Genomic DNA, 284529 nt, shown 5'->3' with positions numbered 1-284529 from the left:
TCAGTTTAGTTTTTAAGATATGCACATACTCAGAGCCTCTTAGACTTGGCATGGCACCAAAAACATCTATAGATGAATAGTTCTGTAGATACAGAACTAACTGGTTGCATCACAGCCTGGTAAGGAAACACCAGTGCACAGGAATGGAGGTCTACAGGAAGTGATGGATACAGCCCAGTCCATCACAGGCAAGGGCATTGCCACAAGAAAGCAGAGTCCATCAAAGACTCCCACCACCCAGGCTATGCTCTCTTCTTACTACTACCATCATGCAGGAGGTACATGAGCCTTAGATCCCACGTCTCCAGGGTCAAAACAGTTACTACCTATAACCATTAGGCTCCTGAAATGGCATGGATAACTTCACTCACCTCAACTCTTAACTGATATTTACAACTACAGATTCACTTCCAAGTACTCTTTACAATTCACTTACACAATTTGTCTTGCACCTTGGTTGTTAGTCAGTCTTTAGTTTATGTATAGTTTTTTATAAATTCGATTGAATATTTTCTTGTAAATGTCTGCAAGAAAATAAATCTCAACGTCTTATATGGTGACATATGTACTTTGATAATAAATTTACTTTGACTTTTATGATTCATTGCAAAACAGAAAGATAAGGGGGTCTAAATATCAACTTGGAATTTGTATCACCTTTTCCACCTCAGCTGTAGTCACAGCACCAAATGGCACAAATACAGCGTAAAGTCTCAGTGACAGATGAGGAGGAAGAGACAGAGCTTGTCAGAGTTATACAATTACTTTGTGGCAAGGTTTCAATGTTTTCCTGTGATTTGTTACTACATTAAAGGTACGGTATAGTTCTGTTGATTGAACCTGTACAAACAGGATTACTATAAACTTTTTTAAATTGATTTTGGAAGAAGATCTTGTTCCGCAAAGTTAGGCTTGTAATATCAGGCCATGCACAGTGAAGTTTAGCAGAATGGGAAGTAAACTCAAGCCTAAGAGGAAAAAACAAAACAATGTGCACTCAGAGGCCACTTTGAGGTACCTCCTGTATCTAACAGAGCGGCCACTGAGTGTGCGTCAGTGCTCGTCTGTCACTGTAGCCCATCCACTTTAAGGTTCAATGTGTTGTACGTTCAGAGATGCTCTTCTGCACACCACTATTGTAACGTGTGGTTATTTGAGTTACTGTCACCTTCCTGTCAGCTTGAACCAGTCTGGTCATTCTCCTCTGACCTCTGTCATTTATCAGGTGTTTATGCCCACAAAGCTGCCACTCACTGGATTTTTTTTTGTTCTCCACACCATTCTCAACCTGGGGTCCATGGACCCCTTGGTTAATGGTAAGGCCCCATGGCACAAAAAAGGTTGGGAACCCCTGCTCTAGAGACTTTTATACGTGAAAATCCCAGGAAATCAGCAGTTTCTGAGTTACTCAAACCACCCTTTCTGGCACCAACAATCATTCCACAGGCAGAGTCACTTAAATCACATTTCTTCCCCATTCTGATGTTTGGCTGAATTATAACTTAGGCTACATCCACACTAGACCGGATAATTTTGAAAACGCCGGTTTCGCATAAAAATGACAGGTGTCCACACTAGGCATTTTTGAAACTACCTCTGTCCGCATTAAAACTGATATTTGGGCGAATCTCCAAATACTGGGCATGCGTAGGACACACAGAAAACAAGCGAAGAGGAAACGGTATACTTGGAGCGCATTTGTCCAGTTACAGACTGGAAAAATTTAAAAGGAAGTTGCCAAACGAAAGACTTGGTGTGCGTTTGTCCAGAAACACTTCCTACAGCCATAGTCTCTTCACTGATGAAAGGGACAACAGCTGCAACTAAATGTAATAAGGCTTGTTACTGGGCAAAAGTGAAATTCACTGTTACCTCACTTGTTTGCCTTTACTTTTGCCATGTCTTAGTGTATTATTTTGTTGTATTTAACATGTGCAATAAAACGAGTTACTGCGCAAAAGTGACAATTGCATCTATTGAATGTTTGCACAAGCAATACATTAATAAAGCTCCTTGTTAAATGTATAAAACATGTCTGCATCAGTGTTATCTTGTATTTCCATACAATGTTACATTAGGCTGTTACACATCTATTGTCAGATATTGTTGTGGTGTTGGAGGTTGTGTTCAGGAAAACAATGAAATGCCGCGCTGCCGCCACCATTTGTTCCGGCACGTCATGACAGCAGTTTTAAAAATAGCTGGTTACCCCGTACACACTACACCAGGTAGTAGGTGTTTTCAGATTTATTCACTCTGAAGGGCATTTCTGAAAAGTTCGGTTTTCGGGGGAGGAAAACGCCGTTTCAGTGTGGATGGAGGGTCAAAACAAAGAGGAAAAGCTTCGGTTATGGATTTATCCGGTCTAGTGTGGACGTAGCCTAAATCCCTTGATCATACCTGCATGCTTTTATGCATTGAGTTGCTGTCACATGATTGGCTGATTAGATATTTGCGCAAGTGTACCTAATAAAGTAGCCAATAGTGCATCTCTCTGGAGAGTCTTGAACTCAGAATGCAGTATGGAGGAAAAATCAGAATCGTACAGATATTTGGCCCAACTCATTCATGCTGACCAATGAGTACCTTCCAAATAAACCTCAGCATTCAGTATTTGGTCCATAGATTGAAGGACCCATTTAGACCCTTAAACACTCTTAGTGACTCAGTTCAAGCGCTCTCAGGCAGCATGTTCCAAGTACTGGGTGAAGGAAATCTACCTCATCTCTTTTCTCTTACTCTAAGCCTATGGCCTCTGGTTTTATTCACCTCTTGTCCTGGATTATACCTAGGACTACAATGGGAATTTCAGTTCAAAGTAAAGGAACAGTTATTACCCTTCAACTATCAAGGCTCCTGAACCAGCGTGGATAACTTCACTCACCTCAACAATAAACTGATTCCACAACCTAAAAACCCACTTTGGGGGACTCTACAACTTGTTCTCAACTCTACAACTTATTTACTTTCTTTTGCATTTGCAGAGATTGTTGCCTTCTACACATTCATTGCTTCTCTGTCTTGTTGGGTGCAGTTTTTCATTGATTCTACTTCTTGATTTACTGAGTATGCCCTCAAGAAAATGAATCTCAATGTTGTATATGGTGACAATGTATTTTGATAATAAATTTACCTTGTACTTTGTAGTTTTTTCTCCCTAGTGCCTCTCTGTAAATGTGTGTGTAGTGATCCTGTACACAATTGCACATGATGCAATAGAGGTGTACAAGATGACGAGAGGCATTGATCGTGTGAATAGTCAGAGGCTTTTCCCCAGGGCTGAAATGGCTAGCACAAGAGGGCACAGTTTTAAGGTGCTTGGAAGTAGGTACAGAGGAGCTGTCAGGGCTAAGTTTTTTTAAAATAAAAATGCAGAGAGTGGTGAGTACATGGAACGGGCTGCCGGCGATGCTGGTGGAGACGGATACGATAGGGTCTTTTAAGAGACTCCTAGATAGGTACATGGAGCTTACATAGAAACATAGAAAAATAGGTGCAGGAGTAGGCCATTCGGCCCTTCGAGCCTGCACCGCCATTTATTATGATCATGGCTGATCATCCAACTCAGAACCCAGCCTTCCCTCCATACCCCCTGACCCCTGTAGCCACAAGGGCCATATCTAACTCCCTCTTAAACATAGCCAATGAACTGGCCTCAACAGTTTGCTGTGGCAGAGAATTCCACAGATTCACCACTCTCTGTGTGAAGACGTTTTTCCTAATCTCGGTCCTAAAAGGCTTCCCCTCTATCCTCAAACTGTGACCCCTCGTTCTGGACCTCCCCAACATCGGGAACAATCTTCCCGCATCTAGCCTGTCCAATCCCTTTAGGATCTTATACGTTTCAATCAGATCCCCCCTCAATCTTCTAAATTCCAACGAGTACAAGCCCAGTTCATCCAGTCTTTCTTCATATGAAAGACCTGCCATCCCAGGAATCAATCTGGTGAACCTTCTTTGTACTCCCTCTATGGCAAAGATGTCTTTCCTCAGATTAGGGGACCAAAACTGCACACAATACTCCAGGTGTGGTCTCACCAAGGCCTTGTACAACTGCAGTAGTACCTCCCTGCTCCTGTACTCGAATCCTCTCACTATAAATGCCAGCATACCGTTCGCCTTTTTCACCGCCTGCTGTACCTGCATGCCCACTTTCAATGACTGGTGTATAATGACACCCAGGTCTCGTTGCACCTCCCCTTTTCCTAATCGGCCACCATTCAGATAATAATGTTTTCCTATTTTTGCCACCAAAGTGGATAACTTCACATTTATCCACATTAAATTGCATCTGCCATGAATTTGCCCACTCACCCAACCTATCCAAGTCACCCTGCATCCTCTTAGCATCCTCCTCACTGCTAACACTGCCACCCAGCTTCGTGTCATCCGCAAACTTGGAGATGCTGCATTTAATTCCCTCATCCAAGTCATTAATATATATTGTAAACAACTGGGGTCCCAGCACTGAGCCTTGCGGTACCCCACTAGTTACCGCCTGCCATTCTGAAAAGGTCCCGTTTATTCCCACTCTTTGCTTCCTGTCTGCTAACCAATTCTCCACCCACACCAATACCTTACCCCCAATACCATGTGCTTTAAGTTTGCACACTAATCTCCTGTGTGGGACCTTGTCAAAAGCCTTTTGAAAATCCAAATATACCACATCCACTGGTTCTCCCCTATCCACTCTACTAGTTACATCCTCAAACAATTCTATGAGATTCGTCAGACATGATTTTCCTTTCACAAATCCATGCTGACTTTGTCCGATCATTTCACCGCTTTCCAAATGTGCTGTTATCACATCCTTGATAACTGACTCCAGCAGTTTCCCCACCAACGACGTTTGGCTAACCGGCCTATAATTCCCCGGTTTCTCTCTCCCTCCTTTTTGAAAAAGTGGGGTTACATTAGCCACCCTCCAATCCTCAGGAACTAGTCCAGAATCTAACGAGTTTTGAAAAATTATCACTAATGCATCCACTATTTCTTGGGCTACTTCCTTAAGCACTCTAGGATGCAGACCATCTGGCCCTGGGGATTTATCTGCCTTCAATCCCTTCAATTTACCTAACACCACTTCCCTACTAACATGTATTTCACTCAGTTCCTCCATCTCACTGGACCCTCTGTCCCTTACTATTTCTGGAAGATTATTTATGTCCTCCTTAGTGAAGACAGAACCAAAGTAATTATTCAATTGGTCTGCCATGTCCTTGCTCCCCATAATCAATTCACCTGTTTCTGTCTGCAGGGGACCTGCATTTGTCTTTACCAGTCTTTTCCTTTTTACATATCTATAAAAGCTTTTACAGTCCGTTTTTATGTTCTCTGCCAGTTTTCTCTCATAATCTTTTTTCCCCTTCCTAATTAAGCCCTTTGTCCTCCTCTGCTGAACTCTGAATTTCTCCCAGTCCTCAGGTGAGCCACTTTCTCTGGCTAATTTGTATGCTACTTCTTTGGAATTGATACTATCCCTAATTTCTCTTGTCAGCCACGGGTGCACTACCTTCCTTGATTTATTCTTTTGCCAAACTGGGATGAACAATTGTTGTAGTTCATCCATGCAACCTTTAAATGCTTGCCATTGCATATCCACCGTCAATCCTTTAAGTGTCATTTGCCAGTCTATCTTAGCTAATTCACGTCTCATACCTTCAAAGTTACCCCTCTTTAAGTTCAGAACCTTTGTTTCTGAATTAACTATGTCACTCTCCATCTTAATGAAGAATTCAATATTATGGTCACTCTTACCCAAGGGGCCTCTCACGACAAGATCGCTAATTAACCCTTCCTCATTGCTCAAAACCCAGTCCAGAATAGCCTGCTCTCTAGTTGGTTCCTCGACATGTTGGTTCAAAAAACCATCCCGCATACATTCCCAGAAATCCTCTTCCTCAGCACCTTTACCAATTTGGTTCACCCAGTCTACATGTAGATTGAAGTCACCCATTATAACTGCTGTTCCTTTATTGCACACATTTCTAATTTCATGTTTAATACCATCTCCGACCTCACTACTACTGTTAGGTGGCCTGTACACAACTCCCACCAGCGTCTTCTGCCCCTTAGTGTTACGCAGCTCTACCCATATCGATTCCACATCTTCCCGGCTTATGTCCTTCCTTTCTATTGTGTTAATCTCTTTTTTAACCAGCAACGCCACCCCACCTCCCCTTCCTTCATGTCTATCCCTCCTGAATATTGAATATCCCTGAACGTTGAGCTCCCATCCCTGGTCACCCTGGAGCCATGTCTCTGTGATCCCAACTATATCATAATCATTAATAACAATCTGCACTTTCAATTCATCCACCTTATTACGAATGCTCCTTGCATTGACACATAAAGCCTTCAGGCGCTCTTTTACAACTCTCTTAGCCCTTGTACAATTATGTTGAAAAGTGGCCCTTTTTAATGCTTGCCCTGGATTTGTCGGCCTGCCACTTTTACTTTTCTCCTTTGTACTTTTTGCTTCTACCCTCACTTTACACCCCTCTGTCTCTCTGCACTGGTTCCCTTCCCTCTGTTGTGAGCTAACCTCCTCAGGCCTAGCCTCTTTAATTTGATTCCCACCCCCCAACCATTCTAGTTTAAAGTCACCTCAGTAGCCCCCGCTAATCTCCCTGCCAGGGTATTGGTCCCCCTAGGATTCAAGTGTAATCCGTCCTTTTTGTACAGGTCACGCCTGCGCCAAAAGAGGTCCCAATGATCCAAAAACTTGAATCCCTGCCCCCTGCTCCAATCCCTCAGCCACGCATTTATCCTCCACCTCATCGCATTCCTACTCTCACTGTCGCGTGGCACAGGCAGTAATCCCGAGATTACTACCTTTGCGGTCCTTTTTCTCAGCTCCCTTCCTAGCTCCCTATATTCTCCTTTCAGGACCTCATCCCTTTTCCTACCTATGTCATTGGTACCTATATGTACCACGACCTCTGGCTCCTCACCCTCCCACTTCAGGATATCTTGGACACGATCAGAAATATCCCGGACCCTGGCACCAGGGAGGCAAACTACCATCGAAGTCTCTGGACTGCGTCCACAGAATCGCCTATCTGACCCCCTTACTATCGAGTCCCCTATCACAACTGCCCTCCTCTTCCTTGCCCTACCCTTCTGAGCTACAGGGCCAGACTCTGTGCCGGAGGCACGGCCACTGTCGCTTCCCCCGGGTAAGCTGTCCCCCCCCCAACAGTCCTCAAACAGGAGTACCTGTTGTTAAGGGGCACAGCCACCAGGGTACTCCCCATCACCTGACTTTTCCCCTTCCCCCTTCTAACCGTGACCCACTTGTCTGCCTCCCGTGGCCCCGGCGTGACCACCTGCCTTCCACTCCTCTCTATCACCTCCTCACTCTCCCTGACCAGACGAAGGTCATCGAGCTGCAGCTCCAGTTCCGTAACACGGTCCCTTAGGAGCTGCATCTCGATGCACTTGGCGCAGATGTAGACGTCCGGGAGGCTTGGAGACTCCAGGGCCTCCCACATCCGACACCGAGAACAGCAAACTGCCCTCACAGTCATAATGCCCCTCTCCTCAAATAGCAACAGAAAATGAATGTCAAACCTTCCTCGCCTCGCCCGCTTCCGCCTAAGCCCGTTGAGCCGAAGCCCTTAAGTCTTCACTCTGCTCCCGGCTCACTCCGCCGCCCGCAAACTACGCTGCCCGCTCTATGAGGCTTTGTTCCTTTTAAATCTGCCGCGCTGCACTGCCCGACGTCACATGCCTGCGCAGTCCCGCCTCTCAGAAAGCCGTTGGAGAAAAAAAATAACGAAAATTTCAAAAATCTCTTTCTCGGCACTCCCACTCAGGCTCTCAGGCTCCTTCTTCGAATCAAACCCGAAGCAGGATGTCTGCCCTTTTAAATCTGCCGCGCTGCACTGCCCGATGTCACACGCCTGCGCAGTCCCGCCTCTCAGAAAGCCGTTGGAGAAAAAAAATAACGAAAATTTCAAAAATCTCTTTCTTGGCACTCCCACTCAGACTCAGACTCTCAGACTCCTTCTTCGAAAAATAGAGGACTATAGGTAACCCTAGGGTAATTTCTAAAGTAAGTACATGTTTGGCACAGCATTGTGGGCCGAAGGGCCTGTATTGTGCTGTAGGTTTTCTATGATGAAATCTGATTATGTCCAGAACAGCCTTGACTCTTTCGTGGGGAGATGCTGATGTGAAGAATATGAATTCATTCCAAGTTCTATAATTTAACATACTTAGAAGGGGTTGACCGCACACGAAATGTCCGCTGTCCACATAATTAATAAATTAAAAACTTATGGAACTGATCCACAAGATGTAATACAATTTGGGTTACTTGCTCACCACAGAACTTGAGAAGTGTTTTGCTGTAATTTCTACTGTCAAAGTTTCTACACTGCAATGAAGTGATTGAGTGTTTTGAGTGTTTCTGGGTTTGTGTTTAGCAAATGACTTCAGCCACCAATCTTCAAATCTGAATATAGCTTGACTTAATTTGAAATGCAGCTCTGAACAATAGGTTACTAATAGTTTGAATCACAGGCCAGATAATGCTAATTAAAATTAATTTAGATGTTTGTGGTGTAGGTGCGAATCGGGAGGTGTGAAGTTTGTGTGTTGTTTCAAAGAAATCATGGAATTGCCCTTTGATGTTTAGCACATAAAATATTGAACCCCACAATGGGCCAACCAGACCTTTCCAACAAAAGCATTTTCAATTGGATGTTTACTGTGTCACGTTTTGTCAAATAAAGAAGCTGCTTCATATCTATGAGTACTTTTCTCCAGTGACTTCACTCATGCAACAACAGGGTCTCCCTCCACTGACCCGAATGTGCTGCTACTGACATCCAACATCCCACCATTTCCTCACTCCGAATGTTCACTAACTGTGCATGAACCCCTTGAAGGAACATCAGTTGGCTACTTAAATACATTCATTGCAGGTGGCCTTCTTTCTCCTCTCTCCACAGCTTCAGACTGTAAGGTCCTAAAACCTTTATTACCTTCCATTAGCTTCTGACATTATGATTTAATACTCCTGCCCTCCCCTTTTGTGGTAATGTTAACTTCCCAGAAGTAAAACTTTAGAAGGAATTATAAAGAATTATCGTCAAAAGACGATGCCTCAAAAAGGTGGCATCCATCATGAAGGACATGCCCTCTTCTCATTATTACCATCAAGGGGAAGGGTACAGGAACCAGAAGACACGCGCTCAATATTTCAGAAACAACTTCTTTCCTTCCACCATCAGATTTCTGAACACTCTTTCACTATTTTTGCTCTCTTTTTGCACTGAATTTAATTTTTATATACATTTCTTACTGTAATAGATGTTTTAACATATGGTATTGTACTGCTGCCACAAACAACAAATGTTATAGTCATAGAATGCTACAGTCCCCCTCCAGATCAGGTGCAAACCGTCCCTTCTGTACACGTCCCATCTTCCCTGGGAGATAGCCCAATGATCCAAAAATCTGAAGCCCTCCCTCCTGCACCATCTCCTTAATGACGTTTTAAACTGTGTGATCTTCCCATTTCCGGCCTCACTAGCGGGTGACACGGGTATCAATCCTGAAATCACGACCCTGAAGTTCCTGTCCTTTAAGTTAGCACCTAACTCCCTGAAAGCATTTCGTAGGACCTAGTCACTCTTCCTACACGTGATTGGTACGGACAAGGACTATGGCATCTGGCTGCTCACCCTCCCACTTGTTGTAGAATGTTGAGCTGTCCCTGAGGAGGCAAAAAAACCATCTAGTAATGTCATTCTCATTCACAGGACCTCCTTTCTGTTCTCCTGACCAATGAATCTCTTATCACTACAGCTCAACTCTTCTCCCCACCGCTTCCCTTCTAAACCACAGAGCCAGACTCAGTGCCAGGGACCTGACCACCACGACTTTCTTCTGCTAGGTCATGCCCTCAACAGTATCCAATGTGATACACCTACTGTTGAGGGGAATGGCCATAGGGGTGCTCTGCACTGGGGGACTATCCTCTTTCCCTGTTGAGGTCACCCAGTTACCGGTGTCCTGTAACTTGAGTGTAACTACCTCCCTGGATGTCCTGTCTATCAATCCCTCAGCCTCCCAAATGGTACAGAGTTCATCCACTTCCAGTTTCAGCTCCTTAACATGGTCTGTCAGAAGCTGCAGCTGGATGCACTTCTTATAAGTGTAGTCATTAGGGACACTGGAAGTCTTCCTGCGTCCCCACATCCCATGAGAAGAGCATTCCAATATTCTGTCTTGCATCCTTACTGCTCTAAATGTGCAATAAGAAAGGATAAATATGAAATAAATAAATAGACCTATGGTCTATATCTCTCCTTGCGGAAATCTTGATGAGCCCCATTGTAATACCATCCCACTCACACAATGGCCACTCCACCTAAACCTAACTTCTTTTCATTGGTCCTTGCCAAGTGATTAATTATGCACAATCCAATGTCTCCACGGGAACTGTGGTGCTCAGAAAGTGCCAACTGCCCCCACTCACTTCTTTTAAACTCTCTCTCCCTCTAAGCAATCTGATGTCTCCTCAGGACTGTGCGCACAAAAAGTGCTGCACGCTCCTGCTTGCTTCTTCTTTTAAATTATTTTCCTGTCATGTCAGTGATTTTGAACCTGATTCTGATCCTTTCTTTCAAGAAAACACAAGGAAGTTATTGGCTTTGTTTGCCACTGCTGACGCCAGCCCCTTTTCTGATTATTGCCCAAGCAGAGCCAGACTGTTTACAATCTTTGTTTCGGGGATAAACTTCATGGAACCACACAGCTTATGGAACAGAATGAAATCTGTTAGTCTATACTGACTTTAAAGATAGTGGCCATTTTTTTTTTAAAGTACCTCCTGTACCTAAAAGTGGTCATGAGTGTAAGTTCATGGTCTTCTGCAGCTGTGGCCTATCCACTTCAAAGTTCAAAATGTTGTGCATTCAGAGCTGCTCTTCTGCACACCGCTATTGTAACATGTAACATGTGGTTATTTGAGTTACTGTTCCAGATTCAGATGCATCACACGTACATCGAAACATGCAGTGAAATGCGTCGTTTGCGTTAACAACCATAGTCCAAGAATGTGCTGGGGGCAGCCTGCAAGTGTCGCCACACATTTCGACGCCAACATCGCAATTCCATAACGCTCGGCAGAACACACACAGCAGCAACAAAATCATAAAACAAGTCAACAAGAGCAAACCCTTTCCCTTTCTAGCACACACCCATCCAAACACACAGACACTCCAATCCCTGGTCAGGCTGCCTCTGAGCCTCCAGCCCCAGGCCTGGACCCCCAGACATGGGTCTAAGCATTGTTAGCCTGCTTGCATTTACCCTATCCATAACCTTCAATTTTCTATAACTATCAAATCTCCTCTGAATCTTTTATTTTCAAAGGAATAAAATCCTAAGCTATTCAATCTTTCCTTATAACTCAGGTCCTCCAATCTCGGCAATATTCTTGTACATTTTCTCTGTACACCTTCAACCTTATTTATATCCTTCCTCTAGGTAGGTGACCAAAACTGCACACAATACTCCTGTGTGTTATCATGTGGGATTGATGTGCACGATATCAATGTCATCTGAAAATAAAAAAAAATTGTATTTTCTATTGCATTGAACAGAATATTACAATGCAGTACGGGCCCTTCAGCCCACAATATTATGCTAACCCACTAATCTACTCTAAAATCTTCAAGCCCTCCCCCCCCTCCATTTTTCTATCATGTCAGCACCTCCTTGGACAGTGTTGGTCATTGACACACGTGATGCATTCACATAGAACATAGAAAACCTACAGCACAGTACAGGCCCTTCGGCCCACAAAGTTGTGTCAAACATATCCCTACCTTTGAAATTACTAGGCTTACCTATAGCTCGCTATTTTTCTAAGCTCCGTGTACCTATCTAAGTGTCTCTTAAAAGACCCTATCGTATCCGCCTCCACCACCATTGCTGGCAGCCCATTCCACGCATTCAACAAGTAAAAAAAAAACTTACCCCTGACATCTCCTCTGTACCTACTCCCCAGCACCTTAAACCTGTGTTCTCTTGTGGCAACCATTTCAGCCCTGGGAAAAAGCCTCTGACTATCCAAAAGCCTCTCATCATCTTATACATCTCTATCAGGTCACCTCTCATCCTCCGTCGCTCCAAGGAGAAAAGGCCAAGTTCGTTCAACCTGTTCTCATAAGGCATGCTCCCCAATCCAGGCAAAATCCTTGTAAATCTCCTCTGCACCCTTTCTATGGCTTCCACATCCTTCCTGTAGTGAGGTGACCAGAACTGAGCACAGTACTCTGTGGGGTCTGACCAGGGTCCTATATAACATATATAGAACATAGACTAGTACAGCACAGTACAGGCCCTTCAGCCCACAATGTTGTGCCAACCCTTAAACCCTGCCTCCCATATAACCCCCCACCTTAAATTCCTCCATACACCTGTCCAGCAGTCTCTTAAATTTCACCAGTGTATCTGCCTCCACCACTGACTCAGGCAGTGTATTCCACGCACCAACCACTCTGAGTAAAAACCTTCCTCTAATATCCCCCTTGAACTTCCCACCCCTTACCTTAAAGCCATGTCCTCTTGTATTGAGCAGTGGTGCCCTGGGGAAGAGGCGTTGGCTATCCACTCTATCTATTCCTCTTAATATCTTGTATACCTCTATCATGTCTCCTCTCATCCTCCTTCTCTCCAAAGAGTAAAGCCCTAGCTCCCTTAATCTCTGATCATAGTGCATACTCTCTAAACCAGGCAGCATCCTGATAAATCTCGTCTGTACCCTTTCCAATATTTCCACACCCTTCCTATAGTGAGGTGACCAGAACTGGACACAATACTCCAAGTGTGGCCTAACCAGAGTTTTATAGAGCTGCATCATTACCCTGCGACTCTTAAACTCTATCCCTCGACTTATGAAAGCTAACACCCCATAAGCTTTCTTAACTACCCTATCCACCTGTGAGGCAACTTTCAGGGATCTGTGGACATGTACCCCGAGATCCCTCTGCTCCTCCACATTACCAAGTATCCTGCCATTTACTTTGTACTCTGCCTTGGAGTTTGTCCTTCCAAAGTGTACCACTTCACACTTCTCCAGGTTGAACTCCATCTGCCACTTCTCAGCCCACTTCTGCATCCTATCAATGTCTCTCTGCAATCTTCAACAATCCTCTACACTATCTACACCACCACCAATCTTTGTGTTGTCTGCAAACTTGCCAACCCATCCTTCCACCCCCACATCCAGGTCGTTAATAAAAATCATGAAAAGCAGGGGTCCCAGAACCGATCCTTGTGGGACATCACTAGTCACAACCCTCCAATCCGAATGTACTCCCTCCACCACGACCCTCTGCCTTCTGCAGGTGAGCCAATTCTGAATCCACCTGGCCAAACTTCCCTGGATCCCATGCCTTCTAACTTTCTGAATAAGCCTACCATGTGGAACCTTGTCAAATGCCTTACTAAAATCCATGTAGATCACATCCACTGCACTACCCTCATCTATATGCCTGCAACATTACCTCTCGGCTCCTAAATTCAATTCCACGATTGATAAAGGCCAATACACCGTACGCCTTCTTAACCACAGAGTCAACCTGCGCAGCTGCTTTGAGCGTTCTATGGACTCGGACCCCAAGATCCCTCTGATCCTCCACACTGCCAAGAGTCTTACCATTAATACAATATTCTGCCATCATATTTGACTTACCAAAATGAAGCACTTCACAATTATCTGGTTTGAACTCCATCTGCCACTTCTCAGCCCAGTTTTGCATCCTATCAATGTCCCGCTGTAACCTCTGACAGCCCTCCACACTATCCACAACACCTCCAACCTTTGTGTCATCAGCAAACTTACTAACCCATCCTCCACTTCCACATCTAGGTCATTTATAAAAATCACGAAGAGTAGGGGTCCCAGAACAGATCTCTGAGGCACTCCAACTGGTCACCGACCTCCATGCAGAATATGACCCGTCTACAACCACTCTTTGCCTTCTGTGGGCAAGCCAGTTCTTGATCCACAAAGCAATGTCTCCTTGGATCCCATGCCTCTTTACTTTCTCAATAAGCCTTGCATGGGGTACCTTATCAAATGCCTTGCTGAAATCCATATGCACTACATCTACTGCTCTTCCTTCATCAATGTGTTTAGTCACATCCTCAAAAAATTCAATCAGGCTCATAAGGCACGACCTGCCTTTGACAAAGCCATGCTGACTACTCCTAATCATATCATGCCTCTCCAAATGTTCATAAATCCTGCCTCTCACGATCTTCTCCGTCAACTTACCAACCACTGAGGTAAGACTCACTGGTCTATAATTTCCTGGGCTATCTCTACTCCCTTTCTTGAATAAAGGAAAAACATTCGCAACCCTCCAATCCTCCGGAATCTGTCCCGTCCCCATTGATGATGCAAAGATCATTGCCAGAGGCTCAGCAATCTCCTCCCTCGCTTCCCACAGTAGCCTGGGAAACATCTCATCCAGTCCGGGCGACTTATCCAACTTGATGCTTTCCAAAAGCTCCAGCAAATACTCTTTCTTAATATCTACATGCACAAGCTTTTCAGTCTGCTGCAAGTGATCACTGCAATCACCAAGATCCTTTTCCATAGTGAATAGTGAAGTAAAGTATTCATTAAGTACCTCTGCTATTTCCTCCGGTTCCATACACACTTTCCCACTGTCACACTTGATAGTCCTATTCTTTCACGTCTTATCCTCTTGCTCTTCACATACTTGTAGAATGCCTTGGGGTTTTCCTTAATCCTGCCCGCCAAGGCCTTCTCATGGCCCCTTCTAGCTCTCCTAATTTCCTTCTTAAGCTCCTTCCTATTAGCCTTATAATCTTCCAGATCTCTAACATTACCTAGCTCTCTGAACCTTTTGCAAGCTTTTCTTTTCTTCTTGACTAGATTTATTACAGCCTTTGTACACCACGGTTCCTGTACCCTACCATAACTTCCCTGTCTCATTGGAACGTACCCATACAGAACTCCACACAAATATCCCCTGAATATTTGCCACATTTCTTCCGTACTTTTCCCAAGAACATGTTTCCAATTTAACCCTCCAATTTCCTGCCTGATAGCCTCATAATTCCCCTTACTCCAATTAAATGCTTTTCTAACTTGTCTGTTCCTATCTCTCTCCAATGCTATTGTAAAGGAGACAGAATTATGATCACTATCTCCAAAATGCTCTCCCACTGAGAGATCTGACACCTGACCAGGTTCATTTCCCAACACCAAATCAAGTACAGCCTCTCCTCTTGTAGGCATATGTACATATTGTGTCAAGAAACCTTCCTGAACACACCTAACAAACTCCACCCCATCTAAACCCCTTGCTCTAGGGATATGCGATATTTGGGAAATTAAAATTTCCCATCACGACAACTCTGGTATTATTACACCTTTCCAGGATCTGTTTCCCTATCTGCTCCTCGATATCCCTGTTACTATTGGGCAGCTTATAAGAAACACCCAGCAAAGTTATTGACCCCTTCCTGTTCCTAACCTCCATCCACAGAGACTCCGTAGACAATCCCTCCATGGCGTCCACCTTTTCTGCGGCTGTGACACTATCTCTGATCAACAGTGCCACGCCCCCAGCTCTTTCGCCTCCCTCCCTCCCTGTCCTTCCTGAAACAGCTAAAACCCTGCACTTGAAGTAACCATTCCTGTCTCTGGGCCATCCAAGTCTCTGTAATGGCCACCATGTCATAGCTCCAATTATATATTTAATTATACACATGACAAATAAAACTAACCTTTGTAATTCCTTGTCATACAGTGAAATGGGTCGATTCAAATCAGTGAGGATTGTGCTAGGGGAAGCCCGCAAGTGTCGCCACACTTCCAGCGCCAACATAGCATGCCCACAACACACTAACCCTAACCCCTTTGGACTGTGGAAGGAAACTGGAACACCTGGAGGAAAGCCATGCAGACACGGAGAGAAAGTACAAACTCCTTACAGACAGCGGTAGGAATTAAACATCAATTAGTGATTGGTGCTCTATGAGCATTGCACTAACTGCTACCACCTTTACCTCTAAGCCGTGTGGGTGTGCGGCCACACAGTAACTGAAATGCTCCTGTGCACATAGCCTTTGTTACTATGCAGCTGGAACTTTCTTTTGTATAATGTTTTATTAAAGTGCCACACAATTTTCAAACTGTGTAAAAATTTACTGCTCAGAGCAAAGCAGCTGTTAAAAAAAAAAGAACGTTGCCTGCTATGCTACTATTGGATACGAAGTAAATATTAGCCAGAGCACAAGAGCATCTGCAAACCATGCCAATGGATTTTCTACATTTGTTAATGACGGTAGATTGGATCATGGTGTAATATTTCAGTCAGAAATTCAAGTGTTACCAGGGACCAGGGACTAACTTTATTCACCATATATACACTTACATGCATTAGGAATTTGCTGTGGTGAGTTGGTCAGGGAGCAACATGCAACAAATTAACAACAACATTCAACAATTATAAATGAATAAAGAATTACACAAAAATAAACAGAGGTTAAAGTATGGGTGGGTCATGAGCTTGAAAACAAAGGTCAAAGTTTTCCTTTATTGTTTAGAGATACAGTACGGTAACAGGCCCTTCTGGGCTAACAAGCCTGTGGCACCCAGTTACACCCATGTGACCACCTAACCAACTGACCGGTACATCTTTGGACTGTGGGAGGAAAGCGGAGCACCTGGAGGAAACCCACGCGGTCACGGGGAGAACGTACAAACTCCTTACAGACAGTGGTGGGAATTGAACCTGGGTTGCTGGTACTATAATAGCATTATGCTAACTGCTAAGCTACAGTGCACTGACTTGGTGTGACCATCGATGTGCCTCAACAATGCTCACTCCACCCATTGCAGAAGAAGGCACTTTGAAAGGATTTCTGCAGCTGCGACGTTTGAAACCTTGAGCTTTGTTTGTGGCCCAAGTACATTGTTTATAGGTGAACTTTGAAGAATTACTAGCTCCCTGGTCAACAATCAACACAAGAGGTTCTGCAGAGGCTGGAAATCCAGTGCAACATACACAAAGTGCCGGAGGAACTCAGCAGGTCAGGCAGCATCCATGGAGAGAAATAAACCGTTGATGTTTCAGGCTGAGACCCATCATCAGGGCTGGAAGGGAAAGGGGAAGAAGCCAGAATAAGGTGACTGGGGGGAGTGGAAGGCGTACAAACAGACAGGTGATAGGTGGGACCAGGGTGGGTGGTGGAAGGTGAGCCGGGGGGGGGGGGGTGGGGAGATAAAGTAAGAAGCTGGGATGTTTTCAGTGGAAGAGGTGAAGGGTTGAAGGAGGAGGAAGCTAATAAAAGAGGATAGTGGACCATCTATGGAAGAAAGGGAAGAAGGAAAACCAGAGGGAGATGTGGGTGGGTGAGAAGAAGAGAAAGGGTAAGGGGGAGGGGGGAAATCCAGAATAGGGAAATTCTGGCTTCTTCCCCCTTCCTTTCTAGTCCTGATGATGGGTCTTGACCCGAAACACTGATGTTGATATTCTGAGTTCCTCCAGCTCTGTTTGTGTGTGCATGCATGAGTTCCCTTGTAATCAATGCAGCCACTACAGCTTCTCAATTAACTTGTTCAGTGAACTCTGAAAACTTACCAAAATAGAGATTTAAAAGAACCAAAATATTCCTGATTTGGCAAGAGTCCAGCTTCTGATAACAAATACTTGACACTAATAATCCGCAGAATGAAAGCCAATTCTGTGTTAAGTAGTAGGCTAAGCCTTTCATTACCACAGTAATCTATTGGGCGGGCTATAAAGTGGAAGGTAACGAATTATAGGCTTCTTGAGATCAAATACTTTAATGGCAGATTACTTCAGGGTGAGCAATAACATTTTGATCGATGAGGCACATTTATGGTCTCTGTATTAAGAAAATAGTAACCCTTTGACCTCTGCTTGTACACTTGTGCATCTAACCGGGGCTGACACTTTGGTGATGCATAGTTCTCTGTTGGAGGTGCTGAATTTCTGACTAAAATATTACACCATGATCTAACCTACTGCCATTAGCAAATGTACAAAATCCATTGGCACAGTTTTAAGATGCTCAAGAGAATTCTTGTGTTGTGGTTAATACAAACCTAATATCCAACATTACAGAACAAATTACCTCTTCTTTTGTATCAGTGGAGGTTGTATGATCTTGCCGCACAGAATTTGGCTGTGCATTGTATGTACAGTAACAACCCATATGTCTTTAGACTCTGGGAGGAAACCAGAATGCCTGGATGAAGCCCACACGATTCTGGGGAAAGTGTACAAACTCCTTACAGCCAGTAGTGGAACTGAGCTCTGAATTCCGAAATGTTCCAAGCTATAATCGTGTCACGCTACTGTAGCACCCTACACTTTCTCTATATACAAAATAATCTGCAGATGCTGGGCTCAAAGCAACACTCACAACGAGCTGGAGGAACTCAGCAGGTCCGGCAGAACCAGTGGAAAAGATCGGTCGATGTTTCGGGCCGGAACCCTTCGTCAGGACACCTGACGTCCTGACGAAGGGTTCCGGCCCAAAACGTCAACCGATCTTTTCCACGGATGCTGCCCAACCTGCTGAGTTCCTCCAGCGTGTTGTGAGTGTTGCTTTCTCTATATTGTGTCTACAGTGGAATGTCCTGAATTTGCAAAAGGATGTCACTAGAACTACAAAGGTATGTCTTTTTGTAACTATCAACAAGGACTTGGGACATGGATCGAGTGGACAGCCAGGGTGAAAATGGCTAATACAAGGGGGCATAACTTTATGGTGATTGCAGGAAAGTATGGGGAGGGAGAAAGTGTTGGAAATAGGTTTTATTTAAAAACAGAGAGGTGGCTGTGTGGAATGTACTACTGGGTTGGTGGTAGAGGCAGATACATTAGGGACATTTACGAGTCCTTTAGATAGGCAGATGGATGATAGAAAAACTGAGGGTTATGTGGGAAGGGAAGAGTTAGATTGATCTTGGAGTAGATTAAAAGGTTGGCAGAACATTTTGGGCTGAAGGCCCTGTACAGTGCTGTAATGCTCCATGGTTTCTATGCCCCATTCCAGCAGGACGGGATATTATCTTGGGGAAGCTAGTCTCAACTTGGGTTTAAAACATGATTAAAGAACCCCAGTTATGAAAGCCATTTTACAATTGAAGGGGAAAGTCTATAAGGCTGTATGAAAAAGAAAGTTTATCTTGAAGATTAATGTATGTGTCAAGTGCCACTAAAGTAGCGGCAAGACATTTATTTGTCATGAACTTGTCTCATTATGAATGCCCCAGGGTAACTCAAAAAGGAGAGAAAGCATAAATGTAAGTCTCACTCAGATTTGCTCTTTGGAGTGAGAAAATGGTCAGAAATATAGATTGAGTGGACAGCCAGAGACATTCTCAGGGCAGATCCAGCTAATACAAGGGAACATCTTTTAAAGTGTTTGGAGGGAAGTGCAGAGGGAACATCAGAGGTAGATTTCTTTTTGTTTTATAAACCACAGAGAGTGGTGAGTGTCTGGAACTTGCTGCCAGGGGTGGTGGTAGAGGCAGATGCATTAGGGGAGGGGTTCCCAACCTTTTCTATGGCATTTCTACCAGTAACTGAGGGGTCCGTGGACTCCGGGTTGGGAACATCTAGATTAAGAGCATTTAAGAAACTCTTAGATAGGCACCTGGATGATAGAAAAATGGAGGGCCATGTGAGAGGGAAGAGGTAGATTGATCAGAGAGTAGAGTAAAAGTCAGCACAGCATCATGGGGTGAAGGGCCTACACTGTACTGTAATGTTCTGTCAAAAGTGGCGAACAAGAGCCGGTCCTAAGCATTACCTTTCCCTGCCTGAGGATTGTCAAGCCTTTCCCATTCTTGCTGGTCTTCCATCTTTTTGTGGCCATTGAGTTTCTTGGCCTTCTTTCCGCTTTTCGTGTTCCGTGACGCTCTATCCTTGGATGATTTCTCTGCTGCCTGGGCTTCCGATACTGTGCACACATCTAATAAAACAAAAGAACAAAGCACATCTGTCAGCAGCTGCTCCTCCCAGTGCTGAAGTTTAGTCACGTTCTCGAGGGATCAATCTTCTTAAATGAAGCGAGCCCATCAGTGTGAATTGTGTTCAGAAGATGGGAACTCTTTTAAAACGAACTTTTATTGTGTGACAGTTAACAGCAGAGGGTATAGATTTACCTGGGATGCAGCTGTATGTAAGCATTGCCTTCGGGTAGTCGAGATCGAGGGAAAAAGGGGAAGAAGATTAAAGATTCTTTTCAAAGGTGTTTCTCCAAGCAGGTTTCTCATGAATGCAAAAGGAGCTGCAGATTCGTAATTTATCTGGACCTCAACTTCATAAGAGGAGACAGGCAATTTCCTCTTGGGTGAACAACTAGGTTCACCACAAAAATTGCTTTAAAAAATTAGACGAGTTCACTTGTAATCATTCGCAGGAAGATCTTGAATACGGTTAACCAGTAAGACAGATTTTTCATATTACAGTGAATTTTTTGTTTTGTAGAGCATGTGTAGAAGCAGGTGTCTGCTTTACAAATGTTGGTTAATACCAAGGGTTGTAATTATGGCCATTGCTCACCCAAACTTTCCTTTCTTGTTCCTCTGAGGTTTCTAACAACTCATTATTGGACTATTCTTCCTGTCTGTGCATCCATCTCCTAAAAAAATCATAGCTTCCTGAGAATTTCGAGTTGTTCAGTGCCTCTTCTCAAACCATAACACCATCTCACATAAGAGCAGAAAGAGGACATTCAGCCCATCGAATCTGCTCCATTTCGACTGATCTATTATCCCCCTCAACACTATCTCCCTGAAACCTTTGCCTCCAGCCAATCAGCCACTGCTTTATCTATGCTAGAATCTTTCCTGTAATATCATGGGCTCCTACCTTGTTAGCAGCCTCATGTGTGGCACCTTGTCAAAGGCCTTCTTAAAATCCAAGTACATCACATCCACCGATTCTCCTTTGTCTACTGCTTGTTTTTCTTTGAAGAATTCCAACAGATTTGTCAGGCTAGACTTTCCATTGAGGAAACAATGCTGATTATGGCCTACTTTATCAGGTGCCTCCAAGTACGCTGAGACCTCATCCTTAGTATCGACTCTAACATGTTCCTATCAATGACCTATCAACCTCTGCTTTAAGTATACACAATGACTTGGCCTCTGCACCCATCAACAGCAATGAGTTTCACAGGTTCACCATCCTCTGGCAAAAGAAATTCCTCATCACAAAGTTGAAAGTAAATTTATTATCAAAGTACACATATGTCACTACGTACAACCCTGAGATTCATTTTCTTGTGGGCATAATCAAAAACTCAATAGAATAATAACTATAACAGAATCAGTGAAAGACTGCCCAACTTGGGCGTTCAACCAGAGAGCAGAAGACAACAAACTATGCAAATACAAAAAGAATAAATAAATAAGTAATAAATATCGAGAACATGAGATGGAATCCTTGAAAATGAGCCCAGCTCAGTGATCGGGTGAGTGAAGATGAGTGAAATTATCCCTTTTGGTTCTGATGGCTGAGTAGTAATAACTGTTCCTGAACCTGATCCTAGACTCTCCTACTACAAGAAACATCCACGCTATCTCAATATTCAATAGGTTTTAATGAGATTCCCCCCCCCTCCATTCTTCTAAACTCCAGTGAGTACAGACCCAGAACCATCAATTATCAATTGCAACTCGTACATTAACCCTTTCATTCCTGGGATCATTCTTGTGAACCTCCTCTGGACCCTCTCCAAAGCCAGCACATCATTCTCAGATAAGGGGCCTAAAGCTATTCACTATACTCCAACTGCAGTCTGACCAATGCCTTGTAAAGCCTTTATTTTTCCTCAAGAGCAAATTTATTTCAGTGACGCCTTGATTTTCTCAGATTACTTGAAATGATGAAACATAGGATTCATTGTTCCATTGGGATACATTGTCAAGACCTAAATAAAACTGTAAATAATGCACACACGCAACAGGACAAGTGGTACCTCCTGTCCTGTACAGATTTTTCACATTACAGTGATTTTTTTTTTGTCGAACATATCTGGTGATGTTGATCCAAGGGTTCATTGGAAGACAATAATGAGGCATTAAACTTGATGGCTCAACTATTTTAATAAATGTTACAGGAACAAAGAGAGACAAAGACATAGTGGTCATCTCATACTCAGATTAGAGATAAGGTACATCTCACTGATAACATGTAGCCTCTGAAATAGTCAGATTCAGTTGGAGAAACACCAGCCGCAGAAAAACTGAGAAACTTGTAGAAAATACAGAATTGGCGAGACTACTAGAAAATTTACTGAACAATTACATGTATGTAGGTGATGATGTAAAAATTATAAGCACAGGAAAGTTAATCCACAAGAGAAATATCAGAAGAATTAAAAACTCTATGCCCTAATCCAACAGGATTTAGAGATGGGAATTAACAAATTGATTGGATTAGCTTTGTCACATATACATTGAAACATACAGTGAAATGTGTTGTTTGCATCAACGACCAACAGAACAAATTGTTCTGGGGGCAGCACACAAGTGTTGACACACTTCCAGTGCCCACAACTTACTAGCCTGTACGTGTTTGGAATATGGGAGGAAACCGGAGCACCAGGAGGAAACCCACTTGGTCACAGAGAGAATATACATACTCTTTATAGACAGCAGCAGGAATTGAACCCAGGTTGCTGGCATTGTAAAGAGTCAGGCTAGCCACTATGCTGCCATGCAGAAGTGGCAAGGTAAGTACAATAACAGTGTCTAAAAGACTTCTAGGTAAGTAGATTTCGGAAAGGTTTAGGGGGTTATGAGCAAAAGACAGACAATAAGACTGGATTAGATGGGCATCTTGGACCAAGGAGGGCCTGATCCTGTGTTGAATTACTCAATGATTCTACACTCAGTGACCACATTATTATGTACATCTGCTCATTAATGTGAATATCTAATCAGCCTCTAATGTTTAGTCTGAACAACAACTGAACCTCTTGACCATGTCTACATGCTTTTATGTATTGAGTTGCTGCCATATGATTGGCTGATTAGATATTTGCATTAATGATGTGTACAGGTGTACCTAATAAAGTGGCCACTGAGTCTATGTTTCTTATTGTTGTAACTTAGTAATTTTTTAGAATATATGCACTGGACATGCTGCCACAGAACAAATTTAATGATATGAAATCTGCCTGGTGCTGCTGCTGCAAATAAGTATTTGATCACACCTGTGCTCATGCACCTGACAATAACCTACACTTGACTTGTAGATAAAGGTGGGGTGATTGTTGATAAAACAGATTTTGCGGAAGGTGAGGAACTAGAACAGAAGCCATGTTAACAACAACACCGAACGGATGTGGATTACTTCTGGGGTGCCACAGTAGCGTAGTGGTTAGCATAATGCTTTACAGTACCAGCGACCCAGGTTCAATTCCCAGTGCTGCCTCTAAGGAGTTTGTACGTTCTCCCTGTGTCTGCTTGGCTTTCCCCTGGGCACTCCAGTTTCCTCCCACAGTCCAAAGATGGTCCAGTTGGTACATTAATTGGTCATTGTAAATTGTCCTATCATTGCTGGGCAGGAATGGTCTACTCCATGCTGTATCTCAATAAATAAAAATTCAAAGAATTTTAATAAAACTGGAATTGTTTTGAGAAGGTTCCCTGGTAGTACCATCACAGGGAGGATGCAGACAGACTGCTTATAGTAGAGAGCTGTAATTGAACTCCTAACTCCAGAACACCCTGATCTGTAATTGCGTTGTGCTAACCACTACGCAAAGCAGCAATGATGATCTCAAGTACAGAAGTCTGCAGTGCTAGTTGCAACTTTCACCTGAACTCAGAACGTTACAGCACAGTACACACCCTTTGGCCCATAATAAATCTACTCTAAGATGAATCTAACCCTTCCCTCCCACATAGCTCTGCAGTTTTCTATCATCCATGTGCCTGAGTTTCTTAAATGTCCTTGATGTATCAGCCTCTGTCATCACCTCCAGCAGTGCGTTCCACACACTCACCAACTCTGTTTAAAAAAAATGCATCTGACATCTCTCCTTTAGTTTCCACCACTCACCGTGAAATTATGCCCCTCAATTAGCCATTGCACCCGTGGGGGAAAGACTCTGGCTGTCCACTCTATCTATGCCCCTTATCTTGTACACCTCTATCAGGTCACCTCTCATCCTCCTTCACCCAAAGAGAAAAGCCCTAACTCACTCATAAGACATGCTCTCTAATTCAGGCAGATTCCTGGTAAATTTCCTCTGCACCCTCTCTAAAGCTTCCACATCCTTCCTATAATGAGGCAACCAGAACTGAGCACAATTCTCCAGGTGTAGACAGCTATTGGTGATCATTTCCGTCATTACCTACGAGGAAAGGTGTTTAATTTATGTTTTAAAAGTAATTGTTTTGTGTTTGCAATACACCAAGGAAACATTTGTCTGAACTTAAATCTATAACTGATGTTTAGAAGTTAAATCAGATATTGTATCACTCCATGGGACAGAAACAGCACTGCAGTGAACAGGAAGACTCTGCAATGGGTCGTCAAAACTACCCAACACATCACCAGCTCCAGCTTATTCACCATCACGAACATATATACAAAATGGTGCTGGAAAAGGGCCAACAGTATCATGAACAATCCCATCCATCCTGCTCATGGACTGTTTGTCCCACTCCCATCAGGGTAGAGGCTACATAGCCTCCTCGCCAGGACCACCAGAATCAAAAACAGTTGCTTTCCCCAAGCAGTAAGGCTGACCAACCCCTCCTCAACCCCAACCACCAGTACTTTATCATTTCCAGTCTATATCATTTGCAGTCTTTCCTTGCTCAATACTGCTAGAGGATGGTGCCAGAGCCCTGGGTCTTGGCAAGAGTTTAATCGAGAGTTCATGTTTTGATGTGTTTCTGGTTACAACTTTTTTTATTGCTATGTTGTGCAATTTTGGTCAAGGTGGTCTGGCAGTAAATGACACAGCGCTAGACTGAACTGAATTAAACTAAACTGGACGTTCCTGGACTGCTTCAATGACTCTGTGGTTTGATATTTTATATTCAGTGTATTTCTATCTCTCTATTTGCCATTTGTGAGAGTTGTTATTTTTTCATGCATTGGGTGTTTGATGTTTTTCGTTGAAAGGGGTCCATAGTATTTCTTTGTTTCGTGGCTGTCTGTGAAGGTTGTAAACTGCAAACATAGTTTCATAATAGACCTACTTTGAATCTTTGAACCTTGAATCCGAATAGTATCTCATTTTCTGAAGTTAAATTCATTCTGAACACTGGGATATCCTCTGGGAGTTACTGTCCATCTTGTATTGAAACACAGCTCCTTTAGTGACTTGTGTGTGTGATGTACTGCCCAGTAACCATAAACATCTAAGGTTTACAGTTCAATAGAGGTCAGATCTTTGCTAGAACATCACTTTCCCCTCAAGCAACACATTCTCTTTGCATCAAAGATACCCGTTCACTTGCTACAATTCAGAGATTCCCTACTTCCATTACTCCCCGTGGCTAGTCTATTCTGTTTGGTCAAATCCACATGAATAGAGCACTTGCAAAGCTTTGGGTAATTGTTTAAAGTGATAATCTCTCTCACTGATGACTCCAATTGGTTAAATGTTGAATGAACAAGTGGCAGCCATCACACAATAATGATATTTATTTATTTAGAGAGACAGCACAGAACGGATCCTTCTGGTCCTTTGAGCCGTGCCACTCAGCAATCCCTGACAAACCCGATTTAACCCTAACCCAACCATGGGACAATTTACAATGACCAATTAACCTCCTGCTGTGTATTTAGTATTTCAGTAATCTTGTAAATATTTTGTTTGATTAAGCAATCTTTATTGTTTACATAATTGATTTGGTTATACAGTGCCTATAAAAAATCCCCCCCCCCAAAGTTTTCATGTTTTACAACATTGAATCAGAGTGGATTTAATTTGGCCTTTTTTTGCACTGATCAACAGAAAAACTCTTTCATGTCAAAGTGAAAACAGATTTCCACAAAGTGATCTAAATTAATTACAAATGTAAAACACAAAATAATTGATTGTACAAGTATTTACCCCCTTCAAGTCAGTATTTAGTAGATGCACCTTTGGCAGCAATTACAGCCTTGATTCTGTGTGGATAGGTCTCTATCAGCTTTGCACATCTGGACACTGCAATTTTCCCCCATTTTTCCTTACAAAACTGCACAGGCTCTGAGATTGCATGGGGACTGTGAGTGAACAGCCCTTTTCAAGTCCAGCCACAAGTTCTCAAACGGATTGAGGTCTGGACTCTGACTTGGCCACTCCAGGACATTAACTTTGTTGTTTTTAAGCCATCCCTGTGTAGCTTTGACTTTATACTTGGCGTCATTGTCTTGCTGGAAAACAAATCTTCTCCCTGATCACAGTTCTCTTTCAGACAGCATCAGGTTTTCCTCCAGGATTTCCCTGTATTTTGCTGCATTCATTTTACCCTCTACCTTCACAAGCCTTTCAGGGCCTGCTGCAGTGAAGCATCCCCACAGTGCGATGCAGCCACCACCATGCTGGTGTGTTTTGATGATGAGCTGTGTTTGGTTTACGCCAAACATAGCGTTTAGTCTAATGGCCAAAAACTTTAATTTTGGTTTCATCAGACCATAGAACCTTCTTCCAGCTGACTTCAGTGTCTCCCACATGCCTTCTGGCAAACTCTAGCCAAGATTTTAAGTGAGATTTGTTTCCAACAGTGGCTTTCTCTCTCCATTCTCCCAGAAAGCTATGACTGGTGATCAGGGCCGGACTTTAGGCAGGGCTAGGCTAGGCTGGGCTGGGCTGCAGAAGGGCCCAAAATAGGTAGCTATCATCATGGCCGACAAAAAAAAATAGGAGAGTGGAGCACAGAAAAGAAACAAGAAACAAGAAAAAGAGGACCGTGAGAAAGAAGCATTAAAAAAAGACATTGAAATTGACAGAATTTTTTAAACCCGTTCTCGATGATGCAGCAGTACCATCGCTCTTGTCACAGTCTGAGACCGGTGGACAAATGGAGACTTGTTCAACAGCTAGCGCTAGCACCAACGTTAGCACAGGACCACCGTCCTTGCCACAGTCAGCAGCTAACGTTGAAGAGGCAGAGAGCATGACTTTGGGATTCCCAACCACAGAGGCCTCCGAACAACCAAGTCGGGCTGCCATTAATGTTAACATTACCGCTACTGAGGATTCTTACAGCGCTGATCCTGCTCGATGGGGAAAGGAGAAGTTCGATGATTCAGTCTGAGCATACTGGGCTGAGAAAGGGCCGGAGTCCTGCCAGAATAAGGATGTGGATATCAAAGCTTCGGAACGAGTATACAAACAGCAGAGACGTTTTTTCTCCAAATTTCACTTCAAATGCAAGCTCGTAAATGGTGAGTACAATATCAAGGCAATGGCTCTTACATCCCCCTTCCACCGGCTGTGTGTTTTGTTTTGCATGCCATGTCTTCAGTGATGGTAACTGTCAGTCCATCTTTGAAACTAACTTTAGCGACTGGAAACATGCCGATGAGCGCACAGGAGAGCATGAAAATAGCGAACACCACAGGAAAACGATACTGACCTACATTACACTGGCATCTGACAGCGGACGAATAGATACAGAACTGCAAAAACAGCTCTAGTCGGAGTGTGTCTACTGGACCGACGTATTGAGAAGAGTGGTGGCGGTTGCGAAGTTTTTGGTCGAGAAGGGACTGGCTGTCCGAGGCTCCAGTGACATATTTGGCAGGCCTGATAATGGCAACCACATGATGGGCATTCAGAGGTAATAACTGAGTTTGACCCGTTTTTGAAGGCGCACATACAGAAATTTGGAAGTGCAGGATCAGGCACCCCTTCATATCTTTCACCTAAAACATGTGAGGAGTTTATTGAGCTCATGAGCAATCGAGTTCTGTCAGAGATCGTCAGTGAAGTGAAAATGGCCAAATACTTTTTTATTAGCATCGATTCAAGCACAGATGTTGCACACGTAGATCAGCTCAGACTCATTTTACGATACGTGTCAACTGATAGAAACATTCACGAGCGATTCTTACGATTTCTACCCATCGAGAGCCACACAGGGGAGGCTTTATGTGAGATGAATATTGACATAAGCAACTGCAGGGGGCAGTGCTATGACAATGCTGCAAATATGTCCGGTGCTTACAAAGGCTTACAATCCCGCATCAAGGAAATTAATCCACTTGCTGAGTGGATTCCATGTGCAGCACACACATTGAATCTCGTTGGAATCAACAGTGTCAACTGTTGTGTTGAAACAGCCGATATTTTCGGCTTTGTGCAGAATGTGTTCAACTTCTGGGTGAGGGTGGCGACAGCAGGACTTCAGCCTAATGTGAACAAGCGCATTGAAACTCTGAGGTCCCTCTCTAATACTAGATGGGCTGCACAGCAGAAGCCACACAGGCGTTGTGTGGACATTATGCCAATATTCAAGATTCGTTAAAGAGCATTTCTATGTTTCTATGTTTCTACAACATTAATCAGAACGTGGCAACCAGAAATGAAGCAAGGTCACTATACAAAAAAATGGACAAGCTTGAGATAGCTTTTCTGAGCAAATTGTGACATTGCGTTCTTCAGCGCTTTGAAAATGCAAGTGTTGCATTGCAAGCTGTAAATCTAGACCTGTATAATGCTGTGGAGTTGGTGAAATCACGACGGGGATACATAACAAGCTTGCGTGATCAATTTGATATTTTTGAAACCCAAACTAAAACTATGTCTCCAACAGTCTCACAAGTGTACAAAGAAGACACCCAACGACAAAGAAAACGTCTCGCCTTTCCGGATGAATCCACAACACCTGATGTTGGCTTGCCAGCCAGAGAAAATTCTCAGCTACTGTTTTTTTGGTCGTGATGGATAGATTACTTGCAGAAATTGATTGCAGATTTGCATCATATAATGACTCTAACAACACATTTGGCATCCTAAACAATATCCCTTCTCTCTCTGTACAAGATCTGCGCAACAGAGCATCTGATCTCCAAAGCAGATATTCAGCTGACCTGGAGTTAGACTTTGTGGAGGAGATTGTCCATTTCAGGGAATTTGTAAGTGGCAAAGATATTTCATCCGCAACAAAGCTTTTATGCTTCCTCAGAGAAAAAACTTGCAGGTCATCTTCCCAAATGTAAGCATTGCTTTGAGGCTTTACCTGACTCTCCCTGTCAAAAATGCAGGTGGTGAGCGATCTTTCTCCAAGCTCAAGCTAGTGAAGAATAGGCTCAGATCCGTAATGAGAATGAATCATCTTACTCTGATGTCACTTGAAAGTAATCTTGTTCGGAAACTGGATTTTAGGGATCTGATCAAGCACTTTGCTGCGAAGAAATCCAGAAGAACTAGGCTTTAATTTTGAAAAACAAGCATCTGACTTTGTAAATATCTAGGCTTGTGTGTCAGTGCTGTTCCTGTTTTTGTGGCAATAGGCTAATAGTTGACTGTTTACAAACCTAGTAAGTAATAAGTGGTCTTTACTCTGCAAGCCACACAGCACAGCAATAGGTTAGTATGTGATAGATCTCATTTTTCAGAAAGAGTGTTGGAGTATTGTCAAGTTTCCTAGTTTGCCATAGTGCCATCTCTCTTGGCCTTTTTGTCTCTCATTTCCATTTTACTTTCTCAGAACACGGTTGAGAAAAATAACGAGATAAAAATGCTTTGGCATTGTTTGAGAATTAAGGCCTTTGGTATGTGCAGCAATAACTAAATGAAGATTTAAGATTGGGTACATCATACTTCGTCTCCCTCATAACTTTACTAAGCCAACTAAGCCTAGGTCAATTTTTGAGTGCTTTAGATGCTGTCCTTCAAAGTAAGAATCTGCATTACTTTCTGTCCTCTCTCTTAAGGCCTGTAAGGTTATAGCCTACATATTGTACTAAACCAATATTTTGGTCCACAACTTTGATGTTTAGGCCAGTACGACCTTTGCCTTTTTTTGCTTGGTACAGCAGCATTTTACAGTGTCGGCAGGGACCCATCAGGGCCTCCAGCCCAGGGGCCCTGGCCCCACTAAATCTGGCCCTGCTAGTGATGCACCCAGGCAACAGTTGTATACGCAGTCTCTCCCATCTCAGCCACTGAAGCTTGTAACTCCTCCAGAGTTGTCATAGGTCTCTTGGTGGCCTCCCTCACTAGTCCTTTTCTCACACGGTCACTCAGTTTTTGAGGACAGCCTGCTCTGGGCAGATTTACAGCTGTGCCATATTCTTTCCATTTCTTGATGATTGACTTAACTGTACTCCAAGGGATATTCAGTGACTTGGAAATTTTCTTCTATCCATCCCCTGACATGAGCTTTTCCATAACCTTTTCACAGAGTTGCTTGGAGTGTTCTTTTGTCTTTGCCAGGATACTGACTCACCAGCTGTTGGACCTTCGAGAATCAGGTGTATTTTCCACTACATTCAATTGAAACACCTCGACTGCACACAGGTGATCTCCATTTTACTAATTACATGACTTCTAAAACCAATTGGCTGCACCAGTGATGATTTGGGGTGTCATTAAGGGGGGGGGGGCAATACTCATGCAATCAATTATTTTGTGTTATATATTTGTAATTTGTAATTAATGTAGATCTATTTTCACTTTGACATGAAAAAGTCTTTTTACATTGATCAGAGTCACAACAAAGCCAAATTAAGCCCACTGTGATTCAATGTTGTAAAACAAAATATGGAAACTTCTGGGGTGGGGTGAATGCTTTTTATAGGCACTGTAGATAAAAATATGTGAATTGCAGACATCATCACACTTCCATGTGTTATACGCGCGCCTCACTTAAAGTTAACACGAAGTTAGACCCATATTTCGGACTCTCAAGCGTTCCTTTGAATTAATGTGTTGAAGTTAGAAAACTACCTGGTATGTCTTTGGAGGCAACCTGAGCACCTGGGCGAAACCTGCACGTTCCACGGGGAGGACGTACAAACTCCTTACAGAGGACACGAGGATTGAGCTCTGAACTTCGACACCCAGAGCTGTCATAGCACAATTTAATATGGATAAGCACATATTGTTATCAGCAAGGAGTCATCTCTAGTGAGCTCTCCTGCAGAAGGTGTCCCCAGGGACAGCACGCACAAAATGCTGGAGGAACTCAGCAGGTCAGGCAGCATCAATGGAGAGGAATAAACAGGCGACGTTTCGAGCCGAGAACCTTCATCAGGACCGGAAAGGAAGGGGGAAGAACCCAGAGCAAGGTGGCAGGAGAGGAAGGAGTATGAGCTGATAGGTGAGACCAGGTTGGGTGGGGGAGGAGGAGGGAAGTCAGAAGTAAGATAGGAAGTAATAAGTGAGAGATAAAAGGCTGAAGACGGAGGAATCTGATAGGAGATGAGAGTGAACCATAGAGGAAAGGGAAGAAGGGGAAATAAGGGGAGTTATTACTGCTTTTTGTAGTCTACTTTCTGCAGTAAAACTACATTTCAAGAAAAATACATAATCAGCTATACTAGAATTACTGGAAATTTACTGAACAATTACTGTATATCGATGACTGCATTTTTACACAGAGAGTGGTGGGTACATGATATGCACTGCCAGGGACTGTAGTAGAGGTAGATACCATAAAACACAAGAACACAAGACATAGGAGCAAAATTAGGCCATTCATCTCATCGAGTCTGCTCCACCATTCCATTGTGGCTGATTCATTATCCCTCTCAACCCCATTCTCCTGTCTTCTCCCTGTAACCTTTGACACCCTGACTAATCAAGAACCTATCAACCTCTGTTTTAAATATTCCCAACGACCCAGCCTCCACAGTCATCTTAGCAATGAATTCCACAGATTCACCACCCTCTGGCTAACGAAATCCTCACCATCTCTGTTCTAAATGGATGTCCCACTACTCTGAGGCTGTGCCCTCTGGTCTTGGACGCCCCCACAATTGCAAACACCCTCTCCACATCCACTCTGTCTAGGCCTTTCAATAAGTTTCAATGAGATCCCTTCTCATCTTTCTAAACTCCAGCGAGTACAGGCCCAGAGCCATCAAATGCTCCTCTCTTTCATTCCTGGATTCACTCTTATGAACCTCCTCTTGGACCTGCTCTGAGGCCCCAAAACTGCTCACAATGTAGTTTGACCAATGTCTTATAAAACTTCAGCATTACATCTTTTGCTTTTCTATTCTAGTCCTCTCGAAATGAATGCTGACCTTACATTTGCCTTCCTTACCACCGATGCATGAGCAATGTTTAACAAACTCTTAGATAGGTGCATGAATGAAGGAAAAAGGAAGGACTATGTGAGAGGGAAGGGTTAGATTGATCTTGGAGTAGGTTACAAAGTTGGCACAACATCATGGGCCAAAGGGCTCTACTGTACTGGGTAATGTTCTGTGAACTACTTGCTGTTAGTTTCTTATTGTCTCATGTACAAGGATACAGTGAAAAGCTTGTCTTGCATACTGTTCATACAGATCAGACCATTACACAGTGCATTCAGGTAGAACAAGGAAAAACAATAACAGAATGCCAAATAAAGTGCAACAGCTACAGAGGAAGTGAAGCACAGGTAAAACTAAATAAATGGAATGCAAGATCATAACAACGTAGTCCACAAGGTCAAGAGCTCCTATTGACCAAGAGGTCTGTTCAAGATACCATACACCCACCACTCTGTAAAAAACCTATCTCTGACATCCACACCCGTCCTGTACTTTCTTCCAATCAATTTAAAATTATGCCCCTTGTGTTGGCCTTTCCCGCCTGGGAAAAAGGTGCTGGTTGTCCACCCTATCTATCTATGCCTCATCTACACCTCTGTCAAGTCATTTCTCTGCTTCCTTCACTCCAAAGAGAAAAGCCCTCGCTCACTCAACCTGTCCTCATAAGACATGCTCTTTAATCCAGGCAGCATCCGAGTAAATCTCCTCTGCACCCTCTCTAAAGCTTCCTCATCTTTGCTATAATGAGGTGACTACAACTGAACACAATATTCCCAGTGTGATCTAACCAACATTTCATACAGGTGCAACATTGCCTTGCAGCTCTCAAACTCAAACCCGTGATAAATGAAGGCTAGCGCACCATACACTTACTTAACCACCTCATCACCCTGTGCAGCAACGTTGGGGGATCAATGTATGTGGACCCCAAGTAACTATATGTTAGCCACAGTTGTTGGAGAGATACTTCCCTCTCCATTTCCTATAGACCTGAAGTACATGAAAGGGCAGATCTACCTGTTGCCTGTAAAGGAAGCAACGGTTTTGCTGAAAGATCACTGTTAACTTAGCACAGCTCTTACCATTCAGACAGTGGCTCCCTGCACAGCACATCGTGTCCCGGTGGCACCGTCTCCTGATCCCTCTGCAAGGGCTACAGACGGGTTCTTCGCGTCGAGAGGAAAGGCAGAACTTTCCTGGGCCACAGTCAGGATCTGCTGAGCACTGGCGTCCCTGTGGAATCAACCAGAAACCACAGTTTAGTGGTGACTCAGAGTGTTACAACACAGAACCAGGCCCTTCAGCCCATCTAGTCCATGGCAAAATATTATTTTGCCTGGTCCCAACGACTTGTACCTGGACCATAGCCCTCCATATCCCTCCCACCCATGTACTTATCCAAATGTTACAATCAAACCCACATCCACCACTTTGGCTAGCAGCTTGTTCCACACACTCACCACCCTCTGAGCAAAGACATTCACACCCCACCCTACCCCACATTCTATTGTTTACTTCCTGTTAACTCACAATGTGCTGACCCTTTAACCTACTCTTAAGATGAATCTATCCCTTCCCTTCCACATGGCCCTCCATTTTTCTATCAACCATAACCCTATCTAAGAATCCCTTAAATGTAACTGCCTCCACCACCACCCCCGGCGGTGCGCTCCACACACCTACCCACCATCACGGTCTTCGTTATGCGCCGTGTCGCAGGGCGTGGGCGATCATGGACTACATGACCATGATTCTCTCCCTCCTCTAGAGTCTTTAAAGTAAGCAGTTATGGAGGGGAATAAAGAGCGACATTTTCGGCTGAGAACCGGCAAGGCAGGAATCGAACCCTAACTGATGATTTGTGGCGCTGTAAAGTAATCACACCGACCGAGCTGCCGTGAAAAGCTGCGCTTTGCTTTCCATCTGTCTGATGATTCCAAACTTTCTTTCTTTCTTTTTAAATCTTTTTATTGAATAAGTATACAAAAAGGTAAGCCATATAGGCACTAATACACTGTTAGAATATAATAAAATTACAGGAGGTATTAATACAAAAAAAATGATACAAACAATGTAATTTAAACATAACATACTAAGGTAACATAATAGTATACTAATTTATATATATATATATCAATCAACAGAGAAAAGGAAAAAAAAACCCCCAAAAAAACCACCGTGCAACTAACTAAAAGCAAAGCAAAGCAAAGCAATGGGCTAACTTGGAACCAAGCAGAGTTAAAAAACTTAAAATCACGTCCTCAATCCCGACCTCCACTAAAAACAGTAAAAAAAACAAGAAGGTTAATAAATATGGAGCAAAAAAAGAGGAGAAAAAAAATTACATTAAATGAAAATATTGAATAAAAGATCTCCAGGTCTGTTCAAATTTAAGTGAGGAATCATAAAGATTGCTTCTAATTTTCTCCAAATTCAAGCATAATATCATCTGAGAAAACCAAAAAAAGGTAGTTGGAGCATTAAGCTCTTTCCAATGTTGTAAGATACACCTTTTCGCCATTAAAGTAAGAAATGCAATCATTCTACGGGCTGAAGGAGAAAGATTACTGGAAATTTTAGGTAGTCCAAAGATAGCAGTAATAGGGTGAGGAGAGATATCTATATTCAATACCTTGGAGATAATATTAAAAATGTCTCTCCAAAAAGTTTCCAGAGTAGGACAAGACCAAAACATATGAGTTGAAGAGGCTATCTGCCCCGGACATCTATCACAAAAAAAGATTAATATGAGAATAAAAGCGAGCTAATTTATCTTTGGACATATGTGCTCTATGAACAACTTTAAATTGAATTAGGGAATGTTTAGCACAGATAGAGGAAGTATTGACTAATTGTAAAATCTGCCCCCAGTCATCCACGGAAATGATAGACCCCAATTCCTGTTCCCAATCTACCCTAATCTTATCAAATGGAGCTTTCCTAAGTTTCATAATAATATTATAAATCATAGCCGATGCACCTTTCTGACATGGATTAAGGTTAATTATAGTATCTAAAATGTATGTAGGAGGAAGCATTGGAAAAGAAGAAAGTATAATATAGAAAGGGAATCAAATTAAAGCGGCTAGGTGTGAGGAGGTTAGTTCACAACAGAGGGATGGGAACCAGTGCAGAGAGACAGAGGGGTGTAAAGTGAGCGTAGAAGCAAAAAGTACAAAGGGGAAAAGTAAAAGTGGCAGGCCGACAAATCCAGGGCAAGCATTAAAAAGGGCTAAGAGAGTTGTAAAAGAGCGCCTGAAGGCTTTATGTGTCAATGCAAGGAGCATTCGTAATAAGGTGGATGAATTGAAAGTGCAGATTGTTATTAATGATTATGACATAGTTGGGATCACAGAGACATGGCTCCAGGGTGACCAGGGATGGGAGCTCAATGTTCAGGGATATTCAATATTCAGGAGGGATAGACATGAAGGAAGGGGAGGTGGGGTGGCGTTGCTGGTTAAAAAAGAGATTAACGCAATAGAAAGGAAGGACATAAGCCGGGAAGATGTGGAATCGATATGGGTAGAGCTGCGTAACACTAAGGGGCAGAAGACGCTGGTGGGAGTTGTGTACAGGCCACCTAACAGTAGTAATGAGGTCGGAGATGGTATTAAACAGGAAATTAGAAATGTGTGCAATAAAGGAACAGCAGTTATAATGGGTGACTTCAATCTACATGTAGACTGGGTGAACCAAATTGGTAAAGGTGCTGAGGAAGAGGATTTCTTGGAATGTATGCGGGATGGTTTTATGAACCAACATGTCGAGGAACCGACTAGAGAGCAGGCTATTCTGGACTGGGTTTTAAGCAATGAGGAAGGGTTAATTAGCGATCTTGTCGTGAGAGGCCCCTTGGGTAAGAGTGACCATAATATGGTGGAATTCTTCATTAACATGGAGAGTGACGTAGTTAATTCAGAAACAAAGGTTCTGAACTTAAAGAGGGGTAACTTTGAAGGTATGAGATGTGAATTAGCTAAGATAGACTGGCAAATGACACTTCAAGGATTGACGGTGGATATGCAATGGCAGGCATTTAAAGGTTGCATGGATGAACTACAACAATTGTTCATCCCAGTTTGGCAAAAGAATAAATCAAGGAAGGTAGTGCACCCGTGGCTGACAAGAGAAATTAGGGATAGTATCAATTCCAAAGAAGTAGCATACAAATTAGCCAGAGAAAGTGGCTCACCTGAGGACTGGGAGAAATTCAGAGTTCAGCAGAGGAGGACAAAGGGCTTAATTAGGAAGGGGAAAAAAGATTATGAGAGAAAACTGGCAGAGAACATAAAAACGGACTGTAAAAGCTTTTATAGATATGTAAAAAGGAAAAGACTGATAAAGACAAATGTAGGTCCCCTGCAAACAGAAACAGGTGAATTGATTATGGGGAGCAAGGACATGGCAGACCAATTGAATAATTACTTTGGTTCTGTCTTCACTAAGGAGGACATAAATAATCTTCCAGAAATAGTAAGGGACAGAGGGTCCAGTGAGATGGAGGAACTGAGCGAAATACATGTTAGTAGGGAAGTGGTGTTAGGTAAATTGAAGGGATTGAAGGCAGATAAATCCCCAGGGCCAGATGGTCTGCATCCCAGAGTGCTTAAGGAAGTGGCCCAAGAAATAGTGGATGCATTAGTGATAATTTTTCAAAACTCGTTAGATTCTGGACTAGTTCCTGAGGATTGGAGGGTGGCTAATGTAACCCCACTTTTTAAAAAAGGAGGGAGAGAGAAACCGGGGAATTATAGGCCGGTTAGCCTAACGTCGGTGGTGGGGAAACTGCTGGAGTCAGTTATCAAGGATGTGATAACAGCACATTTGGAAAGCGGTGAAATGATCGGACAAAGTCAGCATGGATTTGTGAAAGGAAAATCATGTCTGACGAATCTCATAGAATTTTTTGAGGATGTAACTAGTAGAGTGGATAGGGGAGAACCAGTGGATGTGGTGTATTTGGATTTTCAAAAGGCTTTTGACAAGGTCCCACACAGGAGATTAGTGTGCAAACTTAAAGCACACGGTATTGGGGGTAAGGTATTGGTGTGGGTGGAGAATTGGTTAGCAGACAGGAAGCAAAGAGTGGGAATAAACGGGACCTTTTCAGAATGGCAGGCGGTGACTAGTGGGGTACCGCAAGGCTCAGTGCTGGGACCCCAGTTGTTTACAATATATATTAATGACTTGGATGAGGGAATTAAATGCAGCATCTCCAAGTTTGCGGATGACACGAAGCTGGGTGGCAGTGTTAGCAGTGAGGAGGATGCTAAGAGGATGCAGGGTGACTTGGATAGGTTGGGTGAGTGGGCAAACTTATGGCAGATGCAATTTAATGTGGATAAATGTGAAGTTATCCACTTTGGTGGCAAAAATAGGAAAACAGATTATTATCTGAATGGTGGCCGATTAGGAAAAGGGGAGGTGCAACGAGACCTGGGTGTCATTATACACCAGTCATTGAAAGTGGGCATGCAGGTACAGCAGGCGGTGAAAAAGGCGAACGGTATGCTGGCATTTATAGCAAGAGGATTCGAGTACAGGAGCAGGGAGGTACTACTGCAGTTGTACAAGGCCTTGGTGAGACCACACCTGGAGTATTGTGTGCAGTTTTGGTCCCCTAATCTGAGGAAAGACATCTTTGCCATAGAGGGAGTACAAAGAAGGTTCACCAGATTGATTCCTGGGATGGCAGGTCTTTCATATGAAGAAAGACTGGATGAACTGGGCTTGTACTCGTTGGAATTTAGAAGATTGAGGGGGGATCTGATTGAAACGTATAAGATCCTAAAGGGATTGGACAGGCTAGATGCGGGAAGATTGTTCCCGATGTTGGGGAGGTCTGGAACGAGGGGTCACAGTTTGAGGATAGAGGGGAAGCCTTTTAGGACCGAGGTTAGGAAAAACTTCTTCACACAGAGAGTGGTGAATCTGTGGAATTCTCTGCCACAGCAAACTGTTGAGGCCAGTTCATTAGCTATGTTTAAAAGGAAGTTAGATATGGCCCTTGTGGCTACAGGGGTCAGGGGGTATGGAGGGAAGGCTGGGTTCTGAGTTGGATGATCAGCCATGATCATAATAAATGGCGGTGCAGGCTCGAAGGGCCGAATGGCCTACTCCTGCACCTATTTTCTATGTTTCTATGTTTCTATAGTACTTAGGAAATTTCTAACTTGTCGATATCTAAAAAAATGTATTCTTGATAAATTATATTTATTAGATAATTGTTCAAAAGACATAAGGGAACCATCTAAAAATAAATCCAAAAACCGTGAAATACCCTTAGTCTTCCAAATTTGAAAAGCACGATCCGTAAAAGAGGGAGGAAAAAATATGTTACCTAAGATAGGAATCGCTAGCCCAAATTGGTTAAGATCAAAAAATTTTCTGAATTGAAACCAAATACGTAAGGTATATTTAACTATCGGGTTAGGTACCTGTTTGAGGCGTTTCAAATCAAAAGGAAGAGAGGAACCTAAAATAGAGCCAAGTGTATAGCCCTGAACAGATTGTAATTCCAATGCTACCCATTTAGGAATGGATAGTATATCCTGGTCAAGTAACCAAAATTTCATATGTCGAATATTAATTGCCCAATAATAGAATCTAAAGTTAGGTAATGCTAAACCTCCATCTCTCTTAGCTTTCTGTAAATGTATTTTACCCAGTCTCAGGTTTTTATTTTGCCAAATAAATGAAGAAGTTTTTGAGTCAACTTTATCAAAAAAAGATTTTGGAACAAAGATTGGTAATGCCTGAAATATATATAGAAATTTTGGCAAAAAAAACATTTTAACTGCATTAATACGACCAATCAAAGTTAAATATAAAGGAAACCATTTAGATGAAAGTTGAATAATATGGTCAATTAAGGGTAAAAAGTTAATCTTAAATAAATCTTTGTATTTACAAGTAATTTTAATCCCAAGATATGAAAAATAATTATTAATCAATTTAAATGGAAAGTTATGATATAAGGGAAGTTGTTTATTAATCGGGAAAAGTTCACTCTTACTAAGATTTAATTTATAACCTGAAAAGAGACTAAATTGTGCTAATAACTCTAAAAGAGCAGGGATGGATTTTTGAAGATTAGAAATATATAAAAGTAAGTCATCAGCATAGAGTGATATTTTATGGGACTTTAAGCCCCGAGTTATCCCAATAATATTTGGAGATTCTCGAATGGCAATTGCAAGAGGTTCTAATGCAATATCAAATAATAAAGGACTAAGAGGACAACCTTGTCGAGTACCTCGAAAAAGAGGGAAAAAAGGTGAGCTTAGAGAGTTGGTACGGACCGAGGCCACAGGAGAATGATATAACAGTTTTATCCAGGATATAAATTTCGAGCTAAAATTAAACATTTCAAGCACCTTAAATAAGTAAGGCCATTCTACTCTATCAAAAGCTTTCTCAGCATCTAAAGAGATAACACACTCAGGAACATTTTGTGAGGGGGTATAAACAATATTTAACAGTGTGCGAATGTTATAAAAAGAGTAACGACCTTTAATAAAACCCATTTGGTCTTCCGAAATAATAAAAGGAAGTACTTTTTCTAATCTGTTTGCTAATAACTTAGAAAAAACTTTAGAATCAACATTTAATAAAGATATTGGTCTATAAGAGGCACATTGAGCAGGATCTTTATCCTTCTTTAATATTAGAGAGATTGACGCTCTATTGAAAGATTCGGGAAGTTTACCAAGTTTTAATGAAGCCTCAAAAACCCTACAGAACCAAGGGATTAATGAAGGTGCAAAACATTTATAAAATTTTACGGTAAACCCATCAGGGCTAGGAGCTTTCCCCAAATTCATAGAGGAAATAACATTCTTAATCTCATCAGTGGTAATGGGAGTATCTAACATAGAAGACATATCCTGTGAAATCTCAGGGAAGTCTAGGTTATCTAAAAAATCATTCATATATTTAGAGTCTCGAGGAGACTCTGATTGATATAAGGAAGAATAAAAATCAGAGAAGGTTTGATTAATCCCCGCATGATCAAGTATCAGTCGGTCATTTTGGTTATAAATCTGATTAATTTAAGATTTAGCATAATTAGACTTCAATTGATTAGCCAGCAGTTTGCCAATTTTGTCACTGTGTACATAAAATTCACTTCTTGTTTTCTTTAACTGGTTTACAATCGAGGACGAAAGTGATAAACTGTGTTCCATTTGAAGTTCAGTTCTTTGTTTATATAACTCCTCAGAGGGAGCTGTAACATATTTCTTATCAATTTCCTTAATCTTGTCCACAATTACCAACTCCTCAATGATTCCAAACTAAAAACGTATTGAGATAGTACAGAAGGAAAATATTAACAGAGTGCTGAATATCGGGTTACAATGACAGAGAAAGTGATGAGGAAAGTCCAAGACTCGGCTTGCTTCGGAGTGTTGAGCTTCTCGGTTTCTCGAGCACCTGTATTTACTAATCATGATCTTAACTAGAGCCGCAAGCCCTTGTTTTCTGTTTACGCTTGTCAAGTTCATGGCTTTTCCCACATGCTATGATTATCAAGGAGGACCGATTCAGTGCCTTAGCAGAGTTATTGTGTTGGAGAATGATTTGCTGCTCCAAGGCTCCGTTGGCATCCCCGTGTCCAACCTCTAGACTCCGTCTCATCACGGGGAATCTGCCGCCTTCCGCTCCCGTTGTCAGTTCTTCCCGTGACCGAGGTCACCTTCCACCGCACCCGGGCTGAGTCGGTGCCAACAACGGCTGTGACAGAGAGAGGCTACCGTTCCTCCGCGTTCGGGTCCGGTCCTGCGAGTGCGCGCCGTGACAAGAACATCAGCGTGGCGTACAGCGCCGATGATCACGCAACGGGGTTCGATTCCCGCCACTCTTTATGAGGAGATTGTACATTCTCCCCGTGAGCGCGTGGACTTCCTCCTAGACCGGTAAGATGATGTGTCAGTATCAGACTGTGCTAACGGGTGTGGGTACACATTCACGTACACGGATTAGTGATTTTGTGTATGCGTGTGTCAGTGTTACATATCAGGTGTCAGCAGCTGATTGTATATCTATGGGTGACTGATATGGTTTGAATCTCAGTATTCCTAAAGGCACAGTCATAGAGCAGAACACAATCAGGCTATTCGGCCCAACTCGTCTATGCTGGATAAAATGCACATCTGAGCTAATCTGATTAACCTGTGTTTGACCCGTGCACCTCTAAACCAGAAGTCGCCAACCTTTTTTATGCCGTGGACTGATACCATTAAGCAAGGGGTTCATGGTCCCCAGTTTGGAAACCCCTGTTCTCTGCATTTTCTATCTACACTCAACAGCCACTTTGTTAGGAACACCTGTACACCTGCTCATTAGTGCAAATATCGAATCAGCCAATCATGTGGCAGTGTCTCGATGCATAAAAGCATGCAGACGTGGTCAAGAGGTTCAGTTGTTGTTCAGATCAAACATCAGAATGGGGAAGAAATGTGATCGAAGTGACATTGACTGTGGAATGACTGTTGGTGCCAGATGTGGTATCTCAGAAACTGGTAATCAAATAGTTTCACAGTCTCTAGAGTTTACAGAGAATGGTATGAAAAACAAACAAAAAAAACCCCCAATGAATGATAGTGTAAATGCCTTGTTAATGAGAGAAGTCAGAGGAGAATGGCCATATTAGTTCAAGGTGACTGGAAAATGATAGGAATCCAAACACAGATTACAACAGTGCTGTGCAGAAGAGCATCTCTGAATGCACAACAAATTGAACCTTGAAGTGGATGGGCTACAGCAGCAGAAGACCATGAACATACTCAGTGAGGTATGGGGAGGGGTATCTAATAATGTGGCTACTGAGTGTATGTTGCAAGCTAAATCTCATAGTCTCCCCATGAAGACAGTGAAAAATCACTTTCTCTACATTTCCATGAGGTTCAGTACCAAGGCATGGTTACTCAACGTTAATTGATGGCTGGTAACTCTTGTATAGACAAGTAGTACAGGGTTGTAACAATGTACCCTGTTATAGGATATTGGTTCCTTAAGGTTGTCATATCCAAGGGTGGGGAGTGGTAGTGGGATAAGTGCCAATTACCTATTAACTGCTCCCAATGGTGTACGTCTTAAATAGCTTCTGACAATCAAGTCCAGTTCCTGCCTTCACATGTGGCTTTGTTACTAAGCCCAGCAGAACAGTTTCTACTGAGAGAAGGGGCAAAGGCAGGTTATTGGCACCTTAAAACCAGTTGGTTCATGCTGATGGGGCTCATCAGCCGTGGTTGGCAGCTCATCTCGGAGAAGGAAAACTCTGATCTCAAACCTCTGCTGCCTTGCATACCCACTCTGGGGAAGGCTTCGAGAGTAAACCCAGAGTTAAAAAACAGATCTGGAGTCCCTAAGACAGTCCTACATCAAGTTCAACATTGACAGACAACTCCTGTGATGCCACTGGTACCAAACTATCAGTCTCTGCTGTTCCTTAGGGTTCATCAGATGTGTGGAGAGGGGATGCCTGCTACATTGCTCTCTCTACCATACTGCCCTGGCTTATTAATCATGTAAACAGGACACAACATCCATGGTTGACCCTAAATGAGACTTCATAGCATATTAGGATAGGATAAAGACATCCATCCATTAACCTATCCGACCACTCCTACATCCACAGCAACCCCTCAGCAACCTTCATCCCCCCATGCACTGCCACTTTACACTTGCCCTCCACACTTCACACCTACACTGACACGATCACAGTCCTGCTGTACTTCCATATGTCCTGCTGCTACCTAGAGGAGCTTCTTTTGCCGAGAGTCACTTCATCACGGTCTATGTACATAACCTGACCAGTTACACTTGAACAGTTACTTGCATATTATATTTTAATGTATTCTTTAAGCTTTTTTATGCTGCATCAGATCCAGAGTAACAATTATTTTCTTCTCTTTTACACTCATGGACTGAAGAATGACAATAAACAATCTTGAAAGAAAAAAAAATGCTCCAGTGCTTTTCATCTGAGGAGGTGGGATTATCATCCATGTTTAATGAACAAGTATTGAGATCAAGCAAAACTAACTGGTTTCCTCAAACAAAAGAAATTGCAAGATAGATTATGGAAATCCAATGCTACTTTTTAAATTCTCTCATATCTTGTTCCAACTTACATGGATCGCTGGTGCCAGATGGGGTGGTTTGAGTATCAGAAATTGCTGATCTCATGAGATTTTCACGCATTAGCATTTTCTAGAGTTTACAAAGAATGGTGCAAAAAACAAACAAAAAGACACATCTGGAGGCAGACTCAATGTAAAATATTACAGCAAAGTAAATTACATTTTCTTTATCTTGTATGTGACCATGTTTCTTTAGTAAGAACAACATTTGGGAAGAATAGAGATATTCTCCATTCTCTTTGGGGATAAATTAAGGACATTTAAAACTCTCTCCTTGTTGTAATGTACAGTAATTTTATGTATTGCACTGCCATGCAACTAATGTCTATAAGTGTAGTGGATTTTGACAAGCTCCATGACAACCTGGAAATTCCTGCGAAGCTGCTGGTGCCAAACTGTATCGGTCTCTGCCGTACCTTTGGGTTCATCAGATGTATGGAGGGGGGAGCCTACTACATGGGCAACAGTTTGCTCTCCATTACATACTGGCTTGTTGATCACGTAGACAGCCTGGACACAACATTCATGGTTGACCCTGACTGACAGAGGCTTCACTCATAGGATGAAGACCTCCACCCATTAACCCACCCAGCCACTCCTACATCCACAAGAACCTTATTGTGCATAGGTACATAGTCCTCCATTCTTCTATCATTTATGTAGGAGCGGTTGATTGATCCTCAAGTAGGTTCAAAAATCTGTAAGATATTGTGGACCAAAGGACCTGCACTGTAATATAATATTCTACATTCTAATGTATAATGCTCAAAGGACAACTTCTACAAGACAATTGTTCACTGTGTACCTCATTATGGCCTTGCACATTATTGCCTACACTGCACTCTCTGTAATTGCAACACTTTACCCTGCATTCTGTTATTGTTTTCCCTTGTACTGTCACTATACAGTACCATGGAACACGTGACAATAGTAAACCAGTTGGCCAATATACCCATTATAAATACAATCTGAAGATTTCAGCTGGTCAAGCAGATTGTTTGCTCATATCCCCAGTGTTGATAAATGGCTTTACTTGTGAAGTTAGTTCTGTTTGTCCCAACCAACAGTTTTCAACCCAGAACATTAGCTGCATTCCTCACCATGGATGCTGCTTGACCTGCTGAATATTTCCAGCATTTCTGGTTTTATTTCAGATTTCTGGCATTTGCACTAGTTTTGATTTCAACACTAACTCGTGTTTTTCCCCTCTCTACAGATGCCGCAAGGCCCAGTAAGTATTTCAAGCACTTATCCCCTGTTTCTTTTATGCCTTGCATTGTTACAGGAGATTGAAGACCCACACCCAATATTTTAGGGGCAGATTCTTCCCCTCCATCAAATTTCTGAACAGTCTATGCACTTCACCTCACTATTTAGCTTTTTTTGCACTATGTATTTATTTTTAAAATTTCTTATTGTAATGTACTGTAATTTTATGTATTGTACTGCACTGCTGTCATAAAACAACATCTAGATGTGTGGTGGAGTGTATGTTGACTGGCTGCATCACAATCTGGTGTGGAAACAGCAATGCCCTTGAATGGAAAATCCAACAGGTGGTGGATACGGCCCAGACCACCACAGGCAGAGCCTCCCCACCATTGAGCACATCTACGTGAAACACTGTTCCAAGAAAGCAGCATCCATCATCAGGGACTTCCAGCATCCAAGACATGCTCTCTTCTCGCTGCTACCATCAGGAAGAAGGTACAGGAGCCTCAGGACTCACATCACTAGGTTCAGGAACAATTATTACCCTACAACCATCAGGCTCTTTTACTTAACTTCACTTGCCCCATCATTGAAATATTCCCACTACCAATGGACTCACTTTCAAGGACTCTTCGTCTCATGTTCTCAATATTTATTGCTTATTTATTATTACTACTTTTTGTATTTGCAGTTTGTTGTCTTACGCTTTCTGGTTGAACACCCTAGTTGGGCAGTCTTTCATTGATTCTGTTATGACTATTATTCTTTAGATTTTTTGAGGATGCCCACAATACAACGAATCTCAGAGTTGTATATGCTGACATGCATGTACTTTGAAATTCACGTCCTAGGTCAGTGATAATAAACCTGATTCTTATTCAATGTACTTCTGGTGAAAATTAAACATAACAGCACAACAGTGATGGCAAACCTGATTCTGATTTCTACTATATGGACTATATTTATTTTTCTGTCAATCCTGCCTTAGTGTAGGGGTTTTCTAAATGGAGATAAAGTTTAAAAATCTGAGGTGCAAAGGGACTTGAAGTCCTTGTGTAAGATTCCTTGGAAGTTTTAGTAGCAGGTAAAGTCTGTGGTGAGGAAGGCAAACATGATGTTAGCATTCATTCTGAGCAGACTAGAATATAAAAGCAAGAATGTAATGCTGGGACTTTTTTTTGCATAGTGGGTGAATTAAAGGTTATGGCAAAAAGGCAGGTACATGGAGATGAGTCCATGGCCAGATCAGCCATGATTTTATTGAATGGCGGACCAGGCTTGACAAGTCTGAAAGCCTACTCCTGCTATTTCTTTTGCAATGTACTTATAAAGGTCCGGCGAGGCCTCACTGAGTATTGTGAGCAGGATTGGGGCCCTTATCTTGGCTAGGAGATGCTGATACTAGAGGGGGTTCAAAGGAGGTTCACAAAAATAATTCTAGGATTGAAAGGCGTATCATATCAGGAGCATTTAATGGCTCTGGGCCCGCATTCACTGGAAATCAGAAGAACGAGGGGTGACCTAATTGAGAACTATTGAATGTTGCAAGACCTTGATAGAATGGATGTGGAGAGGATGTTTCCCCAGGGTGGGGAAGTCTACGGCCAAGGAGATGGTCTCAAATAGAGGGGCATCCTTTCAGAACAAAGAGGAGGAATTTCTTTAGCCAGAGAGTGGTGAATCTGAGGAATTCGTTGCCATAGGTGTCTGTAGAGACCAGGTCTTTATGTACAGAATGAGAAGTTGATAGACTCTTGATTGGTCAGGGCTTGACAGATATGGGGGTGGGGTGGGGAGAAGGCAGGAGAATGGGGCTAAGAGGGAAAATGGATCAGCCATAATGAAATGGTGGAGCATATTTGATGGGCCAAATGGCCAAATTCTGCTCCTATATCTTACTGTCTTAGTGGACCCCTCAGTTAATGGTTGGGAACCCCTGCAATAAAGTCATAGCTTACTTCTCTTCAAGTTTAAGTCTTGAGGAAGGGTCTCAGCCTGAAATGTCAACTGTACTTTCCAAATAGATACTGCTTGGCCTGCTGAGTTCCTTCAGCATTGTGTGTGTGTTGCTAAGATCTCAATAACAACCTGACCATTCACCCAGCAGCTGACCATCTGGGTTACATAGACTTGCAGCACACACATTAACAATATTCCAGTATTCCTATCAGAGCCTCATTTCAGAAGCCATCCAAACTTCTCAGCAAGTTTGATGTTAGAGAGGATTTTATTTTAATGAACTAGTGCCCACTTTCAGGGTCAGAAGCACCACCTTGTGTTATTCATAGAATTACCAAACTAGTTGTTACACCTTCCTTTGCTTCTCCTGTCTCTTGCAAAGAACAGTACAGGTCCTTCACCCCAAGATGTTATATGCTGACCCTTTAATCTACCCAAGATCAATCTAACCCTTCCCTCCTACACAACCCTCCATTTTTTAAAAATCATACATGTACCCATCTTAAATGTCCATAATTTATCTGCCTTCTCCACCACTCCTGGAAGGTCATTCCACACATCCACACTGTTATAAAACAAACAAACTGACATCCCCCCATACATTCCTCCCTGGACTTTAAAGTATTAGCCATTTCAGCTCTGGGAAAAAAGTCTCTGGCTGTCTACTCAATCTATGCCTTATCATCTTGTACACCTCTAAGCCAGTTCTCATCCTCCTTCGCTCTAAAGAGAAAAGCCCTAGTTTGCTCAACCTAGCTTCATAAGACATGCACTCCAATCCATCCAGCATCCTGGAAGATCTCCTCTGCACCCTCTCCAAAACCTCCACATCCTTCCTATACTGAGGTGACTAGAACTGAACACAAGATTCCAAGTGTGGTCTAACCAGAGTTTTATAGAGCTACAACATAACCACGCGGCTCTTAAACTCAGTCTCCCAACTTATGAAGACCAACATACTGTATGCCTCCTTAACCATCCTATCAACTTGTCTTGCAACTTTTACAGGATATATGGGTGTGGACCCCAATATCCTTCTGTCCCTCCACACTGCTAAGAATCCTGCCATTAACCTCGTATTCCACCTTCAAGTGCAACCCTCCAAAGTGAATCACTTCCCATTTTGCTGAATTGAATGCCATCTGCCGCTTTTCAGCCCATCTCTGAATTCTGTCCATGTCCAATTGTAACCCATGACAGCCTTCTAAACTATCCAGAGCATCACCAACCTTTGTGCACCAAACTACAACTGCTAAAGTCACTAACCAGCTGGCATTTCTTACATTGCCCTGTCTCCATCTTAAAGATCACCACATAAATACGCTAAGGCAAAGCAGCATTAATAATCAGCCCATTCTCTCCTCTCACTACTACCATCAAGCAGGAGATACAGAAGCCTTAGGTCCAACACCACCAAGTTCAGGGACAGTTATTACTCAACGATCAGGCTCCTGAACCAGTGTGGATAACTTCACTCATCAATTCTGAACAGATTCCACAACTGCAGACTTGCTGTCAAGGATTCAGAATTACAATCAGGTTTAATATCACTGGCATAGGTAATGAAATTTTTTATGTGGCAGCAGTGCAGTGCAATGCACAAAACTAAATTATGATCACAAGTATATACAAGTTAAATTAAAGTAGTGCAAAAACAGAAATAAAAACTACTGAGATAGTGTTCCTCAGTTCAATGTCCATTTAGGGACCAGATGGCAGAGGGAAGAAGCTGTTCCTGAATCAATGAGTGCGTCTCCAGCTTCTGTTCCTCCTTCCTGAGGGTATCAATGAGAAGAGGGCACGTCCTGGGTGATGGGGGGGGGGTTTAATGATAGAAGCCACCTTTTTGAGGCATCAGTTCCAGAAGTCATGCCAATTCAACTCATCTACAATTAACATTCTCTGTATTAGTTATTTTTGCACAATTTCTTATTTGGCACTGTTGTTTGGGTACAGTTGTCCATAAATTCTGTGGCATTTCTTTGTTTTCTCTGTAAATGTCTACAAGAAGAGGTGGTATATAGTGGAATATGTACTTTGATAATAAATTTATTTTGTCTTGGAGTTCTCCGAATTCACTTGCGCGCTGCAACACAACGAGCAGCCCCGTTGCTTTGAGGAATTGCCTTTGCTATCAGTATACAGGAGTCAGACTTGGTCTTAAACTGATCCCCTCTGCTCACACATGATCATCTGAAGCGGCCTTTCAAACACCACCATCGCATCTGTGTCCACCCCCACCATTCTAAGTAGAATTGTTCTGCAAATCTCTTGGAAAAAAATTTTAGTCTACCCTCTTATCCCTTCCATAATATTACAAATTCTACAATTTTTTTATTAATTATCTTTTGTATTCTGTTACGTACCCCGTAACTGGGTTGCCAAACCAGCAGAAATGGATCACTCAGTTGGAGTCTGGATTACTAGAACTAAGAAAGTTTTATTAAAGAAACAAGCAACACAGTAATCGAAAGGATAATAAATGCAACAGTTCAGTGATGATAAACACACATGTGCACAGAATTATGATAACAGCATCAATCAAGCTCTATCGTTGTCTGGGGGTAAATGACCAATTTCAAAGTGACACAAAAGTCCAGTTCGATTTAATAGTTCAGTTCGCAGTAATCGTTGCCATGGCGATGGACAACGTGGGGGGGGGGGGGGAGAGAGAGAGAACGAGAACGACTGATCATTCAAAACGGCTTCCACACACAGACCGGCGATATTGCTCACAAGCAGCTTTGCGGGTGGGTCCTTTGTGATGTCACCTGAGGTCACCGACTGTGACCCCTCCTCCAGATGCGGTCGATCCTCTGCAGTGAACCCGGCACCCAGGCAAGGGCGGACACACACCGGGTTCCCGCTGATCGTACCTTTCCACCCTGTGCGTTTATGGCCCGGTACTACCCATCAACTTGTGAGAGGCGCACCGCTTCCAGGGTCTCGTTACCTCGGGTGTCGTGTGTCCTGCCTTAGCGAACCTGTCCCTTTTTATCCCCCTACTGGGGTATCGCCTGTCCATCACTTCAAACAGTTCAGGGTTCAAAGGGGGAGCCGCTCTAGACAGCTCTCTCTCTCCCGTCCCTTCATTACACATCTCCAGACGCTGCTCCATTGTTCCTCATCTCTCCTTCCCCTGAGGACAGGTGGCAGACCACTTGCTGGTGCCACTGATGCTAACCCAGGCCAGCAAACATCTTAATTTTATGTGTATTCTCGTCACAATTCGCACTCCTTGCCGCCTTTTGCACTTCGGTTGTTTGCCTGACTGGTTGGATGCGGTCTTTTATTGATTCTATTGTGGTTTTTAGATTTACTGAGTATAGCCACAAGGAAATGAATCTCAGGGTTGTAGATGGTGACGTGTGTACTTTGATAGTAAATTTACTCTGTACTTTATTCGCTGAGACTTTAAAATGCTTGGTGGGTTCGTTAATTGGGTTAGCGGGCCCTTCGGCCTACCGTCCCACCGTCCCTGTTGACCATCAACGATCCCTCCCTACCTGCTGACCTCAGGTCTCCGGTTTGCATCGAGTGGCACCGGTGTGATGCTTCTTAACCGCCCCGGTAGGTTATAACGGGGTCATCGCTGTCTGAGGTCCGAGGGATACCTTCCACAGACACCGGGCTCCTGCTGCGGGCAGACTGACTGATCGGAAACTCCATCGAATGTCCTCACCATCTCCGTCTATACCCCACAGACACCCCCCCTCCCCGACTCTCCTCCGGCCACTTCCCCGCCTGGGTCTAGGGGCTACACAGCCGGGGAGCCCGGCACTTACCCGGTTACTGGGTCCCAGTGCAATTTCGGTCGAGCTTCGGATGGTGTTAGCGTCCAGGATCAAGCCATCGATGTGACGGTATAGGCAGAGACTGAGGAGTATCAGCATTAAAGAGCTCATGGTCCAGGACGGGCTGGGTGCAGGTATCAGTCACCGACACAACGGACAACTAGATTCAAACTATTCTCTCTCTCCCCGGACTCAGGTCACCTCATCTCTGGGGGTTCTTATAGTCCGGGGTCTCCCCGCCCTCTCTGACGTCGGAAGGTAAATGCAAGATTGCTTGTATGAAATACATCCCCAACACTCGCACGCCCCTGTTTCTCTCCACCCTCCCCTGTGTGCTCCGCTGGGCGGGCTGTCTTTGAACAGAGTTCAAACCGAACGCATCAAGCTCTGATCCGGTAATTAATTCCCATGCAGGTGAGCGAGTCGCTTCAAAGGAATGTGGCAGAGGACGGAGGTGAGGGAAACGATCCGGGGTCGGAAGTTATTGCTGTTCATCCGACCGTGGGTGGCTCCGAGGACTTCAAACACCTTTGCAGTTTCCACTGCATCGGATCTCCCCCGCCGACGCGACGTCCCGTCACTCTCACCTGCTTAGATTTGGGATCGGCGGTAGCTTAAAGCCAGACGATGCAGGAACAAAATTAGACCATTCGGCCCGTCGAATCTGCACCGCCATTCCATCATGGCTGTTTTCCTTTAAAATCCCCTCTCCTGCCTTCTTTCCGTGACTCTTACCCTCTCCAATCAAGAACCAATCTATCTCTTAACATCCACACCCTTTCCAATCAAGAACCAACCGGTGTCTGCATTAATACACCTAATGGCGGCCTCACCAGTCGTTTGCGGTAATGAATTCCAGAGTCACTACCTTTAAGTCAAGAAATTCCTCCTCATCTCTTTTCTAAAGATCCATCCTTCTATTCGGAGACTGTGCCCTCTAGACCTGGACTCTCCGTCTTATAGGAAGTATCGTCTCCACGTCCACTTTGTCTCGGACATTCCCTCGTTATCTTTCCGAATTCCATTCATTACCATCCCACAGACTGATATCTTTTACCCTTTCCTTTCCGGATCATTCTTGTGAAGATTCTCTGCACCCATTCCAGGATCAACACACCCTTCCTTAGAAACGTGACCCAGAATAGCTGACAGTCCTCCAGTGGGGTGTGAGCAGAGGCTGTTGGGTTCCTGTTCCTAGAGGTGGGCTGGAATATGGGCAAGGCTGGCCCTGCCAGCTGGAGCTCTGAGCATGGACAGTGCCCCAACTCCGCACGTTTCTACAGATGTACCACAGAGAGCATTTGAACGGTTGCATCTCTATCTGGTATGGAGGGTCCACTGTGCAGGATCGGAATAAGATGCAGAAAGTTGCAAACGCAGCCAGCTCCATCATGGGCTATGGTCTCTCCAGCATCCAGAACATCTTTAAAAGGTGATGCCTCAAAAAGGTGACATGCGTCATTAAAGGGTCCCCATCACCCAGGACATGCCCTCTTCTCATTACCATCATCAAGGAGGAGACTGAAGACACACCATTAACATTTTAGGAGCAGTTTCTTCCCCACCTCTGTCAGATTTATGAATGGACAATGAGCCCATGTACACTAGCTTCATATTTAATTTACTTAATATACATAAACCCTCCAAGATGACCACAGCCTTGATGTAGTGTTTGGAGACGTGTGCTTCAATGACCTGGAGAGCTATGCTCACTAGAGTCAGGACTTTATGCTTTGGCTCTTGGGAGGGTCATCCATGCCAAACAGGTCAAAGGGTAGAGGCCAGACTAAGAGTAGTCCACCGGTCCTCTGGGTTCAGGGGTTTAGCAGTTCAACTCAACCCTGACTGGTCAAACCAAACTGTTACGGAAGCAGCTTTGAAGAAGCCTTGTACATTTGTGTGTAGCCAAGGACAGACAGAGATGGAGGAGCTTATAGTTTATCAAGTATTGCACTGTGCTGCTGTCATAAAACAACAAATTTCATGACATATGCCAGTGATATTAAACACGATTCTGAATCTGAATCTGCCGAAGACAGCAACTGCTGATCTGGGGTGGGGGTCAGGCTTTGCGAGGGTCAAGGGAAGCTGGCTGAGTCAGTCAGCGGCTGAGGAGAAAGCAAGGGCATGAAGAGGGAGTGATTCCTTCTGTCCTCCTTGGGGAAGCTGCAGCCAATCAACGATGGAGCTACTGAGGAGAGGTTGAGTAGAGATGGCTTGTTTTCTCTGTTCTCTGGAGCATCGGAGACTGAGAGAAGAACAACAGGCATAGACAGGGTGGACAGAAAGAATTCTTTTCTCCCATGGTCAAAATGTCAAATGTTAGGGTTCCCTCTCCACCACCAGACTCCACTGCGCTTTGACTTCTGGCCCTTGATTAATCTTTGGTATGGACCCTAGTACTCGCTGAGGGCTTTAAACATACGCAATACCTTGGTATCCACAACCGTCTGTGGCAATGAATTCCACAGATTCACAAAATACTCTGCAGATGCTGGGGTCAAAGCAACACTCACAACACACTGGAGGAACTCAGCAGGTCGGCCAGCATCTGTGGAAACGATCAGTCAATGTTTCGGGCCGGAGCCCTTCGTCAGGACTGAAGAGGGAAGGGGCAGAGGCCCTATAAAGCAGGTGGGGTGGGGTGGGGTGGGGTGGGGGGGGGGGTTCCACGGATGCTGCCCAACCTGCTGAGTTCCTCCAGCGTGTAGTGTTTTCGTGCAGTGTGTTGGAACTCTGACTGAACACCAAGTTAAACCGGAGCCAATGACGTCAGAGTCGTAGTAAGGTTAACCATTTGCTGTTCACTCTCCCACATTGAGATCGTATGGTGGAAATTGTTGATAAAAATACAAAGATATACAGCGTCTGTTTCATTCTGGAGGCCAGGCGCTCTCTCTGCTTTCAGCGGGAGTCTCCGGCCGCCCCGAGTGGCGGGCGAAGGGGGGGTCCCGTCAAACCGCCATCGGGCTCGAGCCCACCCCGCGCTCGAATTTGAAAAGCCGGCACGCGCGCCGCCCCAACCGCCGCTTCCTTAACAGAAACCGCGTTAGTATCTTTACTTCAAATACTTTCATAGGAACTTACGGCGTCGCTTCCATAATGTTTCTTTGTGGCTGGACACCGAGCTCCTCACGACCATGCAGCACGCATGGCTCCCGCCTTCTCACCTTCCCCAACCGAGACTGGAGGTGACGTCATCGCACGCCGCGATATACGGCAAACAATCAATTTACCTTTGTTATAGACAATAGACAATCGGTGCAGGAGTAGGCCATTCAGCCCTTCAAGCCAGTACCGCCATTCACTGTGATCATGGCTGATCATCCACAATCAGTATCCATTTCCTGCCTTATCCCCATAACCTTTGATTCCACTATCTTTAAGAGCTCTATCCATCTCTTTCTTGAAAGCATCCAGAGACTTGGCCTCCACAGCCTTCTAGAGCAGAGCATTCCATATATTCACCACTCTCTGGGTGAAAAAGTTTTTCCTCAACTCCATTCTAAATAGCCTACCCTTAATTCTTAAACTGTGGCCTCTGGTTCTGGACTCACCCATCAGTAGGAACATGCTTCCTGCCTCCAGCATGTCCAATCCCTTAATAATCTTATATGTTTCAATGAAATCCCCTCTCAGCCTTCTAAATTCCAATGTATACAAGCCCAGTCACTCCAATCTTTCAACATATGACAGTCCCATCATCCCGGGAATTAACCTTGTGAACCTACGCTGCACTCCCTCAATAGCAAGAATGTCCTTCCTCAAATTTGGAGACCAAAATGGCACACAGTACTCCAGGTGTGGTCTTACCAGGGCCCTGTACAGCTGCAGAAGGACCTCTTTGCTCCTATACTCAATTCCCCTTGTTATAAAGGCCAGCATGCCATTAGCTTTCTTCACTGCCTGCTGTACTTGCATGCTTGCTTTCAGTGACTGATGTACAAGAACACCTAGATCTCGTTGTACTTCCCCTTTTCCTAACTTGACTCCATTTAGATAATAATCTGCCTTCCTGTGCTTACCACCAAAGTGGATAACCTCACATATATCCATATTAAACTGCATCTGCCATGCATCTGCCCACTCACCCAGCCTGTCCAAGTCACCCTGCATTCTCATAACATTCTTCTCACATTTCACACTGCCACCCAGCTTTGTGTCATCGGCAAATTTGCTAATGTACTTTTAATTTCCTCATCTAAATCATTAATATATATTGTAAACAGCTGTGGTCCCAGCACTGAACCCTGCGGTACCCCACTGGTCACCGCCTGCCATTCCAAAAGGGACCCATTAATTGCTACTCTTTGTTTTCTGTCAGCCAGCCAATTTTCAATCCATTTCAGTACTCTGCCCCCAATACCAATTTTGACCACTAATCTCCTATGTGAGACTTTATCAAAGGCTTTCTGAAAGTCCAGGTACACTACATCCACTGGCTCTCCCTTGTCCATTTTCATAGTTACATCCTCAAAAAATTCCAGAAGATATACTGTACTGTAACTTAATTATCAACCTTTAACTAGAAAATAGTTACCAACAAATCATTTAAAACGTAGACCCAACAAAGTCAAAAAAATGCCTTAAGGGCAACACACAGCTTGTTGTGAGTGTTAATTCCACAGATTCATCACCCGCTGGTTAAAGAAATTCCTTCTCACCTCTGTTCTACATGGATGTCCCTCTATTCTGAGGATGTGCCTTCTGGTCCTAGACTCCTCCATTATTGATAACTTCCTCTCCACATTCTCTCTGTCTAGGCTTTTCAATATTCAATAGGTTTCAATGAGATCTCCCCTCATTCTTCTAAACTTCAGCGAGTACAGGCCCAAAACGATCAAAAACTCCTCATACAATAACCCTATTATTCCTGGGATAACTCTCATGAACCTCCTCTGGATTCACTCCAAAGGCAATGCGTCCCAAAACAGCTCACAGTAGTCCGAATACAGTCTGACCAATATGTTACAAAGCCTTAGCACTGCATCCTTGCTTTCATATTCTAGATTTCTTGAAAGGTATTTCTCTATGACTCTAAGAAATTAAACATCCGCACCGACTCTGGGAACGTCTGCCCATGATTGCTCAGAGTGATTGGGGACAGTGTGAAGAACTGTGAACATGTTGGAAATGAGTAGTGGAAGGAAGGAAGCTCTGCAGAAATTTCCATTCCACTAACCGTCACCCAGCCCACATCTGCAGAAACCCCGTTGGCTTCATCAGTCACCTCCGAGCCCACAGACCCAGAGTGGAAGCAACTCCCAGCAGACTGAATGGGGAGGAAAAAGTCATTGTTATTGCTGTTGTTGACTTTGTTTAAGCACTCACGCACCATCTATGGAAAAGAGTAAACAGTCGACGTCCTGCCGAAGGGTTTCAGCCTGAAACTTTGACTGTACTCTTTTCCATAGACGCTGCCTGGCCTGCTGAGTTCCTCCAGCATTTTGTGTGTGTTGCTCTGTTTACCAGTAGCTCTTGGAAAAATGGAGTCACAGAGCACTGCACAGAGGTAAGCCCTTCAACCCATAGAGACATTAACAAAGAGGATGTGCTGGAGCTTTTGGAAAGCATCAAGTTGGATAAGTCTCTGGGAATGGACGAGATGTACCCCAGGCTACTATGGGAGGCGAGGCAGGAGATTGCTGAGCCTCTGGCAATGATCTTTGCATCATGAATGGGGACAGGAGAGGTTTTGGAGGATTGGAGGGTTACAGAGGGAGTAAAGATAGCCCAGGAAATTATAGACCAGTGAGTCTTCAGTGCTTGGTAAGTTGATGGAGAAGATCCTGAGAGGCAGGATTTATGAAGATTTGGAGAGGTATAATATGATTAGGAATAGTCAGCATGGCTTTGTCAAGGGCAGGCCGTGCCTTACGAGCCTGATTGAATTTTTTGAGGATGTGACTAAACACATTGATGAAGGTAGAGCAGTAGATGTAGTGTATATGGATTTCAGCAAAGCATTTGATAAGGTACCCCATGCCAGGCTTATTGAGAAAGTAAGGAGACATGGGATCCAAGGGGACATTGATTTGTGGATCCAGAACTGGCTTGCCCACAGAAGGCAAAGAGTGGTTATAGACAGGTCATATTCTGCATGGAGGTCAGTGACCAGTGGTGTGCCTCAGGGATCTGTTCTGGGACCCCTACTCTTCGTGATTTTTATAAATGACCTGGATGAGGAAGTGGAGGGATGTGTTAGTAAGTTTGCTGATGACACAAAAGTTAGAGGTGTTGTGGATAGTGTGGAGGGCTGTCAGAGGTTACAGTGGGACATTGATAGGATGCAAAACTAGGCTGAGAAGTGGCAGATGGAGTTCAACCCAGATAAGTATGAGGTAGTTGATTTTGGTAGGACAAATATGATGGAAGAATATAGTATTAATTATAAGACTCTTGGCAGTGTGGAGGATCAGAGGGATCTCCGGGTCCGAGTTCATAGGGCACCCAGAGCTGCTGCACAGGTTGACTGTGTGGTTAAGGAGGCTCACAGTGCATTGGCCTTCATCAATCGTGGGATTGAGTTGTAATGTTACAGCTATATAGGACCCCGGTCAGACCCCACTTGGAGTACTGTGGTCAGTTTTGGTTACCTCACCATAGAAAGGATGTGGAAACTATTGAAAGGGTGCAGAGGGGATTTACAAGTATGTTGCCTGGATTGGGGAGCATGCCTTATGAGAATAGGTTGAGTGAACTCAGCCTTTTCTCCTCGGAGCGGCAGAGGATGAGACCTGATAGAGGTGTATAAGATGATGAGAAGCATTGATCGTGTGGATAGTCAGAGGCCTTTTCCCAGGGCTGAAATGGTTAACATGAGGGCATAGTTTTAAGGTGCTTGGAAGGAAGTACAGAGGAGATGTCAGGGGTAAGTTTTTTTATGCAGAGAGTGGTGAGTGTGTGGAATGGGCTGCCAGCGACGGTGGTGGAGGCGAATACGATAGGGTCTTTTAAGAGATTCCTGGATAGGTACATGGAACTTAGAAAAATATTGGGCTATGGGTAACCCCAGGTAATTTCTAAAGTAAGTACATGTTCAGCACAGCTTTGTGGGCTGAAGGGCCTGTATTGTGCTGTAAAGTTTCTATGTTTCTAGTCCACACTAAACTATTATTCTGCCTAGTCCCTAATTGCTTAATGCTATTGTGTAGTGATTTTGGGGTGATACCAGTTATAGATATTATTATTGAGGCAATGTATTCCCTGTTCATGTATCAAAGTCTTTCAATTTCCTCTTTAAATTCAGCACATTTCTGGTGTTTTTCACTTAATAACTTATGTATGTTACATGTGTTTGGAATGGCGTTATCTATTAAGTAACTTGTTCTTCCTTGTTTATCCTGCAATATTATATATGAATATTATCATGGACTGTCTTATCTGTAATAATGGATTGTTTGAAATATAATTTGTAGGACTCTGACACTGGATCAGGCTTGTACTTATATGGTGTCTTTTATGAGCTTGTATTTCAAGGAAGATTTTGGTGAATGATGTTTGCCACTTGATTGTCCAGGTGTAAGTAATCAGATTGAGTTAAACCACTGCAGGATCCTGTAATGAGTTGAATTGTTTCTGGTTTCTCTTGGCATTTTCTGTGTTTATTGTCTTAAATTTCTTGGTCTTTTATTATGTGTTTTTGATATTTTTTGTGTTAACCACTTGATCCTGTATTGCCGCAAGGAACCCTTCTGTTACTGGGGGGATGTCTCCAACTCTGAGCCAGAGGTTTGACGTTCCTTGTCAGCATCTAGTCTGCTTAGATTGTGGGGATGTCTTTCATGGAGGGTCGTGCTCTTCCATTGGTTAACTTTGTCCTCTGTAGTGGTAATGTCTTTATTTTTCGGGGTTGTACTTTCATTTAAGTTTAGTGTGTGTACTTCTTATCAGAATTGCCTAGGCTTGCACGAAGTGCAGAATCCTGTTTTCATTGATGAAAGTATATCCTCAGAAGTTTTATCTGACAGTTGTGTAATTTTTTTATGACTTTGTTCCTCTTCCTTCTTCTGTCCTAGGTAGTGTTAATCTAAGTGTGTTCGAGTGTACCTGGTGTTTTCTAAAATTTGTCATTTCAGTTCTTATTTTTCTTTGTAAATTTTACAACTCAGTTTTGGACCAAGATATTATGCCAAAATATCGACGTAATATGTGAATATGGGTATAATAAATGTGTTTATTGCCTTTGTTATATTTTTGCTGTTGAGCTCTTATTTTGCCAATTTTCTTAAGCCTTGAAGTAAATTCTGTCGAAAGATTTCTCTTTATCACACTATGATTTATTTTCTATGCTGTTTTATGTCCCAGATTCTTATGTTTCATATTCATCCATCATTTGTATTGTACCCTGCTGCTCTGTTTTATATTCTACTAGCTCTATTGCACCTTTCTGTATGTTTAATGTTCTGCACTTATCCCATCCAAAGTTCATATTTACATCCTTCGAAATAGTTCTCGTATTTGAATTCGTTGCTTTAGCTTTACTGATGAAGGAGCGTATCATTTCAAATCACCCATGTATAGAGGATATGTCAAGGTATAATTTGTTTGGTTGTCTCTGATTTGATACCCAATTTTCATCTAATTCAGTAAATTAGAGAACGGGCTTAAAGTTAGACAAAACCATTGTGAGTTTAGAGGGTCACTCTGGAAAATGCCCAGTTCTATCTTATTTTGTAGAAGTTTCTCTTATCTACATTTAGACTGAGCAAGCGCTACTGGGCTGCCCTGTAAAATCTTCACTGATTTGATTTGATTTGAGTTGACACAAATGGATACATTTCACTGTATGTTTCGATGTACATGTGACAAATAAAGCTACACTTTAGCACTGATTGAAATTGACCATGTTGTGATTAGTGGTGTATTAATGTGCACGTGTAGTTAGATCGCCAGCTGAATCCAGATCAGTGATATCTCTCTGGCCACCCCTTTTGATGGCTCTGAAACAACATACTTGGAGAATCCAAAGCTCAAAGTTCGAAGTCAACTTATTATTACACAAACACACACATACAGTATGTGTGTGACAGTGAGAGACCATATACTACCCTGAGATTCAGAGATTCAGAGATTCATTTTCTTGTGGGCATTCACAGTTTGTACCTTATGTGTCGTGTCATATGACATTGCCAGTCGTGGTCTCTCCCTGACCAGGATTGTTCTTGGCACATTTTTTCCACAGAAGTGGTTTGCCGTTGCCTTCTTTTGGGCAGTGTCTTTACAAGATGGGTGATCCCAGTGATTAACTGGGTAATAACGGTTCCTGAACCTGGTGGTGCTGGACCTGATGGCTGAGGGGTAATAACTGTTCCTGAACCTGGTGGTGTGGGACCTGATTGTTGAGGGGTAATAACTGTTCCTAAACCTGGTGGTGTGGGACCTGATTGTTGTAGGGTAATAACTGTTCCTGAACCTGGTGGTGTGGGACCTGATAGTTGTAGGGTAATAACGGTTCCTGAACCTGGTGGTGTGGGACCTGATTGTTGTAGGGTAATAACTGTTCCTAAACCTGGTGGTGTGGGACCTGATTGTTGTAGGGTAATAACTGTTCCTGAACCTGGTGGTGTGGGACCTGACGGTTGAGGGGTAATAACTGTTCCTGAACCTGGTGGTGTGGGACCTGATGGTTGAGGGGTAATAACTGTTCCCGAACCTGGTGGTGTGGGACCTGATGGTTGAGGGGTAATAACTGTTCCTGAACCTGGTGGTGTGGGACCTGGTGGTTGAGAGTTAATAACTGTTCCTGAACCTGGTGGTGTGGGACCTGATGGTTGAGGAGTAATAACTGTTCCTGAACCTGGTGGTGTGGGACCTGGTGGTTGAGGGGTAATAGTTGTTCCTGAACCTGGTGGTGTGGGACCTGATAGTTGAGGGGTAATAACTGTTCCTGAACCTGGTGGTGTGGGACCTGATGGTTGAGGGGTAATAACTGTTCCTGAACCCGGTGGTGTGGGACCTGATGGTTGAGGAGTAATAACTGTTCCTGAACCTGGTGGTGTGGGACCTGGTGGTTGAGGGGTAATGAATGTTCCTGAACCTGGTGGTGTGGGACCTGATAGTTGAGGGGTAATAGTTGTTCCTGAACCTGGTGGTGTGGGACCTGATGGTTGAGGGGTAATAACTGTTCCTGAACCTGGTGGTGTGGGACCTGATGGTTGAGGGGTAATAGTTGTTCCTGAACCCGGTGGTGTGGGACCTGATGGTTGAGGGGTAATAACTGTTCCTGAACCTGGTGGTGTGGGACCTGATGGTTGAGGGGTAATAACTATTCCCGAACCTGGTGGTGTGGGACATGTGGCTCCTGTACCTCCTGCCTGATGATAGTAGTGAGAAGAGAACGTGGGTCCTTGATGGTGGATGATGTTTTCTTGTGGCAGTGCCCCTTAGAGATGTACTCAGTGGTGGGGAAGGCTTTTCCTGTGGTGGCCTGGGCTATGTCCACCACGCTGTAGGCTTCCGACCCACTAGCCTCCTCATCCCCACCTATACCTCACCTCTGATGAATGGATGTCTGGAGTCTACAATCCACCACTTCCTCACAGAGCAAGATCTTTCATATTGCAGGCAAACCAAAATCTGCTAATAAATTTTCCACTAATTCTCCATCACCTGCTGACAATTTATAATATCCTGTGTTATTATTGAAGTGGTTTAATCTTTAATCATGAAAGTCTCCATCTCCTGTGTTATTCCTCCCCCTGTCTTTTTACAAACATTATCACCTGTATTATTTCCTTGAAGCCATTATCTCTGTGATCCGACCACATCACAACCTCCAAACTGTGTAATTAATTTGCTGCGGTCCTTATAAACCAACTGTTTCTTTTGGGAACATGCCTTCCCCTATCCTGTTTTATGTGTTCTATTATTTTTCTTTTTCTTTTCTCATTTTTTCTTTCTCTTTCTTGATATGATGTGGTGAAAAGGGAGGCAGGTAACGGTTTTAGAGCCGTGATGAATCATTCAGCGTCTTTGTTGGATGAGCATCACACAGGAACTTGGCTGAGGTGAGAAACATCATTAAATATTCCTTGCAGTTTTGGTCACCTACCTGCAGGATAGATATTAATAAGTTTGAAAGAGTACAACGAAAATTAATGAGGACTGTGCCAGGACATGAAGATCTGAGTTGTGGAGAAAGGCTGAGTCAGGATATAATTCCCTAGAACAGGGTGGATGAACAGCATTAAGCAAGGGGTCTGTGGGCCCCAGGTTGGACCACCTGCCAGCAAAATAGATAGATCGATACTTTATTGATCCCAAAGGAAATTACAGTGTCACAGCTTCATTACAAGTGCACAGATGTACAAATAGTACAAGGGAAGTAAGAAAGAATAAAAAATAAGCTACTACAAACAGTCTAACAGGAGGGGGGTCATCATTTCCCAGCTATAGTTTGACTCATTATGGAGCCTAATGGCCATGGGTAAGAATGACCTCATATAGTGCTCTTTGGAGCAGCACAGTTGTCTTGGTCTATTACTAAAATTGCTCATCCTTCAGCCAAGGTGGCATGCAGAGGGTGAGAAACATTGTCCAGGATTACCAGGATTTTCTGTAGGGTCTTTTGCTTGACCACAGCCTCCAGTGTGTCTAGTTTGACTCCTGTAACAGAGCCAGGCTTTCTACTCAGTTTGTTGAGCCCATTGGTATTGCCCATGTTGATGCCATTGCACCAACACACCACCACATAGAAGATTGTACTGGCTACAACAGACTGGTAGAACATGTGAAGGAGAGGGCTGCATACTCTAAAGGACCTCAGTCTCCCTAGAAAGTAGAGGCGACTCTGACCCTCTGTGTTGGTGCTCCACTCAAGTCTGTCATCCAGGTGCTTCCTCAGGAACTTGGGGTACAACGTTCCCTCTAATTTTTCTACAGCTGTGTGTACCAACCATTGCTGTGAGCAGGAAATTTTTACACGGCCTGAAAACTGTGCGGCTCTTTAAATATTTTTTGTCATATGCATACTATGAATATTCAGAATGAAATTTGAAATTACAGGGTATTTCACAATTATATCAATATAGATTTCAAAATGATATGAACATTCACAATTATATCAATATAGATTTCAAAATGATATGAACATTCACAATTATATCAATATAGATTTCAAAATGATATGAACATTATATAAAAGAAAATTCCAGCTGCGTGGCAACAAAGGCTATGTGCTTGGGAGCTTTTCAGTTACTGCGCAGCCACGCACCCATGCAGTTTAGAGGGAACAGTGATAGGGAGATATCTGGCATAATACAAAGTTATGAGGGGTATAGATGGGGTAAATGCAAACAGGCGTTTCCCACTGAGATTGGGTGAGACTAGACTGGAGGTTGTAGGTTAAGGGCAAAAGATGAAATATTTAAGGGGAACTTCTTCATTCAGAGGGTGGTGCAAGTGTGGAACAAGTCGCCAACAGAAGTCGTGGTTGTGGGTTCAATTTCAATGTTTAAGAGAAGTTTGGGTGGGTACAGGATGGAAGAGGCATGGAGGGTTGTGATCTAGGTGCCCATCCCTAGAACTAGGCAGAATAACATTTCGGCATAGACTAGATGGGCTGAAGGGCATGGTTCTGTGCTGTAGTGCTCTATGGCTCCGTATCAACAGAATGAGTAATGTTACTAGATAAATGAAGGATTGCATGGTAGTGGAGTGGTGAGTGCAATGCTGTGACCCGGGTTCAATTCCCACCACTGTCTGTAAGGAGTTCATACGTTCTCCCCATGACGGCGTGGGTTTCCTCCTGGGGCTCTGATTTCCTCCCACAGTCCGAAGACGTACAGGTTAGTGGGTTAATTGGTTGTAACTGAGGGCTCAGGCTCAGCGGTGCAGAAGGGCCTGTCACCGTGCTTTAACTCCATTAGGTTTCCTGTGACATCACAGTAACAGGCCCTTCTAGACCAATGAGCCCTCTCTGCCCAATTACACCCACATGACTAACCTGTACACCTTTGGAATATGGGAGGAAACCAGAGCAACCAGAGGAAACACACGCAGCCATGAGGAGAACATACAAACTCCTTTCAGACAGAAGTACGAGGAACCCGTGTCACTGATGCTGTGTTACGCTAACTTCCTTGAGTAGATTACTTGAAATTAGACCGTCTCTGATTACCTCCACCATGGACGGTCCCAGGCCCGGCTGTCAAACGAGGAGGGCTGGGCATGGAGCTAGGAATCCCATCCTGTAAAAACCCAGAGCTACAGAAAGGCCAACAGCAGTTCCAGAGACCTCACCCCTGGGAAAGGTGGACCTTCAATAGACTACACCTGGGGCCTGGGACAGATGACTCTGGCGAGCTGCTGTCAGGGTTGATGGGTCTAAGGTGAGGTGAGGTTACACTGCCCTTATATACATTACTCTGACATAGTCTTAACATCTACACCCATTACTGTTCTGCTGCCACTGAATAATCAGGTGAAAACTCGCTAATTGTACTATAACTCTTTATAATGTGCTGATTCAGGTTCAGAATCATTGTGTACTTTGAAACACACAGTGAAATGCATCATAAGTGTTAGTGACTAACACACCAAGCGACATGCTGCGGGCAGCCCACCAGTGCTGCCACACATTCCGGTGCCAACTTAAAATGCCCACCATGTTCAGTAGAACAAGACAGTACACATCATGCAACGAATCAACAACAGCCAAAAAACAAGCCCCATTTCTCACTCTCACCCACCCCCACACTCGGCAGCCCACCAACTTCAAGGCAGGCCTCAACTCCAGGGCAGGCCACCAACTCCAGGACAGGCTCCAATTCCAGGACAAGCCCCAACTCCAGGCCAAGCCATGAATTCCAGTCCAGGTCTCCAGGTCTCCAAGTTTCCAGTCTTCAGTCTTCAACTTTAATCCCAAACTCTCAGGACATGCCCTCCTCTAATTGCTACAATCAGGAAGGAGGTACAGAAGCCTGAAGGCACACACTCAGTTTCTTCCCCTTCTTCCCCTCCGTCTTCAGATTTCTGAATGAACATTGAACCAGTGAACACTACCTCACTATTTTTTATTTCTATTTTTGCATTACTTATTTAATATATATACTAACTGTAATTCACAGTTTTCTATCATTATATATTGCATTGTACTGCTGCCACAAAGACAACAGATTTCACGACATATGCCAGTGATATTAAACCGAATTTTGATTCAGACCCATTGACTTGGCCTCCACAGCCCTCTCTGGCAATGAATTCCACAGATTCACCTGCCTCTGGCTAAAGAAATTCCTCCTCATCTCTGTACTAAATGGACATCCCTCTATTCTAAGTCTGTACCCTTTGGCCCTAGACTCCCCAACCGTAGGAAACATCGTCTCCACATCCAGTCTATCTAGGTTTTTCAATAACCAATAGGTTTTGATGAGAACCTCTTCATTCTTCTAAACTGCAGCAAGTAAAGGCCCAGAGTCATCAATGCTCCTCATTTGTTAACCCTTCCATTTCTGGGATCATTCTTGTGAACCGTCTTTGGAACCTCTGCAATGTCAATCCTTTCTTAGATAAGGAGCCCAAAAATTCTCACAATAGTCCAAGTATGCTCTGACCAATGCCTTATGAAGCCTCAGCATTACATTCTTGCTATTTCAGTTGTGACATGTAGCCTCCACTTTTGCCATAATGAGGCCTATGTTAGGGGGATGGGCAACACCTCATAATCCATCTAGGTAGCCTCCAACCTGATGGCAGGAACATTGATTTCTCCAATGAGTAATTTTTTTCCTCCCCCTTCCTTCTTCTTTACTCTGGCCTCCTACATCTTCTCCTCACCTGCCTATTGTGCCTCTCCTCCTTCCCTTTCTCCTATGGTCCACTCTCCTCTCCTATCAGATTCCTTCTTCTCCAGCCATTTACCTTTCCCACCTTCCTGGCTTCACCAATCACCTTTTAGCTAATGTTTTTCTGCTCGCCCCACCTTTTTAGTCCAGCGTTCTCCCACTTTCTTTCCAGTTCTGAAGAAGGGCCCCAGCCTGAAACGTCGACTGTTTATTAATTTCTATTGCTGCAGAAGGATGGGAGATCTCCTTCCTCATAGGACGTTAGTGGACCAGAGAGGTTCCAGTAATTCCATGATCATCATTACTGATGTCAGTTCTTCAAGTTTTGGTCTATGTACTTCATTAAAATCAAAATCTTAAGACCAAAGAACATAGGAGCAGAATTATACACACTAAATGCTGGAGGAACTCAAAAGGCCAGGCAGCGTCTATGGAAAAGAGTATAGATTGAGTTTGAGTACAGAGAGGAAATTAAGAACCTGGTGGCATGGTGCGAAGACAATAACCTATCCCTCAATGTCAGCAAGACGAAGGAATTGGTTGTTGACTTCAGAAGGAGTAACGGACCACACAGCCCAATTTACGTCGGTGGTGCGCAAGTGGAACAGGTCAAAAGCTTTAAGTTCCTCAGGGTCAATATCACAAATGAACCTGACTTGGTCAAGCCAAGCAGAGTTCACTGTCAAGAAGGCCCAACAGTGCCTTTACTTCCTGAGAAAACTAAAGAAATTTGGCCTGTCCCCTAAAACCCTCACTAATTTTTATAGATGCACCATAGAAAGCATTCTTCTAGGGTGCATCACAATCTGGTATGGAAGTTGTCCTGTCCAAGACTGAAAGAAGCTGCAGAAGATCGTGAACACGGCGCAGCACATCACACAAACCAACCTTCCGTCCGTGGACTCACTTTACACCGCACGCTGTCGGAGCACTGCTGCCAGGATAATCAAGGACACGACCCGCCCAGCCAACACACTTTTCATCCCTCTTCCCTCCGGGAGAAGGCTCAGGAGCTTGAAGACTTGTACGGCCAGATTTGGGAACAGCTTTTTTCCAACTGTGATAAGACTGCTGGACGGATCCTGACCCGGATCTGGGCCGTACCCTCCAAATACCTGGACCTGTCTCTTGGTTTCTTTGCACTACCTTACTTACCATTTTTCTATTTATGATTTATAATTTAAATTTTTAATATTTACTAATTTTTACTATTTTTAATATTTTCAATATTTAATATTTATAATCCAGGGAGTGGGAAGCGTAGAATCAAATATCGCTGTGATGATTATACGTTCTAGTACCAATTGTTTGGCGACAATAAGTATAAAGTAAAGTAGTCAATGTGTCTAATTTTGCATGTGTTGCTTGGATTTCCAGCATCTTGTTTGTGATAGGAGAAGAATTAATCCATTTGGCTGATTGAGTCTGCTTCATCATCCCATTTTCTCCCACCTTCTCCCTGTAACCTTTGATGTCTTTACTAATCAGGAACCTATCAACTTCTGCTTTGATATACCTAATGACATGACCTCCACAGCTGCCTGTGGCAATGAGGTCTACAGATTCATCACCCTCTGGCTAAAGAAATTCCTCCTTATCCGTGTCCTAGAGTGACATCCTTCTATTCTGAGGCTGTGCCCTCTACCACTATGGGAACCATCTTCTCGATGTCAAATCTATTTAGGTCTTTCAATATTCGATCAGTTTCAATGGGAACAGCCTCATTCTTCTGAACTCCAGCATATAAAGGCCAGAGCTGTCAGACGTTAACCCTTTCATTCCTGGGATCATTCTTGTGAACCTCTTTTGGACTTTCTCCGATGGCAGCACAACCTTTCTCAGACAAGGGCCCAAGATTTCTTACAAAACTCCAAATATGGTCTGGCCAATGCCTTATAAAGCCTCAGCATCACACCTCTGCTTTTATATTCTAGTTCTCTTGAAGTAAAATTGGCAACAGCCAGATAAGATCCCAAGTCAAGGGCTCAATGTTTTAACCACTGTGCTGTTGTGTCCAATGTTGCAGAGAATGATTTCACAGTTAGTGGTTGCTTTTGTTTACAAAGTTCCCAGAACTTCATCAAAGGCTGAGGAAAGGTAACTGGATATTATTATCTGAATGGTGGCCGATTAGGAAAAGGGGAGGTGCAACGAGACCTGGGTGTCATTATACACCAGTCATTGAAAGTGGGCATGCAGGTACAGCAGGTGGTGAAAAAGGCGAATGGTATGCTGGCATTTATAGCGAGAGGATTCGAGTACAGGAGCAGGGAGGTACTACTGCAGTTGTACAAGGCCTTGGTGAGACCACACCTGGAGTACTGTGTGCAGTTTTGGTCCCCTAATCTGAGGAAAGACATCCTTGCCATAGAGGGAGTACAAAGAAGGTTCACCAGATTGATTCCTGGGATGGCAGGACTTTCATATGAAGAAAGACTGGATGAACTGGGCTTGTACTCGTTGAAATTTAGAAGATTGAGGGAGGATCTGATTGAAACGTATAAAATCCTAAAGGGATTGGACAGGCTAGATGCAGGAAGATTGTTCCCGATGTTGGGGAAGTCCAGAACAAGGGGTCACAGTTTGAGGATAAAGGGGAAGCCTTTTAGGACCGAGATTAGGAAAAACTTCTTCACACAGAGAGTGGTGAATCTGTGGAATTCTCTGCCACAGGAAACAGTTGAGACCAGTTCATTGGCTATATTTAAGAGGGAGTTAGATATGGCCTTTGTGGCTGCGGGGATCAGGGGGTATGGAGGGAAGGCTGGGGCGGGGTTCTGAGTTGGATGATCAGCCATGATCATAATAAATGGCGGTGCAGGCTCGAAGGGCCAAATGGCCTACTCCTGCGCCTATTTTCTATGTTTCTATGATACATTTGTGGGAATCAGCCATGTCTTGAAGAGATCATCCTTGCCTGACAAAGCATCGTTGTGTATTGTGGGAAATGAAAACCACATTAAGGAGCTTCTTCTCCAGTATGCTTATTACATTTCTGTTAATAAAATATGATCACTTCATAACTTTAGAAATTGCCACATGAAACCTCCAGGGCAGGTTTAATCTTTGATTTATGGAGACAACTATTTCTGGAGTTGAGAGAGGTGATATGGGTAGAAGCAGGTCCAATTGCTGTTTATCTTGTCGGAGCTACAACTCGATTCAGAAATAGATTAAGATTCATATTCATTTATCACATGTACATTGAAGCACACAGTGAAACATGCCAGTAAATATTTATTTTCAGTAAATAAGCAGGTCCAGGATAAATATGATTGGGATAAACACAAAAACATTAAAGATTGAATCTTCCTTTAAGGGAAAATAAGGCTATCACTTGTACGAACACTGACACATCCAGGCAAATATACTATTTGCCAGAAAGCAATAATTTAGCAGAAATTGTATTGACAAAATATTTTAAAATATAACAAACAAAATAAAGAAAAAGGGCCCATAACTTATACAGTACATATATTAGTCCATAATGTGGTCATAATCATTGAAGCTCCTTCTTGCGTAATCAATCTAGTTTGCTTCACTTCGTTTACTCCTGGCATTGAACAGTTCTGCCCAAAAATCCAGTGCAAGCAAAACATTAATAAATGTCCACACAAGGTCTAAGAACAAGGTGTTGAACTTCCTCCAGGGTCTTGGGATAACTACTGTATCTAATTAAAAGATCTCTACATTGTCCATGAGACCATTGTCTGCATGAGGATTTTCCAACAGTGCTATCTGTCCTTTCAAATGGCTCTGTGAGTGTTCCATTGTGATCTTCTGCAATGTTGCTGCCTGTTTCCATTTTCCTCTTTTCTCCTTCTTCCTCCAAAACTCCTTCCTCTCCCTCTCCCTGCCTACCCCTCTCCTCTCTCCCCTCTCCCCTCTCTCTCCCCCCCACTCTCTCTAGGATGTTCCCAAGACAAATCCTGCTGGCTAATTCAGACAAGCCTAACCTATTAATCAACTGAATTTTTATTAACAGCAAAAATGAAATACTTGATTGTATAATGTGATTAAATAAACACTTTTATATAGATTTGCATTTTGAGAAGATCTGCAGAAAGGAAAATGCCCAACAGCATATCTATATTACTAAAGTAAAGCATAGCCTTAAACCAGGATATTATATACTGTATATATACAGTATACAGTGTATAATGTATAGTGTATAGTGTGTATATATATATAAAACCTGTCCTTGCATGCAACTTCAGCTCCAGTGGACTGGGTAGCTGAGATCCAATGGCCAGGAAGACCATTCTGCCACAGTCTGTGGAGAGCAAAGACCATGACAAGACACAGAAGACGTCATGCTCATCCACTGCAAACAAGGAAGACCCAGTTTCTGATGCTTGCTCATACAATTGGATCCAGAATTCTGAGGTCGAGAGACTAGAACTGCCCACTGTAATGGCTTTTCCAACTTAAAAACTCTCCCCCACTGCTCGCAATCTACTATTTGTTTCCCTGCAGCCATACGACAGTCTCTGATGCTGGGGATGATTGTCGCTAACATCTTGAGGGAATGGAAATCACCTTCTCCCCCTTCCTTTCAGAGATGGATGGCTGATATGATCTCAGTCATACAGATGGAGAAACTTAGGTTCTTGAGAACCAATTCAATTAAAAATTTTCGGCTATCTGGGATCCATTTCTTGCCTACCTGGATGAGGCCAGGGGCAGATGAGCAATTTAACCCCAGCTGATTTCTCACGGCCCTCATCTGAGATTTAATGTTTAGTATTTTTGAGCACTTTGTACAATAGGCATCCCTCTAATGTTATGTCTTTTTTTTTTGCTTATTTCTTTTTTATACATGTCTGAGCTGGTATGTTTTTGTTGATTTCATTGTTTTTTTTTGAAAATTTTGGCAATAAAGTATTAAAAAAAAATTCAACTCTCCCCCACAGGCTTCATATATACTGTATAGGTCAAAATTCAAAATGTGTGTGTGTATGTGTATATATATATATACACACACATACATACACACACACACACCCACACACACACACACACACACACACACATACATACACATTATATATAATGTCAAAGTTCAAAGTAAATTTATTATCAAAGTATATGGTTGTCACTATATACAACCCTGAGATTCATTTTCTTGCACGTATTCACAGTAAGTACAAGAAACAAAACAGAATCTACGAAAGACCGTCCCCTACAGGACAGACAAACAACCAACATGCAAAAGACAACAAACAGTGCTAAAACAAAAAGGGAAGGAAAATAAATAAATAAACAAACAAACAAACAATAAATATTGAGAACATGAGATGTAGATTCTTTGAAGGTTAGTCCATAGGTTGTGGGAACAGTTCTGTGATGGGGCAAGTGAAGCTGAGGGAAGTTATCACCTCTGGGATTTCATTGTGTTTCTTGCACTTACTGTGAATGTCCACAAGAAAATGAATCTCGGTTGTTATGGCGACGTATATGCACTTTGATAATAAAGTTACTTTGAAACTTTTACAGGCAGCAGTGGGAATCAAACCACAATCACTAATCGCTGCCGCTCTAAGCCGATTGATCTGACTGCTATGCTAAAGTGCGAGTTGCCTGAGAGAGAATGGAAAACCTTTGCTCACATGCTACCCAGACAGTTCATTGCAAACATCAGTACAAAGTAGTAAAAATGTTTGGTGTGCATGAGAACAGAGTGTGCGGCCAAACAACAGAGCACAAACCCATGATCCTCTCTATCTTTTGCTGATCTCACCAATTAAAGCATTGAGCAAGAATGAAATCAATGAGGACAAGAGTGGAGGCAAGCGATGGTCTTCAACGCTGTCTGCTTGTGTTTGGCCAGCCTCTTTCTCCCTCACCCCCTCTGCTGCTGGAGGAAGATGCAGGAGATAAAGTGTAAAAAAGAGGTGAGGGTGGATTTTGGACTGCTGGAAAATGATGCAGGAGAGGTAGTAATGAGGGACAACGAAATGGCAGACGAATAGAGTAAGTATTTTGCATCAGTCTTCACTGTGGAAGACACTAGCAGTGTGATGGAAGTTCCAGGTGTTAGGCTCAAGAAGAGTGTGAAGTTACCATAACGAGGGAGAAGGTGCTTGGGAAACTGAAAGATCTGAAGGTAGATAAGTCACCTGGACCAGATGGCATACACCCCAGGGTTCTGAAAGAGGTGGCTGAAGAGATTGTGGAGGCATTAGTAATGATCTTTCAAGAACTACTAGATTCTGGAATGGTTCCGGAAGACTGGAAAATAGCAAATGTCACTCCACTTTTCAAGAAGGGAGGGAGGCAGAAGAAAGGAAACCATAGGCCAGGTAGTCTGACCTCAGTGTTTGGGAAGATGTTGGAATTGATTATTAAGGATGAGGTCTCAGGGTACTTGGAGGCACATGATAAAATGTGCCACAGTCAGCACGGTTTCCTCAGGGGAAAATCTTGCCTGACAAATCTATAGGAATTGATGAAGAAGTTACAAGCAGGATAGACAAAGGAGAATCAGCTGATGCTGTGTACTTGGATTTCCAGAAGGCCTTTGACAAGGTGTCACACATGAGGCTGTTTAACAAGCTATGAGCCCATGGTATTACAGGAAAGATTCTAGCATGGATAAAGCAGTGGCTGATTGGCAGGAGGCAAAAAGTGAGAATAAAGGGAGCCTTTTCTGGTTGTCTGCTGATGCCTAGTAGTGTTCCACAAGGGTCTGTGTAGGGACTGATGCTTTTTACATTATATGTCAATGATTTGGATGATGGAATTGATGGCATTATTGCAAGTTTGCAGACAATGTGATGATACGTGGAGGGGCAGATAGTTTTGAGGAAGAAGAGAGGCTGTGGAAGGAATTAGACAGATTAAGAGAATGGGCAAAGGAATGGCAGATGGAATACAGTGTTGGCAAGTGTATGGTCAGGCACTTTGGGAGTAGAAATAAATGTGCAGACTATTTTCTAAACGGGGAGAAAATCCAAAAATCTGAGATGCAAAGGGACTTGGGAGTCCTTGTGCAGAACACCCTAAAGGTTAACTTCCAGGTAGAGTCGGTGGTGAGGAAGGCAAATGCCATGTTAGCATTCATTTCAAGAGGTCTAGAATACAAGAGCAGGGACGAGATGCTGAGGCTTTGTAAGGCACTGGTGAGGTCTCACCTTAAGGATTGTGAACAGTTTTGGGCTTCTCTTCTAAGACAAGATGTGCTGGCATTGGAAAGGGTTCAGAGGAGGTTCACAAGGATGATTCTGGGAATGAAAGGGTTATCATACGAGGAACGTTTGATGTCTCTGGGTCTGTACTTGCTGGAATTCAGAAGTATGAGGGGGGATCTCACTGAAACCTTTTGAATGTTGAAAGGTCTAGACAGAGTAGATGTAGAAAAGATGTTTTCCATAGTGGGGGTGTCTAGGACAAGAGGGCACAGCCTTAGGATGGAGGGGCGATAATTTAAAACAGAGATGTGGAGAAATTTCTTTAGCCAAAGGCTGGTGAATTTGTGGAATTTGTTACCACAGGCAGCTGTGGAGGCCAGGTATTTGGCTGTATTTAAGACAGAGATTGATAGGCTCTTGTTTGGATACACCATCAAAGGTGTGACCTGTACAAAAAGGATGGGTTACACTTGAATCTTAGGGGACCAATATCCTGGCAGGGAGATTAGCGAGGGCTACTGAGGTGACTTTAAACTAGAATGGTTGGGAGGTGGGAATCAAATTAAAGAGGCTAGGCGAGAGGAGGTTAGTTCACAACAGGGGGATGGGAACCAGTGCAGAGAGACAGAGGGGTGTAAAGTGAGGGTAGAAGCAAAAAGTACTAAGGAGAAAAGTAAAAGTGGCAGGCCGACAAATCCAGGGCAAGCATTAAAAAGGGCCACTTTTCAACATAATTGTACAAGGGCTAAGAGAGTTGTAAAAGAGCGCCTGAAGGCTTTGTGTGTCAATGCAAGGAGCATTCGTAATAAGGTGGATGAATTGAAAGTGCAGATTGTTATTAATGATTATGATATAGTTGGGATCACAGAGACATGGCTCCAGGGTGACCAAGGATGGGAGCTCAATGTTCAGGGATATTCAATATTCAGGAGGGATAGACATGAAGGAAGGGGAGGTGGGGTGGCATTGCTGGTTAAAGAAGAGATTAACGCAATAGAAAGGAAGGACATAAGCCGGGAAGATGTGGAATCGATATGGGTAGAGCTGCGTAACACTAAGGGGCAGAAGACGCTGGTGGGAGTTGTGTACAGGCCACCTAACAGTAGTAGTGAGGTCGGAGATGGTATTAAACAGGAAATTAGAAATGTGTGCAATAAAGGAACAGCAGTTATAATGGGTGACTTCAATCTACATGTAGATTGGGTGAACCAAATTGGTAAAGGTGCTGAGGAAGAGGATTTCTTGGAATGTATGCGGGATGGTTTTTTGAACCAACATGTCGAGGAACCAACTAGAGAGCAGGCTATTCTGGACTGGGTTTTGAGCAATGAGGAAGGGTTAATTAGCGATCTTGTCGTGAGAGGCCCCTTGGGTAAGAGTGACCATAATATGGTGGAATTCTTCATTAAGATGGAGAGTGACATAGTTAATTCAGAAACAAAGGTTCTGAACTTAAAGAGGGGTAACTTTGAAGGTATGAGACGTGAATTAGCTAAGATAGACTGGCAAATGACACTTAAAGGATTGACGGTGGATATGCAATGGCAAGCATTTAAAGGTTGCATGGATGAACTACAACAATTGTTCATCCCAGTTTGGCAAAAGAATAAATCAAGGAAGGTAGTGCACCCGTGGCTGACAAGAGAAATTAGGGATAGTATCAATTCCAAAGAAGAAGCATACAAATTAGCCAGAAAAAGCGGCACACCTAGGACTGGGAGAAATTCAGAGTTCAGCAGAGGAGGACAAAGGGCTTAATTAGGAAGGGGAAAAAAGATTATGAGAGAAAACTGGCAGGGAACATAAAAACGGACTGTAAAAGCTTTTATAGATATGTAAAAAGAAAAAGACTGGTAAAGACAAATGTAGGTCGCCTACAGACAGAAACAGGTGAATTGATTATGGGGAACAAGGACATGGCAGACCAATTGAATAATTACTTTGGTTCTGTCTTCACTAAGGAGGACATAAATAATCTTCCAGAAATAGTAGGGGACAGAGGGTCCAGTGAGATGGAGGAACTGAGCGAAATACATGTTAGTAGGGAAGTGGTGTTAGGTAAATTGAAGGGATTGAAGGCAGATAAATCCCCAGGGCCAGATGGTCTGCATCCTAGAGTGCTTAAGGAAGTAGCCCAAGAAATAGTGGATGCATTAGTGATAATTTTTCAAAACTCGTTAGATTCTGGACTAGCTCCTGAGGATTGGAGGGTGGCTAATGTAACCCCACTTTTTAAAAAAGGAGGGAGAGAGAAACCGGGGAATTATAGACCGGTTAGCCTAACGTCGGTGGTGGGGAAACTGCTGGAGTCAGTTATCAAAGATGTGATAACAACACATTTGGAAAGCGGTGAAATGATCGGACAAAGTCAGCATGGATTTGTGAAAGGAAAATCATGTCTGACGAATCTCATAGAATTTTTTGAGGATGTAGCTAGTAGAGTGGATAGGGGAGAACCAGTGGATGTGGTATATTTGGATTTTCAAAAGGCTTTTGACAAGGTCCCACACAGGAGATTAGTGTGCAAACTTAAAGCACATGGTATTGGAGGTAAGGTATTGATGTGGATGGAGAATTGGTTAGCAGACAGGAAGCAAAGAGTGGGAATAAACGGGACCTTTTCAGAATGGCAGGCAGTGACTAGTGGGGTACTGCAAGGCTCAGTGCTGGGACCCCAGTTGTTTACAATATATATTAATGACTTGGATGAGGGAATTAAATGCAGCATCTCCAAGTTTGCGGATGACACGAAGCTGGGTGGCAGTGTTAGCTGTGAGGAGGATGCTAAGAGGATGCGGAGTGACTTGGATAGGTTGGGTGAGTGGGCAAATTCATGGCCGATGCAATTTAATGTGGATAAATGTGAAGTTATCCACTTTGGTGGCAAAAATAGGAAAACAGATTATTATCTGAATGGTGGCCGATTAGGAAAAGGGGAGGTGCAACGAGACCTGGGTGTCATTATACACTAGTCATTGAAAGTGGGCATGCAGGTACAGCAGGCGGTGAAAAAGGCGAATGGTATGCTGGCATTTATAGCGAGAGGATTCGAGTACAGGAGCAGGGAGGTACTACTGCAGTTGTACAAGGCCTTGGTGAGACCACACCTGGAGTATTGTGTGCAGTTTTGGTCCCCTAATCTGAGGAAAGTCATCTTTGCCATAGAGGGAGTACAAAGAAGGTTCACCAGATTGATTCCTGGGATGGCAGGACTTTCATATGAAGAAAGACTGGATGAACTGGGCTTGTACTCGTTGGAATTTAGAAGATTGAGGGGGGATCTGATTGAAACATATAAAATCCTAAAGGGATTGGACAGGCTAGATGCAGGAAGATTGTTCCCGATGTTGGGGAAGTCCAGAACGAGGGGTCACAGTTTGAGGATAAAGGGGAAGCCTTTTAGGACCGAGATTAGGAAAAACTTCTTCACACAGAGAGTGGTGAATCTGTGGAATTCTCTGCCACAGGAAACAGTTGAGACCAGTTCATTGGCTATATTTAAGAGGGAGTTAGATATGGCCCTTGTGGCTACGGGGATCAGCGGGTATGGAGGGAAGGCTGGGGTGGGGTTCTGAGTTGGATGATCAGCCATGATCATAATAAATGGCGGTGCAGGCTCGAAGGGCCGAATGACCTACTCCTGCACCTATTTTCTATGTTTCTATGTTACGGGGAGAAGGCCGGGGAATGGGGTTGAGGAAGGGAAAAAAGGATCAGCCATGATTGAATGGTGGAGCAGAGTCGATGGGCCGTATTGCCAATATCTGCTCCTATGTCTAATGATCTTATGGTTAATTGCATCCTGATTTGTCCCGGTTTGTCAAATGGCTCTGGCCCCCTGCTGTGCAAAGGGAAGCAAAGACCTTTCTTCAAATATCTTCCTTGTCTCGGTTGACTGCACACGGTCTGTAAACAGTGGACACAGTAGAGCAGCACTGTTCAATTCCTATCACTGCCTGCAAGGAGTTTGTACGCTCTCCCCATAACCACGTGGGTTTCCTCTGGGTGCTCCGGTTTCCATCCACAATCTAAAGATATATGGGTTAGTGGTTTAAATGATCACATGGGTGTAATTTGGCAGAACGAGCTCATTGGGCCAGAAGGGCCTGTTACCATACCGTATCTATTAATACATAAATAAAATAAAAGGGGTGGGACAGTAGTATAATGGTTAGCACAATGGTTTACAGTACAGGTGACCTGGGTTCAATTCCCACTGCTGCCTGTAAGGAGTTTGTATGTTCTCCCCGTGACTGCGTGGGTTTCCTCCGGGTGCTCTGGTTTCCTCCCACAGTCCAAAGATGCACCAGTTGGTAGGATATTTGGTCATTGTAAACTGTCCCGTGATTAGGCTAGGATTCAATCAGGAGTTGCAGGTTGGTGCAGCTCGAAGGGCCAGAAGTGCCTATTCTGTGCTGTTTCTAAATAGATAGATGGATAGATGAATAAGAGGCACAAGAGCCAGTGACCTGGGTACACAAATCAGTGAGCTCAGAGTACAAGACCTACTTTTCATGATCCCAGTCGGGCCTGGACTTCTGGCCCTCTGTCGTCATCACTGGTTAATCCTGGGTTTGATTCAGAAGATCAAAGCCCCAAGGTCTTCGAAGTCTGATTTGGTTGCATCACCACCTGGTATAGGGGTGTTCCTGCACAGAAATGAGGGAAGCTGCAGACAGCTGTAGGCTCGAAACCCTGCACCACTGTGGGCTGCAGATGGTTCCTTTGTGATGCTCACAAAGAATTGCCACTCTCCAGCATCGTTTGCTTAGTCCCCTCCATTGAGGACATTTTCAAAAGGCAGTACCTCAACAAGATGGCATGCATTGTTAAAGACCCTCACCATCTGGGGCATTTCTCTTTTGCCCATTTAGGGCAGCAACGAAGGTCCCCCATCTCTGGCCGTGTTCGGGGCTTCGGGCTTCCTTCGTTATGCAGTAGCTTCCTCTCGGTTTTCATTGCTGTCAGTTACACAGGTTCCAGGAGGAGATTCAGGAATACCGTCGCACTCGGATGAGGAAGGATTCTTCACAGCTGTTTCTGTAATTATTTTGTTTTATCAGCCAGGATTGTCAGCTCTGAGCTGAACCCCCAAACCTGGAGGACTGGAGCACCACTCTTTGTCTGGCCTCTACCCTTTGACCTGTATGACATGGGTGGCCCTACCAAGAGCACTAGATTATTAGGTTATGAGGACACGCAGTCCTCCTTTATTGTCATTTGGAAATGCATGCATTAAGAAATGATACAATGTTCCTCCAGTATGATATCACAGAAACACAGACCAGATCAAGACTAAAACTGACAAAAACCATGTAATTAAAACATATAGTTACAACAGTGCAAAGCAATACCGTAATTTGATAAAGAGCAGACCATGGGCACGGTAAATAAAAGTCTCAAAGTCCCGATAGACTCATCATCTCATGCAAACGGTAGAAGGAAGAAAACTCTCCCTGCCGTGAGCTTCCAGCACCGCAAACTTGCCGATGCAGCACCCTGGAAGCACCCGACCACAGTCCGACTCTGAGTCTGTCCGAAAACTTCGAGCCTCCAACCAGCCCTCCGACACCGAGCACCGAGCACCATCTCTGCCGAGCGCTTCGACCCCGGCCCCTGCCGCTAAGCAACAGGCAAAGCCGAGGATTCGGGGCCTTCCCCTCCGGAGATTTCGGATCACACAGTAGCAGCGGCAGCGAAACAGGCATTTCAGAAGTTTCACCAGATGTTCCTCCATGCTCTCACGTCTGCCTCCATCAAATCAGGATTGTGCACGGCCTCCTACTTGACAGATTACAGATATTCACCACCAGAGAGGCCGCGCGTGCTACGTCGCGCCACCATCTTCTCCTCCTCCCAATAAAGCCCTGACTCCAGCCAGCGTAGATCCTCCGGGTCATTGAGCCATGCAGGCCTCTAAACCACGGCGAGGTTCTGGTCCTGTTGGAGCATCTGAGACGTGCCCTCTTTTTATTACCACCCACTGGGAAGGAGTCCAGGAGTCTGAATACTCACATTCGATGTTTTGGAACCACTTTCTTCCCCTCCACCATCAGACTTCTGGACAGGCCACAAAGCTCAATGATTTGCTCTCTTTTCACATTTAAAAAAAAATATATTTCTTTTTATAACCTATAATAAATTTATGTCTTGCACTGTACTGCTGCCACAAAAACACCAAATTTCATGACATACATCAGTAATAACAAACCTGATTCCGATTCTGAAGGATTAATAGTACACAAACATAGTGTTAAAATTAGTTTAGATCTGGCTTATTTAGGATGCCAAGGACTGGAAAATGCAAAGTGACACACAGTCCTGAGAAGGACTCAGAGCAACCACCAACCAATCTGTTTAAAGGGTGGAAAAGTTTTTGGAAACACTTATCAAATGGAAAGTAATCACTTGGAGGATAATAAAATAGAACTACCAATGATTTCTTAAACCATTAAAGGCAAAGCTTTTGGCACGTTCCTAAATCAAAGTACAGGAGATGGGCTGTTATGTTGAAGTTGTATATGACATTGGTGAGGCCTAATTTGGAGTGTTGTGTGCATTTCTGGTAATCTACCTACAGGAAAGACTTAAGTAAGATTGAAAGAGTACAGAGAAAATTTACAAGGATGTTGCCAGGTCTGAAGGACCTGAGTTATAAGGAAAGATTGAATAGGTTAGGAATTGATACCTTAGAGCAGAGAAGATTGAGGGGAGATTTGACAGAGGTACATAAAATTAAGAGATAGGATAAATGCAAGCAGACTTTTTCCACTGAGGTTGGGTGGGATTACAACCAGAGGTCTTGGCTTAAGGGTGAAAGTGAAAAGTTTAAGGGGAACATGAGGGGAAACTTCTTCAACTAGAGGGTGAGAGTGTGGAATGAGCTGCCAACATAAGTGGTGCATGCGAACTTGATTTCAACATTTAAGAGAAGTTTGGACAGGAACATGGATGGTGGGGGTATGGAGGGCTATGGTCCGGGTGCAGATTGATGGGAGTAGGCATTTTAAATGGTTTGGCATGGACTGGATGGGCCAAAGGGCCTGTTTCTGTACTGTACTTTTCTATGACTCTGAGCCTGTAACTATAAAGTGAAGTTTATTGTCATCCATCCGCACAAGCCCATGTGTGCACCAGTGTAATGAGGAAATTAACAGCAGCTGCATCACAGCCACAGAGCATCAAAGGAGCATGAAAACATAAATTAAACATTCATTACATACAATTCTTACAAGAAAGAACATCATTACAACATAGGATAAATCCATGTTATTGCAAAGTGATCAAAGTGGTCATGATGTTACTAAACTGCAAGGAGTTTGCATATTCTCACCGTGACTGTTTGGATTCCTTCCGGGTGCTCCAATTCCCTCCAGTATTCCAATATACCTGTAAGTTAATGGGTTACAGCCTCCAGTAAGACAGCAGCACACTCCGATGGAGTGGCTTTTCTGGGGCCAACCAAAGGTGCTATTGTTTTTTTTTTGGGATCGCAAGACCCTGCTGGACATTAAGAACTCAAAGTACTCCAGGTCTATCGTAGCAGCGAGTTGCTCGTTGGCGAAGAAGCAGAAGGAACTGGACTTGGTGCGGACCACGCTGCTGCCTGTGGCACAGAGGCATCAGAGGAGTGGGTGTGTGAAGGCGGTGTGCATTCTAACAGCGAGTGATCGTCTTATCACAAACGAGAAAATCTGCAGATGCTGGAAATCCGAGCAACACACACACACAAAATGCTGGAGGAACTCAGCAGGCCGGGCAGCACCCATGGAAAAAAAAAGTACAGGTGACGTTTTGTTTGGGTTGAGTGATGGCAGGGGGTCTGTATGGCCTTAGTGGTAGGGAGGACAAGGCTTCGAGCTGCGGTGTCAGCTGTTTACAGCTGCCCAGGAGAGCCAGAGGCATCAGAATTGATGCTCTCCACTGGAGTGCCAGAGGCAGTGTGTTGCAGTGTCTGTGCCTTGTGCTGTGTATGACTGTTGGTACTATGTTTTGTACCTTGGCCCAGGAGTAATGCTGTTTTGTTTGGCTGTATTCATGCATTGTTGAATGATGATTAAACTTGAACATTAGTGTAATAGAGGAGTGCGGGCTTGTTGGGCCAGAAGGGCCTATTACCAAGCTGTATTTCTATATCAAAGAAGGCATAGTCCAAATGGTGGGTTCTTTAATGATGGACATTACCTTCCTACCTATAGTTCGGATGAGGGTTGACTAACTCAATGACTCTTTCAAATCTTGTGGATCTAGTTGATACAGATTTCAGAAGGATCAACACAAAGGGTTGATTAGGAAGACTGGGGCCATGGAATTAAAGATCAAAGACAGCACAGATATGAATTAGGCCCAAGGACAGAGTGTTGAGAGGCACAGTTGTTTCTCTGACCTGAAGTTGGTAGACAATAGTGTGCACTGGGAGAAAATCAAAATTCAAAGTAATTTTATCATCAAAGTACATATATTTCACCATATACAACCCTGAGATTCATTTTCCTGTGAGCACACTCAATAAATCTATAGAATAATAACCATAATCATTGAAAGACTGCCCAACTTGGGCATTCAACTGGAGTGCAGAGGACAACAAACTGTGCAAATATAAAATCAAAGAAATAATAATAATAAATAAGTAATAATTATTAAGAATATGAGATGAAGAGCTCTTAAAAGCGAGTCAATCAATGGTTCTGCGAACATTTCAATGATGGACCAAGTGAAGTTGAGTGAAGCTATCACCTTTGGTTTAAGAGCCTGATAGCTGAGGGGTAGTAACTGTTCCTGAATCTGGTGGTGTGAGTCCTGAGGCTCTTGTACCTTCTACCTGATGGGAGGGCTCTACCCGAGATAGACTGGGCTGTATCCACTACTTTTTGTAGGATTTCTGTTCAAAGGATTGGCGTTTCCATACCAGGCTGTGATGCAGACAGTCAATATACTCTCCACTACACAACTATAGAAGTTTATCAAAGTTTTAGATGTCATGCTAAAATATCACAAACTCCTAAGGAAGTAGCGGCTCACCATGCTTTCTTCATAATTAGGGGGAATGATGTTAAGGAAGGGCTGGAGTTGTTTTCTCTGGAACAGCAAAGGCTAAAGGGAGATCTGAAAGAAGTTTATAAAATTAGACGGAATAGACAGCTGGTATGTTTTACCCATGGTGGATTTGTCTAATCCTAAAGGGCATGCATTTAAACTGAGAGGTGGAAATTTCAGAGGAGCTAGACCATAACATCATAAGATATAGGTCATTTGGCCCACTGAGTCTGCTTCACCATTTCATCATGGCTAATCTATTTCCTTCAGCCCCTTCTCTACATATCCCTTCATGCCCTGACTAATCAAGAATCTATTAACTTCTGCTTCAAATATAACGAGTGACCTGGCCTCCACAGCCACCTGTGGCAATGAATTCTGCAGATTCACCACTTTCTGGCTAAAGGAATTCCTCCTCATCTCCATTCTAAGAACATAGAACATAGAATAGTATAGCACGGTACAGGCTATTCGGCCCACAATGTTGTGCCGACCCTCAAACCCTGCCTCCCATATAACCCCCCACCTTAATTTCCTCCATATATCTGTCCAGTAGTCTCTTAAATTTCACTAGTGTATCTGCCTCCACCACTGACTCAGGCAGCGCATTCCACGCACCAACCACTCTCTGAGTAAAAAACCTTCCTCTAATATCCCCCTTGAACTTCCCACCCCTTACCTTAAAGCCATGTCCTCTTGTATTGAGCAGTGGTGCCCTGGGGAAGGGGCGCTGGCTATCCACTCTATCTATTCCTCTTAATATCTTATATACCTCTATCATGTCTCCTCTCATCCTCCTTCTCTCCAAAGAGTAAAGCCCTAGCTCCCTTAATCTCTTATCATAATGCATACTCTCTAAACCAGGCAGCATCCTGGTAAATCTCCTCTGTACCCTTTCCAATGCTTCCACATCCTTCCTATAGTGAGGCGACCAGAACGGGACACAATACTCCAAGTGTGGCCTAACCAGAGTTTTATAGAGCTGCATCATTACATCGCGACTCTTAAACTCTATCCCTTGGCTTATGAAAGCTAAATGGACGTCCATCTATTCTGAGGCTGTGTCCGCTGGTCTTAGACTCCCTCACCATAGGAAACATTTTTACCACATCCAGTCCATTGTGACTTTTCAACATTCGATAGGTTTCAATGAGATCCCCCCTCGTTCTTCTGAATTGCAGTGAGTAGAGGCCCAGAGCCATCAAAGGCTTCTCATATGATAAGCCTTTCAATCCTGGAATCATTTCTGGGAGATGTGCAGGACACAGAGAGAGATGGGCACCTTGGTGCCAGAGGTGCTGGTGGAGCCAGATATAACAGATGTGTTTGAGAGGATCTTAGGTATATGAATGCAGAGAACGGAAGGATATTGTGCATATGCAGGAAGAAGTGATTAGTCTAATTCAGAATCAAGAACTTCGTTAGTCCAGCACGACTTATACTGTTCTGTTTTCTATGTTTCTGACCTGTTGAGTTCCTCCAGCATTTTGTGTTGTTCAAGAATTCCAGCTTTCGCAAATCTCTTGTGTGTTTGTTTTTCAAACTGTGCTCGCTGATCCTCAGAGTGTCCAGCAATGGGAATAGTTTCCTCTGTTCCCTCTAATCTCATCGCCTTTGCTCCAAGGAGAAGATCCCAGTTTCTCCCTCCAACCTTGTCACTAATGTTCCTCACCCTTGGAACCAAATCAATGCTCTCTTCATCTTCACAATCTCCTGAAATATGACATGGGTCACAGAACATAGAGCATTACTGTACAGTACGGGCCCTTCAGCACACAATGGTGTGCCGACCTTTTAACTTACTCCAAAATCAATCTTCGTCTTTCCTCATATATAGTCCTCCATATTTCTTTCATCCATATGCTCATCTAAGCATCTCTTAGTCATCTATAACGTATCTGCCTCTATCACCACCCCTGGTGGGTTGTTCCATGCATCCACCTCTCTACGTTTATGTCAGTACCTCCAGCTGAACTCTGTCTTTTTGTGTGTTTCCCCTGAGCTGTCAGTCTGTGGTTTTGTTTTGCCGTGTGCTCCTGTCCCCACTCCTGCTCTACTCCGGCCCCTGTATTACTGAGTACTCCGTCTCTCACCTGTTTCTCATTATTACCTGTATTGCTGCCACCTGTGTCTCATTGTGCTCCACCTATCATCTGCCTCTCTGTTTATTCTCAGTGTATTTCAGTCCTGTGTTTTCACCTGTTTGTAGCCAGATTGTGCCAGTGAGTTTTCCTGAGCCTTTCCAGCATTCGTATCTGTACTCTGTCCGTCTGAACATCGACTCTGCCTGTTTCCTGATTCTGGTTTTTGGATTTCTCTGGATGTTTTGATCTTTGCCTGAACTTTGATGCTGACTTGGTTTGCACCTTGGGATTTGTTACTCAATTACTATCACAGTGTGGACAGTACTGGGTCTGCGAATGGATCCCTGCTCCAGCGTCCTGACAATGAACCTCTGCGCAAATATAAAAAGAGAAAACTAATGATAATAAATAAATAAATAAGCAATAAATAGTGACAGCATGAGATGAAGGTGCTTGAATGGGAGTCCATAATTTGTGGGAACAATTCAGTGGTGGGGCAAGTGAAGTTATCCCCTTTGGTTCAAGAGCCTGATGGTTGAGGGGTAATAATTGTTCCTGAACCTGGCGGTGTGGGACCTGATGGTTGAGGGGTAATAACTGTTCCTGGACCTGGTGGTGTGGGACCTGATGGTTGAGGGGTAATAACTGTTCCTGAACCTGATGGTGTGGGACCTGATGGTTGAGGGGTAATAACTGTTCCTGAACCTGGTGGTGTGGGACCTGATGGTTGAGGGGTAATAACTGTTCCTGAACCTGGTGGTGTGGGATCTGATGGTTGAGGGGTAATAACTGTTCCTGAACGTGGTGGTGTGGGGCCTGATGGTTGAGGGGTAATAATTGTTCCTGAACCTGGTGGTGTGGGGCCTGATGGTTGAGGGGTAATAACTGTTCCTGAACCTGGTGGTGTGGGACCTGATGGTTGAGGGGTAATAATTGTTCCTGAACCTGATGGTGTGGGACCTGATGGTTGAGGGGTAATAACTGTTCCTGAACCTGGTGGTGTGGGACCTGATGGTTGAGGGGTAATAACTGTTCCTGAACCTGGTGGTGTGGGACCTGATGGTTGAGGGGTAATAACTGTTCCTGAACGTGGTGGTGTGGGACCTGATGGTTGAGGGGTAATAATTGTTCCTGAACCTGGTGGTGTGGGACCTGATGGTTGAGGGGTAATAACTGTTCCTGAACCTGGTGGTGTGGGACCTGATGGTTGAGGGGTAATAACTGTTCCTGAACCTGGTGGTGTGGGACCTGATGGTTGTATGGTAATAATTGTTCCTGAACCTGATGGTGTGGGACCTGATGGTTGAGGGGTAATAACTGTTCCTGAACCTGGTGGTGTGGGACCTGATGGTTGAGGGGTAATAACTGTTCCTGAACCTGGTGGTGTGGGACCTGATGGTTGAGGGGTAATAACTGTTCCTGAACCTGGTGGTGTGGGACCTGATGGTTGTATGGTAATAATTGTTCCTGAACCTGATGGTGTGGGACCTGATGGTTGAGGGGTAATAACTGTTCCTGAACCTGGTGGTGTGGGACCTGATGGTTGAGGGGTAATAACTGTTCCTGAACCTGGTGGTGTGGGACCTGATGGTTGAGGGGTAATAACTGTTCCTGAACGTGGTGGTGTGGGACCTGATGGTTGAGGGGTAATAATTGTTCCTGAACCTGGTGGTGTGGGACCTGATGGTTGAGGGGTAATAACTGTTCCTGAACCTGGTGGTGTGGGACCTGATGGTTGAGGGGTAATAACTGTTCCTGAACCTGGTGGTGTGGGACCTGATGGTTGTATGGTAATAATTGTTCCTGAACCTGATGGTGTGGGACCTGATGGTTGAGGGGTAATAACTGTTCCTGAACCTGGTGGTGTGGGACCTGATGGTTGAGGGGTAATAACTGTTCCTGAACCTGGTGGTGTGGGACCTGATGGTTGAGGGGTAATAACTGTTCCTGAACCTGGTGGCGTGGGACCTGATGGTTGAGGGGTAATAACTGTTCCTGAACCTGGTGGTGTGGGACCTGAGGTCCCTGTACCTTCTTCCTGATGGCTGCAGTGAGAAGAGAGCATGATCTGGGTTGTGGGGGTCCCTGGAGATAGATGCTGCTTTCCTGCAACAGAGTTCCATGTCGACGTGCTCAGTGGTGTAGGGATAGACCTGTGGTGGACTTGTTGTAGGCTTTTGTGTTTAAGGGCATTGGTGTTTCTAACCAGGCTGTGGTGCAACCAGCCAATGCACTCTGTCAGAGTCTTAGATAACATGCCAAATCTTGACAAACTCCTTCGGAAATCTTCATTCCATATCATAGCTGATCTAACACATATAACTGATGGTATAAACACTGACCTTCTCATCCTGAGAGGGAGTGGGAGAATGAAGTGATGTCATCTGATGAACATTGAGGCCAACATTCTTTGCCTCTGGTAATGAATTCACAACTTCAAAAAGGATTTATTGCTGGTTGTGCATGCAAAAGCATGTAGAAGCTGACTGAAATATTGGCAACACCAACTCTTCACTGGGCCAAAGAAGTTAATACACCACACCTATAAAAATAATAAATCTTGTTTGAAATTGTTTTTGGCACAGTTCAGATGTGCTGGCTTGGTTCCTGCAAACTCTGTAGTCATTAGTACACTGCACAGAAAAGTAGAAGCACTCAAAATCTGTAATACAAGTAATCTTTGGTCCAAAACAGAAAATGGAACATAGAGCATTGCAGCACAGTACAGACATACACAATACATACTATGTTTCATTGTCATCCATTACCACCTCTCCAGCATCGTTTTCCAGTGGTCCAATATCCACTCTCAACTCTCTTTTACACCTTATGTAGCTGAAGAAACTTTTGGTACCCTCTTTAATGCTACTGGCTAGCTTACCTTCGTATTGCCGCTTCTCCCCGCTTCTCCCCGCTTCTCTTCTGAGTCACAGAGGCAGATTCAATGTGAGAGCCCCAACCACTGTGACTTTCCTCTGTTAGGTCATCCCCCCAACAGTATTCAAATGATATACCTGTTGTTGAGGGGGATGGCCACAGGGGAACTCTGCACTGGCTCCTTAACCCCTTTCCCCTTCCTGACTGTCACCCGGTTTCCTGTGTCCTGCACCTTGGGTGTAACTACCTCTCTATGTTGTCCTATCTATCACTCCTTCACCCACCCGAATGATCCAGAGTTCATCCAGTTCCAGCTCCAACTCCTTAATGCAGGTTGTTAGAAACTGCAGTTGGATGCACTTCACAGTTGTAGTTGTCGGAACACTGGAGGTCTCCCTGCCTTGTAAGAGGACCATTGCACTATCTCGCCTGGCATCTCTACTGTCCCAGGTGAGCAGATCTAATGAAGAGAAGGAAAAAGACTTGAGTTGTTCTTTCCTTTGCCTTCTCCGACTGAAGCCTCTCTTCACTGAAGCCTTGAAGAGATAAAGCCTTAAAATCACTACTCTACGTCCGCTCAGACGGTGACCGCTGCACCTGCCCCTGCCTTTCTTTAATTTGCTGTTGTTAGTCAATCCCAAATGCCGATTGGTTGCTAGTCAAAGCTCTATTACACTGCCACGACCCACTCCTGCCTTTTAACTTCCGGCAGTGGACCTGGTTGAAGTCCCCTCCTCCCTAACCTTCCAATGTACGGATCGGCCGCTGGTCAAAGCTCTATACAGTCAAAGTTCTTTTACCTGTTTGCTCTGTGGGGTATGCAGAGAAGGGCTAGCACCTCTGGTGAAGGGGCTTGTCATGTCCATTCTGGGGCAGTTCACTTACCTTTTGTCCCCACTGGATACTCAGTCCTCTCCTGTGGTTCCAAGTAGCTGTTTGCATGTGACAGTGGCCACACTCCAGTACACCGCTTTGACGGGGAGGCTGAACAAGGGGAGGGCAGCCAGTGGCCCTCATACCCCAGTGAGGTAGCCTGTCCTAGCCTGCGAAGCCAGCTCCGGCAGACTGGGTGGATGAAATCAACATTGAGGTTGTTGCGTGCGGAAAGCAAATGGGCGTGACAAGGCACAGAAGGCACCACGGTCATCCACACAAGCAAGGAAGGCCAGTTTGTATCGGCTTCTCATACCACTGAACCCGCACTTCTGAGGTCGAGAGAGTGCAGCAGCTCTTCCATTAAAAAAAAACTCCCGCACAGGCTTCCTGTCATTGTCCAGCACGACGGACAACCACCAGCTTAACCTTTGAGTTTCCAGCGAGCAAAGAATTCTATTTCTCCCTGATGTGTATGACAACCTACAGATCTGATCTCAAAGTCAAAGTCAAAATAAATTATATTATCTTTCTTTTTATTGAATAAGTATACAGAAAGGTAAGCCATATAGGCACTAATACACTGTTAGAATATAATAAAATTACAGGAGATATTAATACAGAAAAAAAAGTGATACAAACAATGTAATTTAAACATAACATACTAAGGTAACATAATAGTATACTAATTTATATATATATATATATATATATATATCAATAGAGAAAAGGAAGAAAAAGCCCCCCAAAAAAACCCACCGTGCAACTAACTAAAGCAAAGCAAAGCAATGGGCTAACTTGGAACCAAGTAGAGTTAAAGAACTTAAAATCACGTCCTCAAACCCGACCTCCATTAAAAACAGTAAAAAAAAACAAGAAGGAATATTATCAAAGTACTTATGTGTCTCCATGTACAAGCCTGGGATTGAATTCCTTGCTGGCATTTACAGGAAAATAAAAAAAAATACAATAACATTTTTGAAAAGTCTACATAAACGAAGACAAATTTTGCAAATAATTACACACACACACACACACACACACACTCACACACACACACACCCACTGACACACACACACACACACACACACACACTGACACACACACTCACACACACACACACACAGACACACACACACGCTGACACACTGACACACACACACAGACACACACACACACACACACAGTTACACACAAACACACACACTGACACACACACACTGACACACACACACACACACACACACACACATACGTATATATATGAGAGAGAGAGAGAGATAGAGTTAAAAATACTCATGGACTAAGATGTTAACTGTCCTGTGCTATCACCAGTGGGATCATCAGTTGATCTGCCACCTGTCTTCAGGAGCTTCGGCCCGCTTATGATCAGGACTCCCTCGAGGTGGTGGGCCAGCAGTGCTAAAGCACCACCTCCCACTGGTGAGTTTAAAAACTTGGCATCTGCCTCTATCAGAGTTGTTGGTCACTTCCATCCAACAGATAGTCTGCTCTTCAGGTGTCTATGCAACTACTGAAGGGTTTGCAAGATATGTATACACTGTCTGACTATCTGCCCCTCTGGACGTACTTGGTCCACACCCATGCTGATCCTGTCTCTGCTGCCTCAGCTACAGCCCTGCTGGTTGACTTGATCTCTCTTCTAGCGAAGCCAAGGTCACGCAGCCACTTCTGGAGAGTGAATACAATAAACTCACGGCAGCCTACTTCGAATGGATAGCATGAGACCTTCCACCCTCTGTCTCTGCACTCTGATCTTAATTCTGTATACTTGGTTAACTTGCGCTCATGGGCTTCATCGATGTTGTCTTCCCAGGGGACTGTGAGTTCACCAATAACCACTTCTCTACTGGTGTCAGACCATACGATTATATCTGGACGCAATGTTGTGAAAGCTATTTGCTCCGGGAAACTGCCTTTCCCATCCAGGTCAGCCTTGACACACCAATCATTGGCTGAAGAAAGTATGCTTGATTGTGAGCCCGTGCTTTACACCCTTGACTTGGAGCCTTCTTACACAAATGATATGCGATGTTCTGTGCAGCATGGGGCATGAGATAAGTTGTGCTGCAGTACTCTCTGCTCAACCGCTTCTGTTACAACTTTGAGAACATCGTTATGTCTCCAAGTGTACATGCCGCTGGAAAGATTGACTCTGCATGCACTCAAGATATGTTGAAGTGTTCCCTTCTCGCCACAAGCAGCACACCTGTCTGTCTTATCTTCATACCAGGTGCTGGGGTTGGCAGGTGTTATGTCAATAATACTGAGAGGATGAGTTGTAGAATCCTTGAAAGTGAGTCCATAGGTTGTGAAATCTATTTGGTTTTGAGGTGAATGAAGTTATTCACGCCAGCTCAGGAGCCTGATGGTTGTAGGACTAGATGGGCTGAAGGGCCTGTTTCTGTGCCGTACTTTTCTATGACCATGAGTCTACAGTTCAAAGTTTAAAGTAACGTTATAACGTCACCATAAACTGCCCGTGAGATTCCTGCGGTTGCTGCATCAAGAACGACAAAACTAGCCTCTTTCCCATTCCCCACATTTACACACTCACCCACTCACACACTCACCCACTTGCACACTTATCCACTCACACACTCACACACTCACCCACTCACCCACTTACACACTCATCCACTCACACACTCACCCACTTACACACTCACCCATTCACCCACTCACCCACTTGCACACTTACCCATTCACACACTCACACACTCACCCACTCACCCACTTACACACTCACCCACTCACACACTCACACACTTGCACACTTACCCACTCACACACTCACCCACTCACCCACTTACACACTCACCCACTCACACACTCACCCACTTACACACTCACCCATTCACACTCACCCACTTACACACTCACCCACTTGCACACTCACCCACACACACTCACCCACTCACACACTCACCCACTTGCACACTTACCCATTCACACACTCATGCACTCACCCACTTACACACTCACACACTCTGCCACTCAGCTACTCACACACTCACCCACTCACATATTCACGCCCTCACACACTCAGCCACGTACACACTCACACACTCAGCCACTCTCACACTTACACACTCACCCACTCACACATTCACACACTCAGACACTCCCACTTACACACTCCCACTCACACACTCACCCACCCAACGCAATTAAGTAGATTAACAGAAAACGAAAAGGCATGTTGCAGAATAAGGACTACATGTGACCCACAACTAGTGAGTGCTGTCAGGGGCAAGAGCCCTGCCTGGCAACAAAAAGGCCACAAGGGAAATACCAACACTGAATAGTGTATAAATTCACAGACATCCCAACAACCAGGAAAGACCCAGACAACAAAGGAACTACAATAGACATCACAACATCCATTGTCAGGAAATCACGGCTGTCTGTAATTAAAAGATGTCAGCATGCTTTGAAATTTGTACTGAACAGGTTATACCTGAGGAATCTAATAGAATTTTTTTTTCAAAGAGTTCAAAATAACAGACAGAGCAATGTATATAAATACTATGCAGACTTCCTGGAAAGTTCAAAACCCATCCTTAAAGACTATCAGCTAAGTCAAAGCCCTTGGAAGGCAAATTGTTGACCTCGTTAGATAAGTGGACATAAGAACAGATGACAGAAAGTGGCATCTATTGGAATACAAACAGCAGGAATTCTGCAGATGCTGGAAATTCAAGCAACACACATCAAAGTTGCTGGTGAACGCAACAGGCCAAGCAGCATCTGTAGGAAGAGGTGCAGTCGACGTTTCAGGCCGAGACCCTTTGTCAGGACTAACTGAAGGAAGAGTGAGTAAGGGATTTGAAAGCTGGAGGGGGAGGGGAGATCCAAAATGATAGGAGAAGACAGGAGGGGGAGGGATAGAGCCAAGAGCTGGACAGGTGATAGGCAAGAGGGGATACGAGAGGATCATGGGACAGGAGATCCGGGAAGAAAGACAATGGGGGGGGGACCCAGAGGATGGGCAAGAGGTATATTCAGAGGGACAGAGGGAGAAAAAGGAGAGTGAGAGAAAGAATGTGTGCATAAAAATGAGTAACAGATGGGGTACGAGGGGGAGGTGGGGCCTTAGCGGAAGTTAGAGAAGTCGATGTTCATGCCATCAGGTTGGAGGCCACCCAGACGGAATATAAGGTGTTGTTCCTCCAACCTGAGTGTGGCTTCATCTTTACAGTAGAGGAGGCCGTGGATAGACATGTCAGAATGGGAATGGGATGTGGAATTAAAATGTGTGGCCACTGGGAGATCCTGCTTTCTCTGGCGGACAGAGCGTAGGTGTTCAGCAAAGCGGTCTCCCAGTCTGCGTCGGGTCTCGCCAATATATAAAAGGCCACATCGAGAGCACCGGACGCATTATATCACCCCAGCCGACTCACAGGTGAAGTGTCGCCTCACCTGGAAGGACTATTTGGGGCCCTGAATGGTGGTAAGGGAGGAAGTGTAAGGGCATGTGTAGCACTTGTTCCGCTTACATGGATAAGTGCCAGGAGGGAGATCAGTGGGGAGGGATGGGGGAGACAAATGGACAAGGGAGTTGTGTAGGGAGCGATCCCTGCAGAATGCAGAGAGAGGGGGGGAGGGAAAGATGTGCTTAGTGGTGGGATCCCGTTGGAGGTGGCAGAAGTTATGGAGAATAATATGTTGGACCCGGAGGCTGGTGGGGTGGTAGGTGAGGACCAGGGGAACCCTATTCCTAGTGGGGTGGCTGGAGGATGGAGAGAGAGCAGATGTACATGAAATGGGGGAGATGCGTTTAAGAGCAGAGTTGATAGTGGAGGAAGGGAAGCCCCTTTCTTTAAAAAAGGAGGACATCTCCCTCGTCCTAGAATGAAAAGCCTCATCCTGAGAGCAGATGCGGCGGAGACGGAGGAATTGCTAATCTATTGGAATAGTAAGGTCAGTTAATGTAGTTTGACACTTGTCAGCTACGGTGATGATGTCATCAGTCTGGGACAGAACAATACGTGATGGGAGCGAGACTGAGAAATAAAGACACATTATGATATATGCTCTGTCCAAGGTAGGTTGCAAATACACAACTGTGGCAACGACGATACGGACTTTGAAAGTAAATTAAAGGTTAGTTGATGAGAATAGAGAAGGTCGGGATCTGACACTTGCAGTGTTTTACGGAGCTAGCTGCACCAAGTCTGAGATGGACGTGGTGGCTGAACTCATTTGAACTTTGTGCCGATGGTATGGCCCTGATAATGAATGATAACATGACAGGTAATAGAAAACAGAGCCGGAGAACTCTACCTGTGCACCTTGCAGGGCCAGAAGTGTGGGATATATTCTCGACACTACCAGACACGGGACAGGTCACAGACCATGCAGCAGTGGTGGATGCAGTGAATGCTTACCCCGTTCCTCAGGTCAACACTATGTTAGCCCGGCAGTATTTTCATCAGCTTGCCCAAAAACGAGGTGAGACCGTTCAGCAGTTCTCCACTCAACTTCGGCAAGCAGCAAAAGACTGTAATTTTCAAATGGACACAGACAACCAAATCAAGGATGCCACAATGGGAAAATGTAACTCGGACTGTATGCGGAGAAAACGTCTGGAGAATATGCAGGGGCTAACGCCTGCTGCACTCTGGTAATAGCGGCACAATGTGAAAAAGTGTTGGAAGGGGTAGGAGAGCCGAACACTCAATAGATCAGTCTGTACATTAATCCAAAGGTAAAGCCTGTGGCACCCACTCAGATGCATACATTACAACTTAAGGGAGGCTGTTGAGAGAAAGAAATTGAACAGCTAATGAAACTGGATATTATTGAGAAAGTTAAAGTCCCAACTGCTTGGGTTAACCTGGGAGATTTTAATTTTACCAAAACACAACAAGGACGTCAGGATGTGCCTGGACATGAGAATGACAAATGAAGCAATTGTGATGGAGAGATATCCCATTCCAACTGTAGATGAGATACTACAGGGTATGAATGGAGCTGCGGTGTTTAGCAAACTACACCTGAGATGGGCTATCACCAGCTCGAACTAACTCCAGAACCTAGAGAGGTAACCACATTTGCTGTGCATAATGGGGTGTTTAGGTACAAGAGACTGATACTTGGAGTGTCACCAGCCAGTGAGCAATACCAGCACGAGATAGCAAATGCTTTAGCTGGAATTGAAAGGGTTCAGGACATCTCAGATAATGTGATTGTACATGCGTCTAACCAGAACCTGCATGACGAGAGACTGCATGCTGTCTTAAAGAGACTCTCAGAGTGTGGACTGACACCAAACCCGGAGAAATGTCAGTTCCACATGGACAGACTAGTTTTCAAAAGCTTTCAAAAGGGAAGTACAATCTATATGCAGACAATCACAGAGGAGAACAAGAGGTTACTGTAAAAGTTGGGGACATGGTGCTTAACCAGCAAGAAAAAGTGGACAAAATCACCACACCTTTCAACACAACATCACACAGGGTGGTGAAGAAAACAGGAAGTCAAGAGGATAGTTGAATCTTCACCTGGAGTGCAGCATGCAAGGAACACCACTCATGTAAAGAAGTTCAACACAAGAGAGACTTTCGACAAACAGGAGGAAATTCAAGGATTTGACAAAGAGGTACCGGGACAGGAGGACAATATGATGGACAGTTATGGACAAACTTAGGTTCACAGTGGACAATAGCCATCACCAGATATTGAAAGTAAAGAGAAACCGGTAGAGAGACCTCAAAGCTTTAGAAAACAACCTCTGAAGTTTAATGATTTTGTATTGAAGTGACGCTTTAAGTTTGAAACAATGAAAATTGTTGTAAGTTGAAAATGAAGTTTTCAGTGCCAGAGTTATGGTGATGATGTCATCAGTCTGGGACAGAACAATACGTGATGTGAGGGAGCATGGGAGTGAGAACGAGAAATAAAGACATTCAAAGAATGGAGTGTCAAATCATGATATATGTATTATCTGATTAAGTGCTAAACACAAAATAATCTGCAGATGCTGGGGTCAAAGCAACACTCACAACACTCTGGAGGAACTCAGCAGGTTGGGCAGCATCCGTGGAAAAGATCGGTCGATGTTTCGGGCCGGAACCCGACGTCAGGACTGATAAGTACTGACAGGTTACAAATACACAGCAGAAAATAACATACAGAAAGGCTGGAGTAACTCAGCAGATCATGAGTATCTATAGAAGTGAATAAACGGTCGATGGTTCAGGTTGAGAGTCTTCAGGACTGGAAAGGAAGGGGAAGGCGCCAAAATTAAAAGTTGGGGGAGGGGAAGGAGGATAATGAGAAGGTGATAGGTGAAGCCAGGTGGATGGGAAAGATAAAGGGCAGGAGAGGAAAGAATCTGATAGGAGAGGAGAGTGGACCGTCGGGGAAAAGGAAGGATGAGGGGTACCAAGGAGTGGTGACAGGCAGGTGAGAAGAAGTAAAAGGCCAGAGTGGGGAATAGAGGTATAGAGGGGAGGGAGAAAAAACTCACTGGAAGGAACAAATATTTATGCCATCAGGTTGGAGGCTATCCGGGGGAATATAAGGTGTTATTCCTCTACCTTGAGTGTGGTCTCATCTTGGCACAGGGGAAGGCCATGGACTGACATGTCAGAACAGTAATGGGAATTGGAATTAGAATGTTTGGCCACCGGGAAGTTCCACTCTTGGCAGATGGGATGTAGGGGCTCGACAGAATAGTCCCCACTACAGAAAGTGGTAGGTACAGCCAGTTCATCACAGACAGAGTCCTCTCCAACACTGAGTACGTTTGCCACAGGAAAGCAGCATCCATCATTAAGGACCCCCACTATCCAGGCCGTGGTCTCTAATCGCTGCTACCATTGGGCAGGAGGTACAGGAGCCTTAGGTCCCACACCACCAAGTTCAGGAACAGTTATTACCTTACAACCATCAGGTCCCACACCACCAGGTTCAGGAACAGTTATTACCCCTCAACCATCAGGTCCCACACCACCAGGTTCAGGAACAGTTATTACCCCTCAACCATCAGGTCCCACACCACCAGGTTCAGGAACAGTTATTACCCTACAACCATCAAGTCCCACACCACCAGGTTCAGGAACAGTTATTACCCGACAACGATCAGGTCCCACACCACCAGGTTCAGGAACAGTTATTACCCCACAATCGTCAGGTCCCACACAACCAGGTTCAGGAACAGTTATTACCCCACAACCGTCAGGTCCCACACCACCAGGTTCAGGAACAGTTATTACCCCACAACCGTCAGGTCCCATACCACCAGGTTCAGGAACAGTTATTACCCTACAACCGTCAGGTCCCACACCACCAGGTTCAGGAACAGTTATTACCCCTCAACCATCAGGTTCCACACCACCAGGGTCAGGAACAGTTATTACCCCTCAACCATCAGGTCCCACACCACCAGGATCAGAACAGTTATTACCCCTCAACCATCAGGTCCCACACCACCAGGTTCAGGGACAGTTATTACCACTCAACCATCAGCTCCCACACCACCAGGTTCAGGAACAGTTATTACCCCTCAACCACCAGGTCCCACGCCACCAGGTTCAGGAACAGTTATTAACCCTCAACCATCAGGTCCCACACCACCAGGTTCAAGAACAGTTATTACCCCTCAACCATCAGGTTCCACACCACCAGGGTCAGGAACAGTTATTACCCTCAACCATCAGCTCCCACACCACCAGGTTCAGGAACAGTTATTACCCCTCAACGATCAGGTCCCACACCACCAGGTTCAGGGACAGTTATTACCCCTCAACCATCAGCTCCCACACCACCAGGTTCAGGAACAGTTATTACTCCTCAACCACCAGGTCCCACGCCACCAGGTTCAGGAACAGTTATTACCCCTCAACCATCAGGTCCCACACCACCAGGTTCAGGAACAGTTATTAACCCTCAACCATCAGGTCACACAGTAGTAGGTTCAGGAACAGTTATTACCCCTCAACCATCAGGTCCCACACCACCAGGTTCGGGAACAGTTATTAGCCCTCAACCATCAGGTTCCACACCACCAGGGTCAGGAACAGTTATTACCCCTCAACCATCAGGTCCCACACCACCAGCTTCAGGAACAGTTATTACCCCTCAACCATCAGGTTCCACACCACCAGGTTCAGGGACAGTTATTACTCCTCAACCATCAGCTCCCACACCACCAGGTTCAGGAACAGTTATTACCCCTCAACCATCAGGTCCCACACCACCAGGTTCAGGAACAGTTATTACCCCTCAACCATCAGGTTCCACCAGGGTCAGGAACAGTTATTACCCTCAACCATCAGCTCCCACACCACCAGGTTCAGGAACAGTTATTACCCCTCAACCATCAGGTCCCACACCACCAGGTTCAGGGACAGTTATTACCCCTCAACCATCAGGTCCCACACCACCAGGTTCAGGAACAGTTATTACCTCTCAACCATCAGGTTCCACACCACCAGGTTCAGGAACAGTTATTACCCCTCAACCATCAGGTCCCACACCACCAGGTTCAGGAACAGTTATTACCCCTCAACCACCAGGTCCCACACCACCAGGTTCAGGAACAGTTATTACCCCTCAACCATCAGCTCCCACACCACCAGGTTCAGGAACAGTTATTACCCCTCAACCATCAGGTCCCACGCCACCAGGTTCAGGAACAGTTATTACCCCTCAACCATCAGGTCCCACACCACCAGGTTCAGGAACAGTTATTACCCCTCAACCATCAGGTTCCACCAGGGTCAGGAACAGTTATTACCCTCAACCATCAGCTCCCACACCACCAGGTTCAGGAACAGTTATTACCCCTCAACCATCAGGTCCCACACCACCAGGTTCAGGGACAGTTATTACCCCTCAACCATCAGGTCCCACACCACCAGGTTCAGGAACAGTTATTACCCCTCAACCATCAGGTTCCACACCACCAGGTTCAGGAACAGTTATTACCCCTCAACCATCAGGTCCCACACCACCAGGTTCAGGAACAGTTATTACCCCTCAACCACCAGGTCCCACACCACCAGGTTCAGGAACAGTTATTACCCCTCAACCATCAGGTTCCACACCACCAGGTTCAGGGACAGTTATTACCCCTCAACCATCAGCTCCCACACCACCAGGTTCAGGAACAGTTATTACCCCTCAACCACCAGGTCCCACGCCACCAGGTTCATGAACAGTTATTACCCCTCAACCATCAGGTCCCACACCACCAGGGTCAGGAACAGTTATTACCCCTCAACCATCAGGTCCCACACCACCAGGATCAGGAACAGTTATTACCCCTCAACCATCAGGTCCCACACCACCAGGTTCAGGGACAGTTATTACCCCTCAACCATCAGCTCCCACACCACCAGGTTAAGGAACAGTTATTACCCCTCAACCACCAGGTCCCACGCCACCAGGTTCAGGAACAGTTATTACCCCTCAACCATCAGGTCCCACACCACCAGGTTCAGGGACAGTTATTACTCCTCAACCATCAGCTCCCACACCACCAGGTTCAGGAACAGTTATTACCCCTCAACCACCAGGTCCCACACCACCAGGTTCAGGAACAGTTATTACCCCTCAACCATCAGGTCCCACACCACAAGGTTTAGGGACAGTTATTACCCCTCAACCATCAGGTCCCACACCACCAGGTTCAGGGACAGTTATTACTCCTCAACCATCAGCTCCCACACCACCAGGTTCAGGAACAGTTATTACCCCTCAACCACCAGGTCCCACACCACCAGGTTCAGGAACAGTTATTACCCTACAACCGTCAGGTCCCACAACACCAGGTTCAGGAACAGTTATTACCCCTCAACCATCAGGTCCCACACCACCAGGGTCAGGAACAGTTATTACCCCTCAACCATCAGGTCCCACACCACCAGGATCAGGAACAGTTATTACCCCTCAACCATCAGGTCCCACACCACCAGGTTCAGGGACAGTTATTACCCCTCAACCATCAGCTCCCACACCACCAGGTTCAGGAACAGTTATTACCCCTCAACCACCAGTTCCCACGCCACCAGGTTCAGGGACAGTTATTACCCCTCAACCATCAGGTCCCACACCACCAGGTTCAGGAACAGTTATTACCCCTCAACCATCAGGTTCCACACCACCAGGTTCAGGAACAGTTATTACCCCTCAACCATCAGGTCCCACACCACCAGGGTCAGGAACAGTTATTACCCCTCAACCATCAGGTCCCACACCACCAGGATCAGGAACAGTTATTACCCCTCAACCATCAGGTCCCACACCACCAGGTTCAGGGACAGTTATTACCCCTCAACCATCAGCTCCCACACCACCAGGTTCAGGAACAGTTATTACCCCTCAACCACCAGGTCCCACGCCACCAGGTTCAGGAACAGTTATTACCCCTCAACCATCAGGTCCCACACCACAAGGTTCAGGGACAGTTATTACCCCTCAACCATCAGCTCCCACACCACCAGGTTCAGGAACAGTTATTACCCCTCAACCATCAGGTCCCACGCCACCAGGTTCAGGAACAGTTATTACCCCTCAACCATCAGGTCCCACGCCACCAGGTTCAGGAACAGTTATTACCCCTCAACCATCAGGTCCCACACCACCAGGTTCAGGAACAGTTATTACCCCTCAACCATCAGGTTCCACCAGGGTCAGGAACAGTTATTACCCTCAACCATCAGCTCCACCAGGGTCAGGAACAGTTATTACCCTCAACCATCAGCTCCCACACCACCAGGTTCAGGAACAGTTATTACCCCTCAACCATCAGGTCCCACACCACCAGGTTCAGGGACAGTTATTACCCCTCAACCATCAGGTCTCACACCACCAGGTTCAGGAACAGTTATTACCCCTCAACCACCAGGTCCCACACCATCAGGTTCAGGAACAGTTATTACCCCTCAACCATCAGCTCCCACACCACCAGGTTCAGGAACAGTTATTACCCCTCAACCATCAGGTCCCACGCCACCAGGTTCAGGAACAGTTATTACCCCTCAACCATCAGGTCCCACACCACCAGGTTCAGGAACAGTTATTACCCCTCAACCATCAGGTCCCACACCACCAGGTTCAGGGACAGTTATTACTCCTCAACCATCAGCTCCCACACCACCAGGTTCAGGAACAGTTATTACCCCTCAACCATCAGGTCCCACACCACCAGGTTCAGGGACAGTTATTACTCCTCAACCATCAGCTCCCACACCACCAGGGTCAGGAACAGTTATTACCCCTCAACCATCAGGTCCCACACCACCAGGTTCAGGGACAGTTATTACTCCTCAACCATCAGCTCCCACACCACCAGGTTCAGGAACAGTTATTACCCCTCAACCACCAGGTCCCACACCACCAGGTTCAGGAACAGTTATTACCCCTCAACCATCAGGCTCCTGAACCTGCAGGAGTAACTTCACGCATCTCAACTCTGAACTGATTCTATGACCTTCAGTCTCACTTTCAAGGACTCTGCAACTCATATTTCCTGTATTGATGTTATTTGCACAGTTCGTCTTCTTTTGCACAGTGGTTGTTTGTCAGTCTTGCTTATAGAACATAGAACAGACAAATTATCTCCAAGCTACCTTTGGATTTAATATGGAGAAATTAATACTGGGATTTAATCTAGAGTGGCATTATAATATAGCAGTTGGCATGATGATATTACAGCTCGGAGCATCAGAGTTAAATTCTAACATCCTCTGTAAGAAAGTTTATACATTCTTCCTGTGTGTGTGTGTGTGTGTGTGTGTGTGTGTGTGCGTTTGTGTGTGTGCGTGTGTGTGTGTTTGTGTGTGTGAGTGTGAGTGTGTGTGTGTGCGTGTGTGTGTGTGTGTGTGTGTGTGTGTGTGTGTGTGTAGGTTTCCACCGGGTGCTCTGGTTTCCTCCCAGAGACCTATGGGTTAGAAGGTTAATTGGTCATTGTAAATTGTCCTGTGATTAGGCTAAGGTTAAATTGGTGGTTGCTGGGTGGTGTGGCTCAGTGGGCCAGAAGAACATCTCTAAATAAATAAATATGTAGCCCTTGTTCTGATTATTTTTGTGGTACATAAAGTGGCTTCAATTGAAATATAGTTCCCTCCTTGAAAGACATCAGCTGCCCACAATACACACCAGGCACAGTGTACTGAGGGAGACTGGAGCTGTGGCCTTGCCCAGCAGAACCACCACATTAAATCTCCTCTAATAAGACCACGTTGTTTGACTGAAGACGAGTTTTGGTTTTAACAAAGATAATTTAATTAGAAATAGAAAGAAGAGCAGCCCATCAAGGAGAGGAAATCTTCCAAAGGTAGACATCTCCTCAGACGTGGCAGATTCAGACTGGACAATCATTCTTAGAGAACAAATCCAGTGCAATGGAGACTAACATTAACAGAAGCAAAAGGACAATATTAAATTAATTAATTAAAATCTGCAGGTGCTGGAAATCCAAGCAACGCATACAAAATGCTGGAGGAACTCAGCAGGCCAGGCAGCAGCTATGGGAAAGAATAGAGTTGACGTTTTGGGCTGAGATCCTTCGGCAGTTCATTTCAGGCTGAGGCTTTCCACCCTGCCGAAGGGTCTCGGCCCGAAACATCGACCGCACTCTTTTCCATAGGTGCTGCCCGGCCTGCTGAGTTCCTCCAGCATTTTGTGTGTGTAAATTAAATAATAGTTCAAGGTGTGGAGATGTATATAGCTAAATGAAACAATGCACCTCAGGAACCAAGGTGCAAAACACATTACACGTACAGCACATCAAATAATATTAACATAATAATAATAACAGATGAAAAAGCATTCTGTAGATGTACGCGTTGACATAAAGTGCATATACGACGTATAGTTAAATATACAACAGCTTTACTGTCACTGGTGCTGTCACAAGTAATGTGTCCAGGGTGGTAACAGGGTGTTGAGACGACTCAAAGCCTGGGGGAAGAAACTGTAAGTCAGCCTGACAATCCTTGTTCTTACCCTGCCTGACGGTGGGAGGTCAAGGAGATTGTGGGGAGGATGGGAAGGGCCCTTGACCATGCTGAGGGCACTGAGTTTCCAGTGCTTCTGGTGTATGTCCCAGATGGGGGGGGGGGAGCGTAGAGAGACCCTGATGATTCAACAGTCCTCACAATCCGTTGCAGGGTTCTGCAATTCCCATAACAGGCAGGTAGCATTAAAACAAAGGTTCAAAGGTTCTAATTTTAAACAGAGACATAATTTTAAACCTAGTTTAGATCTGGCTTACTTAGGATGCCAAGGACCGGAAAAGGGAAAGTGACACGCAGTCCTGAGAAGGACTCAGAGCAACCACCAACCAATCTGTTTAACCGTGGTGTGGGAAAGCTTTGGAAACATTTATCGGATGGAAAGTAGTCACTTGGAGAATAATGCATCAATAAAATGGAACTACCAATGATTTCTTAAACCTCCAAAGGCAAACTTGTTTATTGTTATGTATGCAAGTCCACATGTGCACAAGGCCATAAAAAACTTACTTGTAACAGCATCACAGGCACAGAGCATCAGATAAGCAGCGTTCATAAAAAAAAATCAATTAAAAATAAATTATACAATCTTATTAAGATTGATTTCTTAAGGTTGTTATAGCCAGGGGATAAGCTCCTACTACCTATTAAATATTCCCAATGGCGTGTGCCTCAAATAGCCTCTGACGGCCAAGTCCAGCTCCTGGTCTTCACGAGTGGCTTATCTACTAATCCCAGGGGAATTGTCTCTACTGGCAACAGAAGGGGCAAAGGCGGGTGACTGGCATCTTAAAACCAGTTGCTCGAGCAGATGGGGCTTGCCAGTTGCGGTTGGCAGCTCATCTAGAAGAAGAAAAACTCTGATCTCAAACTTCTGCTGGTCTTTCCCATCGATGCTGCCCTCCAGTATTCGCTCCTGAGAAGACAAGCTGGGTTGCTTTCACTGGCCGCTGCACGAGTACAGGATGAGGAACTGCTGTTTGTTCTTGCAGAAATGTGGCTCAAGGTAACACCCATGCACCAGTAATCTCCAGGCCGAGACACTCAGGGACTTGGGCTCTATCGTCATTATTCTTATTATTATTTCTGTGACTGTGAGTTTTACTGCTATCGTAGTTATACGTGTCGCATGTGCCTTGTGCTGTGTATGACTGTTGGCACTGTGTTTCACATCTTAGCCTCGGAGGAACGCTGTTTGCCTGTGTTCATGGGTATTCATGTATGGTTGAGTGACAATTAAATTTGAACTTGAACTTTTACACTGGTGACCTGATTCTTCTCACTGCCGCCATCAAGAAGACAGTACATGAGCCTCAGGACTCACATCACCAGGTTCAGCAGCAGTTAGTACCCCTCAACCATCAGGCTCTTGAACAAAAGAGGATAACTTCACTCACCCCATCATTGAAGTGTTCCCACAACCAATGGACTCACTTTCAAGGACTGTTCATCTCATGTTCTCAATATTTATTGGTTATTTATTTTTTATTATTATTTCTTTTTTTTTCCTTTTGTATTTGCACAGTTTGCTATGTTGGTTATTTGTCCATCCTGTTGGTGCTGTTTTTCATTGATTCTATTGTGTGTTTTGGATTTACTGAGTATGCCCATAAGAAAACGAATCTCACGGTTGTATACGGTGACATATATGTGCTTTGATAATAAATTGACTTTGAACTTTTTGATTAGTAAGTTTGTGAATGACATCAAAACTGATGTGCAGGGCAACAAAGAAGGTTGTCTCATGTTACAAGATCAACTGGGAAAGTCAAACCAGGATTCAGTTTGCCGATTGAATGACAAAACCCTCTGGAGTGTAGTAGAATAAGGAGACCTCAGGCTACGAGTATAAGGTTCACTAGAAGTGCCAACACAGGTAGACAAAGAAGGTATTCGACGTGCTTGCCTTCATCAGATGAGGCACTGAGTAGAGGATTTGGTATGCCACGTTACAGGTGTGAGACCATATCTGGAATAAAAGGAACAAAAAAAAAATTCCCTCTCCCTTCCCTCTTCAAAAGGTGATGTCTCAAAAAGGCAATGTTTATCATTCAGACCTCCTTCCACCCATGACATACCTTTTCTCTTTACTACCATCAAGGACGAGGTGCGGGAACTTGAAGACATACACTCAATGTTTTTGGAACAGCTTCTTCCCCTCTGCCATCAGATTTCTAAATGGATCATCAACCCATGGACACTACCTCACTATTTTTGGACTACATATTTAATTTTTAATATATACTTTTTATTGTATCTTGCTGCTGCTGCAAAATAACAAATTTGGCGACATATGTCCGTGATAATAAACCTGATTCTGATTCTGAAATGCAGGCAAATGAGATGAGCTCAGGAAGGCAACTTGGCGAGCATGGAGAAGTTGGTTTGTAGGGCCTGTTTCATGCTGTATAGCTCTCTGTCTCAGTGACATTACCGTGATCTGAAGCAACCCTATGCTCCAGTCTGGGGTTCTCTCAGCCATGGGAACTGCTTAGGATGTTCAGAAAGGACCGAAAATTTGAGAATCATGTGAAAAGGTTGTCAGGGAGGAGACGACGTAGCATCCACAGCAGGATCATCATCGTCATTTTGTGCCATGTCAAGATCATCAGACCAAAATCAGTGGCTTTCCCCAAGCAGTGAGGCTGATCGGCACCCCCACCCACTCACCCATCCCTCCACACCCCCAACCACCACTACTTTATCACTTCCTGTCAGAGCCACCTTCTGTACAGACACTCCTGTACCCAGCGTCACTTTATGGACATACAATCAATGTATGGAAGCTATCTTATGTATTTAGTTTTATTGTGTTTTTTAAAGTTATTATTACTTTATACTTTATTGTTGCCAAACAATTGATACTAGAGCATACAATCATCACAGCGATATTTGATTCTGCTCTTTGTGCTCCCTGGAGTACAAATCGATAGTAAATATTTTTAAAAATTTAAATTATAAATCATAAATGGAAAATAGAAAAGGGAAAGTAAGGTAGTGCAAAAAAACCGAGAGGCAGGTCCGGATATTTGGAGGGTACGGCCCAGATCCAGGTCAGGATCCGTTCAGCAGTCTTATCACAGTTGGAAAGAAGCTGTTTCCAAATCTGGCCGTACGAGTCTTCAAGCTCCTGAGCCTTCTCCCGGAGGGAAGAGGGACGAAAAGTGTGTTGGCTGGGTGGGTCGCGTCCTTGATTATCCTGGCAGCACTGCTCCGACAGCGTGCGGTGTAAAGTGAGTCCAAGGACGTAAGATTGGTTTGTGTGATGTGCTGCGCTGTGTTCACGATCTTCTGCAGCTTCTTCTGGTCTTGGATAGGACAACTTCCATACCAGGTTGTGATGCACCCCAGAAGAATGCTTTCTACAGTGCATATTATTGTGTTCTTTATATTATTGTGTGTTTTTTTGTGCTGCACTGGATCCAGTGTAACAATGATTTCATTCTCCTTTACACGTGTGTACTAGAAACGACTGGGGTGGCGGGGTGGAGTTGCATCTCTACCAAAGGAGGTGTAAGTCTCTCCTTCCCTCCGCTAGCCTGCAGGTCACCCTTGGGCAAGGTGTAGCACCTGCTTAGCCCCCGATCAGGGTCATGTGAAGCCATAGGAGCAGGTGGTAGATGGTCGTATGAGCAGCTGGTTCATATCACAAGTCCTGGTTATGTGACCACTGACGCCAGGCAGACAATCTCTGAAGTGTATTGATAATGGCTGGGGTCACCTGTCTTGTAAACACACTGCCCAGAAGAAGGTAATGACAAACCATTTCTGTGGAAACATTTGCCAAGAACAACCATGGTCATGGAAAGCCCACGATCGCCCACGCTATATGACATGGCACATAACGAACGAACTAGAAGCGTTAAACAATGTTGAATCGAAAACTTTGCTTCGTGCTTGGTTGGAGCGCCCTCTTGTGTTGTTTTTTTTCAGTGTTTCCCTAACCTTTCAATAGCTTGCAGACACCCAGAGGAGTGGAGTGAGAGAATCATAGAGCCAATGACTGAAATATTGTCAGCAAAATAACTGAGTTCTCAAGATCTCAGAATCTGCAATAGGAGCTAACTGTTCACAGCTTTACAACATAGAAAATTGTACTCTAAAATGAAGGCTGGTTTTTGAAGGTAGGTGATTATTTGTATGGATCAGAATAGTAAAAAGATACTGGGGGAATGGACAGGAAAGGATCTGAATTACAGTGGAGGCATGAGGTTCCACAACTTCAATGGCATGGCGGACTGAGAAAGAGGAGAAGTTACGGTCACCCCAGTCTGAATGGGGAGTGAATGGAACAGAGGGGATCGTGGTAGCGTACTGGTTGGTGGAACAGTTTCCAGTTTCAGTCGTAAGATAGGGGTTCCATTCCTGCCTCTGCCTGTAAGGAGTTTGCACATTCTCCCCGTGACTGTGTGAGTTTACACTGGGTGCTCCAGTTTCCTCCCTCAGTCCAACCATGTACAGTCAGGGTTAGTAAGCTGGTGCTGGAAGTGCAGAGACACCCGTAGACTGCCTCAGCACAATCCTTGCTGATTTGATTTCATGCAATTGACACATCTTACTGTTTGTTTCAATGTACATATGGTAAAAGAATCTAATCATTAATCTGCTTAGTGGAAACACCTTGACATCTACTAATCATATCTCCCAAGATCTCACAGGCTTCAATAGGATCACTCCTCATTCTCTAAACCTGAATGTTTATTGAACTTACTCACTCATTTGTCATGAATCTTGTGCCCTACATTTACACACAAAACCATAGCAATGGTTTAGAGTTCCTTTGGTTTTATCCACCTGTATTCTCTCTTCTGAGGAATACCCGATGGTTAATGTAATGCTTTACCGCACCTGCATTCACTGATCATGATCCAGTGTCTGTGAGGAGTTCATATATTCATCCCATGATGTGTGGGTTTCCTCTGGATGCTCCGGGTTCCACCTACATTTCAAAGATGTAAGGATCAGGGTTAGTAAGTTTTGGATATGCTCTATTGGTGCCGGAAGCATGGTGACACTTGTGGGCGACCCATCATAATCCTCACCGGTTTGATTTGACACAAACAATGCATTTCACTCCATGTCTTGATGTCCATGTGACAAATAAAACTAATCTACATTAATCATATCTACATTTCTCAACTTATCCATTTCCTTCAGTTTTTATAATTTTTTTGCTTTTGTTTTGAAATTTAACGCTTCACGCTCCATACTAAACCATCTGCCACCAGCCCTGTCTGATCCTAAAATATTTTATACCTTTCCACTATTTCTTGCCGATACTCTCTGTTCAATTGTCCACAAACTAGTGTCCCAGATCAAAGCAGGGACAAAAATAAGTTAATGCAAAGGCAAGGTTGTTTGCCACTCAAATCATTGTAATAACACAGTACAGCAAAGTTCGAGTGGTGCTGAAGGGTAGCGGTTAGCATAATACATTTCAGCACCCTGCGTGAACAGTAAAGCAGACTCGATGGGCCAAATGGTCTAATTGTTCTCCTATATCATAAGGTCTTATGATCTTATACTAAGTCTTCTCACTCATAATGAAATATAGCCACTGGTGTGTAGTCTCCATGTTGGTCCCCAGACAGATCCTCTGCGATATTGAACCCCCAGGAACTTGAACTTGGGGTTCAATTCAGGCCACTGCCTGTTAGGAGTTTGAATTATTCTCCCTGTGACTGCGTAGGTTTCCTCCCAAAGCCCAAAGACGTACTGTCACGCTGAGCTCTGGCAATGACTGAACCAAAGTACCAAGGGACAGCAGATTCCCGTGCATAACAAGAGGTTTTATGAAGGGACCCCAACAGAACATCAGTGGCACGATGAGCGGCATTGCGAGACGAGTTATTGTCAAAACACACACGCGTGCGCGGATGCACGCGGACCCCACGATCAGCGCTAATTGGGAGTCCACTTTAAATAATCACAGTAGGCTGACACCCGTGCCAGTCAAAGCAAACTTGACAAGATTAAACAGAAAGCACAAGGGCTTAACGACTCCAGATAAGACAACAAATTGAGGTGACAGGCCGGCAGGGCTCATGACACGTACGGGTTAGGGTCAGTAAAGTTGTGAGCATGCTATGGTGGTACCAGAAGCATGGCGACACTTGCGGGCTGTGTTGATCATTGACTAACACACAATATATTTCATTGGAATTTCTGATGTATAGATGGCAAATAAAGATTACACTTATCTTTTTTACGGTATCCCTCGGATCAAAGCATCACGGTATTTTGAACATCTATGTAGCTTCTGGCTTCCTTATTTGATGTTGTGGTAGCCTCCAGCCATCATTTCTTCCCAGTGGGGCATAACTTGTATATTTAACCACTTTCTGATCCAGTTCCAACTTCTCTGTCGGGCTGTTTGAGATTTCTTTGCGTTAGTTAATTTCACTTTTCTTTGTGGAACTTTGCCAAAACTGTCAAAGTACGGATAAACTATATCATGTTGGATTCTTGGCAAAATATTAGACCCTAGAGACTTACTTCTATTGCTTGGAGGCTTTGCATAATTTTTCATTGTAGTTAGCACGAAGTTTGGAACTCCAGAAGAATGTAATCTTGGCAGCGGAGTCGGTGAGGTCTATGATGGAGATATTCACTCAGCATGCATTATATTAGACAGCCCCTGCACCTACTAGGTGGTCAGGAAGAGATATGTCTCTTAAAAAGGAGATGTAAGATGCTTCTTCCCTCCGCAAGCCTGCAGGTCACCCTCAGGCAAAGTGTAGCACCTGCTTAGCCCCCCCCACCCCGATCGGGGTCATGTGATGCCACGGGAGCAGGTGGTGGACGGTCGTACGAGCAGCCGGTGCAGATCACAAGTCCTGGTTATGTGACCACTGGCACCAGGCAGACAATCTCTGCAGAGTATTGATAATGGCTGGGGTCACCCGTCTTGTAAAGACACTGCCCAGAAGAAATCAATGGCAAACCACTTTTGTAGGAAAATTTGCCAAGGACAATCATGGTCACGGAAAGACCATGATCGCCCTCGTCATACGACACGGCACATAACGATCGAATGAACCTATACCTAACAGAGTGGTCACTGTGCGTATGCTCATAGTCTTTGGCTGCTGTAGCCCATCCACTTCAAGGTTCAGTGTGCTGTACATTCATAAGTGCTCTTCTGCACACCACTATTGTAACACGTGGTTTTCGGACTCACAGTAAACTTTCTCTCAGCCTGAACAAGTCTGGCCATTCCCCTCTGCTCTCTCACATTAACAAGGCATTTTCGCCCCCTGAACAGCTGCTCGCTAGAATCTTTTTTCATTTTTTGCACCGTTCTCTGTAAACTTTAGAGACTGCTGTGCATAAAAACCCCAGGAGATCAGCAGTTTCTGAGATACCACCCCATCACACACACAAAATGCTGGAGGAACTCAGCTGGCCAGGCAGCATCAATGGAAAGGAGTAAACAGTCGACAGTTTGGCCCGAAACCCTTCATCGGGACTGGAAAAAATGATGGGAAGTCAGAGTAAGAGGGGGGAGGGGAGGAAGATGTACAAGGTGGCAGGTGATAGGTGAAACTGGGAGGGGGGGAGGTAAACAGCTGTGAAGTTGACTGGTGAAAGAGACACTCACAATGCGCTGGAGGAACTCAGCAGGTCAGTTAGCATCAGTTGAAAAGATTAGTTGATGTTTCGGGCCGAAACCCTTTGTCAGGACTGAAGGAAGAACTTTGGGGAGGGTTTGAAGAATGCTGGTACTTGAAAAAAACAGTAATCTGAAAGACAAAGGGGTGGGGGAGGGGAACCAGGGAGGTGATTGGCAGGAGAACAATGCGCATTAGTAGAAGGAGGCTACGCCTGCCTCTTCGTTGGTTATGTTTCAGACTAAGGGTGTAGCTATGGGAACTCACATGGGACCCAGCTACACCTGCCTCTTTGTTGGTTATGTGGAACAGTCTGTGCTCCAAACCTATTCTGGTACTGCTCCCCAACTTTTCCTTCGATACATTGACGACTACATTGGTGCTGCTTCCTGCACCCATGCTGAGCTCGTCAGTTTCATCGACTTTACTTCAAACTTCCACCCAGCCCTCAAATTCACTTGGTCTATCTCTGACACTTCTCTCCCCTTTCTCGATGTCTCGGTCTCCATCTCTGGAGACAGACTGTCCACTGACATCTTCTACAAGCCCACTGACTCTCATAACTACCTCGACTATACCTCTTCCCACCCTGCAACATGCAAAAATGCCATTCCCTATTCCCAGTTCCTCCGTCTCCGCCACATCGGCTCCCAGGATGAGGCTTTCCGTTCCAGGACATCTCAAATGTCTTCTTTCTTTAAGGATCGTGGTTTCCCTTCTACGGTGATCAATGATGCCCTCACCCGCAACTCCTCCATTTCCCGCACTTCGGCTCTCACCCCATCCTCCCACCACCACAACAGGGACAGAGTTCCCCTTGTCCTCACCTACCACCCCACCAGCCTCCGGATCCAACACATTATCCTCCGCAACTTCTGCCACCTTCAACAGGACCCCACCACTAAGCACATCTTTCCTTCTCCACCCCTCTCCGCTTTCCGCAGGGATCGGTCCCTCCGCGACTCACTTATCCGCACGTCCATCCCCATGGATCTCCCACCCGGCACTTATCCCTGCAAGCGTAAGTGCTACACCTGTCCCTACACCTCCTCTCTTGCCACCATTCAGGGCCCCAAACAGTCCTTCCAAGTGAGGCAACACTTCACTTGTAGTTTGTTGGGGTCATCTATTGCATCCGGTGCTCCCGGTGCGGCCTCCTCTACATCGGTGAAACCCGACGCAGATTGGGGGACCGCTTCGTCGAGCACCTCCGCTCCGTCCGCCACAACAGACAGGATCTCCCAGTAGCCACCCACTTCAACTCTGCTTCCCACTCCCATTCAGATATGTCCATACATGGCCTCCCCTACTGCCATGATGAGGCTAAACTCAGGTTGGAGGAGCAACACCTCATACACTGTCTAGGTAGTCTGCAGCCCCTTGGTATGAACATAGAATTCTCCAACTTCCGGTAATTCCCTCCCCCTCTCCCTATTTCACATCACCTCCCTCATAGTTCCGCCTCCTTCTACTACTGCGCATTGTTCTCCTGCCAATCACCTCCCTGGTTCCCCTCCCCCACCCCTTTGTCTTTCAGATTACTGTTTTTTTCAACTACCAGCATTCTTCAAACCCTCCCCAAAGTTCTTCCTTCGGTCCTGACGAAGGGTTTCGGCCCGAAACATCAACTAATCTTTTCAACTGATGCTGACTGACCTGCTGAGTTCCTCCAGCGCATTGTGAGTGTTCCTTTGACAACAGCATCTGCAGATTATTTTGTGCTGGTGAAAGAGACAAAGGCTGGAGAAGGGGGAATCTGATAGGAGAGGGTAGAAGATCACGGAAGTACCATGACAGTAGCAGCACATCGGGACATCAGAGGTCTGTGAACACCATGGGCTCCAGCTGCCAGGGACGTCTACTGTATTATGGATATCCTTTCAGCTTCTGTGTGACATGGGTGCTCAAGTGAGTGGGCCGCTGGCTTCACCTATTGACGAGAAGGCAAAGAGTGATGAAACCTCACTGGAGGCCACCAACGGCAGAAAGCTCCAGACTTGCGGGACACAATGGGTGACACTCTGTTTGACGTAACGCATGGAGGGGAGGGCTTTACCCATGACAGACTGTACTGAATCCACTAACTTCTGTTATATTATAGGCATCCGTTGGTCTCATGAGACCATGGATTTGTGCCTTTGAAGGTTTCCAGGGTGCAGGCCTGGGCAAGGTTGTATGGAAGACCAGCAGTTGCCCATGCTGCAAGTCTCCCTTCTCCACACCACCGATGTTGTCCAAGGGAAGGGCACTAGGGCCGATACAGCTTGGCACCAATGTTGTCACAGAGAAATGTGTGATTAAGTGCCTTGCTCAAGGACACAACACACTGCCTCAGCTGAGGCTCGAACTAGCCACCTTCAGATCACTAGACCGATGCCTTAACCACTTGGCCACGCGACAACACACATCTTCTGTAGGATTTTTCATTCAAAAGCATTGGTGTTTCGATACCAGGCTGTGATGCAACCAGTCAACATACTCTCCACCACACATCCACAGAAGTTTGTCAAAGTCTTAGATGTCATGACAAATCTCCACAAACTCCTGAGGAAGTAATTTATAGTAATAGTGCACAGAGTAGACTCAATGGACTGTGGAGGAGACTTGATGAGCTGAATGCCCTAATTCTGATCCTATGTCTGTGTGTTATGGTCTATTTTTCATTTTTGAATTGAATTAAATTGACTTTATTTCTTATATCCTTCAAATACATGAGGAGTAAAAATCTTTACATCTCCATCTAAATGTACAATGTGCAATTTATAATAAATATTATGTACAACAGGACAGTGAATATAACATAGAAATACAGTTGTGTCAGCATGAATTAGTCAGGCCGATGGCCTGGTGGAAGAAGCTGTCCCGGAGCCTGTTGGTCCTGGCTTTTATGCTGCGGTACCATTTCCCGGATGGTAGCAGCCGGAATATATTGTGGTTGGAGTGACTGGATCCCAAATGATCCTTTGGGCCCTTTTTACACACCTGTCTTTGTATTTTTTACACTATACTGCAGTAGTGTCATGAAATATTCCACCAACCCTCCTCACTGACTGTTTGTCCCACTCCCATTGGGGAGGAGGCTACGTACCATCCACGCTGGGACCACCAGACTCAAACAGTTACTTTTTCCAAGCAATAATGCCAATCAACACCTCCACCTACTAACCCATCCCTCCACTCCCCCAACCACCACTACTTTATCATTTCCTGTTAGAGTCACCTTACATACAGACACTCCTGTGCCTAATGTCACTTTATAGACGTACAATCAGTCTACATAGCTATCTTATGTATTTATATTTATTGTGCTTTAAAAAATTATTGTGTTCTCTATCTTACGTGTTACAGTGTGCTTTTTTTGTGCTGCATTGGATTCGGAGTAACAATTATTTCGTCCTCCTTTGCACTTGACGTTAAACTATCTCAAATATTGAATCTTGAGAATTGAATACAGCTGCCACAATGCAACATATTTCACATCATAAGTCAACGATGATAAACCCGATCTGAATATATCCCGCAATCTCCTTTTGCTAATCACTGCTCCTGCCAGCAATGCCTTGGAGCCCATTGTCTAAATGGAGAGAAATTTCAAAATCGGAGGTGCAAGGGGACTTGGGAGCCCCCATGCAGGACCCCCTGAAGTTTGAGTCTGCAATGTTAGCATTCATTTTGAGAGGACTAGAATGTAAATTAAGGATGTAATGTTGAGGCTTTACAAAGGCTTGTTGAGGCCTCACTTGGAGTATTGTGAGCAGTTTCAAAGGATTCAAAGTATGTTTACTATCAATTAATGTATACATTATACAACCTTGAGATTTGTCTTCATACAGGCAGCCAGCCACAAAGCAAGAAACCCGAAAGAACCCAGTTAAAAGATTGACCAACACTCAATGCTCACACCTTATGTAAGAGAGGATGTGCTGACACTGGAGAGGGTTCGCAGGAGGTTGACGAAAATGATTCCGGGACTGAATACTTTATACTTTATTGTCGCCAAACAATTGATACTAGAACGTACAATCATCTCAGCGATATTTGATTCTGCGCTTCCCACTCCCTGGATTACAAATCAACAGTAAATATTACAAATTTAAATTATAATTCATAAATAGAAAATAGAAAAGAGAAAGTAAGATAGTGAAAAAAAAACGAGAGGCAGGTCTGGATATTTGGAGGGTACGGCCCAGATCCGGGTCAGGATCCGTTCAGCAGTCTTATCACAGTTGGAAAGAAGCTGTTCCCAAATCTGGCCGTACGAGTCTTCAAGCTCCTGAGCCCTGTCATATGAGGCTTGTCATATGAGGAACATTTGACGGCTCTGGGCCTGTACTCACTGGAATTCAGAAGATTGAGGGGCGATCTCATTGAAACCTATCGAATTTTGCAAGGCCTCCATAGAGTGGATGTGGAGAGGATGTTTCCTATGGTGGGGAGTATAAGACCAGAGGACACAGCCTCAGAATAGAGGGACATTCATTTAGAATAGAGATGAGGAGGAATTTCTTTAGCCAGAGAGTGGTGAATCTGCAGAAGTCGTTGTCACGGGCAGCTGTGGAGGCAAAGTCAGTGGATATATTTAAGGCAGAGGTTGGTCAGGGCATGAAGGGATACGGGGAAAAGGCGGGAGATTGAGGCTGAAAGGGAAATGGATCAGCCATGATGGAATAGCAGAGCAGACTCGACGGGCCAAATGGCCTAATTCTGCTCCTATGTCTTATGGTGTAAGCAATTCACCAGCCTTAATAGTAACCCCAGTAATCTTTGGTTCACTTCCAGAATTGGTTTATTTTCTCTTCCTCCCTTTCTAATTTGTGATGACCAAGTTACAAACTGTTCAATTTTCATATAATTTCTGCTGTTTCCTTCTTCAATAGGAAATATAGACTTTAAGAAAATCAAAATTTAAAAAGGAACTGCAGCTGCTGTAAATCTGAAATAAAATCTTTAGAAATACTTGGCTGGTCAGGCAGTACTGGCAGAGAAAGAAACAGAATAAAGATTTCAGATTGATGTTCCTCCATCAGAATTCAAACTCTAATTTAAAGGTTAAAGATAAGCTTTAGGTTCAAAGTTAAAAGTACATTTTATTATCAAAGTGTGTATAAATTATACAACCTTGAGATTTGTCTGCTTACAGTCAGCCGCAAAGCAAGAATCCTGGAAGAATCCAACACCCAATGCACAGAGAGAGAGAAAGAACAACAAGTTAAGTGGAATCATGCAAACAATAAAGCATTCAAAATGAAATTGAGTCCATTGACCTGGGGCCCGGAGCAGTCTGAATGGGCCCGTAGTCTCAGTCCATCACACAGAGGCAGATCACCGCGAAGCTCACAAACACGGAGCTGCCGGAACCCGGCACAATCCCAGCCTCAGCCTGGAGGAGGTCGGAGTAAAACGTCGTGGAGCAGAACCTGCTGGAACCTTGCCTCCGGTCCTGACATCTTGCTTTTTCAGTCCACGTGGCCCTGGAGCTTAAATTGTCCAAATACTGGGTTGCATGCACATCGCAACATTGACACATGCAGTGAACACATCGCTCTGTGTCAAAGTCAGTAGATTGTGCAGGGGTTAGCTCCCAAGTGTCCCCATTCCTCCAATGCCAACACAACATGCTTACAACTTACTAACCATAAGCAACAGGCACAAAATGCTGGAGGAACTCAGCAGGTCAGGTAGCATCTGTGGAAATGAATAAACAGTTGATGTTTTGGGCCGAGACCCTTCTTCAGGACTGGAAAGGAAAGGGGAAGATGCCAGAATAAAAAGGTGGGAGGAGGGGATGGAAGATAGCTAGAAGGTGATAGGTGAGGTCAGGTGGGTTGGAAAGGTAGAGGGCTGGAGAGGAAGGAATCTGATAGGAGACGAGAATGGATCATGAGAGAAAGGGAAGAAGGAGAGGCACCAGGGGGAGGTGACAGGCAGGTGAGAAGAGGTAAGAGGCCAGACAGAGTGGGGAATAGAGAAGAGGGAAGTGGGAAGGAACTTTTTTGTTACCAGAAAGAGAAATTAATATTGATGCCATCAGGTTGGAGGCTGTAATGTATTGTGTGAGTATTCGTAGCATCAGAGTGCTCATGACGTCAGGGCGTGGAGAAGTAAAAATGGAAGTCTGGTGAATATATGTCATTGTTCAATCTACACCGGTGTCCGAGTCACATCAATATTACATTGTGTCAGAAGAAATCACGGAAAAAAAAGGAAGAGAAGACACGTAAAAGATGTCACAGTTACAGCCACCGTCAGGTTTAAGCCTACGAGGTAATCTTGCTGAGAACTGGAAAATATGGATCCAGAGGTTTGAGCTGTTTTGCAGCACTAGCAGCTGGCTGAAAAGGCGGAGAAAGTGCATTGTGCTACGTTTCTGCATGTGGCAGGGGTACAGGCAATAAAGGTTTGCAACACGTTTGTCTTCCAAGATGATGAGCAAGATAAAATTGAAGTGTTAAAGAAAAAGTTTCAAGATTACTGCGAACCGACAAAAAACCTACCGTACATCTGACACAAGTTTTTCACGAGGGCTCAAGGACCAACGGAGGCCATAGACACCTTCGTAACAGATTTGACGAGCAAGGCAAAAGACTGTGAGTTTGGACAACTGCATGACTCTTTAAGACGTGACAGGATTGTATGCGGCATACAGGATGATCAAGTGAGAGGCAGGCTATTGAGAGAGGCAGATCTTACATTAGAAAAGACGATTGATGTTTGCTGTGCCAGCGAGATCACGTCAAGTCAGGCTAAAGTGCTCAATGAAGAGATTGAAGTGCACAAAATAAAAACTGTGAAAACTAACAAGAGTAGGACAAAGCCAGCTCCACAGGATGATCAAAAGGAAGTTAACTGCAATAGATCTGGTTATAAACATGGATACAGAAAATGTCCAGCCTTTGGTCAGACATGCAAGTTATGCCAGAAAAGAAATCACTTTGCAAAGATGTGCAGATCGAAGGAGCACGCGAGGAAAATGCATGCTGTGGAAGAGAGTGAGGGCAACAGTGACATGTTCATTGGCGCAGTTGAAGTGGAACAGGAGGTATGCATCAAGAATATTGACAATGCAGAGATGGAGGATGAAGATGATTGGACTCAAGATCTGATAATAAACAGGAGGAATGTGACATTTAAGCTTGACACTGGGGCAAAGTGCAATGTAATGTCGGCAGAAACATTCAACTCACTGGACATCAGAGGAAGACTGAGAAAATCCACCTGCAAGCTTGTTACATATTTCAGCCACAAGACGGCGCCACTGGGCAAAAAAGCACTCACCTGTGTGTACAAAGGACAAAAATACAAGATCGAGTTTGAAATAGTGCAGCAACATGTTCCAGCAATACTGGGCAAAGCAACATGCACAAAGCTAGGCCTGGTGAAGCGAATCTATGGTGTTGAAAAAGAAAATGACATTCTCAAAGACTTTGATGACTTGTTTTCTGGATTAGGATGTTTACTAGGGAAACACCATATCCAGATTGATCCAACTATTGCACCAGTCGTGCATGCCCCGAGAAAGATTCCAGTAGCTCTCAGGGATCAAGTAGTGGAGGAGCTACACAGAATGGAACAGATGGGAGTCATAACAAGACAAATAGAACCGACCGACTGGGTGAATAATATGGTGACAGTGGTCACAGAAAAAAAGACGAGGATTTGCATGGATCCACAAGATCTCAACCAAGCCTTCAAAAGAGAGCACTATCCGCTGCTCACGGTTGAAGAGGTTGTCTCCCGCATGCCTAATGCAAAATACTTTTCGGTATTAGACGCAAATCAAGGCTTCTGGCAGATCAAACTGGATGAAGAAAGTTCCAAATTATGCACTTTCAGCACGCCCATAGAGAGATATCATTTCCTACGACTACCCTTTGGGATTTCTTCTGCATCAGAGGTATTCCAGAGATCCGTGGCGCAAATGATTGAAGGCCTGGACGGGGTGGTCAGCATCATTGATGATTTGCTGATATGGGGTGATACAACTGAGGAACATGAGGAAGCTCCTGGAGAGAGCACATGAGTACAACCTAAAACGGAACAAAAGTAAATGTAAGATCATCAAATACATAGGTCATGAACTCAGCGCTGATGGGCTAAAACCAGATGATGAAAAGGTCAGAGCTGTGGTACAGCTACCACTACCAGGAAGACCATGGAAGAAGATTGGCACAGATCTCTTTCACTACAATGGTGCAGAATATCTGCTTTGTGTGGACTACTATTCAAAATATCTGGAGATCACCAAGTTAAGTGACACGTCCAGTCGAGGTGTCATTACCGCAATGAAGTTGACATTCGCAAAACATGGGATTCCAGATATTGTCATTAGTGACAACGGCCCACAATATGCCACTGGTGAGTTCAGAGGGTTTTTAACATTTTTTTTTAGATTATGAGAACACTCAGTCCTCTTTTATTGTCATTTACAAATGCATACATACGTTAAGAAATGATACAATGTTTCTCTGGAGTGATATCACAGAAAACAGGACAGACCAAAGACTAACACGGACAGAACCACATAATTATAACATATAGTTACAGCAGTGCAAAGCAATACCATAATTTGATGAAGAACAAACCATGGGCACAGTAAAAAAAAGTCTCAAAGTCCCGAGTTGATCAACTCCCGAGTCCCCGATAGCTGGCGGCAAAAGGGAGAAACTCCCTGTCATAAACCTCCAGGCACCGTCAACTTGCCGATGCCTTGGAAGCAGCCGACCACAGCCGACACTGAGTCCATCCATCCGAAAACTTCGAGCTTCCGACCAGCCGCTCTGATACAGCCTCCCGAGTGCCATCCTCTGCCAAGCGCCTTCGACCTTGCCCCTGTCGTTGAAACATGCAAAGCCGAGGATTTGGGGCCTTCAGCTCCGGAGATCCCGGTTACCACACAGTAGCAGCGGCAGCGAAACGGGCATTTCAGAAGTTTTCCAGATGTTCCTCCGTACTCTCACGTCTATCTCCATCAAATCAGAATTGTGCACGGTCCCCTACTTGACAGATAACAGACATCATCACCGAGGTGGCCGCGCGCGCTGTCGTCGCGTCGCCATCTTCTCCCCCCTCCCGGGTTCTCAGAAAGCTGGGAATTTCAACATGTTACTTCCAGTCCAGGGCACGCTCAGTCTAATGGACAAGCAGAGAGAACTGTACAAACTGTCAAGAACATGCTCAAGAAGGCACAAAGCAACAACAGTGACCCTTACATCGCTCTGCTTGAATACCGCAACACACCGATTGAGGGTGTGGGGTTCTCTCCTGCGCAGCTGTTGATGGGATGTCGTCTGAAGTCCAAACTGCCAACATCCACAACTCTACTGACTCCTGAAGGTAATGCTCAAGTACATGACAAGCAAAAGTACAAGCAAATAAAGCAAAAGAGCTACTCTGACAGACATACAATACAGTTGCCAGATCTGCATACAGGTGAAAATGTCAGAATACAGAGAGGAGACACTTGGCAACCAGCTGTGGTTGTGAACAGACATCAGCAACCAAGATCCTTCATAGTTCGCACGCCGGATGGAAGAGTCTACAGGAGGAACAGGAAGCATCTGCTGAAGACAGGAGAGAGGGAGTTTCCACGTACAGATGCACAGGACATTTCCACATATACGGACATGGAAACAAACGACACCAAGAGTGATGCAGACCGCAAAGACACAGAGGTCACTCAAGAGACTGACATTGATGAAGGACAAGCACAGTCGCAGTTGTATCACACACGGTCTGGGAGACAAGTCAAACTTCCAGCTAGACACAGAGACTAGACGTACACACAGTCTCACACAGTTTGAGGCAAAGTCACACGTTATAAGTTCTAAGGTGTGAAATAAAAGGTTTATTAGTCTATGTTAGTAAAAGAAAATACACTGCTGTTAGTATTGTGAGATACAATGCAGAATACAGTACAAGAAGGTAAGATTTTTTTTAGTTTCTGTCATGGTTGTTGCACTGTAAGAAGGGCATACATAGAGGCATTGTGTTGGTAATTCACAGTGTTGTAAAAAGAAAAAAGAATCTTGAGAAGGGGATGTAATGTATTGTGTGCGTATTCATAGCGTCAGAGTGCGTATGACGTCAGGACGTGGAGAAGTAAAAATGGAAGTCTGGTGAATAAATGTGGTTGTTCAATCTACAGCGATGTCCGAGTCACATCAATATTACAGAGGCCACCCAGATGGAGTATGAGGTAAAGAGATGTTTGGTGGTAGGATCCCTTTGGAGATGGTGGAAGTTGAGGAGAATGAAGTGTTGGATGCAGAGGCTCAAGCTGAGGACAACAGGAACTATTCAATAGTTCAAAGGCTTCATTTAATATCAGAGAATGCGTACAGTATACAACCTGAAATTCCTACTCTTCACAGACATCCACGAAACAGATGAAAACTCCAAAGAATGAACAACGTTAGAACCACAAAGCCATGCCCACGTGCACATGAACTCGAAGAAGTCCCCCTCTGGCACCATCTTAGCTCCTCCTGTATGGGAAGGATCTGACTAGAAGAGCCCCTCTTGCTGTGAGGCAGACAAGGTCTTGGTGCTTGCTGGTGGAATCTGTCGATGAGAGGTTCTGCCAGATGATTTGGACAGTGTACTCATCTAGGGTCTACATTGGTCAGTATTGACCACAGATGTGACGGACCTGCTGTCTCCGTGATACGCAAGCCAGGGCAGTACGACATGGAGAGCAAGCTGTTGCCCATGTAACAAGCTCCCTCTCCCCAAGCAGCTGATGAACAGCAGAGACCAGTACAGTTTGGCACCAGTGGCATTGCAGGAGTTGGCAGTCAGCTTTGAACTCAGTGTAGGCCTGCCTCAGGGACTCCAGCCATTTTGTTTACTTGGGGAGATACTCCCAGAGCTTTCCCCGTGCGTGAGTGTAGCCGCAAGGCAGCAGAGGTTTGAGGTCAGAGTTTTCCTTCTCCTAGACGAGCAGCCAGCTACAGCTGACGACTCCCGTCTGCCTGAAGCAACTGGCTTTAAGGCTCCAGTAACCCGCCTTCGCCCCCTCCCCTGTCAGCAGAAACGGTTCCCCTGGGTTTAGTAGCTAAGCCACACGTGAAGGCGAGGAGCTGGACTTGGATGTCAGAGGCTATGTCAGACGCACGCCATCAGGAGCATTTAATAGGTGCTGGGAGCTTGTCCCCACTATGATCCATAGCTATGATAACTTTAAGGAACCACTCAATGAACCATATCCAAAGGGTCTCTGCCCTGCAGCGTCTGCAGGAGGTTCTGCGCCGACCTCTGTGTGATGGATTCGTGCTCAAAGGTAGAACTCTTCCACAGAGTGGGTCACGACCAGCTGACTGTGGCATTTCGCAGGAGAGGTTCCAGGCCTCAGGCTCTTGGGCAGGCAGAACCTCTGTATGTTGTGACACTTGGCGCCCACATGCTGAGGGCCCACACACCAACTGATACAGACACACATGGTGGTCACCAGGACGAGGGCAACGTTGGGTACACTTTTGCCTCTGTTCTCAGAGGATACGTGCATCATGAGCCCTTGGACTTGCTCCATCTTGGATCCCCGGAGAAACGGGATGGCGTCCAGTGGTAAGTGGTTTCTTCTTTTATGTTACTGCATAGGCTAATCAAAATGGCTTCTTTGTTCAGTTAACTGCTGAGAAAGTTCTCTCGCTAGCAGCTTGTTTGGGTTATAGAGGGTGTTGTATTCAGTTGCTAACCAATTGGGATAGATGTTATTCTTTCTTGTGTGTCTGTAAGCTATTGTATGCGCGGGTTTTGGGGCAGAAGGCGCGATGGGGAGAGAGAGAGTGAACGTGATGCTGTGAGCTGACCGATGGGGCGGACCCTCAGCTGGAGTCCGAGGTCCAGGTGAGGAGAGGAGATGAAGACCGACTCGTATGGAGCGTCTGGTCGACCACCGTGGGTGGTCCCAGGTGGCGGGTCGAGGTGGTCAGAGGGAATCGAATGGTGAAAAGAGGATTGTTACTAGAGCTCCAACTGTTTGTGCACGAAGAGATTGAACTTTGATAAGTCTGGTACCTTTTACTTTCCTAGATTTTATCTCTATTAATTACATAGTTCCAGTAATATCTATAAACAGTAATTCATTTAATCGTATATGGTGTATTGTCTGTTATTTGGACAGGGTGGGGTACATCACACAGCATCCACACAAACTTAATTACCCAGTTTGGCGGGGCTGAAGACCACTTCCCCTAGACGACAGCGAGCCGAGCGAGTCTGAGGCTTACCAGGGGGGCTACACAGTTTATTACCGAGGCTGAGAAACGAGGAACAGGCCACATCGGTGCCAAGTACACCAGCTCAGAGTCCACACTGCAACTGATGACCAAGGTCCTCCCAGCCATGAACAAAGAATGCCAATTCCACAAACCCAGTTTTTTTTTAGACCTTCCCAACATGCCTCAGCCCTTCCAAACCAAAACCTCGGCACCTTGACGGGCACGTGAGACTGCAGCTGCTGGGAATCTTAATCAAAGCACACAAAATGCTTGAGGAACTCAGCGAGTCAAGCATCATCTGTGGAGGGGGATAAATTATTGATTGTTTTTGGCTGGGATTCTTCATCATAGATACCATTTGTTGTACGTTGCCCCAGAACCTCAGGTAGTTAAGCCATGCACTGAAGGGGATGTTGCATTGGGCAGGCCAACTGTTAAAGAGCATGGCCTCGCTCTTCCCGTGGTTGCTTTTGGGGCTAAGTCCATAGCACCAGAGCTATTATCTTCTGCAGCAAGACGCACAAAATGCTGGAGGAACTCAGCAGGGCCAGAAGCATCTCTGGAGGGGAATAATCAGCCAAAGTTTTTGGCTGAGACCCTTCATTGGGACTGGAAAGGAAGGAGGCAAAAGCGAGAATAAGATCGTGGGGGGGGGGAACGGGAGGAGAAGGAAAGGAGTACACGCTGGCAGTGATAGGTGAGACTAGGTGAGGGGGAAGCTGGGTTGGTGAGGGACGGGTGAAGTGAGAAGCTGGGAGGTGATAGGTGGAAGAGGTAAGGGGCTGAAGAAGCCGCTGCCTGTTTTAGAGGGCATGAGGGGCAGAACAAACTTGGGTTGTTTTCTTTGCAACAGCAGAGGCTGAGGGGAGATCTGATAGAGGTTTATAAGATTATGAATGGCATTGATATATACAGGGAGTAACTATTTTTTCCAGAGTAGAAATGTCTATTACCAGAGGGCATGCATTCAAGGACAGAGGGGGTAGGTTCAAAGGTGATGTGAGGGTAAGTTTTTTACTCAGAGAGTGGTGGATGCCTGGAATGTGCTGCCTGTATGCAGGTAGAGGCAAATACATTAGAGGCTTTCTCGGTCCAAAACGTCAACTATACTTTTATCAATGGATGCTGCCTGGCCTGCTGAGTTTCTCCAACATTTTGCGTGTGTTGTGAGGCTGTTAACTGCATTTAGATAGGCACGTGGATGAAAGGGAAGGAGCGGGATACTGGCGGATAAGGTTGCCAAATCTCTCTGCCCAGCTTTACTTGTGAAAGTTGTATCAATATACTACTAAAACTCTCATGCTCTGTCTGTCTGTTTGTGACCTCCAATTAGTGCAAACGGTGCATTATAGCGGCACTTTCTTTTGGCTAAATCGTATTAAAATGTGCTAACTCACAGAATGCAGGCAAAGTTCAGGGTTATATATTTGTATAAAATTGCTCATTCGCTAAAATCAACAGGCTCCTTACCTCTTCCTAGAGATGCTGCCTGGCCTGCTGCGTTCACCAGCAACCTTTATGTGTGTTGCTTGAAATTCCAGCATCTGCAGATTTCCTCGTGTTTAGGCTCCCTTTTAACCCGAGAGCCGATCGGCCATCATGGAAATCGGGACGGCACAGCCCGATGCATGTGTATGGCCAGCCTCAACAGCGACACCTCAGCAGCAAAAGGGCAGGGCAGCTGTATTTTGAGGGGTCACATTCTGCTCATCACCATCAGCGTGTGCAGGATTGGGACAGATCTAACTGCCACCCATCAATAAGAGATGATTAAATCTTATTGTAATGACGTACTTCGAGACACCCATAAAACCCCTTGCTGCAGTCAAAGGACAGCGGTGACTATACCACGTCCATTTAGGAGAGCGCCAACCACATCATCAAGAATAATCAGCATCCTTTGGTGTTACTGCTTCGTATCTTCTATCCAGCATTAGGGTAAAAAAATGGTCAGCCTAATTATGCCGTGTGGAGAGGAAAGGGGGACATTATGGTCAAGAGGTGATGCCAAATGTTGTCGGGAAGCGGCAAGGAGAGGGAGGGAACAAGAATCGGATGAGGCCAGGGCCGCAGGACTCCAGGATCAAAGAATCAGGACAAAAAAAGATGAGAGAAGAAGAGACAGAGGAGGAGAGGCATGCACGTCTCCGGGATCAGAGACAAACAACAAACAGCAGAAGAGATGAAGAGGTGGGGGATGAAAGGACTGCACGTCTCCAGAATGACAACAAGAGGCACAGGGGTGGCAGATAAACCAGAAATACTGCCATCAAAAATGTCCTTCGTTAAATGAGGAGGAGCTATATTTGCTTTGCTACGCGTCGTTCTTCTTTAGTAAACTGAGGTTTTCTACTTCAGTTTCCAAAGCAAAGCGATACCAGTAGCATTCAGGAAAATTCAATGTTCATTCTGGTCACATCAGACTGCACGACCCTTCTCTCAAAGGGTACTCCAACGGGTCACCCGTTGTCTACTATCATTTAAATCTATGGAAAGGATATTGAGTAGCAGGAGACAGTTGGAGATTACTGTATGGATTTTATGTAGAGTGATTTAGTGAAAGTTTTATGCAAGGCTGGCGTGCCCGGGGAACCATGGGGACGAGGCATTGGCCAGACAAGGGGAAGGGGGCCGGTCGGTCTCAGAGCGCCTGCGCAGTGCCACCGACGTGCTCCTGCTAACGGACGCAGCGCATGCGCCCTAGCTCGGGCGCAGGCGCAGTGCTGCGGGCTGTCTCCTTCACGTTGTCCTCTCGGAGAGGCCGTGTCGATCAGCGCGGAGCCGGAGCGTCGGGAGACATCGAGGCGGCGGGTAGGTGCGGGGCTCTGATCCGGGAGGAGGAAAGGACACTCGATCGACCGGGCAGCGCGGAGGGAGGCCGGCCGGGGGCTTTCCGTCTGACCGAGCCCCGCCTTCGGGACAAGGGAATGGACATCGATCGCCCCCTCCCTCATCCATTCCACCATTCCCTCGCCCAGTCCGCCCCGTCCCTCAGCGCTGCACTGCTGGGCTCGGCCATTAACTACCGCTCAGCCCTGGTTGCCTTTCAGAAAGCGGTGGTGAGCCTCCGCCTGTGTTCAACCTGTTGTTTGACGGGGGGAGCCAGCAGGGAACCAGGGCCCTGTGCGCACTGGGGTCGTCGGGCGCTGACGGGAGGATTCGGCTGCCTTAGTAAGGAGCTGGGGGAATTCCTGCAGGCCAGGCAGCAACTGTGGAGGGAGATAGTGGCGATCTTTCACCTGGATGTTGCAGCGTCTGCAGTCTTTGTGCCTCTAACTAATTAGTAGGCTGTTTCGCAGTGGAGATTTGCTGAAGGTAGCCATACTGAGACCCGAAGATAAGTGAAGGGTGAGTGGAAATATCAGGATTGATTTTTAATAATCTAAAAAGAAATCTAGTGATTACAGCCAACTTCTGAATAGTTAATAGTGCCTTAAGGTTGTTATACCTGGGGGTTGGGGGGGGCGCTGACAACTAAGTCCTTCGTGTGGCCTTCGCATGTGATTTAGCTGCTAAGCCTGTCAGATCCATTTTTACTGACAGGAGGAGGGGCAAAGGTGGGTTACTGGTGCCTTGTGACCGGTGGTTGGTAGCTCACCTAGGAGAAAGAAAAATCTGTAGAGGGTGTAGTATGAAATCTATAGAAACACAGGACTGCAGGTGCTAGAATCCGCAGCAAGACCCAGAAAGTTGGAGGAACTCTGGGTCAGGCAGCATCTGTAGACAGAAAAAGACAAGTGACAGTTGAGGTTCTTCATGGGGGGCATGTTTTACTTTCATACTTTACTTGCGTCCTTGCTGTTAGAGGATGTGCTTCCACAGCAAGGTTATTTCAGTGCAAGCGTTGTGCAAAATAATTTTTAACAGAATCTCAAATTTTGTTGTCGCGTTCATCTGGTCTATAATCACACACAAATTACTGGAGGAACTTAGCAGGTCAGGCAGCTCTGGGGAAAGGAATAAAAAGCCAACATGAAGCATGAAGATGTAGAAGCAGAATTAGGCTGTTTGGCCCATTGAGTCTGCTCTGCCATTTCATCATGGCTGATCCATTTTCTCTCTCAGCCCCAATCTCCTGCCTCCCTCTCCATATCCCTTCACGCCCTGATTAATCAAGAATCTATCAACCTCAGCCTTAACTATACCCAATGACTTGGCCTCCACAGCTGCCAGTGGCAACAAATTCCACAAATTGACCACTCTCTCCTTATTTCCGTCCTAAATGGACGTCCCTCTTTCCTGAGGCTGTGTCCTCCCCCACCATAGGAAACATCCTCTCTACATCCACTCTATTGAGGCCTTTCAAGATCCGATAGTTTTTAATGAGGACACCCCTCATTCTTCTGAATTCCAGTGAGTCGAGGCCTAGAGCAATCAAAAGCTCCACATATGACAAGCCTTTCAATCCTAGAATCATTTTTGTGAACTTCCTTTGAACCCTCTCCAAAGTCATCACATCCTTTCTTAGATAAGGGGCCCAGAACTGCTCTCAGCTCTCTGTGAGGCTTCACCAGTTCTTTATAAAGTCTCAATATTATATCTTTGGTTTTATATTCTAATCCTCTGGAAATGAATACTAACATCACATTTGCTTTCCTCACCACTGACTCAACCTGCAAATTAATCTTTACGGAATCCTGCACGAGGACCTTTTGCACCTCAGAGTTTTGAATTTTCTCTTAATTCCTTTCCATAGATGCTGTCTGACCTGTGTTCCCCCAGCAGTCTGTGTGTGTTACTCCGGATTTCCAGCATCTGCAGAACCTCTTGTGCTTCCTGGTCCATATCACTCAAGTTACTGAGGGAAGCTATTGTGGTGATATCTTTTAGGTGGAAATCAAACACCAAACTGCAGATGCCAGAAATCTGGAAGAAAGATTGAAAATGTAGAAAAAATGCAATATCTGTGTTAAGGGATAATCTAGGTCCTTTTATCAGTCGGGTCATGGACCTAAAATATAGACTGCTTTTACCACTCTGTGTGTGGAAAAAAAAACTCTTGTATTGTACCCGCTACCAAAAGTCAAAGTCAAATTTATTGTGATGTGCACAGGTGCAATGAAAACTTACTTATAACAGCATCACAGGCACAGAGCATCAGATGAGCAGCATTACGAGAAAAAAACAAACATAACTTGTACTCAATTCTGCACGAGAAAACTCTATTAGAACATAGAAAAAAGCACAAGACAACGGTCCATTTTAGTGCAGAGCTGTCATTGTGTTTTTAGTGTATTTCTCCCTTATGCTTAACCTCTTGTTCTATGTCCGCTAGTTCTATCTGTTTCGGATGGTGGTGAATATTGGTAGCTTGGATTGAAGCGTTTCATGTTGTGGTGTTTGTCGAGGTTGGCAATTAGCTTGTTACTAAAGAGAGAAAGTCACACAGACCTTACTCAACATGCGACCTTGCTGTACATCAAGAATATCTCAGAAATGACAGCTGAATGGCTCGAACCTCATGGCATCACAATCACTCACAAACCAAGGGCGACTTTAGATTAGATTATGAGGACACACAGTCCTCTTTCATTGTCATTTAGTAATGCATGCATTAAGAAATGATAGTGTTTTTCCAGAATAATATCACAGAAACACATGACAAACCAACTTAAAAACTGACAAAAACCAAATAATTATAACATATAGTTACAACAGTGCAAAGCAATACCGTAATTTGATAAGAACAGATCACTGGCACGGTAAAAGTCTCAAAGTCTTTTGAAAGTCCCATCATCTCACGCAGACGGTGAACCTCCAGCGCTGCAAACTTGCCAGTGCAGCATCCTGGAAGCATCCGACCACAGTCCGACTCCAAGTCCGTCTGAAAACTCCGAGCCTCCGACCAGCTCTCCGACACTGAGCACCGAGCTGAGCGCTTCGACCTCAGCCCCGGCAATAGGCAAAGCAGAGGATTTGGGGCCTTCCCCTCGGGAGATTCTCGATCACACAGTAGCAGCGGCAGCGAAGCGGGCATTTCAGAAGTTTCTCCAGGTGTTCCTTCGTGCTTCTTCACGTCTGTCTCCATCAAATCAGGATTGTGCACGGCATCCTACTTCACAAATATGATATCATTTGGAACGGCTGTGCGCGCTGTGTCGCGCCGCCATCTTCTCCTCTTCAAGGAATTTCCTTTAAGGAATTTTGTCTCAAGAACCATGTAAAGACAACCACCATAGGCAATGTGGTGTATGGAATCACCTGTGGAGATGGCAACAAGAACTACGTCTGGCCAGGAAGGATGTAATCTCTCAGCTCATTTACGGGCACACAAGCAGGTGGTATGGAAACATGATCGTCTGTCGCTGATCTCAGTACATGAAAACCAAGAAAGTCACCATTTTAACTGGGACACCATGGAGGCGCTGGTGCAGGCGAACACAAAGCAGACACAAGAATTTTTAGAAGAATGGTTAAGTTCTGATAACTCCGTAAACAAGCATATCAAAATAGGCGCCATCTGCGAATCCCCACCAGCTAAAGAAATATGAATCAGGATTCAAAGGTCATCTGAGGGGGGTAGCCAATCAGACTGAGGCAAACGAACGGCGGAGCCAGGGGTTCTATATAAATGTGAACACTTCCAGAGAGAAACACCAACAACTGCACACAGAGGATGTCATCTCGACTGGTGATGAAACGTCTGCAAGCTAATTGCCAGGCTCAGTGAACATCGCACCATCAAAGTTCTATCTTTGAAATGGGGAAAGGTTTCCCAGAGTCTACCCTTACTTTGCACCTCATAATTTTATATACCCACTTGCTTAGCTTCAGGGAGAAGGGATCTAGCTTTTCCAGTTTCCACATATCTGCAGTGTTCCATCATGTGAAACTTCCTGTATCATCTCCAGCGCTAACTCATCCTTCCTAGTGAGTGGTGACTGGAATTACATGCAGTACTCTGGTTGAAGAATAACCAAAGTTTTCCAAAAGTTGGATCTTCAGGCCCAGGTGCTTTCAGTACTCTGACTAATGACGGCCAGTATCCCATTTGCTTTCTTAATCAGATTATCTACTTGTACTGCCATCTTCAAAGATCTCTGGGCATCATCCAAATTCTCTGTATTCATTAATGTTCCTTAAGACTGGCAGAAATCCTAGCCCCATTAGTTTACCAAAAAGCACGAGCCTGCATTTGTCTGTTTTGAATTCCATCTGCCGTCAATACCAATACACCAATATCATAACCTACGGATATGTACAAAGATTGGTAGTCATAGATAATGTGTCCTCAGCAAACTTACTGCACATGCAGCTCCATCTAGATGCAAATTGTTTGTGTTTATTACCAACAGCAAGGCGCTCAGCACCAGTCCCTGAGGAACACTGCTAATAACAGGCATCCAGTCACTGAAACAATTCTCTATCCGTCACTCTCTCTTCCTATCTTGCCACCTAGGGCAAAATTCAGTTCCAGATCTTATGGGCTCTCAATCAGATCCCCATATTGGGCCTTGTTAAAGGCCTTACTGAAGTCCATGTAAACTACATCTACTGCTCTGCCCTTATTTTGTATCTCTTCAAAAAATTCAGTAATACAGGTCAGACAGGATTGGCTGCAGTGTTTCAAAATGATCGCAATTGACATTTATGAATTTAAAATTATAGAGAGAACAGAATAGTTACTAACCCCCCCCCGCACAGATCCACCCACAACTACTTTATCATTTCCTGTCAGAGTCACCTTACGTACAGATGCCTAGCATCACTGTATGGACATACAAACAATCTATGTGAAAAAGGAACACACACAAAATGCTGGATGCTGCCTGACCTTCTGAGTTCCTCCAGCATTTTGTGTGTGTAGCTTAGATTTCCAGCATCCGCAGAATTTCTCCTGTTTATGTATATAAGGTATCTTACGTATTTGTATTTATTGTCCTTTTTATTGTGTTCTTTATCTTATTGTATTTTTTTTGTGCTGCTCAGATCTGGAGTAGCAATTATTTAATTCTGCTTTACACTTCTGTGCTGGACAATGGCATTAAACAATCTTATCTTGTTCACTTGCTATGTGCCATGCTGTATGACAAGGGCGATCATTGTCTTTCCATGACTTGCAAATTTTCTACAGAAGTGATTTGCCATTGCCTTCTTCCGGGCAGTGTCTTTACAAGACGGGTGACCCCAGCCATTACCAATACTCTTCAGAGATTGTCTGCCTGGTGTCAGTGGTCACATAACCAAGACTTGTGATCTGCACTGGCTGCTCATACGACCATCCACCACCTGCTCCCATGGCTTCACATGACCCTAATCGGGTTGCCCAAGGGTGGCCTGCAGGCTAGCAGAGGGAAAGAACACCTTTCACCTCCTTTGGTAGAGACTTATTTCCATACCAAAATCTTACCTACTGGAGCTCTCTGTGCATTATGTGCATGTGTATTAAGGAAAAATGACCATGAGGCTAGAACATGTATAACCAGAGGATTAGTATGTAGAAGACATTCAGTTGTGTTTTAGATACATCTCCCTTTGGAACATTGATTCAAACATTTATTTGTTTTGTCATGAAAGTTGGCAAAGTGTCATGCTATTTAAAGCATCCAGCATCAGTACCTAGTGAACTGTAACGAATCTAAAAAAGTGTAAAAGTTCCTCATAAGCTTACTTATCGAAAACTGGTTAAAGTTTGTTTAACATGGACTCTGGAACCTTTCCGGCAAATGAAAAGTTCACCAATTGCGGCAACAAATACTTGTGAGATTTGGGGAGAGTAAGAATTTACAGCTGGTAATGTGTTGAATTCCTGTTTGCTGAATAATGGTTTATCTCCTTTCCAAAGGCAGGATGTCTGTGCCACCTTCGTACGCAGACCTTGGGAAATCCAGCAGGGACCTCTTCAGCAAAGGATATGGTAAGTATCTTTTTATCTGAGTTTCCAACTTGCTTCAAATATTAAGTAAGAAATGGGCTTTTAAAATGAGGTTGCAAATTGATTGGGGATTATTTTTGCACCTTGCCTTATGACAAAGAAAATTGATTTATATTTTTATAGCATGCCATGGTTCTGTAAATACATCCAGTAAGGCTTATTGATTACTGCTGAAGTAATTGCTGATATGTTTTCTTCATTATGTATTCAAATAGTTGGGTTGAGTTGTTCTCCAGCCCTGGCAATCCTTTTGCAAATGTTTTGTCACCATACAAGCAGTCATCATCAGTGCGCTGTTCACTTGTGTGTCCTCCAAATGCTTGGCCTTCATATACTTATCATTCAGTTGATTAGTTCATCATTACGGCGACGATGGGACCTCGTTGCTGATCGGTTGTGTGGCGAGCTCTGTGCATTGTCTGGAATTTTGCCTGCATTGGCTTATAAATGTGATCGAGATCTGTTTATAGAATTGTTGCGGAAAACCATGCTCCTAGGGATTCTCTTGCATGCCGTGTGTTTGCTTGCGCCTTGACTTTCATTGACACCAAGTCGAACTTATGCCCCTCTCGATCTTTATGGATGGAGAGTAGGAGACTTTATTCAAATAAGATTTGATTTGGAAATGATATCATGTCTTGATTTTTTTTTTTGATTGCTTTAGGAGGGCTTTCATTTGCCCTGGAATGGAAAGTAATTTAATAATTCAGTAGATTGTCAGTGATCTTTCCCCAGGTTACTCTGTGGCTACAAGACAAGACAGAGGTGTCAGCGAATGAGCACTTTAGTGAGGGTGCTTTTCTATTAAGTCTTACAAAAGTGGAAAACAAGAAATAGGAACTGAGGGAACAATAAAAAAGCAAAAAAAATGCAGTTGTGGTGATCTCATACCTAGGGATAACAACATTCCAGTGATAATTAACCTATAAAATGGCTAGATTCAAGTAGTGAACCTGTTACTAAAATTCAAAGTAAATCTATTATCAAAAGTACATATATGACACTGTATACAACTCTGAGAGTCGTTTTCTTGTTGGCATACTCAATAAATCTATAAAGTATAACCACAACAGAATCAATGAAAAACCGCCCAACTAGGGTGTTCAAGCAGAGTGCAGAAGACAGCAAAGTGTGCAAATACAAAAAGAAGAAATAATAATAAATAAACAATAAGTATCAAGAACATGAGATGCAGAGTGTTTAAAAGCGAATTCATTGGTTGTGGGAACAGTTCAGTGATGGGGTGAGTGAAGTTGAGTGACTTGGTGGTGTGAGTCCTGACTCTGCCACCTTTCTGATGGCAGCAGCAAGAAGAGAGCATGTCCTGGGGGTTGGGAGTCCTTGATGATGGATGTTACTTTCCTGTGACAGCATTTTGTTAGAATGTGCTCAGTGGTTAGGAGGGCTTTCCCCGTTATGGACTGGGCTGTATGGATATTCTGTTCAAGGGCATTGGTGTTTCCATACCAACTTAACAGAAACAACTGTATCGTAATTACTGGAAAAGTCAATGAAAAATTACCTGTAGGTGGCTATATTTATATAAAAAAAAGTAAGCACTAGGAAGTTAAACTACAAGAAAAATGATAATTCTTCACCTCAGTCCAACAGTTCCAAACTTTATGCATGGATGGGGGTGGGTGGTTTTTAGAAAATTGCAAATTTTTTTCCCCAGAAATTCAAAATATCCGAGGTAATGAAACATCTTGAGTCATCCTGACTAGGAAAATACTGACTTACTTTCTCTGTTCTCTTGCTATCGTTTGCTTTGAGCACTATCTTAGAGGCTCCTTTATGGCCTTTGAGTGAGTGAGAGGCGTGAATATTAATTCGGACAAGATAGTGAGCCTGGTACTGCTTGATAATAGCAGAAGCAGCCATTGATACGTTACATTTCAGATTTCTGAATGGCCCGTGAACACTACCTCATTTTGGTACTAATTTTCTAACTTGTAGTAATTTTCATGTCGTCCTCTGTACTGCTGCAAAACAAATTTCACATCGTGTTTCGTTGGTAATAAAACTGATTCTGACATTCATTTAAGGCATGAAATTCACTATTGATGTTAATATGATTAAAAGAGTGCAGAGAAAAGTGAGAAGGATGTTGCCAGGAGTTGAGGACCTGAGTTGAAAGGGAATAGAATATTATTTAATATTTATTGATACACTGCGGATTAGGCCCTTCCTGCCCTTGGAGCCACACCGTCCTGACGACCCCAATTAACCCTAACCTAATCATGGGACAATTTACAATGATCAGTGAACCTACCCGGTACCTCCTTGGAAAGTGAGGAAGACGGAGGACCTGGAGAAAAGCAACACATTCTGTGAGGAGAATGTACAAAGATGAAACGTCTTGCAGATTAGGAATTTACTCCCTGCAGTGTAGCAAAACAAAAGATTTGATAGAGGTATACAAAATATGGAGGTATACAAAAGCTTTTTCCAATGAGGTTAGGTGGGACTATAACGAGGTCATGGGTTAAGAGTGAAAGGTGAAATGTTGAAGGCAGAAGTTCCCGACCTTTTTTATGCCATGGACCAGTACCATTAAGCCAGGAGTTTGTGGACCCAGCTCAGGAACTCCTGATTTAAAGGAAGCATGAGTGGGAAATTCTTCACTCAGAAGGTGCTGAGGATGTGGGACAAGCTGCCAGTGGAAGTGGTAGATGGGAGTTTGATTTTAACATCAAGCCCTCTACAATATCAGTAGTGTTCTCTGTGTTGTCCATTCTAAAGTGCTCTTGTTCTCATTCATCAGGGTTCGGTTTAGTGAAGCTGGATCTCAAGACCAAATCATCGACTGGAGTGGTGAGTGTTAATGAGTCTGTTTTGGAATAGTGGTATGTGCTGTGTGCAAAGGGCAACAGTGTTTGAAGAGAGGCATTGGAATAATGTAGATACACGGACACTTTGATAATGGTTGGATTAGTAGTCATGATCTTCCTCTACTACTGCACGAAGGGTGAATTACTTCAGGTTACAGCTTTGCATATCTTGAGGATTATTGGTTTATTATTGTTATGTGTACCAAGATACACTGAAAAACTTGTCATGCATTCTGTTCATACAGATCAAATCAGTACACAGTGCACTGAGCTAGAATTAATTAACAATAACAATGCAGAATAAAGTGTAAAAGCCACTGAGGAAGTGCATTGCAGGTAAATAATAAAGTGCAAGATCATAACGAGATAGATGGTGAGGCCACGAGTCTCATCGTAACAAAGGTCCATTCAAGAAAGTGCTCAGGAAACAGAATTGATACCAACATTGGATGTAGGAGGTTTAGAGAGGGTGCAGAGGAGATTTCCTAGCATGCTGCCTGGACTTAAGGGCTCTTATGAGGATAGGTTGAGGGAGCTAGGGCTTTTCTCTTTGGAGCAAAGGAGGATGAGAGGTGGCTTGATAGAGGTGTACTAGATAAGAGGCATAGATCAAGTGGACAGCCAGGACCCTTTTCCCCAATGTGGAAATGGCTAATACCTGGGGCATAATTTTAAGGTGATTGGAGGGTAGTATGGGGGGTGGGTGTCCGAGGTACGTTCTTTACACAGAGAGTTGTGGGTGTGTGTAATGCCTTACCATGGGTGGTGACAGAGGCAGATACATTAGGGCAGGGGTTCCTCACCTTTTTTATGCCATGGACCAATACTGTTAAGCAAGGGGTCCATGGGCACCAGGTTAGGAATCCCTGCAAGGGTAATTAAGAAACTCTTAGATAGGCCCTTGATGATAGAAAAATGGGGGACTATGTAGGAGGGAAGGGTTAGATTGATCTTTGAATAGGTTAAAGGGTCAGCACAATATTGTGGACTGAAGGGTCTGTACTGCTGTAATGTTCTATGTTCCATAAAGTCCTGGGAAGAGTGAGAGAGCAAGAATTGGAGTTGTGTAATAACTCCAAGTGGGGCTGAGGGGAAAATTGGATCAGCTATGATGAAATGACGGAGCAGACTCGATAGGCCAAATGGCTGAATTCTACTCCTATATCTCATGGACTTATGGACATTGGTGATCCAGCAGATTGCTTTAATGATTATATGTTAAAATAGTTTCAATGGAGGCAAGTTGAACAGAACCTGAGTTAGTATGGATCAGTTGGTTTAATTTGGTTCATTAACTGAACCAGCAGTAACCTTTGAGAATGATCTTCTGCAGATGCCTTTGCTGATGTACTCTTGCCTTTGATCTCGTGATTCATCTAAACTTTTCCACAATAACTTGAAGCTTGACTGCGCTTTCAGAATAGCTGGAAGGGGTAGGCAAAATGGAGCCTCGCTAAACTGTGCCCATTTTCAGCAAAGCTTCGCTTTGTTCCAGATCTTGAATCCTGGCAGTAAAGGCTTCTACCGTCCCATCTGTTATCTGTCAGTATTATTCACACTTGATCTTGCAGCTGAATTCTAACATACTCTTTTTTTTTTCTGCTCGTTACTTTTCCTCTCCTGCTGCCTGACCTTGTTTGCGCTGGATTATGCAATCAGATGGTAAGAATGATGCTGAATCTATGTGTGCTCACACCCTTCTTCCCTTTTTGACATTAATTAACTGTCGTGTCTGGGTTGAAGAATATTTGATTAATTTCTTCTGATGTAATGAATGTTGTGACTTCCTGGCACTGCCTGTGGTGTACATAAAGTGGTTTATCATTCTCACATGTACTGAGATACAGTGGAAAACTTTTTGTCTGCCATTTATACAGATCATTCCATTACACAGTGCTACAGTGCTCACTCAAAACCAGGCCAACACTACCGAGAGAGGGAATTGATACTATTTGACATGCTTCCAAATAACTGAGTTCCAGGACGGGAAAAAAGTACATTCGATCCCAAGAGTGTTGCTGAGCAGAGTGGTTTTGGGATTGAAGTTCGTAGCTCCTTGAAAGTGGCTACACAGGTCGATAAGGTGGTTAAGGAGTCTCATGGAAGCTTGATGCTTGCTCGTTCTAGTTAAGGCATTGAGTTCAAAAGTAAAGAGGTTATGTTGCAACTTTATTAAACTCTGGTTAGGCCACATCTGGAGTATTGCATACAGTTCTGGTCACCCCATTAAGGTTTTGGAGAGGCAGCAGAAGAGGTTTACCAGGATGCTGCCTGGTTTAGAGGTGTGTGATCATGAGAGGCTGGATAAACTTGGGTTGTTTTCTCTGGAGCAGTGGAGGCTGAGGGGAGATCTGATAGAGGTTTATAAGATTACGAGAGGCTTAGATAGAGTGGACAGGGAATATCTGTTTCCCAGGATTAAAATGTCTAATACCAGAGGGGGTGCATTGAAGGTGAGAGGGAGTAGGTTCAAGGGGGATGTGAGGGCCAAGTTTTTCTTACTCAGCAGTGGATTCCTGGAATGCATTGCCTGGTGTGGTGGTAGAGGCAAATACATTAGAGGCTTTTAAGAGAAGTTTGGATAGGCGCATTGATATAAGAAAGAAGGAGGAATATGGGCATGGGGTGTAGGTAGCAGGGATTAGTGCTTGGGTGTCTTTGATTTGCTTTTTAACTGGTTCGGCACAACACTGTGGGCTGAGGGGCCTGTTCCTGAGCTGTTCTCTTCTATGTTCTTTGTTCTCTGATCCTTTGTTACTTACTGCCCGTTATGCCATTGGCATTTAGGATAGCAATTGGACCCCGTCTTTGGCGGTGTTCAAGGCTTTCCTCTTCATGTTAGTAGCTTCCTCTCATATTTCACTTCTGTCAGTTATGCAAGTCCTGGGTGGAGACTCAGGAATACTGTTGCACTCGGATGTAGAAGGATTCTTTATTGCTGTTTCTGTAAGAATTTTTTTGACCGGTGTTGTTGACCCTGAGCAGAACCCTTGAATCTGGAGGACCGGTGGTCCACTCTTAGTCTGGCCTCTACCCTGTGACCTGTTTGGCATGGGTGACCCTACCAAGAGCCAAGAGCCTGACTCCAGCTAACATAGCTCTCCAGGTCATTGACGCACACAAATCTCCAAACCATGACAAAGTTGTGGGCCTCTTGGAAAGTTATTTACAAAACCAGCAAAATGAATGATTTTGTAGCGATATTAGAAATTAACAAAATTAAATTAGCGATATAGTGGAATCAGTAATTAACATTCACATTAGCATATTTAAGCAGTCAAAAAAAGTCATCCTGGTCCCTGGCTGCTTCTAATTAACACCTAAACTAACTAATGATAACAAAGCAGGAATACATAACTATACTCATTTGCTTCTACCATTCCCATACTCATGTGACAAATTACTATGACCCATAATAAACGTGCAACGTAAAATACAATCCAGACTGACAGAACATAGGTCTACGGCAGACACAATCTCAATGCCTCTTCACATGGCCTTAGATCACCTGGACTATACAGACACCTATGTCGAGATGCTGTTTGTTGACTATAGCTCAGCGTAACACCATCATTCCCACAGTTCTGAATGATAAGTTGCAGAACCTAAGCTTCTGTTCCTCCCTCTGCAATTGGATCCTCGACTTCCTAACTGGAAGACCACAATCTGTGCGGATTGGTGATAACATCTCCTCCTCGCTGACGATCAACACTGGTGCACCTCGGGGGTGTGTGCTTAGTCCACTGCCCACTGCTGTATTCTCTATATATACATGACTGTGTGGCTCATCACAGCTCAAGTACCATCTATAAATTTGCTGATGATACAACCATTGTTGGTAGAATCACAGATGGAGACGAGAGGGTGTACAGGAGTGAGATATGCCAACTAGTGGAGTAGTGCCGCAGCAACAACCTGGCAACGTCAGTACGTTGAAAGAGCTGATTGTGGACTCCAGGAAGAGTAAGACGAAGGAGCACATACCAGTCCTCATAGAGGGATTAGAAGTGGAGAGAATGAGCAGTTTCAAGTTCCTGGGTGTCAAGATCTGTAAACACCTAACCAGGTCCCAACATATTGATACAGCTATAAAGGAGGGAAGACAGCGACTATACTTCATTAGGAGTTTGAAGAGATTTGATATGTCAACAAAGACACTCAAAAAAACTTCTATAGATGTATCGTGCGGAGCATTCTGACAGGCTGCATTGCTGTCTGGTATGGGGGGGGGCTACTGCACAGACTGAAAGAAGCTGCAGAAGATTGTAAATTTAGTCAGCTCTATCTTGGGTACTAGCCTACAAAGTACCGAGGACATCTTCAGGGAGTGGTGTCTCAGAAAGGCAACGTCCATTATTAAGGACCTTCAGTACCCAGGGCATGCCCGTTTCTCGCTGTTGCCATCGGGTAGAAGATACAGAAGCTTGAAGGCACACAATCAGTGATTCAGGAACAGCTTCTTCCCCTCTGCCATTGGATATTGAACCCGTGAACACTATCTCGCTTTTTTAATACAAATTATTTCTGTTTTTGCGTGTTTTTTAATCTATTCAATATACGTATACCGTAATTTATTTATTCCCTTCTATATTATGTGTTGCATTGAACTGCTGCTGCCAATTTCCAATTTCCCTCGGGATCAATAAAGTATGACTATGACTAAGTTAACAAATTTCATGACACATGCCGGTGATAATAAACCTGATTCTGATTCTGTTTAAGGTCAGGACTTTGATTCAGCCATTCCAAAATGTGAAATTTCTTTGACTTTAACCTTTCTTTGGTAGACTGACTTGTGTGTTTAAGGTCGTTGACTTGTTGCACGACCCACTTTCTCTGGAGCTTCAGTTCACGGACAGATACCCTAACAATTTTCTGTAGAATTTACTGGTAAAGTTCAGAATTCATAGTTCCATCAATGATGGCAAGTTGGCCTAGTCCCGAGGCCCAAACCATGACACTGCCACCACCAGGTTCCACAGGTGGGATGAGGTCCTTCTGCTGGAATGCAGTGTTTGCTTTTCACCAAACATAGCGCTTCGCATTTAAGCCAAAGAGTTCTATTTTAGACTAATCCGTCCCCCGAACATTCTTCCATTAGCCTGGCTTATCCACGTGGTCTTTAGCAAACTTTAGATGGGCAGCAATGATTTTGGAGAGTAGTGGCTTTCTCCGTGCAATCCTGCCACGCACACCATTGTTGTTCAGTATTTGCCTGATGGTAGACTCAGAAACACTGACATTAGCCAATGCAAGAGAGCCTGTCCCTCCTTAGATGTTACCCTAGGGTTCTTTTATGACCTCCTGGAATATTACACGCCTTGCTCTTGGAGTGATTTTTGTTGGTTGATCACTCCCGGGGAGAGTAACAATGGTGTTGAATTTCCTCAATTTGTACACCATCTGCTTGACTGTGGGTTGGTGGAGTCCAAACTCTTTAGAAATGATTTAGTATCCTTTTCCAAACCGGTTAGGCTTTATTCTGAGGTCCTCAGAAGTGTCCTTTGATCAAGGCATTGCACACTTCCAAAAGCCTGTGTGGTGAAGATCAGACTTTGAAAATGAAGAGCCAGATTTTTGTGTTTTTTAAGTAGGGCATGGCCTCCCACACTCACGCCTGATTGTCATCCCATTGATTGAAACACCTGACCGTTAAATATATTGGTAATCCTAGAGGTTCACATACTTTTTCCAACAAATGCAATTAATAGTGGACACATTTTCTCAATAAATAAATGAACAGGTATATAATTTTTTTGAGTAATTTATTTAATTAGGTTTTCTTTATCTAGTTTTAGGACTTGCGTGAAGATCTGATCACGTTTTAGGTCATTATTTATGCAGAAGTAGAGAAAATTTGAAAGGGTTCACAAACTTTCTAGCACCACTGTATATGCTTGCTATAATTGATATTTTGTATATTATGTATTACAGTGTACTGCTGCCACTAAGTTAACAAATTTTGCAACATATGCCGGCAACATTAAATCTGATTCTGATGCTGATTCTGAAATAGATGCATGGCTGCTACAAAGTGCATTGAAGCAGTACAAAGGAAAGCAATAACAATGAAGAATAAAATGTTACAGTTACAAAGAAAGTGCAGTACAGTAAATGAGGTGCAAGGTCATAAAGAGGTAGATTGCGAGGTCCAGAGTCCATTTACTCATCCTCAGGGACTGTTCGATAGTTTCATAACAGCGAGATAGAAGCTGTTCTTGGGCCAGTGGTTCGTGTTTTTATATCTTCTGTCCATTGGGAGGGGGTAGAAGAGAACATGGCAGGGATGACTGAGGTCTTTGATAATGTTGGCTGCTTTCTCAAGGCAGTGAGAAGTGTGAATAGTCCTCTTTGTGGAAAGACTAGTCACCGTGATGTGCTCAGTGATGTCCGTAACTCTCTGCTGTTTCTTGCAGACTTGGGCAGAGTAGTTACCAAACCAAGCCATGGCACAACCAGATAATTCTGTATTAATGTTTCTTGGGTAAGGTGAGGCTGAACAATTGTGTCATGATGGCATGCAGATAATTAATCTTTGGATTATGTACCACGCAAAGCTCTTGTTTTATTAGAAGAGGAAGAATTAAGGATTGAAGTATTTGCTAGCAAAGGCTAATTGATAGAATTCATGTAGGGAGTACTTTCTTAACCCAGAGAATCAATCATATTAATTTGACTCTTAATTTTTCTTTCCAAAATATCATTTTATAATTTTCTGCATTAAATTCTATTTAGGATTTCCTTACAGTACTTGCAGAATCAGAATCAGGTTTAATATCACTGACATATGTTGTGGAATTTGTTCGTTTGCAGCAGCAGTACAATGCAATACATAAATGCTACTGTAATTATATAATAGCTGTATAAAATTAAATAGTACATTCAGAGAGCAACAGGGTGAGGTCATGTTTATCGGTTCATGGTCCATTCAGAAATCTGATGCCAGGAGGGAAGACATTAACAGATTGGCTTACACTTTTGTTTGCATATAACTGCTGTGTGTACAGTTCTGTGTGACAGGTCTTAGGCACGTGTATGTAGCTAGGACGCCTAAGACTTTTACACAGTTCTGTAGTAATTTACACAGTCCTTCCAGGTGAGGCAACACTTCACTTGTGAGTCTGTTGGGGTCATCTATTGCATCCAGTGCTCCCGGTGCGGCCTCCTCTACATCGGTGAAACCCGACGCAGATTGGGGGACCGCTTCGTCGAGCACCTCCGCTCCGTCCACCACAACAAACGGGATCTCCCAGTAGCCACCCACTTCATCTCTGCTTCACATTTCCATTCGGATATGTCCATACATGGCCTCCTCTACTGCCATGATGAGGCTAAACTCAGGTTGGAGGAGCAACACCTCGTATACCGTCTGGGTAGTCTCCAGCCCCTTGGTATGAACATTGAATTTTCCAGCTTCCGGTAATTCCCTCCCCCTCCCTTCCCCCATCCCAGTTTCACTCCGCCCCTCCCCCAGCTGCCTATCACCTCCCTCATGGTTCCGCCTCCTTCTACTACCCATTGTGTTTTCCCCTATTCCTTCTTCACCTTTCCTGCCTATCACCTCCCTGCCTCCCCTTTATCTTTCCCCTTACTGGTTTTTCACCTGGAACCTACCAGCCTTCTCCTTCCCACCCTCCCCCCACCTGCTTTATAGGGCCTCTGCCCCTTCCCTCTTCAGTCCTGACGAAGGGTTCCGGCCCGAAACGTTGACTGATCGTTTCCACGGATCCTGCCCGATCTGCTGAGTTCCTCCAGCGTGTTGTGAGTGTAATAATTTTGTGTTGCACTGTACTGCTGTAAAAAAAAACTAACTTCAAAGTACATTTATTACAAAGCATGCATGTAGCATACAGCAATGAGATTCACCTTCCTCACAGACAGCCACGAAACAAAGAACCTGTTCAAAGAAAAACATCAAACACCCAAATCGCAAGTAAAGAACAAATTGTGCAGATGCCAAAAATCGAGTGAAAAACACAATATAAAACATCACAGAGTCATTGAAACAGTCTAGGAAAGTTCATTTTAGTTCAGTTTAATTTAGCACTGTCGTTTGTTGACTACAGGCAGTAGAGTCAGTCTGCCCCAATCAAAATCGCACAAAATAGCAATGAGAAGGAAGTAACCAGAAGCACATCATAACATGAACTACAAAGTGCAATCCACAAACCATGTCGGTTAAACCTTGCCCAAGACCCACGACTCCAGCGTCATCCCCCGCGGGGCAGCATCGAGCGAGAGGGTGAGAGAGAGACGCAATGAACATCGATTTCTCTAACTTCCGCTAATGCCCCACCTCCCCCTCGTACCCCATCTGTTACTTACTTTTATACACACATTCTTTCTCTCACTCTCCTTTTTCTCCCTCTGTCCCTCTGAATATACCCCTTGCCCATCCTCTGGGTTCCCCCCACCCTTGTCTTTCTTCCCGGACCTCCTGTCCCATGATCCTCTCGTATTCCTTTTGCCTATCACCTGTCCAGCTCTTGGCTCCATCCCTCCCCCTCCTGTTTTCTCCTGTCATTTTGGATCTCCCCCTCCCCCTCCAACTTTCAAATCTCTTATTAACTCTTCCTTCAGTTAGTCCTGACGAAGGGTCTCGGCCTGAAACGTCGACTGTACCTCTTCCTAGAGATGCTGCCTGGCCTGCTGCGTTCACCAGCAACTTTGATGTGTGTTGGGTGAGAGAGAGAGAGACCGGTTAAATGCAGGCAACCAGCGCTAACTATCAGCTCACCTTCCAGTCTTATCCTGGTTGATTTCATTCTTGCCTGACGCTTTGCTCAGCGAGAAATGGAGTCGATCATGGGCTCGTGCCCCATCTTCAGGCTTCTTGGCTTTCAGGCTGCACACTCTGTTCAAAACCTCACCGATCTCCCCAGAAACAGCAAAGCTCCAGATCGTTCAATTGGCCCTAAAACTCACCATCAAAGTGTAAATTACAGGTTCCAACAGTAGCAGAATCATATTTGAAAGTAGTAGTAAAATAATTAGTTTTGTGAACTGTTTTAAGGACGTCGCCCTTAGTTGTGTTGTTCACTGGTGCCATCTTCAGTACTTCCATAAAAAGTGGATGATGGTAAACTTGATTCTGATATGGGTCTCTGTTGTGGACCAAGAGTGGGAAGGGGGCAGGGAGAGGGGAATCATGGTTGTGGAAAGGGGAGAAGGGAGTGAGCAGGAAGCACCAGAGAGACATTCTGCAATGATCAATACACCAATCGTTTGGAATCAAATGGCCTTGCCTGGTGTCTCAGGGTGAGGAGTGCGTCTCCACTTGCACCAACCCCTCCACCCCTGACACTCCTCTGTCACATGTTCCACACCACTCCCGTGGTGGTCCACCCTCACCATTCCCAGCAGCCTTTGCTCCTGCCAGATTTACATACGTGCTGTCTGCTCCACATCAACAAACATAGTACTGTGCGGCATCCTAGCTGTATATATATGCCTAAAACTTTTGCACAGCACCAAGGGTGAGCCTGTGCCTGTGAAAGATTCTGTTATTGTAAGTATGCTATTCAATGGCAAGAACTCAGCATTGGTGCTTATTCAGACCTGTGTTCCAATTGTATATTTCTTCCCATAAATTTTTAAGCAGCTGATTGGATTTAACGCTATTTTGTATTCAGCTTTTAGTCTTGTCTTTGGTCTCAGTGGGACTACCAATGAGTCCTGCTGTAAGATAATTTCTTCCTTAGTTTGGACTTTTTAACTGAAGAATAATTTTCTCTCTGTCCCTGTCCACAGACACTATGCCTGCCCCTCTTGCATATGCACTCTGCAATCCCATGTGTGTCTCTGTCTGTCTGTCTGTCTCTCTCTCTCCTCTCCTCCCCCCTCTCTCTCTCCTCTCCTACCTCTCTCTCTCTCTCTCTCTCACACACACACACACACACACACACACACACACACACACACACACACTCTCACACTCTCACACACTCACACACTCACACACTCACACTCATACACACACACACACTCATACACACACACACACACTCATACACACACACACACACTCACACACACACACACTCATACACACACACACACACACACACTCACACACTCATACACACACACTCACACACTCACACACACACACACACACACACACACACACACACACACACACACACACACACACACACACACACACACACACACTCACACACTCACACACTCACACACACTCACACACACACACACTCACACTCTTAATATCTAACTTAGTGCATAATAAGTTCCTGGGTGTCAACATCTCTGAAGATCTGTCCTGGGCCCAACATATTTGTTATGTCACCAAAGACTGGCAAATTTCTGTAGATATTCCATGGAGACCATTCTGACTGGTTGCATCTTCGTCTGGTATGGAGGGACCACTGCACAGGATCAGAAAAAATCTACGAAAAGGTGTAACCTCAGCCAGCTCCATCATGAACACTAGCTTCTCCAACAATGAGGGCATCTTCAAAAGGCAATGCCTCAAGAAGGCAGCGTCTATTATTAAGGACCCTTACCACCCAGTCAGGACATGGCCTCTTCTTATTAGAGAGGAGGTACAGGAGCCTGAAGACACACGCAATGTTTTAGGAACAGCTGCTTCCCCTCTGCCATCACATTTCTGAATCCATGACATTACCTCTCTATTTTGCTCTGTTTGTACTATTTTTAATGTATTTACAGTAATTTTTTACGTACTGCGCTATACTGCCGCAAGCAGCAAATTTCACGATGTATGTTGGTGATAAACCTGACTCTGATTCAGTAACTTGTGAAGAGCCATTTGAGCAAGTTTTGGAGGAGCATGTGGAATTACATCTTGACTGGCTGTCAAGGTCTCTGCCAGATACACCAACTGCCTGCTTTCACTGTTTGCTGAAAACATGGTTCCGATTTTAATTTCCTGTGATGAAATTGTGGAAGAATTTTTTTTTAACAACTAAGTTGAAATATCTACTACCTTATTTGCCCTGGGCACAGATAGCGATGATAAGGGGATAGGAAAGATTTGAAAATTGTGTTTTCTTTTAGGAATTTAATACCTCTGGAACTTCAAACACCGACACAGGTAAAGCTACTGGCAGCCTGGAAACCAAGTACAAAATGAAGGACTATGGTATCACCTTCACCAAGAAATGGACTACAGAAAACACTGTGGCTTCTGAGGTCACCATCGAAGATCAGGTATGTAGTGCAGAATGCTGGCATCATAGAATGGGCGGGGTCCACAGACACAGATTGGTGTAAAAGGAACAAGTATGAAGTGCAGGAGGAACTCAGTGTCAGGCAGCGTCTATGGAGGGGAATAAACCGTCAACATTTTGGGCTGAGACCATGATGAAAGGTCTCAGCCTGAAATGTCAACTGTTTATTCCTCTCCGCGGATGCTGCCTGACCTTCTGAGTTCCTCCAGCATTTTGTGTGTGTTGTTCTGAATTTCCAGTATCTGCACTATCTTATGTTTATTTAAAGGAAACATTTTTAGATTATTAACTCATTGCAGTGCCTGTTGGATCAGTCCAAGATTGAAAATGGAGGCTAGGTGGGAGAGAAGGGTTAGGTTGATCTTAGAGCAGGCTAAGAGGTTGGCACAGGATTGTGGGCCGAAGGGTTTATACTGTTCAATGTCCTATTCAAGATTCAAGTTCATTTATTTATCTGGTGAACTTCTAAACATGCTCTACTCTATACCCAGAACCATTCACACAAACTTAAAAAAAGCTTTAAAAATGCTGAAAAAAATTATAACTGAGCCACAAACTCAGTAAAGCTTGCTCCCTCTTCAGACCAATTTCTATCTTCTAAGATGAACCTTGGGCAATTACATCAGGTTCCTTTTAATCTTGATTATTTGGAAGCAGAGTTGTCTGGCATGTCCCATGCAGAATATGTCTTGTAGGATAAAAATGACTATTGTTGACTGATCCGCGTGTTTGCATACGCAATCCCAAGGTCTAAAAGCAATTGGTTGTGGGTATATGTTTTTTTTATTTCAAAATATACTTTATTCAAAAATAAATATATACAATAAACCATTCAATAACTTTTCATCCTTTACATACGTTTCCATTATACACAGTACATATCCGTATTTATAGCCACCCACGTGGCACTCCAGTAGTTCAGCTTAGCATATCATTGTTGAGGGGTATACTCCCCGCCCTCCGACCCCTCCCACTCCCGCGGGTGGAGAAACCTATACTGTGGTCCTTCCCCACCGGGCCCTTGCGGTGGCTGCACCAAGTTTCAGTGCGTCCCTCAGCACGTACTCCTGCAGCCGAGAATGTGTCAGTCGGCAGCATTCTCCCACGGACATCTCCATGTGCTGGTAGATCATCAAGTTTCGGGCCGACCAAAGAGCGCCTGTCACCGAGTTGATGATCTGCCAGCAGCAGTGGGTATATGTTACACCACCGAAGCGATATATTTGCCCACTTGTTTTCCAGATGACCAGTTTATCTAATTTCATTATCATACTCACTCCTGCAGCTCTTTAATGTTGCAATGGTGCATGCAACTCCCTGATTCCCTTAATGCATACTGCTTTCGCAGTTTGTTTGTTTATCAGTAGAGGCATTTTTAGGCCACTATTTACTGTTGTTAGGCACAGCTTGTGTCAACTGTCAAACATTTCAATTACTGTGCTTTAGTAATTTGCCTCCCAGTGCAGCCTGATAACATTATTAGTTTGTTTATTCGTTTTAAATTAGATTCTTATTCATGGCTTTCTGATTGCCTGCCTGACAGATGTGAAATAAATTGGGCAATGAATCTTGGCGACAGTGACTGAAAACCCAGACCATTGTTGCATGCTGTTTAAGGATGAGGGATCGACTTTATTCACCATATACACTCAGTGGCCACTTTATTAGGTACAGGAGTGGAATCTGCTGTGGATTTCTTCTGCTTTAGCCCATCAGCTTCAAGCTTCAACCTGTTGTGCTTTTTGTTAATGAAGGAGATCTGTTCACCAGACATGAGGTCCTGTGAAATAATAATCCCCAGGAACCCGAGTGCTGAATTGGAAATAGAAGCCTTAAGACGACATGGGGGAAATGGGGGTATCTATCTTGGCACAGTGCTCTGATTAACATGAATGAAACAGAGTGGAATACAATGTGCATAAATAAATAATATCAGCATGTATTTGCATTGTAAACAGCTTTATAAAAAGTGGTTTAAAGTGTTTACAGTGCAGATAAAGGTTGTTGGGGGGCTAACTAGAATGGTTGATCAGATTAGCTGCTTGGGGAAAGAGAAGTTTAAGACGTCTGGAGGCTTTTTAGGGTTTTAATAGCCCTACTGCACTTTCTAGAAGCGGGCTTTTAGAAAAGGCAGTTTATAGTTCAAAAAGCAATCCCCCAGCATCTGCTGCTTATAATAGTTATTGTTCAAAGATGGTGTATTTGTCTGGTTTATTCACTATGCATATAAAGCACTTTATTTCTGATTTATCCACAGCTTGCAAAAGGACTGAAGTTGACCTTTGATACAACATTCGTACCAAACACAGGGTAAAATTTGCATGTTTTTTGACTAAGGCAAGGTTGATGGGATGGCGTTCAGTCTTTGAATTTTCTCTCTCATTTAACAGCACCATTTCCATCAAGGGGAGATTCAGGAGGCTGTTACCGGGAGAGGAAATTATGAGAGGCTGGATAGGCTGAGGCTGTTTCCCCTTGAGCACAAGAGGCTTATAGAAGTATGTAAGATCATGAAGGGAATAGATAAGGTGGACTGTCTTTTCCCCAAGGTCATCATTATGTACAATGTCATATGGCATGAGCGATCATGGTCTTCCATAAGTCTTTAATCTTGGAAGGCTCATTGCCTAGAGGTGGGGGGGCAGGGGAGACCTCCTCTACGCTGTTCTTTTCTTTTCTCTGTCCATGACCATGATTGTTCTGGGCAAATTTTTCTACAGAAGTGGTTTATCATTGTCTTCTTCTGGGCAGTGCATTTCTCAGAGTAAGAAACTCTAAAATTCGAGGGCATAGATTTAAGGTGAGAGGAAAAAGATTTAAAGAGAACGTGAGGGGCAGCTTTTATCTCATGGAAGGAGTGGGTATGTGGAGTGAGTTTTCAAGGGAGCTGTAGAGGCAAGTACAATTACAATGTTGAAGAGACTTGGACGGGTGCTACAGTGATTGTTAGGTAGTTTTGGGTAATGCTTCAACAGGGCATTTATGCTTTTACTGGAAGCAGCGTGGCTGAGAAGAAGTGTCTCTAATACTGCCACAGTCAATTGAGTCTTATTCAACCTGTATGTCTTGTTTGCAGTGAGGCTAGTGTACAGAGGTTGCCTGGAAGGCATTTTACGCACTGTTGAGCATTACTGATGGAACTTGAGAGCATTTTCTGTGATATACAAATTAGGACATAAAACAGCAGAGTGCAGGTAAAGTTAACTGCCATTGTTACGCTTGGTTTTATTTCTATCTAACCCTTCCCTCCCACATTGCCCTCCATTTTTCTATCAACCATTTCGCTATCTAAGAATCTCTTAAATACCCTGAATATATTTGCCTCTGCCGTCACTTTTGGCAGGGCATTCCATACACCCACTACTCTGTGTAATTGGCTCCATGCTAACTCAACGCAAAAGCAATCCAAATGGCAAATGTCCCTTGCCCTTTCCCCATAGTTCTGCAGTGTGGATAGTTGCCTGTAGCATAGAACTTTCTGTACAGGCCTTGCCCACAATATTGTGCCAATCTTTTAACCTACTCTAAGATCAATCTAACCCTTCCCTCCTATATAACCCTCCCATTTTTCTTTCAGATATGTGCCTATCAAAGAGTCTCTTAAATGTTCCTAATGTATTTACCTCTACTTCTATCTTTAGCGGGGCATTCCACACACCCACCAATCTCTAGGAAAATACCCTACCTCTGACATCATGCCTACACTTTCCTCCAAACACTTAAAATTACACCCCTCATACTGTACATCTTGTAATGAGAAGATAAAGTTTGATTATAAGTAAGAAGTGTGGTCAGTGTCTTAAGGGCAGGACAGCGAGCAAGATCACATAGGCAGAAGCCCTGCTGGTTGCAGAGTATTGAGTGCATTTTAGAGGCTTCCAAAAGAGAACAGGAATCAAATTCACTGGGTTAAGACCGTAAGACACAGAACCAGAATTGGACCATTCAGCCCATTAAGTCTGCTCCACCACTCCATCATGGCTGATTTTTTGCCCCTCTCGACCTCTCCTGCCCTGACTAATCAAGGACCCTTCCTCCTCTGCCTTAAATATACCCAATGGCTTGGCCTGCAATGAATCCCACTGATTCACCATTCTTGATTAAATGAATTCCTCCTCATCTCTGTTCTAAGTAGACATCCCTCAATTCGAAGGTTGGGTCCTCTGGTTAAAGGGAGCTTGTGTAGATGTTTCATGCCAGGGCTTACAAGTTTACTTATCACGTATACATTGAAACATACAGTGAAATGCATTTTTTGCATTAACAACCCGTTAACAGTTGCTGCAAAGTTTGGGCACTGGGGTGTTCATGATAACTATCCCATTAGCCAGCAAGTATGGGTGTGATTGGATAAGACAGGAGCAGAATTAGGCCATTCAGCCCATCAATTTCATGCTTTGTTTAGATTTGCCCATGTAAAATGGGCTCCTGACAGGGCTGCCGAAGTATCTGTGGAATTCCACCTGTTGGGAGAGACAGAACCTCGTTTGGGATCTTGGATTAGTACTAAGTCTCTGTTATGATGCGACTAATGTAAATGATGTGAATTTTGTGCTTTGCCTGCAGAAAGAAGAGTGGAAAGCTGAAGACTGCCTATAAGCGAGACTACATTAACTTGGGCTGCGATATCGATTTTGACTTTGCTGGCCCCACCATCCACAGTGCGGCAGTCTTTGGGTACGAAGGCTGGCTTATCGGCTACCAAATGGCCTTCGACACAGCTAAGTCCAAGCTGGCTCAGAACAACTTCTCTTTGGGTTACCGGGCTGGGGATTTCCAGTTGCATACCCATGTGTAAGTACATCTGAAAACGGGGGACAAGATTTTGTCTACTCATTGACTCTCATTTCCAGTAACTACATACCCTGCCTGCTCTGTCCTAGTTAGGAGTACCATATTGAGGTTCTGGTTTGGGAGCTTTGTGTGTAAACCTTACAAAAACCTGGTCAGAGTTCTTACACCTAGTTCAGCACAGAATTGGCCCACACTGACTAAGATGGCCATCTGAGATAAAGATTAAAGACGATATGTCACATGTACGTCAAAAAATACAGTGAAATGCGTCGTTTGTGTTACAGTCCGGATATGCTGGGGACAGCCCACGTGTGTCGCAATGGTTTGTGCCGACGTAACATACTATTACAGCTTCAACAGCCTGTGTTCGATTCCGCACTCTGTGGGGAAGGCCTACTACTGTGCTGTACCTCTTAAAATAAAAAGTCTCAGGTAGTCTTTTGTAGGAATTTTTTAAAAAAATAGGCCGTATGAATGGTTTGGCATGGACTGGATGGGCCAAAGGGCCTCTGTACTGTATTTTTCTATGACTGAGTTACAGCATGGTAGCAGGCCCAAGTGAGTCCGCACTGCCCAGTTACACCCACGTGACCAGTTAACCTACTAACCCGTACGTCGTTGGAGTGTGGGAGGAAACCGGAGCACCCGGAGGAAACCCACATGGTGATGGGGAGGAAGTACCAAACCCCTTACAGGCAGCGACAGGAATTGATCTTGCAGCTAGTGCTGTAAAGCATTTCACTAACCACTACACTACCGTGCCACCTTATGTTCGACCCATTTGACCCATATCCTTGCCAACCTGGGGTCCACAGACCCTTCGGTTATTTGTAAGGCTGCATGGCATTAAAACAAAGCTTGGAAACCCCAACTCTAAACTTTTCCTATCCATGTACTGTACCTGTCCAGCTGTCTTTAAATATTGTTATTACACCTACCTCAACCATTTCCCCGTTCCATAATGCGGGCCTGTCTGGAAAGGGTTGCTCATCGGGTTCCTATGAAATCTTTCCCCTCTCACGGTAAACTTTTGCCCTTCAATTCTTGGCTCCCCAGCCCCAAAGCTCACAAGAGTGAAATTAGAATTCTAGTTATACGGCTCAGCAAGAGGCCCACCAACTCAGCTTGTGCAGAGCAACTGAGTAGTCTAACTGGCTTAGTCCTTTTCCTTGATTTCGATGGTTACAGACCCTTTCGGCCCAGCAGGCCTGTGCTGCCCGATTACACCCATGTGACCCGTACATCTTTGAAATGTGGAGGAACGCGGAGCGCCCGGAGGAAGTACTCAGTCACGGGGAGAATGTTGCTACTCCTTACAGACAGAGGGAATTGAACCCGGGTCACTGGCACCATGAAGTGTTACGCCAACGGCTACGTTATTGTGCCACCTCAACCTGGGTTGGCCCGTATCACTCACCTGTGTACCTGTCTAAAAATCTCTTCCGAGTTAACAGTTGTACATCTTTTCCTATTTATACTGATTTTTCAACAGAAAACCTAAACAACCATTTCCTGGCTGCCTATAATGCTGAAGCCAACGAGCAGTGATATAGAAAGCTTGAAAGTGATGGTTGCATCAAGTTAATTCAAGGGTTTCCAACCTTTTTTTATGCTATCATTAACTGAGAGGACTGTGAACCCCAAGTTGGGAACCCCTGGGTTAATCTATGGAAGACAAATCTTTCTTGGTATTACTACCCATTCGGAAATATTGGTGAATTAGCTGCTGTATCATTTGACTTCTGGAATCAATTTTGATACAATGAGCATTGCCCAATGTTCCATCTACCGAGCATTGTAGGCGTGCTGTGTTGGCGCCTGAATGTGTGGCGACACTTGTAGGGCACTTGCAGCACACCCTTGGTGTGTTAGTTGTTAATGCAAACAATTCATTTCACTGCATGTTTCAATGTAGGAATAAGCTTGAATCTTGAATTCCTTTCCTTTGTCCTTCAGAAACGATGGTTCAGAGTTTGGAGGGTCCATTTACCAAAAGGTGAATGACAAGGTGGAGACTGCAGTCAACCTTGCCTGGACTGCTGGCAGTAACAACACTCGCTTTGGAATTGCCAGCAAGTACCAGATAGACAAGGACACCTATATATCGGTGAGTAATGTCCCAATTTGATATAATTGGCAGGAATTTATATCCAGGCATTAGGACAAGCACAGAGAAGAAAGACCTAGTTCTGACTATCAGTCAATGCTCTGGTTTCAAGGATCCAGTTGGAAGGGGGGAAGAGGTAAACAATTTTGGGGAAATAGTACGCAGATTGAGGCTAAATCAGAATCAGGTTCATTATCACTGATGCATACTTGATGGCCACTCTATTAGGTACAGGAGATATTTAATAAAGTGGTCATGGTGTGTATTTCTGTATGTCCGTGGTCTTCTGCAAGACCACTCTTGTAGCATGTGGTTATTTGAGTTACTGTCAGCTTGAACCAGTCTGACCATTCTCCACTGCCCTCTGTCATTAACAAGGTGTTTTTATGCACAGGACTGCCACGCAATGTTTTTTTTTGTTTTTCCGCACCATTTGCTTTAAACTCTGCAGACTGTTGGTGGTTTGTGTGTCTCAGAAACTACTGAGCTCCTGAGATTTTCATGCACGATCATTCCATGGTCAAAGTCCTTTAGATCACATTTCTTCCCCATTCTGATGTTTGGTCTGAACAACAACTGAACCTCTTGACCATGTCTGCATGCTTTTATGCATTGAGTTGCTGCCATGTGATTGGCTGATTAGATATTTACATTAACAAGTAGGTGTACCTAATAAAGTGTATGTCATGAAATTTATTGTTTTACAGCAGTACAGTGCAAAACATAAAATATACATACTATCAATTGCAATAAATGTATATAAAAATTAAATAAGTGTGCAACAAGAGAGCAGAAATAGAGGGGTGGTGTTCATTGTCCATTGAGAACTCTGATAGTGGAGGGGTGTAAAGCTGTTCCTAAAGCATTGAACGTGTGTATTCAAGCTCCTGTACCTTCTCTCTGATGGTAGTATTAAGAAGAGGGCATGCCCTGGATAGTAGGAGTCCTGTTTGAGGCATCGCCTTTTGAAGATGTCCTCAATGGTTAGAGGCTAGTGAAGGACATCTTTCCAAGTGAAGACGAACGATAATGGAAGGGATGACTGCTGAGACTTCTCTGTGAATCACTTATTCTAGGATTCAACTGAAAGCGGCCCATTTCGGAGTTAAAATTAAATAGTAATTAAAAATCTCAAATTTATTTAAAGATGGGATCAAGGAAAAGTTATATTTCAGGATAACGTTAAATTTTCCTTTGTTACTGTGGTTGTTCACTTAATTTAAATCTTTGTTCCGTTTCAGGCCAAAGTGAACAATTCTACCCTGATTGGACTAGGATATACCCACACTCTTAGACCAGGTGTGTATGGACACCCATCTTAGCTTCACCGCTTGTTAATAATATAACTCTGTGATCTATGCTCTGCTCTGTAACACAACAGGGTCAATGAATTGCCATTTCTCATTTTAGAAGGAAAGGAAGTGGTACATGTGACTTCACCCTCTTGTGTGATCAAAGTCTGTGCACCTTATCAATGCATAGCAGGCCATGGATAGTTTTACAGCTGAGTTAAAATCTCTTACTCTTTTCTGGGATTAACAGGCTATGCATTAGGAAATTTTACACTATTATAAATATGTTGACTGTATTCCTCTATAGATGCTGCCTGACTTGCATCCTGTAGCATTTTGTGTGTGTAATACATTCCTGCATGATTATTGCAGGGACTCAGTAGAGAATCACTCTGCTGCCTGCTTAAGTGAAGCTAGATAGAGAAGATTTTGAACAACTTGGGTAGGCGTGAGTGTTAGATGTGTGGGGACAGTTTTCTTCTTTGCTCAGTGTGCTGTTTAGTGCCGGAGCACTCTTAACTTGTAGAAGATGCATCAGACTATTCTGCCTGACTGGGGAGTGAGTAGAACAGGAGTGAAATGTTACTTCCAAAGTAAGATGTATTCTGATTGTTGTGACCAACTCATGCTGTGTTGGTGCCTAGAGTCCCAGCACCCATAGCATCACATGAGTAAAGCAGGGGTTCCCGGACTCAGGGATCCCCACCATTAACTGAGGGGTCCGTGAACCCCAGGTTGGGAAACCCTGTTGTCGAGGATCCCATGAAGGGAATATTATATGTTCGAGTGTCCTGACTCCTCTCCCTTCCCTTCCCCGCACAGGTGTGAAATTGACACTATCAGGACTGATAGATGCCAAGAACATCCATGCTGGCGGTCACAAGGTCGGTATGGGCTTTGAGCTTGAAGCATAATTCTGCGGAGAGAAATGGAGCAACTTCCGGTCAGCTGCTATCCAAAAATCTCCAAATTGAAAAGACTCCTCCATGGACAAGGCGCAGAAGAATCATGGTAGTATTTGGCCTTAATTGTCTGATGTTTGTTCCTGCCTCTTCCACTGGGAGATAGGAAGCTTAGGTCTCAGTCCTCGGTACCGGATTGATTTCCCGGTCAACAGCACGTGGAGTTTGCATCATGTCGGATACGAGCGTTCTAAATTATTTCTCAAAAATTCAGCTTCAAATCATACGCAAATCCACAACCAATAATTTATCTTCTTTTTGTGTATGTGGTAAAGAGTCTCACGGCCAACTTTGAATCGCTGTGTATTGCACATTTAAAGAAAATAAAAGGAATTAATTGCGTTTCTCAGTTTTTGCCTTGTTGGAAGCTTTGTTGTTTGTTTTGTTGACGTGCTCCACTGCCTAGGCTCGCTATTGAGATTGCAAAGCTATGCATTGGTGTTTTTGGTGGCCACGTGCAATTCTTACATTGCTTTGCCCTATTCTCTCCTCAACGAAGCATGGTGTCTGCTTTGCTGAACACCCAATCGTGTTGCTTAGTGATCTGAAAGCCCTAGACGGAGTGAATGTGGAGAAGGTATATCCAAATGGGAGAGAGTCTAGGACCAGAGGGTACAACCTCAGGACAGAAGGACGTCCCTTTAGAACAGAGGTTCCCAACCCTTTTTATGCCATGGACCCCTACCATTAACCAAAGGGTCCATGGACATTGGGTTGGGAACCCCTGCTTTAGAAAGAGATGAGGAATTTCTTCTCAAAGTTCGAAGTACATTTATTGTCAAAGTATGTATAGTATATGCAACTTTGAAATTTGTCTCCTTACAGTCTGCCGCAAAACAGAGAAATCCAACAGGACCCATTAAAAAAACTGTCAAACACCTAATGTGCAGAGAGAGAGAGAGAGGGAAAAAAACAAATTGCACAAACAATAAAAGTAAGTAAATGGCATTCAGAACAAAAGTGAGTCCACAGTCACGAAGCCCAAGCAGGCCACAGCCTCAGCCGGAGGGAGGTGAATCTGTGGAATTCATTGCCACAGACAGCTGTGTGGGCCAAGTCATTGGATATGTTTAAAGTGGAGGTTTATAGGTTCTTAATTAGTAAGGGTGTCAAAGGTTATAAGGAGAAGACAGGGGAATAGGATTGAGAGGGAAGGTAAATCAGATGTGATTGAATGCCAAAGCAAACCCGATAGGTCAAATTGCATAATTCTGCTCTTACGTCTGATGGTTTTATGATTGGCAGAAGTTGGCCACACACGCAGGCTTGGCGCTGTTTGGAACCTATTTGGGAAAATCTGTTGACAGTCGCTCATTAATACAGTGTGGGAAGGGGTCATTCAACCAACTGAATCTTTGTTGTCCACCAAGCTAAGGAATTGAGTTCAGGAACTGATGGGAACTTAACATCCTTCAGGTCTCTGACAATTAATTGTGGTATGTGGAACCTCTCCCTACTTTAAATCCTTCTGTATTAAAGGTGCTGCTTAAACTGTTCTGACCAAGCCTTTGGTCATGACCAACTATCTGCCGTTCTCATTTTAACCATTATAAACACTCCCAGGCTCTATTTTTATTGGCTTTTGAAATCAAAACCAGAGACTAAAAGTGAATTCACAAAATGCTGAATTCTCGGCAACATCTGTTGAAAGAGAAAATGAGTTAACATTTCAGGCTTCTGACCTTATAAAAATAATGTTTTATTTAAGGTTATTGCCCCATAAGACATAAGGGAATGAATAAGGCCATTTGGTCCATCGAGTCTGTTCTGACATTCCATCATGGTTGATTTATTATCCTTCTTAATCCTATTCTCCTGCCTTCTCCCTGTAACCTTTGACGCCCTTACTAATCAAGAACCTATCAAGCTCTGCTTCCTATATTCCCAATGATTTGGCCTCCACAGCCATCTGTGGCAATGTATTCTTCAGGCTCACCACTCTGGTAGGTAAATTCCTCCCCATCACTGTTCTAAAGGGACAAATGTTCTGAGGCTGTGTCCTCTGATCCTAGACTCCCCTACTGTCAGATACATACTCTCCACGTCAACTCTATCTAGGCCTTTCAATATTCGATCAGTTTCAATGAGGTCCCCCTCATTCATTCAGCGAGTACAAGCATGATGCCACCAAATGCTCTTCATACATTAACCCTTTCATTTCCATGAACCTCCTCTGGGCTCTCTCCAATGTCAGCACATCATTTCTTAGATGAGAGGCCCAAAACTGCTCACACTACTATAGTTAGAGAGTTAAAGGATTTTGGCAAACGTGCATTGCCAGTGGCCTGACTTTCAACGCTAACTCCATTGGTGAAAAGACATGTTCATTTCTGTGGCCTCAACCCTCAGAAACGAGTAGAATCCCAAAACACCTCATGGGGCAGAGGCACGTTCTGCTCACTCAACCTCTGGATGACTTCTTGACACAATGGCATTTGCAACAAATCATGCAGATTGATTTCCAGATAACTAAACTAACAAAAACCCTCAGCAATTGTACACCAACTGTAAAGAAAGGCTTGCTATCTCTAGAATCATAAAAGACAAGAAATTGGTTCCAAAACACCACACATGGGCAGAGGCACGTGCTCCTGCTCACTCAACCTCTGGATGGCTTCTTGACACACTGGCATCTGCAACAAATCATGCAGATGATCTGCAGACACTGAACGAGCAAAACCCCTCAGCAACTAAAGAAAGGCTTGCTGTCTTTAGCATCATAAAAGACAAGAAATCAGTTCACTAATGTGAAAGATTTCTTTAAGAAAGGGTTCAGATATACACTCAGTAGCTACTTTAATAAAATGGCCACTGAACGTATGCTCGTGGTCTGCTGTTTTAGCCCGTCCACTTCAAGGCTCGATGTGTTGTGCTTTCACTGTTGTAATGTGTGCTTGTTTGAGTTACTGTCACATTCCTGACAGCTTGAACCAGTTTGGCATTCTCCTTTGACCTCTCATTAGCAAAGAGTTTTCGCCCACAAAACTGCCCCTCACTTTTTTTGTGTGTGTTTTATACCACTCTCTGTAAACTCCAGAGGCTGTTATGCATGAAAATCCCAGGAGATCAGTGTCTGAGATATTCAAACCACCCCATCTGGCACCAACAATCATTGCACAGTCAAAGTCACTTAGATCACATTCCTTCCCCATTCTGATGTTTGGTCTGAACAACAACTGAACCTCTGGACCATGTCCGCATACTTTTATGCATTGAGTTGCTGCCACATGATTGGCTGGTTAGGTACTTGCGTTATGAGCAGGTATATAGATATTCCTAATAAAGTGGAAACTGATTGTATTTGGCATCATAAAAGGTAATAAATCCATTCAGTAATTTGAGAGAAATTTCTTTAAGATAGGATGCACAAGCACAGATTCTGATTCAGATTTATTAACCACATGTATGTCAAAACATAATGTGTCATTTACATTAACCACCAACACACCGAGAGATGTGCTAGGAGAGACTGGCAGGCATTGCCACACGTTCAGCGCCAACTTAGCCTGCCCAGGAACATGGTTTGTAAATAGGATTGGCAACTTGCATATTGCCACTGCCACTTTGCAACTTCTCGGAGATTGAGCTTCAAGATGATAATCTGCCCGCTGCATGTATGTTATCTGTGTGTGAGTGTATGTGTGGTTGCCCTTGCTGTAATCTATACCGGCCTTTTTGGTATCTCAAGGGCATTTACAACACTCCAACAGACTGGTTTGGATCTTGTCCCACTAAAGATTATTTTGTGGTTTTTCCACTGATGAAATAGCACCTTTAAATAACAAGCATTCACCCTACCAGACTTTTCCATTTATTTAGTCTGCAGTCAGTTTTAAATTGTTTACATAGATTACAGTCTATTTCTCTTTATAAATGCTGTAGTGTCCAAGTTGTATTGTTCACCGCCTTCCATCTGCACTCCTGAATATAATATTCAACGCTTCCCCTTCTCAGCGGATCAGGCCAGTCAGAAAGGAGCAGAGTTTAAAAATCAGCATCCCATCCTGACTGTTCATCGGGTGGCTCCCCCTCTGTGTCCTCAAGGAATGTGTCAAAGTTGCTGGTGTCCAAGGGCCCTGACACCTGGAATTGAGAGAAACATGGACAGGAGAGTCAGGGACAGATGGCAAACAAGGAAACGAGTCAGTGGACGGTTAAAGTGTCTCTAAGCCAGCCAGCCAGCCCTTTATTCCCAGGGCAGAATAATATGAGCGGGCATAATTCTAAGGTGGTTGAAGGAACATATAGAAAAGATGTCAGAAGTAAGTTATTGTTGTTTGTTTGTTTGTTTGTTTTTTTTTACAGAGTGGTGTGGGTACGTGGAACATGCTACCGTGAGTGATGGTAAAGGCAGGTACATATAGGGACATTTTAAGAGGCTCTAGATAAGATTAACTTCTATTTGTCACATGTGCATTGAAACATACAGTGAATGCATCGTTTGTGTCAATGACCAACACAGTCTGAGGATTCTGCTGGGAGCAGCCCCCAACTGTCTTCATGCTTCCAGCACCGACATGCCATGCCCACAACTTACCAACCCTAATCCTTGTACCTTTGTCGTGTGAGAGGAGAGCGGAGAACCCGGAGGAAATCCAGGTGGTCACAGGGAAAGTGTACACGCTCCTTACGGACGGCCCCAATATTGAACCCGGATTACTGGCACAGTGAAGTGTTACGCTCTGCGCTGTGCTACCATGCTGTCCTTTCGTGACATTTAGAGGACAGCATGGGGGTGGGGGTGTACTCAGGGAGTAATAGTAGAGGCAGATACAGTAAGAAGCTCTTAGATAGGCACATGGATGATAGAAAAAGGGAGGACTATGCTGGAGGGAGGTGCTAGATTGATCTTGGGTAGGCTCAACATGGAGGGCTGAAGGGATTGTACTGTTCTCTGGGTGAGATTGCATGTTTCCCTACGACTGTTCCACTTTCTGTCCATATACCAAATAATTAGCTGAGGGCTGATTTGCACACCGTTCCTGTCAATAATTTGGTTTAAGTCAGGATACTAGTTGTTGGATGTGAAAGATGGGAGTCTGGGATGGAGATAACTGAATGTCACTCCCGGGAGAGCTGGAGAACCAGCTTTTGCCTCTTGACGAGGGAGCCCACGCAACTAGTCCAAAGGCACATATGCTGATCCTTGGGATTCTCCCCTTGACAGTTCTGCAAATTAAACTCCACAAATTCTGGAAGGTCTTGCTCCGTGTGGCTGAGCTTCCCCTGGATACATTCACTTAGCTGCCACACTATTTCAACTTCCCAAGCCTACAACAATTAGGTTGCGCAAAGCTACACAAACTGTCACAACACACACAAAATGCTGGAGGAGCTCTGCAGGTCAGGCAGCGCCTATGGAGAGGAATAAACAGTCGAAGTTTTGGGCCAAGATCCTTTATCAGGAAGGGGGCAGAAGCCAGAATAAGTTGATGGGGGTGGGGAATTATTACAAGCTGGCAGGGGATATGTGAGGCCTCCTGAGGAGGTGGGAGGGTGGGTGAGGGAGGAGAGATGAAGTGAGAGGCTGAGAGGTGATAGGTGGAAGAGAGGGAGGAGAAGAGAAAGGGTGAGAGAGCAATCAAGAATGGGGAAAGAAGAAAAGAAGGTGGAGGGGCAGGAAAATACCATAAGTTAGAGAAATTGATGCCATCAGGTTGGAGGTTACCCAGGGAGAATATGAGGTGCTGCTTCTGTAACCAATGTGGCCTCATTACGACAGTAGAGGGGGTCATGGCCAGACATGTTGGAATGGGAATTGTAATTGAAATGGGTAGCCACCTTTTTATGGTTGACAGAGCAAGGCAATGAAGTAGTCCCTCATTCTACATCAGGTCTCACTGATGCAAAGGCCACACTGGGAGCACCAGATGTAGTAAATGACCCCAAACAGACTCGCAGGTGAAGTGTTGCCTCACCTGGAGGGACTGTTTGGGGCCCTGGTTGGTGGTGAGGGAGGAGGTGGCCTACTTGCAGGGATAAATGCCAGGAGGGAGGGGCAAGTGGACGAGGGACTATTTGTTAGGCTGCTGTTAGCATGTATGAGGTGTCAACGTTCAGAAGAACACAGCCTTTAATGTGGTCACTGGAGGACAGCACATGGATAAGATAGAGCACGATTGCTGGAGCTCCCCATTAGACCAGAGGAAAAGAAAAAAATCCACTGAAAACATTCACCTCTGATTGGGAAAGTCCATTTGCACCAGCAATGACTGGAAAACAACTCTGATCCAACCCAACATCTAAGATGACTTACACTTGGAACAATAGGCGGAGAGAGTGTTCCTTTCCTTAGCCCCTCAAAGTTGAAGCCTTCAAACCACCTGGAACAGAAGAAACAAGCAACCTTTGTACTGAGTGATTCTGTACACAAGCAAATTTCATAATGAGTGAGCTATTCAACCTGTGAGCCGGTCAAAGAACGAATGCCGTTTAGACTGTTGCATTTGCACTCTGTAGCTTGGAATGACTGAAGCCCCTCCATCCGCACCGGTCTCCGGTGTTGGATCTTTTCCTGAACATTCCTTTCACCCCGGCTAACACTGAGGGAACTCGGCAGATCAGGCAACTTCTATGGAGAGGAAGAAACGGTTGACATTTCGTGCCAAGATCCTTCATCAGAACTGGCTTGGATTTTGGGTAGGAGCAAATAGTGTGGGGTAAGGGAACTATGAAGTTAGTGGAACTGGATGGGAGACCTCCAGGGTTGATGAGGTTGGTGACAGAGTGGAAGACAACACCCTGATGACTCTGAGTGGGGACCTTTTCAACAGGGAAGTAGAAAGTTTCAGAAAGATGCCTCCCGGCCTCAGAGAGTTAGAGGTCAGTCTGCCTGACCACAACGTTCCATGTATCTACAAGCTCGATGGTGAGGTTTGGATTGGTATAGAGAGAGTGGAGGACAGTGTGATCAGAGGGCTTGAGGTTCAAATAGGAGAGAGGGGTTCTGAAGGTGAGGCAGCTGATGTCTTGTTGGCAATTAGAGATGAAAACGTCCAGAGCAGGGAGTTGAAGAAGAGGAGGAGGGCTGAAGACGAGAAGGGGTCATCGATGTTGCTTGAGAAATCCTTGGCAAGGAAGTAGGCTCAGAGGTGGAAGTAATGTTGTGGTGGGTGTGGAACTCACTAAGGTGCAGGCGCAGAGGATAAAGGTAAGACCCTTGCTGAAGACAGAACGTTCTGCCTCAGAGAGGGTAGGTCAGCGGGGATGGTGAAGATACAGCAGATATTCAAACTGGGGTCGGGGGAGTCATGTTGGGGTTTTCAGGGAGGAAGATGGGGGACCAATCTCTCCTCTCGCCCAGCGGTTTATTGGCACATTTGTTCCTTTTCTGTTCCAAACACACGATCCTTCTCCAGAGTTAGACTAGATTTTCCCTTCAGTGCCATAATCCCAGCTCTACTTTTCAGCCCCTATCCTTCCTGAATAGCTCGTAGCTGAGAAATTGTCATGTGGATAACATTGCCCGCACAAGGGAACATCTGACAAAGCCTCTGCCTCACGGGTTCTGTGCTCCAGGTTCGATGCTCATCTCCAACGCTGGCCACATGGAGCTTGCATGTTCTTCCCTTCGACCATGTGGGCTCCCTTTAACGCTGCTTTATTTAGAGCTGAGGAACAGTAACAATACAAGGTGACCAGTTAACCTACTTACCCCTATGACTTTGGAAATGGGAGGAAACCAAAGGAGACTCACATGGTCATGGGTAGAACGTATGAACGTACAGGCAGCGGGGGGAACTGAACCTGGGTCACTGGCACTGTAATCCTAACTGCTACACTACTGTGCTACCACACACAGTCATAGTCATACTTAATTGATCCCGGGGGAAATTGGTTTTCGTTACAGTTGCACCATAAATAATAAATAGTAATAACACCATAAATAGTTAAATAGTAATATGTAAATTATGCCAGGAAATAAGTCCAGGACCAGGCTATTGGCTCAGGGTGTCTGACCCTCCAAGGGAGGAGTTGTAAAGTTTGATGGCCACAGGCAGGAATGACTTCCTATGACGCTCTGTGCTGCATCTCGGTAGAATGAGTCTCTGGCTGAATGTACTCCTGTGCCCAACCAGTACGTTATGTAGTGGATGGGAGACATTGTCCAAGATGGCGTGCAACTTGGACAGCATCCTCTTTTCAGACACCACTGTCAGAGAGTCCAGTTCCATCCCTACAACATCACTGGCCTTACGAATGAGTTTGTTGATTCTGCTGGTGTCTGCTACCCTCAGCCTGCTGCCCCAGCACACAACAGCAAACATGATAGCACTGGCCACCACAGACTCATAGAACATCCTCAGCATCGTCCGGCAGATGTTAAAGGACCTCAGTCTCCTCAGGAAATAGAGACGGCTCTGACCCTTCTTGTAGACAGCCTCAGTGTTCTTTGACCAGTCCAGTTTATTGTCAATTCGTATCCCCAGGTATTTGTAATCCTCCACCATGTCTACACTGACCCCCTGGATGGAAACAGGGGTCACCGGTACCTTAGCTCTCCTCAGGTCTACCACCAGCTTCTTAGTCTTTTTCACATTAAGCTGCAAATAATTCTGCTCACACCATGTGACAAAGTTTCCTACCGTAGCCCTCACTCACCCCAATGATGAGCAGGTTGGTCATTTGTAGGTGAGTGGTAAAACCTGAGGTAATGAAGGTTATAGAGGGTTATAGAGGCATAAAGTACAGCACAGAAACAGGCCCTTTGGCCCATCTAGTTCATGCCAAATCATTTAAACTGCTTCGTCCCATTGACCTACACCTAGGCTATCCCCTTACCATCCATGTATCGATCCGGATTTCTCTTAAACATTGAAATCAAACCCGCATCCAGCACTTCCACTGGCAGCTCGTTCCACACGCTCACCACCCTCTGAGGGAAGAAGCTTCCCCGGATGTTACCCTTAAACATTTCCAAATGAGATGGGATCAGTGTAACCGCTGTGCTTGAGCCCAGCAGAACCATTGCTATTGACAGGAGAGGGGACAAAGGCTGGTTACTGGCACCTTAAACCCAGTGGCTCTGGCCAGATGGGGCTCCTCAGCCGTGATTGGCAGCTGATCTAGGAGAAGGAAAACTCCGCTGCCGTGAAGCTCTACCCACTCATGGGGAAGGCTTAGGAAGTAAACCCCCCCAGGGAAATCTCAGGAGCTGGAGTCCCTAAGACAGTCTAGTGTTGAGTTCAACGCTGACTGGCAACTCCTGCGATGCCGTTGATGCCAAACTGTATCGGACTCTGCAGTTTCTTTGGGTTCATCAGCTGCATGGAGTTGGGAAGCCTGCTACATGGGCAACAGCTTGCTCTCCATATCGTACAGCCCTGGCTTGCTTGGCTGAACAGAGGACCACTTTTAGTAATAGCCTAAGACCACTGCACTGCTCCAAATAGTGCCATATGAGGTTATCCTTACCCTCGGCCGTTAGGCTCTATAATGAGTCAACCTGCAGCCGGGGAAGCGATGAACCCTCCTGTTCGACTGTTTGTAGTAGCTTATTTTTTATTGTTTCTACTTCTCTAATATTTATATCTGTGCACTTGTAATGCTTCTGTGACACTGTAATTTCCTATGGGATCAATAAAGTATCTAAGGTAAAGGCATCCGTTAGTCTTGCGAGACCACGGATCTGCGCCTGGAAAGTCTTCACTCTCCAGGGCGCAGGCCTGGGCAAGGTTGTATGGAAGACCAGCAGTTGCCCATGCTGCAAGTCTCTCCTCTCCACGACACCAATGTTGTCCACGGGAAGGGCATTAGGACCCATACAGTTTGGCACCAGTGTCGTTGCAGAGCAACATGTGGTTAAGTGCCTTGCGCAAGGTCACAACACGTTGCCTCGGCTGGGGCTCAAACTCATGACCTTCAGGTAGCTAGTCCAATGCCTTAACCACTTGGCCACGTGCCCACACCACATCTATCAATCACGTATACAGCTGGGTCGCAACATCCATAGTTGACCTCGTTTGTGCTCGAGGACCAGCATGGACTCACTGGCTGAAGGACCTATTTTCATGCTGTAATCCATTGCCCCAATCAGGAACATTGTTAACCACATTACAGATAATTATGTATGGACTTCCTGTCTCAGATTACCTGCACTTGCCTTGGTTTGGTTCACCCCTCCCTCCCTTAGACCCATAGAGCATTACAGCACAGAAACAGACTCTTCGGCCTGTCTGGTCCCTGTCAAACTGTTATTTTGCCTTGGCCCATCTACCCGAGCCTGTCCCACAGCTCTCCATTCCAGACCCATTCAGTTACTTATCCGAACTTCTCTTAACCGTTGCATTTGGACCCACATCCATCACTTCCACTGGCAGCTCGTCCTACATTCATACCGCTCTCTGAGTGAAGAGGTTTTCCCTTAAATATTTCACCTTTCTCCCTTAACCCATGGCCTCTAGTTCTATTCTCAAACAACCTCCGTGGAAAAAGCCTGCGTGCATTTACCTGTGGTTTTCCTTCTGCTTTTCATGAAGGGTTAAAACTACCTGAAGTCTAGCCCATCTCCAGCCTCCTATTCTGGGGCGCAGCTCTGCTGACACTAACTCCATTTCATATCCAAGGGACCGTCTATTGAAGGGAGACATCCAGTGCTAACACTGGTTTGACGCCGGGAGGAGGAAGCCAGGCACAGAACCTTGGGGTGGAGCTGACACTGAGAACGGCGTTCACACACTGCTGCCGGTCCGGTTCCAGTTCCACCTTTTCTCCTAGCACTCAGATAGTTTCCGTCTGAACTTCCCCACACCACTTACTTGTGCTTCTGGATGTCTTTAACTCCGTTCTTTTGGTTTCCCAGCCTCTCAGAGGGATTGTCCCTGTTCAGACACAAAGAATCAGATTCAATCAGGTTTAATATCACTGACATGTCATGAAATTTATTGTTGTGTGACAGATACACTGCAATACATAAAATACTATAAATTATAATAGGAAATATTCATTGATGACACACCTGTAGTCAGCAGAATCTCAGGTGGTGACGAGGAATGAGATAGATCGGCTGGGTCAGAGGTGTTGCAACAAATGCCTGCCACTCAATGTCAGTAAGACTAAGGAACTGATTGTGGACTTCAGGAAGAGGAAGTTGAGGGAACAAGTTATCCCCTTTGTTTCAAGAGCCTGATGATTGAGGGGTAATAACTGTTCCCAAACCTGGTGGTGTGGGACCTGATGGTTGTAGGGTAATAACTGTTCCTGAACCTGGTGGTGTGGGACCTGATGGTTGTAGGGTAATAACTGTTCCTGAACCTGGTGGTGTGGGACCGGATGGTTGTAGGGTAATAACTGTTCCTGAACCTGGTGGTGTGGGACCTGATGGTTGAGGGGTGATAACTGTTCCTGAACCTGGTGGTGTGGGACCTGATGGTTGAGGGGTAATAACTGTTCCCAAACCTGGTGGTGTGGGACCTGATGGTTGAGGGGTAATAACTGTTCCTGAACCTGGTGGTGTGGGACCTGATGGTTGAGGGGTGATAACTGTTCCTGAACCTGGTGGTGTGGGACCTGATGGCTGTAGGGTAATAACTGTTCCTGAACCTGGTGGTGTGGGACCTGATGTTTGAGGGGTAATAACTGTTCCTGAACCTGGTGGTGTGGGACCTGATGGTTGAGGGGTAATAACTGTTCCTGAACCTGGTGGTGTGGGACCTGATGGTTGTAGGGTAATAACTGTCCCTGAACCTGGTGGTGTGAATCTTGAGGCTAGCATATATAATATGTGTCAAATCAAATCAGCAGGAACATGCTGTGGGCGGCCTGCAAGTGTCACCATGCTTCCAGCGCCAACATACCATACCCTGAATTTATGAACCCTAATCGTCCGTCCCCCCCAACTCATATCTTTGGAATTTGGGAGGAAGCAGGAGGTCCCAGTGGAAACTGACATGGTCACAGGGTGATCGTACAGACAGAGGCAGCGATCGAATCCCAGTCAGTGATTTCTGGCACTGTGAGGTGTTGCTCTAACCGCTACGTTGCCACGCTGTCCATTGTGGGCCGAAGGGCCTGTACTGTGCTGTAGTGTTCTACATTCGATATTCATTTTAGATTCAGATTCATTTGTTTATCACATCTATATGGAAGCATTCAGTGAAGTGTATTTTTTGCACTAATAACTAACACATCCAAGAGTGTGCTGGGGGCAGCCTGCAAGTGTCACTGCGCATTCCAGTACCAACGTAGCATGTCCCCAGTGTTCAGCAGAACAACACAGGAAACAAAAGCAACAAGCCCCTTTCCTGCCCACTCACACCCATACAGATATGTGACCACTGACACCAGGCAGACAATTTCTGAAGAGTATTGATAATGGCTGGGGTCACCCGTCTTGTAAAGGCACTGCCCAGAAGAAGGCAATGGCAAACCACTTCTGTAGAAAAATTTGCCGGGTACATTCAAGGGTAGGGAAAGACGGTGATCACCCATGTCATACAGCTCATTACATAACTAACAATCTCAATAAATAAACAAATATATTTCTGCAACACCCACCTGCACAGTTTTTTGATCAGTGTGCCCGCGTTTTTGGTAATTTTCTTCGGGAACTCAATCATATCAATCCCTCTGAGGATTATGTTGTACGTCTGCATTGGATCAGACCCTGAGAATGGGGGGCTGTGAAGACAATGGATGACAAGAGGATGAAGATTCCCCACCTGTTGGATAACTCATTAAACTGCAGAAATAATTTCCTTCACCCGAGGGACGCCCAAACCAGAAAACAGTTGGTGAGCAACACACACAAAATGCCGGAGGAACTCAGCGGGTCAGGCAGCATCTATGGAGGGGAATAAACAGTCGACATTTTGGGCTGAGACCCTTCTTCAGGGCTGGGAAGGAAGGGGGAAGAAGCCAGAATAAGAAGGGGGGGAGGGGGAGGAGTACAACCTGGCAGGTGATAGGTAAAGGGGAAGGTAGGTGGGTGGGAGAGGAGGAAGGTGTGGGTGGGGGAGGGGGAAGGTAGGTGGGTGGGGCAGGGGGAAGGTAGGTGGGTGGGGGAGGGGGAAGGTAGGTGGGTGGGAGAGGGGGAAGGTGTGGGTGGGAGAGGGGGAAGGTGTGGGTGGGAGAGGGGGAAGGTATGTGGGTGGGGGAGGAGGAAGGTGTGGGTGGGGGAGGGGAAGGTAGGTGGGTGGGGGAGGAGGAAGGTAGGTGGGTGGGGGAGGAGGAAGGTAGGTGGGTGGGAGAGGGGGAAGGTAGGTGGGTGGGGGAGGAGGAAGGTGTGGGTGGGGGAGGGGAAGGTAGGTGGGTGGGGGAGGAGGAAGGTGTGGGTGGGGGAGGGGAAGGTAGGTGGGTGGGGGAGGGGGAAGGTGTGGGTGGGAGAGGGGGAAGGTATGTGGGTGGGAGAGGGGGAAGGTATGTGGGTGGGAGAGGGGGAAGGTATGTGGGTGGGGGAGGGGGAAGGTAGGTGGGTGGGAGAGGGGGAAGGTAGGTGGGTGGGGGAGGGGGAAGGTAGGTGGGTGGGGGAGGGGGAAGGTAGGTGGGTGGGGGAGGAGGAAGGTGTGGGTGGGGGAGGGGAAGGTAGGTGGGTGGGGGAGGGGAAGGTAGGTGGGTGGGGGAGGGGAAGGTAGGTGGGTGGGGGAGGGGGAAGGTGTGGGTGGGAGAGGGGGAAGGTATGTGGGTGGGAGGGGGGAAGGTATGTGGGTGGGGGAGGGGGAAGGTAGGTGGGTGGGGGAGGGGGAAGGTAGGTGGGTGGGGGAGGGGAAGGTAGGTGGGTGGGGGAGGAGGAAGGTAGGTGGGTGGGGAGGGGAAGGTAGGTGGGTGGGAGAGGGGGAAGGTAGGTGGGTGGGAGAGGGGGAAGGTAGGTGGGTGGGGGAGGAGGAAGGTAGGTGGGTGGGGGAGGGGAAGGTAGGTGGGTGGGGCTGTGTTGAGGAGACAGGAGAGGACAGGTGGAAAAGGTAAATTTCTTTAATCATACTGCACCGCCTACTCTCACTGCGTGTAAATACCAAGCCACGCCTAAGCCACACATATTCCACTCTCCCCTCCTACTCCTCCTCACAGTCCCCCACCCTGCTCTCATGACTATACCCCTTTCCCACACGAAACCACCATGGTGGGCTTCACGGCTGAACAGGTGAGAAGACAGCTGAAACTTCTCAACCCAAGCAAGGCTGCAGGACCGGATGGTGTCAGTACCAGGGTGCTCAAAGCTTGTGCCCCTCAGCTATGTGGAGTACTTCGCCACGTCTTCAACCTGAGCCTGAGGCTCTGGAGGGTTCCTGTGCTGTGGAAGACGTCCTGCCTCGTCCCTGTGCCGAAGACGCCGCGCCCCAGCGGCCTCAATGACTACAGACCGGTGGCATTGACCTCCCACATCATGAAGACCCTGGAGAGACTTGTTCTGGAGCTGCTCCAGCCTATGGTCAGGCCACACTTAGATCCCCTCCAGTTCGCCTACCAGCCCCGACTAGGAGTTGAGGATGCCATCGTCTGCCTGCTGAACCGTGTCTACGCCCACCTGGACAAGCCAGCGAGCACTGTGAGGGTCATGTTTTTTGACTTCTCCAGTGCGTTCAACACCATCCGCCCTGCTCTGCTGGGGGAGAAGCTGACAGCGATGCAGGTGGATGCTTCCCTGGTACCACGGATTCTTGATTACCTGACTGGCAGACCACAGTACGTGTGCTTGCAACACTGTGTGTCCGACAGAGTGATCAGCAGCACTGGGGCTCCACAGGGGACTGTCTTGTCTCCCTTTCTCTTCACCATTTACAGCTCGGACTTCAACTACTGCACAGAGTCTTGTCATCTTCAGAAGTTTTCTGATGACTCTGCCATAGTTGGATGCCTCAGCAAGGGAGATGAGGCTGAGTACAGGACTACGGTAGGAAACTTTGTCACATGGTGTGAGCAGAATTATCTGCAGCTTAATGTGAAAGAGACTAAGGAGCTGGTGGTAGACCTGAGGAGAGCTAAGGTACCGGTGACCCCTGTTTCCATCCAGGGTGTCAGTGTGGACATGGTGGAGGATTACAAATACCTAGAAATACGAGTTGACAATAAACTGGACTGGTCAAAGAACACTGAGGCTGTCTACAAGAAGGGTCAGAGCCGTCTCTATTTCCTGAGGAGACTGAGGTCCTTTAACATCTGCCAGACGATGCTGAGGATGTTCTACGAGTCTGTGGTGGCCAGTGCTATCATGTTTGCTGTTGTGTGCTGGGGCAGCAGGCTGAGGGTAGCAGACACCAACAGAATCAACAAACTCATTTGTAAGGCCAGTGATGTTGTGGGGATGGAACTGGACTCTCTGACGGTGGTGTCTGAAAAGAGGATGCTGTCCAAGTTGCATGCCATCTTGGACAATGTCTCCCATCCTCTACATAATGTACTGGGTGGACACAGGAGTACATTCAGCCAGAGACTCATTCCACTGAGATGCAGCACAGAGCATCATAGGAAGTCATTTCTGCCTGTGGCCATCAAACTTTACAACTCCTCCCTTGGAGGGTCAGACACCCTGAGCCAATAGGCTGGTCCTGGACTTATTTCCTGGCATAATTTACTTTTTACTATTTAACTATTTATGGTTTATTACTATTTATTATTTATGGTGCAACTGTAACGAAAACCAATTTCCCCCGGGATCAATAAAGTATGACTATGACTAAGGTTATTGGTGACCACACGCAGTTGTTACGGTGCAGAGTCCCTTTCTGCCTCAAATCCATGCAGCGTGGTCAGCGCTTTGCTGAACACCCAGTCCGGGTTGTTTCAGGAACCCGAAAGACCAAGACAGGGAGGACGTGGAGAGGAAGTTTCCATTAGAGGGGAAGTTTAGTACTGTGGGGGTCAGAAAACAAGGACGTTCCTTTGGGGCAGAGATGAGGCGGAATTTCTTTACCCAGGGGAGTATCTGTGGGATTCATTGCCGCAGACAGCTGTGGAGGTGAAAACATCGGGGCGTCACGGCAGCGCAGGGGTCAGCGCGCCTCTGTTACAGACTGGGGCGTTCTTGTGCTGTACCGCCGCCACAAAACAACAGATCTCACGACACGTCGGCGACAGTAAACCTGATTCTGGTTCAGAGCGCAGCTCACCTGCCCGTCAGCAGCTCGTACATCAGGATGCCGAGGGACCAGTAATCAGCCGAGCTGTCGTGACCTTTGTTCAGGATTATCTCGGGGGCCACGTACTCCGGAGTGCCGCAGAATGTCCAGGCCTTCTTCCCGAAACCAATCTTCTTAGCAAAGCCAAAATCCACCTAAAAATCACAACAGAAACATCCGTTAACTCTCCCCAATAAAATCCTGGAGTTTTCCTGCGATCTCATCAGAGTCCTGAACAGTCAGACCAAATCTCCGCCATCAGATTTCTGAACCGTGAACACTAACTCACTGGTCTACTCTCTTTGTAGTCATTTGTATATTATGTATGTCTTATTGTCACATAATATATTTTTGATGCACTGTACCGCTGCTCGAAACAATGCATTTCACGACATATGACAGTAATGTATTAAATCTGTTTCTGATCTGACGTTCTGAAGTCTGTTCGTATACACCTGGATCTGAGTGAACAGGAGTGTGTGAACCAGGGTGTTTGTGGGGGTTCGAGAGCGTGCGTGTGAACCAGAGAGTGCGTGAAGCGGAGCGTGTCTGTGGTTGGACCAAATGCATGTGAATGAGAGCATTTGTGTGTGAACGAGAATGGGTGAATGAATGAGCGTTCGCGTGAACGAAAAAGTTTCTGTTTGAGAGCGTTTGTGTGAACGAGAAAGTTTGTGTGTTTTTGTGAACAAGAGCGTTTGCGTGAACGAGAAAGTGTGTGTTTAAAATTGTGTGAGAGCGCTTGTGTGAACCAAAAAGTTTGAGTGTGTTTCAGAATATTGTGTGAATGAGAGTGTTTGTGTGATCGAGAATGTTTGTGTGTGTTTGAGAATATTGTGTGAACATGACTGTTTTGTGGACGAGAAAGTTTATGTATGTTTGAGAGTGTTTGTGTGAATGAGAGTTGTGGTGAAGAGAAAGTTTGTGTGTGTTTGAGATTGTTTATATGAATGAGAGTGTTTGTGTGATTGTGTGAACGAGAGCATTTTGTGGACGGGAAGTTTATGTATGTTTGACAGTGTTTGTGTAAACGAGAGCATTTGTGTAAACCTGAACACATATGTATGAGCCTGTGTGTCTGTGTGCATGCGTGTCTGACTATGGTAACATACACGTGTGTCTGTGCATTCCTTTATGTGAGTCAGATGATGCGTTCTCTCTGGATACAAGATTCTGGATGCCCAAGTTGGCGTTTGTACCTTTGTGTTGTTCTCTCTGCCTGAGTGTTGTAGTCTCTGTGTGAGTTTCTGTCTGTGTTCCTGTGCCTCCTGTCTCTGGATGACTGCGACTATATGTGAGTGTGTCTGTGTGTGAAAACTAGGGATCTGATCTCACTCAGTTCCTACCCAGCCAAGCACCATGTGACCAGTCCCCCCTTGCCGGAGAGTTGATAGGGAAGGATGTTGCTTACCAGTTTAGCATAGCCTCTGTGGTTGAGGATGATATTCTCCGGTTTGAGGTCCCTGAAGATGACCCCTTTGTAGTGTAAGTACGCCAAAGCTTCGAGCACACAGGCAGTGTAGAACCGGGTCATAGCATCGTCGAAAGAGCCTCTGTAATTTACCACATAATCAGTATCTCAGCTCGCACGGGTCAGTGTCACACACAAGGAGTGGTTGCCTCTGTCAGACCAGGGTGGGTTTCTGCACAGGGGGCAGAACTCTCTCTGGCCTCACAGTGCAACAGAACCACAGCTGAGGACTTCCAGTCAATTGGAATGTCCCAAAGTGCTTGAATTGCTGTTATCACAGAGTTTGACTCTGGGCTGCAGAAGGATATATGAAAGATATCTTAAAAAAAAGGGTAGGCCATCTTGAAGACAGCAGGAGGGTGAGAGTGTGGAAATGAGAAAGGGAGAGAGGGAGAGAGAACGAACGAATGAATCATAGAATCATACTGATCAATCATGAAGAAAGCACACCAGTGATTATGCTTCATTAGGAGTTTGAGGAGATTTGGCATGTCACCAAAATCTGGCAGATTTGTACAGATGTACTGTGGAGAATATTCTAACTGGTTCCACCACTGTCTGGTGTGGGGGAGGGGGCACTGCACAGGACTGGAAAAAGCCGAGGAGGGTTGTAGACGCAGCCAGCTCCATCACGGAGAGTCGCCTCCCCACCATTGGGACATCTTCAAACAGCAGTGTCCATCATTAAGGACCCTCACCGCCAAGGACACGCTCTCCTCCCATCACTACCATCAGGAGGGAGGCACAGGAGCCCGAACACACTCACTCAACATCTTAGGAACAGATTCTTTCCCTCCGCCATCAGACTTCTGAACGGACAGTGAACTCTCTATTTTAGCCCTCCTTTTGCGCTACTTATTTTAAATATACATTTCTTATTATTTATTCCAGTAAACTCCTACCGATGGACCATGGGACACAGCTCAGCCAGCTACGTGGGCACGGGCCTCTCCACCATAGAGGACATCTTCAAAAGGAGATGCTTCAAGGCGGCAGCATCCAGTTTGAAAGACCCACACCATCCAGGAATTGCCCTCTCCTCATTACTACCATCAGGGAGGAGGTTCACGAAAATGATTCTGGGATTGAAGGTCTTGTCATACGAGGAGCGTTGATGGCTCTGGGCCTGTACTCACTGGAATTCAGAAGAACGGTGGGGTGGGGGGGATCTCATTGAAACATATCAAATGTTGAAAGACCTCAATGGCGTGGATGCGGAGAGGATGTTTCCTACGATGGGAGAGTCTAAGACCGGAAGACACAGTCTCAGAATAGAGGGGCATCCATTTAGACTGGAGGAACTTCTTTAGCTAGAGGGTGGTGAATCTGTGGAATTTGTTGCCACAGGCAGCTGTGGAGGCCAATTCATTGAGCATATTGAAGGGAGAGGTTGATAGATTCTGGAATGGTCGGGGCATGAAGGGACACGGGGAGAAGGCAGGAGACTGGGGCTGAGAGGGAATTGGATCAGCCACGATGAAATGGCAGAGCAGACTCGATGGGCCAAATGGTCTAATTCTGCTCCTTTATCTTATGTTCTTACATACAGGAACCTGAGATTGTACAGTCAAATATTTTTAGGAGCAGCTTTTTGCCGTCTACCATCAGATTTCTGAATGGGCCACGAGCCCACAGACATCAGTGTAGGAGCCGTGTATGTGTTCTCCATCTGCTTTGTGTTCTGTGCGGCTTGTTATATATATTACACCGTGCCAACGACCTCACGATTCCCTCTTTCGTTGGATGTATTTATTTTATTATTTATTGTAACTCACGGTAATTGTGTGTCTTGCTCTGTACTGCTGCCACAAAACGACGCACTTCACAACATACGTCACTGACGATACATCTGATCCTGACTGACAGGAATCTGGTGTTGCTGACAGGCAGGTGTTTTGCACCATGGAATGATACTTGTATTAACACCGTTTTAATTGACGGTGTTACACGGTGGGAACAGAAAACCTTATGGCAAATCAGCTTTGTTGAATGGGATCATGCCAGAGGCTGGTGAATCTGTGGAATTCATCGCCACAGGCAACTGTGGAGGAAAAGTCATGGGTATATTTAAAACAGAGGTTGATAGGCCCTTGATTAGTAAGAGAGTCAAAGGTTATGGGGAGAAGACAGGAGAATGGGGTTGAAAGGGATAATAAATGACCCATGATGGAATGGTGCAGCAGACTCGATGGGCTGAATGGCCTAATTCTGCTCCTATCTCTGATGGTCTAATGGAAATGAGTGAACTGGGGTCCTGGAGAGAGAAGGGAAGGCAGTAAACACAACCTGGGAACCAGATCTGGTACAGAAAGACAACTTATTTTCCTGTACCTCCCAGGGATTTTTACACCCAGCTGAGAGTGGTGGTAGGTGGGGGGCAAATGGAGATTTGAGATTCAGTTTAATGTCCTGTTGGAAAGGCAGCATTCAAATGTCAGGGTTACATAGGAGGAGAGGATCAGTGTACTATAGGGTCTATTTGTCAGGGTGAGGCCTGTGGAGTGGACACATTGCCTGATTCTCTAAGCGTGGGGGTGGGGAAGACAGTCAGTTACCTGTCCCTGAGGATGGTCCATAGTTCCCCTCCGAGGCAGGCCTCCATCAGCATGTAGAGGTACTTGGCATCTCTGAAGGTCCGGTAGAGCCTGAGAGACACAAAACACACACACACAAACACACACGCACAGATACACACAGACAAAAACATACACACACAGACACAAAAACATACAAACACACACACACACACAAGCACACACAGACAGACACACACACACAAACACACACACACGCACACAGACACAAACACAAATATACACACACACACACACACACACAGAGCATACTGTCAGTCTGAGAGAACCTGGTTTGACAAACAATCTGTTGGAGGAATGGGATGGCATTGGTCTAATCCCACCCTACAGGACCACCTTGTTCTGACCCCACCCTGTAGGACCACTTTGCTCTGACCCCACCCTGTGTAGCTGGAATCTGGCAGAACAGAAAAGTACCCCTGGATCAGACTGGAGCAATCTCACTGGATACGATCAAATCCTGCCCCACCCCTCTCTGAACACTGATTCTTCTTTGCAAAGGAAGTGTTAAAATCATCCAGAAATCATCCTGAGATCAAAATAGAGGGCTGGACTGGAAATGAGAGCAGGATGGAGACTGATAATGGGAGCAGATCTGTCTGAAGTTCAACGTTATTTGAACTTCCCCAGATGCGTTATTTACCAAAACACATTATCGTTATTTATTATCTTGAGTGAATATAGGACCCCTGCCTTCCTCACTGTTAAAATCCAGCTACCTGCAGAAACATTTCATAATCTAGTCAGATCACACTGAAGTATTGTGTTCAGTTCTGGAAGCCTCGTTATAGGAAGGATGTGGAAGCTTTAGAGAGGGTGCAGAGGAGATTTACCAGGATGCTGCCTGGATTAGAGAGAGTGTGTTATGAGGATAGGTTGAGTGAGTGAGGGCTTTTCTCTTTGGAGTGAAGGAGGATGAGGGGTGACTTGACAGAGGTGTACAAGACGATAACAGGCGTAGGTAGAGTGGACAAACAATGTTTTTCCAAGGGTGGAAATGGCTAATACGAGGGGGCATAATTTTAAGGTGATTGGAGGGAAGCATGGGGGGGTGTTGGATGTCAGGGGTAGGGGAGCTAGGGGTAGTGGGGCAGGCAGATACGTTAGAGACATTTAAGAGACTCTGATGTAGGATTATGGGGTTATCTGGGAGGAAGTTAGATTGACCTCAGAGTGGGTTAAAAGGTCATGGGCCAAAGGACCTGTACTGTGCTGTACTGTTCTGTGTTCTAAATCCCACTGCTACCTGTTCAGCCGATGTATCTCACTTGCACCTTCTCCTTCTCATAGAGTCACAGAGTTGTACAGCATGGAAACAGGCCTTTCGGCCCAACTAGTCTATGCTGACCAAGGTGAAGATTAAATACTAGCTTTATTTTAAGCACAAGAGATCCTGCAGGTGCTGGAAATCCAGAACAACGCACAAAATTCTGGAGGAACTCAGCAGGTCAGGCAGCATCAAATGGAACCATACAGTGAAATGCATCGTTTGCATCAACGACCAACATGGTCCGAGGATGTGCTGGGGGCAGCCCACAAGTGTCACCATGCTTCCAGTGCCAACATAGCCTGCCTACAACTGACTAACCCTGACCCTAACCATTCATCTTTGGACTGCATAAGGAAACCGGAGCACTCAAAGGAAACCCACATAGTCACGGGGAGAATGTACAAACTCCTTGCAGACTGCGGTGGGAATGGAATCCATTTAGTGATCGGCGGTAATGTAAAATGATTGGGCTAATCACGATGCTACAGCGTCGCCTAAAACGTACTGTGTCTAGTCCCCTTTATCTGTATTTGACCCATTAACATCTAAATCTGTCTAAATGCTTTTTAAACATTGTAACTGTGCCCTCCTTTGCCATTGGCAGCTTATTCAACACCTCACCACCCTCTGTGTGAAAAACATTTCTCCTTTGGTCCTCTCTAATCCCTTCACCTCTCACCTTAAATCAACGGCCTCTCGTTTTAGACTCCCCCACCTTGATCAAGACTGTACTTAGTATCTGTCCCAGAGGCAACTTGCGCAGGGTGGCGAGGGAGCTGGTTTTGAGGAGGTCTCAGGGGAATTGGGGCAGGGTTTCGAGGAGTAGGAGTGCAGGTACCTGACAATGAAGTCACAGTGAGCCTCCTGCATGATCAGCTTCTCCGAGCGGATGTGTTCCTGCTGCCGTGTGTCGACGATGTGCTGCTTCTTCAAGATCTTCATCGCAAAGCTCCGGGAGTCCTCATTCTTCAGCTGGACCTGAGGAAGGAATCAAAACTCCATCCAAGTTCAACCTGCCAGGATAGCCACAGAGAGGAGAAAAACACTCGCAAAAATTCAAAGCAACACGCACAAAATGCTGGAGGAACCCAGCAGGTCAGGCAGCATCTATAGAGAAGAATAAACAGTCCAAGTTTCGGGCCAAGACCCTTCATCAGGACTGAGAAGGAAGGGGGCAGATGCCAGGATAAAAAGCTGGGGGGAGGGGAAGGAGAATGGGTGGAAAAGGTAAAGGGCAGGAGAGGAATGAATCTGATAGGAGAGAAGAGTGGACCATAGGAAAAGGGAAGGAGGAGGGGACCCACAGGTGAGAAAAGGTAAGAGACCATTGTGGGAAGTAGGAGAGGGGAGGGGGAGGGAATTTTCTTAATGAGAAGGAGAAATTGATATTCATGCCATCAGGTTGAAATATAAAGTGTTGCTCCTCCACCCTGATGAAGGCCTTATCTGGGCACAAGAGGAGGCCATGGACTGACATGTCGGAATGGGAATGGGAATTGAGATGTTTGGCTACTTTTGGCGGATGGAGAGGAAATGCTTGATGAAGCAGTCTTTATTCAACAACACCAACAGATCATAAACTTCAAAGCTTCTCATTATGGGACAGATGTAGAAGCTTTAGAAAGGGTGCAGAGAAGATTTACCAGGATGCTGTCTGGATCAGAGAGCATGTCTTATGAGGATAGGCTGAACGAGCGAGGGCTTTTCTCTTTGGAGTGGAGGAAGGTGAGAGGTGACTTGCTGGAGGTGTACCAGATGATAACAGACATCGATCGAGTGGATAGCTACAGAGTTTCTCCTAGGGAGGAAATGGCTTACACCAGGGTCTTACCAGCTCAACACGTCCAAATCCTCCAACTCCAAGAGTCCCACAGACGGTGAAGTCCATACGATTTAGGTTGGCAAAGAACGCAGTTTCCAACTGAAAACTGAAAAAGATTGGAAACATGAGAGGAGATGAATAGCCAGTCACCCATGGAGGTGGTGCAGGGCCAGTCCCCTGAGATCCAACTGTACGAGCAGAGCAAAGAGGGGCGTGAGCCTATGACCATCATTAGGAAAGAGTGGAGCTGTGGGGAGAGAGAGTGTGGAAGAACCACAGTTGGTAGAGCAGGGGGTAGGGGATAGGAGGGCCAGATAGCACACGGTAGAAGGGAATTGCAGCCCAAGGCTTTTTGGCTTCCCTAGATTGGTGAATGTTGGTGGGGGGATGGAATCACATTGAGGGAGACTCTTGGAGGTTATAAGACCATAAGACACAAGAGCAGAATTAGGCCATTCAGCCCATCGAGTCTGCTCCGCCATTTCATCACAGTTCATTTATTATCCCTCTCAATCCCATTCTCCTGCCTCCTGGAACCTTTGACACCCTGACTAATCAAAAATGTAACAACCTCCACTTCAAAGGCACCCAATGACTTGGCCTCCACAGCCATCTGTGACAAAGAATTCCACAGATTCACCATCCTCTGGCTAAAGAAATTCCTCCTCATCCCTGTTCGAAATGGATGTCCCTCTTTCTGGGCTGTGCCCTCTAGTCCGAGACCCCACCCACTATGGGAAACATCCTCTCCACATCCACTCTATCTAGGCCTTTCAACATTTGGAAGACTTCCACAGTTGTGGGGTCTTGTGTACTCTGGGGGATTTGGGGGAGCAATTAGAAGTTTATGAGGAATGGGGCAGAGCTCCCAGACAGGTATGATTTCCAGAGACTGTGCACTAATAGAACACAGAGCAGTACAGGCCTTTCAGCCCACAATATGGTGCTGACTCCAAGATCAATCCAACTCCTCCCTCCCACATGGTGCTCCATTTTTCTTTCTAACCAAACCAAACTGTCAGGAGAACCAGAGAAAATAAAAACTAGAAAATCTTCAACAACACCCACAGTCCATGGGCTTAGAAGTAGCAGGTGGAGTTCCATCTGGAAAAGTGTGAAGTGATTCACTTTGGAAGGCCGAACATAAAGGCAGAGTACAGGGTTAACGCAGGACTCTCAGCAGTGTGGAGGAACAGAGGGATCTTGGAGTCTATGTCCATAGAACCCTCAAAGTTGCCGTGCAAGTTGATAGGGTGGTTAAAGTATATGGTGTGTTGACCTTGATTAGTTAGGGGATTTCGTTCAAGAGCCGTGAGATAAAGTTGCAGCTCTATAAGATTCTGGTTAGACAACACCCACTACAGGAAGTGTCATCTCTACATGAGAGGGTGCTGCATTACTGTGTTCAGTTCTAGTAGCCTCACTATTTTAGAGAGGGTGCAGAGGAGTTTTACAAGGATGCTGCCTGGATTAGAGAGCATGTCTTATGAGCAAAAGTTGAGCGAGCGAGGGCTTTTCTCTTTGGAGTGAAGTAGAATGAGAGGTGACTTGACATAGGTGTCTAAGATGATAAGAGGCATAAATCGCATAGATAGCCGGGGACTTTTTCCTAGGGTGGAAATGGCCAATATGAGGGGGCATAATTCTAATGTGATTGGAGGGAAGTATAGGGAGGACGTCGGAGGTAAGTTTTTTACTCAGAGGGTGGTGAGTGTGTAGAACACCCTGCCGGGGTGGAGGTTGGGGCAGATACATCAGGGACATTTAAGAGACTCTTGGATGAGTACATGGATGATAGAAAAATGGAGGGCTATGTGGGAAGAAGGGATTAGATAGATCTTGAAGTATATATTATAAGGTTGGTACAACACTGTGGGTTGAAGGGCCTGTACTGAGCTGTACTGTTCTACGTTAGACATTTTAATATCATAAGACAGGACTGGGGAGAAAGTGGAATGATTGCAGATGTTACACGAAAAGTTACATCTGAGAAGAGGGAGTCATTCAGAACTGAACAAGTGAGAGTTCAGGACAGTGAATTCCAGGGTAAGGACAGGTTGTCCACTTGACGAGGACTGGAAGCACAGCAGGATCTCTACAATCTTTAGTGACCACATGTGTGAGGTGTACTTACTGTGCACTCCCAACCTTCACACCCACCTTGCCCGCATCTCTGCACTCTCATACTCTTCAGAGTGAACATCTGACAAGCCTCCAGTTAACTGCCGGAATGAACTGCAGGTGGAGGGAAAGAAAACACTTAGACCCGATGTCATAGCGAGGGAGAGTCACCAAGGAAACAGCAAGAGATCTGAGCTCGAGTAATGCCCAGCAATTATTAGCCCCCAACAACTACAACCAGCTATTGTAGGGTAACCAAATCAGAAACACAAAAGTATTCCAACAGGGTAACTTTCAATCTCGTGGCATGAAAATTGATTTTTCAAATGTCTGGTCATTTCTGACCCCTCTCCCTTCTCTCCGTTTCAATTCCCCATTTTGGCTTCCCTCTCATCCCTTCCCATCTCCTCACCTGACCTTCACCTCCCTCTGTTGCCGCCCCTCCTTTCCCTTCTTCCATGGTCCACTCTCATCGCCAATCAGATTCCTTCTTCTCCAACTTTTTGCCCCTTCCACCTATCACCCCACAGCTTCACACTTCCCCTCCTCCATGCAGCTACCTTCCCCCTCACCTATCACCTGCCACCTTGTTCTCCTCCCCTTCCCTCCAACTTCTGTCTCTGACTTTGGCCCTGTTCCTTTCCTGTCCTGATAAAGGGTTTGGGTTGAATGTCCATAGATGCTGCAGAGATCATCCAGCATTTTGTGTGTTGTTTTAGGGTAAGGTTTGGTCCAGTCTGTGGTGTTCACTGAGTCACTGAGTATTTGAACTCAATGCAACTGACACAGAAAGTGTTGTATTGATGTCAAGGGCATTATCTCTCACTGCAGCTTAGAAATGTCGCTCTGTAATTTCCTCTGGGGGTGGCGGAGTGGAGATATGTCTCTACCAAAGGCGGTGTAAGGCACTCCTTAGGTGCAGTGTCGTATGTTGTGGGCGATCATGGTTTTTCCATGACCATGATTGTCCTTGGCAATTTTTTCTACAGAAGTGGTTTGTCATTGCCTTCTTCTGGGCAGTGTCTTTACAAGATGGGTGACCCCAGCCATTATCAATACTCTTCAGAGATTGTCTGCCTGGTGTCAGTGGTCACATAACCAGGATTTGTGATATGAACCAGCTGCTCATACGACCATCCACCACCTGCTCCCATGGCTTCCCGTGACTCTGATCAGGGGCTAAGCAGGTGCTACATCTTGCCCAAGGGTGACCTGCAGGCTAGCGGAGGGAAGAAGCAGTTTACACCTCCTTTGGTAGAGACATATCTCCACCCCACCACCCTGATGGCCAGTATTGATTGCTCAATCACCAGAAACAAAAATACCCTAATTGTGTGACCACATGCTCTCTGAAAAAGCAGAGCTTGGATACGATGATCCCTGCATAACAGCAACCCCTCATAACTCAACAGTCAAAGTTAAAATAAAATTTATTATCAAAGTATGTATATGTTACCGTATACCTCCCTGAGCCTGAGGTTCATTTTCCTGTAGGCATTTCAATGATCGAGTATCAACTTTATTCACTGCATACCTTTACATGTTAGGAATTCACTGTGGTGTGTTGGTCAGGATGCGGCGGTGTGGAGATACGCCTCTACCAAAGGAGGTGTAAGGAGTAACACCTGCTTAGCCCCCGATCAGGGTCATGTGAAGCCACGAGAGCAGGTGGTGGATGGTCGTACGAGCAGCCGGTGCAGATCACAAGTCCTGGTTATGTGACCACCGACACCAGGCAGACAATCTCTGAAGAGTATTGATAATGGCTGGGGTCACCCATCTTGTAAAGACACTGCCCAGAAGGCGGCAATGGCAAACTACTTCTGTAGAAAAATTTGCCAAGAACAATCATGGTCGTGGAGAGACTGTGATCACCCACGTCATTTGACGCGGCACATAATGATGATGATGATGATGTGTTGGTCAGGGTGCAACATAAAACAGAAAAAAACAACATTCAATAATTATAAAGAATTATATAAAAATAAAATTATAATTACAGGTCTGGAATAAATGTGCAAACATTCATAAGCATGTACTTACAAAGTTAGCAGCATTATAAAACGCTGGTTAATGTGTTTACAGTGCAGTGACGGGGGTAATAGATAGAGGGGGTGTGGGGGCTAACGAGAGTGGTTGATCAGATTAACTACCTGGGGTACAAAACATTTAAGATGGTGTGAAACTTTTGTTTTAATAGTCCTACAGCGCTTTCCAGAAGAGAGCTTTTGGAAAGGATAGTTTGCAGGGTGGGTTGTGCCCGCAATAATTTTCCTGGCCCACTTCTTGTCCTGGACACACACCAGTTCTGCTGTGATGGTAGCCTGCAGCCCGTGACCTTTTCTGCTGACTTGACAGTTTACTGTAGTTTTCATATTGACAGAGGATGGTCAGGAAACTAAAGTAGTATAATCGAGTTAATGAAAACTATACATAAATATTGACCAAAAATTAACGTGCAAAGGAAGACAAATTGTGCAAGTTAAAAAAAAACCCACAAACATGAATTGCAGAGTCCTTTTAAGTGAGTCCGTAAATTGTGGAACCAGTTCAGTGTGGAACTGGGTCAGGAGCCTGATGGTTGAGGGGTAATAACTGTTCCTGAACCTGGTGGTGTGGGACCTGATGGTTGTAGGGTAATAACTGTTCCTGAACCTGGTGGTGTGGGACCTGATGGTTGAGGGGTAATAACTATTCCTGAACCTGGTGGTGGGGGACCTGATGGTTGTAGGGTAATAACTGTTCCTGAACCTGGTGGTGTGGGACCTGATGGTTGTATGGTAATAACTGTTCCTGAACATGGTGGTGTGGGACCTGATGGTTGTATGGTAATAACTGTTCCTGAACATGGTGGTGTGGGACCTGATGGTTGAGGGGTAATAACTGTTCCTGAACCTGGTGGTGTGGGACCTGATGGTTGTAGGGTAATAACTGTTCCTGAACATGGTGGTGTGGGACCTGATGGATGAGGGGTAATATCTGTTCCTGAACCTGGTGGTGTGGGACCTGATGGTTGTAGGGTAATAACTGTTCCTGAACCTGGTGGTGTGGGACCTGATGGTTGAGGGGTAATAACTGTTCCTGAACCTGGTGGTGTGGGACCTGATGGTTGAGGGGTAATAACTGTTCCTGAACCTGGTGGTGTGGGACCTGATGGTTGTAGGGTAATAACTGTTCCTGAACCTGGTGGTGTGGGACCTGATGGATGAGGGGTAATATCTGTTCCTGAACCTGGTGGTGTGGGACCGGATGGTTGAGGGTTATAACTGTTCCTGAACCTGGTGGTGTGGGACCTCCCATATCTCCTTCCTGGTAATAGTAGTGAGAAAACTGTATGACCTAGATGGTGCTGGAAGGGTTGGGTGGTGGGACAAAAGGATTCTTAGACGCATGAGCCTTGATTCCTTTTCTCGAGAAAGCAGTGGTTTGGCACCCAGCACATCAGCAAACCCCCCATGTGACAGTTTGTAACTCCCCCCATAAGACGGCAGACAGTTGTGGACACATCTCAGCACATCACAGAAACCAGCCTCCCCTCCCTGGACTCTGTCTACACTTCTCACTGCCTCAGTGAACCAGCCAATGTGTTCAAAGACCCCACCCACATTCTCCCTTCTCTCCTCTCCTATCAGGCAGAAGATACAAGCCTGAAAGCACATGGCCCCAGGACTCAAGGGTTTGAATCTGAGGTGAAGGGCAAAAGTGCCCCCCCCCCCCAAAACCCTGAGCTGCAGGCTGGGAGCTTGCGGCAATGTTACGATTAATGCACACTCAACATCCAAGGTAAGAGGTACTCACTCTCGGTCAATCACCAGGCAGGTGACCTCCTCTGCCGCTATCACACTGGCCAGCCTCACGTCTTCCCTGAGAGGAATCACAGTCAGGTTTAATATCGCTGGCAGATGTTGTGAGGTTTGCTGTCTTTGTGACAGCAGTACAATTCAGTACATAATAATAGAAAAAACCCAATTACAGGAAGTATATATCAATAAAATAGTTAAATTAAATAAGTACTGCAAAAAATAGGAAATAAAACAGTAGTGAGGTGGTGTTCATGGGTTCAATGTCCATTCAGAAATTGGATGGCGAAGGGGAAGAAGCTGTTCCTGAATTGTTGAGTGTATGTCTTCGGGTTTCTGTACCTCGTCCCTGATTGTGGCAATGAGAAGAGAGCATGACCTGGGTGATGGGGGTGGGGGGCAGTCCTTAGTGGTGGATGCCACCTTTCTGAGACATCTCTCCTTGAGATGTCCCAGATACCTTGGAGTCCAGTACCCATGATGGAGCTGACTATGTTTACCATTCTCTACAGATTACTTCGATCCTGTGCAATAGAGCCCCCTACCCCCACACTGGACAGTGATACAACCAGTTCGAATGCTCTCCATGGTACATCTGTAGAAAATTGTGGGTGCTTTTGGAGACATGTTACATCTCCATGTTAAACCATACCCTATCAAAGAGGAAAGAAGAGTTTAGGTGTGTTGGGTGGGATCACTTCCTCCAGTATCACCCACAGACTGGCGGAGGGGAGGAGTCGTGATGCAAACCACAGGCTGGCTGCTGGGCCCTGACCACCTGCCGTCAGCCTTGCCCCTCCAGCAGAGTCAGATTTCCCTGAGAACTGGTACATGGCACAGGCTCCCCTCTACATACGAAACACAAGAAAGGAGGAGCAGGCCATTTGTCCCCTCGAGCCTAGCCCACTGTTCAATGTAATTATGGCTGAATTACAACAGGCCTCAGGCCCCTCCTGGGTCAGAGGCCCCATAGTCCCCAATCCCTCCCCCAACATTTCAAAAAGTTATCTACCCCACTTTAAGTATTCTTAACAAACTATTGACAAGTCAGAAGAAATTTCTAGACTTCAGTTTAATGTGGGCGATGTGGTAGCTATGCGGTTAGCGTACCGCTTTACAACTCCAGCAAACTGGGTTTAGTTCCCACTGTGTGTAAGGAGTTCTCCCCCTGGCCGCGTGAGCTTCCTCCAGGTATTTTGGTTTTCATAAGACATAGGAGCAGAATTTGGCCATTCGGCCTAATTATTATCACTCGTCCCCATTCTCCTGCCTTCTCCCCGTAACCTTTGACATCCTGACTAATCAAGAACCTATCAACCTCCGCTTGAAATATACTCAATGACTTGGCCTCCGCAGCCGTCTGTGGGAAGGAATTCCACAATCTAAAGGCGTGTGGTTTGGTAGATTAATTGGCTGCAGGAGGTTACACTAACTGCTATGTCTTCATGCCTTGATTCCACCGTTTCCCCAGCACCCATCACTCTGACTAAAACATGTTTGCTCTGCAAATCCCCATTAAATGTACCCCTGTCTCACCTTAGATCAGGGGTTCCCAGCAAAACACTTGGTTAGTGGTAAGGATCCATCGCATAAAAAAAAAGGTTGAGAACCCCTGCCCTGGGGATCTATCCCCACCACTTTCCCATCCCCATCCATGTAACCCCAGATCCTACCCTTCTCTTACACACACCTGAGGCAATTAAACCAGCCATGATCGAATGGCAGAGCAGACTCGATGGGCCAAATGGCCTAATTGTACTCCTATGTGCTTTGGTTTTACTTACAGTGGTCAACTAGCCCACACGTCTTGGGGACGCGGGAGGAAACCCTCGCGTTCACAAACAGAACATGCAAACTGCACCCAGACAGCGCCAGAGGGCAGGATCGAACCCAGCTGTCTGGAGCTGTAAGGCTGTGTGGCTCTTCCCATTGTGCCCCTGTACTGGACGGTAAGTAAGGTCCAGGGCGTCCAGACTGAGAACAGGATGCACAGCCCCAAAGAGTCTTATGAGGAGGATAAGCTGAGTGAGCGAGGGCTTTCCTCTTTGGAACGAAAGAAGGTGGGAGGTGACCTGATAGAGGTGTACAAGATGATAAGGGGCATAGATCAAGCAAACAGCTAGCGCCTTTTCCCCCCAGGGTGGAAATGGTTAATATGAGGGGGGCATAATTTTAAGGTGACTGGAGGAAATTATAGGGGAGATGTTAGAGTGTAGCGAGTGCATAGAGTGTGCTGCTAGGTGGTGGTAGAAGCAGATGAGAGAAAATGGAGGGCAATGTGGGAGGGTAAGATTAGATTGATCTTGGCATAGGTGAAAATCAGCACAACATTGCGGGCCGAAGGGCCTGTACTGTTCCATGTTCTATGCAGTCCAAAGAAATGGAAGGAAGACATACCCTTGAAGAGCTTTCTCCCCAAACCAGTCTCCCCGCGACAGGAAACTGGGAGATGTTGCCTCCTCGTCTGACATTTGTTCCCGTGTCACTCTCACCTGGAGTCAAGTCAAGGCAGAAGAAATTAGGATAAGAACACGCCCTTGTTAAACTAATACAGTCCAGTAAAAGCACTGAAGGTAGGCAAAGCAAGATGTGTCGAGCAACAAGCAAGTGTCCGTTTACTTTGTTATGTGCCACGTCATATGATGTGGGTGATCATGGTCTATCCATTGTCTTCTTAGGGTTGGAGCCATTATCCATACTCTTCAGAGATTGCCTGGTGTCAGTGGTCACATGACCAAGACATGTGACATGCACCAGCTGCTCGTACGACCGTCCACCACCTGCTTCCATGGGTTCACGTGACCCTGATCGGGGGCTAAGCAGGTATTGCACCTTGCCCAAGGGTGACCTGCAGGTTAGCGGAGGGAAGCCATTGATAGAAACACATTTCCACCCACCACCCATAACAAGTGTGTTATCGTGAATATATTACTCAACTTCTCAGTTATGCTCAGCCCCAGGTAACCACAAGCATAACCTTTCTTATTACACATCAGATAGTATTCCTTTGTTTTTCAATATATAAACCACCCAGACCCATTAATCATGCAGTTTAGGGGTGTGCTGTGTGAGCAGAGGGGTGAGTTACTATCAATATTGAGTTGCTCAGGTGTGATTGGTTCATCCGTGAGCTTATGTCTGCTGCCATTAGTCCAAGTATTGGATGATACCTATTTTAATTGGTCCGTGTAAGCTGGTACCTGCTATGACTGGTTCAGCTTTGAGCTAGTTACTCAGAAACACAGGAGGTTCAGCAAATGCTGGAAATCTAGCTTTTGGTCCCTTCCTTTCCAGTCTTGATGAAGAGTTTCGGCCTGAAATTTCAACTGTTTATTCTCTCCAGAGATTCTGCCAGACCTACTGAGTTCCTCCAGCATTTTGTGTGTGTTGTGAGCTAGTATCTGCTGTGATTGGTCAAAATGTGAGTTAGTATTTGCTGTGATTGGTCCATTAGTGAGCTGATATCTGCTGTGACTGGTCAAAATGTGAGTTAGTATTGGCTGTGATTGGTCCATTAGTGAGCTGATATCTGCTGTGATTGGTCGATGTGTGTGTTAGTGTCTCTGTGATTGGTCCAGGTGTGGTGGCATTCAGTTGCAATACTCACCCTTCCCTTGCTGATGATGAAGAAAGTATCACCACTGGCGCCTTGCCTGACAATGTAGTCACCCTCTTCGTAATGAGTCTGTAAGGCAATGTTAGAATATAACAAATAAACTGGTTTGAGATTACTTGGTGCTTTAATGGATAAAGGCACCCACCTTGGTCAAAGTGCTCATCTTTAAAGCACACCTTGAAGGAATGGAAAGGGAGGATTGAAGAAGGATACAAGTGGTTCTGAATCAGAATCAGGTTTATTACCACTGACATATGTCATGAAATGTGTTGTTTTACACCAGCAGTACATTGCAATATACAGAAATATCACCTTCTAGCTACCCTCCCCCCGCCTTTTCATTCTGCCGTCTTCCCCCTCCCTGAAGAAGGGTCTCGGCCCGAAACTTCAACTGATGTTGTCTGCCCTGCTGAGGTGCTCCAGCATTTTGTGTGTCACTTTATATACATGTAAGAAATATAGATTAAATAATAATACAAAAAGAGAGCAAAAATGGTGAGGTAGTGTCCCTGAAACTTTGAGCTTGTAAAGTACTTCCAGGCTCCTCTACCTCGCCCCTGAAGGGAGTAATGAAGGGGGCGTCCCTCCGGGGCATCGCCTTTTGAAGGTCACCATGATGGTGGAGAGTGCCCATGGTGGAACTGTGTGGACGTCAATGCTACGGTGAAAGGCGGGGTGATTAAGAATTGGAATAGCATTTGGATCTAGTGAGGTAGAGACCACGTGTTGGGTAGAATCATCCGGAAAATGAAAAGGCTTAAACAGTGATTCAGCATTTCAAAGCAGTCATGGCTCATGATGTTAAACTGAGACACATGTGTAAATTGGTAAGATAACTGTGCATTACATGTATGATATCTCATTTCACACACACGGACAGCTTGGTAAGATAACTGTGGATTACATGCATGATAGTCTTGTTTCACAGACACACACGCATACACATGCACAAACACACGTGCACACGAACACACAAACATGTGAACAATCGAAAAGACAGTGAAATAATGAGATGACAATCTGATATTTTCACATGAACCATTATTTAATGCAGGGGTATGTTCCATTCCTACTCTCCTTGGTGACAAATTCTCTCGTCCCCATCATCATGATTAAAATGAGTGCTGTATCTCAATAATTAAAAATAAATATTAGCATCATTTCAAAATTTTATGAACATTAGCAACAAGGGCTTTGTTCATGGGACACTTCAGTTACTGCGTAGCCGCGCAGCCACGCAGCTCAGAGGGAACAGTGGAGCTCTAGTTCCTGACTCCTCACCCTGGGAAACAGACTGTGTGTAATCAACCTGTCCACGCCCCTCATGATTTTATACATATCTATAAGATTATACACCTCAGCATCACACACACAGTGCTGAGCTCTGAATTCCACACAGTACTGTGTGAAGAGGGCAGTCTCTGGGCATGACTGTGCAATCCTATCACTATGTCCCATCTTCAGTCGGGATGTGTCGAGTCTTCTCACACGGGATGGCACGGAAGTGTGGCGGTTAGTGCAGCGCCAGCAAGCCGGGTTCAATACCTGCTGCTGTCTGTAAGGAGTTTGCATGTTCTCCCTGCGACTGCGTGTGCTTCCTCTGGGAGCTCCAGTTTCCTCCCACATTCCAAAGTTGTATGGGTTAGGGTTAATAGGTTGTAGGCAGAAATATGGTGACTCTTGCAGGCTGCCCCCAGCACATCCTTGGACCACGCTGGTCATCGACCCAATTTGCCCTATGTTTTGATGCAGGACGTCCAGGGTACCTGGCACGTACCCTCTTCTCATTAACACCATCAGGGAGGAGGTACAGGAGCCTGAAGACCCACACTCAATGGTTTAGGAACAGGTATCATATTTCTGAGCAGTCCATGAACCCACAAACACTTCAATACTCTCTTTTCACACTAATCTTTTTTACCCCGAGTCTCAGCATGGATAAGACAAAAGAGCTTCAGGACCACGCAGATCAACTACTCTTCATTGCACATTGATGGCTCTGCCGTGGAGAGAGTGAAGAGCACAAAGTTCCGTGCACCTTCTTCGTTACAAATGATCTAAACTGGACCCACAACACCTCCTCAACAAGGTACAGCAGTGCCTACATTCCCTGAGGAGTTTGTGTGAAAGGCTCTCCCCCCTCATTTTGACAACTTTCTGTAGAACCACCACCAAGACTGTCCTGTTACGGCTGCACCATTACGTGATACATAAGCTGCAAAAGTATCGGACCACAAGACCCTACAGAACAGGGGATCCCAACCTGTTTTATGCCATGGGCCCCTACAATTAACTGAGGCACCCGCGGACCCCAGATTGGGAGTCCCTGATACAGAAGATAGCAAAAACCAGCAAGAGGATCACTGAGGTCTTCCCACACCCCCCATCATTTGTGACATTTACTGGGACCATTGTAGACGAAGGGCCTGAAGCATTGAGAATCCCACCACCCATCCCACTATCTCTGACCCACTAGCGTCAGGAGCCTCAGGACTAGGACTGCCAGACTGAGCTACGGCCTCTCCCCTCAGGCTCTGAGTCTAATGAACACCCTGCCACCAGCGAGGTCTCATTGCAAGGATAGTGAGCTATTTACTGTTTACCTGTGCTGCACACTCCAGGCATTTTGAATTATATTTTTAACTTGCTTATGGTAATATTTTGTGGGTGCACTGTGGTCTGGAGGAACGTTGTTTTGTTTGGTAGTACATACGATCAGTCAGATGACAATAAACTTGAACTTGACTTCACTTATATTTCTTATTGTAACTTATATTTTTTAATATATCGCACTGTACTGCTGCCTCAAAACAACAAATTTTGCGACGTAAAATGCAGCACAGAAACAGGCCCTTCAGTGAACCATTTAAGCTGCCTACCCCCATTGACCTGCACTGGGACCAGAGCTCTCCATACCCCTACCATCCACGTACCTGTCCAAACTTCTCTTAAACGTTGAAATCGAGCTTGCATGCACCACTTGTGCTGGCAGCTCACTCCACTCTCTCATGACCCTCTGAGTGAAGCAGCTTCCCCTCATGTTCCCCTTTAACTTTTCACCTTTCACCCTTAATTCATGATACCTGCCAGTGAAAAAAAGCTGATTTTGATTCTGATGTTTTGATGCGCATATGACAAATAAAGCTAATCATTAAGGGGACGATCACCATGAATAAGAAATTACGTTACTCTTCCAGATCACGCATGGACTGAGGGGAGATGATTACAAATATTATTCTACTCAAGGGTGATCCAATGATTTCTTGGCAGGGGCTTTCTTACTCCCAGTGGGTTCTGCAGATGGTCAGTGGGTGAAGGTGGGAGACTTCTTTCTCTGGGTTACTGGAAGGGACTGATGTTACCTGGGGCAGAATTCCCAAGCACAAATAGGACCATTGTGCACATCTACATGAAACACTGTTGCAAGAAAGCAGCATCCATCATCAGAGATCCCCACCACCCAGGCCATGCTCTTTTCTCACTGCTGCCATCAGGTAGAAAGTACAAGAGTCTCAGGACTCACACCACCAGGTTCAAGAACTCCTTAACCATCAACTCTTGAACAAAAGGAGATAACTACGCTCACTTGGCCATCCATTGTGATGTTCCCAAAGCTAATAATCTCACTTTAAGGACCCTTTATCATGATCTCATGCTCTTATTATTTATTGCTATTTGCACAGTTTGTTGTCTTCTGCACTCTGGTTGATCTTTCATTGATTTTATTACAGATACTATTCTATAGATTTGCTTAGTAAGCCTGCAGAAAAATGAATCTCAGGGTTGTATATGCTGACATATATGTACTTTGATAATTAAATTTGCTTTGAACTTCGACAGAACACGGGGAGGGAGACAGGGGAATGTCAGAGCATCAGTACCTCCTCCAACACGTCAGCAAGCTTACTGAGCACGTCTTCCTGGAGATCCTGGAACGTAGGAACACTGGAAAGAGAAGGAAGAGGCCAGGTGTGAGAGTCTTATCAGTACAGCTTCATGTCACATGCAGTCAAGTGGCAAAAAACAAAAGATACTCCATAACAAAACCATTGAATCAGAAATGGCACATTTTTAAAGATGTCAGTATTTAATGGTGTGGCAAGGAGCCAGCTGCCCCTAGCAGAGCAAACTCATATCTTAATAACCATTGCCAGCCTCCTGCACCAGTTGGTAACTGCCTCTTGTTTCAGGTGGAACTTGTGAGAGACAGGAGTGGAGGCCAAGTCATTGGGTATATTTAAAGTGGATGATTATAGGTTCTCAACTAGTAACGATGTCAGAGATTACAGGGAAAAGGCAGGAGAGTGGGCTTGAGAGGGATAATAAATCAGCCATGATGGAATGGTGGAGCAAACTCAATGGGCTGATTAGCCTAATTCTGCTCCTGTGGCCTATGGGGATGGAGTGCAGGAAGACGACTGGCAGGTGCAGAGAACAGAAAGTGAGGAAATTATGTAAATAAGACTAACACTTCTTCCTTTTTAAAAAAATATTTCCTTGGCAAATTAATTGGGAAGATAGCCAAATGGAGGGCTATGTAGGAGGGAAGGGCTAGATTGATTGGATTAGATGACGTGCTATAATGACACACTTGGTTTGTTTTCTCTGCAGCTGTGGAGTCTGAGGGGATATCTGATTGAGGTTTTGGAGATTGTCAGAGGCATAGATAGAGCAGGCAGACATTTGATAGGTTTCACTGAGTTTTCTCCCTCATTCTTCTGAACTCCAACAGGTACAGACCTAGAACCATCTAATGGGCCTCATATGTTAACCCTTTCATTCCCGGAATAACTCTCATGAACCTCATTTGGATTCTCTGCAATGCCAGTAGATTATTTCTGAGATAAGGGACCCAAAACTGCTCACAATACTCCAAAGTTGCTGGTGAACGCAGCAGGCCAAGCAGCATCTATAGGAAGAGGCGCAGTCGACGTTTCAGGCCGAGACCCTTCGTCAGGACTAACTGAAGGAAGGAAGGAAGGACTAACTCCTTCCTTCAGTTAGTCCTGACGAAGGGTCTCGGCCTGAAACGTCGACTGTACCTCTTCCTATAGATGCTGCTTGGCCTGCTGCGTTCACCAGCAACTTTGATGTATGTTGCTTGAATTTCCAGCATCTGCAGAATTCCTGTTGTTCACAATACTCCAAGTATGGTCTGACCAATACCTAATAAGCCCTCAACATTACATCCTTGTTTTTATATTCTAGTCCTCCCAGAATGAATGCTAATGTTACATTTGCCTTCCTTATTGCAAACCAAGGGCAATTTACCACAGCCAATTAACTTACCGAGCCTTTGGGATGGAGAAGGAAACCAGGGCACACAGATACTACCCTACAGAGTCAATGGGAGCTTTCAGGATAACTGCACACTTCCAACTCTGGCCTCTTATTTATCCCCAAACTTAACCCCTCCTCTGCCTGAAGCTACAAGTGTTGTGCTGGTGTGGGCCTGAGCTACTCTCTTCTTAAACAGCTCCATCTTACTTTCCTTCTTTCGGATGACACGTCATGAAGATCTTTTGGACCAGGCAGTTGGTCAGTGGGTGCTGGGGGTGGGGGCGTGTTGGAGAGCTGCCACTCACCTCCTGAGAAGTTCCGTGTGCTCAATGTGTTTGATGAGCCCTGTCCGCATCATTATCGTTTGGAAACATTGTCGGTCGATGGCCCAGAGCTTAATGAAGGAAGGAAGGAAGGACTAACTCCTTCCTTCAGTTAGTCCTGACGAAGGGTCTCGGCCTGAAACGTCGACTGCGCCTCTTCCTATAGATGCTGCCTGGCCTGCTGCGTTCACCAGCAACTTTGATGTATGTTGCTTGAATTTCCAGCATCTGCAGAATTCCTGTTGTTCACAATACTCCAAGTATGGTCTGACCAATACCTAATAAGCCCTCAACATTACATCCTTGTTTTTATATTCTAGTCCTCCCAGAATGAATGCTAATGTTACATTTGCCTTCCTTATTGCAAACCAAGGGCAATTTACCACAGCCAATTAACTTACCGAGCCTTTGGGATGGAGAAGGAAACCAGGGCACACAGATACTACCCTACAGAGTCAATGGGAGCTTTCAGGATAACTGCACACTTCCAACTCTGGCCTCTTATTTATCCCCAAACTTAACCCCTCCTCTGCCTGAAGCTACAAGTGTTGTGCTGGTGTGGGCCTGAGCTACTCTCTTCTTAAACAGCTCCATCTTACTTTCCTTCTTTCGGATGACACGTCATGAAGATCTTTTGGACCAGGCAGTTGGTCAGTGGGTGCTGGGGGTGGGGGCGTGTTGGAGAGCTGCCACTCACCTCCTGAGAAGTTCCGTGTGCTCAATGTGTTTGATGAGCCCTGTCCGCATCATTATCGTTTGGAAACATTGTCGGTCGATGGCCCAGAGCTTAATGAAGGAAGGAAGGAAGGACTAACTCCTTCCTTCAGTTAGTCCTGACGAAGGGTCTCGGCCTGAAACGTCGACTGCGCCTCTTCCTATAGATGCTGCCTGGCCTGCTGCGTTCACCAGCAACTTTGATGTATGTTGCTTGAATTTCCAGCATCTGCAGAATTCCTGTTGTTCACAATACTCCAAGTATGGTCTGACCAATACCTAATAAGCCCTCAACATTACATCCTTGTTTTTATATTCTAGTCCTCCCAGAATGAATGCTAATGTTACATTTGCCTTCCTTATTGCAAACCAAGGGCAATTTACCACAGCCAATTAACTTACCGAGCCTTTGGGATGGAGAAGGAAACCAGGGCACACAGATACTACCCTACAGAGTCAATGGGAGCTTTCAGGATAACTGCACACTTCCAACTCTGGCCTCTTATTTATCCCCAAACTTAACCCCTCCTCTGCCTGAAGCTACAAGTGTTGTGCTGGTGTGGGCCTGAGCTACTCTCTTCTTAAACAGCTCCATCTTACTTTCCTTCTTTCGGATGACACGTCATGAAGATCTTTTGGACCAGGCAGTTGGTCAGTGGGTGCTGGGGGTGGGGGCGTGTTGGAGAGCTGCCACTCACCTCCTGAGAAGTTCCGTGTGCTCAATGTGTTTGATGAGCCCTGTCCGCATCATTATCGTTTGGAAACATTGTCGGTCGATGGCCCAGAGCTTAATGAAGGAAGGAAGGAAGGACTAACTCCTTCCTTCAGTTAGTCCTGACGAAGGGTCTCGGCCTGAAACGTCGACTGCGCCTCTTCCTATAGATGCTGCCTGGCCTGCTGCGTTCACCAGCAACTTTGATGTATGTTGCTTGAATTTCCAGCATCTGCAGAATTCCTGTTGTTCACAATACTCCAAGTATGGTCTGACCAATACCTAATAAGCCCTCAACATTACATCCTTGTTTTTATATTCTAGTCCTCCCAGAATGAATGCTAATGTTACATTTGCCTTCCTTATTGCAAACCAAGGGCAATTTACCACAGCCAATTAACTTACCGAGCCTTTGGGATGGAGAAGGAAACCAGGGCACACAGATACTACCCTACAGAGTCAATGGGAGCTTTCAGGATAACTGCACACTTCCAACTCTGGCCTCTTATTTATCCCCAAACTTAACCCCTCCTCTGCCTGAAGCTACAAGTGTTGTGCTGGTGTGGGCCTGAGCTACTCTCTTCTTAAACAGCTCCATCTTACTTTCCTTCTTTCGGATGACACGTCATGAAGATCTTTTGGACCAGGCAGTTGGTCAGTGGGTGCTGGGGGTGGGGGCGTGTTGGAGAGCTGCCACTCACCTCCTGAGAAGTTCCGTGTGCTCAATGTGTTTGATGAGCCCTGTCCGCATCATTATCGTTTGGAAACATTGTCGGTCGATGGCCCAGAGCTTAATGAAGGAAGGAAGGAAGGACTAACTCCTTCCTTCAGTTAGTCCTGACGAAGGGTCTCGGCCTGAAACGTCGACTGCGCCTCTTCCTATAGATGCTGCCTGGCCTGCTGCGTTCACCAGCAACTTTGATGTATGTTGCTTGAATTTCCAGCATCTGCAGAATTCCTGTTGTTCACAATACTCCAAGTATGGTCTGACCAATACCTAATAAGCCCTCAACATTACATCCTTGTTTTTATATTCTAGTCCTCCCAGAATGAATGCTAATGTTACATTTGCCTTCCTTATTGCAAACCAAGGGCAATTTACCACAGCCAATTAACTTACCGAGCCTTTGGGATGGAGAAGGAAACCAGGGCACACAGATACTACCCTACAGAGTCAATGGGAGCTTTCAGGATAACTGCACACTTCCAACTCTGGCCTCTTATTTATCCCCAAACTTAACCCCTCCTCTGCCTGAAGCTACAAGTGTTGTGCTGGTGTGGGCCTGAGCTACTCTCTTCTTAAACAGCTCCATCTTACTTTCCTTCTTTCGGATGACACGTCATGAAGATCTTTTGGACCAGGCAGTTGGTCAGTGGGTGCTGGGGGTGGGGGCGTGTTGGAGAGCTGCCACTCACCTCCTGAGAAGTTCCGTGTGCTCAATGTGTTTGATGAGCCCTGTCCGCATCATTATCGTTTGGAAACATTGTCGGTCGATGGCCCAGAGCTTAATGTTGGTGAGAGCTGCAAAGACAAAGGGAGGAAAGTCTCAGATCAGCCGCCTGAGACAAATCTGTCACAAAGACAGCCACTAACCCACTGTTAGAAGACTATTGAATGGTTCCATGGCTCTCTAGTACAATAAGATAGACGCGATTAATGATTAAAGAATAGCGTCAGACCTGCACAGGCAGGCTCCTCTCAGTCTCCACCCAACCAACAGGCGTCACCTGCCACTCATTTCCAACTTCATCACCTGCAGCCTATTTAAACCCAGCTCCCACCTACAATCATTGTGATTGGCGTTAGCGTCATTGAGCTTCACCGGGGGGCAGTATGGTGCAGCATCCAGGCTGGAGTCAGTGCTGCCCCCCACTGTTCACTTGGCAGAAAACAAGCTGAATTGTGTTTGACTGTAGACTGCTGAGACAGCCATGGACTTGGGAACTAGGACTATATATGTTTGTGTGACTGTATTTTACTGCTGTCTTATATGTGTTATGTGTGCCTTGAGCTGTGTATGACTGCTGGTACTGTGTTTTACACTTTAGCCCTGGAGTAACACTGTTTCATTTGTCTGTAGTCATGTATGGTTGAATGACGACTGAACTTGAATCTGTTCACCCATATGAACCAGCCATCCTCAACCAGTGGCTCCTAGCTTTTCAGTTAACTCATTGTTTTGTTGTGTTAAGTACCCGCTCTCTCTTGTCTTGTGGCCATGCGTGGCTTGGTATTTTGCAGTTTATTGTTAAAGTAAATTGCCAGGGCCGGAGAACTCCTCCCAACCATCTGTGGTATTTCTTTATTTTCCAGTAGATGCCTGCAAGAAAGTGACTTTGATAATAAACTGGCTTTGAACACTGAAGGCCTAGACAGAGTGTCTGCTGGGTCGCCTAGCTCCAGTGTGACATGCAGGGGACAAAACACACAGTGCAGCCCAGGCTGCAGACTTGGCAGTGGCCTTGAACACAATGCTGACATGCAGACTGGTGTGACTTTTCTCTCAAAACACCAGGCTCTATGCTGGAACACGTCCAGCACAGTTAGCGCCCAGAATCCTCCCATGATAAAGACAGATTTAAAATCCTGGTGTGTCAAGAAGCTTAAATCAAGCTCCAGAAATATTAGTCTATCCCCAGTCCTCCGTGTCTCCTGATATGAAAGCATTTCCTATTAGGCTTTCCATTCAATTTCCAGGTTTGATAAAGCCTCTCAGGGAGCACTGTTGCTATGGTAACCGAGGTGCTATTACCTCGGTTACCTCAGTACAGGGGTGCCTCACAAATCTCCATGGAAAGAGCACAGCAAGGTTTGAACCCGGAGCTGATTTGTATTCCTGTCACCCTTTTGGATTCGGCAGAACTCTGGTCCAGAAGAGAATGCGTTGGTTTCCAGTGCCCCCAGTTCTGAAGCTTGCCTATTGAAGCAGAGGACTAAATTATCATGTACAGACTCTGCTTTGGAGATTCACAGCAGAGAAGGGGACACATCAGACTGGTTCCTGATGAAAACCAATGGAAGACATCATGTTTCAGTCGTACAAGACTTTGGATTCAACATAGTTGGAATATTGCGTGTAGTTCTCGTTCCCAGAACAAGAAGGTATCTGGTTGCACTAGAAGGAGTGCAGAAGAGATTTACTGGGAAGGGGGGCTTATCCTAATGGACATTTCAGAAAGGCTGGGATTATTCTCACCAGAGGGTAGGTGTAATGAGCTTCCCAGGTTCCCAGGTCCCTCTTGAGGTTCACCAGGTCTCTTTCAAATTTCCCAAGTCTCTCTCAAGAATCCCCAGGACTCTCTCGAGATTCACAAGACCTTCTTGTGGTTCCTGTCTTTCTTGAAATTCCCCAAGTCTCTATCTCTTGAGGTTCCCAAGTTTCTCTCGAGGTTGCCAGGGCTCTCTCTAGATTCCCAAGTTTCTCTTGAAATTCCCAAGTCTCTCTTGAAATTCCTCAGGTCTCTCTCAAGTTTCCCAAGTCTGTCTCAGCTGTCAGGTACCACCTATAGGGAGGAGTCTACTGTAATGAGCTCTTCAGGCCTGTGTGGGGCATTGGAGAGTGTTGTAATCTTTGGCTTTTAGAGCACCTGAATTGGTGAATTGTTACTTAACGAGAGTTGTTAATCATTTAGAGCTCCTTGTGTTTTTCTCAAGAGATTCACTCTTTGTAATGTGGTCTCCCGATGTTTCTGTTTAAGCTGGTTAAGTTTATTTTGATAGGCTCATGGATTCTGTGTTATTTTTATTATTTAAGTGGACTTCCGATTAGAGCTAATAGTGGGGTCCTAGTTTTGAGAAAGTTACGCTTTGCAATGTCACTTGGCCAAGCCAGCGGTGTTCTATTGGAATTATTATGAATAAACTCTGGTCACCGTCTCTACATCGGAGTCTGTCTTTCCTCCGTACTCAGCTGCCGACATTGCCGGTGCACATCGTGACAGGAGATCCCTGAGGTATGACTCCTCACACAGCAATCATGCCCAGGGTGTCTGCTATTTGTTCAGTCTCTGTCAATCTTCTACCACTATCTCCCCTCCCATCCTCCCCCAGGCCACCACCCTCCCAACCGTGCCCCTCCTCAGCTGCTGGCTCTCACTCACCTTTGACAGTGGCTGTCCTCGTGCAGTTGTAGAGAATCGCCAGCTCTCCAAACACTTTCCCTGGTATCATTGTGCAGAGCTTCACGCCCTCTTTGGTCACCTCCACCTTGCCCTCTGTGGAGAGACACAGATAATCATTCACCTCATCCCAGGGGCACGATTTCAGAACAGCCCTGTTATATCATCTCAGATCCATAAAAGGCTTGAAACTTGGAAGCCCTGTGCAAAATTCAAATGTACCATTCACCCTCTTCAAAGAGAGTTCCTGAGTCTTTTGCATGGATACCAACCCAAATTCTTGTAGACAGAACCTGTGCACCAAAAATTATGCTGAGCAGGAATCAGAATCAGATTTAATATCAGGAATATGCTGTGAAGTGTGCCTTCTTTACTGAGAAACCACAGTCAGTCCAGATTGAAAATTATATCTCCTCTTTACTGACAATCAACACAGGCACACCTCAAGGATTCAACCAGTTCCATCAAGGGCACTGAACCCCCTCCACACCCATTGAGGACATCATTACTAGGAAATGCCTCAAACAGGTGGTTTCCATCGTTAGGGACCCTCACCGTCCAGGGCATGTCACCTTCTCATTGTTACCATCAGAGTCAACGTACACGACCCTGACGATACGCACTCAACATTTCTTCCCCTCTGCCATCCGACTTCTGAATGCACCATTAACTCATGAACACCACCTCACTTTCTGGCAACACACATCAAAGTTGCTGGTGAACGCAGCAGGCCAGGCAGCATCTATAGGAAGAGGTGCAGTCGACGTTTCAGGCCGAGACCCTTCGTCAGGACTAACTGAAGGAAGAGTGAGTAAGGGATTTGAAAGCTGGAGGGGGAGGGGGAGATGCAAAATGATAGGAGAAGACAGGAGGGGGAGGGATAGAGCCGAGAACTGGACAGGTGATAGGCAGAAGGGGATACGAGAGGATCATGGGTCAGGAGGTCCGGGAAGAAAGACGGGGGGGGGTGACCCAGAGGATGGGCAAGAGGTATATTCAGAGGGACAGAGGGAGAAAAAGGAGAGTGAGAGAAAGAATGTGTGCATAAAAAAGAGTAACAGATGGGGTACGAGGGGGAGGTGGGGCCTAGCGGAAGTTAGAGAAGTCAATGTTGATGCCATCAGGTTGGAGGCTACCCATACGGAACATAAGGTGTTGTTCCTCCAACCTGAGTGTGGCTTCATCTTTACAGTAGAGGAGGCCGTGGATAGACATGTCAGAATGGGAATGGGATGTGGAATTAAAATGTGTGGCCACTGGGAGATCCTGCTTTCTCTGGCGGACAGAGCGTAGATGTTCAGCAAAGCGGTCTCCCAGTCTGCGTCGGGTCTCACCAATATATAAAAGGCCACATCGGGAGCACCGGACGCAGTATATCACCCCAGTCGACTCACAGGTGAAGTGATGCCTCACTTGGAAGGACTGTTTGGGGCCCTGAATGGTGGTAAGGGAGGAAGTGTAAGGGCATGTGTAGCACTTGTTCCGCTTACATGGATAAGTGCCAGGAGGGAGATCAGTGGGGAGGGATGGGGGGGACGAATGGACAAGGGAGTTGTGTAGGGAGCGATCCCTGCGGAATGCAGAGAGAGGGGGGGAGGGAAAGATATGCTTAGTGGTGGGATCCCGTTGGAGGTGGCGGAAGTTATGGAGAATAATATGTTGGACCCGGAGGCTGGTGGGGTGGTAGGTGAGGACCAGGGGAACCCTATTCCTAGTGGGGTGGTGGGAGGATGGAGTGAGAGCAGATGTACGTGAAATGGGGGAGATGCATTTAAGAGCAGAGTTGATAGTGGAGGAAGGGAAGCCCCTTTCTTTAAAAAAGGAAGACATCTCCCTCGTCCTAGAATGAAAAGCCTCATCCTGAGAGCAGATGCGGCGGAGACGGAGGAATTGCGAGAAGGGGATGGCGTTTTTGCAAGAGACAGGGTGAGAAGAGGAATAGTCCAGATAGCTGTGAGAGTCAGTAGGCTTATAGTAGACATCAGTGGATAAGCTGTCTCCAGAGACAGAGACAGAAAGATCTAGAAAGGGGAGGGAGGTGTCGGAAATGGACCAGGTAAACTTGAGGGCAGGGTGAAAGTTGGAGGCAAAGTTAATAAAGTCAACGAGTTCTGCATGCGTGCAGGAAGCAGCGCCAATGCAGTCGTCGATGTAGCGAAGGAAAAGTGGGGGACAGATACCAGAATAGGCACGGAACATAGATTGTTCCACAAACCCAACAAAAAGGCATGCTCTCTTTTGTACTACTTGTTGTATATTTTCAATTGTAACAGCATTTTTTAATGTATAGCACTGTAGCGCTGCCACAAAACAACCGATTTCATGACATCTCTCAGTGATAATAAACCTGATTCTGAATTGGGTTGCTTTGTGGCAGCAGTACAGCAGAATGCATAAAATATATATGTGTCTCAATAAATAAAATATGTAGGTCACAATAAATAAAATATATGTCACAATAAATAAAATATATATGTCACAATAAATAAAATATATAGGTCACGATAAATAAAATATATATGTCACAATAAATAAAATATATATGTCACGATAAATAAAATATATAGGTCACGATAAATAAAATATATATGTCACAATAAATAAAGATAGAAATGGTGCAAAAGCAGAAGAGTGAGGAAGTGTTCATGGGTTCATGGACCATTCCTGGATCAAAACTTTTCCATGGATGGCTTCCAGACCGTTCGGGCTGACCGGAAGTGCACTGAGAGCGGTAAGTGTAAAGGAGTTGGGGGCTTACTGTTCTGGTTAACAACGGATGGTGCAACCCGGGTCATATTACGATTGAGGAACGTGTTTGTATCCCGGATATTGAACTTTTTGCTGTTGGACTCCGGCCATATTCCACCGAGATACGACACTGGGCGTCATGGGAGGTTGTTCCTGCCTGTGGCCATCGAACTTTGCAGCTCCTCTCGTGGAGGGTCAGACACCCTGAGCCAATAGGCTGGTGCTGGACTTATTTCCATCTGGCATAGTTTGCATTTTGTTGTTTGATTGTTTGTGGTTTTTGTATTGCTATATTTATGCTCTATTCTTGGTTGGTGCGGCTGTAACAAAACCCAATTTCCCTCGGGATCAATAAATTATATCTATCTATCTATTTATCTATTCAGAAACCAGATGGCGATTCAGAAACCAGATGGCGGAGGCGAAGAACCAGTTCTTAAAACATTGAGTGTGGGTCTTCAGGCTCCTGTACCTCCTCCCTGATAGTGCCAATGAGAAGAGGGCATGTCCTGGATGCTGAGGGTCCTTAATGATGGATGTATACAGGTCACGCCAAACATAATTACTTCTATCATCGTCATCATTATGTGAGAGATCATGGTCTTTCCATGATCATGATTGTTCTTGGCACATTTTTCCTACAGAAGTGGTTTGCCATTGTCTTCTTCTGGGCAGTGTCTTTACAAGACGGGTGACCCCAGCCAATATCAATACCCTTCAGAGACTGTCTGCCTGGAGTCAGTGGTCACATAACCAGGACTTGTGATCTGCACCAGCTGCTCATACGACCATCCACCACCTGCTCCCATGGCTTCACGTGACCCTGATCGGAGGCTAAACAGGTGCTACACCTTCCCCAAGGGTGATCTGCAGGCTAGCGGAGGGAAGGAGCACCTTACACCTCCTCTGGTAGAGACATATCTCCACCCTGTCACTGAAAGCAATACATTTGGGCGCTGTAAATGAACAGAACAAAAGATATTTTAGTTGACCTGGAAATTGGGTGCCCTAGTGACAAATGCTCTCGCCTGCCTGTAATGACAGTTTAATCAGATTTGAAATGGGTTGCCTCAAATTTCAACTTAATCCTTCAGACACAGCTGTGACTCGCATTCGTCACCTTGGCACCTAATCCTATTTCTTGCTGTAATTGCTGCTAAATGGCTTGTGTGCACAGATGGAGTGACAGTGATTCTCGCAAACACACTTTGGAAAGGAAACAAGGAAGCAAAGTATAAATGAACACTGAGTCAGGGAGAACATCTCCTGGTGGACATGAAGGAACTGGGTCAGGGAGAACGTCTCCTCATGGACATGAAGGAACTGGGTCAAGGAGAACATCTCCTGGTGGACATGAAGGAACTGAGTTGGGGAGAACATCTCCTCATGGACATAAAGGAACTGGGCCAGGGAGAACATCTCCTGGTGGACATGAAGGAAGGAACTGAGGTGGGGAGAACATCTCCTGGTGGACATGAAGGAAGAAACTGAGTTGGGAGAGAACATCTCCTCATGGACATTAAGGAAGGAACTGAGTCAGGGAGAACATCTCCTTGTGGACGTTAAGGAAGGAACTGAGTCAGGGAGAACATCTCCTTGTGGACATGAAGGAACTGGGTCAGGGAGGACATCTCCTTATGGACATGATAAGTTGGGGAGAACATGAAGAAATTTTTCAGTCAAGGTGATGGGTGATATTTGGTGATGGTGTACTGATATTCTTCATTCTTTATAACTGTAGAATGTTGTTGCTTGATGCAGTGGTGAGAGTAGAAGTGACAGGCTTTAGCTCAAAGGAGACCTCAGCTCGGAAGAGGCGTTGGCTCTCTGTAAAGCATCTGTTAAGGTTTCCTTTTTGTTTTTTTTTCCTCTCTTACTGTACCATTTAAATGTCTGTGGTGTACTTTTTGTGCCGGATGTTGGAAAACTGGGAGAGTCTCCCTGGGAACTACATCTGCATGAAGTGCATCCGGCTGCAGCTCCTTGAAGACCGTGTTAGGGATCTGGAGCAGCAGCTGGATGACCTTCAGCTTGTACGGGAGAGTGAGGAGATAATCGATCAGAGTTACAGGGAAGTAGTCGCCCCGAAGTTGCAGGAGGCGAGTAGCTGGGTGACTGTCAGGAGAAATGGAAATAGGCAGTTAGAGCAGAGCACCCCTGTGGCCACTCCCCTCAAAAACAAGTATACTGCTTTGGATACTTTTGTGGGGATGACCTCCCGGGAGAATGTCACGGTGACCAGGTTACAGGCACTGACTATGGGTCCATGGTGCAGAAGGGAAAGAGAGGGAAGAAGGGAATGATAGTGATAGGGGACTCAATAGAGCGGGGAAGAGACAGGAGATTCTGTGGATGTGAACAGGACACCTGGATAGTATGTTGCTTCCTGGTGCCAGGGTCAGGGACATCTCAGATCGTGTCCACAACATTTTAAAGAGGGAGGGGAGCAGCGAGATGTCTTGGGAAGTATTGGTACCAATGACAGAGGAAGGAAAACCAATAAGGTCCTGGAGAGAGAATTTAGAGAGCTAGGTAGAAAGCTGAGAAGCAGGACCTCCAGGGTAGTAATTTCTGGATTGCTGCCCGTGCCGTGTGCCAGTGAGGGTAGAAACAGGATGATTTGACAGATAACTGCGTGGCTGAGAAGCTGGTACAGGGGGCAGGGCTTCAGTTTCTTGGATCATTGGGATCTCTTCTGAGGGAGGTATGACCTGTACAAAAGTGATGGGTTGCACCTGAACCCGAGGGGGACCAATATTCTTGTGGGCAGGTTTGTTAGAGCTGTTGGGGAGGGTTTAAACTAATTTGATGGGGGGGGGTGGGAACCGGAGTGAAGGGACTCAGGATAGGGCAGATGGTAAAAAAGTAAAGATATCGTGCAGTCAGACTGTCAGGAAGGGCAGGCAGCTGATGGGACTTCATTGCAGCCAGCAGACTGAGTATCAAAACATTAGGGATGCAGAAAGGATAGCAAATACAGTGCTCAAGGTGTATCTAAACATGCGTAGTATAAGAAATAAGGTGGATGATCTTGTAAATGTTAGATTGCCAGGTATGATGGTGTGGCCATCACTGAATGCTGTACTGTATGTATTCAATGAAGTCTTTGGGGTAACTGCAGGTCTCTGTCTTTGCTGTTGCTTTTGCTCCATGCTTGAGTGCTCGGTGACGGGTGCCAATGCTTTTTTCTACCAGTGGGGGGAGGGGGATTGTTGCTCGCTGCTGCTTACGTGTGGGAGGGAGGGGGAGCTGGGGGGGGGAGACTTTGAGGTTCTAACATTTAACCGTCATTCATTCTTTGAGGCACTCCTCTGTTTTCACGGATGGTTGCAAAGAAAAAGCATTTCAGGATGTATATTGTATACATTTCTCTGACATTAAATGTACCTTTGAAACCTTTGAGAATGTGATCTAAGTGACTTTGACCGTGGATTGATTGTTGGTGCCAAGTAGAGTGATTTAAGTACTGTATCTCAGAAACTGCTGATCTCCTGGGATTTTCACACACAACAGTCTCTAGAGTTTACAGAGAATGGTGCGAGAAACAAAAATAAACATCCAGTTCTGTGGGTGAAAATGCCTTGTTAATGAGAGAGGTCAGAGGAGAATGGCCAGACTGGTTCAAGCTGACAGGAACTCAAATAACCACGTGTTACAACAGCGGTGTGCAGAAGAACATCTCTGAACTCATTGAACCTTGAAGTGGATGGGCTACAGAGCAGAAGACCACAGACATACACTCAGTGGCCACTCTATTGAGTACAGGAAGTACCTAATAAAGCAGCTACTGAGCAAATGTCCTTCTATAATAAATCTGCCTTGGATTTTGATCTTTGAGCTTTGAAGATCAACTCAGGGTCCATCACCGCTACTCAATCCTCGACTCTGCACGGACAAGAGTCTCACCATAGAAAGCCACCGTCTGAACCATTGTTGTGTGCAGGTGGCAGCCGACTCCCAGGGCTGTCACTAGCAAATGCTCTGTGTGACAGAGAAGAGACTGCAATCATTACTGGAATAATCAGATGAATGAACTATCATTTCCAGGAAGATTTGCACATGATCTCACACAGAACAGCTCAATTTCACGTCTTTTTAAGGATGGGGCTACAATATTCACTGAGAATTTGTATCCGCAAAGCTCACTGTCTTTTGCTCATTGGTTGTTTGGCCATCTTTGTTGAATGTGGTTGATAATTGATTCTTTTGTGTTCCTTTGTAGTTACTGTGAATGCCCACAAGAAAATGAATCTCAGTGTTGTCTATGGTGACATAAATGTACTTTGATGATAAATTTACTTTGAATCTGGAGGAACAATAAAGGGTGTTGTTGATACCAGCAGCAACACACAAAACGGAGGAGGAACTCAATGGATCAGACAGCACCTGTGGAGTAGAGACCATAAGACCAAAAGATTTGGGAGCAGATTTGGGCCATTTGCTCCATCACGTGTGTTTCACCATTTCATCATGGCTGATCCAATTTTCCTCTCAGCCCCAATCTCCTGCCTTCTCCCCGTATCCCTTCATGCCCTGACCAATCAAGGATCTGCCAACCTTTGACTTGACCTCCACAGCCACCTGATTCATTACAGGCCACAGATTCATCACATGCCAGCTAAAGAAATTCCTGCTCCTCTCCGTTCTAACTGGACACCGCTCTATTATGTGCAATCAATGTTTCTGGTTGGGATCTTTCTTCTGGACTGGCCCTCATCCTGTTGTCTGGTCTCGACCTGAAATGCTGACTGTCCTTTTAAAGATGAAGATTTGCTTTATTTTAAACACAAGAGATTCTGCAGATGCTGGAAATCCAGAGCAACACACACAAAATGCAGGCAGCAGGTCAGGCAGCATCTATGGAGAGGAATAAACTGCTAATGTTTCGGGGCGAGACCCTTCACCAGGACTAGAAAGGAAGGGGGAAGAAACCAGATTAAGAAGATTAGGGTGAGGGGGAAGAGTACAAGCTGGCAGGTGATAGGTGAGAGCCAGTGAGGAGGAAGTTTGTTGGGTGGCAGAGGGGGAGTGAAGTAAGAAGCTGGGAGGTGATAGGCAGAAGGGGTAAAGTGCTGAAGAAGGAGGAATCTGATAGGAGAGAACAGTGGAGCCTAGGAGAAAGGGAAGGAGAAAGAGCTCCAGGGAGAGGTGATGGCCAGATGAGAAGAGAAGTTGTAAAAGTTGGTGTTCATGCTGTTAAATGAGCTTTACTTGTCACATGTATATTGAAACATACAGTGAAATGTCTTGTTAGTGTCACCGACCAATGTTGGCTGTTCATTCCTCTCCGTAGATGCTGCCTGACCTGCTGAGTTCCTCCAGCACTTTGTGTGAGTTGCTCTGGATTTCCAGCATCTGCAGAATCTCCAGTGTTCATTGTTACAATTATTCTGAGTTGTTTGCAAGTTATTAAAATTTAATCTAATGAAAATTGATTTATACAGTTTAAAGATAAGTACCGGTAACTGAACTCCTATACAAAGGTGATGCTTAAGACCATGACACATAGGAGCAGAATTAGGCCAGTGAGGAGCATTTGATGGCTCTGGGTCTGGGCCTGTACTCATTGAAACCCGATGGGTATTGAAAGGCCTACAGTTGATGTGGAGAGGATGTTTCCTATAGTGGGTGAGTCTAGGACTAGATGGCTCAGCCACAGAATAAAAGGAACGTCCCTTTAGAACAGAGACGGGGAGAAGTTTCCTTAACCAGACGTCTGTGAAACAGTGGCATTCACTGCTACAGACAGCTGCGGAGGCCAAGCCACTGGGTTTACTTAAAGCAGAGCTTGATAGGTTCTTGATTAATCATCAGTGTCAAAGATTACGGGGAGGTGGCAGGAGAGTGGTGTCGAGAGGGATATTAAATAAGCCATGATGGAATAGCTGAGAAGACAAAATAATTTAGAAACGTTACTCAGTTTTTCCTGTTGCCCTAAATCTTTATTCTGGTTAATTCCCATTGAAATCAAAGGGGTGCCACTCCAGGTCCCCCCTGCTGCCACCTGCTGTTCTATGTGTGTATGGTAAGTCCTCTCTCCCACCTTCACCGAGTCAGTGTAACACTGCTCTGAATCAGGCTCTTCGGCCCAACTAGTCCATGCTGACCACTAGTTTCTGATACTCTGACTCTGCTGGTCTGCACTTTTATCAGTTCCACAGCTTCACATGTCTCTCTCCCTGGGCAAGGGACCAGCACCTGCAACTGTCAAATAGAATTAGTAAAACAGAGCCATGCACACAAAGTGCTGGAGGAACTCAATGGATTAGGCAGCATCTGTGAGGAAAACAGAACTTTCCAGTGGCCAAACATTCTAATTCCAGTTCCCTTTCCCGTTCTGACACAACGGTCCATGGCCTCCTCTTGTGCCAGGATGAGGCTACCCTCAGGGTGGAGGAACAACACCTCATATTCCATCCAGGTAGCCTCCAACCTGATGGCATGAATATCAATTTTGCCTTCCAGTAAAAAAAAATCTCTCCCCCTTCCCCCTTCTTCTATTTCCCACTCTGACCTCTTCCCTCTTCTCACCTGCTTATCACGTCTCCCTGGTGACCCTCCTCCTTCTCTTTCTCCTATGGTCCACTCTCCTCTCTTGTCAGATTCCTTCTTCTCCAACTCTTGGCTCTTCCAGCCCACTTGGCTTCACCTATCACCTTCTAGCTGTCTTCCTTCCCCTGCCACCACCTTTTTTATTCTGGGATCTTCCCCCTTCCTTTCCAGTCCTGAAACAGTCACAATGTGTGCTGGCAATATCAGAACCCACACGGAGGAAAGACCAACTCCGTGTGGAATGACAAAGAAAGTTTATTTGTATTAATTCCAAAGGAACATTGGTGGTTCAGCTGAGCGATACCCCAAGAAATAACATTCTCAAAACTAGGACCCCGCAATTAGTGCTAATCAGGCATCCACTTAAATAATACAAATGACACAGAATCCCTGAGCCCATCAATATAAACTCAACAAGCTTAAACAGAAAGCACCAGAAGGCCACATTACAGAGAGCAAGTCGATTGAGGAAAAAACACAAGGAACTCCCACCAATTAAAGATTCTCGCTAAACAACAATTAACCAATTCAGATACTCTGAAACCTTTGGCATCCAATGCTCTCTGGCCTTAAGGGCTCATTACAGAAATGTCAACTGTTTATTATTTTCCATAGATGCTGCCTGGCCTGCTGAGTTCCTCCAGCAATTTGTGTGTGCTGCTCTCGATTCCCAGCATCTGCAGAATCTTTTGTGTTTATACAAAAATAGAGGAAGAATTTGTGTTACATTTTGTTGGCTTCCAACTGGCCATTTCATTCATTATGAACACCATTCAAGCCCCAGCTCCCTATCTGACAGCACCGAATATAGTGGTTAGCGTAACACTTTACAGCACGAGCAAGTTCAATTCCCGCCCCGTCTGTAAGGAGTTTGTACATTCTGGGTTCTCTGGCTTCCTCTCACATTCCAAAGACGTACGGATTGATAACAATTAGTAAATTATGGACATGCTATGCTGGCCCTGGGTGCATGGCAACATTGTGGGTGGCCCCCAGCACGTCTCTCGGACTGTGTTGGTCATTGATACAAATGGGCGCATTTCACTGTATGTTTTCACATACATGATGAGTAAAGTTAATCTCTTTAATCTCTTTTATCAGAGAGTGGAGGGAATTGAACATACATATCTCTTTGGTAAAACCCCTCTCCAGGGAATATGTGTAAATCTGGGTCAAAAACACCACATTTACTCTGACCCAGTGCTTTCAAACTACAAACATGATTACGCGATGCTTTTAAGATATTAGAAAAAGTGGCTAGAGCTCTTTGAGGGAAATATTGATTCAATTTCTCTACTATAAAGTCCTAGATGGCTTAAATGCCTTAGAATTGAATAACTTGCCCTTTGTTAGATAGTTCTGTTGAATGTATAATGGTTGCCCCACCACTTTGAGTGGGATATGTAAAAACAGTGTGTGATGAGAGGCCTAGGCGAGGATGGTAAGGACCCAGGTCTGGAGTATCCAAGACGAAAATCGAGACACGATTTTCGGACTGAGATGAGAACAGGGTTCTTGACTGGATACTAGGCGAGAACCTGCCAAGACTAGATGAGAATCCAAATGAGACAGAAATCCTAAACGCAGTCGCAGACGGAACCAAAGTTGAGCTGACGGTTGAACACTGACCTGAGTTCAGGCGCTCTTTAAATACCCAGACCTTGGCACCAAAACGCAGCTGCCAATTCCTGGGCCAGAATGTTTAAAGGGACAGCGCTGGCTCTCCATACTTTGGAGAATCAGAGCGCCTAATCCCTGGAGGCTGGCGCGGTCCGGTGCGTACCCGTAACGGAGTCCCAGTCACGCGGATTGGAAACAGACCCTTCAGCCTGGCTTTTCCATGTTGGCAAGTCGCCCATTGAGACTGTCCTGTTTGGCTCAGTTTGGCCCACATTCCTCGAAACTTTCCCTAGCCACGTACCTGTCTAAGTGTCTTTTAAACATTGTACTGTGTCCGTCTCTACCACTTCCTCTGACAACTCCTTCCCTATACCCACCACCCTCTGTGTGAAGAACTTACCCCTAAGTTCTTTCTAAATCCTTTCCACTTTCACCATAAACCTCTGCCTTCTCGTTTTAGAACTCTCTACCCTGGGGGTAAAAGGCTGTCGCCATTTACCTTATCTGTGCCATCGTGATTTTAGAAACCTATATAAGATCACCCCCTCAGCCTCCTATGCTCTGGGGTACTTGGGGGCAGGCAGCACAGTAGCGTGGTAGTTAACATGACACTTTAAAGTCAAAGTGACCGAGATTCAATTCCTGCAGATGTCTGTGAGGAGTTTGTACGTTCTCCACATGATTGTGTGGGTTTCCTCCAAGTGCTTCAAGCTCCTCCCACAGTCCAAAGACGTACCAGTTATCAGGTTAATTGGTCACTGTGAGTTGTCCTATGATTAGGTTAGTTAAATCGAGGGTTACCGGGCAGCGTGGCTCGAAGGGCCGATTTCGCGCTGTATCTCAATAAATAAAAATAAATTTTTAAAAAGCCCCAGTCTCTCCTAATAACTCAAATCCTCCAGTCATTGTGAAACTTTCCTGCAGCCCTCCTGTTCATGAGAACTCTGGTGAAGCCCCCAGGACTGCGGCCCCGGATTTCTGCATGCCTGATACCATTCACCAGCGCTGTGCTGGAGAGCTGAGCTGCCCTTCAACATGCGAATGCAGATGCAGCAGCATTAAAACACCGGTCACTGTGCTCGCAACCCAGAGGCCTGCTTCGATGTGACACAAACGTCAACAAGCCTCGTGCATTTTTCATAACACGTAGCACCTGGTTAAGCGAGCCATGGCTTTTCTCTTTGGAGAATAGGAGGATGTGAGGTTACTTGACAGAGGTGTACAGGATGATAAGAAGCATAGATAGGGACATTTTTCCCAGGGTGGAAATGGCTAATACGAGGGGGCAAATTTTTAAGGTGACTGGGGGAAAGTATAGGGGGATGTCAGGAGTGAGTGGTGGGTATGTGGAACACACTGCCAGGGTTGGTGGTAGAGGCAGATATATTAGGGACATTTAAGAGACCCTTAGATGGAACATAGATTACAGAAAAGTGGAGGACTATGTGGAGTGAAAGAGTTAGATTGATCTTCGAGTAGGTGAAAGGGTTGGTATGATGGGTTGTATGCTCTGTGTTCTATATTGTGCTGCGCACTAATCTGCATACAGTACTAAGAATTCCATTGCATTGCCTGATTTTATTCCAATACGTACTTCACAATCTGCTGAGCACTGATCAGTTCTGCTGAGCAGCAGCAAATGGATGGGTTTTAGGTAATTGACTTCAGCTTTCAGACTCTGATCATACCTTCCATCACGTAAACCATCGAGCCCACGTCTCCCTCTTTGATGATGCAGCTATCTTTGGTGTACTCCACGGGGTACATGCAATCGACAATCTCCTGGATCTGGGACATCTCCAAGTTCTTCATGAAGTCATTCTCCAGAAAGGCATCCTGAATCAGGTTCCTGGACCTGTTGCACAGAATCAGCGACACATTGGGGATGGACTTGGAATCGGGTCAAGTTCAAGTTTAATTGGAATTCAACCAAACATGAAATCCCATCAATTCAGACAAGTGAAACAGTGTTCCTCTGGGGCCAAGGTACAAAACACAATACCTACAGTCACACACAGCACAAGGCACGTATAGCACGTATATGATATCAGTAAAATACAGTCACACAAAAAGTATAAGCCCAAGACCCTGAATTCATGAATGCTGCAGAAGTCTGCAGTCCAACAATATTCATTCTTTTTATCCGTTTACACACAGGCACCCGACTGCTTCAGGACTCGACCCTCAGCCCACAGCTCTCACAGTAAGTGCCAGAAGTGTTCCTCGGCAATGGCTTGCCCACGTCCTGACCTTGTGTGTGATATTGTTGACATTAACTTAATTCTAAATTCACTACTTTGTGGTCAAAGTTATTGACTTTCAAATGTACAGGTAAGTAGGTTTACTGGTCAGGTGGGTATACCCCGCTGCTGCCCTTGACCATGTAGGTTTCCTCTGGGCGCTTCGGTTTCCTCCCACAGGCCAAAGACCTGCCAGATCGTAGGTTAAGTGGTCACTGTAAATTGTCCCGTGATGAGGCTGGAGTTAAATTGAGGTTGCTGGGGGGTGTGGCTCAAAGAGCGGGTAGGGCATACTCCGGGCTGTATCTCAATAAATAAAAATTATTAATAAATAAATAATAGTGCAGCGCCAGCTCATTCTGCTGGAAGGATCTGTTACTGTGCCGTATCTTAAAATAAGGAATTGATTTGAGTTCAAGGTGATCAAAGCGGTCAGAATGTTGCTAAACTCCGGTGAATAGAGCTGTTTCCCTGATTGATCAGGGAATGTTGCTGCTCTTGAACCTGGTGGTGTGGGACTTCGGGTTTCTGTACCTCCTGCCCGATGGCAGCTGCAAAAGGATGGCATGGCCCAGGTGGTGGCGACTGGAGATCTTTGATGATGGACGTTCCCTTCTTCAGGCAGCACCAACTGTAGATGTGACCGACGGGAGGGAGGGATGTGTCTGTGATGTTTTGGGCAGAGACCACCATTCTCTGCAGCTTCTTACATTCTGATTGGGGTGATCACCAGATGGATTGGCCAAAAGTTCTTGACCCAGGAAGTTCCTGATGTCATTGTCCTCCCAGGAAGAGTTCAGAGTAGTTGAGGGTCCTGGAAGAGTACGAGGAAGTGAACGAGTGGGTTAGTAAGGTTGGTGGTGTTGTGGATAGTGTAGAAGGTTGTTGTAGGTTACGATGGAACATTACCAGGATGCAGAGCTGGGCTGAGAAGTGGAAAATGTAGTTCAACCCAGAAAAGTGTGAAGTGATTCACTTTGGAAGGGCAAACTTGAAGGTGGAATACAGAGTTAATGGCAGGGTTCTTAACAGTGTGGAGGAACTGAGAAATCTAGAGGTCCACGTCCATAGATCCCACCAAGTTGCTGCTCAAGTTGATTGGGTTAGAAGGCATACAGTTGTGTTGGCATTCATTAGTTGGGGGATTGAGCTTAAAAGCCACAAGGTAATGTTGTAGCTCTATAGAACCCTGGTTGGACCACATTTGGAACATCGTGTTCCGTTCTGGTCGCCTCATTCTAGGAAGAATCTGGAAGCTTTAGAAAGAGTGCAGAGGAGAGAGTACCAGGATGCAGCATGGATTAAAGAGCATACTTTATGAGGATAGGTTGAGTGAGCTGGGCTTTTCTCTTTGGAGAGATGGGGGGTGAGATGTGACGTGACAGAGATGTGTAAGATGAATGGAGGCATAGATCGAGTGGGCACCCAGAGACTTTCCTGGGGCAGAAATGGTTAAAGGAAGCAGCATAATTTTAAGGTGTTTGGAGGAAAGAATAGAGGGGATGTCAGAGGTAGCTTTTTTACACAGAGTAGTCGGTGTGTGGAACGTGCTGCTGGGGTTATAGTAGAGGCAGATACATTAGAAACATTTAAGAACACATGGATGATAGAAAAATGGAGGGCTATGTGGGAGGGAAGGGATAGATTCATCTTGGAGTAGATTGAAAGGTCCCAGCAACACTGTGGGCTGAAGGACCTGTACCTCACTCATTGCTACCATCAGTGAGGAGGTACAGAAGCCCGAGGACACACATTGAATGATTCCGGAACAGTATCTTTCCCTCTGCCATCAGATTTCTGGATGGACATTGAACCCATGAACACTATCTCACTATGTTTTTTGCATTACTTATTTAATTTAACTTTTTAAGATATGTATTATATATATTAAAACGTTAAATTAAATAAGTTAAATTATATATATATATTTGGAGACATGATAGAGGTATACAAGATAATAAGAGGAATAGATAGAGTGGATAGCCAGCGCCTCTTCCCCAGGGCACCACTGCTCAATACAAGAGGACATGGCTTTAAGGTAAGGGGTGGAAAGTTCAAGGGGGATATTAGAGGAAGGTTTTTTACTCAGAGAGTGTTTGGTGCATGGAATGCACTGCCTGGGTCAGTGGTGGAGGCAGGTACACTCGTGAAGTTTAAGAGACTGCTAGACAGGTATATGGAGGAATTTAAGGTGGGGGGTTATATGGGAGGCAGGGTTTAAGGGTCGGCACAACATTGTGGGCCGAAGGGCCTGTACTGTGCTGTACTAAACTATGTTCTATGTTCTCTGTATATATATTTCCTAATGTACTTCACAGTTTTTATTGTTATGTGTTGCAATGAGCTAGTGCCGCAAAACAACAAATTTCACATTTGCCAGTGATATTAAACCTGATTCTGACTCTGTGATGTTCTGTGCAGTGAAGCAGTTCAGTACCAGAGAGAAAGTATTTAAACTCAACACAATATGGGACTTGCTGAAGATCAGACGCAGCAGAATGAAGGGATCAAAGGGAGGACTTGGCAGGTGGTGGTTAGACCGAAGGTATCATGTTGATCCTTTGAGGGAAGAAAGATTTTATTGCTTCATTTTCAAACGCTTGCAAGCATACAGAATATGGTGATTCAAATTCATCTCTCATAAAAGACCCCCAAGGCAAAGTAAGACAGTGTTTGCATTCAAAGGAAGCTGTGTGCAATATGGAATCTGCAATTCACAGTAAACCTAAAATACACTGATTAGGTGCACCTGTACACCTGCTCATTTACGCAAATATCTAATCAGCCAATCATGCGGCAGCAACTCAAAGCATAAACGCCATGCAGACATGGTCAAGAATGCGGGAGAAATGTGATTTAAATGACCTTGACCATGGAATGATTGTTGGGGCAAGACAGTGTGGCTTGAGTATCACAGAAACTACTGATCTTCTTGGATTTTCATGCAGAATAGTCTTTAAAGTTTACAGAGAATGGTATGAAAAAAACATCCAGCAACTGGTTGTTTTGTGGCTGAAAACACTGTGTTATTGTGAGAGGTCAGAGGAGAATGGCCAGGCTGGTTCAAGCTGACAGGAAGGTGACAGTAACTCAAATAACCACACGTTACCACAGTGGTGCGCAGAAGAGCATCTCTGAATGGACGACATGTCAATTCTTGAGGTGGATGGACTACAGCAGCAGACCATGAACATTCACTCTGTGGTCACTTTTTTAGATACAGGAGGCACCTCATAAAGTTGCCACTGACTGTATGTTCATTGCTGGTGTGAAATTAGTAAAATTGTTAGACTGAATTCCTCTGAGCTCCGTTAGGTTGAACAGAAGTAGAAGGCTTTCCAGTCCTCTGTCAGTTTTGTCTCGCCTGGACGGTCTGGTGGGGAATCTGTGCCGTGTGCTTACAGACTGCAGCTCACAACACAAGCTGAGGTACCCCTGCCTCACTGCATGTGCAAACTATGAAAGGTACTTGACTTACAGAGCACGGACTATAGATTGGACCAAACATCAAAATTCACGCCTCCACAGCGGACTCTCACCTTAACCAATAAACACAAGTATGCACTCACAAAACTGTACACCGCTGCTTAGAGAACCTCCCCCACCTTCTTACTGTGGCATCTGCCCCCTTCCTTTCCGGTCCCAATGAAGGGCCTTGGCCTGAAAGATCAGCTGTATATCCACCTTCATAGATGCTGCCTGACCTGCCGAGTTCCTCCAGCATTTTGTGTCTGTTACTCTGTATTTCCAGCATCTGCCAGAACCTCACCTCTTCTTTTGTAGACTGCCAGCCTGCTTGAATGGACAATACACAGACCGCTCTACATGGAGAGAACTATAAGTGGCAGCATAGTGATAGCCCTTTGAAACCAAAAAATATATATATATTGTATGCTGGAAGTGTAAAAAATAAACAGCAAATTCTCAAAATACATAACAGATCAGGCAGCATCTGTGGAGAGAGAGAGAGAGAGAGAGACAGAGCTAAATGTGATGAAGAATATACAGGTATAATATTTATTTATTTATTGACATAAAGCACGGAGAAGGCCTGTGAGCCACGCTGCCCAGTAATCCCCCGATTTAATCCTAGCCAGGTCACGGGACAATTTACAATGACCAATTAAACTACCAGCCACTACATCTTTGGACTGTGGGAAGAAACTGGAGCATCCGGAAGAAAGCCACACGGTCACAGGGAGAATGTAAAAACTCCATACGGGAAGTGGAGAGTGTTTAGAGAGTGATTTATGTAAGTATTAGACTAGCGACAATTCAAACAAGCCAATGATGTTCTCAATCATAGATCGAGAAATTTGAAGGTAAATAGGCAAAAAACTAATATTTATCATATACTGTAGCTTATATTATTATATTAGCTAATATTATCTGAATGCCGGTGGCAGGAAAGGTCATTATCTACAGTCTACCATCACTGCAAGACTTCTGTGCGTCCAGGACAAAAAAGTGGGAGGGAAAATCATTGCAGGCACTAACTACCCATCCTGCAAACTGCCTTTTCCAAAAGCTTCCTTCTGCAAAGTTCTACAGGGCAGCGATCCCCAACCACCGGGCCGCAAAGCATGTGCTACCGGGCCGTGAGGAAACGGTATGAGTCAGCTGCACCTTTCCTCATTCCCTGTCACACACTGTTGAACTTGAACATAGGGTTGCCAATTGTCCTGTATTTGCCGGGACATCCCGTATATTGGGCTAAATTGTTTTGTCCCGTATTTCCCCCGCTAAGGTAGAGCGTTCATATGAAGCCTTTCGTGCCGAAGTGGCGTAAAGCGCAGAAGCAATTGCCATTAGATTTTATGGGGAAAATTTTTGAGCGTTCCCAGACCCAAAAAAAACCTAACAAATCATACCAAATAACACATAAAACCGAAAATAAATAACACTAACATATAGTAAAAGCAGGAATGATATGATAAATACACAGCCTATATAAACTAGAAATAATGTATGTACTGTGTAGTCAGGAAGATGAAGACAAAACCAATTTGTGGGGAAATAATCAGCACGTACGCGCATGCGTACACAGGTGCCCGCGCAAGGCTTCATGGTCATGGTAGTCTTTCTCGGGGTAAAGTGTCCCGGGATTTGACTGCTACTTTTGTCCCTGGTTTGGGAGTGAGAAAGTTGGCAACCCTAACTCTAAAAGACATGTTGAGGTGAGTTTAACCCTACTTGAACACCCCTCCCCACCCCTGGTCGGCCGGTCTGCAAGAATATTGTCAATATTAAACCGGTCCGCGGTACGAAAAAGGTTGGGGACCCCTGCTATAGGGCTATTAAAACTTATTCTTCCCCCAGGCAGTTACATCTAATCGACCATTCTAATTGCCCTCCACCGCCCCCTCTATCTATTACTTCAGTCGCTGCACTGTAAACACTTCAAACCATTTTTTGTAAATGAATGCTGGTATTTATGCTTTTTGCATATTTTATTCCATATCTGTACTTCTAATTTTATTTTTATATAATTCTTTGTTCTTTATAATTGCTGAATGTTGTTGTTTTTTGTTGCATGTCTCCCGCTGACTAACACACCATAGCAGATTTCTAATACATGTATAAGTATATAGTGAATAAAGTTGATCCTTGCCCCTTGAAGAAATTCTTGGTAAATCCTTTAAGAAATAAATGCATCATGAGAAGAGCGTCCAGCAAAAGCTAACACAAGGTGATGATATTGAATTAATGTAAGTCTAATAGAAACAATAAGATTAACGAAGGTATGTGTGAATCTTCTGCAAGCACAGACAGAAAGGAAGTGAACAGAAAAGGAGATGGCAGAGATATTAACCGAACAGAGATACAAAAGACTTCAAATGCTGGAGAAACCTTTAAGTAAATAGTGGGGGACTCTAGGTTCCTTAAAGTTGTCATAGCTGGAGGTGGTAGTGGGGATAAGCTCCCACTGCCTATTAAATGCTCCCAGTGGCATCCATCCCAAATAGCTTCTGACAACCAAGTCCAGCTCCTGGCCTTGACATGTGGTACTAAGCCCGGCAGAATGGTTTCTACTGACAGGAGAAGGGACAAAGGCAGGTGACAGGCACCTTAAAACCACTCGCTTCAGGCCAATGGGGCTCATCAGCTGTGGTTGGCAGCTCATCCGGGAGAAGGAAGACTCTGATCTCAAACCTCTGCTGCCTTGTGGCTGTACCCACCCATGGAGAAGGCTTCAGGAGTAAACCACAAGGGAAAAATACAGAGCTGGAGGCCCTAAGGTAGTTCTACGTTGAGTTCAATGCTGAGCATCATCTGCAACACTGCTCATGCCAAACTGCATCGGTCTCTGCAATGATGTAACATCCATGGTCGATCCTGGCCGACAGAGGCCTCAGACTCAGGCTAGGACCAGAGGTCACAGCCTTGGAATACAAGGATGTCCCTTTAGAACAGAGATGAGGAGGAATTTCTTTAACTGAAGGTGGTGAATCTGTCACAGATGTCAGTGGAGGTGAAGTCAGTGGGTTATTTAAAGTGAACGTTGATAGATTCTTGATTAGTAAGGGCTTCAAAGGTTACGGGAAGAAGGCAGGAGAATGGGGTTACCAGGGAAAATAAATCAGCCATGATGGAATGGTGGAGCAGACTCGATGGGCTGAATGGCCTAATTCTGCTCCCATGTCTTATGGTCTTAAACATCTCAGTGCTTCCATACAGGAGAAAGATTTTACAGGAATCCTGCATTAGGGCGACTGGAAACAATTGCAAAAAGTAAAAAGTGCAGCATCTCTATGAACAAGGTATGAACAGGTGAAAGAGGAACGAAAAGTGTTAGAAATACATTAGAAATCACGCACCAGCCATAGAACGGAAACCATAAGTAGTGTTTCAAGTCAATGACCTTTCATCAATTCTTAGGAAGTGTTTCCATCTTCAAGATGTTGCCTGAGCTGATGAGAATTTTCAGCTCTTTCTGTTTTAAGTTTATCTGCCTAAATCTGCTTTATCTGTTACATATGCATTGAAACAAATCCTACAAAATCCTATAGAAAGTAGTGGATGCATCCCAGTCCATCACAGGTAAAGCCCTCCCCAGCACTGAGCACATCTACTCAAAACACTGTCGTAGGAAAGCAGCATCCATCATCAGAGATCCTCACCACCCAGGACATGCTCCCTTCTTACTGCTACATCAAGAAGAAGGTACAGGAGTCTCAGGACCCACACCACTAGGTTTGGGAACAGTTATTACCCTACAACCATCATGTCCCACACCATCAGGTTCAGGAACAGTTATTACCCCTCAACCATCAGGTCCCACACCACCAGGTTCAGGAACAGTTATTACCCCTCAACCATCAGGTCCCACACCACCAGGTTCAGGAACAGTTATTACCCTACAACCATCAGGTCCCACACCACCAGGTTCAGGAACAGTTATAACCCCTCAACCATCAGGTCCCACACCACCAGCTTCAGGAACAGTTATTACCCTACAACGATCAGGCTCTTGAACCAAAGGGGATAACTTCACTCAATTTCACTTGTCCCATTGTTAAAATGTTCCTACAAGCTACAGACTCATTTTCAAGGACTATTCATCTCATGTTCTCAATATTTATTGCTTATTTATTTATATTGTTGTTTCTTCTTTTTGCATTTACACAGTCTATTGTCTTCTGCAGTCTGATTGAATGCCCTGGTTGGGTAGTCTTTCATTAATTCTGTTATAGCTACTATTCTATAGATTTATTGAATGTGTCCCAAGAAAATGAATGTCAGGGTTGTATATAGTGACATATATGTACTTTGACAATAAAGTTTACTTTGAACTTTGAAATGTACAGTGAAACGTGCTGTTTGCGTCAATGATTAATACAGTCCGGGGATGTGCTGGGGGCAGCATCATGTGCCAATATGCCCATGACTCACTAACCCTAACCCACATGTCTTTGGAATGTGGGTGGGAACTGGCAGAAACCCACGTGGTCATGGGGGAAAGAGACAAACTCCTTACTGACAGTGGCTGAAATTGAACACCGATAGCGCTGTAAAGTGTTTCGCTGGCCAGGGTGCCACTGTACCGTGCCGTACTCTTCGGTTGAAACCTGTTTTAGAGTCGTTGAGTCATACAGTGTGGAATCAGGCTCTTCCACCAACATTGTCCATGCTGACCACAGAGCTTAAAAAGCCAGTCCCATGACTTTACTCACAAGCTCTGCATATTTGTGCAATAATCTTGTTAAAGCTGACAGTTATTGATTTATTTAGAAATACAGTGTGGAATAAGTTCTTCCAGTCCTTCGAGCCGCATCGCCCAGCAACCCCTGACAACCCCAATTTAACCCTAACTTAATCACAGATGACCAGTTAACCTACCCGGTATGTCTTTGGACTGTGGGAGGGAACTGGAGGACCTGGAGAAAACCATGCGTCCACAGGGAGGTCGTACAGAGACTCTGTGCAGAGGATGCCAGGATTGTACCCTGAACTCCGACGCCCCGAGCTGCAATAGTATCGAACTAACCGTAATAGTCCTGTGGTGCCCACCCAGTTAACCACCCTGCATCATTGCCTTACTCTCTCTTGTTAACTTTCTAAATGCCCTCTCTGCAATCGGTTTTAATATCTAAATAATTAGGCCTTTTACACTTTAGTAAAAACATTCTCCCCTTAAATGAAAAGAACGTACCAGTGTTTAACAGAATATAATCTGGGGCATTCAGTCTTTTCTGGGATGGATGGGAGGGCTCTCCAGTAAGTAGACAAAACTGCCCAATGCATTGCCGGCACCAACCTACCCACCGCCAAGAACTTACATACAGAAAAGTATCAGAAACAGCCCAGCAATACCATGAAGGATCTCATCCACCCTGCTCTTGGACTGTTTGTCCCACTCCCATCAGGGAAGAGGCTACGTAGCATCCACACCAAACACCACTGACTCAAGAACAATTACTTTCCCCAAGCAGTAAGGCTGATCACCCACTAACCCACCCCACCACACCCCCAACCACCACTACTTTATCATTTCCTGTCAGGCACCTTATGTACAGACACTCCAGTGCCTAGTGTCACTTTATGGACGTACAATCAATGTTTATAAGCTATTCTTATGTATTTACACTTATTGTGTATTTTTTTATTATTATGTCCTTTATTTTATTGAGTTTTTTGTGCTGCCTTTGATCTGGAGTAACAGGCTACGAAGCTCCTGGTTCATCCACGGCTTTTGGTTTGGGAACGTACAGTAAGTTTTGGTGGGCACACACTCATCCACACACAGGTTTGAATGAAGTCAGTGACATCTGCAGCATACTCATCCAGGCTCGAAGATAAACTCCCTGAATACAATCCAGTCCACCGGTTCAAAGCAGTCCTGTAAGCGCTCCTGTGCCTCCTGGTCCATATATTCTTGGTCCTCACCACTGGTGCTGCAGTCTTTAGTCTCTCCTATACTAAGGGAGTAGAAGTACAGCCAGGTGATCAGACCTTCTAATGTGTGGGAGTGGGATAGCACGGTAGCACTCTTGAACTCTGATCCACTTTAACTCACTCAATGCACTTCATAAATGTGACAACCTTCACGAAGTAGCCTGTGTTCAATTCTTTGGAACTGCATCGGCAGCTCAACAGTAGAAACTGTGAGCAGTTTCAAACTTCCGGGAGTGTGCATCTCGCACAGTCTCCAGTGGTCCCAGAACATATTCTCCACTGTCAAGGGAGCTCACCAGCGCCTCTACATTCTGATGAGGCTGAAGAGAGCTGGACTATGCATATCAATACTCACATCGACAGATGTGCACGAGAGTGGTGTCACTGTGTGGTATGGAGACTAAACTGTGGCAGACAGGAAGGTTCTACAGTGGGTAGTTGAAACAGCCAAATGCATCACCAGCACTAGTCTATAGGCTAAAAACAACATATATACAGAATATTGTCTGAAAAATGCCAGTAACATTATGAATATATAGACAATAGACAATCGGTGCAGGAGTAGGCCATTCGGCCCTTCGAGCCAGCGCCGCCACTCACTGTGATCATGGCTGATCATCCACAATCAGTATCCAGTTCCTGCCTTCTGCCTATAACCTTTGATTCCGCTATCTTTAAGAGCTCTATCCATCTCTTTCTTGAAAGCATCCAGAGACTTGGCCTCCACAGCCTTCTGGGGCAGAGCATTCCATATATCCACCACTCTCTGAGTGAAAAAATTTTTCCTCAACTCTGTTCTAAATGGCTTACCCCTTATTCTTAAACTGTGGCCTCCAGTTCTGGACTCACCCATCAGCGGGAACATGCTTCCTGCCTCCAGCGTGTCCAATCCCTTAATAATCTTATATGTTTCAGTAAGATCCCCTCTCAGCCTTCTAAATTCCAGAGTATCCAAGCCCAGTCGCTCCAATCTTTTGACATATGACAGTCACACCATCCCGGGAATTAACCTTGTGAACCTACGCTGCACTCCCTCAATAGCAAGAATGTCCTTCCTCAAATTTGGAGACCAAAACTGCACACAGTACTCCAGGTGTGGTCTCACCAGGGCCCTGTACAACTGCAGAAGGACTTCACTCTCCCTGATCATGAACTGTTTATCCCACTTCCATCGGGGAAGAGGTTACATAGCATCCACACCAGAACCACCAGACCCAAAAACAGTTCATTTCCCCAAGCAGTGAAGCTGGCGAACTCCTCTACCCGCTAACCCACCTCTCCACACCCCCACTGCATCCACATCACCTAGCCTCACTTTAGGTACATACAATCAGTTATAACAGTTACTTGTACACTGTGTTTTATAGGATCACTTTTTTATTATATTGATTGTGCTTTTTTTATTGCTTCTTTATGCTAATTGTGTTTTTATGCTGCAGGAGTTCCAGAGTAACAATCATTTTGTTCTCCTTTACACTGGAGTACTGAAGAATGACAAAAAAAACCAACCTTGAATCTTGAATTACTTTCTTTCTGGAAAATTATATTCTCCTAAATACTGTCGGCATGGTCCCACTACATAATCCAAACCTCAGTCTCAACATTCCCATTCAAAGCATTTCCCTATGAAGGTCGACTCTATTAAGCCTCATGAATTCTTTATTTTAGTCAAGTGATCCTTACTTTCCAGCTTTCCTGGAACATAAAAGTTGCATCTTTACCAAGCACTGGGTCGGCCGCACTTGGAGTATAGCGTGCATCCATGGCTGCCACAGTAAAGGGAGGATATGACTGCGCTGGAGAGAGTGCAGATGAGATTCACCAGGATGTTGCTTGGAATGAAGGACTTTAAATTTGGGGAGAGTTTCGAGAGGCTGGGCTTGTTTTCCCTGGAGCAAAGGAGGTTGAGCAATAACCAGATGGAGATATATAAGATTCACTTGCAATGGCAACTAAAAATAAGGTAGGGATAAGCAGATTAGCCATTGCTGGAGTGGCCATTGTGTGAGTGGACCAGTGTTAGAGTGGGGAGGCTTTGGCTCAACAGATTTGGGTGAGGTAAATATCTGGTAAGCTTCTTCTTCTTCATTCTTCATTCTTCATCTGTTAATACACAGTTAGATCATTGAGGATGGCTCCAGGGCCTGTGTTGTGTTCTTCGTGTGGGATGTGGGAATTCTGGGAGTCCTCCAGTCTTCTGGATAACCACACCTGCACCAGGTGCACTGAGCTGCAGCTCCTCAGAGAACGTGTTAAGGAATTGAAGCTGCAGCTTGACAACCTTCAGCTCATACATGAGGATGAGGAAGTGATGGATAGGAGCTACAGGGAGGTAGTCACCCCTAAGTTGTAGGAGGCAAGTACCTTGGTGACTGTCAGGAAGGGGAGAGGAAATCGGCAGCATGTGCAAAGTACCCCTGAGGCTGTTCTCCTCAATAATAAGTGTACCACTTTGCATACTGCTGGAGGGAGAATGACCCACTGGGGGAGCCACAGTGATTGCCTTCCTGGCACTGAGTGTAGTGCCGTGGCTCAGAAGGGAAGCAGGGAGAAGTTGGACTGTGGTAGTGAGTGGGGGTTCCATAGCTATGAGGTTCTGTGGATGTGATAGAGACAGCCAGATGGCATGTTGCCTCCCAGGTGCCAAGTCCATGGCATTCTAAAGGGGGATGGTGAGCAGCCAGAAGCCTTGGTCCATATTGGCACCGATGATGCAGGTAGGAAAAGGGAGGAGGTCCTAAGAGAGAAGATAGGGAGTTAGGTAGAAAGCTGAAAACATAACCTTCAGAGTAGCAATCTCTGCATTGCTGCCTGTGCCATGTGCCAGTGAGGATAGGAATAGGATGATTTAGTAGATGAATGTGTCGCTGATGAACTAGTGCAGGAGGAAGGGTCTCAGCTTTCTAGATCACTGGGATCTCTTATGAGGAAGGTATGACCTGTGAAAAAGGGACGGGTTACACCTGAACCCAAGGAGGACCAATATCCTTGTGGGCAGGTTTGCTAGAACTGGTGGGGAGGGTTTAAACTAATTTGGCAGGTGGATGGGAACCAGAGTGGTAGGGCTGATGGTAGGGATGCTGGTATACAACTTGATTCAGAGTGTAGTGAGACCGCCAGGAAGGACAGGCAGATGAAAGGTCAAGCTTGCAGTCAGTGGAATGAGTTGCAGAGTGACAGGGGGATTTAATTGAAAAGGGTGATGAATACAGGACTGACGTGTTATATTTGAATGCACACAGAATACAGAATAAGGTAGATGATCTTGCAGTGCAGTTAGAGATTGGCAGGTATGACGTTGTAGGCATCAATGAGTCATGGCTGAAAGATGATTGTGGTTGGGAGCTTAACATCCAAGGAAACACATTGTATCAAAAGGACAGGCAGGTAGGGAGAGGGGGTGGGGTGGCTCTGTTTGTAAAAAATGAATCAAATCCTCAGAAAGAGGTGACACAGGATCGGAAGATGTAGAATCCTTGTGGGTAGAGTTAAGAAACTGCAATGGAAAAAAGACTCTGATAGTAATTATATACAGATTTCTGAACAGTAGCCAGGATGTGGGTTACAAATTACAACGGGAGATGGTAAAGGCATGTCAAAAGGGCAATGTTACGATAGTCATGAGGGAATTCAATATATAGGTAGATTGGGAAAATCAAGTTGGTGCTGGATCCCAAGAGAGATCATTTGTAGAATGCCAGTGAGATGGTTTTTCAGGGCAGTCTGTGGTCGAGCCACTAGGGGATTAGCCATTCTGGATTAGGTGTTGTGTAATGAAATGGATTTGATTAGGGAGTTTAAGATGAAGGAATCTTTAGGAGGCAGTGATCATAATATGATAGAATTCACCCTGGAATTTGAGAGGGAGAAGCTAAAGTCCAAAGTATCTTTATTACAGTGGAGTAAAGGAAATTACAGAGGCACGAGACAACAGTGGTTTAGCAAAGCAGCAACAGCTGCATTTGCTGGGAACAATTTGGAGGGTGTAGGATAGACACATCCTAAAGAAGGAGAGGGATTCTAAAGGCAGGATGACACAACTGTGGCTGACAAGTTAAGTCAAAACTAACATTAAAGCAAAGGAGAAGGCATATAATGGAGCAAAAATTAGTGGGAAGTTAGGGATTGACAGGCTTTTAAAAACCAACAGAAGGCAACTAAAAAGCCATAAGGAGGGAAAAATGAAATATGAATGTAACCTAGCCAATAATATCAAAGAGGATGCCAAAATATTTTTTCAGGTATATAAAGAGTAGATAACAGACCACTGGAAAATGACACTGGAGAGGTAGTAATGGAGGACAAGCAAATGGCAGACAAACTGAATAAGTATTTTGCACCAGTCCTCGCTATTGATGACCCTAGCAGTATGCCAGAAATTCAAGAGCGCCAGGGGTCAGAAATGAGTGCAATTGCTATTACTAAGGAGAAGGTGCTTGGGAAACTAATGGGTCTGAAGGTTGATAAATCACTTGGACCAGATGGACTGCACTCCAGGGTTCTGAAAGAGGTAGTGGAAGAGATTGTAGAGCCATTAATAATGATCTTTCAAGAATCACTAGATTCTGGCATTGTTCCAGAGGACTGAAAAATTGCAAATGTCACTCCGCCCTTCAAGAAGGGAGGGAGGCAGAAGAAAGGAAATTATAGGTCTGTTAGCCTGACCTCAGTGGTTGGGAAGATGTTGTAGCTGATTGTTAAGGGTGAAGTCTCAGGGTACTTGGAGGCACATGATAAAATAGGCCAGAGTCAGCATGGTTTCCTTAAGGAATAATCTTGCCTGATAAATCTGTTGGAACTCTTTGAAGAAATAACAGGCGAAATAGACAAAGGAGAATTTGTTGATGTTGTGTACTTGCATTTTCAGAAGGCATTTGAGAAGGTGCCACACATGAGGCTGCTTAACAAGCTACGAGCCTATGGTATTACAGGAAAGATTCCAGCATGGATTATCATCGGCTGTTGGCAGGAGGCAAAGAGGGGGAAGACTTAAACAGATTAGGAGAATGGGCAAAGAATTGGTGGGCAGAATACAGTGTTGGGAAGTCTACGGTCATGCACTTTGGTAGAAGAAGTAAAAGGGTGGACCATTTTTCTAAATGGGGAAAAGATTTTAAATCTGAGGGTGCAAAGGGACCTGGGAGACCTTGTGCAGCATTCCCTGAAGGTTAACTTGCAAGTTGAATCTGTGGTGAGGAAGACAAATGCATTGTTAGCATCCATTTCAAGAGGATTAGAATATAAAAGCAAGGATGTAATGCTGAGGCTTTATAAGGCAGTAGTGATGCCTCACTTGGAGTATTGTGAACAGTTTTGGGCCCCTTATCTAAGAAAGGATGTGATGATATTGGAGGTGGTTCAGAGGAGGTTCACAAAAATGATTCCAAGAATGAAAAATTTATCATGTGAGGAGCATTTGATGGCTCTGGGCCTGTACTCACTGGAATTCACAAGAATGAGGGGGGATCCCATTGAAACCTGTCGAATATTGAAAGGCAATGCACACAAAATGCTGGAGGAACTCATCAGACCAGGCAGCATCTATGTAAAAAAAAGCACAGTCGATTCTTTTCCATGGATGCTGCCTGACCTGCTGAGCTCCCCCAGCATTTTGTGTGCATTGCTTGGATTTCCAGCATCTTCAGATTTTCTCTTGTTTGTGATTGAATATGGAAAGGCCTCACTATAGTATATATGGAGAAGATGTTTCTTACAGTGGGGGAGCCTAGGACCAGGGGGCACAAACTCAGAATAGAGGGACGTCAATGTGGGATTTGTTGCCACAGGCCAGGTCATTGGGTGTATTTAAGGCAGAGGTCAATTGATAAATCAGGGCATGAAAGGTTTCAGGGAGAATGGGGTTGAGAGGGAAATGGATCAGTCTTGATCAAATGGCAGAGCAGATTCAATAGGATGGTTGACCTAATTCTCCTCCTATGTCTTATGATCCTAGTGCTAGAACTAGGAGACATTGCCTCAAGATTCAGGGGAGTAGATTTAGGATGGAGATGAGGAGGAACTGCTTTTCCCAGAGGGTGGTGAATCTGTGGAATTCTCTGCCCAATGAAGCAGTGGAGGCTACCTCACTCAATATATTTAAGACAAGGTTGGATAGATTTTTGCACAGTAGGAGAATTAAGGGTTCTGGTGAAAAGGCAGGTAGGTGGAGATGAGTCCATGGCCAGATCAGCCATGATCTTATTGAATGGCAGAGCAGGTGGCCTACTCCTGCTCCTATTTCTTATGTTCTTATGTCCTAAGGTTATGTGAGGCACTTAGTCAGAAGCTTTCCTGAAAGTAGGTGTATTGTAAAAATGGTAGCATAGATTTAAAGTGAAGGGTAAGAGTTCTAAAGAGGACCCTGAGGACTAACACAGACAAAATACTGGAGAACTTACAGTTCTGGTCACCGAATTATAGGCAAGATGTCAACAAAATAGAGAGAGTACAGAGAAGATTTACTAGAATGTTACCCGGGTTTCATCACCTAGGTTACAGAGAAAGGTTGAACAAGTTGGGTCTTTATTCTTTGGAGCGTAGAAGGTTGAGGGGGGACTTTATAGAGGTATTTAAAGTTATGAGGGGGGATAGATAGAGTTGACGTGGATAGGCTTTTTCCATTGAGAGTGGGGGAGATTCAAACAAGAGGACATGAGTTGAGAGTTAAAGGGCAAAAGTTTAGGGGTAACATGAGGGGGAACTCCTTTACTCAGAGAGTGGTAGCTGTGTGGAACGAGCTTCCAGCAGAAGTGGTTGAGGCAGGTTTGATGTTGTCGTTTGAAGTTAAATTGGACAGCTGTATGGACAGGAAAGGAATGGAGGGTTATGGGCTGAGTGCAGGTCGGTGGGACTAGGTGAGAGTAAGAGTTCGGCACAGACTAGAAGGGCTGAGATGGCCTGTTTCCGTGCTGTAATTGTTATATGGTTATATGGAATTCAACAGGTCTGGCAGCATCAATGGACAGGAATAAAGTGCTGATACTTTGGGCCGAGACCCTTCATCAGCACTCAGTCCATGACTATCTTACAGATCGTGGTTCTCACCTGGAACTTCCTCTCAGAGGTGGTGGAATCACTCACAATCACTACTTTGAAGACGTGCTCAGATAAGCAAGGACTGGAAAGGAAGGGGCAGGAAGTCCAACAATAAGAAGGACAAGGAGTACAAACTGTCAGGTGATAGGTCAAACCAGGTGAGGCAGAAGGGGGGAATGAGGTGAGAAGCTGGGAGGTGATAGGTGGAAGGGGTAAAGGACTGAAGAAGAAGGAATCTGACTGGAGAGGAGAGTGGACCATGGAGAAAGGGAAGGACGTAGGGAACCAGAGAGAGGTGGTGGGCTAGTGAGGAGAGGAGGGCTGGAGAAGAGGGGAGCTAGAATGGGGACTGGAAAAAGAGAGAAGGGGGAGGAGGGAGTAATTACCAGGCATTGGAGAAATCCATGCTCTGTGATTGGTTTCATTTTTCCTCGGAGTAATTTCAGTATTACTATTTTTCTTTCTATGTGCTTCATTTAATCCACAATGTTGTCTCCTGATTGGATACAGGTGCAGTGTCTCTATTTTTCTTCCCCTTGTAAATGTCTTATTATTTGTTGTGGTTTATGAACTCCAATTTTATGATAGGCAATGGTCATAAATTTAATTCTAACGTTCACAGGACGCCTCTGGCAAATGCATGCACAGAGTGGATAATACTCCACGGACAATCAAAACTGACAGCTTCAGGGCTATTGAGGAGTTGTCACATAGTCTGCAGGAGACATTGATATCACCGAAGAGCACAGAAAACAAGCAAGGTCAAAGACATCTGTCTTCCTGTTCACTTTGGATAAAAAGCAACTCATGGCAGGAAAGGTATTTGGTCACTGATAACGAAGATTGGAACAGCACAGCGTCAGGCTCAATGGAAAATGTTGGAAATCAGAGTCTGTTGTGAGAGAAAACAGAGAGAGAGAGAGACAGACAGACAGAGACGGAAAGACAGAGAGACAGCAACAGGGACAGAGAGACAGAGAGAGAGAGAGGCAGATAGAGAAAGACACAGAGAGAGAGAGAGACGTAGAGAGACTGAAAGAATGAGAGCCACAGACAGAAACAGAGACAGAGAGATAAAAGGGAGAGAGCAAGAAAGAGATAAACAGAGAGAGAGAGAAAGAGAGATGCAGAGAGAGATGGGGTGGAGAGAGAGGGAGGGAGGGAGAGAGAGAGTTAATCTCTGGGTCAAGGACCTTTCATCAGGATTGGACTCTTCAGGAATTCTTTGCTTTTATTTCCGATCTCCTATCCAAACACATCACAGCTTGATGTGACAACTGCTCTGCCCGAGACCACAAGAAACTGTGGAGGGTTGTGGACCCAGCTCAGCACATCCCAGAAACCAGCCTCCCCTCCATGGACTCTGTCTAACGCAGGCAGCATCATCAAAGACCCCCCCCCCTCCACCTCGGTCATTCTCTCTTCTCCCCTCTCTCATTGGGCAGAAGATACAAAAGCCTGAAATCACATGCCCCCAGCTCAAGGATGGCTTCTCTCCAACTGTGTAAAGACATTTGAATAGTCCACAAGTAGCATGAGCTGCACTCTTGACCTCACAAACTACTCATTATAGCCTTGTACCTCATTGTCTATGTGCACTGCACTTTCTCTGTAATTGTAACACTTTATTCTGCATTCTGTTATTGTTTTCCCGGTACTTCCTCAATGCACTGTTGTGATTAATATCTGTACAGATGGCATGCAAAACAAAGTTTGTCATTATACCTCAGTTCATAACAATTGTAAACCAATTTACCAATTTTCTTTGCTTTTCACTAATGCTGCTCTCTCTGGCCATGATGAAATGTATTACTCTGTAAACCAGTTGAGTGGACAGTTGATGGCTCTGGGCCTGTACTCGCTGCAGTTTAGAAGAATGAAGGGGGTAGCTCATTGAAACCTATTGAAAGGCCTAGATAGAGTGGACATGGAGAGGATGTTTCCTATGGGGGGGGGCGGGGTTGGTGGGTCTAGGAATAGAGGGCACAACCTCAGAATAAAGAGACCTCCATTTAGAGTGCAGATGAGGAGGAATTTGGTGAATCTGTGGAATTCATTGCCACAGACAGTTGTGGAGGCCAAGTCATTGGGTATATTTAAAGCGGAGGTTGACAGGTTCTTGATTAGTCAGGGTGTCAACGGTTACGGGGAGAAGGCAGGAGAATGGGGTTGAGAGGGATATTAAATCAGCACAGTGGACTAATTCTGCTTTTATGTCTTATGGGTATACCAGGAATGCAAACTTCCTTACTTCACACTAGAACACTCATTTTGTTCCTAAGGAAAAAATGTGTTTCAGGACGGAGAGTGGTTGAAACTTTAGAACAGGACCTCTTTGGGAATGGTCAGAATCAGATTTATTGTCACTGACTTACATGACACGAAGTGTGTTGTTTTTTTAGAGATACAGCAGGGTTACAGATCAATTACAACCAATTAACTCACTATCTCATACGTCTTTGGACTGTGGGAGGAAACTGGAACAGCTGGAGGAAACCTCATAGTCACAGGGAGACGCAAACACAAGGAAATCTGCAGATGCTGGAATTTCAAGCAACACACATAAAAGTTGCCGGTGAACGCAGCAGGCCAGGCAGCATCTCTAGGAAGAGGTACAGTCGACGTTTCGGGCCGAGACCCTTCGTCAGGACTAACTGAAGGAAGAGCTTCAATAATAATAAATAAATAAGGGATGGGGTATGAAGGGGAGGAGGAGAATTAGCAGAAGTTTGAGAAGTCAATGTTCATGCCATCAGGTTGGAGGCTACCCAGATGGAATACTGTATAAGGTGTTGTTCCTCCAACCTGAGTGTGGCTTCATCTTGACAGTAGAGGAGGCCGTGGATAGACATGTCAGAATGGGGATGGGATGTGGAATTAAAATGTGTGGTCATGGGGAGAATTTACAAACTCCTTGAAGGCATCGGTGGAATTGGACCCAGGTCGCTGGCTCTGTGATAACTTTACGCTAAGGCAGTGCAGCAGCGGAATGGAGCAAAGCACAGAAGTTTCTATATAGATTACAAATTAAAGAAATAATTCACAAAAGGGAATAACGAAGTAGTGTTCATAGCTTTATGGACTGATCGGAAATCTGATGGCAGAAGGAAAGAAAGATGTTCCAGAATTGTTTCACGTTCGTCTTCAGCCTCCTGTGCTTCCTCACCCTGGTAGTAACGAGAAGAGGGCATAGCCAGGGACGAGAGCACCTTTAAAGACGGAGGCATCACATTTTGAAGGTGTCCTTGATGGTGAGGAGGTTTGTGTCTGTGATGGAGCCAGCTGTGTCTACAACCCTCTACAACTTTTTCCACTCTGGTGATTGCTGCCTCCGTAGCCGAGGGCAGGACGATCTCCACAGAACATCTGCAGAATGACAAGGTTACCAGGGTCCTGAGCCCCACCCGATACTCACTCACCCCAGTGCACATGTGTGAGGTTTAAAAGAAAGATTGGCTTTATTTGTCACCTACATTGAAGCATTAAGGCACATAGAGTAATGTGTCATTTGCGTCAATGGACAACATTGACCGAGGATGTGCTGGGGCAGACGCATGTGTCGCTAAGCTTCCAGTGCCAACGTACATGCCCACCACTTAGTATCCTCTACTGGCCCATACGTCTTTGGAATGTGGGAGCCCCTGGAGGAAACCCACACAATCACAGGGAGAATGTACAAACTCTTTACGGACATTGGCAGGATTTGAACCCACCTCTGGTACTAAAGTAGCATTACACTAACCACTACGGTACTGCACCACCCTGTGGGATGGAGGTGAGCTGGGGAAGGATGTTTTCCATTCAGCCTCTGTCTTTCCATCACCATGATTGTTCTTGGCAAGTTTTTCTACAGAAGTGCTTTGCAATCGCTGCCTTCTGGGCAGTGTCTTTACAAGATGGGTGATCCCAGCCATTATCAATACCCTTCAGAGATTGTCTGCCTGGCGTCAGTGGTCACATAACCAGGACTTGTGATATGCACCGGCTGCTCATACAACCATCCACCACCTGCTCCCATTGCTTCACATGACCCTGATAGGTGGGGTAGGGGGTGATGCTACACCTTGCCCAAGGGTGACCTACAGGCATACCTCCACCTCACCACCCTTCTGCCTTATCTACCCCTTTCATAATTTCATGTGGTTCGATCAGATCTCCTCTCATTCTGAATTCCAGTGAGTGAAGTCCCAGGCCAATCAATCTCTGGTCACGGACTCTTGGGGAGAAGGAAACAACTGACCAGGGGTCCCTGCAGCAAATACAGAGCATGAACTGACACCAGGGTCAGTCCTGTTACAGATAATATCTCCACGGATGGTTGAATGGTTAATTCTGAGCTGATGTAACTGAACACTGAGATAATCATCCTCCAAGTGAGATTCAGCCAGCATATCAGTGCCGTCACGTCTGACACATCATCTAAAAACCTAGCACAAGCATCACAAATATAAAAAGGAAAAAAAAATGTACTTAGTGTTGCAAATACCCTTCCAGTTCAGAAAACAGGAATACAGTAAAGAAAAACATCCTTCATTGGAAAGAGATTTTTAAAAACAAATTTTTACTGATTTTTTTTTTCAAAGTGTTAACATTTATATCAAAATTGATAAGTATCTGTATTCTAAGCATTTGCTTCTACACATCCACTAAATTTCCCCTGACATTCAAAGTCGAGAGAGACAGGAGTTTAATGCAAGGCAGCATGCTGGTGGGTGTCGGCTGGAGATCTGTCTCTACCAAAGGAGGTGTCAGGCGCTCCTACCCTCTGCCAGCCTGCAGGTCACCCTTGGGCGAGGTGTAGCACCCGCTTAGCCCCTAATCAGTTGCAGGTGGTGGGTGGTCGTAGGAGCAGCCGGTGCAGATCACAAGTCCTGGTTATGCAACCACTGACGCCAGGCAGAGAATCTCTGAAGAGTATTGATAATGGCTGGGATCGCCTGTCTTGTAAAGACACTGCCCAGAAGAAGGCAATGGCAAACCACTTTTGTACAAAAATACGCCAAGAACAATCATGGTCATGGTCATGAGATCAGCCATGTCATATGGTGTGGCACGTAATGATGATGGTGAAGGTATGATAGTGGTTAGTGTAACACTGTGACAACACGAGTGAGCCGGGTTTGGTGAGTGTGGGCATGCTCTGTTGTTGCTAGAAGCTTGGTAACACTTGTGGGCTGTCCCCAGAATACCCTCGGACTGTGTAGGTTGTTAACAGAGACGAGGCCTTTCACTGTACAGTACTGTGCAAAACCTTAGGCACACATATATACCTAGGGTGCCTAAGACTTCTGCACAGTACTGTGGTAAATACATAAGCATTGCACTGAATGCTGCCACAAATAAAAACAAATTTCATGACATATGTGAGTGATGATAAACCTGATTCTGATACGGGTCTCTATTGTGGACTGAGAGCGGGAAGGGGGCAGGGAGAGGGGAGTCATGGTTGGGAAAGGGGAAGGGAGAGGGGAGTCATGGTTGGGAAAGGGGAAGGGAGAGGGGAGGCAGTGGGAAGCACCAGAGAGACCACAAGACCATAAGAAATAGGAGCAGAGTTTGACTGCTACCGAGTCTGCTCTGCCACTCCACCACAGCTGATCTCCGATCCCACTCGACCCCATACAGCTGCCTTCTCACCATATCCTTCAATGCCCTGACCGATCAGGAAACCATCAACTTCTGCTTTAAATATGCCCACAGAATCGGCCTCCAGCGCAGTGTGTGGCAGAGCATTCCACAGATTCACCATTTTCTGGCTAAAAAAGTTTCTCCTTACCTCTGTTCTAAAGGGTTGCCCCTCAATTCTGATGCTGTGCCCTCTAATTCTGGATACTCTCACCATAGAAAACACCCTCTCCACATCCACCTTATCTAGTTCTTTCAACATTCTGTAATGATCAATAAACCAATTGTTTGGAATCAAATGACCTTGCCTGGAGTCTCAGGGCTGGGTGTGTCTGTGCCCGCGCCATTCTGCCCCCCCCCGTCACCCCTGGCCCGGGCACTCCTTCCCTGCCACCTGTCCACGCCCCTCCTGCCGTGCTCCACCCTTGGCATTCCCACCATTCTTTGCATCTTTTGCTCCTGCCAGATTTAGAAACTTGTTCAGTGCCCCTCGTTGACAAATACAGGACTGTGCCTAGGCCCTAGGCACCCTATATGTGCCCAAGGCCTTTGCACAGTGCTGTACATTTTAATGTATATATGACGCATAAAGCTAATCTAATCCAAACACAACAGGATGTAATCTGATTGTTTGCATGGCCGCCCACAGTAGGGCTCCAATGCACATGATGCAAAGGGGAAGCTGAGAATAGTGGGACTGAGCCAGTTCCATCATGCGTACAGCTCTCTCCACTGCCAAGAAGCAACATCTGAGGAAGGCAGCACCTATTATCGGGGCCCCCCCCCCCCCCACCATCTGGACCACGTCCTCTTCCCCATGCTGCCATCGGGCTGGAGGTTCAGGAGCCTGAAGACCCACAACTTGAGGTTCAACATCTTCTTCCCCACTGACACCCAAAGACTCGCCCAAAGTTTCAAAGTACATTTATTATCAAAGCATGCATGCAGTATACAACCTGAGATTCATCTTCCTCACAGACAGCCACGAAACAAAGAAGCACCATAGAACCTGTTCGAAGAAAAACATCAATCTCTCCCTGCCCCCCTCAGAAAAACCTGAACACTGCCTCTGACTACATTTCCTTTACACTCCCTCAACCTTCCACCTGTGTGATTATGTTTAGTTTGTTATCTTTGTGCATGTGTAGGCTATGGAGTCAGGAGTTTCATTATACAGTTACATGTAATTTATGTTAATTTAATTTGATGTCAATTTATGTTTGTAAAGTACTGTACTGCTGCTGTTGCAGAAAGCTAATTCTCGTGGCATTTATACTCTGGGCATGTATGATTATAATAGCAATAAACCATCAAGAATTAGATTTAGATATCACGTACATCAAAATATAGAAGCATAATGTGAAATGTGTAATTTTCCATTCAGCAACCTACACAGTCTCTGATAGTCGGAAGAAAAGAATATTTGAAGATTTAGACTTTAGGACACAGCAGTTCTTTTCTGCCTATATTAAGGATTAAATGTTAGCTTTATTTGTCACAGCTACATCGAAACATACAGTGAAATGCATCGTTTTGCGTCAGCAGTCAACAGAGAAGGACGTGCTGGGCCGTGCTAAGGTCTATCATTTTTGCAGCAAATGGGACTGGAATTGGTTATTGTCGCTTGGACCACGATGCAGTGAAAAGCTTGTCTTGTACATTGTTCATATGGATCAAATCATTACACAGTGCACTGAGCTAGAATGAGGTAAAACAATAACAAAGCAGAATGAAGTGTTAAAAACTACCCAAAAGGAAGTGCAGGGAAGGTAAACGATAAAGTGCAGTGTCTTAATGATCATAATTAGGCCAAGAGTCCATCTTATTGTACAAGAGGCATGTTCAAGAGTCTGATAACAATGGGCTAGAAGCTTTTCTTGAGCCTTCTAGTATAGGCATTCAGACTTTTGTATCTTCTGCCTGATAGGAGAGGAGAGAATATTTGGATTGAATGTAACACCAAGATTGTCAGCAGTCTCATTTGGATTCAGATTGAAACTGGAGACATGAATAGGGAACGAGTTGTATCTGGAAGTGAAAATGATGGACAAGCAGATGGAGCAGCTGGATAGTGTAATGATTATAACACCAGTGAGCTGGGTTCAATGCCACTGATGTCTGTAAGCAGTTTTCACATCTCCCCATGACTGTGTAGGCTTCCGGGTGCTTCAGTTTCCTCCCACAGTCCAAAGATGTACGGGGTTAGTAGGTTATTTGGTCACATCAGTGGAATAGGGCAGCACGGACTCATTGGGCTGGAACTATGACTGTGCTGTAGCTGTAAACAAACTGTAAAATAGATTCCTGAAGGAGGGTCTTGGCCCAAAACGTTGACTGTTTATTCATTTCCATCGATACTGCCTGACCTGCTGAGTTCCTCCAGCACTGTGTGTGTGTGTGTGTGTGTGTGTGTGTGTGTGTGGTGGTCTAGATTTCCAGCATCTGTTTATATGAAATAGAATATTAGTTTTTTATTAATGTTAAGTAGTCTTCATGGCATTGGTGGTGGGGTGGAAAGGAGGTGTAAGACACTCCTTCCCTCCGCTAGCCTGCAGGTCACCCTTGGGCAAGGTGTAGCACCTGCGTAGCCCCCGATCAGGGTCATGTGAAGCTATGGGAGCAGGTGGTGGATGGTCGTATGAGCAGCCAGTGCAGATCACAAGTCCTGGTTATGTGACCACTGACACCAGGCAGACAATCTCTGAAGAGTATTGATAATGGCTGGGGTCACCCGTTTTGTAAAGACACTGCCCAGAAGACGGCAATGGCAAACCACTTCTGTAGAAACATTTGCCAAGAACAATCATAGTAATGGAAAGACCATGATTGTCCATGTCATACAACACAGCACATAATGATGATGATGAGTCTTCATGGAAGCATTTGATGGGAGGAAGTTTGTTGTGTTCCACCATCCCTGACTTTGTGACTAGTAGGGAAGGTGAGGTATCTGGGTGACAGCCACAGTGTCCGTGCTACTGTTTTTGAAGGAGCTTTTGATTTAGCCCCAGTTTGGAGGAGCTTTCAAATTTGCCCCAGTTTGGTGATCTTTCCAGCAACTACACTGATTGGCCACTTTGTTAGATACCTCCTGAACCAATGAGTGTATGTTCATGGTCTATTACTGCTGTAGCACATCCACTTCATGGTTTGATGTGTTGTGCATTCAGATCTTCTCTTCTGCACCCCACTGTTGTAACATGTGGTTATTTGAGTTACTGTAGCATTCCTGTCAGCTTGAACCAGTCTCTTCTGACCTCCCTCAATAACAGGGTGCTTACACGCACAGAACTGCTGCTCACTGGATGTGTTTTAAAAAATCACCATTCTCTGTAAACTCTAAAGACCATTCTGTGTGAAAACCCCAGGAGATCAGCAGTTTCTGAGATACTCAAACCACCCCATCTGGCACCAACAATCATTCCACGGTCAAAGTCACTTAGATCACATTTCTTCTCCATTCTGTTGTTTGGTCTGAACAACAACTGAACCTCTTGGCCATGTCTGCATGATTTTATGCATTGAGTTGCTGCAACATGATTGGCTGATTGGATATTTGCATTAATGAGCAGGTGTACAGGTGTACCTAATAAAGTGGCCACTGAGTGTATTTACCCTGCAGGAACATATATGATACCCTTTAAAAAATATTTTCTTCTCTTCTGGCTCTTTAGATAATGACTCAATTTAATACCTTTTTATCACTGACCCTCTAGTGGGGAACCATTTTCCTCTATTAGAATTAATTATTATGCATTCTGAAATATCCGCCCTCTGGGTTCTAAGGGTATCTTCTCTAGTAGTTTCAGAATACTCCATGTCAATCATCCTTGACATTGTTTCAGCCCATATCCTCCGCATCCCCCAAAAGGCTTGGACAAGCCTAACCTCCATCTCTCTAGAAACACATCCAATATTTGCCTCATGTTGTTTACATTTTGCTGTTGATCCTCTTGTTCACTGCCAAGAGTCTGGCTGTGAAGGCAGAGGCTTTTGTCCAATTTCTCTTTGTAAATTGGAGTCCATGATGTAGAATGGACCACAATGTGACTTTCAAGTTAAAACAGCTAAACCTCAGACTTCGGAAACTTTGCCCCCTCACGTCAAGTGGCCAAACTAATAGGTAGTTCTCAAAGTGTTGTCGCGTGGCCAAGTGGTTAAGGCATCGGTCTAGTGATCTGAAGGTTGCTAGTTCGAGCCTCAGCTGAGGCAACGTGTTGTGTCCTTGAGCAAGGCACTTAACCACACATTGCTCTGCGATGACACCGGTGCCAAGCTGTATGGGTCCTAATGCCCTTCCTTTGGACAACATCGGTGTCATGGAGAGAGGAGACTTGCAGCATGGGCAACTGCCGGTCTTCCATACAACCTTGCCCAGGCCTGCGCCCTGGAAACTTTCCAAGACACTACCCAACCTGCAAACTGCCTCTTCCAAAAGCTTCCTTCTGGAAGGAGCCGTAGGGCTATTAAAACAAAAACTTCACACCATCCTAAAAGTTTCTTCCCCCAGACAGTTAATCTGATCAACCATTCTAGTTAGCCCCCCTACACTCCCTCTGTCTATTACCCCCCTCACTGCACTGTACTATAAACACATGAAACCTCTTTTTATAGTGTTATTTAAATGCTGGTGTTTATGTGTTTATACACATTTTATTCCATATCCGTACTTGAATCTCCAACTTTTACATATAGAATTATTTATTCTTTGTAATTGTTGACTGTTGTTGTTTTTGTTGCATGTCGCACCCTGACCAACTCACTACAGCAAACTCCTAATGCTTGTAAATGTATATGGTCAGCAAAGCTGATGCTTGATCTCTTGTGAATGCTGCGTATTTGATGCTCTGTGCCTGCGATGTTAATGCAGATAAGTTTTCCATTGTACCCATGTGCATTTGCACTAGTGCAGACGTTAATAAACTCAACTCTAACTTTCTGACTGTTATCTTCATTACATCAGCTCACCCTGTTCTGCACCACTCTCCTCCACGCATCATTTGCTGCTTTGCTCTGTAGAAGTAGATACAGTCCTTGGATACATAAATACAGACTTGGAACACATGAAAGCTCCCATCAGCGAGGAGGTACAGGAGACCAAAGACACACACTCGGCAATTCAAGATTCAAGATTCAAAGTTGATTTATTATCAAAGAATGTATAAATTATACAACCTGGAGATTTGCTTGCTTACAGGTACCCACGAAGCTAGAAACCTGAAAGAACCCAATTAAAGGAAAAAAAGAATAGAGATGAAAAAATAAAAGACCAACACTCGATGCACAAGAGAAAGAAAAAAATCATGCAAACAATTTTTTTTAGATTAGCTTTAGATTATGAGGACACGCAGTCCTCTTTTATTGTCATTTAGTAATGCATGCATTAAGAAATAATACAATTTGTTCCTTCAGAAACACAAGACAAACCAAGACTAAAAAAACTGACAAAAACCACATAATTGTAACATATAGTTACAACAGTGCAAAGCAATACCATAATTTGATAAAGAACAGACCATGGGCATGGTAAAAAGTCTCAAAGTCTCTCGAAAGCCCCATCATCTCACGCAGATGGTTGAAAGAAGCTTCCAGCGCCGCCAACTTGCCAATGCAGCATACTGGAAGCACCCGGCCACAGTCCGACCCTTGAGTCCATCTGAAAACTTCGAGCCTCCGACCAGCTCTCCGACACCGAGCACCGAGCACCATCTCTGCCGAGCGCTTTGACCCCGGCCCTGGCAACAGGCAATAGGCAAAGCCGAGGATTTGGGGCCTTCCCCTCCGGAGATTCTCGATCGCACAGTAGCAGTGGCAGCGAAGCGGGAATTTCAGAAGTTTCTCCAGATGTTCCTCTGCGCTTCTCAAGTCTGTCTCCATCAAATCAGGATTGTGCACGGCATCCTACTTCAGAAATATGATATCATTCGGAGCAGCCATGCGCGCTGCGTCGCCTCGCCATCTTCTCCTCCCCTGCTGGACAATTGAAGCAGACAACAACAGCATTCTGAACCGAAACGGAATCCTCAAATCTGTACCCTGGAGCAGCCGGGAGCAGGCCCAAAGCCTCGCTTAGCAGTTCACCAAATTAGCAGGCACGGAGCACAGTAGCCAGGGCAGTTTTCATAGCCTTGGCGCCATGGAGAGAGAAGCGACCATTGCGAAGAGCGAGTGAAATCACCTCAATGTTTTAGGAGCAGCTTCTTCCTCGCTACCATTAGGTTCCTGAATGATTCATGAACCTACGTACACAACCTCACTATTTTGTTCTTTTTTCATTACTGATTTGTTTTTAAACATTTCTTAATGTAATTATAGTAATTTTTAATGTACGCACTGTTCTGCTGCCACAAAACAACAAATTTCACAACATACAATACTATACAAAAGTCTTAGGCACATATACATAGCTAGGGTGCCTAAGACTTTTGCACAGTACTGTAGTGATTTTATGGGTTGCACGAAAGAAAAACAAATTTCATGATATATATGAGTGATGATAAACCTGATTTTGATATGGGTCTCTATTGTCGACTGAGAGAGGGAAGGGGACAGGGAGAGGGGAACCATGGTTGGAAAAAGGGGAAGGGAGGGGGAGGGAGCGGGAAGCACCCAACATTCTGTAATGATTGTTTGGCGTCAGATGACTTTGCCTGGTGTCTCAGGGCTGGGGCGTCTGCACCTGCATCAACACACACCTCTGACACTCCTTCTCTGCCACCTGTCCCAAACCCCTCCCGTGGAGCTCCACCCTTACCATTCCCAACTAAGCTTACAATCTTGCCCTCCACTCCCATTGACAAATACGGTACCATGCAGAAGTCTTAGGCACCCTACATTTGCCCAAGACTTTTGCACAGTACGATGTTCTAGTGATAGTAAAGCTGATTCTGACTCAGTCAAGTCCACTTCATTCTCAGTGGATTCAAGTCTAGCCTGTCCAAGCTTCCCCGTAAGACAACTTTCCTATTTAGTTACCAGTCCGATGAGCCTCTGTTACACTACCTCCAGTGCATTTACACTCTTCCTTAAATGAGGAGATCAAAACTATATGCAACAGATGCAGTTTCACTAGAACATAAGCATGTCTTGTCTATTTTTGCTCCGAATTCCCCTAGCAACAAATGATCACATTCTAAACATGAGAAAGTCTGCAGATGCTGGAAATCCAGAGCAAAACACACACAAAATGCTGGGGGAACTCAACAGGTCAGGCAGCATCTGTGGAAATGAATAAACAGTCTCTATTTCAGTGAGGCCCTTCTTGTGAACTGGAAGGGGTGCCAGAATAAAAAGGTGGGGGCAGGGGAAGGAGGATCGCTAGAAAGTGACAGATGAAGCCAGGTGGGTGGGAAAGGTAAAGGGCTGGAGAGGAAGGAATCTGATAGGAGACGAGAGTGGACCTTAGGAGAAAGGGAAGGAGGAGGGGACCCAGGGGAGGTGATAGGCAAGTGAGATGAGGTAAGAGGCCAGAATGGGGAATAGAAGAAGAAAGGAGGGGGACGGAAATATTTTTTACCAGGAGGAGAAATCAATATTTATGCTACCCAGATGGAATCCAAAGTGTTGCTCCTTACTTTCTGGTACTATTTCTAACTACTTGTTGCATCTGCAAACTCACTTTTAGTGAACCATACACTGGGAATCTCGGATCTCTTTGCATCTCAGATCTCAGAGAGTCACGGACCAACAGAAACAAGGGTTGCAGTCTCGCTCGACTATGTCAACCAAGTAGTCTAGCAAAGCTAGTCCCTTATGACTGCCTTTGGTCCACATCGCTCTAAAGCAGGAGTTCCCAGCCTGGGGTCCAATGACCCCTCGGTTAATGGTAGGGGTCCATGGCATTAGGAAGGTTGGGAATCCCTGCTTTACTATTTATTTGTTAAACGGTACAGAATGGAATAGACCCTGACAACCCTCCGAGCTACACCACCCAACAACCCAGCAGTTTCACACCCAGCCTAATCACAGGACAGTTTACAATTAACCTACCAACTGGAAGGTCTTTGGATTGTGGGATGAAACTGGAGCACCCGGAGGAAACCCACCTGCACATGGGAAGAACGTACAGACGTTCCTACAGAGGACGCCGGAAAAGAACTCTAACCTCCAACACCCCAAGCTGCAATAGTGTTACACTGACTGCTATGCTACCATGTGTGGGCACGTGGCCAAGTGGTTAAGGCATTGGACTAGCTACTTGAAGGTCGTGAGTTCAAGCCCCAGCCGAGGGAACGTGTTGTGTCCTTGAGCAAGGCACTTAATCACACATTGCTCTGCGACGACACTGGTGCCAAGCTGTATGGGTCCTAATGCCCTTCCCTTGGACAACATCGGTGTCGTGGAGAGGGGAGACTTGCAGCAGGGGCAACTGCTGGTCTTCCATACAACCTTGCCCAGGCTTGTGCCCTGGAGAGTGAAGACTTTCCAGGTGCAGATCCATGGCCTCGCAAGGCTAACGGATGCCTTTATTATTTATGCTACCATGCACCCCTATCCAAGTACCTGTCCGAGTATTTTCTAAATAGTGTTATTGCACTTGCCTCGACCATTTCATCTGGCAGCTCATTCTGTCTATGTTTCACCCTTCAAATTCCTTTTAAATCTTTCCCCTGTCAGCTTAAAACTATGCCCTCTAGTTTTTGATCACCCAACCTGTGGGCATTTACCCTTTCTATGCCCTTCAGGGTTTTATTCACCTGCATAAGGTAACCTCTCGATCTCCTGCACTCCAATGAATAAAGTCCTAGCTTTTCTAACCTCTGCCTATAACCTAGGCTCTCAAATCATGGCAACAGTCTTCAGTCTCTCGCCAGTTAGATAATATGTTAGACGACACATAGAACATAGAACATGGAATATAGATCATGGAACATAGAACATAGAACAGTATAGCACAGTTCAAGTCCTTTGGTCTACATTATTGTTCCACCCTTTTAACCTACTCCAAATTCAATCAAACCTTTCCCTTCACATATCCTTCCATTTTCCTTTCATCCATATGCCTATCTAAGAGTTTCTTAAATGTTCCTAATGTATGTGCTCTACCACCACCACGTTAGCACATTCCACACACCACTACTCTGTGTATAAAACCTACTTCTGACATCCCCCCTATACTTTCCTCCAAACAGCTTAAAATTATGCCCCCCTCATATTAGCCACTCCTGACCTGGGAGAAAGGTGATGACTCTCCACTCTACCTATGCCTCTTACCTTGTACAAGTCTATCAAGTCAATTCTCATCCTCCTCCACTCCAAAGAGAAAAACCCTAGTTTTATAAACCTATCCTCCTGATACGCTCTCTAATCCAGGCAGCATCCTGGTAAATCTCCTCTGCACCTTCTCTAAAGCTTCCACATCCTTCCTGTAATAAAGTGACCAGAACTGAACACAATAATCCAAGTGTGGTCTAACTAGAGAATGTAGAGATTCTCCAGGTTATCCACAAGGTCACAGTAACTGTTCACAGGGGTCATCCCTGCACACTCTCTAATGGTGACAGTAACCTCTGGCTACGTTCTCCATGCAGTTCTCCACATGTCACTCGGTCCCTCGTTTGGGAAGGCGGGTGACAAAAATCACTTGGGCAGGTTCTTGAACTAAAACAAAAGATGCTGGTAATTGTCAGAGAGAGTGAGTGAGAGAGGGAGAGAAAGGGGAGGGAGAGGGAGGGAGAGAGAGGAGAGGGGAGAGAGAGATAGAGAGAGGGAGAGAGGAGAGAGGAGAGAACGAGAAAGAGGGAGAGAGAGAGGGTGGAGGTCAGAGAGAGGAGAGGGGGAGAGAGAGAGAGAGAGAGGGAGAGAGAGGAGAGGGGAGAGGGGGAGAGAGGGGGAGAGAGAGAGCAGAGAGGGAGAGAAACAGAGAAATAGAGAGAGCGATAGAGAAAATAGTTTGGATTTGATATCTGGAACACTTAGACATTGACTTTTTTCTCGTTGAATTAAAAGGGTCTGACCTGCTGGGAACGGCTGGACAGTGTGACATGACGAATGCCCTGGACAAAATCATACAGCGTGGAAACAGGCCTTTCAACCCGTATAGTCCGTGCTGATCAATATTCCCATCCGTTAGTCCCATTGCCCATGTTGGCCCCATATTCCCTCAAGCCATTCCTATCTGTATTCTGCTTCAAGAACCTTTGAGTGTTGTTAACACACCAGCCTCACTCCACCGGCAGCTCACTCCACCTACTTACCACCCCCTGGGTGAAAAAGTTGCCCCACAGGTTCCTGTTAAATCTTTCCCTTTCATCTTAAACCTATGCCCTGTAGTTCTTGATTCCCCGGCCCTGGGGAAACAGTCAGCGCACGTTCATCCTATCTCTTCCCCTCATCTTTATAAGATCACCCCATGTACTGTATATAGGGAAAGAGACAGACAGATAGAGGCAGAGGGAAAGAGAGAGAGAGAGTGTATGTGTTCAGGTTTGAGGTCCTGATCTCTTGTTGGGAACTGACAGACCTGTTCGTTTTAATCAGAAGGGCTTGACTTACTGGGAACTCTTGGAGTAACTGGACAGGGTGACGTGGCTGATGTCCTGGATGTTGATAGCCGTGGGCTCCGCCGAGATGGCTTGCCTCTTGGTCCGGTGCTGCTCTTGGGTGCTGGGTTCGCTCTGTTCGGCCGGCTGAGCGGCCGGCCGCAGCACCGAGCGGTATTTATCCAGCTCCGTCTGCAGTTTCTGGATCAGTTCGTCCTTCTGGTCAAGTTCCAGCTCGAGTTCGTCGATGAGCGCGTCCCTCTGCCTCAGCTCCTCGATCTTCTCCTGCAGCGCGTACTGCAAGTCGCGCAGGGTCCCCATCTTTCAGCCGGCAGTCAGCTCCAACCGAATTCACCGCTGACTCACTCACCCTATCTCCGGCCAGCGATGCGCCCAGACGCGGTGAGCTCTGCGCCCGAATCACCGAGTACCACTCCCATTCCCTCTGCGCTTCCCGCTGCCGGCCCCCGAGGAATCAGCCAAACCTTTTAATGCCGCATCCCCATTCTATTTTTGACTTCGGGTGGAGACGTTGGAAGGTGCAAGACAGTGTCGCCGAGAAGCTCTCCAAACCCACGCAGATAACCCTTCCGGAATGACTGACAAAAACTTCGGTAGGAATTCTCCGATGATAAGGAACGATCCGTCGCTTCTAACAACGTTGGGGATCGAATCCACCGGGAGAGCAAACTGTGCGGACTGACCCCAAGGGTACAGCAAACTTCGCTGAAGCCAGAAATCGGGAGGAGCCGTGGAACACGGGATCGCACTGCAAGCCACTCCCGTCCTCCTCCTTCCCCCCGAACTCAACGTACAGATCCTCAGTAACACCGGGCAGTGAAGACACTGAAGAGGTCTCCCAGTGCGACGGTACAGAACGGGTTAACGTTCGAGATTACGACGGCATCTTCCTATTAAACGGAACTGGAGCGTGACTGATCAGACCCGACTGCCCGTCCGGTTGCTGCTGCCGAACGTGAGTTGCTGCAGGTCGCTGAAGGCAGGCGGCCGGTCCGGTCCAAGATTCAGAACCACAAATCCAGGGACAGCGCCCAGTCAGGTGCCCGCGAAGTAGTCGCAGAGACCCACGCTGACAGAGGTCATGTGTGTGTGTGTGAGTGATGATGGTGGTGTGTAAGTTTCCAGGCCAAATCATTTCGGTATATTTAAAGAGGAACCTCAGGTTCTTGATTAGTAGGAGTATCAAAAATTGCGGGGAGAAGGCAGGAAATTGGCACTGAGGGGGATAGTAAATAAGCCATGATCGAATGGCAGAGCAGACTCGAGGGGCCGAATGGCCTGATTCTGATTCTGCCTTATGGTCTACTGTCTAGTGTTGTGTAGAAGTATGTGTTGTACTGCGGTCGTGTGTGTTTGTGTTATGTGGTAGATTAAAGGCAACATTAGGTGGGGCTTCTTCACACTGAGAGTGGTGGGAGTGTGGAATGAACTGCCAGGTGAAGTGGTAAATGCAGGCTCACTTTTAACATTTACGAAAAACTTGGACTGGTACATGGATGAGAGGTGTATGGAAGGATATGGTCCGTGTGCAGGTCAGTGGGACTAGGCAGAAAAATGGTTCGGCACAGCCAAGAAGGGCCAAAAGGCCTGTTTCTGTGCTGTAATGTTCTATGGTTCTATGGTTCTATGGTAGTGATGGTTTTGTGTGTGTGTGTGTGTGTGTGTGTATGTAGGTGGTATGTGTCGTGTTTGTATGAGTTATGTGTGTGATTTTGAGTTGTGTGTGTACTGTGTGGTGGCGATTTGTGTGTTTCTGTGACTGTTGTGTGGTTGTATGTTGTGCAGTGGTGCTGGGTGATGATAATATGTGTTTGTGTGTGTGTGTGCCTGTATTCTGTGTACCAGAGCTAGTTATATGTTCAGTGTGAGTGAGTTTGGTATAGTCTATTTTGTGTGTGTTCTGTGATTGTCTGTGTGTGTATGCTGTCTGGTGATGATACTGTGTGGGTATTGTGTAAACCATAGAAACATTACAGCACAGAAACAGGCCTTTTGGCCCTTCTTGGCTGTGCCGAACCATTTTCTGCCTAGTCCCACTGACCTGCACACGGACCATGTCCCTCCATACACCTCCCATCCATGTATCTGTCCAATTTATTCTTAAATGTTAAAAAAGAACCCGCATTTACCACCTCGTCTGGCAGCTCATTCCATACTCCCACCACTCTCTGTGTGAAGAAGCCCCCCCCAATGTTCCCTTTAAACTTCTCCCCCCTCACCCTTAACCCATGTCCTCTGGTTTTTTTCTCCCCTTGCCTCAGTGGAAAAAGCCTGCTTGCATTCACTCTATCTATACCCATCATAATTTTATATACCTCTATCAAATCTCCCCTCATACTTCTACGCTCCAGGGAATAAAGTCCTAACTTATTCAACCTTTCTCTGTAACTGAGTTTCTCAAGTCCCAGCAACATCCTTGTAAACCTTCTCTGCACTCTTTTAACCTTATTTATATCCTTCCTGTAATTTGGTGACCAAAACTGAACACAATACTCCAGATTCGGCCTCACCAATGCCTTATACAACCTCATCATAACATTCCAGCTCTTATACTCAATACTTTGATTAATAAAGGCCAATGTACCAAAAGCTCTCTTTACGACCCTATCTACCTGTGACGCCACTTTTAGGGAATTTTGTATCTGTATTCCCAGATCCCTCTGTTCTACAGCTCTCCTCAGTATGTTCTACCTTGGTTTGTCCTTCCAACATGCAATACCTCACACTTGTCAGTATTAAACTCCATCTGCCATTTTTCAGCCCATTTTTCCAGCTGGTCCAAGTCCCTCTGCAGGCTCTGAAAATCTTCCTCACTGTCTACTACACCTCCAATCTTTGTATCATCAGCAAACTTGCTGATCCAATTTACCACATTATCATCCAGATCATTGATATAGATGACAAATAACAATGGACCCAGCACTGATCCATGTGGCACACCACTAGTCACAGGCCTCCACTCGGAGAAGCAATTCTCTACCACCACTCTTTGGCTTCTACCATTGAGCCAATGTCTAATCCAATTTACCACCTCTCCATGTATACCTAGCAACTGAATTTTCCTAACTAACCTCCCATGCGGGACCTTGTCAAAGGCCTTACTGAAATCCATGTAGACAATATCCACTGCCTTCCCTTCATCCACTTTCCTGGTAACCTCCTCGAAAAATCCCAATAGATTGGTCAAACATGACCTACCACGCACAAAGCCATGTTGACTCTCCCTAATAAGTCCCAGTCTATCCAAATGCTTGTAGATTCTGTCTCTTAGTACTCCCTCCAATAACTTACCTACTACTGACGTTAAACTCACCGGCCTATAATTTCCCAGATTACTTTTCCATCCTTTTTTAAACAACGGAACAACATGAGCCACTCTCCAATCCTCCGGCACTTCACCCGTAGACAGTGACATTTTAAATATTTCTGCCAGGGCCCCCACAATTTCAACACTAGTCACCTTCAAGGTCCGAGGGAACACTCTGTCAGGTCCCAGGGATTTATCCACTTTAATTTTCCTCAAGACAGCAAGCACCTCCTCCTTTTCAATCTGTACAGTTTCATGGTCTCACTACTTGATTCCCTCAATTCCATAGACTTCATGCCAGTTTCCTTAGTAAATACAGACGCAAAAAACCTATTTAAGATCTCCCCCATTTCCTTTGGTTCTGCACATAGCCGACCACTCTGATCTTCAAGAGGACCAATTTTATCCCTTACAATCCTTTTGCTCTTAATATACCTGTAAAAGCTCTTTGGATTATCCTTCACTTTGACTGCCAAGGCAACCTCATGTCTTCCTTTAGCCCTCATGATTACTTTCTTAAGTATTTTCTTCCACTTCTTATACTCCTCAAGCACCTGATTTACCCCCTGTTTCCTAGACATTTCATACAACTCCCTCTTCTTCTTTATCAGAGTTGCAAATTCCCTTGAGGACCAAGGTTCCTTATTCCTATTCAATTTGCCTTTAATCCTGACAGGAACATACAAACTCTGCACTCTCAAAATTTCCCCTTTGAAGGCTTCCCACCTACCAATCACATCTTTGCCAGAGAACAACCTGTCCCAATCCACGCTTTTTAGATCCTTTCTCATTTCTTCAAATTTGGCCTTCTTCCAGTTCAGAACCTCAACCCTAGGACCAGATCTATCCTTGTCCATGATCAAATTGAAACTAATGGTGTTATGATCACTGGAACCAAAGTGCTCCCCTACACAGACTTCTGTCACTTGTCCTAACTCGTTTCCTAACAGGAGATCCAATATTGCATCCCCTCTAGTTGGTCCCTCTATATATTGATTTAGAAAACTTTCCTGAACACATTTTACAAACTCCAAACCATCTATACCCCTAACAGTATGGGAGTCCCAATCAATGTATGGAAAATTAAAATCCCCTACCACCACAACTTTATGTTTCCTGCAGTTGCTTTGCTCTTCCAAGTCTCGTTGACTATTGGGTGTAGTGGATGTGTGTATTGTGTGTATTGCGTGGTAATGATGGTAACGTGTGAGCATTGTGTAGTGGGATATATGTGTGTTGTCTGGTTGTATCTGCGCGTGTTCTGTAGTGGTTATGGAACTGTGTGTGTGTGTTGTGTGTTTATGTGTTATATTGTGTATGTATTGCGCAGCAGTGTTGCTGATGTGTGTGTGTGTGTGAGAGAGAGAGAGAGAGGGGGGTGTATCTTTTACAGATATTTTCATATGAGATTAGAGGTAAAGTTATTTAAATTCAGAACTGAATTTTGGAGACCTCAATTAGAGTGGGCTCAGTTTCAGATGCCATTGACACCCGCCAACACAACATTAATGTGCAAAGCAGTCAGAATTCACCATGGTTTCAACTGAGAAATGTATTTTGAAAGGGGTTATTACATTCTGAGAGAATTGTGTTAAGCTGAACCTTTACTTAAACCATGGCAACTGAATCATCTGATCTTTGTAAACTGCCAAAGGATGGGTGACCATCCACCAGACAACATCTGTGACCCTGATAGACAGTGAACCCATTGCCAATTTTATCATGGCTTCAGTTCAAAGTCAGTTGATTTGCACCCAGTGTTCAAGCCAACTCTCAGAGACCTGACATTGCACCAGTCAAATGCCTTCATGATATAGCATTGAGAATGCATTATCTTATTAAGCCCTACACTCCTTGAAGATACACTAACTGGATATTGTCATGGCAGTGTTTAGCTAAATGTGGGGTCAGGGGACACAAGGAAAATGGAGGTCAGTCAGAAGCAAAGGAAAATCATCCACTTGCTGGAGTCATGGTAGTGCAGCAGTTAGTGCCAGTGATCAGAAGATGCGGGTTCAATTCCTGACACTGTCTGCAATTAGTTTGTACGATCGCTCTGTCTCCATGTGGGTTTCCTCCAGGTGCTCTGATTTCCTCCTACATTCCAATGACCTATGGTTTAGGGTTAATAAGTTGTGGGCATGCTATATTAGCACCACAAGAGTATAAAAGTAAGGATGTAATGCTGAGACATTATATGGAACTGGTGAGGTCTCACTTGGAGAATTGTGAGTAGTTTTGGACCACTTATTTAAGAAAGGTTGTGCCGACATTGGAGAGGATTCCGGGGAGTTTCACAAGAATGATTCCAGGAATTAAAGGCTTATTGTATGAGGTGTGATTGATGGCTCTGGGCCTTTACTCACCAGAATTTGGAAGATTGAGGGGGGAATCTCATTGAAACCTATTGAATTTTGAAAATGAGTGGATGGGGAGTCTAGGACCAGAGGGCACAGCCTCAGAATAGAGGGATGTCAATTTAAAATGGAGATGAGGAGGAAGTTCTCAAGCCAGAGAGTGGTGAATATGAGGAATTCATTGCAAACCACAGCTGTGGAGGCCAAGTCATTGGGTATATTTAAGGTTGTTGGTTGATAGTTCCTGGGTGTCAAGATCTCTGAGGATCTAACCTGCTCTCAACATATCGATGCAGTTATAAAGAAGGCAAGACAGCAGCTATACTTCATTAGGAGTTTGAAGAGATTTGGCATGTCAACAAATACACTCAAGAACTTCTATAGATGTACTGTGGAGAGCATTCTGACAGGCTGCATCACTGTCTGGTATGGAGGGGCTACTGCACAGGACTGAAGGAAGCTGCAGAAGGTTGTAAATCTAGTCAGCTCCATCTTGGGTACTAGCCTACAAAGTACCCAGGACATCTTTAGGGAGCGGTGTCTCAGAAAGGCAGTGTCCATTATTAAAGACCTCCAGCACCCAGGGCATGCCCTTTTCTCACTGTTGCCGTCAGGTAGGAGATACAGAAGCCTGAAGGCACACACTCACCAATTCAGGAACAGCTTCTTCCCCTCTGCCATCCGATTCCTAAATGGACATTGAATCTTTGGACACTACCTCACTTTTGTTAAATATACAGTATTTCTGTTTTTGCATGTTTTAATCTATTCAATACATGTAATTGATTTACTTGTGTATTTATTATTTTTTTAATTTTTAATTTATTATTAATGTTTTTCTTTTCTTTTTTCTCTGCTAGATTATGTATTGCATTGAAATGCTGCTGCTAAGTTAACAAATTTCATGTCACATTCCGGTTATAATAAATCTGATTCTGAGATTCTTGATTAGTCAGGGCATGAAGGGACACGGGGAGAATACAGGAGATTGGGGTTGAGAAGGAAATGGATCAGCCATGATGAAATGGCAGAACAGACTCAATGGGCTGAATGGCCTAGTTTTGCTCCTATGCCTTATGGTCTTATGGACACCTGCATACTGCCCCAGCACATCCTTTGGACTGTGATGGTCATCGATACAAGTGATGCATTTCACTGTATGTTTAAACGTACGTACATGTTACAAATAAAGCTAATCTGAATCTTTGCCCTCATATCTTGTACAGAGGAAGATGGGCATGATTGTTTGAGTAGCACCTCAAAAGTAGTAGTTCTTAGGCCATTTGACATAGGAGCAGTATTAGGCATTTTGGCCCATCAAGTCTGCTCCAGCATTTTATCATGGGCAAAGCTCCTGCACAAGCTGGCCAACGATCCTCTTCCTATTCCTTTTAGAATCAGAATCAGTTTTATTATCACCAGCATGTGATGTGAAATTTGTTAACTTAGCAGCAGCAGTTCAATGCAATACATAATATAGAAGAAGAAGAAAAATAATAATAAATAAATAAGTAAATCAATTATATTGAAGAGATTAAAAATCATGCAAAAAACCGGAAATAATATATATTTAAAAGTGAAGTAGTGTCCAAGGATTCAATGTCCAATGTCTGGTTTCCTCCCACAGTCCAAAGACGTATGGCTTGGTAGGTTAGTTGGTCATTGTAGATTGTCCTGTGATTAGGTTAGGGTTAAACTGAGGGATTACAGAGCAGCGTGGCTGGAAGAGCCTAATCTGTGCTAGATCTCAATTGATAAATAGATAAAAACCAGGGGCCAGAAGAACTAAAAAATGTGGACTCACTGTTGTAGGAAGTACAGTATTCTGCGAAAATGCCATGGAGTCAGCTGAGGTCAACTGTACACGGACAATAAACGCCAGCCCTACTGACCACACGGACAATAAACGCCAGTCTTACTGACCACACGGACAATAAACGCCAAACCTACTGACCACACGGACAATAAATGCCAGTCTTACTGACCACACAGACAATAAACGCCAACCCTACTGACCACACGGACAATAAACGCCAGCCCTACTGACCACACGGACAATAAATGCCAGTCTTACTGACCACACAGACAATAAACGCCAACCCTACTGACCACACGGACAATAAATGCCAGCCCTACTGACCACATGGACAATAAATGCCAACCCTACTGACCACACGGACAATAAATGCCAGCCCTACTGACCACACGGACAATAAATGCCAACCCTACTGACCACACGGACAATAAATGCCAGCCTTACTGACCACATGGACAATAAACGTCAGCCCTACTGACCACACGGACAATAAATGCCAGCCCTACTGACCACACGGACAATAAAGGCCAGCCCTACTGACCACACGGACAATAAACGCCAGCCCTACTGACCATATCGACAATAAATGCCAGCCCTACTGACCACACGGACAATAAACGCCAGCCCTACTGACCACACGGACAATAAATGCCAGCCCTACTGACCACACGGACAATATATGCCAGCCTTACTGACCACATGGACAATAAACGCCAGCCCTACTGACCACACGGACAATAAACGCCAGCCCTACTGACCACACGGACAATATATGCCAGCCTTACTGACCACATAGACAAACCGAAAATAAAATGAATGTAAACAGAAAATATCTGCGGTTTGAACCCCCCTCCATTCTATGATAAGATTGTATAGTTCAGCTCTTTTTGTTCAGTTGTGGAGCAGTTTGTGAAAAAGCCCCAGGGGATACAGATAGGATTAATGCAAGCAGGCTGTCTCCACTGAGGTTGGGAGAGACAAGAAATAGAGACTATAGGTTAAGGGTGAAAGGTGAAATGTGTAAGGGGAACATGAGGGAGAACCTCTTCACTTAGAGTGTGATGCAAATGTGGAACAGGCTGTCAGCAGAAGTGGTGGATGCAGGTTTGATTTCAACATTTAAGAGGTTTGGGTAAGTACATGGAGGAGTATAGAAGGCTATGGTCCAGGTGTGGATTGGTGGGACCAGGCAGAATAACAGTTTGGCATGGACTAGATGTGCCGAAGGGCCTGTTTCTTGTGCTGTAGTGTTCTCTGACTGTATGACCTGGATGACATTAATAATTAAATGTCATGTCAGACGACTGACAAATAATGTTCCCAATTAAAGAGTCCAGCCAGGTACATTTGGGACAGAATGGGATTACTAATTTCCAAATCTCTCACAATCAGTAACCTGAGGGTTATCATTGACCAGAATCTTTGTGAAACCTGTGGCTATGATCCATCCCCCATTGGCAGAACGATGGAATGATGGCTTGCTGGGAGAATGCAACTTCAATGAAAATCAGTCAGAGGGTGGTGAGAGTGTGGAATGTGCAGGATGTGGGGTCAATTGCAAAGTTTAAGAGAAGCTTGGATGAGTACAATGATGGGAGGGGTACAGAGGTCTGTGGCCTAGATGCGGGTCGATGGGACGAGGTAGTTCGGCGTAACATGATAAGAACATAAGAACTACGAGCAGGAGTCAGTCATCTGGCCCATCGAGCTTGCTCTGCCATTCCATTAGACCATGACCGTAGACTCAGCACCACTATCCTGCCTTTCCCTCCGTAACTTCCGCTGTTAGTCAAAAATCTAACTGTATCTTACATATATGCAGTGAGATAGCCTCCCCTGCTCCCTTGGGCAGAGAAATTCACAGATCCACTACTCTCTGGGAAAAGCATATTCTTCTCACCTCCATCCTAAATCTATTCCCCTGAATCCTGAAGCTTTGTCTCCCAGCTCCACACATTTCTAACCAGCAGTGCCCAAAGCAACTCACGCAAAAATGCTGGAGGAACTCAGCATGACAGGCAACATCTACAGAAATGAATAAACAGTTGATGTTTCGGGCTAAGACTCTTCTTCAGGGCTGGAAAGGAAGGGGGAGAACACCAGAATAAAAAAAAGGTGGGGGGAGGATAAGGAAAATAGCTAGAAGCTGATAGGTGAAGCCAGGTGGGTGGAAGAAGGCTGGAGAGGAAGGAATCTGATAGGAGAGGAGAGTGGACCATGGAGAAAGGGAAGCAGGAGAGTCACCCAGGGGTGGTGATAGTCAGGTGAGACAGGTAAGAGGCCAGAGTGGGCAATAGAAGGAGAGTGGAGGGAGGAGAGAAAAAATGTTTTTACTGGACAATACCCAACACCTAAAGACAATTTTGAAATATTCTAAACTTGACCAAAAAGTAAAGAAACCTTATAGACTAGATAGGATAAATGGCCTGTTCTGTGCTGTAGTGCTCTGTTCAGCATTCACCAAGTGTCTCAGTACAGAGCAATTTCTCTGCATTTTGGAGATTTATCTGTATCTGAGGGTGCCGCGGTAGTGTGGCAGCGAGCATGGTGCTATTACAGCTCGGGGCATTCTGGAGTACTGAGTTCAATTCCAGCATCCTCTGAGGACTGGACCGAGGTGTGGAGGAATGGCAGGCTTTTGCCGTTACGGAAGTCACTGGTACCTACTCAACCCAGGAGCTGTGGATGGCAGGCTCCCGACTTGAACCAGGATCCCCAGGAAGAGACGGAAACAAGAGGTTGGACATTGAAATACCAACGGAGCCTCAGAGGAGTGACTGAGCAACACCTCGAGATAATTCATTCTCTCTGACACAATGACCCCCCCCCCCACCCCCACCTCAGGCACTGAATCACAGACCTCTTTAAATCATCATGTGCCAACCACAATCAACTTATCAAGATTAAACCGAAAACACAAGGCTTAACAACTCTAGTTAAGACATTGAAGACACAGGGATAGTGACAGTACATTCCGCGCCCCCCCCCCCCCGCTAAGGCTGGCGTGTGATGGCCCAGGGAGCTCTCAAGGCTGGGCTGACAAACACAACGCAGACCTGGAGCTCAAGGCAGGGCTGACAAACACAAAGCAGACCTGGAGTTCAAGGCAGGGCTGCCAAACACAAAGCAGACCTGGAGCTCAAGGCAGGGCTGGAAAATCCAGAACAGATCTGGTGCTCTTGAGGCTGGGCTGAAAAACACAAAACAGACCTGGAGCTCAAGTCAGCACTGGAATATCCAGAACATCTCTGATGCTCCCAAGGCAAATCTGAAAAAACACAAGGGAGATCTCCCAGAGGCAGGGCTGGATTAGATAGCTCAGAAGCATTGCATCAGACTCAGAACACAGCCTATAACTTGGAAAAAAAACCTACATTTCATCACCATACAAGGAGACAATGTCAGTGTGCTGTTAATTGACACTAAATTGCTAAGGTCAGAGAACAACTAAACCCAACCAAAAGTCAAACTGTGCAAATATAATAAATAAATAATATTGGGAAGGTGAGTTGTAGAGCTTAAAGTGAGTCTGCAGACTGTGGAATCAGTTCAGTGTTGAGGTGAGTGAAGTTATCCACACTAGTTCAGGAACCTGATGGTTTAGGGTAATAACTGTTCCTGAACCTGGTGGTGTGGGACCTGATGGTTGAGGGGTAATAACTGTTCCTGAACCTGGTGGTGTGGGACCTGATGGTTGAGGGGTAATAACTGTTTCTGAACCTGGTGGTGTGGGAACTGATGATTGAGGAGTGATAACTGTTCCTGAACCTAGTGAATTCTGCCATGGATGGTTCCAAGCCCAGTTGCAAAAGGAGACTGGTTGGACATGGGGCTAGCAACCCCATCCCATTAAAAACCCAGAGCTACAGAAACACCAGCAGAAGCTCCAAATATCTCGTCCCTGGGAGAGGAAGGATACACCAAGAAGATAGGGTATACCTGGAGACAACGTGAAAGACTGACCCTGGACAGAGGACTGGCAAACATCTGTCAGTGGCCTGTGCCCCACTGGGGGTGATGGGCTTAAGTGAAGAAGAATCTGGTGGTGAGGGACCTGAGGCTCCTGTGCTTCCTTCCTGGTAGCAGCAGCAAGAAGAGAACGTGGCCTGGATATTACTGCATATTAATCTCTCCACAACCACCACTCGAAAACATATTAAGGGCTACCAGTACAATATAACCCTTGCAAACAATATCTATCACAGATACGAACAGGAGCCATTATGCACAAAGCAGAAGCCCACAGATTGCAGAGAGATGAACAAGTAATCAAGTTGCTTTAAGTATAGTGTATGAATTGACTGTAAGAATATTCTACTCACATTAAGGCTATAATCCCACCTGATCTGGACAAACTCCAGTTTGCTTACCGGGCAAACCGCTCCACAGAGGATATAATCGCAACAGCCCTCCATATTGCTCTGACTCACTTAGAGGAACCAAACACTTATGTGAGGATGATATTTGTGGAATTCAGTTCTGCATTTAACACTGTCATCCCCCATAAACTGGTCAGCAAACTGAACACTCTTGGCCTTGGTTCCTCCCTGTGATCATGGGTCATGGACTTTCTCACAGACCAACCACAGCAAGTCAGAATTGGTAAGCACACCTCCACCACCCTCATCTTAAAAATAGGCACCCCGCAGGGCTGTGTGCTGAGCCCTATGCTCTACACACTCTTCACACATGTCTGCACCCCCATCTACACCTCCAACTCCATAATTAAATTTGCGAACGATACCTCTGTGGTTGGCCTGATCTCGGACGAGGATGAAACAGCCTACAGGGTTGAGGTGGATCATCTGATGGAGTGGCGTAAGGACAACGACCTGGTCCTTAACACTTCTAAAACAAAAGAAATGATCATTGACTTCAAGAGATCAAAGGACAGAGTACACACCCCCCTCCATATACATGGAGAGATAGTGGAAAGTGTGGAACCTAAAGTTCCTTGGAGTTATGTTGTCAAAACAGCTGCCATGGACCACCAACACCTTGCTGCTTGTAAAAAAGGCACAACAAAGACTCTTCTTCCTCAGAAAGCTGAAACAGGCCAAACTCCCACAAAAGCTGCTGCGTAACTTCTCCAGAAGCACAATTGAAACCATCCTGACCAATAGCGCCACCGTGTGGTATGTCAGCTGCACAGCCGCTGGGTGACAAGACCTGCATCGCCTGGTGAAGGCAGCCCAGCGAATTGTCAGGATGGAGCTCCCAGGACTGGACACCATCTATTCCAGCAGACTCAGGAGGAAAACAATCAGCATAACCAGAGACACCACACACCCCGGCCACTCCCTGTTTGACCCACTGCCGTCCAGCAAAAGGTTCAGGACACTAAAAGCCAGAACAAATAGACTGAGGAACAGCTTGTATCCCAGAGCTGCGGCCTCCATCACACCACTCCCACAGAACAATGACTGAAACTGCGAGCACACACACTTACACACAGGGACTCAAATACTTGCACTAACGGCACTTGGTGCATTACTGTGATATTCTGGTGCTGCTGCAACTTATGTTCTGCTACTTATCTATTTAATACTGTTTTTCTATTACTGTCTTGTTTTTATCTACCACTTTATTTAATTGCCTGAGAGGAAGCCAATCAGAGTTTCATTGTACCGATGTATAATGACAATAAAGATCATTCAATTCAATTCAATTCAATTCAATTACCAAATAATGTCAAGGTCCTACAACAACAGAAGAAGAACAAGTACTGTTTCCATTAAATTGGAGAAACAATGCATTAAATTATACATTTCTTCCTTGGGTATCACAGCCTTATCGTCACATACCCTAGCAAATTTCTACAAAAGTAGCATGGAGAGCATTCTTACTGGTTGCATCGCCTTCTGCTGTGGGGGGTGGAGATCAATGCACAGGATCAGTTAAAAGCTGCAGAGGGAAGTAAACCCAGCTAGCTCCATTATGGACACTGGCCTCCCCACCATCAGGAGATCTTCAAAAGAGGATGTCTCAGGAAGGCAGCATCCATCACGAAAGACCCTCACCATCCAAGGTGTGTCCTCTGCTCATCACTACCATCAGGGAGGAGGTACAGGAGGTTGAAGACAAACACTCAATGTTTTAGGAACAGCTTCTTCCCCTTTTCCATCAGATTTCTGATTAGTCCATGAACCCATGAACATTACTTCACATTTTGCACTACCTTTCTCAGATATTTCTTATTGTAACTAATAGTAATTTTTAATGAATCGCACTTTACTGCTGCCACAAAACAACAAATTGCACGACATATGCTAGATTATTCTGAATCTATTTCTGACATATGACCATGCTATATACAGAATAAGACAGTCAGCATCTAATCAAGCCATTGCAGAGATGCACTGTCACTGAGCAGACCAAAAACAAGCTGGTGTGCCACTATTTTGTTAAATACAACAGAGACAATTCTGTGATCTGCATCTGGGTCACAATCTCTTGCCATAATGTCCTTTAGGGACCTCAGTCAATAGAGGAGCATGTCACTATGAATTTAGTCTCACGGTAGCACACAGTGAATCACAGGGTAGTATATGGTGACATAGTGTCATAGAGTTCTACAGCACAGACCCAGGCCATTCAGCCCATCTAGTCTGTACTGAACTATTAATCTGCCTAGAGCCTTCGACCTGAACTGGAGCATAGCCCTTTATACCTCTTCCATCCATATGGGGTGTCAGGGAGGGGTAGCACCTCTGGTGGGGGAACATGTCACGTCCTTTTCAGGGTGGTTAGACCACCTTTGGTCCCCACCTGACACCGAGCTCTCACCTGTGGCTTCCCATAGCTGTTTGCATGCGACAGCGGCCACACCCCGGGCAATGGCTTCGACAAGCCGGCTAAACCAGGTGAGGGTAGCCGACGGGTCTCAAACCCTCGGTGAGATAGGGAGTTGTCTATCCCAGCATGTGAAGACAGACTCTGGCGGATTGAGTGGACGAGACCAATGGAAGGTCCAACGCTCAAGAAGGCGGTCTCTGCAAGCGTCGTGGAACGTGGAGAGCAGGACAAGACACAGAAGACGCCTTGGTCATCCACTGCACCTAGTCCCATCTCCAGCCATCTAGACTCTGTCTTGCCACTGGAATCCAGATGGGAATTGGGAAGAGAGAGTGAGGCTGACGCTGCGCAACTCTCCCTCAGTTAAATCCAAATCATGCACTAGTCTCAACACCATCACAATGGTGTCGAAGTCCTCATCGACATCGACGATGGACGAACACATTCATATACCTAAACAACAGGAATTCTGCAGATGCTGGAAATTCAAGCAACATACATCAAAGTTGCTGGTGAACGCAGCAGGCCAGGCAACATCTATAGGAAGAGGTGCAGTCGACGTTTCAGGCCGAGACCCTTTGTCAGGACTAACTGAAGGAAGAGTGAGTAAGGGATTTGAAAGCTGGAGGGGGAGGGGGAGATGCAAAATGATAGGAGAAGACAGGAGGGGGAGGGATAGAGCCGAGAGCTGGACAGGTGATAGGCAAAGGGGATACGAGAGGATCATGGGACAGGAGGCCTAGGGAGAAAGACGGGGGGGGGGTGACCCAGAGGATGGGCAAGAGGTATATTCAGAGGGACAGAGGGAGAAAAAGGAGAGTGAGAGAAAGAATGTGTGCATAAAAATGAGTAACAGCTGGGGTACGAGGGGGAGGTGGGGCCTAGCGGAAGTTAGAGAAGTCAATGTTCATGCCATCAGGTTGGAGGCTACCCAGACGGAATATAAGGTGTTGTTCCTCCAACCTGAGTGTGGCTTCACAACACCTTATATTCCGTCTGGGTAGCCTCCAACCTGATGGCATGAACATTGACTTCTCTAACTTCCGCTAGGCCCCACCTCCCCCTCGTACCCCAGCTGTTACTCATTTTTATGCACACATTCTTTCTCTCACTCTCCTTTTTCTCCCTCTGTCCCTCTGAATATACCTCTTGCCCATCCTCTGGGTCACCCCCCCCCGTCTTTCTTCCCGGACCTCCTGTCCCATGATCCTCTCGTATCCCCTTTTGCCTATCACCTGTCCAGCTCTCGGCTCTATCCCTCCCCCTCCTGTCTTCTCCTATCATTTTGCATCTCCCCCTCCCCCTCCAGCTTTCAAATCCCTTACTCACTCTTCCTTCAGTTAGTCCTGACGAAGGGTCTCGGCCTGAAACGTCGACTGCACCTCTTCCTATAGATGCTGCCTGGCCTGCTGCGTTCACCAGCAACTTTGATGTATGTTACATTCATATACCTGTTGAAATTTCTCTTAAATGTTGCCATTGAACCCACATTCACCACTCACACCTCGTTCCACAATTACACCACCCTCTGAATGAGGCAGATCCCCCTCATATTCCCCTTGAACATTTCACATTTCATCCTCAGTCCATGACCGCTGGTTCTATTTTCACCAACTCAGTGGAAAAAGCCTGCTTGCATTTACCCCATCTATCGCCCTCATAATTTTGTACACCTCTGCCAAATATGCCCTCATTCTCCTATGCTCTAGCAAATGTAATCCTAACCTACTCAACCTTTCCCTGTGACTCAGGTCCTCAAGTCCTGGCAACATCCTTGTAAATTTTCTCATATTTGTACATACAGTATACTGTACCTACCTGGATAATAAATTTGCCCTGAACTTTGAGTGGCTAATCCTTGATTCATCATCATCATTAGGTGCTGTGTTGTATGATGTGGGCAATCATAGTCTCATGACCATGGTTATTCTTGGCAGACTTTTCTACAGCAGTGGTTTGCTGTAGAAAACCACTGGCCTCATTCTGGCCAGTGTCTTTACAAGGCGGGTGACCCGAGCCATTATCAATACTCTTCAGAGATTGTCTGCCTGGCGTCAGTAGTCACATAACCAGGACTTGTGATCTGCACCAGCTGCTCGTACGACCATCCACCACCTGCTCCCATGTCTTCATGTGACCCTGATTGGCTAGTGGAGGGAAGGAGAGACTTACACCTCCTTTGGTAGGGACATATCTTCATTCCACCACCCTAAAATTCTTGATTGGAGTGCTTAAGTTAGCCAGGAATACTTTCCAGTTGTGACTTGGTGCTTGAATTCAAGATATCAAGTTGGCAAAGGGGCGCTCAGGGGAGATGAGTAAAAGCTTAGACCGAGAACTGGGTCTACTAGCATCTTCGATGGTGATGGAGGAACTAGTGTTGCTTTGACCCCAGCATCTGCAGAGTGTTTTGCGTTTTCGATGGTGATGTACAGGCAGTCTTCAATGGAAGAGACAGACAATGGAAAAGGTGTGAAGAGGGAATAAAAACAACATGCCAGGGCATGCAGTATAAAGGTTGGGATGTCACATTGCATTTTATGAAACTTCAGTTAGCCTGCATTGGAGTGATGTGTTCATTTCTGGTCACCACACTATAGGAAGGATGTGCAAGCTTTGGAGTGGGTGCAGATGAGGTTCACTAGGATGTTATCTGGATTAGACAGTATTAGCTATTAACAGAGAGGATGGAGAAATATGGATTTTTTTCTGGAGCATTGGAAAATGAGGAAATATGCATAGTATGTAAATTATTAGAGGTATACATTCAATGGTCACATTATTAGGCACCTCCTAAAGCTAATAAAGTGGCCACTGAGTGTACATAGAAACATAGAAACATAGAAAATAGGTGCAGGAGTAGGCCATTCGGCCCTTCGAGCCTGCACCGCCATTTATTATGATCATGGCTGATCATCCAACTCAGAACCCCGCCCCAGCCTTCCCTCCATACCCCCTGACCCCCGTAGCCACAAGGGCCATATCTAACTCCCTCTTAAATATAGCCAATGAACTGGCCTCAACAGTTTCCTGTGGCAGAGAATTCCACAGATTCACCACTCTCTGTGTGAAGAAGTTTTTCCTAATCTCGGTCCTAAAAGGCTTCCCCTCTATCCTCAAACTGTGACCCCACGTTCTGGACTTCCCCAACATTGGGAACAATCTTCCTGCGTCTAGCCTGTCCAATCCCTTTAGGATCTTATACGTTTCAATCAGATCCCCCCTCAATCTTCTAAATTCCAACAAGTACAAGCCCAATTCATCCAGTCTTTCTTCATATGAAAGTCCTGCCATCCCAGGAATCAATCTGGTGAACCTTCTTTGTACTCCCTCTATGGCAAAGATGTCTTTCCTCAGATTAGGGGACCAAAACTGCACACAATACTCCAGGTGTGGTCTCACCAAGGCCTTGTACAACTGCAGTAGTACCTCCCTGCTCCTGTACTCGAATCCTCTCGCTATAAATGCCAGCATACCATTCGCCTTTTTCACCGCCTGCTGTACCTGCATGCCCACTTTCAATGACTAGTGTATAATGACACCCAGGTCTCGTTGCACCTCCCCTTTTCCTAATCGGCCACCATTCAGATAATAATCTGTTTTCCTATTTTTGCCACCAAAGTGGATAACTTCACATTTATCCACATTAAATTTCATCTGCCATGAATTTGCCCACTCACCCAACCTATCCAAGTTACCCTGCATCCTCTTAGCATCCTCCTCACTGCTAACACTGCCACCCAGCTTCGTGTCATCCGCAAACTTGGAGATGCTGCATTTAATTCCCTCATCCAAGTCATTAATATATATTGTAAACAACTGGGGTCCCAGCACTGAGCCTTGCGGTACCCCACTAGTCAACGCCTGCCATTCTGAAAAGGTCCCGTTTATTCCCACTCTTTGCTTCCTGTCTGCTAACCAATTCTCCACCCACACCAATACCTTACCCCCAATACCGTGTGCTTTAAGTTTGCACACTAATCTCCTGTGTGGGACCTTGTCAAAGGCCTTTTGAAAATCCAAATATACCACATCCACTGGTTCTCCCCTATCCACTCTACTAGTTACATCCTCAAAAAATTCTATGAGATTCGTCAGACATGATTTTCCTTTCACAAATCCATGCTGACTTTGTCCGATCATTTCACCGCTTTCCAAATGTGCTGTTATCACATCCTTGATAACTGACTCCAGCAGTTTCCCCACCACCGACGTTAGGCTAACCGGTCTATAATTCCCCGGTTTCTCTCTCCTTCCTGTTTTAAAAAGTGGGATTACATTAGCCACCCTCCAATCCTCAGGAACTAGTCCAGAATCTAACGAGTTTTGAAAAATTATCACTAATGCATCCACTATTTCTTGGGCTACTTCTTTAAGCACTCTAGGATGCAGACCATCTGGCCCTGGGGATTTATCTGCCTTCAATCCCTTCAATTTACCTGACACCACTTCCCTACTAATATGTATTTTGCTCAGTTCCTCCATCTCACTGGACCCTCTGTCCCTTACTATTTCTGGAAGATTATTTATGTCCTCCTTAGTGAAGACAGAACCAAAGTAACTATTCAATTGGTCTGCCATGTCCTTGCTCCCCATAATCAATTCACCTGTTTCTGTCTGCAGGGGACCTACATTTGTCTTTACCAGTCTTTTCCTTTTTACATATCTATAAAAGCTTTTACAGTCTGTTTTTATGTTCCCTGCCAGTTTTCTCTTATAATCTTTTTTCCCCTTCCTAATTAAGCCCTTTGTCCTCCTCTGCTGAACTCTGAATTTCTCCCAGTCCTCAGGTGAGCCACTTTCTCTGGCTAATTTGTATGCTTCTTCTTTGGAATTGATACTATCCCTAATTTCTCTTGTCAGCCACGGGTGCACTACCTTCCTTGATTTATTCTTTTGCCAAACTGGGATGAACAATTGTTGTAGTTCATCCATGCAACCTTTAAATACTTGCCATTGCATATCCACTGTCAATCCTTTAAGTGTCATTTGCCAGTCTATCTTAGCTAATTCACGTCTCATACCTTCAAAGTTACCCCTCTTTAAGTTCAGAACCTTTGTTTCTGAATTAACTTTGTCACTCTCCATCTTAATGAAGAATTCCACCATATTATGGTCACTCTTACCCAAGGGGCCTCTCACGACAAGATCGCTAATTAACCCTTCCTCATTGCTCAAAACCCATTCCAGAATAGCCTGCTCTCTAGTTGGTTCCTCGACATGTTGGTTCAAAAAACCATCCCGCATACATTCCAAGAAATCCTCTTCCTCAGCACCTTTACCAATTTGGTTCACCCAGTCTACATGTAGATTGAAGTCACCCATTATAACTGCTGTTCCTTTATTGCACACATTTCTAATTTCCTGTTTAATACCATCTCCGACCTCACTACTACTGTTAGGTGGCCTGTACACAACTCCCACCAGCGTCTTCTGCCCCTTGGTGTTACGCAGCTCTACCCATATCGATTCCACATCTTCCCGGCTTATGTCCTTCCTTTCTACTGCGTTAATCTCTTCTTTAACCAGCAACGCCACCCCGCCTCCCCTTCCTTCATGTCTATCCCTCCTGAATATTGAATATCCCTGAACGTTGAGCTCCCATCCCTGGTCACCCTGGAGCCATGTCTCTGTGATCCCAACTATATCATAATCATTAATAACAATCTGCACTTTCAATTCATCCACCTTATTACGAATGCTCCTTGCATTGACACATAAAGCCTTCAGGCGCTCTTTTACAACTCTCTTAGCCCTTATACAATTATGTTGAAAAGTGGCCCTTACGTTCATGGTCTTCTGCTGCTGTAGCCCATCCACTTCAAGTTTAAAGTATTGTTCATTCAGAGATGGTCCTCAGCACACTGTTATTGTATCACGTAGTTATTTGAGTTACTGTCATCTTCCTGTCAGCTTGAACCAGTCTGGCCATTCTCCTCTGACCTCTTTCATTAACAAAGTGTTTTCATTGACAGAACTGCTGCTCACTGAATGTTTTTTGCTTTTCACACCATTTTCTGTAAACTGTAGTGACTGTTGTGCATGAAAATCCCAGGAGGTCAGCAGTTTCTGAGATACTCAAACCACCCCATCTGGCACCAACGATCATTCCACAGTCAAAGTCACTTAGATCACATTTCTTCCCCATTTTGATGTTTGGTCTGAACAACAACTGAACCTCTTGACCATGTCTGCATGCTTTTATGCATTGAGTTGCTGCCAGATGGTTGGCTAATTAGATATTTGGATTAACAAGTAGGTCTACAGGCATACCTAATAAAGTGGCCACTGAGTGTAGATCGAGCAGCCAGTCAAATTCATTTGCCTAGGGTGTAAATGCCAAACACTTTTACGGAGGTTTAAGGTGCAAGGGGGGGAAATGTTTGGAAGAGATTTACGAGGAACTTTTTTACACAGAGAGTGGTGGGAGTTTGGAATGAATCCATGGGAGGTATTGGAAGCAGATATGGCAGCAACACCTAAGAGTTTCTCAGACACATGAACAGTGGGATGAAGGGAATGAAGGGATTTGGACCATGTGCAGGCAGTGGGATTAGTTAGATTGGCATCATTGGCATCATGATGAGCCAAAGTGCCTGTTCCTGTGCTGTACTATTCTATGTTCCAGATCAAAAATAATACAGATCTTAAAAAAGTTATACAAAAAGGTTGAGGCTGTCATCAGGGTGAAGGAGCAACGTCTTTTATTCCGTATGAGTAGCCTCCAATCTGATAGCATGAATATTGATTTCTCCTCTGAATTCCCTCCCCTTTGCCTCGTCTTCTATTCCTCACTCTGGCCTCCTACCTCTTCTTACCTGCCTATCACCTCTCCATGGTGCCCCTCCTCCCTCCCTTTCTCTTGTGGTCCACTCTCGTCTCCTACTGTTTTCTTTCCTCTCCAGCCCTCGACCTTTCCCACCCACCTGGCTTCACCTATCACCTTTTAGCTCTCCTCCTTCCCCTCCCCTCCCACCTTTTTATTCTGGCATCTTCCCCCTTCCTTTCCAGTCCTGAAGAAGGGACTCAGCCCGAAACGTCAACTGCTCATTCGTTTCACTTCCATAGAGGCTGCCTGACCTGCTGAGTTCCTCCAACATTTTGTTTGTGTTGCTTTGGATTTCCAGTATTTTGTACAAGATATACTTTCTTCCCCTGCAAGCAAATCTGATCAATCATTCTAGATAACCCACTCACCCCCTTTATCTGCTGCCCCATCACTGCACTGAACTGTAAACTTCTTATTTATTTATGAGCATTTTATTCCCTATCCATACTTTAACCTCCAACTTCATTAGCTTTGCTGTTTTACATAATTCTTTTATGTTTTTATATAATTCCACATTCTTTGTAATTGCTAGGTGTTGTTGTTTGTGTTGTATGACCAGCACACCACAGCAAATTCCTAAAACAAACTTGAGGAAATTTGCAGATGCTGGAAATCCAAAGCAGCACACACAAAATACCAGAGGAACTCAGCAGGTCAGGCAGTTACTATGGAAAAGAGTACAGTCGGCGTTTCGGCCGAGACCCTTCCGCAAGGCTCATTCCTGATGCGTGGATTCTTGCTCCTTGATCCTTGATATATTTCCCAGGAAAGTATGACAGTTTGGAGGTATTTTCTGAAGAAAATCTTTGAGGACTTTAAAATCATGGCAGGGTTCGATCAGGGAGAAGTAACAAAGATATTCCCATGTGGAGAGATGAGGACTATAGGGAATTATTAGTCCCCACAGAATGATCAGAATGTGGAAACGACTGCTACAAGGAGGAATTCAGGTCCAGGGATTTCCAACCTTTTTTATGGGATGGGCTGCTACCATTAACCGAGGTGCCCATGAGCCCAGGTTGGGAAGCCCTGGTTTAGACACATTTGGAGAATTTTGGATCAGTACACGAGAGAGGCAACAGGAGGATGAGCTGGGACGGTCACATGGGTGCCCAGAGGCCCCCATGCTTGGTCTCTGAGTGGTTAGATATATAAGACCATAAGATATAGGAGCAGAATTAGGCCGATCAAGTCTGCTCTGCCATTTCATCATCATGGCTGATCCAATTTCCCTCTCAGCCCCAGTCTCTTGCTTTCTCCTCATATCCCTTCATGCCCTGACTAATCACGAATCTATCAACCTCTGCCTTTAAATATACCCAATGACTTGGCCTCTACAGCCTCATGTGGCAATGAATTCTGTTGATTCACCTCTCTCTGGCTAAAGAAGTTCCTACTCACCTCTGTGCTAAAAGGATGCCCCTCTATTCTAAGACTGTCTTCTCTGGTCTTATACTTGATTTACTTCTTATTTTTTGTTTTTCCAGTTTCCCTCCTTTTGCACGTTGGTTGTTTGTCAGTCTGTATTTGTGTATAGTTCTTCATAAATTGTTTTGCATTTCTTTATTTTCCTGTAAATACCTGTGAGAAAATGAACCGTAGAATTATACGGTGACATTGACACACCATTGATAATCAATTTAGTTTTTCTTTGTCTTTGACTTTGATCCTGAAGCTGGGCGCTGCGTCAGCGTACCGCCTTGTCTATTCCATGAAACGAATGGGTAGGGACCGATAAAGCCAGTCGCGTGACTGATGGCAATATGCACGAACAGGGACAGGGACGACGTTTGAATAAAAGCAGCGATGCTTGAAAATCTCAGCAGCTCAGACAGAATCCATTGATGTGTCGGGTTAACACAGACATGGGACTGCAGATTTAAACCTGTAGCAGAAATTTTTGTAAACCCTGCACCTGGGGAAGGAAACGGATGGTCGACAATTTGGGTCAAGAACCTTCAGCTGCATCTGTCAGCAATCCTTTAACAGAATGCTGTGTGAGGAAGGATGTTGTGACGGGGATGCATATAATGACTAATAGTATAGTTAAATTGGTATGGGCTGAGGTTTATTGTTGTCACACCTCCGAGGATCGTCACCCTGTCGGGGTGGTGAGGCTTGTGAGTTCCTCAGATCCCAACAGCAATATCATATGCAGTTTAGCTCCTGGTAAGGACACCCATGGTGGTAAGGTCACGAAGAAGGCTTCAGACAGAGCGATCCAACCAAGACCTCAATGATGGAGCAGGCAGAAGATGATGATACATCACAATGGCGGTGAAGGGGGAGGAAGGCAGCGGCAGTGAAGGGTCCCCAGATCTCTGAGGATCTAACCTGGTCCCAACATAACGATGCAGTTATAAAGAAGGCAAGACAGCGGCTATAGTTCATTAGGAGTTTGAAGAGATTTGGTATGTCAACAAATACACTCAAAAACTTCTATAGATGTACTGTGGGAGAGCATTCTAACAGGCTGAACCACTGTCTGGTATGGAGTGTGGGGGCTACTGCACAGGACCAAAAGCTTGACATCCGTGGTTGGGAAGTTATTGGAGTCGATTGTCAAGGATGAGGTTACAGAGTATCTGGAGGCATATGACAAGATAGGCAGAACTCAGCATGGATTCCTTAAAGGAAAATCCTGCCTGACAAACCTATTACAATTTTTTGAGGAAATTACCAGTAGGCTAGACAAGGGAGATGCAGTGGATGTTGTATATTTGGATTTTCAGAAGGCCTTTGACAAGGTGCCACACATGAGGCTACTTAACAAGATAAGAGCCCATGGAATTACGGGAAAGTTACATACGTGGATAGAGCGTTGGCTGATTGGCAGGAAACAGAGAGTGGGAATAAAGGGATCCTATTCTGGTTGGCTGCCGGTTACCAGTGGTGTTCCACAGGGATCAGTGTTGGGGCCGCTTCTTTTTACATTGTACATCAACGATTTAGATTATGGAATAGATGGCTTTGTGGCTAAGTTTGCTGACGATATGAAGATAGGTGGAGGGGCCAGTAGTGCTGAGGAAACGGAGAGTCTGCAGAGAGACTTGGATAGATTGGAAGAATGGGCAGAGAAGTGGCAAATGAAGTACAATGTTGGAAAGTGTATGGTTATGCACTTTGGCAGAAAAAATAAACGGGCAGACTATTATTTAAATGGGGAAAGAATTCAAAGTTCTGAGATGCAACGGGACTTGGGAGTCCTCGTACAGGATACCCTTAAAGTTAACCTCCAGGTTGAGTCAGTAGTGAAGAAGGCGAATGCAATGTTGGCATTCATTTCTAGAGGAATAGAGTATAGGAGCAGGGATGTGATGTTGAGGCTCTATAAGGCGCTGGTGAGACCTCACTTGGAGTACTGTGGGCAGTTTTGGTCTCCTTATTTAAGAAAGGATGTGCTGACGTTGGAGAGGGTACAGAGAAGATTCACTAGAATGATTCCGGGAAAGAGAAGGTTAACATATGAGGAACGTTTGTCCGCTCTTGGACTGTATTCCTTGGAGTTTAGAAGAATGAGGGGAGACCTCATAGAAACATTTCGAATGTTAAAAGGCATGGACAGAGTGGATGTGGCAAAGTTGTTTCCCATGATGGGGGAGTCTAGTACGAGAGGGCATGACTTAAGGATTGAAGAGCGCCCTTTCAGAACAGAAATGCGAAGAAATTTTTTTAGTCAGAGGGTGGTAAATCTATGGAATTTGTTGCCATGGGCAGCAGTGGAGGCCAAGTCATTGGGTGTATTTAAGGCAGAGATTGATAAGTATCTGAGTAGCCAGGGCATCAAAGGTTATGGTGAGAAGGCAGGGGAGTGGGACTAAATAGGAGAAAATGGATCAGTGCATGATAAAATGGCGGAGCAGACTCGATGGGCCGAATGGCCTACTTCTGCTGCTTTGTCTTATGGTCTTATGGTCTAAGTAGCTGCAGGGGGTTGTAAATTTAGTCAGCTCCAATTAGGGCACTAGCCTACAAAGTACCCAGGACATCTTCATGGAGCGGTATCTCGGAAAGGCAGCGTCTATTATTAAGGACCCCCAGCACCCAGGGCAAGCCCTTTTCTCACTAAGGAGGTACAGAAGCCTGAAGGCACACTCTCAGCGATTCAGGAACAGCTTCTTCCCCTCTGCCATCCGATTCCTAAATGGACATTGAACCCTTGGACACCACCTCACTTTTTTAATATATGTTATTTCTGTTTTTTGCACGATATTTAATCTATTCAATGTACATATACTGTAATTGATTTATTCATTGTATTATGTATTGCATTGAACTGCTGCTGCTACAATAACAAATTTTACGACACATGCCGGTGATGATAAACCGGATTCTTGTTCTGATTCGTCTTGCATTCGGGACCCCGACTCTGATGTCCCAAGAACAGCGGGGTTGCCGCCGGTGCATCAGCCTCCCCATATTAAACAAAGTCAGGCACAGTCATTCTTCATTGCGGGCAGAGTACGTGGACCCTGGATCAGCTTCTACAGCCACCTGAGGACCCCAATGGACAACCCCTTAGGAGAACATCATACCCAACTCGAGTGATTGCATTAGAATTCTTGTCACAGTACAGTGATAAGCTTGTCTTGAGTTCTGTTCATACAGATTGCAACATCTGAGCTAGAATGAAGTACAACAATAACGATGCAAAATAAAGTGTAAAAGTTAAAGAAAAGTACATTACAGGTAAACGATAAACTGCAAAATCATGTTGATGTAGATCATGAGGCCAAGAGTCCACCTTATCGTCTAAGGGGTCTGTTCAAGCGTCTGATAAAAGCTGTCCTTGAGCCTGATGGGATGTGCTTTCAGGCGTGTGTATCTTCTCCCCAATGGGAGAGGGGAGAAGAGAGAATATCCAGAGTGGGTGGGGTCTTTGATAATGATCCCACCAAAAATATGTCAAGGTACCTGCAGCCCTCTCTAGGCAACAATGAGGAACCTGGTTAAAATAAATAAACAACAACAGGAAAAGAAATACTAATGGAGGTTCAAAGTCAAAAGTTATAGTCAAAGTAAATTTATTTTATATGTCATCATACACTACCTTGAGATTTATTTTCTTGCAGACATTTACAGGAAAAACAAAGAAATACAATAGAGTGTATGAAAAACTATTCATAACTATTCTTACCTCAGCGGTTGGTAAGTTGATGGAGAAGATCCTAAGAGGCAGGGTTTATGAACATTTGGAGAGGTATAATACGATTACGAGTAGTCAGCATGGCTTTGTCAAAGGCAGGTCATACCTTATGAGCCTGATTGAATTTTTTGAAGATGTGACTAAACACATTGATGAAGGAAGAGCAGTAGATGTAGTGTATATGGATTTCAGCAAGGCATTTGATAAGGTACCCCATGCAAGGCTTATTGAGAAGGTAAAGAGGCATGGGATCCAAGGGGACATTGCTTTGTGGACCCAGAACTAACTTGCCCACAGAAGGCAAAGAGTGGTTGTAGACGGGTCATATTCTGCATGGAGGTCAGTGACCAGTGGAGTGCCTCAGGGATCTGTTCTGGAACCCCTACTATTCGAGATTTTTATAAATGACCTGGATGGGGAAATGGAGGGATGGGTTAGTAAGTTTTCTGATGACACAAAGGTTGGAGGTGTTGTGGATAGTGTGGAGGGCTGTCAGAGGTTACAGTGGGACATTGATAGGATGCAAAACTGGGCTGAGAATTGGCAGATGGAGTTCAACTCAGAGAAGTGTGAAGTGGTTCATTTTGGTAGGTCAAATATGATAGCAGAATATAGTAATAATGGTAAGACTCTTGGCAGTGTGGAGGATCAGAGGGATCTTGGGGTCCAAGTCCATAGGACGCTCAAAGCAGCTGCGCAGGTTGACTCTGTGGTTAAGAAGGCGTACGGTGTATTGGCCTTCATCAATCATGGAATTGAATTTAGGAGCCCAGAGGTAATGTTGCAGCTATATAGGACCCGTGTCAGACCACACTTGGAGTACTGTGCTCAGTTCTGGTCACTTCACTACAGGAAGGATGTGGAAGCCATAGAAAGGGTGCAGAGGAGATTTACAAGGATTTTGCCTGGATTGGGGAGCATGCCTTATGAGAATGGGTTGAGTGAACTCGGTCTTTTCTCCTTGGAGCGACGGAGGATGAGAGGTGACCTGATAAAATGATGAGAGGCATTGATCGTGTGGATAGTCAGAGGCTTTTTCCCAGGGCTGAATTGGCTGCCACAAGAGGGGACAGGTTTGAGGTGCAGGGGAGTAGGTACAGAGGAGATGTCAGTGGTAAGTTTTTTACTCAGAGAGTGGTGAGTGCGTGGAATGGGCTACCGGCAACGGTGGTGGAGGGGGATACGATAGAGACTTTTGAGAAACATTTAGATAGGTACATGGAGCTTAGTAAAATAGAGGGCTATGGGTAAGCCTAATAAATTCTAGGGTAAGGACATGTTCGGCACAACTCTATGGGTCGAAGGGCCTGTATTGTGCTGTAGCTTTTCTGTGTTTCTATGTTTTTATAAACAATGACTGACGAACAGCCAATATGCAAAAGGAGACAAACTGCAAAATGAAATTTGGAGAAAATGAGGTGCAGAGTCACTGAAGGTCAGTCTGTAGGTTGTGGAAGCAGTTCAGAGTTGAGGTGAGTGAAGTTATGCACACCGGTTCAGGAGCCTGATGGTTAGGGGTAATAACTGTTCCTGAACCTACTACTGTGGGACCTGATGGTTGAGGGGTAATAACTGTTCCTGAACCTGGTGGTGTGGGACCTGATGGTTGAGGGGTAATAACTGTTCCTGAACCTGGTGGTGTGGGACCTGATGGTTGAGGGGTAATAACTGTTCCTGAAGCTGGTGGTGTGGGACCTGATGGTTGAGGGGTAATAACTGTTCCTGACCTTGATGGTGTGGGACCTGATGGCTGAGGGGTAATAACTGTTCCTGAACCTGGTGGTGTGGGACCTGATGGTTGAAGAGTAATAACTGTTCCTGAACCTGGTGGTGTGGGACCTGATGGTTGGGTAATAACTGTTCCTGAACCTGGTGGTGTGGGACCTGATGGTTGAGGGGTAATAACTGTTCCTGAACCTGGTGGTGTGGGACCTGATGGTTGTGGGGTAATAACTGTTCCTGAACCTGGTGGTGTGGGACAAGATAGTTGAGGGGTAATAACTGTTCCTGAACCTGGTGGTGTGGGACCTGATGGTTGAGGAGTAATAACTGTTCCTGAACCTGGTGGTGTGGGATGTGATGGTTGAGGTGTTATAAGTGTTCCTGAACCTGGTGGTGTGGGACCTGATGGTTCAGGGGTAATAACTGTTCCTGAACCTGGTGGTGTGGGACAAGATGGTTGAGGGGTAATAACTGTTCCTGAACCTGGTGGTGTGGACCTGATGGGTGAGGGGTAATAACTGTTCCTGAACCTGGTGGTGTGGGACCTGATGGTTGAGGAGTAATAACTGTTCCTGAACCTGGTGGTGTGGGATGTGATGGTTGAGGTGTTATAAGTGTTCCTGAACCTGGTGGTGTGGGACCTGATGGTTCAGGGGTAATAACTGTTCCTGAACCTGGTGGTGTGGGACAAGATGGTTGAGGGGTAATAACTGTTCCTGAACCTGGTGGTGTGGACCTGATGGGTGAGGGGTAATAACTGTTCCTGAACCTGGTGGTGTGGGACCTGATGGTTGTAGGGTAATAACTGTTCCTGAACCTGGTGGTGTGGGTCAAGATGGTTGAGGGGTAATAACTGTTCCTGAACCTGGTGGTGTGGGACCTGATGGGTAAGGGGTAATAACTGTTCCTGAACCTGGTGGTGTGGGACCTGATGGTTGGGTAATAACTGTTCCTGAACCTGGTGGTGTGGGACCTGATGGTTGTAGGCTAATAGCTGTTCCTGACCCTGGTGGTGTGGGACCTGATAGTTGTAGGGTAATAACTGTTCCTGACCCTGGTGGTGTGGGACCTGATGGTTGAGGGGTAATAACTGTTCCTGAACCTACTACTGTGGGACCTGATGGTTGAGGGGTAATAACTGTTCCTGAACCTGGTGGTGTGGGACCTGATGGTTGAGGGGTAATAACTGTTCCTGAACCTGGTGGTGTGGGACCTGATGGTTGAAGGGTAATAACTGTCCTGAACCTGGTTGTGTGGGACCTGATGGTTGAGGGGTAATAACTGTTCCTGAACCTACTACTGTGGGACCTGATGGTTGACGGGTAGTAACTGTTCCTGAACCTGGTGGTGTGGGACCTGATGGTTGAGGGGTAATAACTGTTATTGAACCTGGTGCTGTGGGACCTGATGGTTGAGGGGTAATAACTGTTCCTGAACCTACTACTGTGGGACCTGATGGTTGTGGGGTAATAACTGTTCCTGAACCTGGTGGTGTGGGACCTGATGGTTGAGGGGTAATAACTGTTCCTGAAGCTGGTAGTGTGGGACCTGATGGTTGACGGGTAATAACTGTTCCTGAACCTGGTGGTGTGGGTCCGATGGTTGAGGGGTAATAACTGTTCCTGAAGCTGGTGGTGTGGGACCTGATGGTTGAGGGGTAATAACTGTTACTGAACCTGGTGGTGTGGGACCTGATGGTTGAGGGGTAATAACTGTTCCTGAACCTACTACTGTGTGACCTGATGGTTGAGGGGTAATAACTGTTCCTGAACCTGGTGGTGTGGGACCTGATGGTTGAGGGGTAATAACTGTTCCTGAACCTGGTGGTGTGGGACCTGATGGTTGAGGGGTAATAACTGTCCTGAACCTGGTTGTGTGGGACCTGGTGGTTGAGGGGTAATAACTATTCCTGAACCTGGGGGTGTGGGACCTGATGGTTGAGGGGTAATAACTGTTCCTGAACCTGGTGGTGTGGGACCTGATGGTTGAGGGGTAATAACTGTTCCTGAACCTGGTGGTGTGGGACCTGATGGTTGAAGAGTAATAACTGTTCCTGAACCTGGTGGTGTGGGACCTGATGGTTGGGTAATAACTGTTCCTGAACCTGGTGGTGTGGGACCTGATGGTTGAGGGGTAATAACTGTTCCTGAACCTGGTGGTGTGGGACCTGATGGTTGTGGGGTAATAACTGTTCCTGAACCTGGTGGTGTGGGACAAGATAGTTGAGGGGTAATAACTGTTCCTGAACCTGGTGGTGTGGGACCTGATGGTTGAGGAGTAATAACTGTTCCTGAACCTGGTGGTGTGGGATGTGATGGTTGAGGGGTAATAAGTGTTCCTGAACCTGGTGGTGTGGGACCTGATGGTTGAGGGGTAATAACTGTTCCTGAACCTGGTGGTGTGGGACAAGATGGTTGAGGGGTAATAACTGTTCCTGAACCTGGTGGTGTGGACCTGATGGGTGAGGGGTAATAACTGTTCCTGAACCTGGTGGTGTGGGACCTGATGGTTGTAGGGTAATAGCTGTTCCTGAACCTGGTGGTGTGGGTCAAGATGGTTGAGGGGTAATAACTGTTCCTGAACCTGGTGGTGTGGGACCTGATCGGTAAGGGGTAATAACTGTTCCTGAACCTGGTGGTGTGGGACCTGATGGTTGTAGGGTAATAACTGTTCCTGAACCTGGTGGTGTGGGACCTGATGGTTGTAGGCTAATAGCTGTTCCTGACCCTGGTGGTGTGGGACCTGATAGTTGTAGGGTAATAACTGTTCCTGACCCTGGTGGTGTGGGACCTGATGGTTGAGGGGTAATAACTGTTCCTGAACCTACTACTGTGGGACCTGATGGTTGAGGGGTAATAACTGTTCCTGAACCTGGTGGTGTGGGACCTGATGGTTGAGGGGTAATAACTGTTCCTGAACCTGGTGGTGTGGGACCTGATGTTTGAGGGGTAATAACTGTCCTGAACCTGGTTGTGTGGGACCTGATGGTTGAGGGGTAATAACTGTTCCTGAACCTGGTGGTGTGGGACCTGATGGTTGAGGGGTAATAACTGTTCCTGAACCTACTACTGTGGGACCTGATGGTTGACGGGTAGTAACTGTTCCTGAACCTGGTGGTGTGGGACCTGATGGTTGAGGGGTAATAACTGTTATTGAACCTGGTGCTGTGAGACCTGATGGTTGAGGGGTAATAACTGTTCCTGTACCTACTACTGTGGGACCTGATGGTTGTGGGGTAATAACTGTTCCTGAACCTGGTGGTGTGGGACCTGATGGTTGAGGGGTAATAACTGTTCCTGAAGCTGGTAGTGTGGGACCTGATGGTGACGGGTAATAACTGTTCCTGAACCTGGTGGTGTGGGTCCCGATGGTTGAGGGGTAATAACTGTTCCTGAAGCTGGTGGTGTGGGACCTGATGGTTGAAGGGTAATAACTGTTACTGAACCTGGTGGTGTGGGACCTGATGGTTGAGGGGTAATAACTGTTCCTGAACCTACTACTGTGTGACCTGATGGTTGAGGGGTAATAACTGTTCCTGAACCTGGTGGTGTGGGACCTGATGGTTGAGGGGTAATAACTGTCCTGAACCTGGTTGTGTGGGACCTGATGGTTGAGGGGTAATAACTGTTCCTGAACCTACTACTGTGGGACCTGATGGTTGACGGGTAGTAACTGTTCCTGAACCTGGTGGTGTGGGACCTGATTGTTGAGGGGTAATAACTGTTATTGAACCTGGTGCTGTGGGACCTGATGGTTGAGGGGTAATAACTGTTCCTGAACCTACTACTGTGGGACCTGATGGTTGTGGGGTAATAACTGTTCCTGAACCTGGTGGTGTGGGACCTGATGGTTGAGGGGTAATAACTGTTCCTGAAGATGGTAGTGTGGGACCTGATGGTTGACGGGTAATAACTGTTCCTGAACCTGGTGGTGTGGGTCCCGATGGTTGAGGGGTAATAACTGTTCCTGAAGCTGGTGGTGTGGGACCTGATGGTTGAGGGGTAATAACTGTTACTGAACCTGGTGGTGTGGGACCTGATGGTTGAGGGGTAATAACTGTTCCTGAACCTACTACTGTGTGACCTGATGGTTGAGGGGTAATAACTGTTCCTGAACCTGGTGGTGTGGGACTTGATGGTTGAGGGGTAATAACTGTTCCTGAACCTGGTGGTGTGGGACCTGATGGTTGAGGGGTAATAACTGTCCTGAACCTGGTTGTGTGGGACCTGGTGGTTGAGGGGTAATAACTATTCCTGAACCTGGGGGTGTGGGACCTGATGGTTGAGGGGTAATAACTGTTCCTGAACCTGGTGGTGTGGGACCTGATGGTTGAGGGGTAATAACTGTTCCTGAACCTGGTGGTGTGGGACCTGATGGTTGAAGAGTAATAACTGTTCCTGAACCTGGTGGTGTGGGACCTGATGGTTGGGTAATAACTGTTCCTGAACCTGGTGGTTGGGACCTGATGGTTGAGGGGTAATAACTGTTCCTGAACCTGGTGGTGTGGGACCTGATGGTTGTGGGGTAATAACTGTTCCTGAACCTGGTGGTGTGGGACAAGATAGTTGAGGGGTAATAACTGTTCCTGAACCTGGTGGTGTGGGACCTGATGGTTGAGGGGTAATAACTGTTCCTGAACCTGGTGGTGTGGGATGTGATGGTTGAGGGGTAATAAGTGTTCCTGAACCTGGTGGTGTGGGACCCGATGGTTGAGGGGTAATAACTGTTCCTGAACCTGGTGGTGTGGGATAAGATGGTTGAGGGGTAATAACTGTTCCTGAACCTGGTGGTGTGGACCTGATGGGTGAGGGGTAATAACTGTTCCTGAACCTGGTGGTGTGGGACCTGATGGTTGTAGGGTAATAACTGTTCCTGAACCTGGTGGTGTGGGTCAAGATGGTTGAGGGGTAATAACTGTTCCTGAACCTGGTGGTGTGGGACCTGATCGGTAAGGGGTAATAACTGTTCCTGAACCTGGTGGTGTGGAACCTGATGGTTGTAGGGTAATAACTGTTCCTGAACCTGGTGGTGTGGGACCTGATGGTTGTAGGCTAATAGCTGTTCCTGACCCTGGTGGTGTGGGACCTGATAGTTGTAGGGTAATAACTGTTCCTGACCCTGGTGGTGTGGGACCTGATGGTTGAGGGGTAATAACTGTTCCTGAACCTACTACTGTGGGACCTGATGGTTGAGGGGTAATAACTGTTCCTGAACCTGGTGGTGTGGGACCTGATGGTTGAGGGGTAATAACTGTTCCTGAACCTGGTGGTGTGGGACCTGATGGTTGTGGGGTAATAACTGTTCCTGAACCTGGTGGTGTGGGACAAGATAGTTGAGGGGTAATAACTGTTCCTGAACCTGGTGGTGTGGGACCTGATGGTTGAGGAGTAATAACTGTTCCTGAACCTGGTGGTGTGGGATGTGATGGTTGAGGGGTAATAAGTGTTCCTGAACCTGGTGGTGTGGGACCTGATGGTTGAGGGGTAATAACTGTTCCTGAACCTGGTGGTGTGGGACAAGATGGTTGAGGGGTAATAACTGTTCCTGAACCTGGTGGTGTGGACCTGATGGGTGAGGGGTAATAACTGTTCCTGAACCTGGTGGTGTGGGACCTGATGGTTGTAGGGTAATAACTGTTCCTGAACCTGGTGGTGTGGGTCAAGATGGTTGAGGGGTAATAACTGTTCCTGAACCTGGTGGTGTGGGACCTGATCGGTAAGGGGTAATAACTGTTCCTGAACCTGGTGGTGTGGGACCTGATGGTTGTAGGGTAATAACTGTTCCTGAACCTGGTGGTGTGGGACCTGATGGTTGTAGGCTAATAGCTGTTCCTGACCCTGGTGGTGTGGGACCTGATAGTTGTAGGGTAATAACTGTTCCTGACCCTGGTGGTGTGGGACCTGATGGTTGAGGGGTAATAACTGTTCCTGAACCTGGTGGTGTGGGACCTGATGGTTGAGGGGTAATAACTGTTCCTGAACCTGGTGGTGTGGGACCTGATGGTTGAGGGGTAATAACTGTTCCTGAACCTGGTGGTGTGGGACCTGATGTTTGAGGGGTAATAACTGTCCTGAACCTGGTTGTGTGGGACCTGATGGTTGAGGGGTAATAACTGTTCCTGAACCTGGTGGTGTGGGACCTGATGGTTGAGGGGTAATAACTGTTCCTGAACCTACTACTGTGGGACCTGATGGTTGACGGGTAGTAACTGTTCCTGAACCTGGTGGTGTGGGACCTGATGGTTGAGAGGTAATAACTGTTATTGAACCTGGTGCTGTGAGACCTGATGGTTGAGGGGTAATAACTGTTCCTGTACCTACTACTGTGGGACCTGATGGTTGTGGGGTAATAACTGTTCCTGAACCTGGTGGTGTGGGACCTGATGGTTGAGGGGTAATAACTGTTCCTGAAGCTGGTAGTGTGGGACCTGATGGTGACGGGTAATAACTGTTCCTGAACCTGGTGGTGTGGGTCCCGATGGTTGAGGGGTAATAACTGTTCCTGAAGCTGGTGGTGTGGGACCTGATGGTTGAAGGGTAATAACTGTTACTGAACCTGGTGGTGTGGGACCTGATGGTTGAGGGGTAATAACTGTTCCTGAACCTACTACTGTGTGACCTGATGGTTGAGGGGTAATAACTGTTCCTGAACCTTGTGGTGTGGGACCTGATGGTTGAGGGGTAATAACTGTTCCTGAACCTGGTGGTGTGGGACCTGATGGTTGAGGGGTAATAACTGTCCTGAACCTGGTTGTGTGGGACCTGGTGGTTGAGGGGTAATAACTATTCCTGAACCTGGGGGTGTGGGACCTGATGGTTGAGAGGTAATAACTGTTCCTGAACCTGGTGGTGTGGGACCTGATGGTTGACGGGTAGTAACTGTTCCTGAACCTGGTGGTGTGGGACCTGATGGTTGAGGGGTAATAACTGTTCCTGAACCTGGTGGTGTGGGACCTGATGGTTGAGGGGTAATAACTGTTCCTGAACCTACTACTGTGGGACCTGATGGTTATGGGGTAATAACTGTTCCTGAACCTGGTGGTGTGGGACCTGATGGTTGAGGGGTAATAACTGTTCCTGAACCTGGTGGTGTGGGACCTGATGGTTGTGGGGTAATAACTGTTCCTGAACCTGGTGGTGTGGGACCTGATGGTTGAGGGCTAATAACTGTTCCTGAACCTGGTGGTGCGGGACCTGATGGTTGTGGGGTAATAACTGTTCCTGAACCTGGTGGTGTGGGACCTGATGGTTGACGGGTAATAACTGTTCCTGAACCTGGTGGTGTGGGTCCCGATGGTTGACGGGTAATAACTGTTCCTGAACCTGGTGGTGTGGGTCCTGATGGTTGAGGGGTAATAACTGTTCCTGAACCTGGTGGTGTGGGACCTGATGGTTGAGGGGTAATAACTGTTACTGAAGCTGGTGGTGTGGGACCTGATGGTTGAGGGGTAATAACTGTTACTGAACCTGGTGGTGTGGGACCTGATGGTTGAGGGGTAATAACTGTCCTGAACCTGGTTGTGTGGGACCTGATGGTTGAGGGGTAATAACTGTTCCTGAACCTGGTGGTGTGGGACCTAAGGCTCCTGTACCTTCTACCTGATGATAGTAGCAAGAAGAGAGCCTGGCCTGGGTGCTGAACGTCCTTGATAGTGGATGTTGCTTTCCTATGGCCGTTCAGTGGTGGGCAGGGAGTTTCCTGTGATGGGGTGCGCCGTGTCCACTGCTTTCTGTGGACTTTTCCATTCCTGGGTGTTGTAGGTTCCGCACACGAAGGTTATGTATTACACAGTGTTGATAGAAATCTCTCTCCACAGTCTAATGAAATATTGCAGTGTTGTTACTCACAGCATGGTTACCTGGAACCCGCAGCACGATATTAATTGCAAAGTCGGCAACTGTCTGTTACAGTCCATGCATCCAACCACAATAAGAGGCTCTCAAGCCTCTTGTGCCAGTCAGTCACATCCTGGGCTGTCTGCAGCTCAGCTCCATTTGGCTTCCTACTTAATCCAAAAAACAAATTTCACATCAGCTCCAAGTCTTCTTTTCTATCATGTTTAAATCAGATTCAGATTTATTTATCATGTCTACATCGAAGCCTACAGTGAAATGCGTCGTTTGCATTAATGACCAACACACCTCTTGATGTGCTGGGGGCAGCCCACTGGTGTCAGCACAGATTCTGGTGCCAACATAGAATGCCCACAATGCTCGGCAGAACACAACGAGCTACAAAACAGCAACAGCAAATTTATTATTACTGACATATGATGTGAAGTTTGTTGTTTTGCGGCAGCAGTACAATCGAAGACATAAAAATCTATCAACGACAAAAAATAAATATCAGAACAAAACAAACTGTACTAACAAGGTAGCATCCACAGGTTCCTGGACCTATGCTCCCCATCAGGCTCTTGAACAAAAGGGAATAACGACACTCATTCTATTTCTGGTGTTCTCACAACCGATGATCTCACTTTAAGGATTCTTCATCTTTATCTTGTTATTTCATGCTCATTATTTATTGCTATTTATTTATATTTGCATTTGCACAGTTTGTTGTTCATTGATCCTGTTTACAGTTACTATTCTATAGATTTTTTAAGTATGCTTGGAGTAAAAATAATCTCAGGGTTGTATGTGGTGACATGTATGTACTCTGATGATAAATTTGACGCAGAACTTTGAACGTTTTGAACTTTGAATGTCCTAGCTCTATTACATTGATTAAAAAATATTAATTCTTTAAACAGTTGAACATTTTGGCTAAAGAAGTTTCCATTGGTCATGGTCCAGGAACATTGGAGGAAAGCCCATGTTATTTCTTTGTTTACAAAGGCAAAAGGGACAAATCTGAAATTAATCAGTGAGCTATCCATCAGTTGTCGGGAAATTGCTGAAGAAGATTCTTACGGACAGGATTTACTTGCATTTAGAAACGGTTCAAGGTTCAACTTGATTATCACATGTACATTAGAATGTGCAGCGGATGTGTCATTTGAATTAACATCCAACACACCCGAGGGTGTGACGGGGCAGTCCGCAAGCGTCGTCACACCTTCCAGTGCCAACATAACATGCCCACAATGTTTAGCAAAACAGCACCAAACACAACTATGAACAAAGCAACATCAGTAAAGCAAGCCCTTTTCTCCTTCCCACTCTCACACATACACAGTCCTCCAACTCCAAAACAGGCCGTCTTATTCAGCCTCCAGCCTCCAGCCTCCAGCCACCGGTGTGCTCAGACTAGGATTGGACCTTCAACTACCCCAGTGGACTGGCAGAGATTCGCAGACCTGAGAATCCAGCCAACAGGCTTCTAGTCAGCGTGGTTAGTGTGGGAGAGCTCCTGTCTCACAAACTGGATTGAGCTTCCTGAGGGGTGAAGGAGATGATTGTCATAAATAGGACAGAGGATGTTACCTACGTGGACTTTAGTCAAGCACCTGACGAGGTCTCTCGTGCTAGGTAGTCCAGAAGGGTAAGTCATGTGATGTCCACTGGCAGCTGATCAGTTGGATACAGAATTGGATTGGCCACAGAAGGCAAAGGAGAATGGTGGAGGGGTGATTCTCTAACTGGAGTCCCATGATGTCCTGAAAGGATCAGTGTTGGGACCTCTGTGTGATCTGAATGAATGTGTAGGTGATCTGATAAGTAAGTTTGTGGGGGATACAAACATTGTTGAAGTAGAGGGTAGTGAGGAGGGTTGACAAAGGATAGAATAGGATATACAATAGCTCAGTTGGAAATTTGGGTACAGAAATGGCAGACAGAACTTAATCCAGACAAGTGTTAGATTTTGCATTTGGGAGGCCAAATGCAAGGAAAAGTTTTTGTAAAGCAAATGGCAACATCCTTAAGAGCACTAATGTACCGAGAGATCTTGAGGTGCAAGTCCATCGCTCTCTGAAAAAGGCAACATAACCGGCTACATTTCATCAGGAGTTTGAGGAGATTTAGCATGTCACCAAAGACTCCAACAAATTTTCATAGATGTACCATGAAGAGCATTTTGACTGGTCACATCATCATCTGGCATGGAAGGGCCATTGCTTAGGATCAGAAAAAGCGGCAGAAGGTTGTAATCAGAATCAGAATTGGTTTAATATCACCAGCATATGTCATGAAATGTGTTAATTTTTTGCAAAAAAAAAGGAAATTTAAAAAAAAGTAGTGAGGTAGTGATCGTGGGTTCAATGTCCATTCAGAAACCGGATGGCAGAGGGTAGAAGCTGTTCCTGAATAGCTGAGTGTGTGTCTTCAGTCTTCTGTACTTCCTTTCTGACAATAGCAATGAGAAGAGAGCATGTCCTGGGTGGTGTGGATCCTTAAAGATGGACACTGCCTTTTGAGGTACTGCTTCCTGAAGGTGTTTTGGATACTGTGGCGGCTTGAACCCATCATGGAGCTGATTAATTTTACAACTCTCAGCAGTTTACTTCGATCTTGTGCAGTAGCTCTCCTCCCCATACCAGACGGTGACGTAGCCAGTCAGACTGCTCTCCACGGTCAGTCAGAGTCAGAGGCCTCCATCGGTCAGGGTTGTCCATGGATGTTGCATCTTAGCTGTCTAGATACACAAGCCTGGGCAGTACGATATGGCGAGCAAGCTGTTGCCCATGTAGCAAGCTCCCCCTCTCCACACATCTGACGAACCCAAAGGAACGGCAGAGACCGATAGTTTGGTACCAGCGGCATCGCAGGACTTGCCAGTCAGCATTGAAACTCCACCCCGTAGGACTGCCTGAGGGACTCCACTCCGGGTTTTCCCCTCGAGGTTTACTCCTGAAGCCTTCCCCATGGGTGGGTATAGCCACAAGGCAGCAGGGGTTTGAGATCAGAGTTTTCCTTCTCCGAGATGAGCTGCCAACCAGAGCTGATGAGCCCCATCTGCCTGAAGCGACTGGTTTTAAGGCACCAGTAACCCACCTTTGCCCCTTCTCCTGTCAGTAGAAGCTGTTCCGCTGGGCTTCGTAGCTAGGCCCCATGCGAAGGCCAAGAGCTGGACTATTTGAGGTGCACGCCATTGGGAGCATTTAACAGGTAGTGGGAGCTTGGCCCCATTACCACCCCCCGGCTATAACAACCACAAGGAACCCACTGTACATCTGTAGAAATTTGCAAGTGACACACCCAATCTTCTCGAACTCCTAATGAAAACTCAGCCAGCCACATCATGGGCACCAGCCTCCCCACCATCAAGGACACCTTCAAAAGGCAATGCCTCAAAGAGGTGCCATCCATTGTAAAAGACCCTCACCACCCAGGACGTGCCCACCTCTCATTGCCACCATCAAGGAGGAGGAACAGGAGCCTGAAGACACACACTCAATGTTTTAGAAACAACTTCTTCCCCAGATTTCCGAACGGTCCATGAATCCATGAACACCACCTCAGAATTCATCTTTCGCACTAATTATTGCCTATTGCAAATCATAGTAATTTGTTATCGTTTTTATATTTATATTGTCAGAAAACAACACATTTCATGACATATGCAGTGATAATAAATCTGATTCTGTGTAACGTGGTGAACAAGGCATACTTGATTTTGTCAGTCAGGCACTGAGTATATATGTTGAAAATTGACTTTGCAGCTGGATAAATCTTTGGCCACTTCTGCAATATTGTGCACCTTTCCAGTTGCCACTATAGAAGAAAGACATGGAAGCTTTGGAGAAGGTGCAGAGGAAGTTCACTAAGGTGTTGTCTGGATTAGGAAGTATTAGTTGAGAAGTTGGACAATCTTGGATTGTTCTCACTGGAGGGGTGACCTGAGAGAAATATATATAATTACGAGAGGCATAAATAGGGGTTCCCAGCTTTTTATGCTGTGGACCAATACCATTAATCGAGGGGATACATAGTCAGAGTCTATTTCCCAGGATGATTGTACAGGAGCTGGGATGTTATGTTGAACTTGTATAAGATGTTGCTGAGGCCAAATTTGGAGTATTATGTGCATTTCTGCTCAGCTATCTCGAGGAAAGGTATCAATAAGATTGAAAGAGTCAGAGACAATTGACAAGGATATTGTCCTGATTTGAGGACCGGAGTTATGGGGAAAGGTTAAATAACCTGACTTTATTCCCTAGAGCATAGACGAGTGAGGGGAAATTTGATACAGTATACAACATTGTGAGGGGTATAGACAGGGTAAATGCAAACAGCCTTTTCCACTGAGGTTGGCTGGGACTACAACTAGAGATCATGGGTTAATGGTGAAAGGTTTAAAGGGAACATGGGGGTGGGGGGAATGATTTCACTCAGAGGCTGATGCGGCGGGGAACGAGCTGCCAGTGGAAGTGGTGAATGTGGGTTCGATTTCAACGTTTAAGAGAAGTTTGGATAGGTAATGGATGGGAGGTAATAGAGTGCTATGGCCCAGAGGCAGGTCAATGGAACTAGACTGAATAATGGTCCAGCATGGGCCTGTTGGGCCGAAGGGCCTGTTTCTGTGCTGTAGTGCTCTTTGACTCTGTGTGATTAGGAAACTGCTAACACACAAAATGCTGGAGGAATTCAACAGCTCAGGTAGCAACTAAGGAAAGGAACGACAATTGCACTCTAAGTCTCCGGTCCCTGGCCTGGATCTGCAGACTCACAAATATTGGCCCTCCAACCCCAGGAGAAGCTACCTCTGAGCCAGAACAAGAAAAACAATGAAAATTTTACAAGTGAATATGTTGATTCTTCAGCTGCCCCGCTGAGAATTTCAGCAGTGTTTGGGTACGTGCGCAGCCTGGGGCATAATGGTTAATTTCCAAGACCTGTTCCTTCGTTGGTACACAGAGCAAATTCTAAACACTGTTCACGTGTTCCAGTTCCTGTTGCGGATCATGCCTCACATAAATTCTAAATTATCCTCATCGATAAACCTATATCACAGTCACCTAGGGAAAGGAAGGATGTCATCAAACTAGGAAGGGTGCACAGAATGTTACCAGGACTGGAGGCTTCAGCTGTGAAGAGAACCTGGATAGACTGGGACGTTTTACAGATGGCATGGTAGAGTAGCGGTTAGCATAATGCTTTACAGTGCCAACTGTAAGATTGGGGTTCAATTTTCTGCTGCGATTTCCGCTGCTCTCTGTATGTTCTCCCCGTGGTCACTTGGATTTCGATTCAATTCAAGTGTAATTGTCATGAATACCTGTGAATACAGCCCCAAGAGGCAGCATTGCTATGGGGTCAAGGTGCAAAACAAAGTACCAACACTCATACACGGCACAAAGCACACATAGCACATACAAGATAGCAAACACATGTAAGTTATCAGTGAAATACTGACACTTAGAAAAAACAGTCCAGTCGTTGAGTTCATGACTGCTGCAGAAATCTGCAACCACGATGGAGCTTGTCTTCTGCCAAACGAACACTGGGGGCAGTACTGAGTCCAGCCAGGATGCTGTGTCACACCGCCCTCTAGTGGGGCTCATCAGCTTTAACGCCTCTCTCCTGGCAGGTTAGTAATTTGTGTGCATGCTATCTTGGTGCTGGATGTGTGGTGACACTTGTGGGCTGTCCCAGCACAAGCAATGGATTGCACTGTATGTTTCAATATATATGTGACAAATAAAACTGATCTAATCTTTTCTTTTTCCCCCTGGAGAGTAGGAGGCTGAGGACTGATCACATAAAGGTTTAGAAAATCACAGGGGCATAGATCAGGTGAATAGTCACCATCTTTCCCCAGCACCAAGGAGTCTAAAGCTGGAGTGTCTCAGCCTAAAACGACGACTGTTTATTCTCTTCCAAAGAAGCAGCCTGACCTGCAGAGTTCCTCCAGCACTTTGTGCATTTTGCTGAAACTAGAGGGCACTCAAAGACTCAAAGTAGATTTATTATCAAAGTCTTTCCCATAGACAGCCAGGAAACAAAGATAAC

General features: G+C 45.2%; 2 protein-coding genes across 4 annotated transcripts; one reads left to right on the top strand and one right to left on the bottom strand.

Annotated features, from left to right (window-relative positions):
* Positions 1–123646: 123646 nt before the first annotated feature.
* Positions 123647–153402, top strand: LOC134351114 (voltage-dependent anion-selective channel protein 2-like). 2 transcript variants are annotated; one of them, XM_063057203.1, is made up of 9 exons: positions 123647–123787; positions 129762–129833; positions 132616–132665; positions 143723–143875; positions 146153–146205; positions 148462–148689; positions 150646–150796; positions 152038–152095; positions 152911–153402. In XM_063057203.1, exons 1-9 carry the CDS (start codon positions 123670–123672, stop codon positions 153000–153002), a joined length of 975 nt encoding a protein of 324 aa, XP_062913273.1. In that variant the 5' UTR covers positions 123647–123669; the 3' UTR covers positions 153003–153402. The 2 variants fall into 2 exon arrangements, with proteins under 2 accessions (XP_062913273.1, XP_062913274.1); XM_063057204.1 differs by having other exon boundaries at positions 123698–123787; positions 129766–129833.
* A 3312-nt stretch (positions 153403–156714) lies between these two features.
* Positions 156715–243602, bottom strand: LOC134350303 (cGMP-dependent protein kinase 1-like). Of its 2 annotated transcripts, XM_063055347.1 has the most exons (18): positions 242655–243602; positions 209553–209719; positions 196927–197040; positions 194242–194347; positions 189678–189741; positions 185788–185865; positions 184578–184672; positions 182179–182244; positions 178420–178494; positions 176269–176365; positions 175276–175415; positions 173129–173218; positions 170514–170655; positions 169094–169257; positions 165546–165668; positions 163808–163870; positions 159307–159373; positions 156715–157133 (listed from the first exon to the last, which is right to left on the bottom strand). In XM_063055347.1, exons 1-18 carry the CDS (start codon positions 242960–242962, stop codon positions 157035–157037), a joined length of 2058 nt encoding a protein of 685 aa, XP_062911417.1. In that variant the 5' UTR covers positions 242963–243602; the 3' UTR covers positions 156715–157034. The 2 variants fall into 2 exon arrangements, with proteins under 2 accessions (XP_062911417.1, XP_062911416.1); XM_063055346.1 differs by lacking the exons at positions 194242–194347; positions 196927–197040; positions 209553–209719; positions 242655–243602 and adding an exon at positions 191382–191471.
* Between the last annotated feature and the right edge of the window lie 40927 nt (positions 243603–284529).

This window comes from Mobula hypostoma, chromosome 8, assembly GCF_963921235.1.
Source record: "Mobula hypostoma chromosome 8, sMobHyp1.1, whole genome shotgun sequence".
NCBI lineage: Eukaryota > Metazoa > Chordata > Chondrichthyes > Myliobatiformes > Myliobatidae > Mobula > Mobula hypostoma.
This window is presented reverse-complemented; position numbering and strand designations above follow the sequence as displayed.

Excerpts from the sequence above, each read along its gene's own strand:
- LOC134350303 (XM_063055347.1), bottom strand. The coding sequence starts at position 242,962 with ATGGGGACCCTGCGCGACTTGCAGTACGCGCTGCAGGAGAAGATCGAG. Across the intron at positions 197,041-209,552 it reads GATGGTTTACGTGATGGAAG|AGGGCAAGGTGGAGGTGACC; the intron begins GTATGATCAGAG and ends GTCTCTCCACAG. Across the intron at positions 175,416-176,268 it reads GATTTGGACGTGTTGAGCTG|GTCCAGCTGAAGAATGAGGA; the intron begins GTAAGACCCTGG and ends TTCCTTCCTCAG.
- LOC134351114 (XM_063057203.1), top strand. The coding sequence starts at position 123,670 with ATGCGCCCTAGCTCGGGCGCAGGCGCAGTGCTGCGGGCTGTCTCCTTC. Across the intron at positions 146,206-148,461 it reads ACATTCGTACCAAACACAGG|AAAGAAGAGTGGAAAGCTGA; the intron begins GTAAAATTTGCA and ends CTTTGCCTGCAG. Across the intron at positions 148,690-150,645 it reads TTCCAGTTGCATACCCATGT|AAACGATGGTTCAGAGTTTG; the intron begins GTAAGTACATCT and ends TTTGTCCTTCAG.